The sequence below is a fragment of the Culex quinquefasciatus genome, chromosome 3 (assembly GCF_015732765.1).
Source record: "Culex quinquefasciatus strain JHB chromosome 3, VPISU_Cqui_1.0_pri_paternal, whole genome shotgun sequence".
In the NCBI taxonomy this organism is placed as follows: domain Eukaryota; kingdom Metazoa; phylum Arthropoda; class Insecta; order Diptera; family Culicidae; genus Culex; species Culex quinquefasciatus.
In genome coordinates, this window is record NC_051863.1 from 26273582 (window position 1) to 26561939 (window position 288358).

At 34.8% G+C, this 288358-nt stretch overlaps 2 protein-coding genes across 7 annotated transcripts; both read left to right on the forward strand.

Annotated features, from left to right (window-relative positions):
- Positions 1–562: 562 nt before the first annotated feature.
- LOC6050393 (latrophilin-like protein LAT-2) lies at positions 563–161754 on the forward strand. 6 transcript variants are annotated; one of them, XM_038264008.1, is made up of 10 exons: positions 563–709; positions 1986–2024; positions 6176–7003; positions 93687–93937; positions 102020–102125; positions 118582–118748; positions 124380–124517; positions 130028–130214; positions 131758–131859; positions 161004–161754. In XM_038264008.1, exons 4-10 carry the CDS (start codon positions 93768–93770, stop codon positions 161415–161417), a joined length of 1284 nt encoding a protein of 427 aa, XP_038119936.1. In that variant the 5' UTR covers positions 563–709; positions 1986–2024; positions 6176–7003; positions 93687–93767; the 3' UTR covers positions 161418–161754. The 6 variants fall into 6 exon arrangements, with proteins under 6 accessions (XP_038119936.1, XP_038119935.1, XP_038119937.1 ...); XM_038264007.1 differs by lacking the exon at positions 1986–2024; XM_038264009.1 differs by lacking the exon at positions 1986–2024 and having other exon boundaries at positions 6180–7003.
- A 79182-nt stretch (positions 161755–240936) lies between these two features.
- Positions 240937–242408, forward strand: LOC6045127. The gene is made up of 4 exons (XM_001862495.2): positions 240937–241448; positions 241516–241867; positions 241930–242028; positions 242083–242408. Exons 1-4 carry the CDS (start codon positions 240937–240939, stop codon positions 242287–242289), a joined length of 1170 nt encoding a protein of 389 aa, XP_001862530.2. The 3' UTR covers positions 242290–242408.
- Positions 242409–288358: the final 45950 nt, after the last annotated feature.

Genomic DNA, 288358 nt, shown 5'->3' on the forward strand with positions numbered 1-288358 from the left:
TTTATTTCTGCTTCTGCTATCATGCTGCGTCCTTTACCAGCCCCAATAACTCTCAGCCTGATCGATATCACAAGAAAGCGACTGGATTCCAGCTCGTTAACCAGTACCATCTTCCTTCCCACCCCAAAAAAAAGTTCCGTTTTCCTTCTCTGGTTAAACTCTTTCGATTTCCTTGGAAAAACGTCTGACAAAATCCGCATCACATCCCCCTCCTCTCTCGGCAGCGAAAAAGTTCATTCGTCGCCGGAAAGATAATCAAAACAAATCGTTGGTACTGTATGAATTTCTTCACCTTCCTTTCTGCGCGGAACGGGGAGCTTTGGGTTGGGGTGGAAAACTTTTTCTCTTCTCCTCAAAACGAATCCAAAAACATAACCTTCACTTCTTTCACTTTCATCGTGAACTTCATCGGGGGGGTTCATCGCGTTCACCCAACAGTAAACAATCCCCCAAAGCTCGCCTGCTGCGCAAACTCCACGAAAGCCCGTTCGATGGGATTCACGCCGGTGTTGTCGTCCATGTCGTCCTTAAAGAAGCAGGTTCCGTGCTGCCGCACGGCCAGTTGTTGTCGGTCGAGCTGCAGTGGCGGGTCGGACCACGTGACCTCGGGTGAACCGCGCGCCGGGGTGGGATTACAACGGCCACGGATAGGCTCCAAGACGCAGTGTGCAATCCATCAAAGCGAGATATTAAATTGTGTTGATGAAATGTGTGTAAAATTGATGAGTGGATGATGGATTAAAATTTACATGTATTTTCGTGTACATTTTTGTAAATAATGTTCTGAGCAGTTAAAAAATATTTCAACGCTAAATCTTACACTTTTTTACGATGTTGACTTACTCAGAGGTTAATGTGTTTGTGTGTCCTGTCAATGTGCTTATCAGTAGCAGATTCCGTGGATATTAACGGTGGCGATGGATTTTTATCAGGATCACGTCCTGAAAGCTACCACACGTTGCTGGTGGTGATTTGCGGCGCACCCGCCAAGATTTACGGATCTTGGAAGAAAATCGGCTTTTCCTTAGCAGTCGTCGTCGGCGAGGGGGTCGATACAGCAGTGGGTCAAGTTTCGACGTTGGTTGCAGCGGCTGTCGCCGCCCTAGAAAATGAAGGAAATCGAAAAACTGCTCTGCCCACGGAACGGAAGAAAGGAAGAACATGTGCGGGGGTGAAGAAAGGGAGTGTCTGCTGGTTGCGTTTGAGACTGCGACTTTATACAGCGACCGGCTAAATTTAGAAGACGTGAATTAAGTTCAAAGTTGTGGGGTTTCCGCTGGATTGGGAGCTTAAAAATAGGATATTACTTGATGGTGACGACAATGTGACCTTTATCAGCTGTGTGTGCAGTATGACAAAAACACGTTGCGACATTTGAAGTGTTACTTACTTTTGATAAATGAAATTAAAAAAAAAATTAAAAAAAGTTTACCGCTTCACCGCAGTGACGTGCCAGATTCAAAACTTGATTTATTATTTAAAAGATCTTCTTGTTTGGTATTTATAGATTCAATTTTAAGACCAAATTACATCGTTTTCAAGATGCCGTAACGATTTATTGAAAAATCTGATCAGCATTTAGATGACCTAAAGAAAATTGCATCTCTATTTTTGAAATGTCATTTCATAATTCAATCATATTCAAATCAAATTGAAATAATTGCTTGCGATTGTGATTGTAATAGTAGTTTATGCAACAAGTTGCAAAAAGTTATTTTTTTCAGCTCGAGTCGTACATTTATTCAACGAGGTTCACCGAGTTGGATAAATACGAAGAGTGCGGAAAAAATCAAGTTTTGCAACGAGTTCCATACAACATTTTTTGCAATTCCATAAAAAACACACTAAGTGAAATTTTATGTCAAATTTTCATATAAGTGCTGAAAAGTTCAACTTTTCAGCACCCATTTGAGTGCTGAAAAGTAGAACTTTTCAGCATTTATTTTGAAAAGTGTTGCTTTTCGATTCTGTTATTTTTGGTACAGAAAAGTAGGCTATTTCGTCGTTCAAGAATGACAGGAAAAGTAAGTAGTTTCACGACGGAATTGCAAAATGTTACTTTTCGATACTAGAGTTGAAAAGTTCAACCTTTCACCACCCATTACAGTGCTGAAAAGTAGAACATTCCAGCACTGTTATTTTTGGTAGGGAAAAGTAGGCCGTTTCGTTTCTCGAGAAGGACAGGAAAAGTTGACAGTTTTACAGCAGAATTGCAAAAAAATAGTTGTTTGCCTTTCTTACTAAAGAATTTTTTTTTTAATTTTTATGCTATTTACTTCCAGCAAATCGATTTTAGTTTAATTTTCATTTCAAGAACCTTTCGGCTAATTTGAAAAATGTTTAGTTTCCTCTGTTTCTCTGTTGTCAACATGTTTATTTTAGATTCTTTTTTTTCAATCAATGCATATTTGAATGGCAAAGGCAAGCCAAAGCGTAAGTTGAAAAAATCTCGCAGATCAAAAGCTCTTGAAAATCTGAATTATAGATCCTTCAAGTGAAAACACTCGAAACGATTTTAATCGTGAAGCGTAGCTTAACATTTTCATTCAATTGGTTGAAATAATAAATAATAATATTGAACAAGTTTTAAAATACTGCTAGCAGAATTTGGAGCAAGTAAAGAATCATCACAGGTTCACTTAAATAACTTATATTTTTACTTATAAAGATTTAAGCATCAAAACGTGTTCTTAATGCAATGACACATAATTGGAAAATATCAAACCTGCTCCAAGATAACCTTAAATAAATGACTTATCCTCCCTTGAAACCCCATGTCGTATTTTATGCGCATTGGAATCAAATTTAAATTGAAAAACATGCTGTGAGTGTTTCAGGAATGGATTCATGATCACTAGCTAGATTATGATGTTAGGAACAATGTTTTCTTAGACAAGAAAAAATAATAAAAGACTTTATCGTTCCCCCTCTTTGATTTACTGAAAAAGGAATTTAAAAAATTTCTAAAATCGCTTCTAATGAATACAAAAACTCTTACAATCATGTGTGTATTATCTTCAAACGATAGGTTTTTGTCCATAGATAAAGATGAACTATCAATATTGGATCAAAATTTAAGTTTTTGGACTCTCCCAATTGGATTTATGTCGAAAAAGTCACATTTTTTCGAAACATTTTTCAGAAATGCTCATTTAATTTTGGGTAGCCTATTTTTCCCAGAAAATTCAATACATGCAGCTTGTAGGAAATTTCATGACAAACATTTTTCGTTTTGAGAACATGCAATTTTGATACCCCAGAGCCGAAATATTTGAGTTTTAGTGAGAAAAAAAGTGTTAATTTTCAAAATTTCTCAGAATTCATAAGCAAGGCCTACTAACTACACGACGTCGAGAAATTTTGAAAATTGGCACTTTTTTTCACTAAAACTCAAATATCTCGGCTCTGGGGTGTCAAAATTGCATTTTCTCAGAAGGAAAAATGTTTGCCGTGATATTTCCTACAAGCTGCATGAATTGGTTAACTGGGAAAAATATTTTGTTCAAAAAAGTGACTTTTTTCAGTAAATCGAAGAGGGGGAACGAGAAAGTATTTTATTATTTTTTCTTGTCTAAAAAAACATTGTTCCTAACATCATGATCTATCATATAATAAGAGAGCACCTGAAATTCCTTGACATGACCTCAAAATGGGACAAGCTAATGATCACTTATGACGATTAAAGCCAAAATTAATTACTTTAAATTTCATTTCGCTTACATCGTTAGAGTAAGCTTTAAAACTTAGCTATTTTTTTGCATAACTTCTTGTTACAAATCTTGACGCTAAAAATATGTCTATAGTATTGGTTATTTGTTGATACACAAATATATAACAGAAAAACAGGTTTATTTGAAATCCGAACATAGTCCAAAATTGAACGCATATTTTCAAATATATAAGTTTTCTACGGGACCATCCATAAACCACGTGGACACTTTTTTGGGAATCTGTTACCCCCCCCCCCTTCGTGGACAATTGTCCATACAAAAAAACCTTTTTTGTATGGATCGTGGACAACCGCCATACCCCCCCCCCCCTAAAGTGTCCACGTGGTTTATGGATGGTCCCTACACAAAAGAACTTATTTTGAAAAAAAAAATCCTAAAATTTTATTTTTTTTACATTGGGTGTCAAATTTTTTGTCAGTCCATTGAAACAATGGAAAATTCTTGACCGTTTGATATTCATAATACAAAAACATTTAATTTGAGTTTTTTTTTTTGAGAAAATACATAGTTGACAGTTTCTCATGAATTTATTAATTAAATATACCTATGAATCATAAAAATAATATTTTGTTTTGTATCTAATAATAAGTCACTTTTAATTATGACTGCATATTAGGGTGCCCAGAATAAGGGACTGTTCTTCAAAACCTCGCTCTTCAAGCTGCATATTGTTCACTCTTCATACTCGAAGTGTTAATTGATATGGCAAAAATACGAAAAATGTATTAAAATCCAATTTTTAACGGTTTTGTCTGCAGGGCGCAATACATTAACAAGCTCTCCAACTTTGTAGAACATATCAAAGCAGTTAGAATCGAATATTTTTTTTCGAGTTTTTTATGATTTAAACGGTTTATTGACAAAATACATGAACCTTTAACTCATAACTTCACTCAAAGGGTGTTTTTCCGGATTGCAAAAAATGTTGAATGGAACTCGTTTCAAAACATGATTTTTCAGCACTCGTCGTATTTATCGAACTCGGTGAACCTCATTGGATAAATGTACGATTCGCGCTGAAAAAATCCTTTTATTGCAACTTGTTGCATAAACTACTATTGTTGAATGAACTCGAATTGTTCTGTTTTTTTTTCTGAAAAATAATTTAACTTCAAAAAATTTCTTGAAATTGCCTGTTATCATATTACAATAAATAAACAACATTTATGGAAAGGTTTTTGCCACGATTTCTCAAATCAAAAACAAAATGTTCACTGAAAATATTATTTTTTTTTTTTGATAATTATAAGAGTTGAACTATTATACAACTACAAATCCATTGAGTAAAATAAACGTCAACATTTTTAATACTTGGAAAAACCTTTTCTGATACATTTTAATATTTTGTTGAAAAGTGGGGTTTTTTTTTTCGAGTTTGCTTGGAGTACTTTGTTCTAGATATATTTTTAATTTTTATTTATTTTTATTTACGAAAATTCTTATGCCCTAAAACCAAACTGCATCAAAAACTCAAATGAGATGTAGGGCACGGTATGGCAGAAACAAAATATTATAAGTTGAGATGACTACGTTAAGATTTATACGCAGAAAGTTGTGTTTCATCTTCCATTTTCTTATTTTAAATTTCATTCAAAATATTCTTTCGGTGAAAATTACATACTAATGGAGGCGCCTGATCTTAAATATGAAAAAAATATGTAAAAATACTTTTTTGGCATGTTCATAATACATAAAGGTAAAATAAATGCAAAACATTTCTCTATACGACGTATAACTAGGCTTATTAACAAATGATTGAAATTCACTTGAGCCACCATGCGCCTCCTCCCATGAGAAAACACTTTTTGTTTTTGAGAAAATGGAAAGTGAAACTCAACTTTCTACGTATACATCTAGGGGAAATTCTCGTATGTTTGGCAGGTTAAGCACTCGCTCCTAACTCCATCCAATTTGCTGATTTCAACTACTAATTTTGCAAAACTTTTGATAGAAACTTGCTTGCTAACTCCTAATTGAGCTATTTATCACTCGATTTCAGTTGAAAACGCTTTTAATTAGCTTTAATTGAATGTCAAAGTTCTGACCTGCCAACATAAGAGGCACGCTGGAATTAGATGCTTTTCCCCTACCATAAGTCATCTTAATTTATTATATTTATATTTTGCTTCCGCCATACCGTGTGTGGCATTTATGCGTATCTGAATTAATGAAAATTGCTGCATTTGATCCGGAACGTACATTATGTTTAAAAAGTACGAAAATCCTCACCAGATTTAAGTTTAATCAGAAAATGTTGAATTCGAGAGATGATTAATTTGAGGTGAAATGATTCTTATATTAACTTAGTATATCTTTAAATTTAACGTTATAGAGATTTATTTGATAATTTTTGAAGCAACTGTTAGTTGTACAGGATAGAACGTTTTTGTATCAGAGACTCCATTAATTATATATTTCCCTCTAATTCCGAATCCCTAATTTAGTCAGTATCTGCGAACAAATCATCATATCAACCTAATTAACTCAATACCGACGTGTTGTTGTGTTCTCGTGCAAAAGGAAAGGAAATCAATTCCAATATTCAATCTGTATCCGACGCAACTCTAACCCCTGGACCGATTAGCCGTTTCCATCCAGCAGCAGCAGTAAAATCCGCAGTTCAACGTGATGAGAATTCCTCCATCAATTTCGCCTCAATGACTAAAATTCAGTGGCCCAAGAAAAAAGGGGGTTCCCAGTTTTATCGGTTCAACCGACAAAATTAGTGAGTGAAAACAGCAGGATTTGGTCTTCTTCGCCCAGAAAGTGCGTCTCCTGGCCGGCGGTTATTTATCGGAAAAAGTGACCGTTCCGACACCCCCACCCAGCCCCAGCCCCAACGACCCTGGGAAGAGGACATTTGGCCGGCGGAGCACAAGGATAAACAGCACGCTTCCGTGAATAATAAATACTGGCAAAAGGTGTGCCGGTTCCCAAAAATTTTTCCCGAATTCAAGTTCAAAGTTATGTGTTTTGGTTCCGGGGAAATTGAGATGAAAAACGGTTTAGACCTCCTTGGAAAAAGGTGATCGATTTCATCGGTTGAAAAGTTGATTAAATCGCCGAAAAATTCAATTGTTTTGAGGCGGTTACTGTGGGTGAATATGGGCGGAAATTAAAAACTTCCAACCCCCGCAAACAGAACCGTGTGTGTGTGTGGGTGGAGGAACGTGCTGCTGCTGAAGCTGAGGATAAAGTGGAGACAGGTGTTGCCGGCGCAGTTGAAAGGATTAAGCTTTGTTGACGGTTCCCGAGGTGGGAGGAGAAGACGGGTAAGTTTTGTTGGGGTTTTCTCTGTGGTTGATACACCGGAGCAGTTTTCAAACAATTAATTTGGATTAGAGATAAAAGTTGGGAGTGGTAAGGCGGGAAAAGACCTTAAAAAGGGGTTTGACAATTTTCGGGTTTTGGGTAATTGTTTCATTTAATTTGTGTGATATGTTTTTTTTTCTTTTTTTTAAATGTGGGGTCACTGTATTTCTCACAAATTTCTGATTAAAAGAAAAGATTATCGATTTTATCAAAAAGACAATTAGAAAAAAATCACTTAAGTTGATACACATTTACAAAACGTTACAACTTTGATGAAAATTTATTAGAATTTTAGTATCTTTTGAAAAAACTGTCACCTTTTAAACCGACATTTTCAAATGAACCAAAAAATTAGCATCAGTAAAAAAAATCTCTCTAAACAATGATTTTTACAAGAAGATTGATAAGTGTTAAAAATAAATACACAAAAATTCCATATAATAATCCCGCCTGCTAAAAGTCCGCGATGAGAGCCGAGTTGGTAGCCTTACTCATGAATATAACCAACATTGAATAACTTTCAACATCAACAAAACTTTACTGACGCTCAAAAGCGCGGTAGTCATTTGATCCCTATATTTTTTCTTAAAAATCTATTAACTTTTCTATTAACGACAACAAAATTAATGCAGGTCCAAGCAACTTTACCGAAGGCACCAAAATTTTACCTCTCAAACTACTGCTTCTAAGACTAATTTTATCAAAAGCATCAGAGCACACCCTCACACATCAGTTTTAGTTAAAGCAGAATTTCAACGTATTTTTTTTAAATAAAAAAGTGATGTTCAGACCACGATTGTAGCTCAAAAAATAAAAACAAACACTTTCGTTTTCGAAAAAAATAATATTTCAGACTCATTGGTCAAAAATTACAGCTAGTGGTTCAGATCGCAAAATTAAGTGGAAACTGGGTTTTCCCATAAACTTTTTCACAATTCCGAATGAAGATATTTCGAGCTTTAAGAAGAATACTCTTGGGATTTTTTCATCGTTTGTAGTTCTAGATCTCCAATTTCGAATGCAACCTGTGTATGTGGTCCAATCCAATACCCGCTGGCCGGCAGCGAAATTATGGGAAAGTATAGTTTGTATCAGAATTGGGTTGAGCTGATACAGCTTATCTCAGTCCTGGGTATTAGTTGGTGACAGCCCTCGCGCTGCTTCCAATGACCCATTTCAGAATGGCAGAGATGCTAGCGGCCCAATTCCAAGCTCATTGGGCATTGTCTGGCCCCGCCTAAACATAGTACAAGAACCAGACCTATCTTTAAACTTCCAATCCCATCAGGCAAAACAGGGATCAGCGCGTATTTAATAATTGTTGAAAAGTAGGCAAAATGTGAAAATTTCAGTTTGGATAGATCTCACCAAGTTTCTGGTTTCTGGTAGTCCTAAGCACCCGGGAGTTGTCCCCTATTTTGGTAGTATGCGTCCTCTCCAATTTCGAGTGCAACCTGGCGCTAAAAATGTGGCCTGCGCCTTTTCGAGATATTTGAGTTTAAAACTTTACATCTTTTTAACCTAAAAATTGCTGTAACTTTTGACCCTTGAGTTCAAATTGACTTGTCACAAAATGAAAATGTTGGATATTAAGAGCTTTCCGGAACATCACTTTTCTCTAGAACTTAACTCAGAATTTCTACGTCCAAAATACTGATTTTAGAAGATTTGGTCCTCGCCATGGAACGAGCTTGTTGGCGGAGAATCGTGCAACAGGCCAAGCTTATGGTGTGGCGCCAATGAAAGTAAAGTAAAGTAAGAAGATTTGGTCAGATGCTTTTTATAAATTTGGTAGTAGAAGGCAAGCCCAACAATTTTCTAGGAGACAAAATAGTTGCAAAAATATTCATTAAAAATTTAGATTTTCAAAATCATCCTGATCGTGATCCACCCAAATTTTCAATCAAACCAAAAGTTGTCCCTTCTCATTTGCAACAACTCTTTTGAAGACACCAAAGCTCTAAAACATTACCATTTTCAGAAAACTCATTTTCTACTTAATTTTGCGACCAGGACCACTGTGCCTCTTATGGTTTAAAACATGCAACTATCAAACTCAAATATCTTGAATTGACTTGCGCTAATTTTAATGCACCAAATTTCGTTTCAAAGGGGAGGTCATCAATCACATCAAAAAAGTTCAGAATTGTTTGCTTTGAATTTGAGGAATCTATATTTGTGAAATTTTGATTTTCCAGAAAAGTGTATGGTACCACCTTCACGATATTATAAAAAATAACTTCATGTTTTTCAAAGTAATTTTAAGCTTTTAATCAAAAATTGTCTTTAATTGCTAATATTATTGTTGTGAAATATTCTCATCAACCTTTTTTAAATGGCTTAGCATGAAAAATTTCAAAAATAAAAATGATGGTTTTTTTAAGCTCTAAACTGTCTATGTTCGCATGAATGTCCAATATGCAAAAACAGTATGCTGAGACAAACGCAAGGAAAGGCGTCACACACATGCGGCCACCTAAGTTTTCACGAAATAAAAAACTGGATTTCCTCAAGTTTTCTAGAACAAAGGATTTTTTTTTAAGAAACTGAATCAATAACTCAAAAGTGTTGAAAATGCGTATGGGATATTTCTGCGGGCTAGTAAAAATTGAATGGTAACGATAAAACAGTTTTTTGCAATTCCGTCGCGAAACAACTCACTTTTCCTGTCATTTTTGAACTACGAAATAGCCTACTTTTCTGTACCAAAAATAATAGAATCGAATCGGTGTACCTCGTTGGATAAATGTACGACTCGTGCTGAAAAAATCATCTTTTTGCAACTTGTTGCATAAACTACTATTTTCAAAATAAATGCTCAAAAGTTCTACTTTTCAGCACTCAAATGGGTGCTGAAAAGTTGAACTTTTCAGCACTTGTTTCGAAAAGTAACAGTTTTCAAAAAAAAATTTACTTAAACGGTTTATTGACAAAATACATGAAAATTTGACATAAAATTTCACTCAGTGTGTGTTTTTTGGAATTGCAAAAAATGTTGTATGAAACTCGTTGCAAAACTTGATTTTTTCAGCACTCTTCGTATTTATCAAACTCGGTGAACCTCGTTGGATAAATGTACGACTCGTGCTGAAAAAATGCTCTTTTGCAACTTGTTGCATATACTACTATTTTACGGATTGATGTGTGATGTATTGGTAAATTTTATCGTAGAAGGCATAGAAAATAAAATTTCCATTTAATTTTGTGATCTGGACCACTATAGATTAATTCAGTCAAACCAAATTGAGTTTAGAATGTGTGCATTTTGTGCCGCTCACAATGTCTCACCTGTTGACCTTTATAGATCCCCAAAAATTCGATTTCAATCCTGAGATATTCAATAAAAACTGAAAAAACTCCGTGCATTTTTGTCACTTTTCATTTGAAAGAAATTTCAATCTTGTCGTGCTATCTTGACATAGCCTGAAAATTGATGTAAGTGCGACAATTGGCCAAAAGAATTTCAGGTCAGAACGCGTTTGACACAGGAACGAACTCGACTAGCGTAAACATTTTCAATTATTACTCGGGATTCCGGCAATCAAATTCAACCAATCTTCGGGCAATGAACATACTGGTCAAACAAACAAAACGTGTTTGTTATTGTTTACACTGCGTGCTCTTGTTTATGTTTAATCAAGGTCAAACATTGAAACGCGTTTGTCTCGGAACGTCAAAAAGCGACATACGACAATATAGCACGACAGCGTCGAAAAGTCCGATTAGATCTTCAAATATTTTAATCAAACTCTCAGAATGATGGAGACCAATTTGCAGTTAAGTAAAACAGTGCTCAGAAATTGAATTAGGGGGCAACTTTAAATGTTATATGATTTCCATTAAATATTTAACATTTTTGTTGTAAAACTGGTTGATTTTTTGAGCAAATTGAGAACAAATCCTGAGTTTAATTCTTCTAAGAATGAAAATCGTTGCAGATTTCAAATCATCCACAGTCTCCCTTCCGGGTGAAGTGGCCTCCTTCCGAAATCAATTCCGATTGCATTGTATCCACTATTCAATCAATTGCCAGCGCCCCGCAACCATTACCGGCAAAATTAACGATGCAGAACCGTTTTCCGAGCGGTTGGCAGCCCCGGAACAGGAAATCGACTGCGCTTCTGTGTTCTTTCATGTGGGCGAACGTCAGAATGCTGCTGAATAAATTTTGCACCAATCGATTCATTCTATTTGAAAAGGGTTGTCAAAATATTGAAACTGTACTTGTTTTAACAAACATTTTTAAAATAATTGTATTTCTTTGAAATTATACAGTCCACAAAATCAGTGAATAATACTTTCAATTTAATCATCTCTATACAGGAATCCACTTTTCGAAATTGTCACGACCATTCATGGAAATACGAATAGTCTGGCGAATTTCCTCCGGGAATCACCCGGGAGTCCAGCACATTTGAATTGTAAGTGGTCCAACTTGACTTAAATTTAGATTGCCTCCACGACTGTCGCTCGAGAGCGTTTGCCAGTCGAGTGTTCGTACTCGATGGTATAAATAGACCTGTGAAAAGGAAGTGAAATCACGTATCATCATAATCTTTTTGATATATTTTAGCCAATAATAATAATGACCTTAATTACTCTGACAATCCTTCGTACTGATCGAAACCACTTTTAGGAAATTTAATTTCCCTCTTTCCCAGTCCTTAAACAAAACTTGTTCGCACACAATAGAGTGCCAACATTTATCGAGGCATGTGTGTGTGTGTGCGCGCGACATTGATTGCGTGAACGCCGTCACTCAGTTGGCTCGTCATTCATCGAGCATTTCTCTCTGAATGGACCAGGCTCAAACTGTTGGTGCCAGAGGCTCGCCCATTGAAGTTTGGCTGCTGCAGGCGCTTGAAATGAGGACCAGATTCGATCGTTTTTTTTTATCCTTCTTTGTTGTAGCTGGTGGTTGTTGATTGAACCTTGTGGCCACATGTTCGAGGACCGGTTTCAAACTGTAATTGACAGTTCCGAGAGCGTCAGAATGGAAGAGCTATTTTGAGTGCGGTTCAACAGCGTGACGATCCATTTAGGGTGGGTGGTTTGTTGGTGGTTTTGTTGAGACTCAACTGGACGTCGAAATTAAACAAAACAAGGTTTTTTATTTCATAGAATTGAATATTTTTAAATGTATCTCAAACATAAAAATTCAAAATAAAAATTTTAATAACTTTTTTCCAGAATCCATCTAACCTATTCTGTTATGGGTGCCCTTAGCAAATTGGTGCTGGCATTTCAACTTTTCGGTTAATGCCGCCACCACCGCCCACGCAAAATCGCTGGGTGAGGGAGTTTGCCCAAAATCATCAAAAGGCCAAACGCGGTGAAAGCTTTCAAAATCCCGCCAACATTTGCATTTGCTTTCAAGCTTGTATCGTGCGGTGGGCCACTTTACTAGTATCGTGGACCATTTGAAGGCTACAGTTGAAAAAAGATTTGAGAAGTAGGAAAATATGGGTACCAAATTTTACTCCAAAATAAATACATTGATAAAAAGAGATCAAATTTCACTGATTATATTTCTTTTATAATAAATGTTATATAAAAATATAATATTTTAGATAAAGAGCCTTTAGCTTTGTTAAAAGATGCAACCCGGCAGACGTTAATAACAAAATTCATGCCATTTCAATAACTAATACTGTTAAAATAACAGAAAGTGTTATGGAATCTTCTTGAAAAATTCTTTTATGCATTAGGATTTAATAACTGTTTATTTTATCATAACAAAATTTGTTATTGGTCTGATATTGGTTGAACGCCAAAATAACTCGGGAATAACATTTTTTTTATGGAAAAATAACTCCAGCTGTTATTGGGATGATCGGATTAGTTGTTAAAATAACAAAAAATAATAACAAAAAATATTATTATTCTGTTATTATAATAACAATCCAATAACAAAAAATTCATAACGACGAATAACAAATCTTGTTATAAAAAACATAATTTGTTATTGGCCTAGTATTTTCAAATATCAAAAAAAGTTATTGTCAAGTATTTCGGTCTGCTCAGAAAGGTGATTGACTTGATGAAGAAAGGTATAAAGACATTCTCGTATGCTCACCATATTTATTATGACATAGTCCATGTATTTCAATGCATTAGATTAAAAAAACTGGCTCAAGATTAGTGTTAAATATATTTAAAAAACTAAATGACAAATTTCAAGCAAAAAATATAATATTTTTAGGCAAATAGATTCCAAAATTTGTAAATAGAATTAATATCCTTTACTGATTTAAAATGCAAATAAACATTGTACAATGTATTCTTAAAAATTTAAATCGATTTTCAAAGTTTTTTCTCCAATAAAATTTTTAATGCATACCAAAATTTGTTTGCTCTCTGATTTTTTTTGAGGAAGTATGGAAAGTAGACGGGGAAAAGAACAAGGGAATTTTTGTCAATATTTCTAGAGTTGATTTTGGGAAAGGTCCTACAGTCATGCCCCGGTTTTGCTCGCCTCGATTTTGCACTGCCCCGGCCCAGTGCATAACTGAAGCTGTTGGCTATATGGGAGACATTGGCTATTATCTTATGGAAAAACAATCAACCTAGAAAAATTATAGTGTTTTGGAATCGGGATGATGTCAGCTATCAATTGCAATTATTATTAAAGGATTTTTTTTCTTAAAAATACGCATTATTTTGCCTGTATTTTAAAATCGCAATGTTTCTCAAATAATACTCAACATTGTTTTTTCTGCAATTACAATACGGGTATCAAATGATCAGGATTTTTCATACATTCGAATTAAAAAAAAAAGTGTTTTATCGATGAATATCTGTTTTTTTTTCGGAACTCTGAGTACGCCATCAAATCGGGCGTCTAATTTTACATAAAAGTCCCTTTGACACCAAATTTCTATCTAATCACCATTTCAGGCTGCAAATTATTGAAAAACACCTCTTTTTTCGCATGCTCAAAAACGAAAGGGGTCGTACCGCCCCTCCGTCACGAGATATCAAAAAGTGGACCTCGGATTCGTGATCAGGGACAAAAGTTACCCCTTAGGACAAAGTTTCACGCAACTCGAAAAGGGGTCGGGGCAACTTTTCCCGATTTCGTGTGAGTTGGTAGAGAATTCCCATATAAAACACATTTTATAAAAATACTCAAAGTTAAAAAAATACGTATTTTCGAAAAAAAATGCTCAAAAATAACGTTTTCGATATTATAAGTATTTAAAAATCGGAAATTTTTCATGCATTTCGATAGCAATAATATTTTTTTGTGAAATACTAAAAAATTTCACAAAACTACGTATTATCAGAAAAATATTAAAAATTTAAGTTTTTACAATGTGGTTATCAAATGATCGGGATTTTTGAAACATTTCGTAAGTTGAAACACAATTTTTGAAAATAATCAACATTATCGCAAACCTACGCATTTTCGAAAAAAATACTCAAATTTTCAGTATTTTTTCAACATGGGTATCAAATGATCGCAAATTTTTAATATTTTTCGATATAGCAAAAATATGTTTTGTGACAAACTCAAAATTTTCACAAGTACTGATACATTTTGAAAAAAAAAAACTAACTTAATCCACCTATGTGGTTGGTGCCTTCCTCACTCTTTTCCAACAATGGGTGATATGTAATATGATGGGTTAAGACACAAATTTGATCCAAAAAAACACACATATCACTCAAGGGCTCATAAGTGGCATTATAAGTGGTCAGAACTCGAGACAGGGTTGCCAGATCTTTAATGTTTTGGACTCGTTGGAAAGGTCTTTCGATTACCTAACCAACGATGGGTCGGATGATGGATCCGGACATTGTTTACATACATTTAAGTGAGATCCGGCTTCAAAAAAGTATACAAATATCACTTAAGTGGTCAGAACTCGAGACAGGGTTGCCAGATCTTCAATGTTGTAGATTCGTTGGAAAGGTCTTTCGATTACCTAACCAACGATGGGTCGGATGATGGATCCGGACATCGTTTACATACATTTAAGTGAGATCCGGCTTCAAAAAAGTACATAAATATCACTTAAGCGGTTATAACTCGAGACAGGGTTGCCAGATCTTCAATGTTGTAGATTCGTTGGAAAGGTCTTTCAATTACCTAACCAACGATGGGTCGGATGGTGGATCCGGACATTGTTTACATACATTTAAATGAGATCCGGCTACAAAAAGGTACATAAATATCACTTAAGTGGTTATAACTCGAGACAGGGTTGCCAGATCTTCAAAGTTGTGGACTCGTTGGAAAGGTCTTTCAATTACCTAAATAACGATGTATAACATGATGATGTTTGGTTCAGTTTACTGCCATTTATTCATCTTCCGAAAATATGCGAAAACACATTTTTATACATAACTTTTGAACTACTAATCGAAACTTCAAACAATTCAATAGCACCGTATGGGACCCTAAACCAAGTCGAATGCGACTGGTTTGGTCAAAATCGGTTCAGCCAGTGCTGAGAAAACTGCGTGACATTATTGGTCACATACACACACACATACACACACACATACCCACACACATACACACACACATACACACACACATACACACACACATACACACAGACATTTGTTCAGTTTTCGATTCTGAGTCGATATGTATACATCAAGGTGGTTTTTCGAGCTTTTAATAAAAAGTTCAATTTTAGAGCAGGATTATAGCCTTACCTCAGTGAGGAAGGCAAAATACTCGAATTACCAGTATTTTTGAAAATGGGTATCAAAACATCGGAAATTTTTTGTTTTCTAAGAAAATACTAAAAAAATTGAAAACTGCAATATGGGTATCGAATGATCGGAATTTTTTCATACATTTCAAAAATAATAACACTTTTTGTAATTATAAAAAAAACGCAAAGCTACGTTTCTTTAAATACTAAAAAAAATCAAAAAACTAAAATTTCTGAAATTTCTAGCATTTTTTTATACTACGTAGTTTTGTCATAATTTTGAGTTAAATAAAAAACAAATCTTGAAAAATGTATGAAAAATACTCAATCATTTAATGCCCATCTTGAAAAAAAAAACATTAAATTTTTATACTTTTTCAAAAAGAAGAAGTTTTGTGAAAATTTTGTGTCTCTCATTAAAATATTATTGCTATAAAAATGTGTGAATAATTTCCGATTATTTGATACCCATATTGTAAAATACTGAAATTTTGAGTATTTTTTTTCGAAAATATGTAGTTTTGTGAAAATTTTGAGTATTTCACAAATAATATTATTGCTATTGAAATGTTTGAAAAATGTCTCATCATTTGGTACCCATACTGTATAATAATGAAATTTATAGTATTTTTTCGAAAATACGTAGCTTTGTGAAAATTTTCAGATTTTTTTTAAATGAGTGTTATGTCTTTCAAAATCTATGAAGAACCCCGAATATGTAACAACCATACAGAAAAAAACATTAATTTGGAGTATATTTTCGAAAAATATGCATTTTCAAAATACATGAAAAATACGTATTTTTGTAAAAAAAATCATGTAATTATAATTGCAATGGATAGCTGTATCCCGATTTCAAAACACTATATTTTTTTGATGATTTTATGATTCTTCATACGATTATAGCCAATGACTCAAAATAGTCAAAATTCCATAAGCTCTGCTTCCAGAAGCTATACTGTAAAAAAGTGAAAATACACCGTTTTTGAACACCATTGCTCATTGCTTTGAGAGAAGAGGCTTGCCAGATTTTTCCAGATTATTCTGGCAACTCAGCTAAAATGTAAAATTTTGACTATTTGTAGACCAAAATGCATCGAAAGGCTACATTTGCACAATTTAATACGAAAATGTGTTAATACTCCATTATATTTTAATCACCCTATTGTCACCCTTTACCTGTTAGCTAATTTATAGAGAAAAAAATATCAGAAATTTCTCGAATCACATGAAAACTCAGTTGATGTAAACTTGAGATTCGACGTAAACGGTTGAATCTCACGTAAAATCATGTTTTTTACGTATAATTTGTTACAAATTTACATCAAATTGCATTTAAATTTAAATGTTGTTTATAATAGTTTCACTTTTAAACATAAAAAATCGATTTCATAATTGAAAAATAAATAGGCCCTGATGAAGATGCCCCCCAATAGCATCGAAACGTTGGCATTGGTATAAAACGGACCAACCGCATATTAATTGACTGATCAGCCGAAACAAAAAACCCCAAAATTCATACAAACAGTCGTTTTCCCCACCCAAAACATAATTGAAAAGATGGATATCATCCATTGAAAAATAAGGGGGTAGCACTTACTTAAACTAATTTTCGTAAATTCGATTCTTTGCAACCAAAGGTCGGATCAATAATTTCGTGAAAGATAATGATAGAGATTTTTCTCAGCTCTTAAATTTTTTTTCTTGTGATGGACGAGGAGAGACACTTTTGGCAGTTTTTTTAATTAAAAAAAACATAAGAAATGTTTTTTTTTTAATATTTTTTATGGATTTCTTTGAAGACATAGTTCTTCAGCATAATTATTGTTTTCTTTATAGATCAAATTTCTAAACAATTTTTATTCAAAATATCTATAAGATTGACCATGTCAAAAGAAAGCACACGTGTGACGACATGTAAAACAACCGACCCAGAATTTTCTACCACCTTCTAAATGTCTGACTACACTCCAATCCCCAAAAGCCATTTCCAATCTGCAGAGGGAGAAAAGTTTAACCCATAAGCCATAACCAGCGGCTCTTTTTCCCCCCAACATCGACATGGGTTGCACATTTCGACCACGTGGCATACCGCGGCAAAACTATGATCGTTCAGGAAGGCTTACATTCACGTTGAACATGGATTCTGTGAAACCACGGGACCTTTCCCGCGAAATGCAGATATTGCTTTGTTTGTCAATGATATTGGGTGGCGGCATGTAAACAAATCATTTCGGGTATCATTCGACGAATTGACAATTAGTCGGCTGGTTCCTGATAGTTTGCGTTATCAGGAATGTTATGATGTTGGATATTTCGCCCAATGAGCAATTATTGAAATTGTTTCATTTGAGCAAATTGCTACCATTTTTGGCTTGAATTTGATGGAGACGCATGGTGATTTAAAAATAAATTTCTTTGGTTCCTGATTCCTCTGGAATTTTCTGCTTTTATCGTTATAAGAGCAATGAAAAGACTTTTCTTTCAATTTCCTCTCACTTTCCACAATGTTATCACAATAAATAGGCCGTTCTGTCCAGCCTGGGGTCGTTCCACCCGGCTGGCAACTCGATGATAATCGTTGATTCAATATCCACGAACGGGGGGAAAATGCCCTAAAAAATGGTCGTGAAAATTCCCCAGAAGATCTCGGCCCGACCCGTGCAGGAATTTCAAGCAAAGTACGACTAAAATGGAACCAATTGAAGTGAACGATAATTGCAAAAGAGGCAGCGCGGCGCTTCAATGGTTAATAGTGTGGAAGTAAGTGGCTGATGGCTTCGATTCGATGAAATTGGCGAACGTGTCTGGTGTTTCCACGTCAACCGCAAATGGTGAAAAAGAAGGCTTCTGGGGCCACGAAGTGTTCTTGCAGATGTGGGATTTTTGGTTATTTTCAGTTTGGGGTATTTCCATTTCCCACCGCAGAGCCAAACCCTGCCAGACGATAAGTGGTTTTGGGGTTCGAACCGCACCCAAGTGGCTATTCCCAGTTAAATGTAATTCAAAGCACTTGAGACAGTTCTTTTCTCATCGCAACCACACGTGTGGTTTTGCTAAACAAGTGGGAACAAGGTAATAATTTTAACAAATTTTAATAAAACATTAAATATACCAGAATGCTTTTACTATGATTTTAACCTATGGGATTGTTTAAAGCCAAAATCGGGAAAGTATTCTACCAATTCATACTGCACATAATAGTCTTCACTGCGTGACTCCATCTCAACCTCAAAACTTTCGCTCACTGTAGGAGAGGTTGTACAAAAATGTGGATCCAGTAGCTGAAGAAAAATTGCATACTATTTTAAGTCATTTTGCAAAAAAAAAGACATGAAAACAAATTTGTCTTCTTTTAAGGTATCGCTTACAACATTAAAATTATTTTAAAAGCTGAAAGTGTATAAAGTTTTTGAATAAATAAAAGAAAATAAATGAAGAAAAAGCTTTTACAGAAAATAAGAAAACAAGCCATTCATTGTTTTAAGGGGTTACATACATGTAGAAAATCACTAAATTATATATTACAGAAAATTTATTAAATCCACTTAAAAGATGTTTTTCAATCACTTCTGAAAGTTTCATGAAGAAATATCATGATTAAACTGAGAAAGAGACGATTTAGGCTCAACATTTTGCCATGCGCAAATCGGGCTGTCAAACTTTGTTTACGTTTTTCTCTAAAGCCCGAGATGATTTACGGGTACCACGATATCTCGCGATGGGATGGACCAAATTGGCTGAAATTTGAGGTGAAGACTCTCAAGATGTATCTCGCGTGCATGACAAAGCCCAATTTTAAAAACCAGCTTTTTTTCAAAAAAAATACAAAAATTAAAAATTAACGGATTTTTTATATGAAAAATAGCAAAACATTATATCGATTAGTGTAGTGCTTTTCGGGACGCGCAGTTCTGTTTTTTTACCTTCTTCTTTTTTCATTGTTTTATTTTACTTGCGTTCGTTGGCCGATGAGTTTTTTTGTGTGTTTTTCTCTTTTTATAGTTTTCTATAAAAACGTACCTATTTTTTGAGACTAGCAAGTCGTTTTGCTGGATTAAGTCCTTTCCATATCATCGATTATCGGAAGGCAGGCCGTCGAATATGTTTTAAGGCTTATGATATAAAATCATTTTATAAAATGAAGCCCTTCCTACATCACCTATGCTCGGAAGGCACGCCAACGGAGAATTTATGGAGAATCGTGGTCGAATTAATACTATATTTAAATCCCTAGATAGCTATCTTTCCGCAGCCGGCTGCCTAAGATTTTTAAAATTTCAACCGATAAACAAATTGCTTATGGTCGCATCACCTACCACAGTGAATCCTGACCTCATACCCATCTTACTAACCCCTCAAAACTCATGTGATACTTTGTCGGAGACGCAGCGGTCCCATCACTCAAGTATCGGACTAACATTCCCATCCACTTCCCCGTGACCCTACCACTGGTCGTGGCCGGCGTCGGTATTGATCAGCACGAAAGGGACCTTTGAAAATTGCGAAGGGGTGTTGATTGGTTCCTACTTTTCATCTGTGGTCCACGGAGCAATGTTTGGTGGTCCTGGTCAATAACGAAGTAGCAGCTACGGGTAGATACCAATGCTATGCTATGCTAAATATAAAAAAAATTATATCTTTTTGTAAAATTAAGTTTTTGAAACTCGGGCTTCGTCATGCACACGGAATCGGTTTAACGAGTCTTCACCAAAATTTTGAGCCGATTTGGTCAAGACAGTGTTGAGATATCATGGCACCCGTTTTTTGAAACTGCTAACTTGAAATTGATATATCTCGGCAATGATGCAACCAAATATCTTCAAATTTGTTTTGTAAGTAGGTGAAAATGTATATTTTAATGCCCTGAAACCAGAATTTAAAAAAGGGAAAGTGTGTGCAAGGGTGGTCCAAATCCGGACTTTTTTGGGGCTACCCTCTGAAATCAAAGATTGACCCATCACTAGGCTAAATTCCAAATTTGAGCTCATTCTGACCACGGGAACCCCTCCCTCCAATCGCTTAAAGTTTGTATGGGAAAAATCGTCAAAATGTATGGAGAAAAGCAACTGTTTTACTTTTTTACCTGTGGAAGGCGCCATAATTATCAGATTCTTTCCATTTCTCAAATGTAGAACCATCATTAAATTTAGAACAACTTTCCCGAAGACAGCATATTTTTAGGATTTTTTCCCGCGAAGTTATTAGCGCCCAAAATTGGCCATTTTTGCGCGGCCAGCTGTAAGGGGCTACCTAACAACGATGTTTATTTCCAATTCGTACACGCACGTGCTCTCTCTCAGGTTCAAACTCTCTCACGAGCTTGCTCGCCTGCCTGCCTGCCTGTTTACCTACAAGCGCGCGCTGTTTCTCTGCTTGGACTTTTGTCGTCGTCGTCCTTTTCGTTTGCTATCCGCTGCGCTGCGTTTCTGGCATGTTTATTATAATTTTCAACTAAAATAGCAGGATTGTATTGAAACAACAAACACAACAAAAGATATCATATTAACGTCATGATTCAAAATCCAGACACTTAATAGCATATCATTTTTGTTATAGCTGGCAAAACATCATGTAATAAGTTGGAAATGTAGAAATACCATCAGGATGTAGTATGAACAGTCAGTTTCAAGAAAATGCTTGCAAAATATGTATTTTCTAACAATTTTTCATCAGAATTTTAAAATTAAGATGACTTGTTGTGCTTCGAATCCCGGACACTGATAAAAGCTGGTTCGAAATCCGGACACTTTTGCTTCGAATTCCGGACACTCGATTTTACTTATGAATCGCACAAATTTGGACTGAAATGTTAGTGAATAGCATTCTTTAGGTCTCAAATAAGCTGTTAACATCAAAACAATCGATAGTTTATATTAAAATTTGCTAGAATTTAAGAAAATCCAAAACATAAATTTCTGCTTTGCCTTCCCTGTGCTTCGGACGCCTATGAAATATTTCAGTTGAAATTTTTCGCAATTTTGGTAAACTTATAATTTTATTTTATTTTATTGTTTTTGCATTAACTACAGCGTTCAAACAAACTTTAAATGAATGTTGATGTTAGAATTCATCAAATAACACAGTTTTGACATTCATAATGTGAACTTATATCCAAATAATTGACAAAACAAGTTGAAGTGTCCGGGTTTCGAAGCGTCCGGGAATTCGAATCATGACGTTATAAGAGCGTGTGAGAGAGAATACAAATTTGATGAATTAGTTCATCCATGAATCGTCATCTGTTCTGATCCAAACCTAATTGCAAACGTTTTGGATTTTAATTTATCTGCTTTTGTTACAAGAAATACCATGCCTTCTATCGGATGGGGAAGTAAAACGTCGGTCCATTTGCGTAAAAGAGGATTTGGGTGACTCACCACACAAATCCTTCGGACGCCTAGAAATGAGCAGAAACTTTCAACAGAGCCCACAGGGGACCCGGGGGTCGTCAAAGTGGATTGCTTTGCTTTTTTTACAAGAAATACCATGAAGTTTTTTTTAGATAAAAAGCAACGAATTTGCTTTAGATTTTTTTAAAACTGAATCCAAAAGAGTATCTTAAAGGAAGGCCGCAACTGCAAGATCTGAAGGTTGTTAACGATTGTGCAGAAAGAGATGTTTCCTGAAACGAAAAATTTACAGGTAAACTGACAAAAAATGATAAACAGTTGCAATATTTGTTGCAGGTGGTCTAGGAACCCGGGCAGACGGTAATAACAAAATTCATGCCATTTCAATAACAAATACTGTTAAAATAACAGAAAGTGTTATGGAATCTTCTTGAAAAATCAATTTTAGCATAAGAGTTGAATAACAGTTTATGTTATCATAATAAAATTTGTTATTAGTCTGATATTGGCTGAAAGCCAAAACAACTTTGGAATAACATTTTTTGTTATGGAAGAATAACTACAAACGTTATTGGGATGATCGGATTAGTTGTTAAAATAACAAAAAATAATAACAAAGATTTGTTCGAAGAATAACTAAAAATGTTATTAGTCTGTTATTACAATAACAATCCAATAACAAAAAAATCATAACGCCGAATAACACATCTTGTTACAAATAACATAAAATGTTATTGGTCTAGTATTTTCGAATATCAAAAAATGTTATTCCCGCGTTATTTCCGTCTGCTCGGGAACACAGAAAGAAATTTCCAGAAAGAATAAAAAAATAATTTTAGAGAGTATGAATGAAAATTTGCAGCAATAATTGTAAAATTGCCTTGATTTGTTCTGATTTGTACTAAAGTATATTTTTGTTAAAGCAAACTACCTAAAGGAACAACATTTGTATTACGTGAAGATTTTTTTCAAATAATTGAATCATTATCATGTTTCTTTAGCATATACGAAAAACTGCGTGTAGTGCTTGGAAAAACAAACAAACCCTGTTCTCATGAAATTTGCTATATTTTTTTAATTGAGCCTAAGCTGTCTTTTCTTTAAACTTTTTTTTTTCAGCGCAGTTTTTTTTTTATTTTTGACATAATTTAAGAAATTATATGCTAAATATATCTCAAAACAATCCTGCTATTTTAGTTGAAAATTATAATAAACATGCCAGAAACGCAGCGCAGCGGATAGCAAACGAAAACGACGACGACGACAAAAGTCCAAGCAGAGAAACAGCGCGCGCTTGTAGGTAAACAGGCAGGCAGGCAGGCGAGCAAGCTCGTGAGAGAGTTTGAACCTGAGAGAGAGCACGTGCGTGTACGAATTGGAAATAAACATCGTTGTTAGGTAGCCCCTTACAGCTGGCCGCGCAAAAATGGCCAGTTTTGGGCGCTAATAACTTCGCGGGAAAAAATCCTAAAAATATGCTGTCTTCGGGAAAGTTGTTCTAAATTTAATGATGGTTCTACATTTGAGAAATGGAAAGAATCGGATGATTATGGCGCCTTCCACAGGTAAAAAAGTAAAACAGTTGCTTTTCTCCATACATTTTGACGATTTTTCCCATACAAACTTTAAGCGATTGGAGGGAGGGGTTCCCGTGGTCAGAATGAGCTCAAATTTGGAATTTAGCCTAGTGATGGGTCAATCTTTGATTTCAGGGGGTAGCCCCAAAAAAGTCCGGATTTGGACCACCCTATGTGTGCTCACACTAACTTTTGACTTTTTTGTCGATATACATGTATGTAACCCCTGAAAGCACGAAAAAAGTTCTATGAAGAAATCTATTGGTACAGTTTTATGAATATTTGAACGATTTTGGAATAGAAAAAAAATCAATTGTGGTTACAGGGTGGCCAATCAAATCCCATTTTCAAATTCCCGATCTTTTCCTGACTTTCCAGTAATTCAAATAAGACTGGTACAAATTTTATTTTAAGTTCCCTCCTCCCTTCTTCAAAGTTGGCCCAAAAAACCTAGGGAGATTTTTTTTTTTTCAAAAAAAAAGCAAAATTTCACTTAACTGTTGAATGCATTTAAAACACTTTTTGCATTCAAATGTTAAGACTATGGCTTTTTTTTTTAAAACTTCGTATTTAAAAAAAATCTCCTCAAATTCTGATAACTCGTGAAGAATACATGCAAACCCTTTGTGATGAACATTATCCAGTATTGTGTGAAGACTTGTATAAACTTTCTAATGATACGTTATGAATAATAATCATGAATACAAAAAAGTTTGATGTTTCAAACAATTGTTGGTATTGCGCTTCGCTTCGCTAGGAGACGGTGATTTTAGCGGATTGCAGACTGGATTTTCGCCATGTGATGTGATGATTGTCTAAGCCCAAGTTGCCTAGGAATCGATAATTGGGAATAGAACCAATTCCACCTGAACCAGATTCTCACCACCATGGCAGCGGTCCATTGCCGGCCGCTCCCATCTCCACCGCGCACCAGGGACAAGGAAAGGGAATTGGAAGACGGGAAGTGTTGATGCTCCACTTTTTTAAGAGTATTAAGGGAAAATCTCCACGGTATCCTCAAGTAAGTTTCGCTTGGAGTTGGACGGTTTTTGGGAAGGTGAATGGTCTTAGGAGCCACCCTAGGCGAGTGGTAACGACATTTGGCATTGTTGTTCGAATTCATCGTGTGTTCTCATTTCTAATGGAAATGCTAACAATTCTTCTCATCTCTAATCGGATGAATTCTATCAGTCGCCCAGGCTATTTATAGCGAGGTATTTTTAGATTCAATTTCAACTGCGCTTGCAATCTTGCATGCAATCTTGTTTTGAGTTCTGATTTTCAAACTTGCATTCAATTTGACTCTTTGTCCGATTCTTGGATTCAACTATACCAGTCTAATTCCTCCTCAAGCTACCAATGGCTCCACGGTTAGGTGGAAATCATTTTGTTTGCCAATCCTAAGGACAGGGGATCGAAGCCTGCCGTGAGCTTGAAGTTTTTTCATTAATTCCAAATTCAATGAGTCCAGAACTTTCTCGTTGGGAGCAGATGGGTATCGAACCCAGAACCATTCGCTTATAAAGCGAACATCGTAACCATTCAGCCACGACCGCTCCCAAACAATTGTTGGTATTTCGACAAAAAAAAAACACATTTTCCCTCAATATTTGGAAATGTTTGCATTAACGTTTTACATCAATAATATAATTAATTTTCATTTATCTGGGAAAAGAATTCCAAAGTCACGAAACAAATGTGATGCTTTGGTTACGTGTCTGTTAAACTTCCATTTAATTTGATTTCTATAACAAAACAGTACGGGACCCTTACCATATACGGACTACCCAATCTCAGATGGGTATATAAATCCCCAAGATCAACATGTAATCTTGCCATGTCTGCGCCTTTAATATCATGAAGAAAAAAAAGATTAACATAACTCGCACATCGTGGTTCCATGTTTAATAGGGCACCACGTGTCGGAACATAATCTCCACAATCCGTGCGCGCACTAGATTCGCAAACAAAGCAAGAATTATTACCGCTCCCACAACACACAATCTATACCCTTCACAGCTCGGAGGATAAACAACATAGATTTACTTCCCTTGTCTCACCACCCCCGTAAACCTGCAGCACAACCGGCGGATGGTGGTATTCACATTGTCGTCGATAAATTCCCCCCCCCCCTACCATTCACAAAAGCTTCGAGGAACTCCCCTTGCCCCACCTTCCCGGGGCTTAGCCTATTAGCCCTATTCTTGTCCCGCACCACACCACCTAGTACCGGCAGTCTCCAACAGAGCGCGCCCCAGCCTTGCGCCAAGAGGTAGGCAACCGGGAGTTATCGATTCGTTTTCTCATTATTTATACATATTTTCCACTTTATTGCGACCGCGCGCCTCCCCAACGCCACCACCAGGGCCAAGCGGTCGAGGAAAGAAGGGGATTTGCGTTCGTTTTACATGCCACAGCAATTCCCACATACACACATTTGACACCTTGGTGCCATCTTGTCAAACTGCTATGAACCGAAAATTTGTATGACGTGCGTCAAATTTGCGCAATGCAAGCAATCAAACTTTGTATGACGAGTGGCAACATTAATTATTGATATTTCTCAAATTTGAAAACGAGGACAAAATCGACTTAAGTAAACATAGTACAACGGCGACGACCTGCTGAGCTGAGCATTCTATTCTGCCGACACTAGGGAATCGACTGTGAGTGTGTGTTTGTTTGGGTTTGTGTGTGTGTGTGTGTGTGTGTGTGTGTGTGTCGGGCACGTTTTACTAGAGTTTACATCCTCATCCGTCAGCTTGGCTGCCAAGCTAGACAACAATCAACACATAAAGTCTCGTTCGTTCTCGGTGTTGGCATTACCGTCATCATCTGGCAGATCACGATCATCATCAAGCAGCATTCATTCATATTTTTTTTACTTTCCTGCTGTATTGATGAGAATTTAATTCAGACTTATTCGAATTCGTAAAGGAGAAAGGGAGGAATGTGAAGCCTAATTGGTTTTAGGAAATCCTGCTTAAACCTGGATTGGGCAATAAGGAAATCGATTAACGGCAAAGAATTTCAGAAAAATTTAGATAAGATCTTAGACATTGAAAAGGCTAAATATACAATCAGCTTTGAGTCAACATAATGTCACAAAAATGTTAAATTGTATGTATGTATGTATGTATGTATGTATGTATGTATGTATGTATTAGTACCCCCGGTCTTGGCAGGACTTGGCCATGACCACAGTATGTTTCAACTGAGACGGTTTGGTTAGTAACCGACTTATATCTTAAGGACCTTAAAAGAATATCATTCTCATTCCAATCATTTCTTATGATATGATTAAAAAGACAATGAGACTCATGTGACTTGGGCCAGGCGATCCACGACTCCCTCGTTCAGTCCATAAAACATATGAAGGCCCTGGGATGTTATTTTTTGAGAGGGGTTAGTATTTTTTTGGGGTTGTTAGGCATTTGAAATATATACAATTAATATAATAAATGTAATAAATATATTAAATATAATAAATATAATAAATATAATAAATATAATAAATGTAATAAATATAATAAATATGATGAATATAATAAATATAATAGATATAGTATACATGTAATAAATCAAAATGAAATGTGAAATTCATGAAAAATAATGCAAGTTAAAATAAATATAAGATAAGAGATCATAACAAGTTGATTCGAAGTTTTAAATTCAAAAATTCAATAAGCAGCTGTAGTTTATGAAAATAACAAATGAATATTAAGCAAATCATAAGCAACAGCTAAAGCTAAAACCGAATCAAAGAGAAATGTAGGGGCTGGTGAAGAAAAACTTCAAAATAATTGCATAAACTCGTTCTAATTGGTATAAATTGTCTCAATTTTGGCAGCAATAACTTCAAAATACTGCCAAGAAATAATATTAATAAAATCTAACACAGCTATAACACAGTATTGACGATTTAGAATGCCATAAAAATAACACTTTTTTTTAATTATTTCATCTGTAAGTACAATTATATAAATTTAATATTGATACCAAAATCGAGACAATTTTCGAATAAATCTATAAATTTTATGAATGCATCCTGAAATTTAAATTTTAACATTCATACCTGCAAGAAAAAAAAATGTTTTGAAAATATCTATTAAATGTAATCACCAGGTGGATCCAAAACTGTAATGTTTCAGTTTTCAAATTGAACAAATCTCGGGTTAGTTTTCAAAAGGTCTTAAGCGCAAGTTTTACAACGAAGCTGATTTACGATCGGTTTTCGATCAATTTACGAATTATCCAAAATTTTGTTTCAGAATTCTTTGAATTAATTTTCTGCACTTCCTTTCAATGCTCTATAAAAAAACACAGTGCAAACTTGATTTGTATCAGGGAAGAAAACAAATAAAAAAAAAAATCATCAAAATCGCTGGCTGTTATGAAGTTGACTTTATAGCTGTCAGCCATCATTGCTAGTACCAACCACTAGTGTCTTCCTTTTATCTACAAGGACTTCGCCGCCCTGGGCTCCTAAGTGTACGAGAGTATGGCACGGAGCGACGGCGCCGAATACCCATATTTACACAAAGAATTTTAGAGCGCCCGCCGCGGGATTCGAACCGGCACCTCTGGATTGTTAGTCCAGTGCGCGTTCCGATTGATCCACACGGGCGGGCTGGCTGTTATGACTTACTGCAAACTAACCAGAGAAATGTGTTAATCAAGCCAAATTTGATGTCACAAAAAAGTTAAATTGTGTATAAAATCCAAAACAACTTATTTATTTCCTGGGCAATTTCATCAGAAATTGAACAAAAAAAAGTACACATACATTTGAAAACATCTATCCATACAGAAGAGTTTTTTTGAATGGAAAATTGGAGGGGGGGGGGGGGGTAACAGATTCCCAAAAAAGTGTCCACGTGGATTATGAATGGTCCCGTACTAGTTGGAAGATTTCCTAAAATCTCATAATAAATTGAAAATGATAACAAATTTATTATCTGTATTTGAACCTTCAACAACAATTAATCATTAAATTAATTAAGTACTTTTTTAGGATTATTAATTATCCCAACATCATATTGACTAAAACCAAATTGACTCCAAATCATTTGAAATACACTACATAAGAAATTTAAAACATTATTGGGTCCTAATGAACATAATAGTTGTACTTTAATATGTATTTCATTATGCGTAATTCTCTACCAACTTACACGAAATCGGGAAAAGATGCCCCGACCCCTCTTCGATTTGCGTGAAATTTTGGCCTGAGGGATATCTTTTGTCCCTGATCACGAGGTCCGTTTTTTTGATATCTTGTGACGGAGGGGCAGTACGGCCCCTTTCATTTTTTAACATGCGAAAAAAGAGGTGTTTTTCAATTATTTGCAGCCTGCAACAGTGAGGAGATAGAAATTTGGAGTCAATGGGACTTTTTGCTGATTTTTTATTTGACTTGATTTGCAAAAAACACTATTTTTTATATGTTTTAGGGGACATAAAATGCCAACTTTTCAGAAATTTCCAGGTTGTGCAAAAAATCTTTGAGCGAGTTATGAATTTTTTAATCCATATTGATTTTTAAAAAAAATCGAAATATTGGTCGCAAAAATTTTTCAACTTCATTTTTCGATGTAAAATCGAATTTGCAATCAAAAAGTACTCCAGTGAAATTTTGATAAAGTTCACCGTTTTCAAGTTAAATCCATTTTTAGGTAACTTTTTAAAAAATAGTCGCAGTTTTTCATTTTTTTTGCCCACTTTTGAAAAAAATATTTTTGAAAAGCTGAGAAAATTCTCAATATTTTGCGATTTTGAACTTTGTTGATACGACTTAGTTAGTGAGATATTGTCATGCAAAGGTTAAAAAACAGGAAAATTTATGTTCTCCAAGTCTCACCCAAACAACCCACCATTTTCTTACGTCGATATCTCAGCAACTAATGGTCCGATTTACAATGTCAAAATAAAAATTTGTCAAAATGGAATTTTCCGATCTTTTCGAAAAAAATATTTTTAAAACTTTTGAATCAAGACTAACATTTCAAAAGGGCCAATTATTCAATACTACGCCCTCTTAAAATGTTAGTCTTGGTTTAAATTTGTTTTAGTGTATTCTATATCCATACCTTCAACTTTGCCGAAGACACCAAATCGATCAAAAATTCCTTCAAAAGATACAGATTTTTGAATTTTCATTCATCTTTTTTGTATGAACAGGTTTGGAACACTTTTCAAAAAAAACATTTTTAGTAAATGATTTTTGAATTTTGTTTTTCGGTGAGTTGATCCACCCTGCATTTTTCGTGAGTCTTTTTGTAACTTCTTAGGCTGTTTTCACAATTATTTTAAACGAATAAAAATCGTGGGCTCACCTTCAAATTTGACTTTAAAATTTAAAATTTGAAAAATCTCATAAAAAATTGTGTCACCACTGCCGCCTGACTCGTGCCGGTCGGCTGCTGGAGAATGAGACTGAAATGAGCTACACTCACTCATTCGTGTCATATGACTGACTCGTAAAATCCTCTCTAAACACTATTTTGACTATTTTTAAACAATTGAATGGTTCTAGACTGTGCAAAACACTTAAGACAACCATTACTTATATTCAAAATTACATTTCCACGCATAAATACCAACTTTTTCTGTAAAAACTTGTTTCTTTATGTGTGTGCGTGCAACGTCGAATGAGCGTTGGTCGACTACTGCCTCGAATTGCAGCTGCTCAGAGAGCTAGGGAACTCACGACTGAGTTGGGTTTGTTTATGTCACGGTTTTGCGGTTCAGTGAATGGATCTGAAAAAATCGTGTATGCGTCGCCGATTTTCGCGTCAGGACCCCTGACATTTTCAGCTCTGATCCGTTCACTGTTAAACCCCTGAAGACCCTGACTTTATTAGTCCATACCGGCGCCCTCCCAAGAAGCCTGCAGTTCAACGAAAGGGAGGAATGTTAGTCCGATAGTTGAAGTTGCAGACTCATCAAGCACATAGTTTTTCGCTATATAGGGGAACTATACCCTTTCTCAGCCTATATCTATTATCGGCCTATCAGCACTTTGATCATGAATTACAGCTTTCATAAAGTGTTTTTGACTGTTCCAAAGTAACAAATAGGTCAATTAAAAGTGAGCAAGCAACTCTCTATTGTTGATGTATCTAAAAATGTTGAATTAGTAGCGGAAAACTCCAAAGTGATGAGAATTGGTTGAACGGCTTAGAGTGATTAAAATGGGTATATTTCCCCTACCTGTTGATACCGCTTGAGACCGTTGAATCCACAGCATCTCCTTCAAGCATCACGAGATTAATTTTTTTTTGGGTTAGTGGGATAAGGTATTGGCTTTTCGATGCCTCTCGAGCTACGACGCTATGGGGAGGACTTTCATAACAGACCCGTCGGCGAGCCTTCCGAGCAACGATGCTATGGGAAGGTTTTTCTGTTTAACACACAAAATCAATCACACACAGTTATTTTGCCCCACTATTCACTCAACGATCCAAATTGTCAGTGCGTCTTTCGTTCATTATATAGAAATGGCTTTTTCACCGCAAAAAATAAAACCTTATTCGAAAAATTTAAACACAATCCACCCGATGCCGTGCCTTCCGATCAACGATGATATAGAAAGGGCTTTGAAAATCACAAAAGAAATCACTTTTCACTCCGAATATTTTTTACGACCACGCGCTCCCTTTGTCAATTAGGCACTGATGACGCTGCATTTTCAGAAGGTATTTTTTTCCTCGCAGCACACAATACACGACAAAAATGCGAAACAAAAGGCACACACCTCGAGTGGAGCTGACTCCAAATACGCAAAAATGGCTTACATAAGCGTAGGATTTTTTTTCATAATTGTCAGGTTTGATCAAATGGACTTTTTTTGAAGTTCAAATGCAAAGTTATAACTTTTAAAAGATAAAAATGTGTTGTTATTTGAAGCCTTTTTGGACATGTTTAAGAAATAATTCAAAACTCGTTATAAATTCAACTCAATCTCCTGGCATCAATCATCCAATCCTCACCCGAAAGCAAGCTCAGGTAATCCAACCGTGCCGTCTGGTGCCCTGGTTGGCCAGGATGACCGGTAATTGAAAGTCTCCCGGTGGTGCGTTCCCACAAAAAGTGAAAAATCCACGCTATAAACATGAAAAACCACCCCATTCGTCTTAGCCCCGGGCCCGGTTTAACCACCTTTCTCCCAACTCCCAACGCAAAGGCAATCCTGTGAGAAGCCGACATAAAACAGGTTCAATCCAACCAAAAAGTTGAAGAAGGTGCGGTGAACTTCTCGAGTGTGTACGGTCCATCATTATCGCCCTCGGAGAGTACATTAATTTTCCCGGGGTTCTCTGTCTGGCCTCCTGTTACCATTCTCCCTACCCTCACGTGGCTAAACTAACACGTGGGAAGGTTTGTGGTTTACGTTACTTCAGATTAAGGTGAGAAGAAATATTTAATTATTTTTTTGAGTATTTGAAACAAACGATAACAAAAGATATGAAAGCTTTTATCAATCAAATAATTGAATACAAAAAAATCCGTAATTTTTTACAGTGCCCCAATCTTTAAAAAGGGATGAAATGTGAGTAATCATAATAACAATTTATCAAAGCCAATTTATGAGGCAATACGGTGAAGACGTTCAAGTCCCGTGCTCTTCGTCGTCGTCGTCGTCGTCGTACGCGGGCTCTAATCGACCCCCACCCACAGGGATGAATGACGTGGGTTTTCTCTGTCCTCACAGGCAGTAGGACAAGTGTGAGTGAAAAAGGTTGTTGAAATTAAGCTTATATCGATTCAGCGAGAGGAGAGGGGTGAGGGAGCTGAAAAAGGATAAAATTTATCGTCGGTGCGTGGTGAATAAAGCTTTAGCCGAGCTTTACGCTCGAGGTGTGGAGTTTTGCTCGGAGTATCTTGGATTTTGCAGGCAGAATGAAAAAGCGGCAAATGGCTTGTGACGGTTTGAAAAGTTGATTTAGCGATGAAACACGCCTTTTTATTTAAGATGCACAAAATTACACTCAAAACTATAATTCGTTTCCATGGATTCCAAATCAATATTATAAAAGTAGATTTAAAATACATAATTTTGAGTTAAGTTATCAGAAAGAATACAATTTAAATCGCAGCTCACGTGAATCATAAATTTGAGTAAAACAAAAGTACAACTTTGATGAATATTAAGTAAGCCGAAGCATAATTATGAACAGCTTAATAGAAATATTTCAATTTAGCACACGGTGTATTTTTCCAAGAACATTAAGAGAAAAAATTCGGCAAGTTTGATATTTAGCACCATGAAAGAGGGGCTCTTTCCAGACATTTTGCGGGGTATACCGACATATTTCGTCAAGGGGTCTAGAACAACATTTTTTTCTTCTATTTTATAGGATTTTTCTTCAGAAAAGTTGATAGAAATCGATGGGTTCATGTTCATATCCATGAAATTTCTTAAGAATGTGCCTCAAGAGACTCTAAATTACACATTTGACCTCAAATCAAAAGTTTCCAACCCAAATTTACCAGAATTCTAGCATTCTTTAAAAAAATAACCCTAACATCCATGCAGGAAACCTCAAAACGACCAAATAAAAAAAATCTTTGTGAAATTTGTCATCAAATACAGCAACATATTTTTCAATCCTTTGCCATACAGCACTAAAATATTTTTGAAGATTTTCGAATCAATCACATTGTAGAGAATAGTTTTATGAACATTTTCCATAAAAAGTATCAATTTTGGTCCAATATAAGCAGAGATATATCCAACTTCGTAAAATAAAAAGTGACCTTCTAAAAATGTCTGGATTTAATTCCCATTCAAACGATGAACACTGCCTACTATGATATATTTAAGGATGAAAACATTTTGCCGAAACATGAAACTTCTATGAAATTTTGATGAAATTTATTGATTTTTTTTTATTAGAATCATAAAAAAACTCAGTAGGCGGTGTTCATCGTTCGAATGGGAATTATCTTCGGGATGTTATTTTCGGTGATTTAGATTTAATCTAAATCACCGAAAATAACATCACGAAGATAAACAATAACAAACGTGACAGTCTGTACTGTCAACCTACTAGCGCTCCTAGCGGTCAATGACTGCGTGATGAAAATGATGCCATCCGCGACCCAACAGTGCCAAATATCAAACTTGCCGAATTTTTAATCTTAAGTTTGTTCTAGGAAATACACCGTGAGCACACATGTTTAGATTAAAATTAGTTTAAATTCATGTTGCACTTAAGTTAACCAAAAAAAAAATACAAATTGAATTACAGATCAAAGACTGAAATTAACGTGAAGACTTCCATCGTTGCCATGATTTTTGGTTCAATGATATAAATTTTGCGTCGCTATCAATATTTTGACAAAACTCCTTCTACAAGTTGTTTAGAATAGCGCTCTACACATGCTGACACTTTTTGGTAACGATTATCCCATTCCTTATGAAGTTATGGAAATCGTCATTAATCAATGATTGCCAACTAGGACGTCAATGATTGTTCCACAAAATTATATAAATTTTGAGACACGTTTGATTTATATCAAAAATTCCTTCAGCGGCTTCAAGAAGGCAACAACCGGCACATGCTGATTCCTTAGGGGTGCAGACATTCGTTAAATTGAATTTTGTACAGAATATTTTAGAGTGATGATCAATTTTCTCCGAAAATTATCAATGGCTTCATCATTTTGCTACATTTTGCAAGCAAAGCTTCAAATTAACAATTTATATTGTTTTTTGTTGCATTTATCTCAAATTTGTAAAGTCAAGAGAATTTAACTTTAAGAAAAAAATTACTTATTTATAAATATAGAGCAATTCCAGCTCAAATCAGGATTTTTTCTGGTACTTTTGTACCCGACCCTCTCCGATTTCAATGAAACTTTGTAGACATGTTATCCTATATAAGCTATATAAGCCATTTTTGTGTATATGGAGCCAATAGTACTCGAAAATAACATTTGAGAAGGGCGTAAGGTATTTTAATATTTTTGTTGAGCAATTCTCTACCAAAACCGGAAATGGATTTTATTTGTATTTTTTGATTTGGCTCAAACTTTGTGGGGGCCTTCCCTATGACCAAATATGCTATTTTGTGTCATTGGTTCACCCATACAAGTCTCCATACAATTTTGGCAGCTGTCCATACAAAAATGGTATGTAAATATTCAAACAGCTGTAACTTTTGAGTGCATTTTCTGATCAATTTGGTGTCTTCGGCAAAGTTGTAGGTATTGTTGAGGACTTTTGAGAAAAAATAGGTACACGGAAAAAAAATTTGCATATTTTTTCACTAAAACTCAATTTCCCAAAATACGTATTTTTTGATTTTCGAGATTTTTTGATATGTTTTAGGGGACAAAAATCCGCAAAATTTGCCGCCAAGTTATGAATTTTTGAAAAAATAGTGATTTTTGGAAAAAATCGAAGTTTTATGCAAAAACAAGTTTGACATTACTTTTTGATGCAAAATTGAATTTGCAATCGAAAAGTACTTTACAGATTTTTGATAAAGGGCTCCGTTTTCAAGATATAGCCACCAAAAGTTTGATTTTAGCGAAATATTTGCAGTTTTTCAATTTTTAAAAATAGTGACCATGAGTGACCATTTCTAAAAATATTTTTTTGAAAAGTTCAGAAAATTTGCTATAAAATTGTATAAGAGACATTGAAGATTGGACCTCTGGTTGCTGAAATACAGCGGCTTAAAGAAAAAGAAACACGAAAATTGATGTTTTCTAAGTCTCACCAAAACAACCCACCTTTTTCTAATGACGATATCTCAGCAATTAATGGTCCGATTTTCAATGTTAATATATGAAACATTCGTGAAATTTTCCGATCTTTTCGAAAAAAATATTTTGAAAATTTTTAAAATAGACTAACATTTTAAAAGGGCCAAATATTGAATATTACGCCCATATAAAATGCTAGTCGTGATTTAAAAAAATTCAAAATATTTTTTTCGAAAAGATCGGAAAGGTTGAGTCAAATAAAAAAATACAAAAAATAAAAATGCTCGAAATCGGCCGATTTCGTAGAGAGTTGCTCCAATTCAATATCAGTCAACATTGATTTAAATGATGCTGAACATGCCAAATTAAAGATTTGTAGACATTTTTACACTTCAAAATTGACCCATTTGCATTGTTTTGCCTATAAAAACAGCACGTACGATTAGTTAGGGACCATCCATAAACCACGTGGACACTTTTTCGGGAATCTGTTACCCCCCCACCCCTCCTCATGGACAATTGTCCATAAAAAAACTTTTTGTATGGATCGTGGACAATCGCCAATCTACCCCCTTCCCCCAAAAGTGTCCACGTGGTTTATGGATGGTCCCTTAGCGCGATAGCGACGAAACGATGGAGACGCATGGTAGTTTGATTGTTGTCAACCAAGCAACTCCTTCAAATTATAGATTTTTGTGGTGCGACTTCTAAAAATTGTTTTCAAAGAGCAATAAATTTAAATAAGTAACTTTTGGCAATAATGCTAATCGCTAAGCAAATAAAGCTAAACACATTATCGATTTTCAAACATGCTTTGAACAAAGCAATGCCGATATTCGTGGAATGTCCACCATTAATTACACTCAATGGAGCCACTTTACTTCCTTTGTGCACCTACTCGCATGACGATGTCAGAGGTAGCATACGCACACGTACCATCGTTATTCTATTCCTTCCTTTATGACGTTAAACGATTCCATTATTCCGCCACCACCGCACTATTGCCATTAAGCGGGTCATTGATTGCATTATCAGGCCCATTAAATTACCGCCATATTGTACGGGAATTTCCTGTGCAGACGACGACCACATACAAGTTAGCCGCACCTCAGTGCATCGCATTAGTTTTAATCAAAACAAACCGTTTAGTATTTCCAATCAATAGCCCACAACGGAGACCGCACACACACACACACATCCATCTACACACGGTGAGACAACAATAGATCGGGCGCAGTGTGGGTGGGGATGGTGCGAAGATGCTCACACTGCAGCATCTCTAAAGGTACCTACTGGGAAGCATCACGTTCAGTGGCGACACCGGCTGGACCAAGTTTAATTAGATGTCATTTGCAACTGTCTTTCAAGGGCGAGCGCGCAGAGAGAAAGAGCTGAGAAAGGGAGCGTTGGGTGTGCAATATTACACTGGTTTGAGGAAAAAAAATGATTACCAAACTAAATTTAAATCAATTTACAGAATTGAAAAAAGTATTTACACCTCTTGGGCACTATGCACATTTTGTGATGAAACATGTAAACAATTACAAGTTTGACAGAAACCTAGTACCTACTACGTTTTGTTCAGAAACTCATGCCGAACATTTTGCTACAAAAAGCTCAGGAAAAGATGATTTCCTTAAAATGTTATGTAACAAATACTATTACCAAAATCAAAAAAGGGGCAAAAAAAGTTTGAACACCTTTCGGAAAATTAACATAAATGGAGTTTTTTTTACAAATCGCCATTAATCCAGTCTCCCAGCTCCAAATAAGCATTCTTGATTGATTGAAAAATAATTACGATTAAAAATAAAATTTACTAACTGCTTTGTGTAAAGATTCTAAAACTCTGGAAACTTAATTTTGCAAACCTATAATCCAACTAAATGTCAATATATTACCAAAGAATTGCTAAATAAACATTTCAGTGTGTTGTGGGGGTCTTTGTATCGATAGAATAGATTTTTCGTTGCAATTTCGTACCAACCCAGAATTACGTAGTCAGAACATCCGCCGGCATCCGAACCGGTCCACGATTTACAAGTCAACCTATGTGGCATGAAATTGCCAATCTTTTGATACATCTAGGTATTCTATGAAACCCACGTTTTAAAATACCTGATCAAAAAGTAAATTTGATCAACAAGAACAAAAATTACGAAAGTCCACGCATTTTTTGGCAAGTTGCTCAAACGAAACAATAACAGCGTTTTTACCTAGGTAGTACTAGGTTTCTGTCAAACTTCAAATTGTTTACATGTTTCATCACAAAATGTGGATAGTGCCCAAAGGGTGTAAATACTTGTTTTACAGTAGTATGTATTGAAATGCAGTGCACTCTCTGGTTGTCGATCTTCTCGATATCAATATTGCTCAAGCTGTCAATAAATATTTCAGTCCCTTCAAATAAATTGCTTTGATTTTTTTGTTCTTTAATTTGATATCTCCCGCTCTCGACAGTCACTTTAATATCGACAACGAGAGAATCCACTGTATTCATAAATTAATTTGTTATTATTTAATGAACATTTCATTAAAGAAATTTGTAGTATTAATAAAATTAAGCTTGAAGGATTTTTTTTATTTTTTCAGACTTTTACAGATCTTGCCAAAACATTTTTTTTTTAAACGCACTAAATTAAAAAGTGTAAGTACCTCATGCTATATTGTAATACACTGTAGCAACTCTCTACGAAATCAGCCGATTTCGACCATTTTTATTTTTTGTATTTTTTGATTTGGCTCAAACTTTGTGGGGGTCTTCCCTATGACCAAATAAGTTATTTGTGTCATTGGTTCACCTATTGCTCCATATTACTTTGGCTGCTGTCCATTAAAATGGTATGTAAATATTCAAACAACTGTCTTTTGAGTGATCTGATCATTTGTGTCTTTCAGCAGTTGTTGAGAACTTTTGAGAAAAATATTTTTTCACTAAAACTCAATTTCCCAAAATATGTATTTTTGATTTTCGAGATTTTTTGATATGTTTTAGAGAACAAAATCCGCAACTTTTGAGCTAGAGAACATGGTCAAATCTGCCGAGTTATGCATTTTTTAAATAGTGATTTTGGCAAAAATCGTTTCATGAAACAGTTTGACATTATAATCAAAATTAATTTGCAATCGAAAAGTACTTACAGATAGGGTCCTGCTTGATATAGCCACCGAAAGTTTGATTTTAGCGAAATTTCAGTTTCAATTTTAAAAATAGTGACATGAGTGACCATTTCTAAAAATATTTTTAAGGTTCAGAAAATTTGTTATAAAACAAGAGACATTGAAGATTGACTGTTGCGATGAGAGCCGCTTGAAGAAACACGAAAATTGAAGTTTTCTAAATCTCACCAAAACAACCCACCATTTTCTAATGACGATATCTCAGCAACCAATGGTTCGATTTTCAATGTTAAAACATGTGAAATTTTCCGATCATTTCGAAAAATTTTTTTGAAAATTTTAAAGTCAAGACTAACATTTTAAAAGGGCCACACATTGAACATTACGGCCATTAAAAATGCTAGTCTTGATTTAAAAAATTTCAAAATATTTTTTTCAAAAGGATCGGAAAATTTCACGAATGTTTCATGTTTTAACATTGAAAATCAGACCATTAGTTGCTGAGATATCATCATTAGAAAATAGTGGGTTGTTTTGGTGAGACTTAGAAAACTTCAATTTTCGTGTTTCTTTTTCTTAAAGCGGCTCTATCTCATCAACCCGAGGTCTAATCTTCAATGTCTCTTAGACAATTTCATAGCAAATTTTCTGAACTTTTCTAAAAAAATATTTTTAAGAAATGGTCACTAAGGTCACTATTTTTAAAAATTGAAAAACTGCAAAAAAATCGCTCAAATCAAACTTTTGGTGGCTAGGTATATCTTGAAAACGGAGCCCTTTATCAAAAAAATTATAAAGTACTTTTCGATTGCAAATTCAATTTTGCGTTAAAAAATAATGTCAAACTTGTTTTTGTATGAAACTTCGATTTTTTCCAAAAATCACCGTTTTTTCAAAATTTCATAATTCGGCGGCCGATTTTTTGATCATGTTTCTCTATGGCTCAAAAGCTGCGGACTTTTGTCCCCTAAAACATATCATAAAATCTCGAAAATCAAAAAATACGTATTTTGGGAAATTGAGTTTTAGTGAAAAAATTTTTTATAAAAAAATCTGCAATTTTTTTTCTCAAAAGTCCTCAGCAATACCTACAACTTTGCCGAAGACACCAAATTGATCATAAAATTCACTCAAAAATTACAGCTGTTTGAATATTTACATACCATTTTTGTATGGACAGCTGCCAAAATTGTATGGAGACTTGTATGGGTGAACCAATGACACAAAATAGCTTATTTGGTCATAGGGAAGGCCCCCACAAAGTTTGAGCCAAATCAAAAAATATAAATAAAATCCATTTCCGGTTTTGGTAGAGAATTGCTCACTGTACATTTTTTGTTTAAATTTCGATTTTCAAGCCTGTTTTCTTTATGTCAAGTTTTTTTCATCTTAGATTTAAATCCTTAGAAATATTTTTGGCCTGGTATTTTTTAAAGAATAAATAAGCTTGATAAAATTTGCAATGACCAAAAAGTTTTTACTGTAAAGTAGTAACATTTTCATAAAATTCGTTTAGAATTTTGAAAAGTTCATTTTTTTTCAAAAACTATTTTTTAAATGATTTAAATTTGTATAACTTTTAGTCAAAATCAAACTAACAATATTTAAAAAAAAAATTATTGAGTCACATCGTCTTTGATATAAAATATCCACCGACTGAATTAAATATAAACCATTATTTCAATTTTACAAGCGAAGCTACTATAACAATCATGAAACAGTAAATGATTTGAGTGTTTTTAAAAAAATATATTTTGCGGAAATGTGAGTAAATTACACTAACGTTTTTATGCACTGCGTTTTAAAAAATGTATTTTATGCTAAAAACTATAATAAAGTAAAAAAATTTGCTTTGGTTGATATCCAGACTCGATTATTCGAAGTTCGATTATTCGAAAGTTTTTTCGGATATTCGAATCACGAACAGAAAAATGTTATTCATATTTTTTTATTTTCTTATTTTCAACATCTAATTCGAGTTTTGCGACCCCATTTTAGTAAAATTTAAATGGTTGAATGCCTTTAAAATTAAAAAAAAAATGTTTTTTTTTTCATCACCACCATATTGGCCGCCATCTTGGATTTACAAATTCTAAATCACTTTAGAGTAGTTTGGGGTCATACTAAAACTCAACAATCAAAAATAAGGGAACGAAAACAATTTTTTTTTTCGTGATTCGATTATCCGAAGTGAAAGTTTGCCAAGGCCTGCGGATAATCGAATCTGGACTGTATTGCAAATAAAAAAAAATTGAGATTTTTGTCAAATTATCAAAACTTTATCTTTTTTTTATATTAATGGTGTGTAGACATTTTTGCAGTATTTTTTTATTTTTGTTAGTTTTTCACTAAAAACATTAATTTATTGAAAATATACACAAAATTTGCTTCGTACCGTACCATACGTACCGTAAAACGGGGTGACTTTGATAGCCGGGGGTGACTTTGACAGGTTTGCGATGTTTCTGCAAAATGAAGAGTACAATTAACGGAATTGTTTAAAATCATACTGACCGCGGTAGAGAAGTGTACAAAGAACCTCAAAAAGAACTTTTCATAAAATTTTGAAAAGTTTAAAAAGTTAGTTCACTATAGCTAAGAAAATGTTGATGAAAGTCATTACTTTAAACTTCTCAAAGTGTCATGATTTTCTCAATGAACATGATTTTAAATCGGAAAACGGAATGCATTCTCGGATTCTTAGGACAATTTTCTACTAGGAAAAGGATTAATAAGTTTGTAAATAATAAATAATATGTGTTTTTGAAACACAATTAAAAAAAATCTACTAATTTATGGGCAATTTCACGATTCAAGAACTGGTTGTTGAACTCATAAATTTATGTTTTCCCAACGTCCCTGGGAACTCTTGAACGCTGGAAAAAGCGCACGTTTTACTGTTGTTAAACATCTCTTCAGCCATTAGAAGTGTGCAAATTCAAGTCATACTTGTATAGAGAACGTTTGTTTAACATGTCATAATGCTAATGTTCGCGCATTAAAACGCTTGTGGTACAATTGTTCAACAAAAGAAGAAAAAGCGATGATCTACTTTGGAGCATGGGTTGACGATATTGCAAAGCAATACTAATTTTAAACTAAACAAATTTGTTTAATTGTTAGTACCGTAAAATGGGGTGACATTGATTGGCTTGAGATTTTTCCGAAAAAAGAAGAGTACAAATTAAATACGTACGGAATGATATGGAATTATACTGACCGTGTCAGAGAAGTGTTCAAAGTACCTCTAGAGGACCTTTTCGTAAAATATTAAAAAGTGTAAAAAGTTAGTTAACTATAATTAAGAAAATGACGACAATAGCATTATTTATAAACTTCTCAAAGTTTCTTGATTTTCTCAATGAACTTGATTTTGAATCGGAACACGGAATGCATTTTCGGATTATTTGGACAGTTTTCGACTAGGAGAAGGTAAAATAAGTTTGTGAAAAATAAATATTTCTAAAATTTCGAAACATAATTTAATAAAAAATTTAGTAAACAGGTAATTTTAATCGTAAGAAGTTCAAAGTTTTGATGGAGCTGGAGCAATCATGAACGTTAGACGGTTAATCATAGGAAGTGTTTAATCTCATTTTGAAGCATCGGAACCGAATGGAATCCTCTCCTCTTAACAGGATTAAGTTCTTGGAAGAAATGTTCAAATCCACGCTTTTTGAGCACAGGTGCCGACCCGTGTAATCCCGACCTGCTGCAGCAAACTCCGCACGAGAAAGTCTTCCTAGAAATTCAAACCAGCTCGTCGAGCCATAACGATCTTGTCGCATCCAGAGTGGTGGAAATGGTCACATTGCTCGGGTTTCCCCCCCATCTTCGAAACGTGTCCAACGGCAAGTGTCATGTAGCTGAGAGAGAGCGGGAGAGATGCAACACCAACTTGTTGGACACTTTTCCCGGAGTAGAAGAGGTCCACCGAGTGCGAGTACTCTAGTGATAACTATACTGCACAAGAGTTGGGGTGGAAAACTGTCTCTTTTGCCGAAGGGGGAGAAAATTTTCCAGGTAACGAGCACTGCCGACTACTGGCAAGGAATGGCAATTAGAGGACCATTATTCTTAGTACTTTAAACGTCATCATCGGTGTCGGTTTGGGGGGGGGGGGTAGGTGTTTGAACTTGAAGGCACACTTGACTGGGGAAGAATTTCTGAGAAAAGTGTAGTCGTCGGTTATTCTGAGAAAAAGACATTAAGCAAAGAAACAAATGGAGTTTCGTAGAGGACAGTTCGTAATTGTATCATTGTTGAGGAATTTCCATTAATCAACTCCAAAATAATTGCCTCATCCATTAGTACGAATCCAATTGCCATGTATGCGCAACGAACCCTGTAATTAATTACTCAGCAACTGTCGATTCGGACAGTTGCGAACTTTTTCCCCCCTCTTTCTGACGAGAAAATCTGACACTTGAGTGACATTTAATTTTGCGCACACTTCTCCGTTCAGGACGCTTACTCACAACAAGCAAGTCACTCTTTGCGTCTCGTTTTTTATTCCTTCTGGGAAACACACAATCGAAGAGATCAATCCGGGTTCGCTTTCTTTCCGTCGACCATTCGACGGAAGAGAAAAATACCTAAATATAGGAAAGCATCGAACCATCTCAAAGTTCATTACTTATCGCAATCACGCGAAAGTCCATCAACCAGAAGTGCCTTCAGCCGTTTAGGGGAAAGGAGTGTGAGCTGAAAGCTTTTTCACCTCTTTCGTTGGTCATACAAGAAGGAGGATGGTTTTGGAAAGGGTTAAACAGTATTAGTTGGAAATAATATTATTATTTTTCAAACTTCGATGAACATCAACTATTGTACCCTTTTTAAATTTTTCCATAAATATTTTCTTGGATGGTTCTTAATTTAATCTCAATCAAAATCTATTTTTAAAATTTAAATGCTCTTTTTTGATTTAGGTTGTTGCAACTTCTATTTTGAGTTTTTGTCTCCACCTTTTTAAATGTCCCCAAAATATAAAAGGACAAAAACATTTTTTTTTTTGAATTAAATATACTTTATTGAATCTTTCTTATAATAATTACATTTGGTTTACATAATAAGTGGTCAGCTGTGGCTCTTCAGCTTTAGTTTGCTTTTCGTGATTTAAACACTGTTCATTTTTATAACTTTAAAAGTATATGATTTATCATTTTTGTAACACTAGGTACAATGAGGAAAAAAAAATGTTAAGAAAACATAACCTAACCTAAAACTAACTTAATCTTAATAAACTAAACCAATCCTTGAATCAAGGGGTATTCAGATATAGCACATTTTTCCCTGAATTTCAAACATTTTTTTGAATCTTCTGATCCAACATTTTACTTCTGCTAATTCATGAACCTCACTTGATCTTGTCCAGCCAGGAACATTCAAAACCATTTTGAGTACCTTGTTTTGGACACGCTGGAGCTTCAATTTATGAGTTCTAGCGCAACACTCCCAAACAGGTACTGCATACTCAATAACGGGGTAAATTATTTGTTTGTAAACTGCTAACTTATTTTTCAAAGATAGCTTTGATTTTCTGTTAATTAAAGGATACAAACACCTGATGAGAATGCTGCACTTGTTCAATATTTTATCTACATGCTGCCGAAACAAAAGTTTCGAGTCAAGTATGAGACCTAAATAGACAACTTCCTTTGACCAGGGTATCGAAACATCATTCATTTTAATCAAAACATCATCCTTTGGGACAAATCTGGCCGATTTGGAAAGTGGAAAAATGATGGTTTGAGTTTTGGCTGCATTTATGCGAATTTTCCAGTCGCCAAAGTATTCGGAAAGAACGTCAAGACCCTTCTGAAGACGGCCAACTAAATATCTGGTTATTTTACCCTTATAAATAACGGCAGTGTCATCAGCAAAAAGTGACAACACACCATTACCAGGAAGAGTAGGCAAATCAGATGTAAAAATATTGTACAGAAGTGGGCCAAGAATACTTCCTTGGGGAACCCCAGCATCAATGTTGAATAATCCAGAAGCAATCCCATTCAGAAAAACCCTGAACGATCTCTCCGAAAGATAGTGCTGGATAATTTTGATAAGATACATTGGAAAACCGTATAAATACAGTTTATGTATCAAACCATCATGCCAAACATTGTCAAAAGCCTTCTCAACATCCAACAAAGCCATAGCAGTTGATTTAGACTCAAGCTTGTTCTGCTTGATGATTTTAGTTACTCTCGTAAGCTGATGAGCAGTATTATGTCCCTTTCGGAAGCCAAACTGCTCGTTCAAAATTATATTATTATCGTTGGTAAAATCCAAAAGCCTTGAATAGATGACCTTCTCAAAGAGTTTGGACAGACTACTCAAAAGACTAATGGGACGATAACTTGTTGGCGATGTTGGATCTTTTGAGGCTTCAAAATTGGTATGACTTTGCCCAGTTTCCAATTGGTGGGGAAGTAACCAAGTTGCAAACATTTATTGAAAATATTGGCTAGATGTTGAAAGAACTGATCACTCTGTTTTTCAACACTAGATTAAAATGTTATCAAAGCCTGGAGCTTTCATATTTTTCATTTGTTTAACTGCAACTTTGACTTCCTCACCAGAAACATGGGAATCTGCAGGAAATTCAAAGGTAGAGTCATTGATTGTTGAAATACTATTGGCAACTGATGTTTCTTTACGGCTGGTCATGGAAGCGCCAAGATTATGTGAACTAACAAAATGAAGCCCAAGTGCATTTGCCTTTTCCTCGGATGTAATCAAAGGAGAATCCTCAACAATAAGAGGAGGAATAGGCTTTGGTTTGTTTTTAAGAACTTTTGAAAGTTTCCAAAATGGTTTTGAATAATTCCCAAGCTGGCTTACATGTTTTGAAAATTCTTGATTTCTGATATTGTCAAGTCGGTCTTGTATGATTTTGTTCAAATTGTTCACTGAAATCTTTTGTCATAGTCCCCAGTCCGTTGATATTGTCTCCTATAAACATTCCTAAGTCTAATCAAGTGTTTAGTATCTACGTCAATATCAGTTACCTTAAAATTAACAGGAACCTCCCGAACGTTGGCAGCCTCTGCTTGGTTGATAGCCTGCTGGATCACCTCCAGCGAACGATCAATATCGGCAGAAGTTTCCGGGTGTTGATCATAGTCGATGTTGCTGTCGACCACTTGCTGAAACTGCTGCCAGTCAACGTTGTGGTAATCTTTCCGGGTTGGTTGCCGCTGCGGAGTAACGGAAGCTCCAACCTCCACAACCACCGGATAGTGATCAGAACTCAACTCTTCAAACACCTCAGGATGAGCCACGTTCTCAGCCATATTGGTAATGAAGAAGTCGATGATTGAGTGATTCCCAGACCGAGCCACCCTCGTTGGACGATCCGGACTCACAACGTTGTAGTATCCGTTTTGCAGATCGTTGTGCAGAATCACCCGTTCCGATTCCTCCTGCTGTTGCCCCAAACTTCATGCTTCGCGTTGAGGTCACCAGCGATGATGTACTTTGCGCTCCGCCGTGTCAGCTTCTGGATATCGCTCTTCAGTTTTGCTGCTGAACCATCTCTGGCATTCACCTGACGTGGGCAGTATGCAGCAATGAAGAGTACTGGGCCAACCGAAGTGGGAATTTCCACCCCAACGGCCTCGATGATGTCCAGCTTGAAGTGTGGCAGCCGGCGTGGCTTGAGATCACGATGAACAGCGACAAGCACACCTCCTCCTCCAGAGGTGGTCCTATCGAGCTGCGTCGCGATCTTGTAGTTTTGCAGATAAACTTTTTCACCGGGCTTCAGATGAGTTTCCGTGATGGCAGCTACGTCGATCTCCTTCTCGCGAAGAAAATCCACCAGCTCTAAATTCTTCCTCCTAATGGAGCAAGCGTTCCAATTCAGCAGCTTGAGGGACCTACGATCCATACTGGATGACGAACGAGGTCAGCACTTCAATCTGCTGGGTCTTGGTTTTGCATCCACGCAGTGCAGCGGACATCTGTTTGAAAATATTGAGGAGTTCGGTTGAGGTGTAAAGATCATTACCATTTTCCTCAACTGCTGGTTCTTGGGTTGGTCTTGGCTCCTGGCTGAAGCCCGGTGGTGGCGGTCTCGGCTCCTGGCTGGAACCCGGCCGTGGATGATTCATCTCAGCTCTCTTCCTGGGATCCAACGGCAACGGTGCCAAGTTCGGGACCTGGCGTCGCGGTTGAAGAGGTGGAAAATTTTGCTCCACCAGGGCTGGAGGAGTTCTACGACGCTGAGGCTGATTCTTCGTCGATGCTTGCTGCCGAATTTTCACGAACTCAGCTCTCTTGGGGCACTTTCGGTCGGTTGACGAGTGCTCACCGTTGCAGTTGAGGCACTTCACCAGCGAATCTTGGATGCACTGGGATGTGATGTGCGCATCGGTACCACATTTGGCGCAACGACGCTTCAGGTGGCAGTTCTTACCTCCGTGCCCGAAACCCAGGCAGTTGAAGCATTGTGTGACGTCACGATGCACTGGTCGGTATCGCTCCCACGACACGATAATGTTGAAAACCGCTCGAATTGCCTTCAGCTCAGGAAGCGTCGTCGATCCCTTAGCCAAATGCAGCAGGTAGAGCTGGTCACGGTACTTGATGTCTTTGTTGCGTCGGCTCATTTTGTGCACGGCCAACACATCCAGTTTCAAAACTTTTAGCTCGGCAGCTAATTCCTCCACTGGCATGTCGTACAGACCTCTGACGACGATTTTGTACGGCTTATCCATGGCGACATCATGGGTAAAGTACTCCGCCTCGTTTTCGGTCAAGTAATCCTTGACCAGTTGATAGTGCTGCCTGGATTGCACCAGCACCTTAAATCCGTCCTGACACAGACGAATGTTGCCTAGGACTTTCCCAGACTTGATGAGTTCAACCAGCCCCGCTCGAAAGTCGATCGTTGCTGCTGATTGCCGCACATAAAAGGAGGCAGTTTCTCCTTTCGCTGTTTCACTTCATTCTCCTTTGCTTCCGCTACCTGGTCCTCGTCAGGCAGTCCAGCGAACTTGTTGTTCTTCAATAGCTGCTCCTCGTGGACGAAGAGTTCTCCTCCTCCTCATCCATCGGTACAGTACCGTCGCTCTTTTTCGTCTTTTTGCTGTTCGATGTCACTTCCAAAAGCACCTTCCTTTTGGAAATCCCCGGTTTTTGGCCATCAGTTGAGGCCTCAACCTTCCTTTTGGAAATTCCCACTTTTTTGCCTACTTGAGCCGCAGGTAGGGCAATATTGCCGGCGTTTTGCGCCGGGACGCGACGAGTCATGTTGATTCAGACAACCTTCACCAACGAATGCTCGGATAACAATGTAAATTTGATGTAGGACAAAAACATGTTATTTCCCAAAAGTGATAATTTTGATTTAAAAAAAACATGTGCATTAGATAAATCGATCAAAATTATGATTATTAGTAAGTAATCAAATTGGACACTTTCCAGCCTTTTAAAAATATGTTGAGGGTACAGGTAGAAAAAAAGACAAGCTTTTCAAAATTAAGAACTTTGTGATGAAAATTAAGATGCAATTTTAAATTTTTGTTTTCCCCTACCGACCCCTCGATTTTAACCAAGGTCGATGAGACAAAAACATTGGCTTTATTATTTAATAATATGTTATCCCTTTTGAGAAGTAAAACGGTGCCAAACGAAACTAAACAGGGCAGCGAATGACCGAAAGGTTAAAGCTGCCGGAAATGAACTAATTAATAATAACATAAAGGAACATGGTATTACGATCAATGGTATATGATTTAATAAAGATTTTATTTAGGAAGGTCATGTTTTATTGTTTTAAAGTGCTTGAAAAGTAGTATTTGTTTTTCTTTGATGCTTTGATTTTAAAAATAATCATACAATTTTGTTGTTAAAAAAATAGATAAACAGCCAGTATTATTTTTTTGGCTTTGAAGATCTGATTATCAGTTTCCATAATTTTGATGGATAATTCTCAAAAATTAATTAACTAACAGGTGTAGTAAACTAACTTACAGGTGTAGTAAAAATGCATTAGAATTAATTATTGATTTTCTTTTGAAAATGTCCTATGTCCTATACCTTTCAATAATAAACTCGAAAATTTTCAAGGAGCAATTCCAGCTCAAATCAGGAATTTTTCTGGTAGTTTTGTACCCGACCCTCTCCGATTTCAATGAAACTTTTTAGTCATGTTATCCTAGGCCTATATTAGCCATTTTAGTGTATATGAAGCCAATTGTACTCAAAAATGTCATTTGAGAAGGGCGTAAGTTGTTTAAATATTTTTGTATTTCGTAATTTAAATATTGCTGTATCTCGAAGCTGTTGCATCGTATCACAAAGTGGTCAAAGACAAACTTGTAGGAAATTTGAGGGGCTTTCCGAAAAAATACACAGAAAAAAAAATACGCCACTTCAATGAGATTTTTCTATTTTTAAGTTTAAAAGTTAAATTTATGGGTGATATCATGATTTTTTTTTCGTTCAAAATTTGTAAGAAAGTAGCCTAATATGTTACAAAAAGTCTGACGAAACATGCAGGACGGTGTATGTCTCTCCTAAGAATATAAAAAATCACTTACTCAAACTGTTTTTTGAAAAGTGGTCTAATCGTCAAAATTTTCAATAACCGAAAGTGAGATTCGATTACTCAACCAATTTTACATAAAAGTTTTCATATTGACCATTATCTTATTCCAATCCTTGTGAAGATATAGCGGTATAAAAAATTAAAATGTTGAAAAATTAGTTTTTTTTTATGGTTTTTTGCATTTTCTATAGTGTTTTTTTTTCTTTCAGTGTTTTTGTTCATAAAGCCCGTCTGATTTCGGATATTTATCTAAAGCAATTGTCATAATTTTAAAAACAGAACTATTTAAAAAAATAAAAACTTATCTAATAACAATTCGTTGGCGTTTTTGTCCAATAAAATAGACCATAGAGTTGATGGAAAAGTGCGATTTATCGTTCTAAAATTATTTTTAAAATATCAAGTGCTGCCATAAGATTTATTGTGTTTTTCAAATTTTTAATTTAAAGCAAGACCCTTTTTTACGTTTTTTTTATTTTGAGCTCACAATCAACCTTTTTTGTAACTAAAAAACTGATTTAATGCAACTGTTCAGTGATTCTCTACGTTTTCTCAAATCGACTTTTCTTCGTTTTTGTCTTGATGAACCATTGTCCAAGCATCCCCTACGAAAAAAAAATCAATTTTTCATGATAAGTTTTTCTTCGATAAACTTTATCTTGAGAAGGAATGTTCTAATCGATTTGGTGTCTTCGACAAAGTTCCTGGTTATTTTTATAGAGTTTTTAGAAAAAAATACTTTTTTTCTAAAAACTAAAAAAAAAAAAGTTGATTTCTTTAAATATTTTTTAACTTTTCTATTTATTTTATATGTTTTAAAGGACTAGAAAATGATGCAATATGGTACATTTAAAATATTGTTAAATAAATTTTAAATCAATAATGACTAAACAATTTTTATGAAAACAAAATCGCCGTTTTCAAGTCAAAGGAATTTTTGTTTTTCAAAAGAGAATATTTATTTTGCAATTTACAAATAGTTTATAAGGAATAGCCCACTAGATTTTTTTTGATAAGCTAAGCTAAAATTTTCCTATTTTTTTAATTTTAGAGTTAAATTTCATGAACAATGTTTTTTTTTTCTCTATGTCACCTAAAAGTAGCTCTCAGACCGAAAAATAGCGAAATTATTATATTTTTATTTATATTTTTCTTTAGATAAATTTTCTCCTCTATTCAATATAAATAATTTTAATGTTTTTTGGAAAGGATGAAGAAACACTCATTATGGACCTTTTAAAATGAAATTTCTATTACTTAAGAACTGTATCGAAAAGTAGTACGACAAACGAAAATGCGTCGCAAAATAAACCGAAACAATATTTTCAAATTCTGTTGAATATCTTGTAGATCAAGATGTGCTTTATAATTAGACGTATCGTAATGAGACTTACGATGTTTTTTTTTTAATATGACCATTGAATACTTTTGCCTTCCTCACTGAGGTAAGGCTATAATCCTGCTCGAAAAAGTAACTTTTGAAAAATAGCTCATAGACCTATATTTATGTATACCTATCGACTCAGAATCGAAAACTGAACAAATGTCTGTGTGTGTGTGTGTGTGTGTGTATGTGTGTGCGGCTGATCCGATTTGAGTCAAACAAGTTGAATTCGGTCCGGTTTGGTGCCCTATACTGCACTATTGAATTGTTTGAAGATCCGATAAGTAGTTCAAAAGTTACGTATAAAAAAGTGTCAAAGTTGCGAATCGGGTGCTGGAATTTTGATGCCGGATCTCACTTAAATGCATTTAAACTATGTCCAGATCCATCATCCAACCCATTGTTGGTTAGGTAATCGAAAACCCTTTCTAACGAGTCCACAAAATTGATAATCTGACAACTCTGTCTCGTGTTCTGACCACTTAAGTTATATCTGTGTACTTATTTTTCTGGACCTAAAAAAAAATAGCTGAAATATGTGTCTAAACCACTCATATTACCCATTGTTGGTAAAAAGTGAGGAAGGCATCAACCACATAGGTGGATTAAGTTAGTTTTTTTTTTAATCTAGCACATTCAGTTAAAATGGGGACCGATCATCAATATTTCTGATTTCGAGTGATCTTTTTGATTTTTTTAAATTTAATTCGTTTCATTATTTCTGTAAGCTTTTTTCAAGTTTTTTTGTTGCCGGTTACTACTATCCAACTTACTACAGTGATTTTTTTGGATTATGAGCAATGTACTTGAGCTTATATTTGGAAATCGATACTTGGTTTCAAAAGTTATGAGTAATTGGACGAGCTTTCCGTGTCTGACACATAGAAATTGCCTTAAACCACAAAGAATTGTCAATATTAGAGGTGGACAAAAAACGAGCGAGCCGCTCGAAGAGCCGGTTCACTGAAAAGAGCAAACGAACCGTGGCTCACAAAAAAAAGAACCGCGGTTCTTTTTTAAACTACGGTTTTTTGAAAGAATTGTTTCGAGATAGCATGATTTTTGTTAAAATATAATCTATTGAATTTCCAAAAATAAAAAAAATGTTTTTAAGAATTGGAGATGCAATTTCAAATATTATAATGTTTATAAAAATTATCCCAAAAGTAAATGATTTTCTAAAATAAGTTCTAGAGTATTTCAAATTGCATAATTTGTAAAATATTACCAAAAATCGGCTGAATAGTTTAAGAATGAAAAAATAATCCTTTTGTCCGATTAAACAATAGCATTTAAAGACATTATCGATTAAATCAGAATGTAGAAAATAGTTCACAGAATATTTTCTCCAAATTAAATACCAGCATTAGTTCAATTCTTGAAGAAATAAACGCAATTTTAAAATTAACAGCATTTTTTCCAGCATCCTGGATTTAAGTTTGGATGCCATTCAATTACTCGAATGTTTAGGTTCGAGTTGAAATCTTGACATAGAGACCACTAAGACCTATGGATTGTAAGGGCTCTTCTCGTTTTCATTTTTTATGAAATAATTAATAAAAGTACAATGTGAAATAACTTCATAATCGATCACACGATCATCTTAAAAAAAAAAACTTTAAAAAAATTAATTTGTTCATCAAAATTTTGAAAAAGAGCGAAAGAGCCGTTGAAAAGAGGGCTCTTTTGAATGAGCGAACGAAAATGAGCGGCTCCTAAAAAGGGCGGTTTCGCCCACCTCTAGTCAATATCGCTGTTATTCAAACATTTTTATTTTTAAAACCAATGTAAAGCCAATGGCAATTGTTGCAATCATAAATATCTTTTTAAATTGAACTTAAACACTCTTTTCAAATGTTCATCTAGTGCACCTACAAGATCCCTTTCTCATATCGCCAATTTTTCTCTCCTCGCAAGATTAACGATACACAACGCTCGAATGCTTCGTTCTGGCACCGAAAGCGTCATGAATCACTCTCTCGTAACGTAACGTTCGATTAGTTTCTCTCTCTTTCTTTCACTTTATGCCGTTGCACTCAAGCAGTGGAAGTCTGGAAAAAAGAGAGGTCCCATCCGGGGTCGTCCAAAATTCATCCTTTCCGGACGGATGGTCGAGGTCGAACCAAGCAACGAAAAATCTCCTCAATGAGCGTAATTTGTAGCAATTGTGCAGTGCAAAAAATTCAATTCATTTCCACGCTCGACCAAAAGGATCACCAATCGATGGGCCACTTCTTCTCTTTTTTGTTGATTCTGTTGCTTTCAGCTGGTGGTCTGCTTTCAACTTGACCCTAAATCGAAACATACCCTCCGGCGCAGAAAAAAGTGGGCGGGTGGGTGGTGGGATGGGCCAAGGGTCAATTTGGTTGATTGCAATCAATTATTCATTGATCCAATGAACGAAGATTGGGACTCGATTCTGAGTAGTGTTTTTTTTTCTTCTCTTTTTACTTTTTTCATTGGCTATACTTCATTGAGGATGGACGTGTCAGAAATAAGTCAGTTTTTGTCCCCAAAGGATTCGAACCGAATGCAGACGAAACTTTTTTCCGCAGTGGAAAGCATTGTTGGAATGATGACATTTCCATTATAATTATTTTGAAACCATCATTTACATTGTTTCAATAAAACTTGCAAATGATACATTCGCTGTACATAGAGGTGCGCATTCGACATTTCTAATTAAGTCTACCTTTTCCACCGTGAGCCTACTCAGCAATAAACCCATTCCGGTGGAAAATGTCGGTAAAAAGCCGCAGACGTGCCGTAAAACCACCAAACCAAAAGTAATCAGCTTTGGCTTTCACTTTGCCTGTTTCCACCCTTTTTTCTCTTTTAATGGTAATGTTCCTGAAAAACATCAACCAATAACAGTGGAAAGGTTTTGTTTTTTTCACGAGTAAGTTAGTGAAAAGGGCCAAACATTCAATATTTCGCCCTTTTGAAATGTTAGTCTTGATTTAATTTTTTTTGAAAATATTCTTTTTGAAAAGATCGGAAAATTTCACGAATGTTTCATATTTTAACTTTTTAAATCGGACCATTAGTTGCTGAGATATTGACATTAGAAAATGGTGAGTTGTTTGGGTGAATCTTAGAAAACTTCTATTTTCTTGTTTTTGAACCATTGCATGACAATATCTCAGCAACTAAGGGTCGTATCAACAAAGTTCAAAAAAGCAAAATATAGAGAATTTTCTCAGCCTTTCAAAAAACAATTTTTCAAGAGAAGGCAAACCTGTGCACTAAATTAAGAAAATGAAAAACTGCGACTATTTTCAAAAAAGTTACCTAGAAATGGCTATTACTTGAAAACGGTGTACTTTATCAAAATTTCACTTAAGTACATTTAGAATGCAAATTTCATTTTACATCGAAAAATTAACATGAAAATTAGTTGCGACCAATATTTCGATTAAAAAAAATCAGTATTGATTAAAAAATTCATAACCCAGTTAAAGTTTTTTGCACAACTTGGAAATTTACGTATCAAAGAATTAAAAAAGAATTAAAAATGGTATTTTCGACAAATCAAGTTTAAGTGAAAAATAGTTAAATAAATAATCACCAATTTTTTTAAACCGTGTATCATTTTTTCGGTATATTCCTTATCCATACCTACAACTTTGCCGAAGACACCAAATCAATCAAAAAATTCTTTCAAAATATTCAGATTTTTTTATTTTCAAACATCTTTTTTTGTATGGACAGCTGCCAAATTTGTAAGGAAAATTATATGGACAAACTAATGATGCAAAATGGCTTCTTTGGGCTTCAGTCGGATTTAATAAAACAAAAACACTGAATGTCTGAAATCTGAGAGATTTACTCTGTAGGCAATTTGCTCAGCTTTTCGATATTTTTTTGCAGGGCTGTTTCTCCTTCTAAATTTCAAAAAAAAATTGATCAGTTTTCAACAAATTTCACCCTAAAAAGTTCTTATCTTGAACTATTGAGCAAAAATAAAAAAATCGAAAAAAGAAAAACATGGTCAATCATATAACGTCATGATTCGAAACCCGGACACTTAGTTGCATATCATTTTTGTTATAGCTGGCAAAAAATCATGTAATCAGTTGGAAATGTAGAAATATCATAAGGATGTAGTATAAACAGTCGGTTTTACGAAAATGCATGCAAAATATGTCTTTTCTAACAATTTTTCATCAGAATTTTAAAATTAAAATGACTTGTTGTGCTTCGAATTCCGGACACTGATAAAAGCTGATTCAAAATCCGGACACTTTTGCTTCGAATTCCGGACACTCTATTTTACTTATGAATAACACAAATTTGGACTGAAATGTTAGTGAATGGCATTCTTTAGGTCTCAAATAAGCTGTTAACATCAAAACAATCGATAGTTTATTTAAAAATTTGCTAGAATTTAAGGAAATCGCTACCATAAATTTCTGCTTTGCCTTCCCGGTGCTTCGAACGCCTATGAGATATTTCGAGTGAAATGTTTCGGATTTTTTGTAAACTTATAATTTTATTATATTTAATTGTTTTGGCCTTAACTACAGCGTTTAAACAAACTTCAAATGAAAGTTGTTGTTGGAATTCATTAAATAACACAGTTTTTAGATACATAATGCGAACTTATATCCAAATAATTGATAAAACAAGATTAGGTGTCCGGGTTTCGAAGCGTCCGGGAATTTGAATCATGACGTTACCTTCTTTAAACCATGAATATAACGCACATAACCTAAAATTTAACCCAAGAGACCAAGTCGATTAGAACATCTCTTCTCAAGTTGCACTCAAATCCCGATGGTTTGACACCAACTGTTTTCAAGAATTTTACTCATTTGTAAAGTCACTGTTTTTGAACATTGCTGTTTTTTCATTTTTTACATATTTTAAATTTTTTTATAAAAAAAATAATTTTGAGGTTTCTTCCACAAAAACAAATTTCTGAAATAACGTCATGATTCGAATTCCCGGACGCTTCAAAACTCGGACACCTCATCTTGTTTTATCAATTATTTGGATATAAGTTTGCATTTTGAATGTAAAAACTGTGTTATTTGATGTATTCTAACATCAGCTTTCATTTCAAGTTTGTTTGAACGCTGTAGTTAATTCCAACACAATTAAATTAAATTGAATTATGTTTATCAAAATTTTTAAACATTTCAATGAAATATTTCATAGGCGTCCAAAGCACCGGGAAGGCAAAAAAGAAATTAATGGTTTTGATTTCCTTAAATTCTAACAAATTTGTGTATAAAATATCGATTGTTTTGATGTCAACAGCATATTTGAGACCTAAAGAATGCCTTTCACTAACATTTCAGTCCAAATTTGTGCGATTCATAAGCAAAATCGAGTGTCCGGAATACGAAGCAAAAGTGTCCGGATTTCGAATAAGCTTTTATCAGTGTCCGAGATTCGAAGCACAACAAGTAATTTTAATTTTCAAATTCTGATAAAAAACTAACTTAATCCACCTATGTGGTTGGTGCCTTCCTCACTCTTTTCCAACAATGGGTGATATGTAATATGATGGGTTTGGACACAAATTTGATCCAAAAAAACACACATATCACTCAAGGGCTCATAAGTGGCATTATAAGTGGTCAGAACTCGAGACAGGGTTGCCAGATCTTCAATGTTGTAGATTCGTTGGAAAGGTCTTTCAATTACCTAACCAACGATGGATCGGATGATGGATCCGGACATTGTTTACATACATTTAAATGAGATCCGGCTACAAAAAAAGTACATAAATATCACTTAAGTGGTTATAACTCGAGACAGGGTTGCCAGATCTTCAATGTTGTAGATTCGTTGGAAAGGTATTTCAATTACCTAACCAACGATGGGTCGGATGATGGATCCGGACATTGTTTACATACATTTAAATGAGATCCGGCTACAAAAAAAGTACATAAATATCACTTAAGTGGTTAAAACTCGAGACAGGGTTGCCAGATCTTCAATGTTGTAGATTCGTTGGAAAGGTCTTTCAATTACCTAAATAACGATGTATAACATGATGATGTTTGGTTCAGTTTACTGTTATTTAATCATCTTCCGAAAATATGCGAAAACACATTTTTATACATAACTTTTGAACTACTTATCGAAACTTCAAACAATTCAATAGCACCGTATGGGACCCTAAACCAAGTCGAATGCGACTGGTTTGGTCAAAATCGGTTCAGCCAGTGCTGAGAAAACTGCGTGACATTATTGGTCACATACACACACACATACACACACACATACCCACACACATACACACACACATACACACACACATACACACACACATACACACAGACATTTGTTCAGTTTTCGATTCTGAGTCGATATTTATACATCAAGGTGGGTTTCGAGCTTTTAATAAAAAGTTCAATTTTAGAGCAGGATTATAGCCTTACCTCAGTGAGGAAGGCAAAATTGTTAGAAAAGACATAACGTCATGATTCGAATTACCGGACGCTTCAAAACCCGGACACATCAACTTGTTTTATCAATTATTTGGATATAAGTTCGCATTATAAATGACAAGAATGGGTTATTTGATGTATTCTAACATCAACTTACATTTAAAGTTTGTTTGAACGCTGTAGTTAAAGTCAAAACAATTAAATAAAATAAAATTATAAGCTTACCAAAAATGCGAAACATTTCAGGTGAAATATTTCATGTGAAATATTTCATAAGCGTCCGAAGCACTGGGAATGCAAAGCAGAAATGTATGGTTTTGATTTCCTAAAATTCTAAAATATGCCATTCACTAACATTTCAGTCCAAATTTGTACAATTCATTAGCAAAATCGAGTGTCCGGAATTCGAAGCAAAAGTGTCCGGATTTTGGATCAGCTTTTATCAGTGTCCGGAATTCGAAGCACAACAAGTCATTTTAATTATCAAATTTTTGATGAAAAATTGTTAGAAGACCGATTCTTTCGCGACGGGACAACGTTTGTACGCATATGTTTTCAGTTTTTTGCTGATAACTTCAAAATCTGTGAGAAAAGGTACCAATATTTATACAAATTTGGAAAGTACATTAAATTTCCAATAAGATTCACTCCAGCAAACATTTAAAACACAAAGTTTGAGTCAAGAGAGTTACAAATGTAGCGTGACGGGACAACATCGTACAATTGGATCATTTTGATTTTTATACACAAAAGTGAAGAACTCTGCTCTCCTAGTAAGTTTTTGGAAAAACCCTTTTTTACAGTTGTTTCTAAAATGAAAAACGAAGATTTTGCTTACTGGATCACCCAATTTCGTCAAATTTTGTTGATTTGACAGGTACTTTTCGTGACGGGACAACGCAGATATTTTGCAAAAGAGGGTTTTGCTCGCGTTGTCCCGTCACGAAATGAAGCAATTGTGAAAATCTCTACTGACTAGTCAACTTTAACTAATTTGGGGTCGCTGAGCTCGAATATGACTCCTAGAATACTCCAAAGTATTCAGGGAATGTGCAATCCAAAATGGCGGCCAATATGGCGGTGCTAGAATATTCGATATTTTATAAAGAAATGTAACCGGCAATGAACAGGTCTAATTTAACAAAGGGTTGCTGAACTCGAATATGAGCTCTAGAATATTCCAAAATACTCAGGGATGTGCAATCCAAGATGGCGGCCAATATGGCGAAGCTAGAAAATTTGATTTTTTTTCAGATGTGTAACAGGCAATCGATGGGTCAAATTCAACTAATTTGGGGTCGCTGAACTTGAATATGTGCCATAGAATACTCTAAAGTACTCAAGGAATGTGCAATCCAAGATGGAGGCCAATATGGTGAAGGTAGAAAATTTGATTTTTTTTGTTCAGGGTTGTAACAGGAAATCAGGGAAGCAGGGTTGTAATCAGGAAATTTAACTAACTTGGAGTCGCTGAACTCGAATATGAGCCATATAATACTCCAAAGTACTCAGGGAATGTGCAATCCAAGATGGCGAAGCTAGAAAATTGAATTGCATTCCCTGAGTACTTATTTATTTAGTTGTCACCGTATTTGGCATTATGCCGCACAGACTGTTCTAAGGACTTTAGAATATTCTAAGGATTATATTCGAGTTCAGCATCCCCAAATTAATTAAATTTGATCTGTTGACTGCCTGTTACATTTCTGTATAAAAATTTCCAATATTCTAGGTTCGCCATCTTGGCCGCCATCTTGGATTGCACATTCTCTGAGTACTTTGGAGTATTATATGGCTCATATTCGAGTTCAGCAACCCCAGATTAGTTAAATTTGACTAGTTGATTGAACTTAAAAATCCTTTTATGGTGTTTTTTCCATTCTGCCGCCATATTAGACGCCATCTTGAATATCTCGCTTCCCTTTGAGACTCAGGAAAATCAACAGGCAAATTTGGATTCTGGAGGGTCGATTTAGTCTAGATCGATCAAAAGCTGGCCTGTTACACGATTTGCTTCTAGACACGAGAAATGAGCGTCAGCCGTAACTCTGGATCCTTTTGGCCAATTTTCGATTTCTAATAAGCATTTTAAAGGGTTTTTTGAGTACGAAGAGAATCCAAAATATGATGCAAAACCGATTTCACGAACTATTGCAAATTAAACTATTGTCATTTTTCGTGACGGGACAACGCTTCCATATACCCCCTTTTCAAATGTCCTGTATAATTTTATACCTACAGAATCTGCTTCTGTCAATAAGAGGGCTTATAAAAGAGTCATTTTACTATAAAATACCGTTTAGATTGATTAAATATCTGCATTCCTTCCATTAATTTGAGCTATTATTTAAAACAGTTGGGAAAATCAAAATTCCCAGCGTTTATACATTTTACAACATCTGCTCACATATATGTTTAGAATAGGAACTTTGGTGTGGAAATATGTTTTTTGTGTGGTTCAAATAGTGGGAAAACATGGAAAATTATCAGAACCATCCAAAGTTCAACTTGAAAAAATTACTGCTTGGTAAACAAGTGCTAAGAATCGGTCAGAAAAGACATATTTTGCATGCATTCTCTTAAAACTGACTGTTAATACTAAATCCTGATGATATTTCTACATTTTCATCTTGTCACATAATGTTTTGCCAACTATAAAAAATGATATGCTACTAAGTGTCCGGATTTGGAATCATGACGTTATAATGGTTGCCAAAAAACGAATATCAAAACCTTTGAAACGTTTCAATATATTAGAAAATTTAAATTTGAATTGATTTGATAATAAGAATTTTTGGAATAATAAGTGTAAATAAAATTGGATAATTTGTAAAATGTAGATTTAGAGCAATTCTAGCCCAAAACAGGATTTTCAGGTAAATTTGCACTCAACCCTCTCTGATTTCTATGAAAATTTGTAGACAAGTTATTATTGGCTTTTAAAAGCAATTTTTCTGTATACGAAGCCAGTTGCACTGTAGAATGGCATTAATGAAAGTGGATGGAAGCTAAGGTGTAAAAAGAGGTTTAGAATTACCTCAACAATCAAGCCTTCGGACACCTAGTTTCGAGTAGGAATCTCGCAATCGAGAACGCCAAGGCAATGCTGTAGAGCGAATAATATGATTTGATTTTGATTTGAAAGTTAAAAAGAGCTCAAAAACATACTTGGCTTTCTGTTTACGTATGAACATAAAAACGAAATTAAAAACTCATAGAAGTGGCGTGTAATTTTCTTTCAGTGATAATATACAACGGTTTCGTGATAAAGTAATTATTAAATTACGAAATACAAAAAAAACGAAAACCGGCAAATAACTTACCCCCTTCTTAAATGACATTCTCGCGGGCAACTGGCTCCATAAACACAAAAATGACTTATATAGGCCAAGGATAACTTGTCTACAAAGTTTCGTTGAAATCGGAGAGGGTCGGATACATCCGATTTCCTATTTGGCATGGAATTGCTCTTCAATATATTAACCTACCTATTTTTATGACCTCTCTGCAAAATTGTGTGGAAAAACTAACTTAATCCACCTATGTGGTTGATGCCTTCCTCACTTTTTACCAACAATGGGTAATATGAGTGGTTTGGACACATATTTCAGCTATTTTTTTTAGGCCCAGAAAAATAAGTACACAGATATAACTTAAGTTGTCATAACTCGAGACAGGGTTGCCAGATCTTCAATTATGTGGACTCGTTGGAAAGGTCTCTAGATTACCTAACCAACGATGGGTCGGATGATGGATCCGGACATCGTTTACATGCATTTAAGTGAGATCCGGCTTCAAAAAAGTACATAAATATCACTTAAGTGGTCATAACTCGAGGCAGGGTTGCCAAATCTTCAACGTTGTGGACTCGTTGGAAAGGTTTCTTGATTACCTAACCAATGATGGGTCGGATGATGGATTCAGACATCGTTTACATGCATTTAAGTGAGATCCGGCTTCAAAAAAGTACATAAATATCACTTAAGTGGTTATAACTCGAGACAGGGTGGCCAGATCTTCAATGTTGTGGACGCGTTGGAAAGGTCTCTCGATTACCTAACCAACAATGTATCGGATAATGGTTCCGGACATCGTTTACATACATTTATGTGAGATCCGGCTTCAAAAAAGTACATAAATATCACTTAAGTGGTCATAACTCGAGGCAGGGTTGCCAAATCTTCAACGTTGTGGACTCGTTGGAAAGGTCTCTCGATTACCTAACCAATGATGGGTCGGATGATGGATCCGGACATCGTTTACATGCATTTAAGTGAGATCCGGCTTCAAAAAAGTACATAAATATCACTTAAGTGGTCATAACTCGAGACAGGGTTGCCAGATCTTCAATTATGTGGACTCGTTGGAAAAGTCTCTTGATTACCTAACCAATAATGTGTCAGGTAATGGTTCCGGACATCGTTTACATACATTTAAGTGAGATCCGGCTTCAAAAAAGTACATTAATATCACTTAAGTGGTCATAACTCGAGGCAGGGTTGCCAGATCTTCAACGTTGTGGACTCGTTGGAAAGGTCTCTCGATTACCTAACCAATGATGGGTCGGATGATGGATCCGGACATCGTTTAAATGCATTTAAGTGAGATCCGGCTTCAAAAATGTACATAAATATCACTTAAGTGGTAATAACTCGAGACAGGGTTGCCAGATCTTCAATTATGTGGACTCGTTGGAAAGGTCTCTTGATTACCTAACCAATGATGGGTCGGATGATGGATTCAGACATCGTTTACATGCATTTAAGTGAGATCCGGCTTCAAAAAAGTACATAAATATCACTTAAGTGGTCATAACTCGAGACAGGGTTGCCAGATCTTCAATTATGTAGACTCGTTGGAAAGGTCTCTTGATTACTTAACCAACGATGGGTCGGATGATGGTTCCGGACATCGTTTACATACATTTAAGTGAGATCCGGCTTCAAAAAAGTACATAAATATCACTTAAGTGGTCATAACTCGAGACAGTGATGCCAGATCTTCAATGTTGTGGACTCGTTGGAAAGGTCTTTCAATTACCTAACCAACGATGGGTTGGATGATGGATCCGGACATCGTTTACATGCATATAATTGAGATCCGGATATATGTGAAAACACACATAACTTTTGAACTACTTATCGAAACTTCAAACAATTCAATAGCGATGTATGGGACCCTAAACCAAGTCGATTGCAACTGGTTCGATCAAAATCGGTTCAGCCAGTGCTGAGAAAACTTGGCAAGATTTTTGAACACATACATACATACACACACACACACATACACACACACACATACACACACACACACACAGACATTTGTTCAGTTTTCGATTCTGAGTCGATTTGTATACATGAAGGTGGGTCTTCGAGCTTTTAATAAAAAGTTCATTTTTAGAGCAGGATTATAGCCTTACCTCAGTGAGGAAGGCAAAACTAATGATGCAAAATTACTTGTTAGATTTAGGAACAAAGTTCCAAGGCATCATCCATAAAGTATGTCACGCAAAAATCGGTCAAAATTACGTTTCAAATTAATATTATGCAATCATAAAATAAACCTAGCGTGACGTCACAATCTCGCAAACCCCCCCTCCCCCCTTCGTCACATCTTGTCACACCTTCGCTAACCCCCCCTCCCCCCCTAAGATCGTACGTACTTTATGGATGACGCCCAATCAATAAACAAAATAAAAATGGCTTTCAAAAATCCTTAATTTTTTAAACAAGAAAATCTCTGAAATTTGCTATTTTCAAATAAATTACTTTTTTACCATAAATCTTAACCTGATCCTGCAGGGGCCCACTAAATCATGCCAGCCCAAATTAGTTCATATTTTCAACCTAAATTTCGTGGAAACCAGAGCCTCAACTTGCCTTTACTCTTTAATTTCCCCGAGCCCAAAATGCCATACTGGCGTGCCAACCGTGAAGGTCCGCTCACAATGACACACTGTTCGTTATTTACCCGTGACGGAGCGGCAATTTGCGCCATTCATCCAGCCAACCAACCGCCCCGTGAGGGCTGAACGGTAAAGTGAACCATTTAATTAATTGGTTTCGAATTTAATTCCGGCACTCCCGGCCGCTGGGCGCAAATGTGAGCACAAGGTGGCTTCGTTTTTGGCCGTCGAATATTTGAGATTTCGTCTCAGGAAGCAATATTAATTGTTGACTTTAAAGTAACGTGAAGGAAGTTTGCTTAATTGAACTTGAGGTTGCAACTACCTCAAATCAAATTCAAATCTAATTTCAAATTAAACCATTTAAATTTTTGATCAAAATGAATTAAAACAATGTTGCTAAAAATATGAAAATTTTAAAAAGTAGGTTGGCTTCTCAACCCTGCTTTGAATATTCATTAGTGCACTTTATTACACAATTACAAAGAAAAGAGATTTTTATATAAATAATTATGATAAAAAAATAATGCATTGAAATTTTAAGAAATAAGCAATCACATTTAATTTTATTTTTGATTGAATTGATTTTTCCACTGTCATTACACTAATTGTTTTTCCAGTACCACCGGGAAAATTAATCGCACCCACAAGCGTACATTTATTACAAAAACAGATTAACTTGAACTGATTTACGGCTCACGTAGCACACGCACGCACACCTTGTATGTATGTATGCTTACTGGTGTGTGTGCGTGAAACGCAAACACTCAACTGTTGCCCTTGATGGCACGTGGAACGATTGTGTGTATTTTTATTTATTTTTTCACGACTCATCCAAATGAGTCCGACCTCCGCAACCCCTCGCTCGTGAAAAGCTATTAATTTTCCACGGGGACAACTTTTGCTCGTTGAGTTTTTTTTATTTCACTCCTCTCGCACGCACTCGAAGCGAAAATTAAAAATCCCGCTTGGGTGGTCAACGGGCAGACCTCTGTCAAAGTGCATTAATTGAATTATTTCCACTTCAGAAGAACTTTGAGTTTTGGGCGCAAAAAAAAATAATTATAATTTTTCAGCACCGTCGCCATCGCCGTTTAATTGGTAATTATTTTTGCCATTCCTTCAGCGAATCGATGAAAATTGTTGGAAATAATTATTTAATTTTTTTGAAAGGATGATTGCTGATGTAACTCAGGATTGTTTGAATATTTCAAATAAAAAAAAAACATTTTCTTTGCAACAAAAAGTGTCAAACACATTAATCAATCTCTTTGTTTTAGCAGAGTTAAAATTTTCACCCAAAATTCATCAATCATTCGATATCGCCAGCTTAAATAGCTAAAAAGCTCCTCTCTCCCTACGAGGGCCTCGCAGAAGCCGAAATCAATAAAAGCCGTTATCGCGAACACTCAGCACCAATTAAAACGAACATTAATCGATCGTTTCCCGTGCTCGAGAAAGTCAAAATCAATTTCCCAAACCCGAGCCCTTGTCTTCCGCGTTCTGCTTGGTGCCGCCAGTTTTCGGAACTCTCTCGGTTTACCTTTAGAATTTTGGAGCAATGCACGGTGTGGTTTAAAACGATTTTTAATAAGAATGAAAATATATAATTTGCTCAAAAAAGACACCAGAAAAATATTTTTTCTATCATTATTAAAAAATATGTATTTGGGTAATTCTCTGCCAACTCACACAGCAGTTGCCCCGACCCCTCTTCGGTTTGCGTGAAACTTTGTCCTAAGGGGTAACTTTTGTCCCTGATCACAAATCCGAGGTCCGTTTTTATGACCCCTTCCGACATGCGAAAAAGTGGTGTTTTTCAACAATTTGCAGCCTGAAACGGTGATGAGATAGAAATTTGGTGTCAGGGACTTTTATGTAAAATTAGATGCCTGATTTTATGGCGTACTCTGAATTCTGAAAAAACGTATTATTCATCGAAAAACACTTTAAAAGCCATTTTCCGTTACTTGACTAAAAATTTTGGAACATGTCATTTTATGGGAAATTTAATGTACTTTCGAATCTGGGTCAATGTAGATAGAAGTCATTTTTTCATTTAGAACAAAAATTTTATCTGAAAATTTGTTTTTTCTAACTTTGCAGGGTTTTTGAGTAGAGAGCAGACAATTACAAAAATTTTGATATGTAGACATAAGGGGTTTGCTTATAAACATCACGAGCTATCGCGATTTTACGAAAAAAAGTTTTGAAAAGGTTGGTTGTCATCGATCATAGCCATTCATGGTCACCCGCGACAGACACGGACGACGAAACAAAGAGAAACGCAAAAAGTAACTTTTTCAAAACTTTTTTTCGTAAAATCGCGATAACTCGTGATGTTTATAAGAAAATCCCTTGTGTCTATATATCAAAATTTTTGTAATTGTCTGCTCTATAACTTTGTAGAACATTGTTACACTCTAAAAAATAACCCTGCAAAGTTAGAAAAAACACGAAATTTTAAAATGAAAAATTTTGTTCTAAATGAAAAAATGACCCTTCTGGGTCAATGTAGATTCGAAAAGTAAATTAAATTTCCCATAAAATGACTTGCTCCAAAAAATTTTACAGTCAAGTAACGTAAAATGGGAGAATTTTCAAAACTTTTTTAGTGTTTTTTTTCGATGAAAAATACGTTTTTTCGGAATTCCGAGTACGCCATCAAATCGGGCGTCTAATTTTACATAAATGTCCCTTTGACACCAAATTTCTATCTCATCACCATCAATTATTGAAAAACACCACTTTTTTCGCATGTTCAAAAATGGAAGGGGTCGTACCGCCCCTCCGTCACGAGATATCAAAAAACGGACCTCGGAACGTGATCAGGGACAAAAGTTACCCCTTAGGACAAAGTTTCACGCAAATCGAAGAGGGGTCGGGGCAACTTTTCCCGATTTCGTCTGAGTTGGTAGAGAATTACCCAATTATTATTTATTTTACAAAAAAAAATCATACTTCCTTCTTCCTTTAAATTGTCCTTTCCATGTATGAGCTATTTTGAAGATTATTTTGCAACGCTCTTCTTTCAGTTTTTTTACTCGGTTTACTTTTGAATGTTGGTTAATTCATATTTCAGAATAGTAATTGCAGGTTCAGCGAAAAAATAGTGTTCATAATTGTCATATATTTTTAAAAGTGCTTCTAAATTTCTATAAAAAAAATCTCATGCAAATTTATAAAGACAGGTTGAATATGATCACAAAATAAACAATCAAATCAATAATTTATGTCTCCTTTAAAAACAAAATTTAAGGGGAATGAAAACAAACAAATCAGGCAAAATAAATCTCATTTGAGATAAAAAAAAACAAAAGAATGAATGAGAAATACTCCAGGAATAATAGAGTAGCATTCTAAATTTAAATTCTTATTTTATTAATAACTTTTTATCTCAATGCATCGATTTTTTTGGTTTAAAAACATGTGCGCTCTCAGAAAACAAATAAAAATATGCAGTACGCAATAGAATGATGATGATAGTCTGAAGGTAAATCGGTTAAAATAGCGCAAAGTTATGGTTGAAAAAAAATCGTAATTTGACGAAAATGGCAAGTCTTATTATTTCGACCAGACCAATTTTGGACTCGATGGGACAGCTGTTTTTTCGTCTCAAATATTATCTATTAATGAGTATGTAAATCTGCAAAATCGAAAAGGGTTGGATTTTTAAAAATTCGTTTTCAGGCCATTTTAGTGCAGACTCGTTAAACTGGTCCCGTGACCATGACGAAGGTCGTGTTTCAAAAAGTTTATTTTAAATAGGCTGGTTTATTCAAAACCCAGTTTTTATGTTCCAAAAATCATCATAACATTTATTACTTAAAAGCCCAACTAATAAAATTTCTTTTAAAACGTGGCGCTCTAATATTGGTTCCTTCGTTTCGTAAATTTTTTTTTTTGGAAAATGTGGTTTTTGAGAAAATTGACGAAAAATTACACTATTACTTTGGCCAAGGAGCTCCTATGCTACATTTTTTTCAAATCGGAACATTTTTGATTTGGATATTCCTGTTTGACGTTAAATCACTGAATTAAAAAAAATATATTTGAATGGTTTTCATGAAGAAATCATCATATTTTGATTTATCTATACTTTTTAAATCAAAATTTCAAAATAAGGCTTCGTCAAACGCTCTGAAAGTTTGACAGTTCGTCATTGCAAAATTTCAAGACTAAATCTTCTGTCACTCACTCGAATCATGAAATCGAGCCAAACATTTCATTAGAACACAAAACCAAAAACAGCAATTCGAGGAAATTGCTGGCAAAAAGTGGAAAACTTTAAAATTCTCAATTAAAAACGAAGCTCGACTGATGTTATTTTTTTACTGATTATACGAAAAAAACCTTATCCTTGGAACTGCATTAATGCTTCTTAATTTACGTTGATTTTCGCAATAAAAGTAACAAAAAAGAGAAGGGCACACTTGAACTTTTTTTTTGGTTTGGAGCAAACATTGCTAAGTTCCTTTTTGTGTTTTCCATTTTTTCAATAAGAAATTGTTTGCTATCAATCTGATTCTTGTTTGTTGTTTACGTGTTGTTTGCGATTTGGTTTTGTGCTCTAATGAAATGTTTGGTTCGAACTATCTTCATGAAACTTTCAGGAGGTATTGGACGTTATCTTTTTAGTGAATTTAATTAATTTTCTGTAATACGAAATTAGAAGATTTTCTAGATGTATGTCCATTTTTTACTAAACAATAACACGGAAAAAACGATTCCCGAAATCGTGAATTTTGTTTATGAATTTGAGAACCACGAAGGAATATATTCACGTTTATAGTGCAAATGCACCATACTCATGAATGAATTCCTTCGTGGTTCTCACATCCATGAAAAAAAATCACGATTAAGGGAAATGACTGTTTTCTGTGAAGGCCGTTGCAAATATTTTTCAAAGTTTATGTACTTAGAAATTTTAGAAATCAATGATTGTAAAACAACTGGACAGGTGCATAATGCATTTAAAAACACTTTTTTCATTAAAATGTTGACACCGTGGCCTGTTATTTCAATTTTCTATCCTTTTTTTTATTTTTTGACCCCCCTCCTCCCTCTCGACTTTGAACAGAGTCGAGGGACATAAACTTCAGAAAATATTTGCAACAGCCTAACAAAACCAATGATTAAAACATTAATTCCGCTACGTTAAAATGCTCAAATCTCTTAAATGCATTTTTACATTAGTATTCAAGTATTTCTCCAAGTTTTTTTTTTTTTTTTGCTTTTCAAATCACCTCCCAAATTAACCCCACCGTGCTTCCTTCCGGGGCTGTCAGCACTCGGCCGGCAGGATGCCGTGCGCCGGTGGTGGTGAATTTAAAGTGAAATGAATTACCGTTTAGTAAAGTGGATCGTCCTGATGCTGACGCGCTGATGCTGGGCACTCATTGCGTTCGGTACAGCTTTTTCCCTCCTAGAAGCGAACGAAAGCTAGCTCATCCCGTAGTTGGAAAGCCCTCTCAATTTGAACCCCCCACCACACTCCAAAAGTCAAGCCAATTTCCTTTCCCGCGCGCGCAAAACTGTATGAGTGGGAGCAAATTTACACTGTGAAACTTTTGCCGGAACAAGAACAAAAAAAAAGAAGTCAGAGCCGGGAAATTCAACCTCCACCAAAAACCGATCTCGTGGGAACGATACAATTTCCAAAGTTTCGCGGAATTGTTTCGCCCATCTTGGGTGGGAAGCTTCGAATTTCACGCAATTTTAGGCAACCCTATTTTGGCGTGTTTTCGGAGCGTTTTTTGGCTAGGAAATTGTGCTAGAACAACGATGATGACGTTGGAGAAGGAAGCAGGAAGCAGGAAAATGAAAAAGAAGCTTAAAAGCGTTTATTAGCGTTGATAACGGAAACGATGCTTCTTGCCGCGAGGGGCCGCGCCCAACCCGCGTACCCTTTCATCTTCTGAGCAATTCTCTACGAAATCGGTCTTTTTTCTTCAATTTTAATTTTTGTATTTTTTAATCCGGCTGAAACTTTTTTGGTGCCTTCGGTATGCCCAAAGAAGCCATTTTGCATCATTAGTTTGTCCATATAATTTTCCATACAAATTCGGCAGCTGTCCATACAAAATGATGTATGAAAATTCAAAAATCTGTATCTTTTGAAGATCGATTTGGTGTCTTCGGCAAAGTTGTAGGTATGGATACGGACTACACTGGAAAAATAATACACGGTAAAAAAATTTGGTGATTTTTTATTTAACTTTTATCTAATTTGATTTAAAACACTATTTTTAATTTTTTTATTTTTGATATGTTTTAGAAGACATAAAATGCCAACTTTTCAGAAATTTCAGGTTGTGCAAAAACTGACCGAGTTATGAATTTTTAATCAATACTGATTTTTCAAAAATCGAAATTTTGGTCGTAAAATTTTCAACTTCATTTTTCGATGTAAAATCAAATTTGCAATCAAAAGTACTACTGAAATTTTGATAAAGTGCACCGTTTTCAAGTTATAGCCATATTTAAGTGACTTTTTGAAAATAGTCGCAGTTTTTCATTTTTAAATTAGTGCACATGTTTGCCCAGTTTTGAAAAAATATTTTGAAAAGCTGAGAAAATTCTCTATATTTTGCTTATTCGGACTATGTTGATACGACCTTTAGCTGCTGAGATATTGCAATGCAAAGGTTTAAAAACAGGAAAATTGATGTTTTCTAAGTTTCACCAAACAACCCACCATTTTCTATCGTCAATATCTCAGCAACTAATGGTCCGATTTTCAATGTTAATATATGAAACAATTGTGAAATTTTCCGATCTTTTCGAAAAAATATTTTTGAATTTTCAAATCAAGACAAACATTTTAAAAGGGCGTAATATTGAATGTTTGGCTTTTGTGAAATGTTAGTCTTGATTTGAAAATTCCAAAAATTTTTTTCGAAGAGATCGGAAAATTTCACAAATGTTTCATATATTAACATTGAAAATCGGACCATTAGTTGCTGAGATATTGACGATAGAAAATGGTGGGTTGTTTGGGTGAAACTTAGAAAACATCAATTTTCCTGTTTTTAAACCTTTGCATTGCAATATCTCAGCAACTAAAGGTCGTATCAACAAAGTCCAAATAAGCAAAATATAGAGAATTTTCTCAGCTTTCAAAAAATATTTTTTTCAAAACTGGGCAAACATGTGCACTAATTTAAAAAAATGAAAAACTGCGACTATTTTCAAAAAAGTCACTTAAATATAGCTATAACTTGAAAACGGTGCACTTTATCAAAATTTCAGTAAAGTACTTTTTGATTGCAAATTTGATTTTACATCGAAAAATGAAGTTGAAAAATTTTTACGACCAAAATTTCGATTTTTGAAAAATCAGTATTGATTAAAAATTCATAACTCGGTCAGTGATTTTTGCACAACCTGAAATTTCTGAAAAGTTGGCATTTTATGCCTTCTAAAACATATCAAAAATAAAAAAATTAAAAATAGTGTTTTTTGTAAATCAAGTTTTAGTGATAAAAGTTAAATAAAAAATCACCAAATTTTTTTACCGTGTATTATTTTTTCCAGTGTAGTCCGTATCCATACCTACAACTTTGCCGAAGACACCAAATCGATCAAAAATTCCTTCAAAAGATACAGATTTTGAATTTTCATACATCATTTTTGTATGGACAGCTGCCGAATTTGTATGGAAAATTATATGGACAAACTAATGATGCAAAATGGCTTCTTTGGGCATACCGAAGGCACCAAAAAAGTTTCAGTCGGATTAAAAAATACAAAAAAAATCGAATGACCGAAATCCTAGAGAACTGCTCTTCTTATCGATACTTTGACACGAATGGCGTAAAAGCCACAGTCACGTGGGTAATTTCATTCAGTTTCCTGGCGGAAAGGCACAGTGGGAAAATCTATTAAAAATAATTAATGTACTTTTCTGGTAACCCTCGCCCTCCATTTCAGTTCACTGTATTAAAAGATTTAGTGACAGAACAATAAACCTTTAAATATTGAACAACGTTGTGATGTCTGCCCATTTTCATTGTTGAAAAATCAGACCTCGTAAAATATTTAAATAATTTCTTGAATGTTTGCAAATTTTAAAATAAATGAATTACTACAAATTTATGATAAATTTTTGACATCGTTAGCATAGCCATAGAAGTTTAAAAATAATGATAACATTTTTTGCAAAAAAAATGCAAGTAGAAAAAATCATTAAAAACTGTAATCACAAAAAAAAATCTTTCTGAAAAAGATATTTTTTTGTCTCTATCTCCCCTAAAATCATCGGCAAATTTTAACCACAGCTGAATTTGAGCCACCAATCTGGACGAATAAGCTTTTAAATTATTAAATTACCTCAAATATCTATCATTCATCATCGCCATTTCTGACAACCATCTTCTTAATTTCATTTGCCAAGACGAAGACTTATTTTTGACCCAAAAAAAACTTGTTTGTAACCTGTAATCTGAATTGAATAGACAACTGAAAAAATGCAAACTAAATTTGTTATACTCTAAAACAGCGGTTATCAACCTTTTCTTGACTTGGATGCCCCTTTTCGGTTTCCCTAGCTGCTGTTATGCATACATTAAATTTTTCTATCAAATAAGTTTTTTTACATTAAAAATTTCGGAATATTTTTTTTGTGAAAAACTTGAAATTTATAAAAAAAAAACCTTTTCATACTGGTGTAACACTGCCATTCTAACAACATTTTAGAGAAAAAGTGTCTGAAAAAAGGGAAAGTGATTGGCAAGAATGCGTTTAATTCGAAAATTCTGAATTGGATGTGTGTTCTACCAAGTTTACAAGTGAAAATATTGCTAAAAATTCATTAGAAAAAGATATTTAAAAAAAAATATCACTGTTAAAACTTGAATAAACTGAAAACCAAATACGAATTATGAAATTTGGTCAAAGACAATAAAATTATCATTGCACATTTTTATTTTACAAACTTTACCCTCATCATTTTTTGATATTTTGTTCATACTGGACATAAAGTGCAAACATATAACCAATAGTGTTGTTTCTTACACTGTTATGCATTTTTTAAAAAAGGTTTTTTTGAAATTGTCATAATTACGTTCTAAATGATTTTCAAAACCTTTATTGATTTCTGATTCAAGGCTGTCAAATAGTTGTTTTAATTTTTTGATCAAGTGAATGGAAATTGTTGAAAATTTTTTTGCAATCTCATTTTTTGAGCATTTTTGTCATCTTTTTGCACATAATCGAAAGGATGGATTTTCGATTATGTGCAAAAAGATGACAAAATTTCGCTGCAGTGTTGTTTTTGTAACATTGAAAATTGAAACTATAATTTCCAAGATACCAACATTTAATGAATGAGGGCAAATTAAGTAACACTTAGAAAACAATGTTTCTTAATATTTTTCCAACATTTTATTTGGGCAGCGAAAGGTCGGATAGTCATTGTTCAAAATAGGATACTTCAGAAACTTCAACCAACCCTCTGATTTTTTTTAAAGTCATGTTAGTTATCAATATTTACAAATTTAAATCAAACAGTTTTAGGAAAAAATAAAATAAAAAAAACTTAAAAACGGTTTACTTTTTATAACTCATAAAATTTCTTAACGGTTGCAATTTCATTATTTTCATGTTATCCCTCTAATGGCCAAATTTTTTTCTAGGACATTTTTTTTCATCATGTTCAGGATGTTATTTTGATAAACTTTTTTTCTACGAAAAACTTCATTATGTTTTATGTTTTTCATGTTTCATTTTAAGTATTTTAATTTGCATCTATCTTGTTTAGTTTATTTTTGTTTTTTTTTAAAGGATTTGGCCTTTTCTATCACCTCCTAACATTACATTTTGGGTGTTTAATTTTGTCATGTTTTTACAGTCACTTTTTCAATATTTTGCTTGTTTTTCACATTTTCTGCTATAAAATGGCACCGTTATCATTCAAATTGCAAAAAAAAGCGTATGCATAGTCTGCAAACTTATTTATACTTAAAATATAAGAAAAGTTAGTAAAAACACAGCCGAAGTTGACCCCTACAAAACTGTCAATTTTAAAAACAAGTCAAACTTCCAACCCATAAATTTTCTAAAATTTGAAGAGTCTTCTTTCCAATGCTATTTAAAGATCAAAAATGAGTTGAAAATGGATTTTTTGCGATTTTTTCCAGATCGAAACCCGTCTAAAGGCGGGTTAAGGTATTAGAGGGTTAATTATTTGTAGTTACTTTGATACTTTTTAAAAATCAACAATATTATTTGAAGTCATAACTTGGTCGAAAAAATGGCATTTTAACACACGATTCTAAATTTAGAACAATGAAAAATGTGTGTCAAAACCTCCATCACATGATACAAAGTTTTAAAGGCTATCATTGCAAGTCCCCATTTGTTTGATTAAAGAAATGTTTCAAAAGTTAACCAAAACGAAGAGAATAATTTTTTTTTTGGAAAATGTAATTTTTTGGTTTCAATTCTGAAAATATAAATTTTACATAACAACCCATTAAATAGGAACGTATGTATTTAAATATAAAATAAATCAAATAAGGAAAAATAAATAAATGAGACTGAAAAAATGAGAAAAGTTTAAGAAATTCCTATTGTGCCCACCATTTTCCACACCACAACAAACTTCAACCAGCTCCTCACCCAGTTGGATAAGATGAGAGTCCTCTACCTCACAAAAACAAGAAAAAACCCTCTTCCTCCCACTCAGAGGGTGGTTTCCACGAAAAATGATAATAATGATGACCGGAGCAATGCAAAAACGGAAGGACGACGAAGCTTTTTCGTCGGCGGTTGGCTAAAGTATGCAAACGATGCTTAAGGTAAAGCATCCACCGCACACACACACACACACACACCCACCTCTTCTGCGAACAATGAACCGTTTACTTTAAGGTGTACACTGGATGGGTCGAGGGAGATAACGGAAATTTTAGACCGAAGTGTCAATATTTTGTCAGTCGTCGTTGGATGGGATGAAACTGGTTAGTTGTGAGGATGTTTTGTTTGAAATTGGACTAAAGGTTTTACGATTGTTTAATTAGGTGGGATTTTGATGACCTCTTGAAACTGTATTTCACTCAAATTGGGAGATTCAAACACCATACAACTGAAGAAAATCGTGTAAAAACATTTCAAACTTGTCAAATGGATGTACAACTTGACTCAAATTACCACTCCATGAAGAGAAGTTAACAACCTTCATGCTCACCAAAATAAATTCCAATTTCATCCCAAAAAATTTCTCAACTTTTTACTCACTCCCAAAAGACCTCAAAACAAATAAAAACTAATCAGTTCGGATTCCAAGCCATAGCTTCTAATAAAACCAAACCAAAAAAAAAAACACCAACAACGAGAAAAGTTTCCGTTGCTTCCCCTCCCGGGTGCCAACTTGAACCCAACCATCCCAGAAACGGTTGTTCCGGACCGGTTAACATGGAAAAACGTGACAAAACACCCATTTTTCGTCACTCGCCCAAACTCGACTTTCAAAAGCAAGGCCATGAGGCTGCAAGGCTGCTCAAAAGGACAGAGTACAAACGGTTTTCATGTGAGTGGAAAATATTTTCCCAACCCTTTTTGCTCCTCGCAAACCCCAATGAAGCGAGCGGGAGAGGGTTTTTCCTCATCTACCGAGGGCGATATAATACGTATAGGACCGTGTTCCGGTTTTCAGGTTCTGGGAAAATATAAACATTCAAAATTCTCTCGGCAGAAGGAGCTGCTGCACACTGAAGGAGAGTTATACCGGTCGTTTGTGGGATGAAGGTAATATGTTGGAAGCACTTAAGTGGGAGAGATATTTTTTGTTTTTCAATATAATTTAAATTTTTTGCAATCATTTGAATTTGCTGAATAGTTTATCTTTTATAATACTTTTCAGCATAGTTTTAGTTTTTTGTTGACCAAACTCACAGACGCCAAATTAAACAAACTTTTCATTGAAAAATCCTATTCAAAAGTGTTTTTTTTTTTGGAATTCCGTCGTGAAACTACTTTACTTTCCCTATCATTCTCAACGACAAAACAGCCTACTTTTCTCTTCCAAAAATAACAGAATCGAATAGAAACCTTTTTCAAAACAAATGCTGAAAAGTTCTACTTTTCAGCACTGAAAAGAATGCTAAAATGTTGTACTTTTCAGCACTTGTTTGGAAAAGTAATAATTTTCAACGTATTTTTATTTAATCGATTTATTGATTAAATATAAAAACATTTGCCTTATAATTCTGTTCAAATGGTGTTATTCGAAATTGCAAAAAAAAAAATGTTGTATGGAACTCGTTGCAAAACTCGGCGTATTCATCCAATTCGGTGGATCTTTTTTTTTGTCCCACTAATTTTTGGGGAACATTTTGAAGGGGCCTAAATTAAAATTTACATTGGCTTTATTTTGATTCAGAAAAAAAATTAATGATGTAAAATGAATATTGAAACTGAAAAACGATTTCGAAATGCTTTTAATCCCATTTATTTTTTTGTTCATTAGATTTCGAAGTATATAAGCATTCAAGAAAAAATCGTCAAAAAACTGTTTTATTATAATTATTAGTTTTATTAAAGACACTTTACCATTGCAATGGCATTCGTGTCGTATAACTGTTTTATAATATGGGTTATTCCATCTCAACTGAGTACACTTTTGGAATCGACCTTCACCGATTTAGACCAAACTTGGAGGGAACGTTCATCTATCGATAGTTAACAGAAATACCAAGTTTGCTGCTGATCTGACCATCCCTCTATTTTTGGCATCGGCCTCTTTTTTGACGATTTTCTAAAAAACTTTTTTTCTTTTAATCATAACTTAACAAATACTTGAGAAAAAGACTAAAAAATAACCCTTAATTTAAACGTTTTCAGCATTAAAATTCAGTTTTGAACAATTCCTAATATTTTTATTTTTTTCATTTTGTCATCATCGTGTTCTCCGGACAACTTAACATAATAATCAATGTAGACCTCAAACTAAAATGAACAATTGGCGAGATACAGCGATTTTACTGTAAAAAAGTATGGTTTTGCGCAGCACTTGGAAGTACATGATGTACTTTTCAACAAAAATGGTTGAATCCCGCATAGTTCGGTTTTTATATGTGAGAAACTTATTTCGATTTTAATTCATAAGACAGAGTGTAGCGCCAAATCAAACTTTTTTCAGTAAAATCGCTGTATCTCGCCAATAGTTCATTTAAGTTTGAGGTCTACATTGCAATCAATGCATTGATTATTATGTTAAATTGTCTGGGGAACACGATGGTGATAAAATAATACAAATAAAAACATAAAGAATTGGTCAAAACTGATTTTTAATACTTAAAACGTTAAAATATAATATTAGTGGGCAATTAAGGGTTAACTTTTATTTTTATCGAGTTTTTTGGACAATTTTCTATAAAATGCAACCTAGAAAGTCTTTTGCTCAAATAGTTGCAAAGTTATGATTAAAAGCAAAAAAAAAAGTTTTTTAGAAAATCGTCAAAAATAAGGGCGGTGCCAAAAATAGAGGAATGGTCTAATCAGAACCAAACTTGGGATTTCTGTTAACTACCGATAGATGAACGTTCCCTCCAAGTTTGGTCCAAATCGGTGAAGGTTGAGTCCAAAAGTGTACTCAGTTGACCTGGAATGACCCATACTGTTGACTTATGAATGTACCCAAACATGGTAAGTATGATTTTCAACGCAGAAAAATGCATTATAAATTGTATTCAGTTTATTACATTTCTATTTATTTTCATTTGAAAACTTATGGTTTTTTGGAAAAAAAATGATGAGCCCTTCGTATTATGAAGTGTTTTGTAGACTTGGATTTTTTTAACTGGAGTTTTTTCTTACGTTGGAATTTGGTTTGAATTACTTGTCTTTTTTCAAATAATAAGATTAAAAAATACAAGAAAATATGATATATAAATTATACGCTAAATATTCAAAAAACAGATAAAAAGAAAATCCCCAGGATCAAGCGAATTTAATGAAAAATGTATTTCTGTATTTTTTTATTTGGATTTATTTTTCCTAAGAGCAAAGAAAACATCATATGTTCATTCTTGCTGTTCATATAGAAGAGCAATTGAAATATTAGAAAATTTATATCTTGAGAGAAGAAGGCAAAGTTGTAGGTTACGCTTGAATTTCTCAGAAAAAATAGTTAAATTCTTGAATTAAATTAAATTTATTAGATTGCGTTGAATGACCTTTTTGATAGTTTTCAATTTTGGATATAATCAAATGAAAAATATGCATCCCTTGAACTTTGAAAAAAGTTTGTCCAAGTTCATAAGCCAGTGTTGCATTTTTTCAAAATATCATGATTTTTGAAAACCCTTGAAAAAATACTTATTTTTTCATTGTAAAATCAAACATGTCATCGAAAATTACTTTTTAGAAATTTCGACATCTTGAACAGTTTTCAACTTATAACAAAACATCTTTGCCATCTTTGATCATGTTTTCTTCAAGATAGTCAGATAATTTCCTATAAATAACAGTGGACTCTCGGTTGTCAGTCTTATTGATATATTGATTGCTCCAGCTGTCAATAAAATTGTAAGTCCCTTCAAATAGATTGCTTTGATTTTTCGTTCTATAATTTGATAACTCCCGCTCTCGACGGCCCCAATATCAATATCGACAACGAGAGAGTCCACTGTAGCTTCAAATACATTGAAGACTGCAACAATGCCATGGTTGCTGAGCTACAGCCTATGAAAAACAGTCAACGGGGTAAAATAAGATTGAAGAAAACTCAGCAACTGTTGCTCCGATTCCAAGGACTAAAAACATCTTGAAAACATTTGACGTTTTACGATCTTTTGAATAGATATATTTTCAAAAAGTTCAATAAATTTTGTCACTTGAAAAGACTTAAAAACACCAATTTACGACACATGTAATGTAATGGCCTATTTGAAAATATTGTCTTTTTATATATTTATTTTTAATAATTTTTGATTTTCATACTAAAGTTTTTGAAATTTGTGATTTTTTCAAATAGTTTGGCAACTGAACCTCTAACAAATTGTGTCAAAACATAAAAGATGGAATATCCGAAAACATGGATTTTCAGATAAGGTTATTTTGCGTAATTATTTTTTTAATATGCAAAAAATCGATTTAAACAACTGGTAATTTTTTTTTCTGAGAAAACATAAGCAAAACAACTTACAACTAGTGCGTCTATTCCGGGATTTCCTGGGAAAGAATTCCCGGGAATTTTCCAAAACCAAATTTTTTTGAATACCTGAGAATTTTAAAAAATTTCCCTAAATTGAAAACGATATTTATTTTCGAAATTCAGATTGAATATTTTTTGTAGAATGCCTTATTTTTTTTCTAAGATTGAGTAATAATATTTTGTATATGAATGTTTCTAAATTTGAAATACATTTTCACATTTTACAGCTGTTGATGCATTTTTTTCTGCTCAATGTTTTGATGTTTTTGATAGATTTCGATTAAAAAAGGAACAAACTAGTATTCCAAATTCATTGCTGAAAAATCAACTGCCCCATTCAGACTATAGTCCGGATATGACCCAGTGGGCGGTGGAGGTAACTAATAAATTGATAACACATTTTTATTGTTAATACAGTATATTCTAAAATTATTTTTAAGATATGGACATAAAATGTATAGTTTTAAGAACATCCCAGAATTTTAAAAATATTTTCCCATTTCCCGGAAAATTCATAACACGGAAAATTTGGGCGCCTTGACAAACTGTTCTAAAGGTAAATATTATTTAATGATAAAATTCTCTTTTTGTATTGTCCATCTCTTTTTGTATTGGAGACTTATTTGGATGCAAAATGTCTTTTTTGGAAATAGAAAAATAACTAAACAAAATCACAGTCCAAAGTCTTAGATAATTTCTCAAAAACATCTTTTTGGATATTTAAGTGCTATTCCAAGGATTGCATGACAAAAAATATCTGCAAAGGAACATGCAAACCGTACAACCGAAAATTGCCTTGGGGAATGCCGTGTGTTGTCGTTTTTGTCATCGGAGCGTTTGATGTAACAGGAAAAAAACATAAAAGTTCAAAGATATCAAATTAAATAGCTAAAATTTTTTTTTTTTATCTCATAAAAAATTATAATTCTTAGTTTAATTTGCCTTTGTATAAAATGTTGAATTTCATATCTTTACTGGCCACAAGTTCTACAGTTTTGAATTGGAGCACAAAGCGTTCTTTCCACCCCAATCTCAAACGACTATAGAGCTAGAAAGCCAACCCACAATGGCTGGTGCAATGTTCCCCCCTCTATGCAGTAATCGGTTGCTCACCATGAAATTATCACCGAACGAAAGCCAAAGGAGCTACAGCTGCAGGAAAAACGTAGCAACAAAAAAAACTCACAAAGCTGTAACACAATCCATTTTTCCCACCGGAGGAGGAAAAACAACGCTTTGTTCAAGTCGATTCTTTTTCGTATTTTTTTTTTTTTTTTGCTGCATTTTTGTCGGTAACACTCTGCAGAACGACCGTGTGGGAACCGTTTGCCATTTAGGAATGTGACCCTGGGTAGCTAGAAAGGGTTTGGCCAGTTGGCTTCTAGTGTTTAACCTTGGTCGCGTGGGGTGTGGTGGGAGGGACGATGGAATTACATACCGAACGCGTACGGTAACAATATTCAACATGAATCATGAGCGAGAACCATAACTGGTGCTTTCCACTTTGCGAGTGGGTGTTTTGATTGGTCCTCGGTTGATACTGGGAAAGTAGTTAATGCTTGTGGGAAGTGGGAAATTTCAAGCGAAAGCATTAATCAAATTGTTTCCAGTTGTTGTTTTGAATTTTAGATTCAAAGAAGGCATTTTGAAAGTGTTCAACTAAGGTGTTACAATGTAACAGATTTTAGACAATTTGGTCCAGTTTGACAGTTAGCCTTGCGTTTGACAAAATTTCAAGCTTAATCGTCTGTTACTTACTTTACTCATGAAATATCGTCATGAAACATTCAGAAGTGATTGGGAATCGTATTTTTAGTGGATATAAAAAAAAAATTAAATGTTACATACATTTAATTTTTTTTATATCCACTAAAAATACGATTCCCAATCACTTCTGAATGTTTCATGACGATATTTCATGAGTAAAGTAAGTAACAGACGATTAAGCTTGAAATTTTGTCAAACGCAAGGCTAACTGTCAAACTGGACCAAATTGTCTAAAATCTGTGCTGAAGACTGTGAAGACATAACTCTTGTGCATGACAATTTGATATTTGTTTTTAGTTATGCAATTACGAATATTTAAAAAGGTTTTCGTCGCCAAAAAATTTTGTTTTCAAAAAACTTCCATATTTCAATGGAAATTTATGTGCAGTCATCTGAAATCAATTTATAATGCATTTCCCTACGTTTAGAATCATTTTAAGCATGTTTGGGTTTGTTAAAAAACATTCAAAGTGTTGTAAATTATTCACGGTGTGTTTCCTAGAACAAACTTAACATAAAAAATTCGGCAAGATTTGGCACCATGAAAGAAGGGCTCTTCCCCTACATTTTGTTGAGTCCGGCGAAATATTTCATCGGGGGGCCTAAAGCATTTTTTATTTTTTAGATTTTTTTCGATTTATTGGATTTTTCTTCAGAAAAGTCGATGGAAATCGATGGGTTCATGTTCATATCCATCATATTTCTTACGAATGTGCCTCTAGCTACTCTAAATTTCATATTTGACCTCACATAAAAAGTTTTCAACCCAAATTTATCAGATTTCTAGCTATCTTTGAAATAACCCAAACATCCAAGCTGGAAACCTCAAAACGACCGAAAAAAAAATCTTTTCTTTGTACGATTTGTCATGAAAATACAGCAAGAGATTGCCCGGAAACAAATTTGAGCTTAACACATTGCTAAACTTAGATTATTGCATTTAAAAGCTATTTATTACTATTTATAATGCTATTTATAATGCTCCCAACATTATTTTTTCAATTCTCTGCCATACAACACTAAAATATTTTAAAACATTTTCGAATCAATCACAGTGTAGAGAACAGTTTTCTGAAAAAAATCCACAAAAAAGTATCAATTTTGGTTCAATATAAGCAGAGATCCAATTTCGTAAATTAAAAAGTGACTCTCTCCAAAATTTGTGAATTTAATTTCCATTCAAACGATGAACACCGCCTTCTGAGTTTTTTATGATTCTGGAAAAAAAATCAATAAATTTCATCAAAATTTATCTAAGTTTTATGATTCAGCAAAATGTTTTCATCCTTAGAAATATCATAGTAGGCAGTGTTCATCGTTTGAATAGGAATCGAATAAACTCGAGTTGCAAAAAGCTTTCATTTTGTTAAAATTGTTAAATGCAAAAAGCTTTCATTTTGTTAAAATTATTGTGTTCGTCCAATCTTACATTTTTTGAAAATGATCGATTGCAAAACAAATTAACTAAAATGCATTTCAAAATACTTTTTAATTGAAATGTTGAAACTATGGCTTGTTATTACAATATATTACATATATACAAAATAAAATAAAAATATTTTTATCGGATGCCTCGGAAAATTTCACATAACATATCCAAAAATTGGCGATGTCGAACCATAAAATTGAGTTCTTCGACGCGCCACGCGCAAAGGCAAGAAAAATAACGAAATCGACAAAAAATCAACTTTTCACTACAACTACGAAAACTTCAAATTTTCAGACATGACCTTTACATGTTAAGGGGTTACATACATGTAGAAAATCACAAAATTTCATTTTACAATTTTTTTTTTGAATCCACTAAAAGATGATTTTCAATCACTCCTAAAAGTTTCATGAAGACATTACATGATTAAACTGAGTTAGAGACGATTTTCAGCCCAACATTTTGCCGTGCGCAATGCGGGCTGTCAAACTTTCTGCGTTTTTCTCGAAACACCGAGTTAATTTACGGGTGCCACGATATCTTGAGATGGGATGGACCAAATTGGCTAAAATTTGGGATAAAGACTCTCAAGACATATACCGTGTGCATAACGAAGCCCGATTTTGAAATTTTGCTTTTTTAAAAAAAATACAAAAATCAAAAACTGACGATTTTTTATATGAAAAACAGAAAAAATATTTTTATCTTTTTTTAAAATAAGTTTTTTGAAAATCGGCCTTCGTCATGCACACAGGACCGGTTTAACGAGTCTTCACCAAAATTTTGAGCCGATTTGGTCAAGGCAGTGTTAAGATATCGTGGCACCCATTTTTTGAAACGGCTTACTTCAAATAGCTATATCTCGGCAATGATACAACCAAATGTCTTCAAATATGTTTTGATAATAGATGAAAATGTGTATTTTAATGCCCTGATAACAGTTTTAAAATAAAATTAAGTGTGTGCTCACACCAACCCCTGACTTTTTTTTATCGATTTACATGTATGTAACCCCTTAAGGTACCAAAATTTTTGTAATTAAAATACGCAACTTTTGGTACCCTAACATGTATAGGTCATTTTTCTGCTTTTGCGCGTGGCGCGTCAAAAAAGTCAGTTTTTTTCCAAAAAACCATATCTTGGAAACGTACGGTTCGACATCGCCAACTTTTTTATATGTCATGTGAAATTTTCTAAGGAATCCGATAAAAATATTTTCAAACATAGGCTCTTTGGTCCAGACACGGTCAAAACGCCATTTTAAGTTTTCATACGACTTTTTCAATAGTTAAGCTAGATTTTTGAAACTTTTTACTATTTTTTCCAAATAGCCAAACTCATCACCTTTCTTTTGCGCCTAAAAATGTTAAAATCGGATGAAATGACGCGGAGATATATTTTTTTGAAAAATTTCGTTTTTGCGAAAAATTGCGAAAATTGCAATTTTTCGAACCACCCTAGCACGATGTGGGTCACCTTAACGGCCAAACAAAAAAATATGGGTCCAATTATTTTGGCCAAGGAACCCCCAGAAAATTTTTTAACCCCAATCGGAGAACTTTTTTTCGGTTTAGGCTCTTTTCAAATGGAATTGCTGTATATATATATTTCATAATATATTAATTCAAGAGTTTTATTTTTTATTTAAAGGACCTTTTTATTTATTAGATTAGGCCAATGCAAATAATTTTCAAAGTTTTTGTTCCTCGGCTCTGGCCGGGGTCGAGGGGGTGGGGTGAAATAACTAGCCATAGTTTCAACATTTGCATGGAAAAAGTGTTCTGAAATGCATTTAACACTAGTATAGTAATAGTTGTTTTGCAATTATAAGCTTTCGAAAAAAAAATTAAGATTTGACGAAAACAAAAAAAAATTGCAAAAAAAACCTTTTGCAACAGTAAAAATCTACATTTTTTAAAATACCATAGATTTTTAAAACAAACAAAACATGCTTAAAATGATTCTAAACGCAGAGGATTGCATTTTAAATTGATTTCAGCTGATTGCACTTGAATTCCCATTGAAATTTTGAAGTTTCTTGAACAATTTTTTTTGCCCCTTGATTTTTCTGGCCAACATTGAAGAGGGAGGGGGTGGGGGAGACACAAACTTTAAATAAAATTTGGACCAGCCTTTGAGTCTGGCTTATAAACAGTAACACTAGTTTACAAAATTGTTAATGTTTAGTAATAAAATATAATTAAATAAATTTTACAAAATTGTAATTATAAAAAAAAATAATTACAAAACAAAATTTTAAAGGAAAATGATTTTGATTTTGAAAAAAATTCACGCTTAGATTTTTTCACGGATCAGTTCGGTAAACTGCAAATTACCGAATTCAGTAAAAACAGTTCATTATTGTGCACCGTACAACCGAAATTCGGTAAAATTTTGTTCATTTGGACAGATGGTTTACCGATCTAATCTTTACCGATTTTTCAACTACCGAAATCGATAAAAAATCTAAGTGCGTAGTGTTGTAAATGAATGATAGAAAAGACTATCATTTGATGATTCCTGCTCTAAAATATCAGAAGACGTAGCGACCGTCAGCTTGTGAGTGTTATTTTTCTATTTCGTGTTTGCTTATCACTTCTTTATTTAAGGTCACGCTCACTCACCGAAGATTCTTTTATTTTCTCAGAAAACCACTATGAAAAAAGGCGAGGGGGACATTGGAAAAGACCACTGATTAATTACTGCGTTAGAAACTTTTTTTTTTGTGGTTACGCTCTGTTGAAACCGACAATTATTTTTGATAAAAATTTCCAGACCAAAAAAAGGGTTGTGAGATTTGGGAGATGAGATTTCAGGAATGAGAATTGTAGTTGTTGTAAACTGAAAGGATGATATTTTAATTTTTTTTAAGAAACTTTTCAAGAAGTGGAACACATATAACCAAATTGAGACCATTTTTGCAAAGAAATATTCTATATTTGTTAAACCATTTCAGAAACCGAAATAAAACCACCCATTCGCAGCCATTAAGCACACATAATTTACGCACCATTACCTCCCGGCAAGTAGCGAGCCATCAAGTGCCATAACTCTTCCGTCACCCAAGTTCAAGATTTGCGCGCGCGTGCATAAATCTTTGCAAGAAACTCGCAAAACCAGAAGAAGGCAGAAAAAACTCGGCCACAAAATTTATAAAGCTGCTACCACCACTATCTTGGACAAGGAGCAACTTTGGGAAATTATGATTATTTTTTGCGGACCCCGGCGAGACCATAACTTTGATGCTGCCACGTGTGAGCAAGTTGGAGCAACGAGGGGAAAACTTTCTTCTGAACTGAGAATAAAAAATTGTGCGGTTTCCCACGTGTGTGTAAGTTTTTGTTGGAAACTTTGCGAGTCTCATGTGACACGTGTGAAGTCTTTCCGGAGAAAGTGTGCTGTGGTACGTGTGATGGCTATAATTTTGAATTCGTGAACTTTCAGAAGCTTCTCACAACAACACAAAGCAAAAGGGCTGGTTGCGGGGCCCCGTCTGGGGGATGATAAACATGCTTAACTTATGCAGGAGCAGCACACGCCGAGGGATCAGCTGTGTCTTGTCTTTGAAAGTATTTTACATCACTTGAAATTTTTAGCTCGTAGAATTAATAATTCGAATAACAAACATGGGGTGATTACGAAATAATTCCAATGATTAGTAAAAATAAAGATCTTTTCAATTATAATTCATTTCTCTTATTTACTGTGTAAAAATCACAGTAACTTTCACCCAATTCTATTAATAGTTTGACACTTTCATCACTTGACCCTTTTCCAAGTCCGTATCCTTTCAGATATCTTTCTGGGCTAGTGACATAAAAAGGCCGTCCAGGCTCATCTGTCCCAAGTAGAGCTCTCAATGAGTAAAGAAAATGCAGAACGAGCAAGCCCCATGAATATTCATAACTCGACACTTGTTTCCAGAAAAAAAAAAACAATATTCCTTTCTGGGAGTAGTTTTCTGAAGAAAAAAAAATAACTCTTTATTGGGCTGGTACATAAAGACAAGTGGACAAGGGTAATGAAATTGTTTTCGATAAAGTTGCCGGCAGCTGTAATTGGAAAAGTTGTAAGATTTGCATGATTTGTACTGACGAGTGTCATGTTTTAATTATGTTTTTCAGTCTTTCAATTCTTTGTAGAGCAGTAAAAACTTGAGGCAGAAAAAACCTCCGGAAATTCAAACATCTTCTTGAAGCGAACAACTCACCAAAAAACGTACCGACCCAGATGAATGGAAAGCCCATTTTCCCTGGCAGCCACTATTGAAATTCATGGAACTTTCTTCTACAATCATTCCAGCACCCAAAAAACAGCAAAATTTTCCCGCACCGGCATTTCAAGCCACGAAGGATCTCTTCACAAGTTGCAGCAGCACATCCGGACCTTTTTGTGCCCTCTGCCCAAATCAGGTTAAGGACTTGTGGGAAAAGTTACACCTTTAACTTGCAGTTTTGAATTCAGCCCAAAAAAAGGGGGAACTTCTAGCGTAAAGATGCGCACTAACGATGGTGAACTTTTTCACCGAGAAAGGATTTGTTTTTGTGGGTCATGTGGTTGGGGTCTATTTCTCAAGGGGGTTTTCTCTTTTTATTATCGTGTCAGTGTCAGTGCCAATGTCACGATAGCAAAGATATGAATATTTTTCCTGCGAATTTAAATTTTGCTTCAATTTGTTTTTTTTTATCAATATGCAATAAAGTATTGTAAGTTAAAATTAAGTTGGAAAAATAGAACTTTTTTCTCTTCATTTAAACGGAAACATTCGCATGATGACCCTATTGCGGTCTCTATTGCAGGATTCCTACTCGTTTTTTTCGGAACGAAGCTTCATAAATTTTCAAAATTAGCCTAGAAAACTGAATTTAACAATAAATCAGAAAATATTTTTTATTTCTGTTCCAATAACAAAAAATAGTGTGGGTCTCGTGGCGCAGGGGTAGCGGCTTCGGCTGCCGATCCCGATGATGCTATGAGACGCGGGTTCGATTCCCGCCTTATCCACTGAGCTTCTATCGGATGGTGAAGTAAAACGTCGGTCCCGGTTTCTCCTGTCTCGTCAGAGGCGCTGGAGCAGAAATCCCACGTTAGAGGAAGGCCATGCCCCGGGGAGCGTAGTGCCAATAGTTTCGTTTTATAACAATAAATAATGTAACCTAGAAAAAAAATCTATCTGTTCTTAATTCAAATTATCCAAAGAATCCAATGAATATTTCTTAAAATCTTATTTATGTTTGCCTTCCTTACTAAGGAAAGGCTTTGAAAGCACTCGAAAATTTCTTAGATACAGGGCTGCGGAGTCAGGTCACGTTTCAAACGACTCCGACTCCGGCTTTCTGAGATTGGCCGACTCGGACTCCGGCCCAAACTCCGGCTTACCAACTCTAGCCGACTCCAACTCCGACTCCGACTCCAGCTTTCAACAAATTGTTGGCTCCGACTCCGACTCCGACTCCAAATGTTTTAAAATGTTTCAAAAGTTTGTCAACTATTATTTTGAAAATATTGATAAATTGGAACATTTAAATACTCTCTGAGTGTCATGTTTTTCTGAAGGAAAATAATTTCGAATCGCAACACGAAAAAAAAATTTTCTAGGTTACAAGTTTGAAACATTTGTGAAATTTTCCGATCTTTTCGAAAACAATATTTTCAAAAATTTCAAATCAAGACTAACATTTCAAAAGGGCCAAACATTCAATATTACGCCCTTGTAAAATGTTAGTCTTGAATTGAAAATTTTGAAAATATTGTTTTCGAAAAGATCGGAAAATTTTACAAATGTTTCATATATTAACATTGAAAATCGGACCATTAGTTGCTGAGATATCGACATTGAAAAATGGTGGGCTGTTTGGGTTAGACATCAATTTTCCTGTTTTTAAACCTTAGCATTGCAATATCTCAGCAACTAAAGATCGTATCAACAAAGTCCGAAGAAGCAAAATATAGAGAATTTTCTAAGCTTTTCAAAAATATTTTTTCCAAAAGTGTGCAAACATGTGCACTAATTTAAAAAAATGAAAAACTGCGACTATTTTCAAAAAAGTCACCTAAATATGGATTTATCTTGAAAACGGTGCACTTTATCAAAATTTTACTAAAGTACTTTTCGATTGCAAATTTGAATTTACATCGAAAAATGAAGTTGAAAAATTTTTGCGACCAATTTTCGATTTTTTGAAAAAATCAGTATTGATTAAAAAATTCATAACTCGTTCAAAGATTTTTTGCACAACCTGAAAATTTCTGAAATGTTGGCATTTTATGTCCTCTAAAACATATCAAAAAATAAAAAAAATTAAAAATAGTGTTTTTTTTGCAAATCAAGTTTTAGTGATAAAAAGTTAAATAAAAAAATCACCAATTTTTTTACCGTGTATCATTTTTTTCCAGTGTAGTCCATATCCATACCTACAACTTTGCCGAAGACACCAAATCGATCAAAAAATTCCTTCAAAAGATACAGATTTTTGAATTTTCACATATCATTTTTGTATGGACAGCTGCCAAATTTGTATGGAAAATTATATGGACAAACTTATGATGCAAAATTGCTTCTTTGGGCATACCGAAGCCACCAAAAAAGTTTCAGTCGGATTAAAAAATACAAAAAAAATCGAATGACCGAAATCCTAGAGAACTGCTCAGCTAAAAATTTTAATATAAAATTGCTATTTTTTGTAATGAATTATTAAAAAAAGCCTAGCCTTGATGATGGATTCAACACATAAATTCAATTTGCCCACTTTTAGGCTGTCATTTATAAGAAACACAGTGACTAACAAAGTCACCTTGTTTCTTTAAATAAGAATTTTAAACGAAACTATTTTTTAAAGCTCCATAGATTTTTTCCAGACGTACATGGACATCACGCCATGGCTGAAAGAGATTATTTTTGCAAATCAATGTATCCTAAAAAAGTCTTCGTGGAAAGGGGTCTTTTTCAAATATCCTTGACCTCGAAAATATTTTACCTAGGTATTATGATTTAATTTTATTTATTGATTTCTTTTAATTTCAAATTATTCCACATATTTAAAAAGAGGCGAGTGATACATCTTGAATCTTCACCGATAAGGAAGCTTTATGAATGATCAAGCTCCTTCATCAAAATATATGAAAAAACTTAAAATTTAATAAAAAGCTTAATCACATTATTTTCCAGGTCATATTTCAAAAGGGAGCAACTCTCTGTATGGGTATCAAAAGATTGGAAATTTTATGCGCTTTCCGATGCCACATAGGTTGACTTGTGAATTGTGTATGCCAGCGGATTTTCCGACGACGTACTTCCGGGTTGGTACGAAATTCCAACGAAAAATCTATTCTAGCGATACAAAGACCCCCAAAACGGTGTTATACCCACTCCAGAATGTTTAAATAGCAATTTTATGGTAATATATTGACATTTAGTTGAATTAAAAGTTTGCATCTTTTGAATTCAGTTTGAATAAGTTCTATATAGAATTTTCAGAGTTATATAAACTTTTGTACTAAGTAGTTAGTAAACTTTATATTCAATCCAAATTATTTTTTTAATCAGTCAAGGACACCTATTTGGAGTTGGGAGACTGGATTTATGGTGATTTGTCAACATATAACATTATTTATGTTAATTTTTCGAATGGTGTGCAAACTTTTTTTGCACCTTTTTTTATTTTTGTAGTAGTATTTGTTATATAACTTTTTATAGAAAACATCTTTTCATGAGCTTTTTGTAGCAAAATTTTCGGCATGAGTTTCTGAACAAAACGTAGTAGTGGAAATATACCCATTTTAATCACACTAAGCCGTTCGACCAATTCGCATCACTTTTGCCGTTTTCCGCTAGAAAATCAACATTTTCAGATGTATCATCAATGAAGAGTTGCTTGCTCATTTTTATTTGAACTATTTATTACTTTGGAACAGTCAAAAACACTTTATGAAAGCTGTAATTCATGATCAAAGTTCTGATAGGCCGATAATAGAAATAGGCTGAGAAAGGGTATAGTTCCCCTACTAGGTTTCTGTCAAACTTTAAATTGTTACATGTTTCTCCACAAAATGTGCATAGTGCCCAAGGGGTGTAAATACTTTTTTTACATACTGTAAATTATTATTCTTGAAATATTTTTTTAATTGCTGAAATTGTATTTTTTATTATCAATAGAAGCTTGGAATACACAAACAAGATTTTGTCAATACTAATGCCTACGTAGAATATTTGCCTACGTAATCCACTGTTATTGAAAAAGACCTATTCTTAAAATGAATGTTAAATTAAATAAGTATCGTAAAACAAGTGCTGAAAAGGATCGAAGCAAACTGTGCGCGTGTTCGGACGTTCAAAATTTTTCTCGTTGTCATTTTGTGAAAAAAATCTAGAATTTAAAAAAAAAGTGTGGTGTAGTGGAATTTGAAGGCAAATTACGGGATGGTGCCATTGAAAATACGGTTTCCGCGATTCGTCGGGGCGATTGCTACCACAGAAGGTGCCGGTAATTGCGAGCTCTCATCAATACCAGCGAGCTGAAAGCCAGAAGGTGCCGGGAACTGCGAGCTCTCATCAATACAAGCGAGCTGTTGGATTTGGACCAAGGACCAAGACCAAGAAATCGTCTAAAGAAATTCACCAAGGCTTGCAGCAGCACATCAATATCCCAGCAGTATCCGCTCAGGCGAGATCTGTTTCTATGCTGGAAGCTGGAAGACTCGTAGCAAATCGGTCGGGATGGACCAACCCGTGAAGTTTTTCTAATTTGGTGAGATCTTTCCTATATAAATATCAAATACTCTTTCACTCATACTAACATTCATTCAGATCAATAAAGACAAACCACGCAAATTTAACTACAGTCGACTCTCTGGCTGTCGATCTTCTCGATATCAATATTGCTTCATCTATCGATGAATTTTTCAGTCCCTTCAATCTGCATACTTCAATTATCTTCATTCCTCGATATTTTCCCTTGCTTGAAGGATCTCTTCCTCGACGGTCCCTTGGATTCTGTTTACTTTAAAAATCTCTTCCGGTTGTCAATAATTTCACTTTCTCATGGCTTGCATAAATATTTTTTTTGGCGAAACGAAGCTTTGGAGGGTGTTTGACATTAGCTTGTTTTTGTTTGATGGACGTTGCCATGATTCTCCCCATCAAGAAAAACATATTTTCAATCGAGTCTTCATTTTGCATCGTTCTGTAAACTGATGATTCTCTTCCTCGACGGTCCCTTGGATATTGACAACCAGAGAGTCGACTGTATATACGCGGTAGGGTGTTCCCTTGGTCGTTCGCTGGGAGTTGTGGATTGCCTGCTTCTCTAATGAAGGTTAGACTAGGGGGCATGCTTATTAATTTCTCGTCGCTCCATACCCTCAATGACTTGATGGGAGCAAGGGCGTCTATGCAAAGTGTCCCTACACCCGCTACCAATTTCCGGCGCTTGGGGAGGGAAGATGGAAACCATTTTGTGCTATGCGCCGGTATTTGTAGCATTAAAATTCGTGCAAAAAAACTTATGCACGTGGGTGTACAGATTATGGAGTAAAAGATGATCGAATTGTACACCTAGCGCTCACATGTGTTTCGGGACCAAGTTGTCTGCGGGTATGGGGATCATACATACATACATACATATAGTAAAACAACTGCTGAAAACAAAACCATTCCGTAAGCACAGAAAAAAAACATTGAATTTTGTATGGTTAATAATTTGGTTGGTTGAATATAACCTGGGGGTGAATAGAGCGGCTCAATGGCGGTATTGTTTTGAACTGTCAAAGCTGAACCATTTTACTGTTCGCCAGAAGCAGCAAGTATTGTAATCGATCGTTAAGGATTTTCTTGTAAAATGCAAATGTGGTTTGTTGATTTCCTATTTCTTTTAATATTTTCTTTTTATTTTTTAACTAGCTAACCTTTTGTGATTATTCTCGGAATAACCAGAACCATTAGCAGTAAATTCGTCCTCGTTCCATTCTTCTCCAATGATCTCACTTCCTTTTTTTTTTTCGTCGTCTTCATCAGTTAATTCCACCCGAATGGTGGGCACGGCTCCCTTTTTCTACTACAAAAGGTTAATTTTTCAGCCGGTGTACTTTTTTTCAACATGTGCTCTGTACTTTCGGGATCTCTTGCTTGCATTTTGTTCTAAATTGACTTTGCAAAACTTCACCCACTTCTGACTCAGTTATTTGTCTCCCGAAAACTTGACAAAAATGCGCACAGCAGATTTGAAACAAATTATTCAAGACTAAGTTTGAGCATGAGCATGAGCATGAGCATGGTTGACTGCCAATGAGCTGCTACTCCGTTATTGACAGATCAGCTGAAGTTAAACAATGAATCAAAAATGATCAGTGGGAGCCAACCATCCCTTCACTGTTTAACCTCTGAAGATCACTACTTTATTAGTCAATACCGGCGCCCTCCCAAGAAGCCTGCAGTTCAACAAAAGGGAGGGATGTTAGTCCGATAGTTGAAGTTGCAGACTCATCAAGCACACAGTTTTTCGCTATATACTTGTTGATACCGCTTGAGACCGTTGAATCCACAGCATCTCCTTCAAGCATCACGTGATTATTATTTTTTTGGGTTAGTAGGATAAGGGATTGGCTTTTCGATGCCTCCCGAGCTACGATGCTATGGGGAGGACTTTCATAACAGACCCGTCGGCGAGCCTTCCGAGCAACGATGCTATGGGAAGGTCTTTTTGGTTAACACACAAAGTCACTCACACACAATTATTTCACTCCACTATTAATTAATCCAAAATGTCAGTGCGTCTTTCGATCATTATATAGAAATGGCTTTTTCACCATTAAAAATAAAACCTTATTCAAAACATTATACACAATTTACCCGACGCCGTGCCTTCCGATCAACGATGATATAGGAAGGGCTTTGAAAATCACGAAACAATTAATTAAGATCTCAAAAAAAAAATCACAAAAAAACACCAATTACTCAACGAAAATTACGCTCAAGACACAAATAATTCAGTAAGTCATGCTATTATTCGATCACCACAATCACTCACCCCTAACGAACAGCGGCACAAAAGCACACAAAAAAAAACCTGCATAATCACGATTTCGCGTCCCCACTACCAGCGCACCAATGATGGTATTATTCGATTAGCACAATCACTCATCCCATACGAACAGCGACACAAAAGCACACCAAAAAATTAACCTGAATAATCACGACTTCGCGTCCCCACTTCCAGCGCACCAATGATGCTATTATTCGATTAGCACAATCACTCATCCGATACGAACAGCGACACAAAAGCACACCAAAAATTAACCTGAATAATCACGACTTCGCGTCCCCACTTCCAGCGCACCAATGATGCTATTATTTGATTAGCACAATCACTCATCCGATACAAACAGCGACACAAAAGCACACCAAAAATTAACCTGAATAATCACGACTTCGCGTCCCCACTTCCAGCGCACCAATGATGCTATTATTTGATTAGCACAATCACTCATCCGATACAAACAGCGACACAAAAGCACACCAAAAATTAACCTGAATAATCACGACTTCGCGTCCCCACTTCCAGCGCACCAATGATGCTATTATTTGATTAGCACAATCACTCATCCGATACAAACAGCGACACAAAAGCACACCAAAATTAACCTGAATAATCACGACTTCGCGTCCCCACTTCCAGCGCACCAATGATGCTATTATTTGATTAGCACAATCACTCATCCGATACAAACAGCGACACAAAAGCACACCAAAAATTAACCTGAATAATCACGACTTCGCGTCCCCACTTCCAGCGCACCAATGATGCTATTATTCGATTAGCACAATCACTCATCCGATACGAACAGCGACACAAAAGCACACCAAAAATTAACCTGAATAATCACGACTTCGCGTCCCCACTTCCAGCGCACCAATGATGCTATTATTTGATTAGCACAATCACTCATCCGATACAAACAGCGACACAAAAGCACACCAAAAATTAACCTGAATAATCACGACTTCGCGTCCCCACTTCCAGCGCACCCCAAATTATTCAAGACTAAGTTTAAGGAAAAAGTCACGCTAGTGCTTGAACCACCTTCTACATTTTTGATGTAAACAAAGTGGGATCATTCGAAAATCACGTTACGCATTCTCTCTTTTCATCCCCCAGAATATAACCTAATTTTTGAGTAACCTGAAAAAATTCATGAATAATGAAAATTCCTTTGAAATTTGATGCAAAATTAGTCACCATTCTCATCATTTTTTTGTGAGTGCTATAATGAATTTTCATTTGAAAAAATGATTTTTTTTTAAATCCACATAAAAATGTAAGCTAATGCTACTTTCGATCCTGAAGCCTCTTGTTCCAGTGATTTGTAATCTTTTTTCGTTTGCATTGTGCTAAATTATGCATGGCTGTCCAATAAAAACATATTTCAAGTCCCAACATGGTGTATTGTAAAACACACAAAAAGCTTAACCCTATACGGCTGCATTTTACAACCAACAATGGCATTACTCTCCCCCTCTCTCTCTCTCTTCCACCATGCCGTTGCATCAACAAAAACAACAATCATCCAATTTGTCATTCATTATCTCGTTTTTTCCCCCTGCTTTCCTTTTTCAGATCAACAACAGCAAAAACCGACAGAATCAACAAAAGCAACAACAAGAGCAACAACAACTACAACAATAACCGGTACATATCATGGAAACGCTGTACACCGGACATATCCACGGCTTTCCGCCGTCCGCGAACGTTACGTACGGCTCGCTGAGTGGCACGTGGGGCTCCCAGGGGGGCCTGATAGCGCTGGGCGTCGTCCTCGGCAGCTCCGTCAGCCTGGTCGGGCTGGCGTTTGCCTTCATCACGTACAGGTGGGTCCTTTGTCCCCTTGCGTTGCCTCTAAAACTGTTCATTTATTCACTGCTAAACAACCGAAACGGACGCGGGACGGACAAATTTTGACCTTATTTTTTTCATAAATAGTGAAATGTTTGCATTGGAAAGGGAAAGTCGGTTTGAAATTCTAATTAAGATTAAGACTTCAAGCTTTTTCATTAAAATTTTTACCATCTCTTTTGGTTTTAAAACTCATTTTAATTTTATAACTTTTACACAAGGTTTTCCCCAAAGAAGATTAGAGTTTTACTCATTATTTCAATAATCTCGGTTGAAAAAGCAACAGAACAAACAAACATTACCTCAATTTACGAATTCAAAACTTTGATGAAGGTTAACAAGACTAAATGAAAATTTTGGGAAATCTAAAGAGATACTTTTGGTAAAAATAAGTAACTGAGCAAATTTTGAGCCAAATCGGTTAAGATATAAGGGTAATTCTCTACCAACTCACACGAAATCGGGAAAAGTTGCCCCGACCCCTCTTCGATTTGCGTGAAACTTTGTCCTAAGGGGTAACTTTTGTCCCTGATCACGAATCCGAGGTCCGTTTTTTGATATCTTGTGACCGAGGGGTGGTACGACCCCTTCCATTTTTGAACATGCGAGAAAAGAGGTGTTTTTCAATAATTTGCAGTCTGAAACGGTGATGAGATAGAAATTTGGTGTCAAAGGGACTTTTATGTAAAATTAGACGCCCGATTTGATGGCGTACTCAGAATTCCGATAAAACGTATTTTTCATCGAAAAAAACACTAAAAAAGTTGTAAAAAATCTCCCATTTTCCGTTACTTGACTTTAAAATTTTTTGGAACTTGTCATTTTATGGGAAATTTAATGTTTTTTTTCGAATCTACATTGACCCAGAAGGGTCATTTTTCATTTAGAACAAAAATTTTCATTTTTAATTATTTTTTGTTTTTTTTTCTAACTTTGCAGGGTTATTTTTTAGAGTGTAACAATGTTCTACAAAGTTGTACAACAGACAATTACAAAAATTTTAATATATTGACATTAGGGGTTTGCTTATAAACATCACGAGTTATCGCGATTTAACGAAAAAAAAGTTTTCAAAAAGTTACTGACTATGGGGGTGACTATGAACGGCCATGATCAACGACGCACTCAATTTTGCTTATGAATCGCACAAATTTAGACTAATATATTTGTGAATGGTATTATTTAAGTCTCAAATAAGCTGTTAACGGCAAAAGAATCGATATTTTATATAAAAATTTGGTAGAATTTAAGGAAATCATAACCATAAATTTCTGCTTTGCCTTCCCGGTGCTTCGGACGCGTGTGAAATATTTCAGTGAAATGTTTCACATGTTTGGAAAACTTATAATTTTATTTAATATATATATATTTTTTTTGGCATTACACGGAGAAAAAAGAGTTCCCAAAATCGTGAACAAGCGTTCATGAAAATGAGAACCTCGAACAAAGTGTTCAAATCCCATGGTACGATTTTGAAAAACGTACCATGAAATTTGAACACTTTGTTCGAGGTTCTCATTTTCATGAACGCTTGTTCACGATTTTGGGAACTCTTTTTTCTCCGTGTATCTACTGCGTTCAAACAAACTTTAAATGAAAGTTGATGTTAGAATTCAACATATAAAACAGATTTGACATTCAAAATAACGAACTTATATCCAAATAATTGATAAAACAAGAAGAGGTGTCCGGGTTTTGAAGCGTCCGGGAATTCAAATCATGACGTTATGACGCTAAACGCGTGTTCTGATTGAATACGACTGGCCGCCATCTTGGAAGAAAAAAATATAAAGCAGCATGAATTTCGGACATAGTTAACATTGCGATAGAAGATTAAAATTGATTTGAATTTTTTAACAAAAGAATTGCAATCAATAATTTTTTGCATAAAAAACTAAATTTACAAAAGAATTATTTTTGATGAAGTGAGCTGATTTTTTGTCTCTATTTCCACCCCATGAATAAAAAAAATCAACCGCAGCTGAATTTGGTCACCAATTGCGAAAAATAAACTTTCAAATCACCTAAATTACCTCCAATATCTAATATCTGGAGCAACACGAGGGGGGGCATTTTGACAGCCGCAACTATTTCGGTAATTACAAGACAACAGGTAACTTTTCCACAAAACACGAAACAATAGCTGGCCTTCCTAGCTATCTTCTCACGTTGCGGGTTTTGTTAAATACACAGAAAAAAAAAATGATGGTAATATTCATCAGGAAATGGTGACAGATTTTGTGGCAAAATAAATGATAAATTTTACCCCAGAAAATGATGAATTTTCATCAGTTTTTGATGAATATTCATCAGGTTCACATTTTTACACATTTTTTATGTAATATTACACAAATAAAGAGGTAATATTCAACCTACCAAATTTTCAACATTCCAAAATTAAACTTTTTTTTCTGTGTAGCTACCTGTTGACCCGGAATTTGCGGAATAGTTCCAGTTGTCAAAATGCTTATGCCCTCTTTGCACCTTATTACCTCTTTTTTTGAGTAATATTACATAAACAATGTGTAAAAATGTAAACCTGATGAATATTCATCAAAAACTGATGAAAATTCATCATTTTCTGGAGTAAAATTAATCATTTTTTTGCCACAAAATCTGTCACCATTTCCAGATGAATTTTACCATCATTTTTTTTCTGTGTACGCTCCATACTTTTTTTTAATTTTTATAGATTTGTTTTTACGAGGGAGTCTAAAAATCATAATTTTTAATAAATGAACGCTTCCTTACGATTGCAAAATAATATTCCAAAGTATTTTTTTAAAGGACCTATCAGCTATTGTCTTTTACAAGTTTATAGGACCTTATCAAAAAAACTCTGGATATCTTATCCTTGGAGGAAAGAATTTGCATGTTTCTGTGATTTTTTTTTTTAATTTCAGTATAAAGCAGGAGTGCTCAAAGTTTTTGAAGGCCGGGCCTAATTTGAAGCTAAAATGAGCTTGCGGGCCAAATTTTCAAAATAGGTTATTTAAAAAAAATACAGTCATGCCTCGGTTTTGCACGCCTCGGTTTTGCACTGCCCCGGTTTTGCACCGTTCAGCTGACTCGGTTAAGCACGGCCCAGTGCTTAACTGAAGCACAGAGCTTATGGGTTTTTGGATATATGGGAGACATTGGCTTAAATCGTATGAAAAATCATGCAAACATCAAAAAATTATAGTGTTTTGGAATCGGGATGATGTCAGTTATCCATTAAAATTATTATTTCATGATTTTTTTACAAAAATACGTAATTTTCCTGTATTTATACTCAAAATTTTCACAAAACTACGTATTTTTAAAAAAAAAATTATTTGATTATTTTATACCCATATTTAAAAATCTGAAATTTTGAAAAGTTTTACAAAAATACGTAGTTTTGTAAAAATTTTGAGCATTTTCAAAAAAAAATGTTATTACATTCGAAATGTATGAGTAATCCCGATCGTTTGATACCCACATTGTAAAAACGAAAATTTTGAGTATTTTGTTCGAAAATACGTAGTTTAGTGAAAAATTAGAGTATTTAAAAAAATATTGTTATTAAATTCGAAATGTATGAAAAAATCCCGATCGTTTGATACCCATATTGTAAAAATTTAAATTTGGAGTTTTTTTTTCAAAAAGACGTAGTTTTGTGAAAATTTTGAGTATTTTCGGAAAAATGTTGTTATTACATCCAAAATGTATGAAAAAAACCTGATCATTTGATACCCATATTGCAATAACAATTTATTTTTGATTTCTTTAGAGAAAAAAAATGCATTTTCGAAAAACAGGAAAAATACGCATTTTTGTGAAAATTTTCATGAAATAATAATATTAATGGATATCTGACATCAAAAAATTATGACATCATAATTTTTTGATGTTTGCATGGTTTTTCGTACGATTAAAGCCAATAGCCAAAATCCCATAAGCTCTGTGCCTCGGTTATGCACGCCTCGGTTTTGCATCCCCCATTTGCGGTGCTAAACCGAGGCATGACTGTACTTTATTTTAATTTGAAATTTTATGTCAGTTGAAGATTTTTGGAATTGCTGTTACTTTTACATAACACTAGGGTAATTCTCTACCAACTCACACGAAATCGGGAAAAGTTGCCCCTTCTCCCATTTTCCGTTACTCGACTGTAAAAAAATTTGGAACATATCATTTTATGGTAAATTTAATGTACTTTTCGAATCTTCATTGTCACAGAAGGGTCACTTTTTCATTAAGAACAAAAATTTTCATTTTAAAATTTCGTGTTTTTTCTAACTTTGCAGGGTTATTTTTTAGAGTATAACAATGTTCTACAAAGTTGTAGAGCAGACAATTAAAAAAAAATGATATAAAGACATAAGGTGTTTGCTTATAAACATCACGAGTTATCGCGATTTTACGAAAAAAAAGTTTTGAAAACGTTACTTTTTTCGTTTCTCTTTGTTTCGTCGTACGTGTCTGTCGTGGGTGACCATGAACGGCCATGATCGATGACGACCAGCTTTTTAAAAACTTTTTTTCGTAAAATCACGATAACTCGTGATGTTTAGTAGCAAACCCCTTATGTCTACATATCAAAATTTTTGTAATTGTCTGCTCTACAACTTTGTAGAACATTGTTACACTCTAAAAAATAACCCTGCAAAGTTAGAAAAAACACGAAATTTTAAAATGAAAAATTTTGTTCTAAATGAAAAAATGACCCTTCTTGGTCAATGCAGATTCGAAAAAAACATTAAATTTCCCATAAAATGACATGTTCTAAAAATTTTTACAGTCAAGTAACGAAAAATGGGAGAATTTTTAAAACTTTTTTAGTGTTTTTTTCGTTGAAAAATACGTTTTTTCTGAATTCTGAGTACGCCATCAAATCGGGCGTCTAATTTTACATAAAGTCCCTTTGACACATAATTTCTATCTCATCACCGTTTCAGGCTGCAAATTATTGAAAATCACCTCTGTTTTCGCATGTTCAAAAATGGAAGGGGTCGTACCGCCCCTCCGTCACGAGAGATCAAAAAATGGACCTCGGATTCGTGATCAGGGACAAAAGTTACCCCTTAGGCCAAAGTTTCACGCAAATTGAAGAGGGGTCGGGGCAACTGCTGTGTGAGTTGGCGGAGAATTACCCACTAATTAAAAATATTTTCGAAAATAAAAATTGTAGAAAACACAAAATGACAGTTTTTTATAAGTGTTACTTTGATTGTATTAGGTGAATGAAAAAAAATCCTTGTAATTTTCAAACAAAATGTTTCATCTATTGTCTTAATTCTTCGCATGTATTTTTCAATTGGAACACAAAATTTATTGTTTTTAATCGAAATTTTCGTCAAATTACTTGTTTTAAACTATCTTTAGCTTGGAGGGATAATTTGGAGACGATCTGACCCACAGTGTTACCATTCAGATGCACACAATATCACTTGATTAGATGGACCAAATAGGCTGAACTTAGGGGTGAAGGCTCAGAAAATGGATGTCAGACTTTGAAACTATGTTTAATAAAAGTTCAAAACAATCTGAAACTGGCAACTTTTAACATGAAAGAGTTTTCGGTTGTTTTTCGATATTTTCAAAATTTACATTCTGCTTTCATGAAAGTGTTTTCACCACAATTTTGAGCCGATTTTATAAAAGCAGAAAAGCAATTATTTAGACAAGACATGTCCTGATAAAGAGTGATCCAAATGGTAGATCTTTTGATACTGAAACTGCTGTTATCCAGTCGAACTGTTGTTTTGCTCAACTTCAACTGTACCAACTCATGGTTGCGAGCTCCAACTCAGCTTCAAATATCGTTCCTCCAAAAAACCGCAAAAGCTCACAAATTTCAACAATTCAGCACCCAAAAGTCCCTAACTTCCAACCACAATCGACTCCACGGCGGTAGCATCTGGCAAACCCCCTTCCTCGCCGACAGCTGTGAAGATTGATAAGGAGAAGCACCAACTGTAGAGCTCTCTCCCTTTCTGGTCGGAATCATAACTGCATTCTGCGAACTTGTGCTGTAAAGCCACCCACGTAGAGAGTGGATGAACACAAGTCGAAATGTGATGAACACTTCCTGCAACCTTGATGATGGGATTTGTGGGTGCAAGTACGTGACTGGTTGACTGGGTGGTTATCGTTTGCTTTCAGTGGACCGATTTTGAAAACATGTTCTTGGAAACTGATATCACTGTGCAGTGCATCGGTTCGCTGGTCATGGGCGGGAGTCACGTACCATCCAACTATCAGTTTCAATCAGGTAATGATGAAAACATGACGTTGATTGAGTTTTAAGAGGAATCGCTATCCGCAAACAAACAGAGTTGATGAAGTTCCATGGAGATGTTTGCCTAAAATAGTTTGCATGAATTAGTTCAGAGGTTCTACTAATGACCCGCTGGCTTTAATTAGTTTCCTGGAAAACAAAACTGTCTTCTTGGCACTAGTGATTAAAATGTATTTGAATATTTGTTCCGCAGCCGGGGTAACACCTCACCTCATAACGTAACATCTTGGCACAGTTCTTCCAAAGAAAGATACTAATATGCGGAAAGAGCAGCCAGGGCAAATTCAACAGAATGTTGGTTGGTGTTGCTTTCTTGCTTTCTTGTTTTTTGTTTTTTGTTTTTTGTTTTTTGTTTTTTGTTTTTTGTTTTTTGTTTTTTGTTTTTTGTTTTTTGTTTTTTGTTTTTTGTTTTTTGTTTTTTGTTTTTTGTTTTTTGTTTTTTGTTTTTTGTTTTTTGTTTTTTGTTTTTTGTTTTTTGTTTTTTGTTTTTTGTTTTTTGTTTTTTGTTTTTTGTTTTTTGTTTTTTGTTTTTGTTTTTGTTTTTGTTTTTTGTTTTTTGTTTTTTGTTTTTTGTTTTTGTTTTTGTTTTTGTTTTTTGTTTTTGTTTTTTGTTTTTTGTTTTTTGTTTTTGTTTTTTGTTTTTGTTTTTTGTTTTTTGTTTTTTGTTTTTTGTTTTTTGTTTTTTGTTTTTTGTTTTTTGTTTTTGTTTTTTGTTTTTGTTTTTTGTTTTTTGTTTTTGTTTTTTGTTTTTGTTTTTGTTTTTTGTTTTTTGTTTTTTGTTTTTGTTTTTGTTTTTGTTTTTTGTTTTTGTTTTTGTTTTTTGTTTTTTGTTTTTTGTTTTTTGTTTTTTGTTTTTTGTTTTTTGTTTTTTGTTTTTTGTTTTTTGTTTTTTGTTTTTTGTTTTTTGTTTTTTGTTTTTTGTTTTTTGTTTTTGTTTTTGTTTTTTGTTTTTTGTTTTTTGTTTTTTGTTTTTTGTTTTTTGTTTTTTGTTTTTTGTTTTTTGTTTTTTGTTTTTTGTTTTTTGTTTTTTGTTTTTTGTTTTTTGTTTTTTGTTTTTTGTTTTTTTGTTTTTTGCTTTTTTGTTATTTTTTTTGGTTTTTTTTTTTTAATTTTAAACAAATCTGTTTGGAACTGTAATTAAAAAACCCAAATAAATTAAAATTTTAATTTAAGAATACGATAAATTCAAAAGTAACCTCAATTTGACACAAATTGCAGCCTTTCGACACCCTTCCAAAAGCAACATTTCACGCAGAAGATGAAGCTAAAGTGTCGCAGTTTCGCCGAAATGCACTTCGGCGATGGAATGCAATTTCGTGCAAATGTTTGTTTGCTTGAACACTTGCACACAGCTCCTGGAGAAGATGGGGGTGGTGTCAAGTTGCCTTTATTGCATTTCACGGGGAAGACTTTGATAGAAGCAGCGAAGAAGATTATAGTTATTCAGATCGCTTCCTCTGTCTTTAAGTGCACGTTGCAGTGCTGCGTCGAGTGGTTTCGGGGTGCAATTACGTGACGAAAGTTGGAATTGAATTACGAAACCTGGCTCTTTGCAGGCGTGTTGCTGTTGACAAAGTTGGCAAAGTTTCACTTACGGGGAATTAGTTTTGAAGATTTCTGCAGTTTTAGAGATATCCGAGTTAAACAAACAATTCTTCTTTAATTTTATTTATTTTAAATTTAAATTAAGTTTTACTGCTCAACATCGTCTCCAACAGCATCCAATTGCCAATGCCAACACACCATCTAATCGTGTCATTTCTGCTCTATTTCCCTCCTGTTTCATTCACAGCCTATTTTCCGACCTGAAATCGCTAGCCGGCACGGCCCTGCTCAGTCTGCTGGCGTCCCTATTTATGAGCCAGCTGCTGTTTGTGATCGGCGTGGGTGGCGTTCAGGTGAGTTTTCGGTCTGACTGGTCCAAAATCCTGACCCTGTAACCTGAGAACCCCCGACCCCCTCCCTCCAACTCCCTGGATTCGGAAACAAGGTCGTGTTTATTGCCTTTTTTGATACTGTACAAATACCAGAGACCCCGTACCAGAGTGCCGTTCTTGTCTCGGCCATGCTTCGTTGAAGCTTGAATCAGAGCAAATTTCATTGACAGTTCCGGGAAAGGAAAAAGATTTACTGAGTGGATGCTCTGGAGAGGGCTCGCAAAGAGGTGTTGTAAATATAGAAAAGCGTTCTGCTTGGAAGAAATATGATTTCGTCTCCGATCATGAATGTTTCAGATAAATGTATAAAACATCTTTTATAATTCTTCTACTCTGTCAATTCACAAGAACTCAGAAATAAATTTATTTATTCGCATGTTGTGTGCTAAATATGGTTTTAAACGCAGGAAGATGCATTTCAAACTATTTTATGTTAATTGGACTTCAAATTTCATACAATTTTTAAAGCTTTTTTAAAAATTAAATGTTTTATCCTTTGGTTTATTGGGTAACTTTGAAAAATGTTTGCTACAACCTAACGTGAGGAAAACTTTGAAAACAATAGTTTTTTTTTAAATACTAAAATTTCCCTTTTGCTGAAAACAATGCCAACAAACTAAATAGTTTGTTTTTATATTTATTATTATTATATTTTACTTATTTTATTGCTTGTACTTTTGGTGAATCTATTGCTTAAGGTTTGCTTCGTTTTTAAACATATTTTAGCAAATTACCCCTCTAAAACCCAACCCCGCCTCTAGACGGGCTGCTATTCTAAAATCACCAAAAATTCATTTTACAATTAATTTTTGAAAAAAAGAACTCTTAATTTTTTCGATAATTTTAGGATTGTAAGTTTGACTTGTTTTATGTTACTTTGCCAATGTTTTTAAAATAGTAGTTTATGCAACAAATTGCAAAATGTGGATTTTTTCAGCACGAGTCGTACATTTATCCAACGAGGTTCACCGAGTTGGATAAATACGAAGAGTGCTGAAAAAATCAAGTTTTGCAACGAGTTCCATTCAACATTTTTTGCAATTCCAAAAAACACACACTGAGTGAAATTTTAAGTCAAATTTTCATGTATTTTGTCAATAAATCGTTTAAATCAAAAAAATGTTGAAAAGTGTTACTTTTTGAAACAAGTGCTTTTTTTCAACTTCAGCACCCATTTGAGTGTTGAAAAGTAGAACTTTTCAGCATTTATTTTGAAAAGTGTTGCTATTCGATTCTGTTATTTTTGGTACAGAAAAGTAAGCTATTTCGTCGTTCAAGAATGACAGGAAAAGTGAGTAGTTTCAAGACGGAATTGCAAAAATGTAATTTTTTGAGGGATCGACTTTGACTGTGTTTTTACTAACATTTCCTACATTTTAAACTAAAAAAAATTAGGCAGTAATTTTTGTAGTGTCCTAGACAATGCCTCTTTGCATTTTTCTACAATTTGAATGATAATGGCACCATTTAATAGCAGAAAATGTGAAAAACAAAGAAAAAATAAACAAACATCAACTAAACATGATAAATGCAAATTAAAATACTAAAACTGAAACAAGAAAAACATAGGGGGAGAGGGGGTAATATGCACTCCCTAAGGGAAAACTGTGATTTCTCAACCATAACATCAATTCTGTGGAAGAATTTTGTTAGATGTTCTAAAACAACTATTATTCTTCGTCACCCATGTGTAAAAACTCTTGAAACCCCCTCAAAATTGTTTAAAAAAGCATATTTCTAAAAATATTTTTGATTCATTCCAAACAATCATGCGGGGCAAAATGCACCGAGTAAAAGCAGTTTTCATTAGTCACCACTAGATGACACCGCTGTTTTTACAAAGGATCATCACAGCGGTGCATTTTGCCCCGAAAACGTTTATTACATGAAATTTAATTTTAAAATACATTTTTTAATGTTTTTGGACTCATCTATCTATAGAATAATGAAGATTGTGGTAAAAACTATATAAAAAAACACTTAAAATATCAATAATACTTTTTATATTGTCCAAAAATCATATTGGAAGTTCAATCAAAATTAGATCAAAACACCAAATTTTAAAGTTTTGCAAAAAACTTTGGCTGTTTTTATCCTACCATGCTCAAACTTTTCCAGCATAGTTTTACAATGTTAAGCATCCAATTTCTATGATTTTTTTCCCAGGAAAATTCTTCCTAATATCGAGAAAAGCTGGGGGTGCGTTTTGCCCCGGGGGTGCATATTACCCCCTCTCCCCCTAAATCAAGAGAAGTAAAGATTTTCGTCAAACAAAAGTTGCTCAAAATGATCTCCTGAAAACGTAAAATAATAAAGCTGCCGAAAAAAAAATTTGGGTTAAATTTCTAAAATTTCTAAATACAATAAAAAAATGATCCATCGTAAATTCAGCAGATGAAAATTTTACAAAATTAAAAACCATTTATTTTCACATGGAATATTTTGTATCACGGGTTTTATTTTGTTCTATGATCATCTGTTAACTTTTACACTAACTGCCATGTACAAAATTATTCTAAAATAAAAAATAGTTGCGTGCATTTCAAGAAAATTTTAAAGTACCGTGGAATTCCAATATTGCCTTTTACGTCCTGTAAAAAATGCAGAATGGTTCTGTTGAATAAGGAATTCTTTGGCAAAATTTCAAAAATAATAAATTGCTCATAACTAAAAGCTTATAGAAAATACCAGATGTAAACGGACTTTCGTTGAAAGCAGCATCAATTTTTTAACTTTTTCTCAAACCAGCAATTAAACGAGTCAAGGACTCAATAACTGATGATGACACAACCACTTTGTAGCGAAACGCCTTCCCCCTTCCAAAAAGGGGCCCAATTTTACGATGATCGCATTTTAATGCAAGTACCACCTGCCTAATGAGCTTAAATTTGTAACACTTGCGCCGTTCGTAAAATATTATTAAGCAAAAAAAACGCTCACGCAAAAAGAGTTCAAGGTGGGGGGAAGGAAAGGCTTCCTCCAGGAAAATTATCTTTCACACTCCGGGAAAAGTGTTCGTCGTCGTCGTCGGCGTCAACGTCGGATGTATTTTATGTCGGGTGGGAAAATGAGTGAGAGAGTGCAAAAAAAACTGGAAGAAAAGTGCGGTAAACAGCGCGCGATGGGGATTGGGTTGCGGAGGGAAGGTTCACAGCTTCTCCATTAACCTTAATGGAAGGCAATTTTTACCATTTCCCAGACACACTTCCCTTCCGCCTTCGCCCGATCCCAAACTGAGTGGTTGGTTGACTGACTGACTGACTGGCAGTCTGAGCAGCAGCAGCAGCAGCCGGTTCGGAGCCTTTGACTGACACTGTCAATTCCGTTTTCTTGCATATTTTAGGGTTCCTCGATTGCGCTGGTTAAATCATGCTGGGCACAAGATTGATCAAATTAAGGGGTTGGATTGAGTAGGCAGAGTCGGGGCTGGGAATAGAATCGCTGAGTGATATGTTTCTGGCAAACACATGTTTAAAATTGGAAGCTCCAAAATACAGATTGTTACATATGTATAATTATTTGGAATGATTTTGAAGAATCGGAAACAGTGGAAATTGTTATTAAATCGTATAACTATTTAATTAAGTGCAGTTAATTAATTAATTAAAAATGTCTTTATTAAACTTTCTTATAATAATTACATTTCATTTACATTCTAAGTGGTATGGCTACATGCTCTTCATTTTTGTTTAGAGGGTGTCGAGCGGGAATTCCCGGGAAATCGATCATTTTTGGACCTCTCGATTCCCGGGAAATTTAGACGAGACTCCCGGGAAATTTTGAAATTATGAATATCGAAGCAAAATTATATTAACTCATCAGAAAAAAACATTTGAAAAATTCTAAATTATTTAGATCATTAGTTTTCAAAATTTCGATGTTCAGGTTGGAATAAACCAATGCATCCCTTTATATTCTTTTATTCAGAAAGTGTAAATTTTAACTTATCAAACACCTATAAATACCGTAAAACGGGGTGACTTTGATAGCCGGGGTGACTTTGATAGGTTTGAGAATTTTCCGAAAAATGAAGAGTACATCTCAAATACGTACGGAATGGTATTGAATCATACAGACCGTGGTAGAGAAGTGTTCAAAGTACCTTAAGAAAAACATTTCATAAAATTTTGAAAAGTGTAAAAAGTTAGTTAACTATATTTAAGAAAATGTTGATGAAAAACATTATTTAAATCTTCTCAAAGTGTCATGTTTTTCTCAACGAACGTAATTTTGAATCGGAAAACGGAATGCATTTTCGGATTTTTTGGACAATTTTCCACTAGGAGAAGGTTGAATAAGTTTGTAAATAATAAATATTATGTGTTTTTGAAACATAAATAAACAAAAATCTTTTGTTTCATAGGCATTTTCAGTTGAACAAATTTCATATAAAATGTGAAAACTTTTGATTTCTGCTCCTAATTCAGTTTTAAATGCAATATTAATCGATAATTTTATAAACATATCAAGTTTTAACGAATTTCAGGCTAAATTCTGACTTTTAAACAATTTTACCTGAAATTTATATGTATTTTGTTAAAAAGCTTATAAACTTAGTTAACTAAATATAAACATTGATTTTTTCCTAAAAAACTAAATTAGCAAACTTAGTAATGTTACATTTGACGTAAAAATAAAGTTTGAACACCTTAAATCTGATTTAAACAAGAAAAACTATGACTATCAAAGTCACCCCGGAATTCAAAATAAGAATTTTTAACGTAACTATTTTTTAAAACACTATTGAAAAAACTTTTTTTCAAAAATGGTATATGGACCATATGTGGGCTACCCCAGTACATGTTTTAAAAATAATAATCTCAAGACAAGCCTTACCAGTTGGAAAATATTCCAAAAATAAATTGAAATCCTATCAAAGTCACCCCGGTTTACGGTACTTATAAATTCACCTAAATGCACTGTTATTATTACTGATATTGTTTCTATTTATTATTTCTAAGAGGGAAAAAACTTTGTCATAAGCTAATTTTTAGCCGCATGAGACAATTAAGATTTTTTCAATTAAGAATTAAGAATTTGGACGTTTGTGGAAATATTGGGCCTGTTTAATATAGCCGGAAACAGGTTCGTGGTCTAGCGCAAAAATGACTAGACAACCATTAGTCCATCCATCACCCAAAACAAAAGAAATGCCGCTATTTTACAAGAAATTGGCCAAAATGGCCTTCATGGCTTTTATTAAACTTTCCCCCCCAAGATGTACTTAAAACTAAATGGCGAACTTACTCACTATTTGGCGGTACTAATCCTAGATGTTGTAGTGTATGTCAGTGTAGGTGTGTATCCCTCGGCGCAATGCTTGGATGGTCCATTCCCGGCCTCGACCAGGTCTGGTCCGTACAACATACCAGCTAGACATCACGCGGGACGACCAGGCAGCGCACTTGACACGCCGCACACCCGCCATTTCACAAAAATGTGAAAATAGAATATAGGCCTACACACGGGCTCGAAAGGGTTGTATGTAACAATAGCGAACATGGACGGGTAGCAATTCTCCATTGGAGTAAGATGCACAAAAGAATCCATACCGATCTCTTAATCCTCATGGCGGAACTCTCCAGCGCCATTACGTCCCTCGAAGAATCCAGATCCAGGTAGTGTCCCCTTCCTCGCGTCCTCAGCAGTCGAATTCACAAGATTAGAACACGCTTCACCACCCACGCACTATCCTACACCAACCTTCGCTCAACGATCACACTTGCCTAGCCGGCGATCCTTCCTTTCTTGTTCAATCCAGCGGCACGATGGCTTGGCCGCTTCGGTTAACTTACCCTAGATCAGCACTAGATAGTTGAGGCAAATGTGATTAAGTGGAAATCAAACACTGACTAAAATCCTTACGTCACGAGTGAGATCAGAAAGTGGCACTTCACATAAATAGTTTACTCGAACGTGGCGATCTCCTTTATGGTTAACACGCAACTGGTAACAATCTTGCGTTTGTGTTTGGTTTTATCGAGTTTGTTCTTCTCGCGCGTAATTCACCACAGCACGATCGCGAGCTGTTATCAGCGAGAGTGAGTGGTTGGGTGATAGGGTTACTTGTACAGGAAAACAGTAAAGTTGTACCGGTTCGATGATTTTCTACGATGTCCCATGTTTTTGGTCCAATTGAGCTATTGTCATTCGTTCATATTGAAGAAGATTTAGTCGTAAAATGATTTGCAGCAATTTTACCGCCGAAGAAACAGTTTGGAGTAGTAGACTTTCATTGACCGGCCTGTGGTCGTTTTACCCTTTCGAGAGCCCAATCTCGTGAGAACACAAGATGAGTGATAAGAGATAAGTGAAGTTGTCTCCGATGAGCCTTTCAAGTGTGTTCGGACTTGCGTATGCAACACACGATCAACTACCAATTGGCAATAGTTGACCTTTACGACGATGGGTTCTGTTGTGCTGATGTGAGTGTAGTGGTTATAAATATAATTGGAATAACCCCATTTAAATTGCCTTGAGATCAGATCATGGTAACGGTGGTACAAACACTGTCGCATGTTATACTTAGCAGGTGACAACTTTTCGAAATAAGTTTAATTTCCATATCCTCTCTCGAGCATAGCAATTCTCATGATCTAGTTTTTTTTTCAATTGGGTACTAAAGCCCTATGTCAATTTTTATGTACATTAATAAAAAAACACAATTAAAAACCGTTTCTGATCATTTTATTATTTTTTTTCATTTTATTCAAATTATTGACAAGACAACATTTTTTCGATGGATCAACTATGGTTCCCTTGGAACGAGCTGTCAAGTTGGACCTTTTCTGTCATGAAGTTAATTTTTAAAAATTTTAAAAATTGAACTAAAAATCTATTTTTGCAATTCCGTCGTGAATCTACTTACTTTTCCTGTCATTTTTGAACGACGAAAAAGCCTACTTTGCTGTACCAAAAATAACAGAATCGAATAGCAACACTTTTCAAAATAAATGCTGAAAAGTTCTACTTTTCATCACTCAAATGGGTGCTGAAAAGTGGAACTTACGCATTTACGCATTTGTTTTGAAAAGTAACACTTTTCAACATTTTTTTGATTTAAACGATTTATTGACAAAATACATGAAAATTTGACTTAAAATTTCACTCAGTGTGTGTTTTTTGGAAATGCAAAAATGTTGAATGGAACTCGTTGCAAAACTTGATTTTTTCAGCACTCTTCGTATTTATCCAACTCGATGAACCTCGTTGTATGACTCGTGCTGAAAAAAACCTTTTTTTGCAACTTGTTGCATAATAGTAGTTTATGCAACAAGTTGCAAAAAGAGGATTTTTTCAGCACGAGTCGTACATTTATCCAACGAGGTTCACCGAGTTGGATAAATACGAAGAGTGCTGAAAAATCAAGTTTTGCAACGAGTTCCATACAACATTTTTTGCAATTCCAAAAAACACACACTGAGTGAAATTTTATGTCAAATTTTCATGTATTTTGTCAATAAATCGTTTAAATCAAAAAAATGTTGAAAAGTGTTACTTTTCAAAACAAGTGCTGAAAAGTTCAACTTTTCAGCACCCATTTCAGTGCTGAAAAGTAGAACTTTTCAGCATTTATTTTGAAAAGTGTAGCTATTCGATTCTGTTAATTTTGGTAAAGAAAAGTAGGCTATTTCGTCGTTCAAGAATGACAGGAAAAGTACGTAGTTTCATGACGGAATTGCAAAAACTACTATTTTAATCCTTTGAGGTCGTTCAAAAGGTCATTGTACTCAGAAAAATAAGCTTTATCGTTGTGAACAATAATATCACAAATTTAAGCTTAATTTTATGACTAAATTCTAAGTAAGTTAATTTTGCTGTATCAAGGTAATTTTCTCTATCGATGACAATAAGTCATTTTGTGTTTCCAATTAATCTCTTTTAACACTGGAACGCCCAACGCATGCCCAACTTGCACGGACGCGCAAGCCTCCCAAAAAAAAGCTTCAACTCAATGGTTTTAGGGAATTTTTCAACCAATCGGGACGATGTTTCCAGTGATTTGTAAGAATGTCTAGATGATCCTAAAATTTTACAGAACTTGATTTGAACAAATCTGTAATTTCTGGGACCGAAAACATCGTTCCACCTTTTTTCAAAACGACTTCCTCCACGGATTTTTTGGCAAATTTTTTTACACGCGAAAAAAAAGTTGGAACGATGTTTTTGATCGCAGAAATTACAGATTTGATCAAATTAAGTTCTGCAAAGTTCTAGAATCATCTAGACATCCTGATTGGTTGAGTTATGTCTGAGAACCATTGAGTTGAAATTACCGTTTCAACTTTTTTGGAGACTTGGGCGTTGGAATGTTAAATCATATTAAAAAAACTCTGGAAATCTTTGTAAAGTTAATGTCCACAACATGTGAATATTTGGCTTTCCTGATAACTATTTCTTTAATGATTATTTACAGTTGACATAAAAAAAAAAAATAAAAAATGTTGTTATGAGTCTTTATTAATCATATTGTGCGAATAAGGATTCGCTGACTTTTCAATCCACAGTCACAAAAGCTCAAAAAACGATCATATATTTGCAGATTTAGAAAAAAAAATAGGTAGACAGTTCCCGAAAATTATGAGGTTCTAATTAACGTTTCATTGAATAAGTACGAATTAATTGTAACTGAATTCATTGAAAAGAAAAACATTTATAACTTTTCTTCATAAATTATTGGCTTTATTGGCAAATTTAAAAAAAAAAACTCCCGGGTCCCGGGAATTCCCGGGAAATTGCCAAATTCAACTCTCGATTCCCGGGAAATTGAAAATCTCGAGAATCGTCACCCTCTACACACAATTGATAACTATTTAAGGAATAAAAAAAATTCTACTGTTTCATCGAGGATTTTTTATTAAACACTTCATTTGATCTAAAGAAATAAAATGTAAAGTATTTCCGCACACCAATTTTTGTTTTACTGAAATTCAGTAAAGTTTAACTGAATTTTCATCTACTGAATTTACAGAATTCTCAGTTAACGGATATTAGTCGCTTTGACAGATGATTTACTGAAATTTCAGTAAAATGGTTGTCAAACAACTGAAATTTCAACAAAAGTAACGTCAAATTATTTTTCTGAAAATTCAGTAATTTTCTTGTGGCAATATGACAGATCATTTGCTGAAGATTCAGCAATCGTTGCTGGTATTTCAGTTATCAAAATTGGATTTTGCTTGTAATTGAAAATGTTTCCAGTACTGTTATTTATACATTTATTTCATCAACCGTCCAAACCTAAAAAAGGATGGTTAGCATCGAGGCATTTGTTATTAACATTTTTCTTGCCTTGGTTTCCAAAGATCACAATACGAAATTAAAAAACACAACATGTTAAAAGAGGATTTTCTCTCGGCAGCATCCAAACAAAAAGTCATAAGTGACATTTCAGTTTGACAGATATGCAGTCACTGATTTTTCAGCAATGTTTTTGTTCATTACTGAATTTTAGCAAAAGTGATGATTACTGAATCGCATTCATTTAATTACGTTACTGAAATGGCAATTCAAATTTTGCTGTGCTTACTGTAATTTATATTTAAACTTTTCAAGCAGACTTTCATAAAAGCTTTTTGGGAATTTTTACCTTCACTTTTTTTAGATTATATTGAGAATGTATTTAAAAGTAACTGTGAATTTTTGAACATTTTCAAAATTGTAACTTGATACAGAATAAGATTATTTAGTTCTATCTTTTGTGGGTTGCCCTTTGATAAACATGAGCAGTCAAAGAAAAAATGGTTCAACAATTTTGGAATCATAGACAGCAACAATTTTTATGTTTATTTAACAAACCACATTCTTTGTGTTTGGAATTTCAATCCTTTCACAATAAGTTAAAAACAAAAGGGTAGATAATTTTTTTGAAAATTTTACAAGATAGCAATGGAACGAAAATGGATGTGAATCACTAATCTGTGCAAGGATTTATGGTGTAATAACTCTTTTCCATTTTATCTGATAATTATTCTTATTTTTAATATTGACTATTTTCCAAACTAAAGAAATAAGGCTTCGCAAAAATATAATACGCTTGACAAACCAACCAAGAGTTTAAATAATGAGCAAATCAAAAAAATACAAAAGCTATATTAATTTCATTGACATCCCTAGTCAAATCTCGTAGAAAGCCATTGCGCTCGCGATTCCGCCACCATTTTCTCACCTGTCAGTACGGATGTCACTTTTACTTTACCTTTACGGGTTGTGTGTGTGTGCTGTGTATGTGCGCTAGCTGCCAGGTCAGGTGCACTACGAGCCTGGCCCGAACGGGGCAAAACTTTACCACGTGCTGGGCCGCGACCTCCACGGAAGAAGAGTGACAGGCTCCACGGATACGTCACGACGCTTACTTCCCTGATGACATTAGGCACTGTGAAAAAAAATAATTTTGCGGGTAATTTTAGTATCTCGACATTGAGTTGAGAATCTGTTTTTTTGTTTTTGCTGTGCATAGCTAGTGGAACGAGGTTAGATTCCACGGTCTACCCCGGGAAGGATTGGTTGCGATTCCTCGACGTTGATAGTGATAAATTGCTTTTCTCACGAACATTTTCCCTTGTCTCACGGTTACCTGCTTTCAGGCATCAGCTAAGTGTGTTACGTGACAACTTAACGCATTGACACGTGGCAGTTGTGCTCAATCGTGATATGAAATAGATTAGATCAGTGCAGCAAGGTGCAGCCAGCAGCTGTTGGCTATTTTGCTCAATTCAATCAGCAAAATGGATTTAGCACAGCTTGACGGCATGAGCTCAAAGGCAGCTGATAAGCTTAAAGTCTTTGATTTGATCTAAACGGGCTTGGCAACCAAAGAAGTCTTCATCTCTTGTTGTTTATTTCGAAAATAGATTTAAATGGAATTTAATCAGCCCCCGACAAACAGCTCCTCGAGTTTCTAGATAACGAAACCGGCTTCTGCCAACTCCAGCTAAAATCCAGTTTCCAACAGTTAATTCAAACTTTCACCGAAACTTATCTCCAACCCAGTAGTTGCGTCAACTTGCCGGTAAACAATGTTTCTAAAACTTTCCTCGCGCTGAGCCCACCAGCGACAGGAAGCAAAACCCAACGCGGGCCCAACTTTCAGCCAACAGCCGGAAAATTACATCTTTTGTAGACTTTTCTCATTAACTCGCTAGTGCGCGTCGCTGGCAGCTTCCGGAAATGAAATGAGTTACGAAGAAGATAGGAAAATGGACCCGGTTTCCGGTGATACTTTTTCCACTCACTTTGGCGCGTGGCGTTGCGTTTAGATCAACTGTTGATGGCTGTCGAACCCCGGAAAAGGAGAAGCAAAAAAAATACGTCAGAGTTGATGGTCTAAGCCGGAAACACTATTGTGCGGTGTTTTCTTTGCGCTTCGATTCTAAGTCCGTTTCCGGTGATTGGACGTAGCAGGAAATGAAAATAGATTTTGCTGTGACGCGGATCACGAACTCAATGCCGGTTGGAACGTTTTGACGAAGCTTTCAAAGATGGTTGAAATGGTTGTTACAATTTTATTGATAGTTTTTGACGCATCTTGAATTGAATAACTTCATAGCAACACACACATTTAATTGACTTAAGATTAGTAGGAAGCAGTGCGTCGAAAAAATGTGAATTTTGATTTTTTGGGGATTTTAGTTTTATATGACAAATTTTTAACTGACTTGAACTTCTAGCTGAAAAGTTTTCAAATAGTTTTTAATGTAACAATTCTTACAGAAATTTCTCACTTTCAAATCGTTTTTTGGATTTTACAAATTCGTTTTGTTAGTTAAAATAAAATCTATTAAAATATAGTTAGAATAAGGTATTTTTCTAATGAGTTTAGAGTGATAGTAACTAGTGCGTCCATCCTAGGATTTCCGGGGAATTTTTAAATTGAAACAATATTTCTTGATCAAATTTTCAAAATGATAGGACTGCGTAGGTTGTTTTGAAAATTTACTCTAGATTTCCTTTTTTGATGAGGAAATTCCGATTAATTAATTAATTAATCAAAAATATCCAAAAATAGTGCTTTTAAAGTTTTCCTGTCGCATAAGAAATCATAAACAAGGAATATTTAATCTGAATGACAGTGGGATAAGGATTGTAGTTATTTTTTAATTCAATAAATTAAACAAAAATCAAGATTGTTTTTATTTGAAGCTATCAAAAAATGATATTCTTGATCAGATTGTGGTCTAGATCTGGGTGATGAATAGAGAGAATGCGTAACGTGATTTTTGAATGATCCCACTTTGCTTACACCTACAAAGTTGGAGGCTGTTCAAGCACAAGCATGACTTTTTTTCTTTCTGGTTAATGAGCTGTTTTATAATCAGTTTTGTATAATTTTTGACATTTTTTGCTGGAAAATTGTTTTTACGCTTTAAAAACTTGATTTTACAATTTAAAAACTTAGCACTGTTTAATAACTATAATTTCCAAAACATCCCAGGATTAAAAAAAACTTTTCCCGTTTTATGAGAAAAAAAGAAATATGAAAATTTAAATTACAAGTGATAGTTTCAACACTTTAGTGCATAAAGTGTTTCAAAATGCATTTTACACTAGTTCAGTTGTTTTGCAATCATTAGTTTTCAAAAAAAGTAAATTGTGACAAAAACAAAAAAATGGCGAAAAAAACTTTTTGCGACGCATCGAAAATTTTCAAAAAATCAAAAGATGTTTAAAATTCAATATATTCATATGCAAAACCCCAGCTCCTGTTAAGTTCAATCAAGCTCATATTTGCAATTTGAGCTCAGTATGCCCACCGTAACCAGCCCCTGAATGACCGCCAAATTATAATTTTTGTTTAATCCTCCTGAGCAGAGCTGAAAATGTCAGGGCTCCTGACGCGAAAATCGGCGACCCATACACGATTTTTTCAGATCCATTCACTGAATCTCAAAACCGTGACATAAACAAACCCGACTCAGTCGTGAGTGCCCTAGCTCACTGAGCAGCTGCAATGCGAGGCAGTAGTCGACCAACGCTCATTCGACGTTGCACGCACACACATAAAGAATCAAGTTTTTACACAAAAAGTTCGTATTTATGCGTGGAAATGTAATTTTGAATATAAGTTATGGTTGTTTCAAGTGTTTTGCACAGTCTAGAACCATTCAATTGTTTAAAAATAGTCAAAACAGTGTTTAGAGAGGATTTTACGAGTCAGTCATACGACACGAATTGAGTGAGTGTAGCTCATTTTTTCACGTCTCTCATTCTCCAGCAGCCGACCGGCACGAGTCAGGCGGCAGAGGTTGAACGGACACAGTAGGCTTACAGTCAGATGCTAGCAGTGAACTGACATTTTGGTTTACTTCATGTGTACGCTGGGTTGGAAACATTTTGCAGGCCTGCTCCTGAGTTTGATCATAGTAGCTGTTTATAACAGGAATGAGTTAAATGTTGGAGCAATTCCAGCTCAAACCAGAATTTTTTTGGTACTTTTGTACCCGACCCTCTCCGATTTCAATGAAACTTTTTAGACATATTATCTTAGGCCTATATAAGCAATTTTTGTGTATATGGAGCCAATTGTACTCGAAAATAACATTTTAGAAGGGCGTTGGTTATTTAAATATTTTTGTATTTTATAATTTAAAAATAACTGTATCTCGAAAGCCGTTGCATCGTACCAAAAAGTGGTCAAAGATAAACTTGCAGGAATTTTGGCGAGCTTTCCGGTAAAAATACACTGATATAAAAATACACGCCACTTCAATGAGATTTTTAAATTTTTATGTTTAAAAGTTATATTAAAAGGTGATGTCACTATTTTTTATCGTTCAAAATTTTTGAGGAAATAGCGTAAGATGTTACAAAATGACTCACGAAAAATGAAGGATGGTACGTCTCTCCTAAAAAAATATAAAAATCATTTACTAAAACTGTTTTTTGAAAAGTGGTCTAAAAGTCAAAATATTCAAAATCCGATAGTGGGAATCGCTTCCCCAGACAATTTTACATAAAAGTCTGCATATTGACCATTGTTCTTTGTCCAATCCTTGTGAAGATACAGCGGTTTTAAAAATAAAAATGTTGAAAAAATAGGTTTTTGGCAATTTCTATATGACAGACTTGATTTTTCAGTCTGGAAAATATTTTTACCGAAAAGCTCGTCCAATTTCCTATAAGTTTGTTTTCGACAACATTTGAATTGGATGTATCGGCTCACAGATATAAGCTTAATTACATTGCTCATAACTGAAAATAGAATATTTTTTTTTTCAGTGTGGTAGAAACCTAGATAGTAAATAAGGTTACGTAAATATTAAAACGAGTCAAATTAAAAAGCTGTCACATTGGAATGCTGAGAAAATTTCCTATAAGACACATTTCGACGTCGTCGTGCTATCTTGTCGCACCCGCCATTTTGACGTTCCGAGAAAAACGCGTTTTAATGTTTGACCTTGAATATACAAAAGCGAGAGCACGCAATGTAAACAATAACAAACACGTTTTGTTTGGCTGACCATTCTGTGAATTGTCCCAAAGTTTGGTTGAAGTTGGTTGCTGGAGTCCTGAGTTATACACCCAAAATTCAGAGTCGAGATAATCGTTCTCTCAAAATTTATTGAGGGCTCAGTGCCAAAATCGATAGAATAATGGTACCAACTCACACCATCATACCAAATGAGTTCATTCGTTAGTTGAATCAATAAATACCCAACAAGTGTCATACATTGACTTCTGACTTCTCCTTGGTCACCAAGCTGTGGTGGCCGAGGCAGCTAAGTCATTGGATTGATTTGTCAAAGGTCTCTGGTTCGATTCCCGTTGTCGACACTTTTGGTTTTTTGTTTGACGGATGAACTTTTTTTTTGCAAATGAACCTCGAGAGAATAGTTCTATCGCCCATCTCGAGCTGTGTTCTCTGCGTCCGTGAATGGTACCACTATTCTCTCGACTCGAGACCATCATTCTCTCGGACTAGCGCTGCCAGTTTTGGGTGTAATTACAAATGTTTACGGTAGTCTAGCTTGTACGTGCGATAAACGCATCCTGACTTTCCTGGCCTGAAATCCCTTTGGCCTTTTGTCGCACTTACATCAATTTTCATGGAGTGACAAGATAGCACGACAAGATTGAAACTACTTTCATATGTAAAGTGACTAAAATGCACGGAGTTTTTTCGGTTTTTGTTGAATATCTCAGGATTGAAATCGAAATTTGGGGATCTGTGAAGGTCAAAAGGTGAGGCTTTGTGAGCTGCACAAAATGGCGTTCTTAACTCAATTTGGCCCAAAATTCACGTACGACAAGTTAGCACGATGGCGACGATTTGACAGTAGCGATGACTATTTTTTCTCCTTAAGGTTGCCCAGAAAACACGCCGTGCATGACCAAATAGGAGAACAGCATCTAACTCCATCGTGCCTCTAATGTTGCTATATTAGCTCTTTGACGTTCAATTATAGCTCATATAGCTGACGAGAAGAAAATTTCCTCTATTAAAATTTCTTCATGTTGATTTAAATGAGTCCAAAAATTAACACAAAATATCGAAGCTCAGATCACACATATAAACATTTCAAGCAACAACAAAAAACTACACCTCTGGAGTTTTTTTTTTTTTTTTTTTGAAAATGTCCAATAAACCAAATTTCCAGTTTTTGCTTTTTGGGTGTATTTGAAACCACCTTGAGTCAGGGGTATTAAAAAACACCCAAAAAGCAAAAACTAAAAATTTGGTTTATTGGACCTTTTAAAACAAACTCCAGACCCTCACTTTCACTCCAAACACCTAACTATGTCCAAAGTCTTCGTCCAGCAAACTGAAAATCCACAAAACCTCACCCCTCTCGAGTCGGTGTGGCCAGAAGTAACAGGAAATTGGCTGCCTTACAACACCATGAACACCTCCTCCCTTCGTCCTTTCACACCCTGCACGAGTCTTAGCAGGAAATTGATGCCCGAAGCTTTCCAATAAGGCGCTTTTCGTGCGTAAAATTGAAACTTTTTTCTCTGCTTGTGTGTGCTTTAAATGGACTCATCTGCTTTAGCTGCTCACTTGTCTCGTAATATCTCAATTTTACGATCGCTGTTGAAGGCTAGATGTTGGGAAAGTAATACTTAAACAAAATTAGTACCCAACTTTTTGAGAAGACCCTATTTGAACACATTTTAGACCATCGGTGAACCAGACAAATAAACATATTAATTTTGCTAGGTCAAATCTTGTTAGGAGAAGGAAAACGAAACTGAAAAGTACAGTAATTTATCTTCTTTTTCTTTCGTAATGGATCTCAGTCGAATCTCCTCAATTTCGTTGAACATATTTCAGCAACTTTAAATTATCTCCCTGAATATAGACATGAATTCTCCTTCTCAGCCCAAAAGGTCATGAATTCTACTTATCGCTCCCACATTGACCCCACATCACCCCTTAATATACTCAATTTACCACACCAAACTCTCTCCCCCTTTGCAGGACACCGAGCTCTGTCTGTCGCTGTCGCTGGCGTTGCTGTTTATGAAGCTGGCGTCGATGTGTTGGCTGTGCTGCTGCTGTCACCATGCCCTGGTCCTGTTCCGGTCCAACACGAACCTCAACCCCAACCCGGAGCCGAGCATGGGCCGGGCCTTGGCCCACTACAGGTTAGTTTTTTGGAAGGGAAGGGGAAGAGGGGGGGGGGGGGTCACTAACAGTCAGAAACCCAATGTGGTCTTTTTCTCACGAACCTTGGGCGCGCTCCCTGACCGCTGTCAGAGGTCTGTTCCTCGATGTCCTTGGTGCTGGCACGAGTGGACTAGTTTCGGCTGGAGTAGAAGAAAAGGTGGCGAAAATTTATTTGAAAATATTCAAAATTGTTATTATTTTGTTTTTTTTAGGTATTGCTTATAAATGTTCTATTGCTTCAAGATTCAGGAGCAACCAATTTTAGTTTTTTAAGTTCATTTATTTGAATTGACATGAATTCTTACTGAATTTTCATTTCATATCAATTCACTAATTAATAAAAAAAAACACTCAAACGCTCGGGAAGAGAGTTGACCCCTATTTTTTTTTCTTAAAATCTTATAACTTTAGGTAATTAAATGCCTTCGCTTGCAAAAGTTCCAGATTTGCCTATATTTTTAACAGTCAGATGTAAGGTTGCCAGGTTGCCAGATAAATCTGGAAAAATCAGATTTTTCATGTTAAAACCAGAATAAAGATTCTTTCTTCACTTTGTCAGATATTGAAAGATTTTGCCATTTTTTTTTAAATTTATATCCACTTTAAACAAGTTTGTATTATAATGGATGAAGTTAATAGGAAATCTAAAAATTTATAATGTGTTTTTTGAAGGAACTTAACCTTTGACATTTTTGAGGCCATTAAATCATTTAAACCAAATCGATTTTATTTTACTTTTATTTTTATATTTTTTAATCCGGCTCAAACTTTTTTGGTGCCTTCGGTATGCCCAAAGAAGCCATTTTGCATCATTAGTTTGTCCATATGGTTTTCCATACAAATTTGGCAGCTGTGTCATACAAAAATGATATATAAAAATTCAAAAAATTGTACCTTTTGAAGGAATTTTTTGATAAATTTGATGTCTTCGGCAAAGTTGAATGGATAAGCGCTAAACTAAAAAAATATATATACCAGTGATTTTTTTGTGATTTTTAGTTTCATTTTTTGTTGCAAACAAAAACACTATTTTTTCTGATATGTTTTAGGGGACATCAACATTTTCCGACATTTCCAGAATGAGCAAAAAATCTTTGACCGTGTTACGAATTTTTGAATCAATACTGATTTTTTTGAAAAAATCGAATAACTGGTCGCAAAAAATAAATACTACAAAAAATCACAAAATACCGTATTTTTTAAAGTATTTATTTTTTTATAATTTGCAATATGTGCAATATGGGTATCAAACGATTCGAAATTTTGCTTGCAAAATGATGATGAATCATGCATGAAAATTTGATTATTTCTAATCTAATCTAATCTAATCTAATCTAATCAGACCGATGCATGAAAATTTGATTATTTCATTCAAAAACTCTGAAACAGTGAAAATGCATGCACAATTTCTAATCGTTTATAGGCATATTGCGAATTGTAAAAATATGAGTATTTTCGAGAAAATATGACATTTTGTGAAAATTTGTGTATTTCAATCAAAAACTCTAAAAAAGTGAAATGCGTGCAAAATTTTGAATTCATATTGCAAATTATAAAAATTTGAGTACTTTAAAAAAATACGGTATTTTGTGAAAAATTTAGTATTAATGCTTTACAATAAAAAATATATAAAAAATTGCCCACGATATTAGAAAATTTTAGTATTTTCGAGAAAATATTGTATTTTGTAAAAATTTGAGTAGTTCATTAACAAACTCTAAAACAGTGAAAATTTATGCAAAATTTCGAATCGTTTGAACCTGTATTAAAAATTAGAAAATTTGAGTATTTTGCAAATTATAGAAAATTGAGTACTTTAAAAAAAATACGATATTTTGTGAAAATTTTAGAATTTATGCTTTAAAACTTACTAAATCATTAAAAATATATTCTAAGCAAACGCATTGAAAATTTACCATGTCATTAGAAAATTTTAGTATTTTCGAGGAAATACTGTATTTTGTGATAATTTTAGTATTTCATTAAAAAAAACTCTAAAACAGTGAAAATGCATGCTAAATTTCGAATTGTTTGATACCCATATTGCAAACTATAAAAAATTTAGTACTTTAAAAAATACGGTATTTTGTGAAAATTTTTGTATTTATGCTTTAAAACTAACTAAATTAAAAAAAAATGTATAGTCTAAGCAAACGCATTGAAAATTGCCCATGATATTCGAAAATTTTATTATTTTATATAAAATACTGTATTTTGTGAAAATTTGAGTGTTTCATTCAAAAAACTCTAAAACAGTGAAAATGCATGCAACATATCAAATCGTTTGATACCCATATTGCAAATTATGAAAAATTGAGTACTTTCAAAAAAATACTGTATTTTGTGAAAATATTTAAAAGTATTTATGCTTGAAAGCTTACTAAATTATCAAAATATATATTCTAAGCAAACGCATTGAAAATTTACCATGATATTGATGGATTCAGTCCATTAAAGAAAGATTTTTAAAATAAGTTATCGTTCGTCGTCGCGATAAGATAATCACCTGTAGAATTATTATCGTTATCGTTAGACGATAAAATTATCGACGATAATTCTATCGATTGACAACCGTGGTTGATACGACCCTTAGTTGCTGAGATATTGCCATGCAAAGATTTAAAAATAGGAAAATTGATGTTTTTTAAGCCTCACCCAAACAACCCACCATTTTGTAATGTCAATATCTCAGCAACTAATGGTCCGATTTTCAATGTTAGAATATGAAACATTCGTAAAATTTCCCAGGGGTGACAAAAACTTTAAATTAAATGTGTACCAGTCTTAGTAATTTTCTTGATTGTTTGAATTCACTGGGAAGGGTTTACCTTTGATATCACAAATAATATGCAATTTTACCCCTGAAAATGTGTAATTTTAGCACATTCTGATGGAATATTATCTTTTCAGTCTAAAAGGAGGTAAAATAACATCATAAAAGAGAAATCTTCCAAAATAACCTCAAATTATCTCAATTTAAACTGAAAAAGTGGCATTACAGCAGAAAAGTAGTAAAATTACACATTTTCAGAGGTAAAAGTACACATTTTTTCTGACATAAAAGATTTACTCGTTCCCAGATGCAATATTACCATGATTTTTTTACTGTGCAACCTAAAATGTTATTTAACAAAAATCTTCACACCAAAGCTTCTTAAAGATTAAAAATTTTATTAAAAATTGTGATGGGTGAGAGGATTTTTTTCAGATGTCTGGCTTTTTCTCAGAAATATATTAGAAGTATGGGAAAACAATCTAAAATTCTTGAAAAAGCCCCATTTGTTCATTCGACATATTTGTCCATTTTAAACCATTCGTTTTTTCGACCTTATGCCCTTTTGATATTTTGTTGCACATACATTTTGCATAGAGAATCTATAAACAAAATATATAATTAGTATAAATATTTTCTAACTTTCAAATTTCTGACCAGTAATGGAGTATTAAAAAGCATGTTTGATTTTATAAGTGTGACTATTTGTCTGAATTGAAATCTAAGTCTTCTCTCAGCAGGTTGTGCTGAAGGGTTGGGATTAAAGCGTTCTGATTTAATACACAGAAAAAAAATGATGGTAATATTAATCAGGAAATGGTGACTAATTTTGTGACAAAAAAATAATAATTTTACCCCAGAAAATGATGAATTGTCATCAGAGTTTGATGACTATTCATCAGGTTCACATTTTTACACATTTTTTTATGTAATGTTACCCAAAAAAGAGGTAATATTCAACCTACCAAATTTTCAATTCCAAAATTCAACTTTTTTTCTGTGTAGCTTCCTTTATAAATATTGAACCAAATAGGCTTTCAACGAATTCAAAACAATTTCACAAAATTACTTAATTTTTTTGCCATTCCGTCGTGAAACTACTTACTTTTCCTGTCATTCTTGAACGACGAAATAGCCTACTTTTCTGTACCAAAAATAACAGAATCGAATAGCAACACTTTTCAAAATAAATGCTGAAAAGTTCTACTTTTCAGCACTCAAATGGGTGCTGAAAAGTTGAACTTTTCAGCACTTGTTTCGAAAAGTAACACTTTTGAACATTTTTTTGATTTAAACGATTTATTGACAAAATACATGAAAATTTTACATAAAATTTCACTCAGTGTGTGTTTTTTGGAATCGCAAAAAATGTTGTATGGAACTCGTTGCAAAACTTGATTTTTTCAGCACTCTTCGTATTTATCCAACTCGGTGAACCTCGTTGGATAAATGTACGACTCGTGCTGAAAAAATCCTCTTTTTGCAACTTGTTGCATAAACTACTATAATAATTTGAAATTTTGTTTGGTGATATTTGCATAGTTTATAGTTTTTTTTTTTTCAAATATGTCAACACTTGTGTGCGCAAAGATGAAATTTTCCGTCCATTTAAGGTTGAAGAATGTTTTACAAAATATTTGCCATCATTCCAACCAAAGAATCCACTTCGAATTATTAGGTCGTTCCCAAAGTTCTCCTTATCCGCCAGCCTTTATCTTTATGACACCAACAAAAACTTTCACACGTCGTATAATTCCACTTTCATAAACATCCTGTCCCGAACCGCACACGATTTCAAGACTCCTCCAGGTCCAATCAGTGTCACCAATCAATCCGACTCATAAAAACACCGGATCCGGCTTTCGTGGAGCACCTTTTGACTCCATTACCCAACTTCGTGTTCTTCTTCTTCTTTTTCTCTTCCCATATGGTTCGGATTTGATACTATATAACGATAAACTTCCTCCAAGACAGACGGGTGGGGGGAAAAGATCCCAATTCCCAGAGTAAAGTCCGGCGAGGTCCGGCGCGCCAGGAAAAAAAGGTCACATTTCTTCGTCCATCTGTCACACTCGGCGAAGCACTCCCCTAATCCTCTGGCTTCCGGCTTACCGCCCCACGCCCCGAGAGGGAGAGGGACCCCGTAAAACTTTCTTCTTTGCGACGATAATGACAATTTTATGACGAGGACACGAAGTGAAAAGTGATAATAAAAATGAAACAACTTGGCCAGAAGCGGAATCACGAACAAACGGATGGTAAAATTTGATACTGGAAAATTGGATTAATTTTAGAAAATTGCCGACAAATAGTCGAATCATCAATAAAATAGTCAATTTGAATAACCGAAAACTCACCACTACAAATCTGAATTCACCTCAGCTCATTTAGAGCGTCCACAACTAGATGGCACTAGTAAAATTGTCAGCAGTTTACCTCTGTTTGTCTGTGTTCTATACTGGACTTCCACGTTCGGATAGTTGGAAAAGTTCGGCTTTCGACCAGACAACAAAGTTCAACCCGATGACGTTGCTCAAACTATCCGTTTTCGAGCTCACTCTACACAGTGAAAGGAAAGCAGAAATTTATGGCCCCTGAATGACCACTCGGAATCGATTTTCCTTCGACTCTCGCCGAGCTTATAACCCGACACTCCTAGAACTTATCCCGTTTTTCGCTATAAAATGAACCCAAACAAAGATAGCTGGCATAAACTTTTAGTGATACTTGTCCAGCGATGACCCTCGCCCTCCCTCTACGATTTCATAAAATGCTGTGCTATTTTCTATTTATCCCTTCTCACATTTTGCCCCCTGCCTCTCTGATACGATTACAGCTTGCTGTCCTGGGGCTTTCCGCTGCTGATGTTGGGTGTGGCCGCCGCCTTCAAGTACAAGGAGCGGGACGTGAAAATCACCGGGGCCCAGGTCATCGCCCAGATCGTGCACGACCTGAACGCGGACAGCCACTGCTGGTAAGTGCCGTCTTAAACTGAGATTAAAATCGTTATCTCTTCCTAGCCGTGCAGTAATTTCATTCTTTTTTTATGTTCATGAAAACGGGGTTCTTCAACACCTCAACTGACAAATAAAAATAATTAAATGCAGATCAAAAGATTTTGTTTTTTTTTTTGAGTGAAATTATATCAATATTTTAAAATTGCAATTTTTGATATAGATAAAATTTTGTCCATGCATTCCCTAAGTCAATGGATATGCAAATTGCATCACAAGTTATTTCAAACATTTTTACGGGCTAGTAAAAACATTATTTTTTTTGTGGTGCTCCCAAGCAAAATATGGATAATTTAATTAAACTAATTCTAATTTTATTTAAAATGCAAAGAAAGATTTCTAAACCAAAAGGAAGAGACAATTTATCCAAAAAGACCCTATGTACATTAGGATGGCTCGAGATGGTCGATTTTCAGAACATGTTTTTTGTTTCGTTCAGGCCCTTGAACAACCCTCTAAAATTTGGGAGTAATTGATTGCGTCCACATTGCATTCCAGTTTTGTATGGGAATTAGTATGAAAAAAAAACCCTCTTTTACATTTTGATTTTTATCATTTTTATTTTCCACAAAATTTTTCAAACCAACACAATAGCGAAAAAATTAGAAAATTCTCTAAAACTTTTCCCAAGAACGTATTGTGCTATCTTGCTCCTGTCAAAAGATACAGCGTGCTCAAAACTGGTCTAAAACGTGATTTCCGAGCAAAAAACACGTTTTAGACCAGTTTTTAGGACGCTGTATCTTTTGATAGGAGCAAGATAGTACAATAGTTTCTTCGGGATAGTTTTAGAAAATTTTCTCAATTTTTACGCTACTGTGAAAAATTTAGTGGAAAATAAAAATGATAAAAATAAAAATGTTAAAAGAGGGGTTTTTTCCAAACTAATTCCCATACGAAATTGAAATGCAATGCGCAAAGTGTGGAGACACAATAAAACACTCCCAAATTTTAGGGGATTATTTTGATGCCCAAAAAGGCATAAAAAAAACTTTGTTCTGGTTTGATTTGATTTTTTTTTTTAATTTTTCATATGACGTCGACGCATTGTTTTCGGCTTTTTAGGTTGAAATGTTCAAAAATATGTTTTTTTTTGCAATTTGAAACTGTTTTATGATGGAAAGACACATTTTTTTCGATCTTTAGAAACCAAGGTAAGAAAAATGGTTATAACAAATGCCTCGATGCTAACCACCTGGATTTTTTTAAGGTTTGGTCGATTGATGAAATAAATGTACACATAGTAGTACTGGAAACATTTTCGATGACAAGCAGAATCAAATTTTGATAACTGAAATACGCTATTTCGAAGGTTATTTTTGCACTTTTTTTCCTTCTCTGTCCAATTTGTTCTCTTTAGTACTGAGCAGTTCTCTAGGATTTCGGTCATTCGTTTTTTTTTGTATTTTTTAATCCGACTGAAACTTTTTTGGTGCCTTCTGTAGGCCCATGGAAGCCATTTTGCATCATTAGTTTGTCCATATAATTTTCCATACAAATTTGGCAGGCTGGCGGTAAAAAAATTTTGGTGATTTTTTAATTTGACTTTTTATTACTAAAACTTGATTTGCAAAAAAAAGACTATTTTAATTTTTTCTATTTTGTGATATGTTTTAGAGGACATAAAATGCCAACTTTTCAGAAATTTCCAGATTGTGCAAAAAATCATTGAACGAGTTATGAATTTTTGATTCAATACTGATTTTTTCAAAAAATCGAAATTTTGGTCGCAAAAATTTTTCAACTTTATTTTTCGATGTAAAATTAAATTTGCAATCAAAAAGTACTTTAGTGAAATTTTGATAAAGTGCACCGTTTTCAAGTTAAATCCATATTTAGGTGACTTTTTTGAAAATAGTCGAAGTTTTTCATTTTTTTAAATTAGTGCACATGTTTGCCCACCTTTGACAAAAATAGTTCTGAAAAGCTGAGAAATTTCTCTATATTTTGCTTCTTCGGACTTTGTCGATACAACCTTTAGTTGCTGAGATATTGTAATGCAAAGGTTTATAAACAGGAAAATTGATGTTTTCTTAGTCTCACCCAAACAGCCCACCATTTTCTAACGTCGATATCTCAGCAACTAATGGTCCGATTTTCAATGTTAAAATATGAAATATTCGTGAAATTTTCCGATCTTTTCGAAAACAATATTTTCAAAATTTTCAAATCAAGACTAACATTTCAAAAGGGCCAAACATTCAATATTACGCCCTTTTAAAATGATAGTCTTGATTTGAAAAGACAGAGTAAATCATCTGTCATAGTGACAAATACCAGTTAACTGAGAATTCATTAAAATCTAAATCTGAATCATTTACTGAAATTTCAGCGGATGAAAATTCAGTAAAACTTTACTGAATTTCAGTTAAAAAAAAATTTGTGTGTAGGAAGTTTTCTCATCTTTTTGGACATATACTATTGCAGGGGGGCTTCTCCATTATGACAAAACATTGAAAAATATTTACAACGGACTTACTTTTAAACGGTGCAAAAATGTCCCTTTTGATTAAAAATTTGGTTTTTTATCAAAAAAATATTTTTTTTTAATTTTGTTTGACCGCATGTTCAATTTTTTTTAAATTATTTAATTTTCAAATTTTCTAAAATACATGCATGCATTCCTTGTATTTTTAGTTCCATAAAAATTAAGTTTGATCTCTTTCACCAAGCATATCAAGATCAAGATTTCCTACTGATTTAGTAACAAACATTTTTGTTTTAAATTCTTTTTCTCATCATTTTCCCTGTACTGTACTGCTCTGCTACATATAAATGTTCTATGTACACTAATATGAAATTGAGAAATTTTTTGATATAATACTGAATCAATTTGTAACTCTTGAATACTATTTTGAAATATTTCTGTGAATGCAAAAAAACTTTTAAATACCAGTGCCAAAAAGTCTTACTTTTCAGCACTGAAATGGATGCTGTTTTCACTGAACACATGAATGTTTGACATAAAAATCCATTCAAAAAGCGTTTTTCGGAATTGCAAAAAATGTTGTAAACGGTAAACCTCGTTGGGTAAATGTAATCCTGTTTTCGCAACTTTCGGTGGAAAATTTTTGGACAGTGTGTTGCGTCGAAACGTCGAAATAAAATAGGATTAACTACAAGTTTTTTGAATTCCGCATTTTAGAATTTTTGAAAGTTTTCGATATGTTTTAGTGTGGACCAAAATTTTCCAACGAGTTATGTGTTTCCGGAAAAAATAGTGATTAATATTTCAAAATAGTATTCAAGAGCTTCCATTTCTAAAGATATCTTTTCCAAGGATTTCGGTCAATTTCCTGTAAATTGAAGGTTAGAAATAATGAAGTAGATTTGTGCAAATTGTACAGTTACCAATTGATACCAAAAGTATACCAAAATGATTGATTGCGATGAATAATTGACAGCACAAAGTAGTTTGCAATGATTCTGACACTTTTTAAGTATGTTACACGAATTTAAAGTAATCTTGTTAATATAATATAATTTATATCGAAAATTATTTTCCATTGCCAATCATTAACACTAAATAATAAAAAGTTTAATACCATTTTTCAAAATTTTTGCCTTCCTCACGTTACTGAGGAAAGGCTATAAAATCACTCGAAAAATGAACTTCTCAATTAGACTTCCTAGACCCACCTTCATGTATACCTATCGACTCATAATCAAATTCTGAGCAAATTTCTGTGTGTGTGGTGGGATGTTGATCAAAAAATTGTCACTCGATTATCTCGACATTGGCTGAACCGATTTTGTCCGTTTTGGTGTCATTCGATCCGTCTTGAGGTCCCATAAGTCGCTATTAAAAATTATGCAGTTTAGTTAAGTACTTCAAAAGTTATGTTAAAAAAACGATTTTATCAAAAGTTCGGAAGATTGTAAAAAGGGTGGGTTTTGTAAGAAAACCCGTCATGTTATACATTTTCAGAAAGGTATTTGAAAGACCTTTCCAACGCGCCAGAGACATTAAAGATCTGACAAATCTATCAAAAGTTATAAGCACTTAAGTGCTATTTATACGCTTTTTGGAGGCCGGATCTCAGATATGTTGATGAAAACGTTGTCCGGATCTCTCATGCGACCTACCGTTGGATAGGCATTCAAAATAGCTTTCCAATGCGCCCAAAACATTGAAGATCTGACAACCCTATCAAACGTTATAAGCACTTAAGTGTTACATACGCACTTTTTCGAGGCCGGATCTTAGATATTTTGATGAAAATGCTGTATGGATCTCTCATGCGACCTATCGTAGGATGGGTATTCAAAAGACCTTTCTAACGCGTCCAAAACATTGAAGATCTGACAAATCTATCAAAAATTATAAGCACTAAGTGTTATTTACGCACTTTTTGCATTTTGGATAGCACCCTTTAAATGTGAGGAAGGCGCCAACCACCTAAGGGTGGATTAAGTAACGTTTTTTTAAATGAATTTGTTTCATTCGAATGTACATACAAAAAAATCACGTTCACAGCTTGAAGATATGATCTTTGATAAAATTAATTTTGATTTATGATTATTTGTCTTTTACGTCACATTGTGAGAAAATCTCATGTTTTTTCATGAAATGTTATTAACAAATGTCGTTTTTGAGCGAACAAAATAAAACTATCCAAATTATATGCTTTCACATTTGCAATCATAGTAGCATATGTTTTATACTAAAAACGCTTGTATACCAAGAATTTTGAAAATTCGTCACTTTTTGTTCACTAAAATGCAAATATTCTTTGCGTGGACATAAATTGAATGTTAAAAAAGCAAAATGATCTCCGTAAAATTTCCTATAAGCTGAATGCATTAGTTTTGGCTGCAAAATTTTTTGGCTCGTTTTGGGAGGCGATTTTTGAAAAAAATGGATAAAAAATACAAATTTTTCTTCCTAAAACGCCCTGCCATGCCCAAATGCAAGCTTTTATGGACTATGTCTGTACAGAAATTTGTTCAAGGAACATTAAACTATAACTTGAAGCCCAAGGCGACCAAATTTGAATGACTTTAGTATGATTGTTACGCGCATTTCTGAAAAATACTCGAAAAAAGCACTTTTTTCATTCAAGCTCCGCGCGCGGGTTGTAAACCATTTTTGTGAATTTTTTGTTGTATAAAAACATTGTTCCTGACATCCTAATCTATCATTCTAGGGGTGAGCACCGAAGATTTGACAACTTTTCATTTTTTTTTTTTTTTTTTTTGGGTCGGCCTATTTTGCATTAATTATAACCGAACCCAATAAAAAAAATTCAAAATATAGTGTAAGGCTAAAACAGCTGTTTAATTCGGTTTTTTTACTTCAATGTATAAATCCTTCAAAATCTTAAAGCTACATCTCTTTCCAGCAACTTCCGTTTACTTTCTTATCTTCACCCCCGGATCGATCCTAATTTAATTTCATTGCCATGCTATGCAAACTTGCTACCTCTCCCCTCTAACCTCTCTCTTCTGCTCTCCCGTCCCCCTCTCATAGGTTAATGGAGGGCCCGGCGTACGTGTGGGGCTTCCTGGTGCCGGCCGTGGTGCTGCTCTTTGCGGGGTTCTACCTGGCCTGCCAGGGCGGCGGGGCGGTCAAGATTGCGGCCGCACTGCAGGTGGACTCCCGCGCCAAGAACAAAATGGTCAAAAAGCGGGGCCTCCAAATCGGGCTGTTTTTCAAGGTAAGGTTTAGTTTTTAGTGGATTTGGCCCGGAAGTTTTGGGGTTCGGTGTTTATTTTGGGACATTCACTTCCTTTGGTAACCCTGACGCTGTGACCGATGAACCTAAATAGCTGCGAGACACGCAATCTTGGTCTGGCAAAGCAGTGTGACGAAGTTGGCAAAAGGTCATCGGAACATGACGGGGACAAGGTAGAAACGAAACAGAGATTCATTAACGTGGTCTATAAAGAGAGGAGATTATTTCGGTGGAAAAGCACAATCCATGGAATATCGTATCTATCATGGAATAACTCTATCCAATATCTGTATGAAATTCTTGGAATTTCGTCCAATGGTAAATCAAGATGTTATATAAACTATCATTATTTTGTTGAAACTCATGATCGAATTCATCCCAATTTCTCATCGTTGATATGGTATGTTATTGTTATCATTTCATCCAATGTTATCAGATTGGCTTTCTCAAGCATGAAACCTTCCCCGAATAATAGAAACTCACTCGAAGATAATCCAAACAATCCCACTCAAAACAAATGTATGAATTCTTCATTGCCCAAAAGTCATATTTTCCCAGCTGTTGTTTATTCAAAGTCTTCCAAATGGAAAAAAATAACCTCATCTCAAAACTTCAGCTCGCTGAACAGAGCTAAACTTTTTCCTCCCCTCTCATTTCATCCCAACGATCCTCAGAAACCACAAAAAGCACGAAATCATCATGACTTCAAAATGGGGGGGACAAACTTTTCCGGGCCAGTTATTGTCCCATTTTTGGTCTAGAAATGATGAACACATTTCAGGGGAGAGAAAAGTCATCGCGTCCGCACAATGAAAATCCGTCACAGTCTCTCACACCAACACAATAATGCACCCAATGGGGACCTATTAAGTGTTAATGGGAGGGCACTCTGTTGGTGGGGCACTGTGGGGTGTCGTGAGCATTTTTGATTCACACAATTTTTAGTGTTCACTTTTTTACGATTTCGTTCTTTTACTGGAACAAGTCGGATCGATTTGCGATTTTCGACAAAGCAAAAGTCTATTCAAACCCACGATTCTCCAATTCACGTCAACCTTGACGTGGATTTCCTCAAAAGTTATGCTCATGACTTCAGTGTACAAATACAAGGAGGAAAACTTTCTCCTTTGAAAAACCCCCTTCTTCACAAGCCGCTAACCGTGCCCAACCAAAGTCGCAGTGAATAATTAATATTCTCAGCCGTTCTGTACTGTATCGGTAATGCACAAGCCATAAACGAGGCTGCGAGCAGTCCTGCTTGGGTAAGAGTTGGTAAATCATAATTTATTGGAAGGGAAATTTGCAGCATTGTGTAAACTATAGTTTTGGGGTTAACCCCTGGCCAATAAATTACAAAACTTTCTAATTGCAAATTGTGATTATAGCGTTGTGTGCAGCCTGTATGACCAACAATTTTAATCCCATCCAAGTACCGAAACCAAAGTTGAAAATTTGCAAAACCATTTATCGGCGTTTAATTAAAATAATCCTTTCGGTTTTCTGGACTTCTCTCCTCCTCCCGCAGATCCTGATCGTGCTGTCGACGGTGGTGTTTGTGGGTGCAGTGGCATCCGCCTGGAACATCATCGAGCTTTGGTCCGTCTACAGCATCGCGCAAGGCATCCAGGTGAGGATTTTGCTTGTAGAAAAGTTGTAACATGTTTTGTGTCTGTAATGAATTCATTGGATTGTAATATATATGTATTTCAAATCATGTGAAATTATGAAATAAGTTGAGTTCAATTATTATTTAACCCTCTACAACCTAACCCGGCTTTAGACGGGCTTCGATCTAAAAAAACGCCAAAAATAATTTTTCAACAAATTTTCGATTCATAAAAAGCATTGGAAAAAAGAACTCTTAAAATTTTAGAAAGTTTTAGGGTTGGAAATTTTACTTGTTAAATGTGACTTTGCCAATGTTTTTAAAAATTTCATTTTTTTAGGGGTTAACATTGGTGTTTTTTTTTTTTGCTAACATTTCGTATTTTTAAGTAAAAAGAAGTATGCAATATTTTTTTAGGGTCCCAGACTATGTCTCTACGCATTTTTTATAATTTAAATGATGATGGTGCTATTCTATAGCAGAAAATGTTAAAATCAAGCAGAAAATTGAAAAAGTGGCTGTAAAAACATGAAAAATTAGATGGCAAAATGTAATTATATAAGGTGGTAGAAAAGGCCAAATACTACCAAAAAAAACATAAACTAAACTAGTTAAATGCAAATTAAAATACTGAAAACTAAACAAAAAAACATAAAATAAGAGAAGTAAAGTTTTTCGTGGAACAAAAGTTGCTCGAAATGACCTCCTGAACACGGGGAAAATAAAAATTATCAAAAAAAATTGGACAGTGGAGGATCAACATAAATAAAAAATTCAATAAATTTACCTAAATTCAAAGAAAAAACTTAACCTCAAATGTCAAGTAAAATTATCTAAGTTATGAAACCAAAAGCATTGCTAAGTTCCTTACAAATTTGAAAAGTTGTGCTCGTACTCAGTGTGAAAATTATGGCATCTTGTAAAAAAAATGCGAGAATTCATGCAAAACGACGCGTTGTTTGTCACCTGTACTGACTTTTTTTTTCATTTCATCTCATATACATGACGAACTCCAGTCTGCGACCCGCTAAGATACAAATAACTTTTTTTTCTCTCTTTGACTCTATTAGGAAACTTCACAGAAAAAAAGTTGAATTTTGGAATGTTGAAAATTTGGTAGGTTGAATATTACCTCTTTGTTTGTGTAATATTACATAAAAAATGTGTAAAAATGTGAACCTGATGAATATTCATCAAAAACTGATGAAAATTCATCATTTTCTGGGGTAAAATTTATCATTTATTTTGCCACAAAATTTGTCACCATTTCCTGATGAATATTACCATCATTTTTTTTCTGTGTTTATATATGAGTAATTCACGTCGAATCCCGGAAATGAATATGATATATATTTTATTATTTGGCTCAAACTTTTTGGGAAAAATTATACGTAAATATTTGAAATTCTGTATCTTTCAAATATTTATGATGAGGAACATTCAGAAAAAAAGAACACAAAAATGCCAATTTAAATAAATATCAATTTTTCTGGAGCCATGATTTGTATTTTTTTGTAAAAGAAAGAAATCTTACCGAACACAAATTTTTTGACATCAGTTTTTGATGTAAAGTCGAATTTGCAATCGAAAGTAAAATTTCATAAAGTGACTGTGTTCGAGATATCGACACATAAAGACTGATTTTATGTGAAAAATTGCAGTTTTTGGATAGTTAAATATGATGCCCATGAGTGATCATCTGTAAAAAAATTGTTCAAAAAGTTCAGAAAATTCCCAAAATACTTCGTTCAGGAAACATTGAAACTTCTAGTTTCTGAGATACAGACATATTAAAAGGGCGTATTATTTTTTTATCGGCTACGTCAAAATTACATTATTTTTTACAAGTAAATCTTGACTTGGCGGCAACCGTTTTGGCCGTTTCTATGACTAAAAAGATGCGTGTTTTTGTCCCCTTAAACAAATCAAAAAACTAAAAAAAATGCGAGTTTGGGACATTGATTTTAAATCAAAAGAAGATAATTTAAAAAATAAAAATTTTCTGAATAGTCCTATTATTACCTACAACTTTGTCCAGCACTCCAAATCGATCTGAAAAACGATTCGAGGTTTTAATACCATAAGGCTAGTGATATTTCGCGAATTCACGGAAGCCACGTACCGTGAAATCTAGTCAATACACTGAAATGCCACCAATTTCAGAAAAAAAAAACTGCTGAAATTTGCTCCTCACTGTTTGAAAATTTGACTTTTGAATTGAAACAAACCATAAGACGAGCATGATGAAAATAAAAAAAAATATATGGTTTTATTCAAATCTCATTTTTTGAATCTCTGCCGAAATGCGGATGGAAAATTGAAAATGCTTTGAGATGTTGAGGTGGAAATTATTTTTATTTCAATTTTAAAATACAATACTTATTCAAAAAACTTGTATTTTTGAAGTATTTATAAATGTATTTTTTTTGTTTTATCAATATCAAATGCTGCAAAAACTGTTTTAAATGGAGTTTTGCCCAAACTTATTCGAAATAATCAAACAATCTTATTCTACTTAAGTTGAATTAAGAATGGTCATGGGTTTCTAGTTTTCGTTTGGAGAGACTTTAGCAAATTATTTTGATAACTATTTAAATTTTAAAGTCTTTCAGATGTTAAACTGGATAAAATTGAACTCATACAAAAATTGCAGTGAATATTTTGTTTTTTGAGCTATTGTTTATTTAAAAAGTAACTTTCTTCTGCACAATAATGCTAAAATAACATATTATTTCATTTATTTCAAGCAAATTTACTAGTACCGTGAAATTTCAGTGAAATTCCTAGGTCTTGTAATTGGCAGGCCACAAAATTTCAATTTTTAAGCCGTGAAAAATCATTAGCCCTAACCATAAGCTTTAATTTCACAAAGATCAACTGTAATTTTCAATTTTGGCTAAAAAAAAGTTTTATATTTATCAATATTTAAAAGATAATCAATGACATATTTGCTATTGTTTTCGTTTCCTGATAATATTACTGTCAACAATCTTGAAAAATAAGAAAATCGGTCGAACAAAATTGATATTTCTTTGAGAGTTATTTTTTCTTATCTCTCGATGTCTAGTGAATGCTTTTAACTAAAAAATCAGAAAATAGAGGTAGGATAAAATAATTTCATTTGGCGATTAAAAAAAATGCAGGGATTTAAAAAGAAGGTCTTGTTCAGAACAGTTCACAGATCGGCCAATGAAATATTTTTCATAATCGATAACCATGACCTACAAAAATTGACAAAACTGCGCAGGCTGAACTCGAGGGGGAGCATGAAGTTTGGTGTCCCCAGAAACACGTGCATTTTGAATTTTTCAAAAAATATTTGGACTGGGCCGAAAGGGTTTTTCTCCAAAGTTTGTATGGAGAATTAGGGCAGTTCGTCGCTGTCGCATACAATCCAAAAATTGCACAGAAATTTTGTTGTTCGGTGTAATTAAACATAATGATTTGCAAAATTCTCAGATTTTTTATTTGTTTAGCATCAATTTGGCTTATTGCAAAATAACAAAGTTAACACTTTGAGCGAAACAAAAAATAATAGCAATCCATTAAAATGTCAGATCATAAATCCTTATCCCCAAAGGAAACTTCCACAATATTTCCTCCCAGATGTAACCCCTATCTGGAATCGCAGAGTTGTTTGTGACACAATTTTCAACAATCCATGTGTGCAAAATGTACTCCCGATGCGGCACATATTAAATTCATAACAACCGAACGATTTCCAATCTATCAATCGCATATGACAACCTCACAACCAGTTCCGGGAAAAAGCGTGGGAGTGGGTGATCGGTTGAATCATAAACAACGTCCCACAATGGTCTTCTTGCTATGGAAAAACAGAGTTCCCTTCCTGCACCCGGTTTGATATGCAGCAGCGTACAACTTCCAAGCCGGCCTCCTGGTTGACGATGGCTGTGAAAAATGGGAAAGCCGAGAATTTGCGATGAACAAGTCGAGATAGCATAGCAAGGCTTGGTTATCGCTTTGCAGATGGGATTTTTGGAAATTTGGGATTTTTTCCTTGAAAATGTATAAGAAGGAGTTGAATTTTAGAACATCAAGCATTTGAAAATAAATCTATACTGAAATTAATAAAAATTACAGAGCATGACAAGATGAAACCGAAAGGGTCGCAATGTGTCACAAAGCTAGACAACAACAAACATCGTCATCTCGTGTCAGAATCAGAGTCCTGTTGCACGCTGTAGGGGGGAACAACCTATAATGAACGTTTTGAAATTTATGTTTTTAATCACAAAAGTATCCAGCCAGAATTACGTACCCTTACCCTAATAGTTTAGATGCCTTTGCTAGCCGAACTGGTAAAGTTCCGTGCATGCCATAAACCAAGTAGCCTGGGCGTGGTGAAAGCGTGAATTGAGGGGGTGATGTTTACGTGTTTTGGTGTGGTGGAGAATGCACCACGTTCCCATAAACACGTGTTTGTGTGGGGTGAAATACGCCGAAGGATGCTGCCACCGATTGCCGTTGCATCCACTAGGTACACAGCAGAGTAGACACACCGTATATCGGGCCGCTATGGGATGTTATTGCTTGTTATCGACGCTTGGCTGGGAAGTAGTTGATTGAACAGATTTGCTAGTCATTTGGAAGAACATATACTGCAGGTGGTGTAACACATACAAGGCAGTAAAGGTAGTCGTTGGAAGTAGATGCGGGCACTAAGTTGATGGCAGAACTCACTTTATGATGATTTGACTGTTCAAAACATTTATTTGTAAACCAGACATCTATTTTGAATTTAACAAAAAAAAGTAAATTCACCTCCTAAGCCTTCCTAACCCACTTCATCGACACCAGCTCCGCCAGACAGAACAACTCCCGTCGATTCTTCGTTTTGGAATACAACTTCAGCTTAGCCTGCCAGCGATACCCCTCCAGCGGAAAGGTGGTAAAGAAGCGCAAATCCACCACGGCGTTCCGGAACCGGTACACCCCCGGCTCGATGGGACAGCGAAATTTTGGCTCCAGCCCGGCGAAAAACGGCGCCAACATTCCGTTTGCATCGTTAATGGTGGCACAAACGCCACCCAGGGCAATCTTGTTGAACGGCTCGCAGGTCTTCATGTCCAGCGAGCACCGGTTGGTGACCACCACAAACTGAAAACAGGGGTGTGGTTGAGAAGCTTTTGGAGTTTGACTAATGACGAATGTTACCTCCAACGGCTCTTTTATAGCTTCTGAGACGGTGAAATTTCCATGAAAATCTACCAAATTGTTCTCGAACGTATAGTTCACTCCATCTGGGAATTGGATCACGTATGTTTCATTGCCGGAAGTTTGACAAGGAGCAGCCTGCTCAACGTTGAACTCTTTGATGCGCTAAAATTAAAAAAAAATAATTAAGTAAACTTCTTTTAAGCTAAAACTAACCAAATACTAACAGCACTTCTACAAAACAAGAAAAGATGAGCAAAACAGTAAACTTGAATAATTTTTGGAAGCATTCTGCTCTAATATTGCTCGAAAACTGTTCTACAACTCGGAATCTCCGTCGTTTTTCTATGAAGGCCAAACGTTGAGTACGAATTAAGCCAATGGTTTTTTTCATTACTTTTAATTATCTCTCAGTAAGGCCAATTTCATGGGACATTAAACAGTTTAAATCTGTAGATCTGGACTGATACATTATATGTTTGAACATTTTAATGTCACTTCATTCGAATTATTTTTTAATTCTTATTTTAATCAATTTTTTCCCCCCTAAAAGTAGACAACACGCAAAACCCATTTCGACAGAACCAGCGTGTCACAGCTGAAAGCAAGATTGTCACTCAAATCACGCACAAGAGTGAGTTGTACCACGGCACACATGTGGCTTTTGTGACCAACAAGTCACAGAGTGGGTCGAAAATTGGAACAACAATAATTCAATATCGATTTGCGATGCTTTGAGTTCGTGATTAGGGTGCAGTGGAATATAATGATTTTAAAAATAAATTTCAGTGGATTCTCCCGTTGTCGATATTGAAGGAATCGTCGAGAGTGGGAGGTATCAAATTGTAGAACGAAAATTCAAAGCATGCTTCTAGAAGGGGCTGAAAAAAATATTGACAGCTGGAGGAATATTGTATCGAGAAAATCGACAGCCACAGAGCTGATAATGAACTTATTTCCGTGAAAATCAAGAAACATTATAAATAAATTTGATTTGTTCAAGGCACAGTACTCGTTTTTTATTGCATTAACAAAAGAATAGAATACAAGCATAACATTGTTTTCTTCTCTCATTTTGTTTATACGTGCACCCAGATGCGAAATGTTAAACATTTGCGCAAAATTCGTTCATCACAAACATTCATAAAATAATAAATTGCTGATATACAGCAATTCCGTTTGAAAACAGCCTAAACCGAAAAAAAGTTCACCGATCGGGCACAACATTTTTCTGGGAGTTCCTTGGCCAAAACAATTAAACCAGTATTTTTTTGTTTGGGCATTAGGGTGACCTACGTCGTGTTAGGGTGGTTCGAAAAATTGCAATTTTCGTCATTTTTTGTAAAAACCACTTTTTTTCAAAAAATCATATTTTCGCGTCATTTCATCCGATTTTAGAAGCAAAAGAAAGGTGATTTGTTTGGCTATTTGAGAAAAATAGTAAAAAGTTTCAAAAATCTAGCTAAACATTTGAAAAAGTCGTATGAAAACTTAAAATGGCGTTTTGACCGTGGCTGGACCAAAGAGCCTATGTCTGAAAATATTTTTATCGGATTCCTCGGAAAATTTCACATAATATATCGAAAAAAGTTGCATAGTTTAATTACAAGAAAAAATGGTACCCTTACATGCATAGGTAATCGCTGAAATTTTTAAGTTATCGCAGTTTAAGTGAAAAAAGTTTATTTTTTCCGATTTCGTCATTTTCCTGTTTTGCGCGTGACGCGTCGAAAAACTCAGTTTTTATTTTCAAAAAATCATATCTCGGAAACGTACGGTTTGACATCGCCAATTTTTCAATATGTTTTGTGAAATTTTCCGAGAAATCCAATGAAAATATTTTCAGACATAGGCTCTTCTGTCCAGACACGGCCAAAACGCCATTTTAAGTTTTCATACGACTTTTTCAAATGTTAAGCTAGACTTTTGAAATTTCTTACTTTTTTTTTAAATAGCCAAACAAATCACCTTTCTTTTGGTCTAAGACAGCTAAAATCGGATGAAATGACGCGGAGATATGATTTTTGATAAAAAGAGCTTTTTGCAAAAAAAGACGAAAATTGCCATTTTTCGAACCACCCTAGCACGATATAGATGACCCTAATGGTCAAACAAAAAAATACAGGTCTAATTATTTTGGCCAAGGAACCCCCCGAAAATTTTTAAGTCCAATCGGAGAACTTTTTTTCGGTTTAGGCTCTTTTCAAATGGAATTAAATTTAACTTTTTTTCATTTATTGGTTGTAAATGTCAACATTCAGCAAACATTACATCCGAAAAACCAACCATCCAAAGTCTTTTGATAGTCCACGCTCCATACAAAAAAGATTTTTTTTTGTTTGGACAATTGTCCACGTGGTTTATGGATGGTCCCTTAGTGTCACGTTAAAAATCGAAAATAAAGTTTTTCAATTGATTGAGGAAAAACGTAACATAAGGGATAAAAAGTACTTCCTGTAATTTTAACATCAGATTTTCATGGCAATTTTCACATTTTTCACGTTCTGTGAAATTTGCGTGCAACTTGATGTTATTATCGTAAAATTTATTGGAAAATCATTAGTTTAGGAGTGAAAAAATAGTGCTTAAATGGTGATTAAAAAAAAACAGAATAAAAAATAGTATTTTATCAATTTACGTTTTTGCTAAAAAATCAAATCAAACCATCCACATTAACGACCCCCGGGTCTTTTGTGGTCTCTATTGCAAGTTTCTGCTCGAACCTAGGAGTCCGAAGGCTTGAATAGGGAGAGCACCCAAACCTCTTTCTACTCCAAGGAACCTTCCACACCAGTGTTTGAACTGACGACCTTCGGATTGCGAGTCCAACCGCCGCCAGCGATTCCACCGGAGTAGGCTTGGTTTGGTGTGTTGTTTGTACTTATGGCATGGAGACAACTCCTACACCTGGAATGACTTAACGGCCTGACAACCAAGGCCGGGACCGACATTTTACTTCCTCATCCGATGGAAGGTTGCAGCAGATGGGAATCGAACCCAGAATCATCCGCTTACAAAGCGGACAGCGTAACCATTCGGCCACGCACTGCTCATGAAAATCGAATAAAAATTTGTGAAATTATTTAAGATGAATCATTTTTTCTGGAAAATCGCACAATTTAAATGAATTTAAAAAAATCCGTATCTTTCAGGACATGAACTGATTTGTGATAAAAAAAATTCTTAATTTGTAAAATGCTTTAAGGGTGCACAGCAACCAAGGAAGTTATTGTCTTCTTATTCCAAAATGATTAAACTTACGAACCCAATCCTGCAACAATTGGATTCTAAATATAGTCTAACTTTGTTGTAAATAACTTCACTGCCGTTTTACGGCGATATGATGTATACGCCATTTTGGACATTTTCAATTTTATTGTACAGTCTGATAAAGAATCTTAAAAGCTACCTCCTGACGAAAGAATTTTTCAAAAAACTGCTCTGGGGCCCATTTTATTAAGCAAACAAACAATGATGTATACGCCAATTTTACTCATCATGATGTATGTATACATTGAGAATTGATAGAAGTCAAATTCAATACTGTTTGAATGTTGATTTGAGGTTTTGGGATCAAATCAAGATTGGGCAATATTTTATTACATTATTTCGATTTAATTCTTAAGGGGACGTCCATTAGGGATCATCCATAAAGTACGTCACGTTCTGAGGGAAGAGGTGGGTTTTGAGAAAGCGTGACGTTGCGTGTTAAAAGCATAGGGAAATCGTGACAAAGGGGGGTGGAGTAAATTTTGGCTGATTTTAATGTGACGTACTTAATGGATGACACCTTATCCACATCCACGTAGACACTTTTTAGAAAATTCTAGACCCACCCACCTCCCTTGCTGACAATTGTTGAAAATGTTTTTATGGAGCATAGACAATCGCTAAGGGAGCGTTATTTTATTACGTAACGCAAAAAATCGGATTTTTAGACCCCCCCTCGTAACAAAATTTCCATACAAATTTTAAAATTTTTATATGGAGCGTAACACGGCCTCCGACCCCCTCCCCCCAACTGCGTTACGTAATAAAAGAACGCTCCCTAATACCTTCCCCCCCCCCCTCCCCCTCCTTAAAGTTTCCACGTGGACAATGCATTACGGGATCCACTCAGCTATCAAAATAGCTGGCACAAAAAATAAAGCCAGCTTTGATCAAGCAATGTATACATACATCATTGGGCAGGAAAAGTAGTGATTTTTTATTGCTATTTTTACGGCCAAATGATGTTTGTGGTTTAAAATCGTAGAGAATAGGATAAAAACAAGAAATTTTGTAGGGGTCATATTTTTATTGTACTTTTTAACAGTTTCTACAGAGCAGACCTCAAATTAGTCATTTTAAATTGAAAAAATGAACAAAAACAGAAAATCGTGTCTACAGCAAAATCACCTCAATGGCGTATACATCATATGGCCGTAAAACGGCAGATTCAGGGGATGAATAAAAAATTGTATCAATAGTTCCCGTAGTTTTGATGATACTAAAATATCTGTAACAAAAATCTTGGTGCAAAAGCCGTGATGTGTACTGTTAAAATTGTAATTTGATTGATAAATAAACATTATAAAACGCATTGAAAATGGTTTACAGGCCTTCAACAAGTATAAAAAAAATAGTCAGAAATATATTTTGTCTCCTTTTTAAAAAAACTTTCGAAGGGGAAAAAAATGAAAAAATGCAATGGTCTTATCAGTTGAAGATTGAATTTTTAGATAAAGATTTAGAAATCTTACAAAAAAAGATGAGAAATGATCCACACCGTGAATATCAGTTGACTATTGTTTCATCTACTTTTCAAACAATTAGAATCAATCCAAAATCACGCTGCACACAATTTTACAATGGTGCTTTTCAACAAAGCTTCTCAAATCAGGTTGATCCAAACATTTAAATTTTGTATAAAATAAGATTAAATGAGTTTTAAGACATTTTTTTAAATTTTCAATTTTTAACCAACTTTCTTCCACCAAAGTGTACCAACTTTCCGCTTCCCGTGAGCACAAAACATGACAAGCACGTGTGTGTGTGTGTGTATGTTTACCAATGGAAAATAATACAATACCCTAGGAGAGAAGCCGGGGGAAAAAAGAAAGTGCTTCTTTCCCTGCTCCGTCACACAGCTTCCAGGCAATAAAAGAAAGCATCTTGCATGCAAAAAAAACCGACACGACTGCCATTCCCATGGTTGGGCGGGTTTCCACTCGAGAGAGCCAGGAGGCACTTTCAGGGCAGAAGAAAAGTGAACGCTTCAACGCCCCCGCCAAGAGCAAATCACACGCACACACACACACACAAACAAGGGAGAGGGCTCAATTTGGAGTCATGTCGGAGACAGGCAACGGTATCAATTCCTGCAGCATTTTGCTTATTCGTGATGTAATGCGATGAGCATCTGTTTATACTAAATCAGTGTGTAAGTACAAGAGGGGGAATCAATGATGCTGTGTGAATGGCTGATTTTGATTTTCGCAAGGGCACTGAAGTCACGTTTTACTCTCAATTTAATAAGTACATGTTTAATTAATACCCTGAATCATCTTAATCAAAGATCAAGATTACTAGAAGTTATTCTAATGTAGATTTTCAATTTTTAAAAGCTAATCAAGCCACATCAGAAAAATCGACTGCTTATCTGTATTTATCTATTAATTATATGATTAATTTTAATGTTCACATAATTTCTTTTGCATTAAAACTTACCTGGAGCGTTTGGTACGGTATGTCCCCGCATCCAGTCCAGTACTTGGCCACCGCTAATCGTTAACATTTGCCTCTTTAGACTTTCATATTTGTAACCTACTTTTTTACTTGTTTTTACATTTTACTCTATAAAATGGTACCAAAATATTATAATTTTCCGAAAAATACGTAAAAGCATAGTCTGGGGCATTAAACAAGATCAGGCCCACCGAGGGATGGAAACAGGTTCGAAAAGGTTCAAAATGTAATAACAATGTTCCTTTTTTGCTGCCAAAAAATAAAATGTTACTTGTCTTATAATGTCTTTTAAATACCTTTCTAAAAATGTACAACATGGCAATTTTTATATAGAGACGTATGGGACCCCAATACGGAACGTATAAGACCAAAACGGTCAAAATCCGTGAAGTAAATCCGGAGATAATCGAGTTTCTTGAAACATCAAATTAGAGTTTCCCGACTCTATTTTAGTAAGATTTGAATAGTTGACTACCTATTAAATTTCAAAATTGTTTCACTGCCATTTTGACCGCCATCTTGGATTAAAACATCCTGAATAACTTTAGCGTAATTAAGGCTCGACAATCAAAAATAAGACAACGAAAACAAAATATTTTTCTCGATTCGATTATCCAAAGTTCCGATTATTCGAAGTGAAATTTTTCCGAGGCCTTCCGATAATCGAGTCTGAACTGTTCGGTAGGTAATCGAAAGACCTTTCCAATTAGTCCAAAATATTGAAGATCTGGCAACCCTGTCTCAAGTTATGACCACTTTAGTGATATTTATGTACTTTTTTGATGCCGGATCTCACTTAAATGTATGTAAACTATGTCCGGATCCATCATCCAACCCATCGTTGGATAGGTAATCGAAAGACTTTTCCAATGAGTCCAAAACATTGAAGATCTGGCAACCCTGTCTCAAGTTATGACCACTTAAGTGATATTTATGTACTTTTTGATGCCGGATCTCACTTAAATGTATGTAAACTGTGTCCGGAACCATCATCCAACCCATCGTTGGATAGGTAATCGAAAGACTTTTCCAATGAGTCCAAAACATTGGAGATCTGGCAACCTTGTTTCAAGTTATGACCACTTAAGTGATATTTATGTACTTTTTTGATGCCGGATCTCACTTAAATGTATGTAAACTATGTCCGGATCCATTATCCAACCCATCGTTAGATAGGTCATCAAAAGACCTTTCCAATGAGTCCAATACATTGAAGATCTGGCAACGCTCAGTCTCAAGCTATGACCGCTTATGTGACATTTGTGTACAAGCCTTACCTGACAAACTTCGTTCTGCCTTTTTTCGTTTGTTGACGTTTTTGACTTTTTTGCTTATTCAGCCTCCTGTGATCAAAACTTGATTTTAATCTTTCCCATACAATCTGCAAATTTTCCGGAATCGGTTCCAGAGTGGCCAAAGTTGTAACTTTTTGGCGTAAGAACCACTAGCGTGCACAGGGTGGGGCAACATGGGGCAACTGCCCCACCATCCTCAGAAATTTGTTCTAATTTTAGTCAGGGGGCGTCCACAAACAACGAAATTTTCAAAACGTCCATATAATTGCCCCACCTTCCTCGAGGAGCTGGGCACGCTACTGGTAAGAACCTTCCTTGGACTCACGAACTTATGGCCTATCTACAATCACTTAGCTTAGAATAGTTAAGTAAAGTAAAACTTAGAAAATGTACACAACTTACGGCCGTCATCCACAATCAACTTAGAAAATTTGCTGGGCTGATATACGTTGCTATGCAGTTGTTTGTTTACCTTTGATATGGAAACGTCAACTTATGGCCTATCTACAATCACTTAGCTTAGAAAATTTCACTTAGCTTAGGAATTTGAATCAATGGAAATGAATCTGAGTTTCTACAATGGAAAAGTAATCAAATTAGAAACTGACGTTTGGTTTGGAAAATTTCAAAATCTACGGTAAGTTGACGTTTCCATATCAAAGGTAAACAAACAACTGCATCAAGGCTGTATATCAAAGGTACTCGTCATCTTGCTTTGCATTAGTGTGAGTGCATGACTCCGTGCCACTAAAACCAAAACAATAACAAAAGAACAAAGGGCCGTGCCAGGAAAACCAAAACATAAACAATGTCAATGTCAGTGGAGTGAGAGAGTCAGAGATAGCGATTTTGACAACCGCACTACTACACACTCAATCGCGAGTACCTTAGGTAGAAAGCCATGCAACTGCATAGCAACGTATATCATCCCAGCAAGTTTTCTAAGTTGATTGTGGATGACGAACGTAAGTTGCAGACTTTCCTAAGTAACTACTTTACTTAGATGTTCTAAGCTAAGTGATTGTAGATATGCCATTACCGTAGTTTTTGAAATTTTCCAAACCATACGTCAAGTTTCTAATTTTATTCCTTTTCATTGTAGAAGATCAGATTCATTTCCATTGATTCAAACTCCTAAGCTAAGTGAAATTTTCTAAGTTAAGTGATTGTAGATAGGCCATTACCATACGAACGCAACGCAACAAAGAGCACCTCGATCGGACGTTTCGTGTTGAATTGATTCGCGTTCGAACAAAACCGTCGAAATTTTGTAGAAGATATATAGATAGAAGATAGAAGATATAATTTGTGTCCAAACCCATCACATCACCAAATGTTGGTAAAAAGTGAGGAAGGCAACAACCACATAGGTGGATTAAGTTAGTTTTTATTTAAATATTTTTTTCTACGGTGTAACCTTAATTTCCAATGGTCCTGAAATTCAAAAGTGTTTTAATATTATTTATTTTTTTCAATTAATGCATGTTTAGCTAAATTTCGTTTCTACTTATTTTCCTTAGAAAGGAAGAAGATGTAAACTTCAAATAAAATTGCGTTGACAGATTTAAGTCACAGAGAAAAAAAGTGTTTTAAAAGGTCTCTTTTTTGCGTAATTTTACCTTTAAAATGTGTAAAATTGTGAACCTGATGTAATATTACTTTTTTTTGACACAAAATATGTCAGCATTCCCTGGTGAATATTATCATATTTCAGTGAAAAAAAACACGCCTCTTTTAGGAGATTTTTTGATTTTTATGTTTAAAAATCAGTCAGTGCTGCATAAAGGCGCGTCGCGGTCCTCACGCAGGATTTTCGGTGCCGTTTCCGTCTTTGTTGTCCCCCCGATTATGTGTGTATTTCGATCCGGGCGGTTTCGGGATGTTTGACAGTTGCGTTGGAGAATTTGAACGGTGCGTGTCGCGGTCCTCACGCAGGATTTTCGTTGCCGTTTCCGTCTTTGTTGTCTCCCCGATTGTGTGTGTATTTCGATCGGGGCGGTTTCGCGTTTACGCATTTTAGTTGGTTTTATCTTTTTACAGCCGGCTGTCTAAGATTAAATCATTTATGCTAAACTCAACACCAAATAACCGGGAATAGTCTCATCCGCATACTCCGACTGATAATACATCACACCATTAAACAAAATTTATTTATTATTGGGTCGCATCATCATCCTCTATGTTGAATCCTGGCCATTACCCTTACCCACTAACAAAATCCCAAGTAGAAGTAGTTTTCCGGCACACGCGGGGGTGTGGATATCGTATAGAACCCACCCTTGGTAGCAGCCTGTGCTAACTAACATTCCCGTCCCATTCCCTCGAGATCTACAAACTGACATGGCGGGCGCCGTTGGTGGCCAACGACTGTTTCCTATTCGCACCGGCTCTAGTTTTGATGATCATGATGTTTTATCTTTTCAGCGCATTCATGCATGCTGTTGATAAGGGAAACATCATTTGATCGTTGAAGCGTGTGACCGGTTGTGCTGATGGGATATTATGGTCCTGTTCAGCAACGGAGAAGGACAACCATGGGTGGTTTCTCATGCTCATGCTCAAAAATCAGTCAGTGCTGCATAAAGGCTCACGAAAAATGCAAGAAGGTGCAACTTTCCCAAAGCACTAGAAAAAAAAATTACTAAAAGGCGTCATCCATAAAGTATGTCTCGCAAAAATCCGCCAAAATTATATTTTTCCTTTGGGTGTATGTCACACTTTGTCACACAAGGTTGAACCCCCCTTCAAAAAGTACGTCACATTTTGCCAGATCCCCCCCCCCCCTTGTTTTCGATGGGATATTTTTATAGTTTTTATTACTATATCTTTAAACTCTCATAATTTTGGTTTTTTGGCAATTTAAATATGAAAAAATAAGTTAAATTTTTCTCATTATTATTTTTTAGAATAAACTTTGCGATATAAAAAAACAGTTTTGTATCTTTAAAAAATTAGAAGACCTGGTATATTCAAGTATTAAAAAACCTTGAAAACTGTTTTTCACAGCATTGTATCTAATAAATTCAAACCATTTATGGCAGTTCTTTTATGAACACCCTGCTTTCAAAGCATTTATTTTTATCAAGCAAGAATTTGCAAAATATTGAAGTTCCAGCTGAAAAAAAATGTGACTATATAATAAATAATAATGTAATACCGTCAACAGGGGTGACATTGGGTCTGGGGGTGAGCTTGGGTCATACAAAAATGCAGAAATTTGTATGACCCAATCTCACCCCCCAGACCGCCCCCCCCCCCCTGATGGCGGTACTTCTAAATAATAGTAAGCAAACTATTTTAGAAAAGAGGATTTAATTTAATTGTGTATATTTTGAATTGATATTATGCAATCATAAGAAAACCTAGCGTAACGTTACAATCTCGCAAATTTATTCAAAACAAACTGCGAATCCCATAAATAAAAAAAGGGTAACGTCATGATTCGAATTCCCGGACGCTTCGAAACCCGGACACTTCATCTTGTTTTATCAATTATTTGGATATAAGTTCGCATTATGAATGCCAAAACTGTGTTATTTGATGAACTCCAACATCAACTTTCATTTAAAGTTCGTTTGAACGCTGTAGTTAATGCCAAAACAATTAAATACAATAAAATTATAAGTTTACCAAAAATGCGAAACATTTCACTTGAAATATTTCATAGGCGTTCGAAGCACCGGGAAGGCAAAGCAGAAATTTATGGTTACGATTTCCTTACATTCTAGCAAATTTTTATATAAACCATCGATTGTTTTGATGTTAACAGCTTATTTGAGACCTAAAGAATGCCATTCACTAACAATTCAGTCCAAATTTGTGCGATTCATAAGTAGAATCGAGTGTCCGGAATTCGAAGCAAAAGTGTCCGGATTTCGAATCAGCTTTTATCAGTGTCCGGGATTCGAAGCACAACAAGTCATCTTAATTTTGAAATTCTAATGAAAAATTGTTTGAAAAGACATATTTTGCATGCATTTTCTTGAAACTGACTGTTTATACTACATCCTGATGATATTTCTACATTTCCAACTTATTACATGATTTTTTGTCAGCTATAACAAAAATGATATGCTACTAAGTGTCCGGATTTCGAATCATGACGTTAACTTGTTTTTAAATTTTCATTTTCAAAAAACTTGCTAAACAAACTCTCTCAAAAAACAGTCTCATTCGTATCTCATAATTTCACATCAGCCAACCAAAAACAAAATTAGCGCAAAGCTCAAACTTTTTACGTAACTTTGGTGCCATCTCATTACACCCGCGAACAACACACAACTCACACTGTCTGTCCGTCTGTCATCACCTCCAGGCAATGACCCTTGTCCAGCGGCAGATAAAACTGTTCCCAACGCAATCCCACTCACTCTCTCCCTCTCTCACCGTCGGAAATCAACTTCTAAAATTAACACGATTTTCCACTCTCTAACTTTGGGGTTTGGTCGTAAAGTGATTTAACGAAAGTTTCGCACTTGGCGCCCATTTCGCGCGAATGATTTTTTTTTTTTTTGAAAATTTCAAACTCAACAGATTAGCCCAGCCTCCCACGCGGCCGGCCAAAAACTTGATAATTTCATTCAATTTCCGATCCGACACCGCTGGGAGAAAACCCTCGAGGGAAATTATCTTTCCAGAAGTGGTTTTTATCTTATCAGAAGCACTTAGCCGGTCATTGACGGAGGAGGAGCAGCACTTTTAGGCGTGATTTCTCGCTTAAAACTGAATTGATTGCATACTTTGGGGCGCAATCAATTTGGCGAAAGATCACATTTTGACCACTCAAGAGGCCGTTTTGAGTTTGGAGAGGTATTCCGCGAGGTTGAAAGTATCAGGAAAGAATCTCCCAACTGGGAGTGCAATGATGCTGGCGGGGAAAACTTTCGCCCACGTGTACCCTTTTTTCCAGCTCGATGAGGGGGAAATTGTACGTGTGCGTTGAATTTTAACTTTGCTCCCTTATCGGCTATCGAATGGCAATTAAAAGTTGGACCCGGTGGAATAATTGAAACACTTTTCTATTACGAGGAGGAGCGAATAAAAACTTTTCTCTTTAGAAAATATCTGCTATCCCATCGATGAAATCATTTTCTGGCTTAATCGAGGAGAAGCAAACCCCCAAGTTGTATCATTTTAATCTGCAGAAAGAGAGTAGATTACAGCAAATGGCACGGCAACCAACAAAAATAAATCCCGTGAAACCTTTCCGAGCAAGATATTTTCGGTCGATTAAATCCACTTTCCGTGGGAGCAACGCGCAATCGACATCTAATCTTTCACTCACGTGCTGACAGGTGTGTATGTGCACGTGTGTGTGCAGATAAGTTTCGCAGAGGGCGGTTTGGCAGCGAAGACGAATTCAACGGGCTTACTGGATTTACCGGTGTCTCTTGAGCAAATCCAGTCTTTACGAACCCTGCCTCGGTAGGGATACCGAGTCGAAAAAATCAACTTTCTTCAAAAAAAAAAACGTATCTGTTTGCCCAGTCATAAAAATAGCACATCCTTTGAAGATGGGATACAAAATTATACAAACAGAGAAATTTTAAGGCCATCCCCATACCAAACCCAGCCAAGGAAAGGCAAATATCCGACATTTATAGCTGGATTACACCATGTTTTGGGTTGTTGAACGAGCAAGCATAGATTTTCCTCTAGAAAGAAGGGTCGGCTTTTCTTCCGATTGCACCGGTTTCGATTTCGGAAGCCTCGACCAAAAGTGTCGGGAAGGATCGTTTTTGAAACCGAATGTTTTATTAGGATGCTTGTTTTGCATGACTGTAGTTTTTTGTGATTTTTTTATCAGTTTATTAGGCTTCATCCATTAAAAAAAAGAAAAACGAAGTTTTGGTGTAACCATATTATTTGTGTATGGCTAAACGAGTGCCTTATTAATTAATTAATCAATTAATATAAATATTCAACAAGTTAAGAAAATGTATGTTTAAAAATGGAATTATAAAATATTTTGATGTAATTTCACTAGCTGAATGAATACTTAAAGTATTTTATGAGTTTAAAAAGCCCGGGATTTTTCCAAAACCAGGAATTCCCGAATCCCGGGATTTTTTTCTCAAAATTAACAAATCAAATTTTGGTCGGAAAACTCAGATTTGGTTGTGCAAATAGATGAACAGTTGCACACTTAGTAATCGCTAAGAATTTTCTAGCATTAAAAGTTATATTCGGCATACAGTCCAGACTCGATTATCCGAAGCCCCGATTATCCGAAGTTCGATTATCCGAAGGTTTGTATAAGACTACGGATAATCGAATCACGGACCATTTTTTTCGTTTTTTTTTTTCTTTTTCTTGTTTCAAATGTCAAATTTGAATTCTGCGACCACATTTTAACAAATCCAACTTTTAAGTGTAGTTCGACTGTCAAACTTGTATTTCGTTGCTGATTTGCTCGAAAATTTGTTAGAAATAATAAGTTTTTTTGCAGCACCCCTTTTGGACGAACATTTCTGTTGTCACCTTCTGGTTCCTTGGATTGGCCATGGAAAATTTCACAGTGTAATAAACAGGGCAGCTACCACCACGTGGCGCCACTGTTCTAAGTGAGAAAATGATACAGGTTTTTCAGACGAGTTTCAATCCCGTGCTGACAGGCTATGATGACAGGCACAGAATTTTGCGTTTGCGTCCAGGCCTGACGGACAATCTTGTTCTTACCTTTAAGCTCAACAATCAAAAATAAGAAAGCGAAAAAAAATTTTTTTGGGATTCGATTATCCGAATTGTTTTTATTCCGAGGCCTTCGAATAATCGAGTGTGGACTGTATATCAGTATTGATTTGGCTTATTAGGAAAAATTTAAAAATTTAGCAAAATGCCTCGTTAAATAAAATATTTTCTATTTTATTTTATATATTTAAAAATATGGGTTTCATGTTTAGGGACCATCCATAAACCACGTGGACACTTTTTTGGGAATCTATTACCCCCCCCCCCCCCCCTCGTGGACAATTGTCCATACAAAAAAACTCTATTGTATGGATCGTGGACAATCGCCATACCCCCCCCCCCCCTTAAGTGTCCACGTGGTTTATGGATGGTCCCTTACGTATATTTCTGATATCAAATTTGAAAAAAATATCATATTTTATTATATTTTATCTAGCAACAATTGTAACGAATTAAGACAGCTTTTAAGCCATTTTTTGCATAATGGTTTGATTTGTTTAACTAATTTGGGTTAAAACAGGAACAGAACAAAACAATTAGTACACAGATTATCAAATTTATTGCTCTAGAATCTCCTGTACCTATTCAGACTGCAGTCGACTGTAGTCTTGATTCTCCCCAGTTGGCGGCAGTGACTTGAAGATTATTTGTAAAATATATTTTATATAAAACATGAAATTCTAAACTTATTTTAAAGTCAAGACTTACAATTTTATTTGTTGTTGTTGTTTTTTTACATTTTGTAATGATTTTTCTAAGCTTTGCTAGTCATAAAAATATTCATATTCGTACGATACTTATTAAAGTTGAATCACATTGAATTTAAAATTGTGGTTTATTAAAAATCCGAAGCACAACATAGCACAAAAAATATCAATTTCAACGTTTTTTTTTCTTCTTTTTTTAAATAGATACTGTTTTGAGCTCAACTGTGATTTAAAAGTTGAAAAGTAAACAAATATAAATGAAAACATCGATTTTAAGACTTATTCAAAAATATTTTTCCCATTTCCCGGGAAATTCAAAACCCGACGCCCCAGATGCGGGCAACGGGTATCAAAATTTCAATAAAAGTGTTTTAAATTTACAAAAAAATAAAAGAAAAACCAAGGTTTATTGCCCAAAAATCAAAACAAAACAAGCAATAAGCGTGATGAATCAAAACAAGCCGTAAAAATTAACAGCTTTAAAAATAACATAAAGGAAAAGAAGAATCAGCTAATCGTCGTATGTTATTTTGACAGTCGTTTATGTTTAGGCTTAGTGATTTTACAAGCTTGAAAAAACAAATTGCAAGGGGTTTATAATACCGTAAAACGGGGTGACTTTGATACGTTCGCAATTTTTCCGCAAAATGAAAAGTGAAAATGAAACTGACTGTGGTAGAGATGTGTTTAAAGTACCTCAAGAAGAACTTTTCATAAAATGTTGTAAAGTTTTAAAAATTAGTTAACTATCGTTAAGAAAATGTTGATAAAAGTCATTATTTTAAACTTTTCAAAGTGTCACGGGTTTCTCAATGATTTAATCAGAAAACGGAATGCATTTTCGGATTCCTTGGACAATTTTTCACTAGGAGAAGGTTGAATATGTTTGTAAATAATAAATAATATGTGTTTTTGAAACACAATTAAAAAAAAATCTCCAAATTTATAAGCAATTTCAATTGAAAAATTTCATGTTGAATGTGAAAACTTTTGATTCGTGCTTCGAATTCATGTATTTTGTTAAAAAGCTTATAAACTTAGTTAACTAAATATAAACATTGATTTTTTTTTCTTAAAAACTATATCAGGGTAATTCTCTACCAACTCACACGAAATCGGGAAAAGATGCCCCGACCCCTCTTCTAATTGCGTGAAACTTTGTCCTAAGGGGTAACTTTCACGAATCCGAGGTCCGTTTTTTGATATCTCGTGACGGAGGGGCGGTACGACCCCTTCCATTTTTGAACATGCGAAAAAAGAGGTGTTTTTCAATAATTTGCAGCCTGAAACGGTGATGAGATAGAAATCTGGTGTCAAAGGGACTTTTATGTAAAATTAGACGCCCGATTTGATGGCGTACTCAGAATTCCGAAAAAAACGTATTTTTCATCGAAAAAAAACACTAAAAATGTTTTAAAAATTCTCCCATTTTCCGATACTCGGCTGTAAAAAAATTTGGAACATGTCATTTTATGGGAAATTTAATGTACTTTTCGAATCTACATTGACCCAGAAGGGTCATTTTTTCATTTAGAACAAAATTTTTCATTTTAAAATTTCGTGTTTTTTCTAACTTTGCAGGGTTATTTTTTAGAGTGTAACAATGTTCTACAAAGTTGTAGATCAGACAATTACAAAAAAATTAATATATAGACATAAGGGGTTTGCTTATGAACATCACGAGTTTTGAAAAAGTTGGTCGTCATCGATCATGGCCGTTCATGTCCCTGACCTAGGTAAATTTTTTGATATCTCGTGACGGAGGGGCTATACGACGCCTTCTATTTTTGAACATGCGAAAAAAGTGTTTTAAATTAACAAAAAGTCAAAGTAGTTATGTCACAGACATAACCGGAATGGCGTAGACTACGTAAAGTTTTGAGATGTAAACATAGAGTTTTCCATATTTTAATTTTGAAGAATTAGCTAGATACTTGAAATACATTAACGGAATAAGATTGTAAATGGGAGATGGGCCCCCCGACAAAACAGAACTTACACACTCCAGTCAACTCAATCGGACCGCAACTGCCATGTAACCATACTTTGAATGTGTTGGTAAATCTTTGACAAGAAAGCCTTATTTAAACAATGGAAACATCGAATGGAGGAGAGATTAACGAAAAACGTTTTTTTCGCGAACCGAATGAAAGTTTGGTAGCATAAGGCTAGTATGCAGATCGGAAGGAAAGGGGTCAAGAAACAGCTTTACGAACAGCAGAACAAAGGAGAGGGAGCGATTTCTTGGGGCTTTTCTTCACCCTCTCTGACTTGCTTGCGCTGCCGCTGCTGTCCATTTTAAATTTTTCTTGACCGGTTTCTTCCGAAGTGCATACCTTACAATAATGTGGTGGAGAGAGAGGGGTTCAGAAAGCTGTGCAATCCGGCACCCCCGAAGTCCAACACTAGTTCCTGAAAGGCATTTCACCGACTCATCACGGGTGGGACGAGAGACGGGGAGTGAGGCAACTCCGAAGAGTTGGGAAGTCTTCACCCCCTTCCTGATTGTTCCACAACCATGGCTTGACCCACGAGAGGCAACTGTTTGGTGAGACGGCAGCAGGCGCGTGCCTCATCCTGTTGCTGCCTCGTCCCGGGTGGGACGAGGGACGGGGAGTGGGCCACTCCGAAGAGTTGGGAAATCCTCACCCCCTATCACGAAAGATCCAAACGGTCCGGCCCCCAAAGACCAAAATTTGTTCCTGAAATTTAAATTGAAATTAGCTCGCTGTCTCGTCCCGGGTGGAACGAGGGATGAGGGCAACTCTTTCAACAGTTTGGAATTGGACACGACGCAATTCTTTCAGAAGCGCTCGCCGCGAATGCGACGAGCTAGTTGTTGTTTCACAACCACGGCTTGACCCACGAGAGGCTCTTCAGCGGAAGGCAGCAGGCGCGCGCCTCATCTCGTTGATGCCTCGTCCCGGGTGGGACGAGGGACGGGGAGTGAGGCAACTCCGAACCACGGCAACCACGAAAGATCCAAACGGTCCGGCCATCGAGAGGCAACTGGCTGACGGTGACGACGAGAAGGCGATGCGCGCTTCTTTTCCAGTTCTGGTCCCTCTCTCCTGCTGCTGCTGTTCTGGTCTCTCTCCTGCTGCTGCTGCTGCTGCTGCTGCTGCTGCTGCCGGTCCGACGTCTGAGACGTGAATGATGGTCTGAAATCTGGCGCAGTTTCTTATATATGTTTCGGCCCGCTACTTCCCCTCCTTTTTCGCGACCGACACTCGGTCGCGTTGCTCGGATGATTTTTCCCTCAAAATAGGTACTTGACATTCCCGTCCGTGAGTGGGAAGCGCTCATTTTGCTTGCAAAATCTGTGCATTTTGAAAACATTTTAAAACATTCAATTGTTTCAATAGAGCAATTCTCTACGAAATCGGTCTTTTTTCTTCAATTTTAATTTTTGTATTTTTTTAATCCGGCTGAAACTTTTTTGGTGCCTTCGGTATGCCCAAAGAAGCCATTTTGCATCATTAGTTTGTCCATATAATTTTCCATACAAATTTGGCAGCTGTCCATACAAAAATGATGTATGAAAATTCAAAAATCTGTATCTTTTGAAGGAATTTTTGATCGATTTGGTGTCTTCGGCAAAGTTGTAGGTATGGATACGGACTACACTGGAAAAATAATACACGGTAAAAAAATTTGGTGATTTTTTATTTAACTTTTATCACTAAAACTTGATTTACAAAAAACACTATTTTTATTTTTTTATATTTTGATATGTTTTAGAAGACATAAAATGCCAACTTTTCAGAAATTTCAGGTTGTGCAAAAATCACTGACCGAGTTATGAATTTTTAATCAATACTGATTTTTCAAAAATCGAAATTTTGGTCGTAAAATTTTCAACTTCATTTTTCGATGTAAAATCAAATTTGCAATCAAAAGTACTTTACTAAAATTTTGATAAAGTGCACCGTTTTCAAGTTATAGCCATATTTAAGTGACTTTTTGAAAATAGTCGCAGTTTTCATTTTTAAATTAGTGCACATGTTTGCCCAGTTTTGAAAAAATATTTTGAAAAGCTGAGAAAATTCTCTATATTTTGCTTATTTGGACTTTGTTGATACGACCTTTAGTTGCTGAGATATTGCAATGCAAAGGTTTAAAAACAGGAAAATTGATGTTTTCTAAGTTTCACCCAAACAACCCACCATTTTCTATCGTCATTATCTCAGCAACTAATGGTCCGATTTTCAATGTTAATATATGAAACATTCGTGAAATTTTCCGATCTTTTCGAAAAAAATATTTTTGGAATTTTCAAATCAAGACAAACATTTTAAAAGGGCGTAATATTGAATGTTTGGCCTTTGTGAAATGTTAGTCTTGATTTGAAAATTCCAAAAATATTTTTTCGAAGAGATCGGAAAATTTCACAAATGTTTCATATATTAACATTGAAAATCGGACCATTAGTTGCTGAGATATTGACGATAGAAAATGGTGGGTTGTTTGGGTGAAACAGAAAACATCAATTTTCCTGTTTTTAAACCTTTGCATTGCAATATCTCAGCAACTAAAGGTCGTATCAACAAAGTCCAAATAAGCAAAATATAGAGAATTTTCTCAGCTTTTCAAAAATATTTTTTTCAAAACTGGGCAAACATGTGCACTAATTTAAAAAAATGAAAAACTGCGACTATTTTCAAAAAGTCACTTAAATATGGCTATAACTTGAAAACGGTGCACTTTATCAAAATTTCAGTAAAGTACTTTTGATTGCAAATTTGATTTTACATCGAAAATGAAGTTGAAAATTTTTACGACCAAAATTTCGATTTTTGAAAAATCAGTATTGATTAAAAATTCATAACTCGGTCAGTGATTTTGCACAACCTGAAATTTCTGAAAAGTTGGCATTTATGCCTTCTAAAACATATCAAAAATAAAAAAATTAAAAATAGTGTTTTTGTAAATCAAGTTTTAGTGATAAAAGTTAAATAAAAAATCACCAAATTTTTTTACCGTGTATTATTTTTTCAGTGTAGTCCGTATCCATACCTACAACTTTGCCGAAGACACCAAATCGATCAAAAAATTCCTTCAAAAGATACTGATTTTTGAATTTTCATACATCATTTTTGTATGGACAGCTGCCGAATTTGTATGGAAAATTATATGGACAAACTAATGATGCAAAATGGCTTCTTTGGGCATACCGAAGGCACCAAAAAAGTTTCAGTCGGATTAAAAAATACAAAAAAAATCGAATGACCGAAATCCTAGAGAACTGCTCAATAGTTAAACTATTTTGCCAACAATTAAAGTTTTATAGCAAATTGCTGAATAATTTTCGAATCGATTGGAACATAAATCGTGTCGATTCGATTAGAGGGAAGGAAGATATAAGCGTTTGACGGATGACGCAGTAATCCAGGGCCTTCGGCCCGGGTTTTTTGAAATGGCACCCCGGTACCTTCGACAAAGACGTAAGTCTACGTCAAAAAAAAATAACAAAAAAAATTGGGCAGGTCAATATGCGTAATGCAACATAAGTATGTTTCGATATTATTTTAAAGATGTTTTTGTGTGTTCTTGGCACAAAAGTTTTACGCCTTCACAAAAAAAATCATATAGGATCAGAAGCTTCAAAATGTTTACTAGGCCTTAATTAATTTTATTTATTAGACCATCTCCACCGGGCGCGCGCAGTAAGGATTTGGAAGCGCTCCACCATCACTCATCCCCACACCGGTCGCTCACAAACGCGCTCATAAAATAGCAGCTCGACCCTCGGTGAACAGCGGGTGACCAAATTTAGTCGCCCACTAGTAGCGCGCACAAATATTTGACATCTGCTTGAAGTGAAAGGAAAATCAAGATTTTTTAATGGTTTTTATGGTTCCACGGAACTGGACATTGATGATGGACATTTTCATTGTACTGGCCACAACCCGGATTGGCCCAGGTTCCCCGGGGATGTTCCGTTGAAAGGATATTGGCGGCACCTATGAATATGGACAGTGTTGGTGTCAAACTTCACGATTTTTTAAATCGCATATGAACATTTCGAAAATGGACATTTTTAGTGGACTGGCCACAACCCGGATGGTTCCGGGTTTCCACGAAGATGTTCCGTTGGAGGGACATTGGCGGCAACGATGGATATGGGCAATATTGGTGTTAAATTTCACGATGTTCAAAATCACATATGGAAGTCACGAAAATGGACATTGTGAGTGGACTGGCCACAATCCGAATTGGTCCGGGTTCCCCCGGGGATGTTCCGTTGAGCGGATATTGGCGGCACCGTATGAATATGGGCAATATTGGTGTCAAACTTCACGATTTTCAAAATCACATAAAGAAATTACGAAAACTGACATTTTAAACGGACTGGCCAGAACCCGGATTGGTCCGGGTTCCCCCGGGGATGTTCCGTTGAGCGGATATTGGCGGCACCGTATGAATATGGGCAATATTGGTGTCAAACTTCACGATTTTCAAAATCACATATGGAAATTACGAAAATGGACATTGTGAGTGGGCCGGAACCGTGGTGTAGGAGTAAGCGTGATTGCCTCTCACCCAGCTGGCTTGGGTTCGATTCCAGACGGTCCCGGTGGCATTTTTCGAGATGAGATTTGTCTGATCACGCCTTCCGTCGGACGGGAAGTAAATGTTGGCCCCGGACTAACCTAAAAAGGTTAGGTCGTTAGCTCAGTCCAGGTGTAGGAGTCGTCTCCCTGGGTCTTGTCTCGGTGGAGTCGCTGGTGGGCAGTTTGACTAACAATCCAAAGGTCGTCAGTTTGAATTCCGGGGTGGATGGAAGCTAAGGTGTAAAAAGAGGTTTGCAATTGCCTCAACAATCAAGCCTTCGGACACCTAGTTTCGAGTAGGAATCTCGCAATCGAGAACGCCAAGGCAATGCTGTAGAGCGAATAATTTGATTTGATTTGACATTGTGAGTGGACTGGCCACAATCCGAATTGGTCCGGATTCCCATGGCGATGTTCCGTTGAAGGTACATTGAAGGAATTTATTTTTTGAATTTATTTAAATTGTGGATTGTGGATGACTTTAGAAAAAATCATTTGATATTTCTTTTCAACTTCAATATTTGTTATTTATTCATTTGTGCCGATAAGGTCCCTTCAACGAAACATACTCCGGGGAACTCGGACTGATGCAGTTTGTGACGAATAAACTTTATATGCTCATTTTCGTCATTTCGATAGGTGATTTTGAAAACCGTGAAGTTTGACACCAACATATACATATAACTTCCCCCGGTGAACCCGAAACTACCTGGGGTGTGGCCAGTTCACTCAAAAAGTCGTAATTTTCACATGTGATTTTGAAAATTGTGAAGTTTGATACCAATATTGCCCATATTCATACTGGGCGGCCAATGTCCTTCCAACGGAACATTCCTCGGGGAACCCGGAACCATCCGGGTTGTGGCCAGTTCGTTAAAAATGTCCATTTTCATAATTTTCACATGTGATTTTGAAAATCGTGAAGTTTGACACCAAAATTGCCCATATTCATACGGTGCCGCCAATATCCGCTCAACGGAACATCCCCGGGGGAACCCGGACCAATTCGGATTGTGGCCAGTCCACTCACAATGTCCATCTTCGTGATTACCATATGTGATTTTGAAAATCGTGAAATTTAACACCAATATTGCCCATATCCATCGTTGCCGCCAATGTCCCTCCAACGGAACATCTTCCGGGGAACCCAGAACCATCCGGGTTCTGGCCAGTCCGTTTAAAATGTCAGTTTTCGTAATTTCCATATGTGATTTTAAAAATCGTGAAGTTTGACACCAATATTGCCCATATTCATACGGTGCTGCCAATGTCGCTCCAACGGAACATTCCCCGGGGAACCCGGACCAATCCAGGTTGTGGCCAATCCAGTTTTTTTTTTTTTTTTTTTTGGAAATAATTACTACATACTGGCTTTGAAGATTTTGGCAAATTGGTCATGCCAATAAACTGAAACAAATTTTATTTTGAAACGTCAAAATAAGATGATACTCACCCCCGGTGGGGTTGGCAGTGACTATATTGCCAACCCGTTTTATCAACGACCGGTGTGGGAAGGGTGACTAAACTAAAATAGTAGCGCTGTGGGTGAACAAAATAGTCACTCATTTATGTGCGCACCGGTGGAGATGCTCTTAGACGGATACTGAAAAATTTAAATTTTCATGGGTTTTCAAGGGTGTCGAGTAATAGTGAGAATTTACTTACACGAGTTATATTCATAAAATTGATTTGTGATATGCGATGGAATAATCATCATCAAAAGAAAATCTTTGGATGTTCATCAAGAGAAAAAATCCAATTTTCTTTAATGTTTTTGTATACTTTACCCCCTTCAATAATCAGGGATCAAAACAATTTTTTTTTTTTTTTCAAAAAAAAACTTCAAAATTTCAATGGAAATTTCAGTACAATCTGCTGAAATTAATTTAAAATGCGTTTCCCTGCGTTTAGAATCCCTTTAAGCTATATTGTTTAAATTTTACACAGATTTGAGCATGCAACATTCAGGAAGAAGTAGAAATCTGCAGCAACGTTCATTTATTGAAATTAATATCATTCTATTTTTTCCGTTAAGAGAACAATACTGGAGGTTTTTTTTTAAGGGTTCAATAATCCAAATTTCCAGTTTTTGCTTTTTGGATGTTTTTGAAACCGTCTTGAGTCAGGATCAGTCAAAAAACATCCAAAAAGCAAAAACTGAATTGCATTATCATACCCAATACTGAAACCGTTTCCTTTATACAGCAATATATTTTGAATCTTGAGCTATACGAAGTCAATTTTCATTTTCAATATCACTGAGAAAAGGTTTCCTCGAACCCGATTCAATCGAAATGACTTAATTTTAATGCAATGCATTATTCTGACGCTCATTTAAATTTCAAGCATGAAAAACTCGATAAATTCCTAAAAAGCCATGCGTCTCCTCTAAAATATATGAGCATTATACACAAATTAGGAGCCGCCTGGCTCATAGAGTCCAGACTCGATTATCCGAAGGCCTCGGAACAATTTCACTTCGGATAATCGAATCTCGATAAAAAAAAAATGTTTTCCTCATTTTATTTTTGATGGTCAAGCTTAAGTATGACCCATGAACTACGCTAAAGCAATTTTGAATGTTTGAATCCAAGATGACGGCCAAAGGCGGTCATTGATATCTTACTACATGTAGATATCTTTTGATAAACATCCTCTCAAGCACTGCTTGCAATGAGTCTGTATTAAAGTTTTTTTCAATCCTTGAATTAAAATCATGTCTGCGGTGGAAGCGACAACATGCTATTACAACATTTAATTGAAATTCAACGTTCAACGATTGACCAGGAGGATCGTTTTTCATGTGCAAAGGTTCCGCTTTGTGCCAACCCTGTTGAAAATAAATCAATCAATTTCACCGTTCGACCGCCCACAACAAAGGACGAAACGGTGATTGAAATATGTTCCGATTTACATGACACAAACATGCTTTTTTCCCGCAACACTGACACAAAAAATCCATCAACTTTTCAATAACATGTCCCCTCTTTTTTCTATGTTTCTTTTTTCGCCAGGGCCTGGTGATAGCGATGCTGGTGTCGTGCAACTGCAAGGTCCTGAAGCTGTACTCGGCCCCGCGCAGCCAAAAGTCCCGCCGGGGCACGTACCACAGCCTCAAGGACGGCGAGGGCGGCCGGTACGGGGTGCTCTCGGTGACGAACCCCAACTACGAGGACATTCCGCCGCCGGCCGTCTACCAGGCGTACTCGGAGGCCGTCCCACCCAGTCCGAAGCTGATGTTGGTGGACGGCGGCATCGGCGACGAAACGGACGACTCCTTCGTCAGGATGGCCTACTGCGAGCGGAACTTTGTCGAGCGGTGCGACGCCGTTGTTCCGTCGGCGCTGGACTGTGCCTTCAGCGGGGAACTGTCCACCTCGCTGGCCATCGACGAGATCCCGCGCAGCCCACTTCCGGCCTCGGTGTGAGGTCCCGGAATTTGTTGACCACCCCCCTCACCCCCCTTTCTTCGGCTAGCTTTTTCTGTGTGTAGTGACAATAACTGATGCACTGAGAAATCAAATCACATGGCATCGGTAGCAGCGCGAATCCAGGCTGGAATTGGAAGCTAATACAATTGTGTACAATGTGTATATCACTAAACATATATCACTATTTAAAAAGAATATTTACCGTCACATAGAGGCAACCTAGGACATATCAGAGACACGAACCTACTGTCCTACGCAGAGTGTGTATATCAGATGTATTGCATAAAGAGAAACGAAATAAAAAATCAATGTTTATAGAAAGCAAAAAAAAAAACAAACACAGCTTCTTCAAAGTCTCCCAAAAATCCCCTGCGCACACACGCTCAAAAAGAAAATCGATTTTCCACCTTCTAAGCTTAAAGTGATCCCGAACAACTTCCTCACCCTTCCCTTCGGTGTGTCACAAAGGATGGATGGATGGATATGGCCACTCAACGCACCAAACAAACGTGACTTGCATCTGATCCCTCGAATATGATCCCGGGTTGGCGTCGTCGTCGTCGAGTTTGTAAGCGGGATATAGTGGTTTGGCTTGTTTTCTGGTTTTAGGTCACCGTTGTTAGGCCTGGAACAAGGCACCATTTTTTTTTTGTTGTTAAGCGGATTAAGCTATGAAGTGGTGTTTTATTGTGATGGGTTTTGGGGGTTTTCGTTGCTTTTGACTTCTTGGAAATATTTCTAAATATATTTTATGTTTCTCATTCTGGAGATACTCTAGTTTTTTTTGTATTTTTTGCCATATTTTAAAATGATTGAAAAATATTAAAAGAAGCAAAACATGTTCACTGTTTATCTTTTGATGTACATTTTTGCCCTTATACGTGCTTACATATATTTATCTAGTTTTGCTCCTGTTAACTTATTATATCTTGTGTTTAGTGTTTATTTTGACCCAGGGAGAAAGCCAAAATAAGAATAAAATTAAATTCAATGTTATTTTTTGATATTGAAAAAAGATGGAATCAAAACTAAAAAGCTACCAGCAAAATAAAAAAATGCTTAGAATTCATGAGAATTTATTTTTAATCGCTGATTCCGATCTATATTTTCCGGTATAAAACACTAAAAATAAAAGGTTTTTTGAACTCTATCACATTTATTTATTTTTTTCAAATCCACAATTTTATAAACTTTGCATTTTGGGTGTCATAGGGAGCCATTTAATAAATTTATTTTGAGACACAGGTTTTGTTAGTAGTGTAAAAATAGTACAGTCCTGACTCGATGATCCGAAGGCCTCGGAAAAATTTCACTTCGTATAATCGAATCACGAAAAAAAAATATTTTTTTCGTTGCCTAATTTTTTATTGTCGAGCTTAAGTATGACCCCTCAACTACGTTAAAGTGATTTGAAACTTTTGAATCCAAGATGGCGGCCAATATGGTAGTGTTGAAATATTTAAAAAATGCATTTCATTATTTAATAGGCAATCAACTATTAAAATTTGACTAATATGGGTTTGCAGAACTCGAATTTTATGTTTAAAACAAGAAAAAGAAAAAAACAATGTTCGTGATTCGATTATCCGAAGTCCCATACAAACCTTTGGATAATCGAAACTTCGGATAATCGAGCCTGGACTGTATAAAAAATAAAATTACGAGTAATGAAAAAAGAGTTTCAAAATGCATTATAGACCTGTCCAGTTGTTTTGCAATCATTAGTATTCAAAATATTTAAGTATTAACGTGAAGACTTCCATCATTGCCATGATTTTTCGTTCAAAGATATAAATTTGCGTTGCTATCAATATTTTGACAAAATTCCTTCTACAAGTTGTTTAGAATAGTGTCCAACACATGCTGATTCCTTTTGGTAACGATTGTCCCATTCCTTGCTAAGTTATTCAAATCGCCATTAATCAATGATTGCCAACTAGGACGTAAATGATTGTACCACAAAATTATATAAATTTTGACACACATTTTATTAAGACCAAACATTCTTTCAGTGGCTTCAAGAAGGCAACAACCGGCACATGCTGATTCATTTTGGTGGCGAAATGCATTAAACTGAATTCAATACAGAGAATTTTAGAGTGATGATCAATTTTCTTCGAAAATGATCAACGGCTTCACCTTAACGAAATTCTTTTTTTTTACGAGAAAAAAGTTTTGTAATTTTATGCATCGGAATTTCATAAAAAATTCAAATTTTCAGTTGATATGACTAAATTTTGAAGTTTCTTTGGCTTTTTCTGCCCCTTGGTTTTTTAGAGCATTTTTTTTTAAAAAGGGGGGAGGGGGTGACGTGAACTTTGAAAAAACTTTGGCGTCATCCATAAAGTGAGTCACGCTCTAGGGGGGGAGGCAGCAATGCCAGATATACAGATTTTTTGATCCCAAAAATCACAAAAAAATTGTATATACAGATTTTTTTTTAAATGATTTAATTTAAAAATTTCAACGATTCAGAAATTGAATTATGTTTCAATATGATTTAAAAGCTTATATCTGCTGTTGAAAATTCAAAAAAATGTTCGGAAGCCTCTAATTTGACATGATACAGATTAAATACAGATTTATTTTTAAGAAAATACATATCTCCCATACAATAATCAGGCATCATAGGGGGGTGGGGAGGTTGTTGCAAGCGTGACAATAAGTGGCATAGGGGAGAGGGGGGGTTAATTTTGGCCGATTTTAGCGTGACACACTTTATGGATGACGCCTTTGCAACGGTCTAAACAATTTAAAACAAAATCTTTACTATTCTTATATATATTGGCAAAATACTTGGAATATATTTGAGTTTCTTTGAAAACAAAAATAGATTTTTCTCAATATTTAGCCCAAAATAAATATTTTTATGTGCTAAAATATTTTTCAAAGTACTACAAATTGATTCTAGAATATTTCTGAACATTTTCCATCCATAAAAAGTACAGGTCATCGCTTTGAATTTTGTAATACTGGCGAAATACTTGGAATATATTTGAGTTTCTTTGAAAAAAATAGATTTTTCTCAATATTTAGCCCAAAATAAATATTTTTATGTACTAAAATATTTTTCAAAGTACTACAAATTGATTCTAGAATATTTCTGAACATTTTCCATCCATAAAAAGTATAGGTCATCGCTTTGAATTTTGAGATATTGGCAAAATACTTGGAATATATTTGAGTTTCTTTGAAAAAAAAAGATATTTTTCTCAATAGTTAGCTCAACATAAATATTTTTATGTACTAAAATATTTTTCAAAGTACTACAAATTGATTTCAGAATATTTCTGAACATTTCCCATCCATACAAAGTACAGGTCATCGCTTTGAATTTTGTAATACTGGCGAAATACTTGGAATATATTTGAGTTTCTTTGAAAAAAAAAAAGATATTTTTCTCAATAGTTAGCCCAAAATAAATATTTTCATGTACTAAAATATTTTTCAAAGTACTACAAATTGATTTCAGAATATTTCTGAACATTTTCAATCCATAAAAAGTATAGGTCATCGCTTTGAATTTCGAGATATTGGCGAAATACTTGGAATATATTTGAGTTTCTTTGAAAAAAAAAATAGATTTTTCTCAATATTTTGCCCAAAATAAATATTTTTATGTACTAAAATATTTTTTAAAGTACTACAAATTGATTCTAGAATATTTCTGAACATTTTCCATCCATAAAAAGTACAGGTCATCGCTTTGAATTTTGTAATACTGGCGAAATACTTGGAATATATTTGAGTTTCTTTGAAAACAAAAATAGATTTTTCTCAATATTTAGCCCAAAATAAATATTTTTATGTACTAAAATATTTTTCAAAGTACTACAAATTGATTCTAGAATATTTCTGAACATTTTCCATCCATAAAAAGTACAGGTCATCGCTTTGAATTTTGTAATACTGGCGAAATACTTGGAATATATTTGAGTTTCTTTGAAAACAAAAATAGATTTTTCTCAATATTTAGCCCAAAATAAATATTTTTATGTACTAAAATATTTTTTAAAGTACTACAAATTGATTCTAGGATATTTCTGAACATTCTCCATCGATAAAAAGTATAGGTCATCGCTTTGAATTTCGAGATTTTTGCCTTCCAAGGTAAAAACCAGCTTTTTCAATATTTTTAAAATATGGTGATGGCGCGCTATAGTTTTTACTAAAAAACGGCAGTATATTTTGGTCAAAAATTATAACCAGAGTTCCCAAATGAACCGGTTAGGCTAGGTTCACCTATAAACTTGGTTCGGCTTAAGCCTCAATTTGTGGTTCAATCTTGGTTCAGTGAACCATGAACCATGGCTTAAGCCAGGCTAACCAGGCTAATGAGAACCATAGGAATAATGCACTGTGTAACAAATATTAGAGTGTAGCAATGTTACAACGTAACATTCATTATACCGTAACATCCATTACACCGTAATATGATTACACCGTAACATTGTTACACCACAACATTCGTTACACCGTAACATTGTTACACCGTAACATTTTTACACAGTAACATTATTACACCGTAACATTGTTACACCATAACATTGTTACACTGTAACACTGTAACATTGTTACACCGTAACATTGTTACACCGTAACATTGCTACACCGTAACAATGTTACACCGTAACATTGTTATAACGTAACATTGTTACACCGTAACATTGTTACACCGTAACGTTGTTACACCGTAACATTCGTTACACCCTAGTTTATTACACCGTAACATTCGTTACACCGTAGTTTGGTTACACCGTAACATTGTTATACCGTAGCAGTGTTACTACGTAACATTGTTACACCGCACCATTCGTTACACCGTACCATTCGTTACACCGTAGTTTGGTTACACCGCAACATGGTTACACCGCAACATTCGTTGCATCGTAGTTACGGTATAACAATGTTACGGTGTAATCATATTACGGTGTAACAATGTTACGGTGTAACAATGTTATGGTGTAACAATGTTACGGTGTAACAATGTTACGGTGTAACAATGTTACGGTGTAACAATGTTACGGTGTAACAATGTTACGGTGTAACAATGTTACGGTGTAACAATGTTACGGTGTAACAATGTTACGGTGTAACAATGTTACGGTGTAACAATGTTACGGTGTAACAATGTTACGGTGTAACAATGTTACGGTGTAACAATGTTACGGTGTAACAATGTTACGGTGTAACAATGTTACGGTGTAACAATGTTACGGTGTAACAATGTTACGGTGTAACAATGTTACGGTGTAACAATGTTACGGTGTAATGATTGTGCGGTGTAACAATGTTACGGTGTAACGAATGTTGTGGTGTAACAATGTTACGGTGTAATCATACTACGGTGTAGCGAATGTTACAGTTTTAGCATACTACGGTGTAACAAAGCTTGCCGTTTAGCCTAACATTCTTTGATCAGGTTCAAGCCAGGTTCAAGCCAATGGTTCATTTTGGCTAGCCTCGCCTGGTTTGAACCAAATGAACCATGGCTCACGGCACTCAGTGAGCCTGAGCCGACGGTGCTTGCCGACGTGTGGTGTGAACCTGAACCAATAAAATGAACCTAGCCTAGCCGATGGCTTAGGCTCGTGGGAACACTGATTATAACAATGTTCTAGACATATGTTGCCAACATCCCAACGAACATTTTGGTGTATAAAAAAGTATAGGTCAGTCAGAATTTTGAAAAACTATTTTACTAAAAAGCACCGACGGAAAAGAAAAACTCACTGTTTTTGAAAAATGAACCCGTAGCTAGAAAGCTGAGAAAATTCTCAAAATCGTGATGTGTTTGGATTTTTTAAAACGATAATATAACAAATATGAAAAATGATAAACAACGCGCACGCAAGTCACGAGACAGGGGCCTTAAAGCTATAATAAACCTGAATTACTGCATTTTATTGAAACATCTCAAACATCTTTCAATATTACTTCTCAGGGTCTTCGGGAGCTTTAAACATTACCTTAATAAGCACAACATGCTGGGTATCATATATTATGTCAGCCTCTAAAAATGTGTAAATTTATAACTATTCCAGTGATTTGCCACTTTTTCATTCAAATTTGAGGAAATATTCCATCATAAAGCAATGTTTGCACCTTCTAAATTTACACAATTTTGAAAAAATGAAGTTTAGAAAATAAAAAAGTTAAATAAATACGGACGCAATTGTATGAAATCATAAGAACCTTGGTTAAGATTTGTTCAAAGTATTTTTTCTTCAAAAATATCCACAATTATTGTTTTCAAAATAATTGTTAGAGCATAAATATCAAACATTTATTTTGGTACCAATCATTGTGGTTATTTATAATGAAACATATTTTTGTTTTAGTTCCTTGTAAAGGTGTAACGTATTATTTATTTACTTAACTTAAAATTTGCATGAAATTTTTATAAGGTCAATAAGGCAATTATTTCTAAAGCTTATGTTCCTCGAATCTGACCATAGAAGGGTGCAAATAATGTAATAAAATGAAATTATAAGCCAACAGTTCACTATTTAACTTGATAGTACAATTGTGAATTGTTGTTTTTAGATAAAACATGATGAAACTTCCTATAATAATCAACGTAAGAAAGTGCATTGCATAGTGTTTTTAGTTGATGGAAACGATTATTTTTTTAAATTCTTGGCTCCTTTATTTCTCCAATTATTATCGAATATCGTAAAACTTTGACTTTGATAGGTTTAAGATTTTTCCGCAAAATAATTAAGGAAATGTTGATGAATAGCACTATTTTAATCTTCTCAAACTGTCAGGATTTCAATGAACATGAATTTGAATCGAAAAACGGAATGCATTTTCGGATTCTTTGCACAATTTTCACTAAGAGAAGCTAAAATAAGTTTGTAAATAATAAATATCATGTGTTTTTTAAACAACATAAATAAAAAAAATCAGATATATGAGCATCTTATTACAAACTAACAAGAAAAATTAATTTCAACTGAAAACATTTTTGCATTAGTAAATTTGAAGTATATTGAAACGAGAGCTGAAGTTCAACAAAGATCATCCTCACAAAAGGAATCGTTCGTTCCAAGGAAAAAACAAACTCCGACCTCATCGTCAACGAGCCCCCTAAGGGGGGACCCCACACAATTGGGATCTCCTCTTAGACTGCCTCTTGTGTACGTGTAACATGTGGTTCGAGTGTATCTTGTCTCCCCTCAGGTCAAAACCCGACTAACCGGATTCCCAAAAGTTGGTTGCCTTCCAGAACTCACCCACATCAGAGTCAACCCCACTGAACACCACACTCCAGACTGGAATACGGATGAAACGGATACCGGGGATGAAATTGCTGCGGTAAATATTGACACACTCCACGGCTTCGACTCGAGTTCTTGATTGATTGCTTCGCTTTGGTCCAGCCCCCGCCCCTCCAACCGCGACTCTGTTGGCAAGGATGGCTTTCCGGATTTCATTCGACAAGGTAAACATATAGGCCGAGATTCGCTCCCCTCCACCGGGGAGATAATACGTGCTCTACGGGCCAGTTCTATGGAAAATCAAAAATTGTTTAAATATTTTTCAACATTTTTAGTATTTTTCTCTGTCCTAAATTGAAACAAATAAAAACAAACAAACAAATTAATCCGACATTCGAAGCTCCAGAGAATTCCGCTATGAACTCCCTGGAAGGAAAATGAATTAGTCGTTCGCTGATTGGATCCACTCAACTCGCCCAGAGTTTAGTTACCTGGAAGGCAATTTTCCCCAATCTGGAAGGTTCATTGTTTGCTCATGTGTCCTTTGTTGTGTTTCTTTTTAAAATTCATTGTGTGTCGTGGAATTATGTGCAGGTTAATGAAATTAGTCTAAATTACAATCTTTTGTAGAAAAAAACTTATTACCAAATTTACCATATCGAACATTTTTTATTATGTACTAAAAATCTCTTTCAAATGGAACATGCCGAAATATGGTTTGCCATTCCGGAATTGAAAATGTTAATCATAAAAGTATAATTTACTGTTTAACCAAAGATAAGGATAGCCGGTTGATGTGGGTAATGCGGTCCTCCGTCACGTGTTTTGCTTTGATTTAATGTACTACTAGTAATGAACCGTCCCTCCGACGGTGGACAAACATTCCACAGAAATTCTAAAAGGCATGCATAAAATTGTTCAAGAAAAAAATAAACAACCTTTTTTTCCCCATCCAAACACGCATGCCAGCATTCCGTGCCATTCGGATATGATTGTAACCGTATGTGAGGAGCCTCGCACAACCGTCACCGTAGGTTGTCGTTCCCCGAAATGGTTGGAATATTTTATAGATATGTGGCCGTTAGTCCTTCCTGACCCACCACCCCACCCATCAGACTTCTCCTCCTCCTTCGGGAAGGGAGGAAAAACATATCTGCGAAATGGAAAACGAATGTCGGTGTGCTGATGGGCGTAATAAAAATTTATATCAACGAAGCCATTTCGCAAAAAAGGAAACCGTATCGAGATCGTCGTGAACGTCAAAAATAAAACTGAAACCCACCCACCTTCATGAGAACGCAATTCATTGCCAGGCCACTTTGGCAAGATTGTTTAAATGGTGCCGCGGGATGTGTGGCACTCTGCACTGATGAAATTCCTGTCAACAATCAACAATCATAATGAAATATTGCATTAATCTGTGCATGCTTTAACATGGATTCAAAAACTATTGTTATTATGCTAAATTTTGGTTTAAATCTAATACCTTAAGTTACCAGTGGTTAACAAACTTTTTTTTGAAAATAAATCGAAGCGCTAAGAAAAGTTAAACCCCTTCAGAAAATTTTAATTTGTGTATTTTCCATCATTTGTGTTCACGGCGTGTTTTCTGGGCAACCTTAATGAGAAAAAATAGTCATCACTACTTTCAAATGTGATAGAAAATTTTCTCAGCTTTCCAATGCTTCTAAGAGCGAAATGTTTCATCGGGAAATTTCTGAGATATCTCTATTTAAGTTTTTTTGTTTTAAAATCCTTAATCATTTATTGGACACTTTTAAATAACAGTCCAGGAAACTTGTCAAATGATGTGTTTCATGTGTCTTTTACTCATCAAAATGTGCAAAATGAGACAAAAAACAACATTGTAGAAGGTTGCAAACTGCTAAACAGTTTGAAAATTAAGTTTTAACCGATTTTTTTTTAAAATATGTGGGAATAGCATATTTCCTTAATCAAACACTGACTAGTTGCATGGATACAAAACATGTTCAATACTCAAAATTAAACTGCAAATTACTGTTGCTAGCGAGGTTGCTAGCTTTAGGAAATGATGAAATGATTGTTTTAGTTTTTTTTTTGTATTAAATGATCAAGGAATTGGCAATATTTTAGAAGTTTATATTTTAAACTCTTATCTTCAATCTCATCTTTAAAAAAATATATATGTCTTGATTTTTGTTCAAATAAGTTGGAAAGAAAGTTTCTGTTTGATTTTATTCTGTTAAAATATTTTTTAATTTTTGTTCCAACCAAAAAAAAATGTTAGTGACTGTGTTTTCTGCATTCTGAATTGGAAAACTCGATTTTTATTGCTACTTTTAAGTGCATTTTCAACAGAAAACATTTTATAAAATGTTATCTTTATTCTATACTCATGAAAATATGACTTTTGAAGCTTGCTACAGCAATATGTAGTACATTTTCGATTTGAAATCATATTTGTATTTATGTTCCTGGTTAATGTTTGCTTAAGAAAATATCAAATTTATTCATTAAAATTCAATAATACCATTAACAATCACAAACCTGCCAAAGTTTCGGTTGAACAAGCTAAATCAGAGTAGACACGTGTTATTTGTACACAAAAAATATGTAATTATCAAATAATTCTTGTACAAAATATATTTTTACACTGTTTTAGGATTTAAGTTTCTGAATAAATCCCATATATTCAAAAACTTAAACAAAACATAATTTTCAAAATGTTTAGCGGTTTGCAACCTTCTAAAAAATTGTTTCATGTCTTACTCATCAAAATGTGCAAACACACAGCAAATAAAGTTGTAATCCAGCTGCGTGTAAAAGGCCTGGGTGTAACATAAATTTTGCATTATTTTATGAAATTCTGTGTAATATTACACTCTGAAATATGTAGCCCATCAGTATGGGAAACCTACTTGACCGAAATGTCAAGCTCATATATGCGTTTATATGCGGCCGAGTGGGCTAAGGCGCCAGTCCTTACTGTTGGTGCTGGGTTGAATCCCGTTGGTTGCAACTTTTTTTTGTGTTTGCAAAAATTGTACATGCAGTGTGTAATATTAAGTGTTTATTTTGACGAAGGTGATGTGCATGATTTTGCATGCGATTTTACCATCGGATTTTTTGCTGTGCATTTTGATGAGTAAATGACTCATGAAACACATCAATTGATAAGTTTTCTGAACTGTTAGTATAAAATTTCCAATAAATAATAAAGGAATTTAAAACCAAAAAACTTAAAATAGAGATATCTCAGAAATTTCCTGGTGAAACATTTCGCTCTTAGAAGCATTGGAAAGCTGAGAAAATTTCCTATAAGACACATTTGAAAGTAGCGATGACTATTTTTTCCTGATAAGGTTGTTCTAGAAAACACGCCGTGTGTTATTTATAACATACCTATATGATTAAAATTAGGCAACCAAAATCGTTCAGGATTATGAGTATTGTACGGTCAGTTCCTTACTGGACTCGGTCGTAGGAAACGACCGTCGAACAATTGTCTTAACACCCCTAAGCTGCAGTTTTGTTGACAAACAAACGTAGTGCGCGGACGAATGGCATCGAGCCAAAACTAGGGATGATTGTATTATAATGTCGTATGATAGTACCGTCAGTGGGGGTGACTATGAGTCAAAAAACGATACACCTCTCGTATTTTTTTTAATAACAAAAACAATTTAAATAACATCGAAAATCTTTCAACGTAGATTTGTTCTTAGATAGTTTAATAACATTTTCCCAAAATACGGTGGATTTTGATGAACACTACCTTAAATGCCAATTGTTTGAAAATTGACCCAATCTCACCCCTTAGAGGAGGTGTCATTGGGTCAAATGAAACTAAAATGATGCTCAAATACAACGATATGGTAAAAACAAGTCATCCAACAGTGTTTCTTGTTCGGGGGGATTGTATTGACACGCTACAATGTTTGAAGTGGAGATTTTCAAACATTTGGGTAGTTTTCGAGCAATTCTTACAAAAATATTATAAAAATGATTTTTCGAGTGGTCATTTTTGGCCAAAAACGTACCCCAACTTTATACATCTGCCAAAATAACAGGATTTGTTCTAGGAACGAGATTTTTTCAGCGAAGTCATCTTAAGACGTCACCTACACAACCCTTTCAAAAGAATTCATTTTCATTGAGAAGAACCTGAGAAATGGTAAAATCCGTAAAAAAAACACCTTGACCCAATCTCACCCCCCAGACCCAATGTCACCCCCACTGACGGTATATAAGCAATTCTCTACAAAATCGGTCTTTTCCATAATTTTAATTTTGTTTTTTTTTTTTAAATCCGGCTGAAACTTTTGTTGTGACTTCGATATGACCAAAGAAGCCATTTTGCATCATTTGTTTGTCCATATTTTTTTTTAACAAAGACTAATATTTTGAAAGGGCGTTATATTGAACGCTTGGCCCTTTTGAAATATTAGCCATGATTAAAAAAAAAAATGAAAATATTTTTTTTCGAAGAGATCCGAAAATTTTACGAATGTTTCATATTTTTTCATTGTTAATCGGACCATTAGTTGCTGGGATATCGACGTTAGAAAATGGTGGGTTGTTTGGATGAGACTTACAAAAAACAATTTTCATGTTTTTAAACCTTTTCATGGCAATATTTAAGCAACTAAGGGTCGTATCAACAAAGTTCAAAAAAGCAAAATATAGAGAATTTTCTCAGCTACTCAATTTTTTTTAAAGGTGGGCAAACACGTGCACTAATTTAAAAAAATACATAAAAATTGCTATAACTTGAAAACGGTGTCGGTGTCAAAATTTCACTACCCTACTGTTTGATTGCAAATTTGATTTTACATCGAAAAATGAAGCTGAAAAAATCAGTATTGATTAAAAAATTCATAATTCGGTCAAAGATTTTTTGCACAACCTGGAAATTTCTGAAAAGTTGGCATTTGATGTCCCCTAAAACATCAACATAATGAAAAAAAATGTGTTTTTTTGCAAATTAAATTTTAGTGACAAAAGTTAAATAAAAAATCACCAATTTTTTTTACCGTGTATCATTTTTTCCAGTGTAGTCCGTATCCATACCTACAACTTTGCCGAAGATACCAAATCGATCAAAAAATTCCTTCAATAGATACAGATTTTTGAATTTACATGTATCTTTTTTGAATGGACAGCTGAGCAGTTCTCTAGGATTTCGGTCATTCGATTTTTTTTGTATTTTTTAATCCGACTGAAACTTTTTTGGTGCCTTCGGTATGCCCAAAGAAGCCATTTTGCATCATTAGTTTGTCCATATAATTTTCCATACAAATTCGGCAGCTGTCCATACAAAAATGATGTATGAAAATTCAAAAATCTGTATCTTTTGAAGGAATTTTTTGATCGATTTGGTGTCTTCGGCAAAGTTGTAGGTATGGATACGGACTACACTGGAAAAAAATAATACACGGTAAAAAAAATTTGGTGATTTTTTTATTTAACTTTTTATCACTAAAACTTGATTTACAAAAAAACACTATTTTTAATTTTTTTTATTTTTTGATATGTTTTAGAAGGCATAAAATGCCAACTTTTCAGAAATTTCAGGTTGTGCAAAATCACTGACCGAGTTATGAATTTTAATCAATACTGATTTTTCAAAAAATCGAAATTTTGGTCGTAAAATTTTTCAACTTCATTTTCGATGTAAAATCAAATTTGCAATCAAAAGTACTTTACTGAAATTTTGATAAAGTGCACCGTTTTCAAGTTATAGCCATATTTAAGTGACTTTTTGAAAATAGTCGCAGTTTTTCATTTTTTTAAATTAGTGCACATGTTTGTCCAGTTTTGAAAAAAATATTTTTGAAAAGCTGAGAAAATTCTCTATATTTTGCTTATTTGGACTTTGTTGATACGACCTTTAGTTGCTGAGATATTGCAATGCAAATGTTTAAAAACAGGAAAATTGATGTTTTCTAAGTTTCACCCAAACAACCCACCATTTTCTATCGTCAATATCTCAGCAACTAATGGTCCGATTTTCAATGTTAATATATGAAACATTTGTGAAATTTTCCGATCTCTTCGAAAAAATATTTTTGGAATTTTCAAATCAAGACTAACATTTCACAAAGGCCAAACATTCAATATTACGCCCTTTTAAAATGTTTGTCTTGATTTTAAAATTCCAAAAATATTTTTTTCGAAAAGATCGGAAAATTTCACAATTGTTTCATATATTAACATTGAAAATCGGACCATTAGTTGTTGAGATATTGACGATAGAAAATGGTGGGTTGTTTGGGTGAAACTTAGAAAACATCAATTTTCCTGTTTTTAAACCTTTGCATTGCAATATCTCAGCAACTAAAGGTCGTATCAACATAGTCCGAATAAGCAAAATATAGAGAATTTTCTCAGCTTTTCAAAAATATTTTTCAAAACTGGACAAACATGTGCACTAATTTAAAAATGAAAACTGCGACTATTTTCAAAAAGTCACTTAAATATGGCTATAACTTGAAAACGGTGCACTTTATCAAAATTTTAGTAAAGTACTTTTGATTGCAAATTTGATTTTACATCGAAAAATGAAGTTGAAAATTTTACGACCAAAATTTCGATTTTTGAAAAATCAGTATTGATTAAAAATTCATAACTCGGTCAGTGATTTTTGCACAACCTGGAAATTTCTGAAAAGTTGGCATTTTATGTCTTCTAAAACATATCAAAAAAAAAAATTAAAAATAGTGTTTTTTGTAAATCAAGTTTTAGTGATAAAGTTAAATAAAAAATCACCAAATTTTTTTACCGTGTATTATTTTTCCAGTGTAGTCCGTATCCATACCTACAACTTTGCCGAAGACACCAAATCGATCAAAAATTCCTTCAAAAGATACAGATTTTGAATTTTCATACATCATTTTTGTATGGACAGCTGCCGAATTTGTATGGAAAATTATATGGACAAACTAATGATGCAAAATGGCTTCTTTGGGCATACCGAAGGCACCAAAAAAGTTTCAGCCGGATTAAAAAATACAAAAATTAAAATTGAAGAAAAAAGACTGTTTTCGTAGAGAATTGCTTATATACTATACTTAAAGTGAATAAACTTAGTTGAAAAAATAACATGTCTCACGATTTTCGACAGTTGAGTAATGGGAAGTCGCAGCGATTTAAAAAAATATTGAAGAAAAATACGTTTTTTCGTATTTTTGTTCAAGGGGGCATGTAAATATACATGTAAATGGGCAACAATTACAGAGGTTGAGCATACATTCAATTTTTTTCAAAATCTGTCTTCAGGGCATTAAAATAAACAGTTTTATCTACTGGCAAAACAAATTTGAAGACTATTGGTTGTATCATTACCGAGATATAACTATTTCAAAGCTAATTCTAAAAACGGGTGCCACGATATCTCAACACTGCTTTGAACAAATCACTCAAAATTTTGGTGAAGACTCGTTAAACCGGTCCTGTGTGCATGACGAAGGCCGATCTTCAAAAAGTATATTAAAAAAAGATAAAAATATTTTTGATGTTTTTCATATAAAAAATCGTTCATTTTTGATTTTTGTATTTAAAAAAAAGCAAAATTTTAAAATCGGCCTTCATCATGCACACGGGATATATCTTTAGCGTCTTCACTCTTAATTTCAGCCAATTTGGCTCATCTAATCTCGAGAAAATCGTGGCACCCGTAAATAAACTCGGTGTTTAGAGAAAAAGGTGCAGGTGGTTAAGTTCTACATGACCAATAAGACAAAGAACTTTGCACAAAACTTAAAAAAATCATTCTATTTTTATTTATATTTTTTAATTATTTGTCCATTCATTTAATCCTTAACAATTAATTCTAATTTAATGTCTTCAATCATTGACACCTCTGTGAAAATAAATTGCCAAAAAAACGAAACTATTGCCAAAACAAGTATGGTTCAGAAAATGTCTATCCCCCCCAGAAAAAACGGCATCCGGAATGCATGGACCTTACAACCACTATCGAAATGGCAATTTTCATGTCCAGTCTCAAAAACGATATTGCCCCAAGTCGTATGGTTCGATAAATGTCCCCCTAGTAGAACCTTCCCCAGAGCACTGACCACTCCGGGTGTGGCCAATCCTGCCAAAATTGCCATTTTCATTACCAGTATTAAAAACCATGAATTTTGATACCCATATTGGCTTAAGTCGTATGGATCGATAAATGTCCCCCCCGGTAGAACCTTCTCCAGGGCACTGGCCACTCCTGGTGTGACCAATATCCTACCAGATTGGTCCCAACCCCATTGCCCTGAATCATTCTGGTTTTCGGGTGACCGTCCTAACATTCTTCATTAGAACAGAATTCTTCAAAAGTTGGTGCACATCCTGTTTCTTTCAAATTCATTTTCCGTGGAACCGTCCCTGACGGATGTTCGGTCAAAACTAAAACTGTTCTGTTAGCTTATATAGTTCGCAATAAATGTGGCAACAATGGTGCAACATTCTCGCGTGACTTTTTGAGTGAAAATTTGAAAAAAATAATTTTCTATTTATTCCAGAATAAGTTGTATTAATATCTATTGTTTGTTTTGTGAAGCTATAATGTATAAAAAGTGAGAATACAGTATTTTTGAACATAATTTTGCTCATTACATTGAGAAAAGTGGCTGGCCAGATTTTTCCAGATTTTTTGGCCAGTTTTTTTCTGTTCAGACCTGGTAACCCTGGTTCCAAGAAATCAGGAGACAAGGCAAAATTTGCACCATGTTGCCACATTTCATACAAACTATATAAGCTAACAGATAGCCTCTGAACAGTTTTAGTTTTGACCGAACATCCGTCAGGGACGGTTCCACGGTGGTAATTTTATTGCTCACACACACACATGCACACATTGAAAGACACAGGTTTTGCACCAACTTGGGAGGAATTCTGTTCTAATGAAGATTGTTAGGACGGTCACCCGAAAACCAGAATGATTTAGGGCAATGGGATTGGGACAAATCTGGTAGGATATTGGCCACACCAGGAGTGGCCAGTGCCCTGGAGAAGGTTCTACCGGGGGGACATTTATCGAACCATACGACTTGGGGCAATATGGGTACCAAAATTCATGATTTTTGATACTGTTAATGAAAATGGCCATTTTGACAGGATGGTTTTGATACACGCATGGCAAAATTTTGCACATAAATCGTCTCTGACTCAGTTCAGTCACGAAGTATCTTCATGAAACTTTCAAGAGTGATTGATAATCATCTTTTTGGTGGATTCATTGAATTTTCTGTATTACCAAATTTTTGATTTTCTACATTTATGTAACCCCTTAATTGACAATCCCACCTAATTTCTATCTCTTCATGGTTTCAAGCTATAAATCACTATAAATAAAGGGGGTCTTACTGCCCTCACTTCACAATTTTTTTTTTAAATGGACCTTCGATTCGTGAGCAGGTACCAAAATTACCCTTTTGAGCTAAGTTTAACGAAAATCGCAACTTTTTCCGACGTCAAGTAAGTTGACGGAGAATGACCCATTTATCAAATTCAGTGCACGACTTCTTTGTGTTAATTAATTGCGCCATTTGAAAGCACATGAATGACACCCACTTCTGTGCTTTATTCCCATCTCGTCGTCCTCATCATGATCATCAATTCTGCTTGAACGTCTCCGCACACAGAATTGAGCGCTTGAACAACCTCATGGTCTGAGTTTGCCTACTCCTAACCACAGTCAGCAGCAGCAAATGCAGTACCAGATAATGAAGTGACATAAAACCTAAAGAAGCCAGCCAAGCCTGTTTGCAAATCATTAAAAATTTACGCTTAATGTGACAGTTTTGCCCGCAGGACGATGGTGAAGAAGCCCAGCATCAGAACAGCTTCCGCGATGATTTCACGGATTTCCGGTCCCTTTGAGGCATTCATAATTTACTGGGGAGCTTTGTGTGAGTGTATGTGAGAGATAGTGTGTTGAAGTAGGGAGAAAATGGTTGACTGATTTCATTGAGATTTCTGAAATGAATGATGGACTTGCATGTACTACACTCACCACGTGTTTTTGTATTGTGCAGAGTATTTTGTATTATGACAAATTTCTAGACCAACAATCTCGCAACAAAAAAGTGTGATGCACTCATGTTTCCTGTCCATTTACCAAACCAAAATAAATTTCAGTTAACTTATCACTGCATTTTAGTCCTCATTTTTGCTCTGCACTATTACTTTTCATATTTTTGCGTCGATTCAACAGACAAATATTTTATCTGAACTGCAATGAAAACCACCCCTCTGTGAAATATAGCGCACTCGAGTGACTCCATCAGCCAAGATTATCTTCATTTTCCTTCCATCTTCCCATCGTACAACCAAAACCTCCAGTCCCCACCACCACCACGCTGTTGTCAATCCACGTTCTCGGTAAGAAATTGAGAATAGCTTTTATTGTGCCCTGGCAAAGTAGAAACAAAGCTCCCACGCCCCTCTCCCCACACACACACACAGGGCCGTAGCCAGGATTTTTGTTCGGGGGGGGGCTTGGGTTCAAAAATTCAAAAGATATGGTTAACGGTATAATTATTGAGACGAATTATAAAACTGTAAAAGAATGTATGCAAAAAAGATTTTAATGAGTTCCATCTTATGATAAAAAATATTAAATTGAAGAAACTGCCTCATCCAAAATCCATTTTTTTCCTATAGCATGTTAATATAAAAGGACTTGAAAAGAAAATGATTTTCTTACGTTTACTTGGATTGTTGAAATGTAATCGAATTTCATGAAAAACTGTCCGCTAGCAAAATGACGTTCATTTAAAATATTCCCTGAATCATTTTTTTTAATAACAAAAAATGCCCGATGAAAATGTTAGTTTATCAAGCTTATGTAATTTCGTTTTGCTGGATGAAAAACTGATGAACAAATTGGTAAATTTTTACTATCTAATTCAAAACCGTCTAGATTTTTATGTTTAGCTGTGTGTATCTTTTGATGGCTAATTTCTACTATAGTTTTATAAATTAATACTATGAATTGAAAAAAATGTAACACGATTTTTAAACAAATTAAAACTCATACCATAACTTTTCTTGAAATTATCTTTAAAACCCATTAATACTATTTTATTTAAATTGTTTTAAGGCTATTGAGGCTATTGCTTTTTTTTTATGCTTATGCAACCTCTCCCAGGTGGGAAAAGTTATCCTACGGATGGTTATCCTAGGAATAATTTATAGCGCTATGGCGGCCATCTTTATGGCATGCGGGATAACTTGTCATGGTTATCCCAGGAACAATTTTTAAGAGAGATTCCAAAAAATCAAAAAAAACGAACAATTAACATCACCTGGACATGTTTTTTGGCAAAACTTAATGCCCTACATTCCTGGAGTATGATAATTTGGATGTGAATGAAAAAAAAAATCCAGAAATATTTGAACTTCAAATATTTTAATTCAAATATTCAATAAATTTGAAAATCCTTCTAGGATGGGACTCTGGGTCATTTCCTGGACATGTATTTAGGCAAAACTTGTTGCCCTACATTCCTTGAGCATAAAAATGCAACTTGGCATGAGGCCATGTGTAGGAAAAAAAATCCAGAAATATTTGAACTTCAAATATTTTAATTCAAATATTCAATAAATTTGAAAATCCTTCTAGGATGGGACTCTGGGCCATTTCCTGGACATGTATTTAGGCAAAACTTGTTGCCCTACATTCCTTGAGCATAAAAATGCAACTTGGCATGAGGCCATGTGGAGGAAAAAAATTCCAGAAATATTTGAACTTCAAATATTTTAATTCAAATATTCAATAAATTTGAAAATCCTTCTAGGATGGGACTCTGGGTCATTTCCTGGACATGTATTTAGGCAAAACTTGTTGCCCTACATTCCTTGAGCATAAAAATGCAACTTGGCATGAGGCCATGTGGAGGAAAAAAAATCCAGAAATATTTGAACTTCAAATATTTTAATTCAAATATTCAATAAATTTGAAAATTCTTCTAGGATGGGACTCTGGGTCATTTCCTGGACATGTATTTAGGCAAAACTTGTTGCCCTACATTCCTTGAGCATAAAAATGCAACTTGGCATGAGGCCATGGAGGAAAAAATTCCAGAAATATTTGAACTTCAAATATTTTAATTCAAATATTCAATAAATTTGAAAATTCTTCTAGGATGGGACTCTGGCACATTTCCTGGACATGTATTTAGGCAAAACTTGTTGCCCTACATTCCTTGAGCATAAAAATGCAACTTGGCATGAGGCCATGTGGAGGAAAAAAAATCCAGAAATATTTGAACTTCAAATATTTTAATTCAAATATTCAATAAATTTGAAAATCCTTCTAGGATGGGACTCTGGGTCATTTCCTGGACATGTATTTAGGCAAAACTTGTTGCCCTACATTCCTTGAGCATAAAAATGCAACTTGGCATGAGGCCATGTGGAGGAAAAAAAATCCAGAAATATTTGAACTTCAAATATTTTAATTCAAATATTCAATAAATTTGAAAATTCTTCTAGGATGGGACTCTGGGTCATTTCCTGGACATGTATTTAGGCAAAACTTGTTGCCCTACATTCCTTGAGCATAAAAATGCAACTTGGCATGAGGCCATAAGGAGGAAAAAAATTCCAGAAATATTTGAACTTCAAATATTTTAATTCAAATATTCAATAAATTTGAAAATTCTTCTAGGATGGGACTCTGGCACATTTCCTGGACATGTATTTAGGCAAAACTTGTTGCCCTACATTCCTTGAGCATAAAAATGCAACTTGGCATGAGGCCATAAGGAGGAAAAAAAATCCAGAAATATTTGAACTTCAAATATTTTAATTCAAATATTCAATAAATTTGAAAATCCTTCTAGGATGGGACTCTGGGCCATTTCCTGGACATGTATTTAGGCAAAACTTGTTGCCCTACATTCCTTGAGCATAAAAATACAACTTGGCATGAGGCCATGTGGAGGAAAAATATTCCAGAAATATTTGAACTTCAAATATTTTAATTCAAAAAATTCAATATATTAACAAATTTTTATGGGATGGGACTCTGGGTCATTTCTGGGACATGTTTTTAGGCAAAACTTGTTGCCCTACATTCCTTGAGCATAAAAATATAACTTGGCATGAGGCCATGTGGAGGAAAAATATTCCAGAAATATTTGAACTTCAAATATTTTAATTCAAATATTTAATAAATTTGAAAATCCTTCTAGGATGGGACTCTGGCTCATTTCCTGGACATGTATTTTGGCAAAACTTGTTGCCCTACATTCCTTGAGCATAAAAATGCAACTTGGCATGAGGCCATGTGGAGGAAAAAAATTCCAGAAATATTTGAACTTCAAATATTTTAATTCAAATATTCAATAAATTTGAAAATCCTTCTAGGATGGGACTCTGGCTCATTTCTTGGACATGTATTTTTGTAAAACTTGTTGCCCTACATTCCTTGAGCATAAAAATATAACTTGGCATGACGCCATGTGGAGGAAAAAAATTCCAGAAATATTTGAACTTCAAATATTTTAATTCAAATATTCAATAAATTTGAAAATCCTTCTAGGATGGGACTCTGGGTCATTTCCTGGACATGTATTTAGGCAAAACTTGTTGCCCTACATTCCTTGAGCATAAAAATGCAACTTGGCATGAGGCCATGTGGAGGAAAAAAATTCCAGAAATATTTGAACTTCAAATATTTTAATTCAAATATTCAATAAATTTGAAAATCCTTCTAGGATGGGACTCTGGGCATTTCCTGGACATGTATTTAGGCAAAACTTGTTGCCCTACATTCCTTGAGCATAAAAATGCAACTTGGCATGAGGCCATGTGGAGGAAAAAATTCCAGAAATATTTGAACTTCAAATATTTTAATTCAAATATTCAATAAATTTGAAAATTCTAGGATGGGACTCTGGCTCATTTCCTGGACATGTATTTAGGCAAAACTTGTTGCCCTACATTCCTTGAGCATAAAAATGCAACTTGGCATGAGGCCATGTGGAGGAAAAATTCCAGAAATATTTGAACTTCAAATATTTTAATTCAAATATTCAATAAATTTGAAAATCCTTCTAGGATGGGACTCTGGCTCATTTCTTGGACATGTATTTTGTAAAACTTGTTGCCCTACATTCCTTGAGCATAAAAATATAACTTGGCATGACGCCATGTGGAGGAAAAAAATTCCAGAAATATTTGAACTTCAAATATTTTAATTCAAATATTCAATAAATTTGAAAATCCTTCTAGGATGGGACTCTGGGTCATTTCCTGGACATGTATTTAGGCAAAACTTGTTGCCCTACATTCCTTGAGCATAAAATGCAACTTGGCATGAGGCCATGTGGAGGAAAAATTCCAGAAATATTTGAACTTCAAATATTTTAATTCAAATATTCAATAAATTTGAAAATTCTTCTAGGATGGGACTCTGGCACATTTCCTGGACATGTATTTAGGCAAAACTTGTTGCCCTACATTCCTTGAGCATAAAAATGCAACTTGGCATGAGGCCATGTGGAGGAAAAAAATTCCAGAAATATTTGAACTTCAAATATTTTAATTCAAATATTCAATAAATTTGAAAATCCTTCTAGGATGGGACTCTGGGCCATTTCCTGGACATGTATTTAGGCAAAACTTGTTGCCCTACATTCCTTGAGCATAAAAATGCAACTTGGCATGAGGCCATGTGGAGGAAAAAAATTCCAGAAATATTTGAACTTCAAATATTTTAATTCAAATATTCAATAAATTTGAAAATTCTTCTAGGATGGGACTCTGGGTCATTTCCTGGACATGTATTTAGGCAAAACTTGTTGCCCTACATTCCTTGAGCATAAAAATACAACTTGGCATGAGGCCATGTGGAGGAAAAAAATTCCAGAAATATTTGAACTTCAAATATTTTAATTCAAATATTCAATAAATTTGAAAATTCTTCTAGGATGGGACTCTGGGTCATTTCCTGGACATGTATTTAGGCAAAACTTGTTGCCCTACATTCCTTGAGCATAAAAATGCAACTTGGCATGAGGCCATGTGGAGGAAAAATTCCAGAAATATTTGAACTTCAAATATTTTAATTCAAATATTCAATAAATTTGAAAATCCTTCTAGGATGGGACTCTGGGCCATTTCCTGGACATGTATTTAGGCAAAACTTGTTGCCCTACATTCCTTGAGCATAAAAATGCAACTTGGCATGAGGCCATGTGGAGGAAAAAAATTCCAGAAATATTTGAACTTCAAATATTTTAATTCAAATATTCAATAAATTTGAAAATTCTTCTAGGATGGGACTCTGGGTCATTTCCTGGACATGTATTTAGGCAAAACTTGTTGCCCTACATTCCTTGAGCATAAAAATACAACTTGGCATGAGGCCATGTGGAGGAAAAAAATTCCAGAAATATTTGAACTTCAAATATTTTAATTCAAATATTCAATAAATTTGAAAATTCTTCTAGGATGGGACTCTGGGTCATTTCCTGGACATGTATTTAGGCAAAACTTGTTGCCCTACATTCCTTGAGCATAAAAATACAACTTGGCATGAGGCCATGTGGAGGAAAAAAATTCCAGAAATATTTGAACTTCAAATATTTTAATTCAAATATTCAATAAATTTGAAAATTCTTCTAGGATGGGACTCTGGCACATTTCCTGGACATGTATTTTGGTAAAACTTGTTGCCCTACATTCCTTGAGCATAAAAATACAACTTGGCATGAGGCCATGTGGAGGAAAAAAATTCCAGAAATATTTGAACTTCAAATATTTTAATTCAAATATTCAATAAATTTGAAAATCCTTCTAGGATGGGACTCTGGGTCATTTCCTGGACATGTATTTAGGCAAAACTTGTTGCCCTACATTCCTTGAGCATAAAAATACAACTTGGCATGAGGCCATGTGGAGGAAAAATATTCCAGAAATATTTGAACTTCAAATATTTTAATTCAAATATTCAATAAATTTGAAAATCCTTCTAAGATGGGACTCTGGCTCATTTCCTGGACATGTATTTTTGTAAAACTTGTTGCCCTACATTCCTAGAGCATAAAAATATAACTTGGCATGAGGCCATGTGGAGGAAAAAAATTCCAGAAATATTTGAACTTCAAATATTTTAATTCAAATATTCAATAAATTTGAAAATCCTTCTAGGATGGGACTCTGGGTCATTTCCTGGACATGTATTTAGGCAAAACTTGTTGCCCTACATTCCTTGAGCATAAAAATGCAACTTGGCATGAGGCCATGTGGAGGAAAAAAATTCCAGAAATATTTGAACTTCAAATATTTTAATTCAAATATTCAATAAATTTGAAAATTCTTCTAGGATGGGACTCTGGCACATTTCCTGGACATGTATTTAGGCAAAACTTGTTGCCCTACATTCCTTGAGCATAAAAATACAACTTGGCATGAGGCCATGTGGAGGAAAAAAATTCCAGAAATATTTGAACTTCAAATATTTTAATTCAAATATTCAATAAATTTGAAAATCCTTCTAGGATGGGACTCTGGGCCATTTCCTGGACATGTATTTAGGCAAAACTTGTTGCCCTACATTCCTTGAGCATAAAAATGCAACTTGGCATGAGGCCATGTGGAGGAAAAAAATTCCAGAAATATTTGAACTTCAAATATTTTAATTCAAATATTCAATAAATTTGAAAATCCTTCTAGGATGGGACTCTGGGTCATTTCCTGGACATGTATTTAGGCAAAACTTGTTGCCCTACATTCCTTGAGCATAAAAATGCAACTTGGCATGAGGCCATGTGGAGGAAAAAAATTCCAGAAATATTTGAACTTCAAATATTTTAATTCAAATATTCAATAAATTTGAAAATCCTTCTAGGATGGGACTCTGGGCCATTTCCTGGACATGTATTTAGGCAAAACTTGTTGCCCTACATTCCTTGAGCATAAAAATACAACTTGGCATGAGGCCATGTGGAGGAAAAATTCCAGAAATATTTGAACTTCAAATATTTTAATTCAAATATTCAATAAATTTGAAAATTCTTCTAGGATGGGACTCTGGGTCATTTCCTGGACATGTATTTAGGCAAAACTTGTTGCCCTACATTCCTTGAGCATAAAAATACAACTTGGCATGAGGCCATGTGGAGGAAAAATTCCAGAAATATTTGAACTTCAAATATTTTAATTCAAATATTCAATAAATTTGAAAATTCTTCTAGGATGGGACTCTGGGTCATTTCCTGGACATGTATTTAGGCAAAACTTGTTGCCCTACATTCCTTGAGCATAAAAATACAACTTGGCATGAGGCCATGTGGAGGAAAAAAATTCCAGAAATATTTGAACTTCAAATATTTTAATTCAAATATTCAATAAATTTGAAAATTCTTCTAGGATGGGACTCTGGCACATTTCCTGGACATGTATTTAGGCAAAACTTGTTGCCCTACATTCCTTGAGCATAAAAATACAACTTGGCATGAGGCCATGTGGAGGAAAAATTCCAGAAATATTTGAACTTCAAATATTTTAATTCAAATATTCAATAAATTTGAAAATCCTTCTAGGATGGGACTCTGGGTCATTTCCTGGACATGTATTTAGGCAAAACTTGTTGCCCTACATTCCTTGAGCATAAAAATACAACTTGGCATGAGGCCATGTGGAGGAAAAAAATTCCAGAAATATTTGAACTTCAAATATTTTAATTCAAATATTCAATAAATTTGAAAATTCTTCTAGGATGGGACTCTGGGTCATTTCCTGGACATGTATTTAGGCAAAACTTGTTGCCCTACATTCCTTGAGCATAAAAATGCAACTTGGCATGAGGCCATGTGGAGGAAAAAAATTCCAGAAATATTTGAACTTCAAATATTTTAATTCAAATATTCAATAAATTTGAAAATCCTTCTAGGATGGGACTCTGGGTCATTTCCTGGACATGTATTTAGGCAAAACTTGTTGCCCTACATTCCTTGAGCATAAAAATGCAACTTGGCATGAGGCCATGTGGAGGAAAATTCCAGAAATATTTGAACTTCAAATATTTTAATTCAAATATTCAATAAATTTGAAAATTCTTCTAGGATGGGACTCTGGCACATTTCCTGGACATGTATTTAGGCAAAACTTGTTGCCCTACATTCCTTGAGCATAAAAATACAACTTGGCATGAGGCCATGTGGAGGAAAAAAATTCCAGAAATATTTGAACTTCAAATATTTTAATTCAAATATTCAATAAATTTGAAAATCCTTCTAGGATGGGACTCTGGGTCATTTCCTGGACATGTATTTAGGCAAAACTTGTTGCCCTACATTCCTTGAGCATAAAAATGCAACTTGGCATGAGGCCATGTGGAGGAAAAAAATTCCAGAAATATTTGAACTTCAAATATTTTAATTCAAATATTCAATAAATTTGAAAATTCTTCTAGGATGGGACTCTGGGTCATTTCCTGGACATGTATTTAGGCAAAACTTGTTGCCCTACATTCCTTGAGCATAAAAATGCAACTTGGCATGAGGCCATGTGGAGGAAAAAAATTCCAGAAATATTTGAACTTCAAATATTTTAATTCAAATATTCAATAAATTTGAAAATTCTTCTAGGATGGGACTCTGGCACATTTCCTGGACATGTATTTAGGCAAAACTTGTTGCCCTACATTCCTTGAGCATAAAAATGCAACTTGGCATGAGGCCATGTGGAGGAAAAAAAATCCAGAAATATTTGAACTTCAAATATTTTAATTCAAATATTCAATAAATTTGAAAATCCTTCTAGGATGGGACTCTGGGCCATTTCCTGGACATGTATTTAGGCAAAACTTGTTGCCCTACATTCCTTGAGCATAAACATAAAACTTGGAATGAGGCCATGTGGAGAAAAAAAATTCCAGAAATATTTGAACTTCGAATATTTTAATTCAAAAATTCAATAAATTTAAAAATCCTTCTAGGATGGGACTCTGGCTCATTTCCTGGACATGTATTTTGGCAAAACATGTTGCCCTACATTCCTTGAGCATAAAAATACAACTTGGCATGAGGCCATGTGGAGGAAAAATATTCCAGAAATATTTGAACTTCAAATATTTTAATTCAAATATTCAATAAATTAAAAATTTTCTAGGATGGGACTCTGGGTCATTTCTGGACATGTTTTAGGCAAAACTTGTTGCCCTACATTCCTTGAGCATAAAAATAACTTGGCATGAGGCCATGTGGAGGAAAAATATTCCAGAAATATTTGAACTTCAAATATTTTAATTCAAATATTCAATAAATTTGAAAATCCTTCTAGGATGGGACTCTGGGTCATTTCCTGGACATGTATTTAGGCAAAACTTGTTGCCCTACATTCCTTGAGCATAAAAATGCAACTTGGCATGAGGCCATGTGGAGGAAAATTCCAGAAATATTTGAACTTCAAATATTTTAATTCAAATATTCAATAAATTTGAAAATTCTTCTAGGATGGGACTCTGGCACATTTCCTGGACATGTATTTAGGCAAAACTTGTTGCCCTACATTCCTTGAGCATAAAAATGCAACTTGGCATGAGGCCATGTGGAGGAAAAAAATTCCAGAAATATTTGAACTTCAAATATTTTAATTCAAATATTCAATAAATTTGAAAATTCTTCTAGGATGGGACTCTGGGTCATTTCCTGGACATGTATTTAGGCAAAACTTGTTGCCCTACATTCCTTGAGCATAAAAATGCAACTTGGCATGAGGCCATGTGGAGGAAAAAAATTCCAGAAATATTTGAACTTCAAATATTTTAATTCAAATATTCAATAAATTTGAAAATTCTTCTAGGATGGGACTCTGGGTCATTTCCTGGACATGTATTTAGGCAAAACTTGTTGCCCTACATTCCTTGAGCATAAAAATGCAACTTGGCATGAGGCCATGTGGAGGAAAATTCCAGAAATATTTGAACTTCAAATATTTTAATTCAAATATTCAATAAATTTGAAAATCCTTCTAGGATGGGACTCTGGGTCATTTCCTGGACATGTATTTAGGCAAAACTTGTTGCCCTACATTCCTTGAGCATAAAAATGCAACTTGGCATGAGGCCATGTGGAGGAAAAAAATTCCAGAAATATTTGAACTTCAAATATTTTAATTCAAATATTCAATAAATTTGAAAATCCTTCTAGGATGGGACTCTGGCACATTTCCTGGACATGTATTTAGGCAAAACTTGTTGCCCTACATTCCTTGAGCATAAAAATGCAACTTGGCATGAGGCCATGTGGAGGAAAATTCCAGAAATATTTGAACTTCAAATATTTTAATTCAAATATTCAATAAATTTGAAAATCCTTCTAGGATGGGACTCTGGGTCATTTCCTGGACATGTATTTAGGCAAAACTTGTTGCCCTACATTCCTTGAGCATAAAAATGCAACTTGGCATGAGGCCATGTGGAGGAAAAAAAATCCAGAAATATTTGAACTTCAAATATTTTAATTCAAATATTCAATAAATTTGAAAATCCTTCTAGGATGGGACTCTGGGCCATTTCCTGGACATGTATTTAGGCAAAACTTGTTGCCCTACATTCCTTGAGCATAAACATAAAACTTGGAATGAGGCCATGTGGAGGAAAAAAATTCCAGAAATATTTGAACTTCAAATATTTTAATTCAAATATTCAATAAATTTGAAAATCCTTCTAGGATGGGACTCTGGGTCATTTCCTGGACATGTATTTAGGCAAAACTTGTTGCCCTACATTCCTTGAGCATAAAAATGCAACTTGGCATGAGGCCATGTGGAGGAAAAAAATTCCAGAAATATTTGAACTTCAAATATTTTAATTCAAATATTCAATAAATTTGAAAATCCTTCTAGGATGGGACTCTGGCTCATTTCTTGGACATGTATTTTTGTAAAACTTGTTGCCCTACATTCCTTGAGCATAAAAATAAAACTTGGTATGAGGCCATGTGGAGGAAAAAAATTCCAGAAATATTTGAACTTCAAATATTTTAATTCAAATATTCAATAAATTTGAAAATCCTTCTAGGATGGGACTCTGGGTCATTTCCTGGACATGTATTTAGGCAAAACTTGTTGCCCTACATTCCTTGAGCATAAAAATGCAACTTGGCATGAGGCCATGTGGAGGAAAAAAATTCCAGAAATATTTGAACTTCAAATATTTTAATTCAAATATTCAATAAATTTGAAAATTCTTCTAGGATGGGACTCTGGCACATTTCCTGGACATGTATTTAGGCAAAACTTGTTGCCCTACATTCCTTGAGCATAAAAATGCAACTTGGCATGAGGCCATGTGGAGGAAAAAAATTCCAGAAATATTTGAACTTCAAATATTTTAATTCAAATATTCAATAAATTTGAAAATCCTTCTAGGATGGGACTCTGGGCCATTTCCTGGACATGTATTTAGGCAAAACTTGTTGCCCTACATTCCTTGAGCATAAAAATGCAACTTGGCATGAGGCCATGTGGAGGAAAAATTCCAGAAATATTTGAACTTCAAATATTTTAATTCAAATATTCAATAAATTTGAAAATTCTTCTAGGATGGGACTCTGGGTCATTTCCTGGACATGTATTTAGGCAAAACTTGTTGCCCTACATTCCTTGAGCATAAAAATGCAACTTGGCATGAGGCCATGTGGAGGAAAAAAATTCCAGAAATATTTGAACTTCAAATATTTTAATTCAAATATTCAATAAATTTGAAAATCCTTCTAGGATGGGACTCTGGGCCATTTCCTGGACATGTATTTAGGCAAAACTTGTTGCCCTACATTCCTTGAGCATAAAATGCAACTTGGCATGAGGCCATGTGGAGGAAAATTCCAGAAATATTTGAACTTCAAATATTTTAATTCAAATATTCAATAAATTTGAAAATTCTTCTAGGATGGGACTCTGGGTCATTTCCTGGACATGTATTTAGGCAAAACTTGTTGCCCTACATTCCTTGAGCATAAAAATGCAACTTGGCATGAGGCCATGTGGAGGAAAAAAATTCCAGAAATATTTGAACTTCAAATATTTTAATTCAAATATTCAATAAATTTGAAAATTCTTCTAGGATGGGACTCTGGGTCATTTCCTGGACATGTATTTAGGCAAAACTTGTTGCCCTACATTCCTTGAGCATAAAAATGCAACTTGGCATGAGGCCATGTGGAGGAAAAAAATTCCAGAAATATTTGAACTTCAAATATTTTAATTCAAATATTCAATAAATTTGAAAATTCTTCTAGGATGGGACTCTGGCACATTTCCTGGACATGTATTTAGGCAAAACTTGTTGCCCTACATTCCTTGAGCATAAAAATGCAACTTGGCATGAGGCCATGTGGAGGAAAAAAATTCCAGAAATATTTGAACTTCAAATATTTTAATTCAAATATTCAATAAATGTGAAAATCCTTCTAGGATGGGACTCTGGGCCATTTCCTGGACATGTATTTAGGCAAAACTTGTTGCCCTACATTCCTTGAGCATAAAAATGCAACTTGGCATGAGGCCATGTGGAGGAAAAAAATTCCAGAAATATTTGAACTTCAAATATTTTAATTCAAATATTCAATAAATTTGAAAATTCTTCTAGGATGGGACTCTGGGTCATTTCCTGGACATGTATTTAGGCAAAACTTGTTGCCCTACATTCCTTGAGCATAAAAATGCAACTTGGCATGAGGCCATGTGGAGGAAAAATTCCAGAAATATTTGAACTTCAAATATTTTAATTCAAATATTCAATAAATTTGAAAATCCTTCTAGGATGGGACTCTGGGTCATTTCCTGGACATGTATTTAGGCAAAACTTGTTGCCCTACATTCCTTGAGCATAAAAATGCAACTTGGCATGAGGCCATGTGGAGGAAAAAAATTCCAGAAATATTTGAACTTCAAATATTTTAATTCAAATATTCAATAAATTTGAAAATTCTTCTAGGATGGGACTCTGGCACATTTCCTGGACATGTATTTAGGCAAAACTTGTTGCCCTACATTCCTTGAGCATAAAAATGCAACTTGGCATGAGGCCATGTGGAGGAAAAAAATTCCAGAAATATTTGAACTTCAAATATTTTAATTCAAATATTCAATAAATTTGAAAATCCTTCTAGGATGGGACTCTGGGCCATTTCCTGGACATGTATTTAGGCAAAACTTGTTGCCCTACTTTCCTTGAGCATAAAAATGCAACTTGGCATGAGGCCATGTGGAGGAAAAAAATTCCAGAAATATTTGAACTTCAAATATTTTAATTCAAATATTCAATAAATTTGAAAATTCTTCTAGGATGGGACTCTGGGTCATTTCCTGGACATGTATTTAGGCAAAACTTGTTGCCCTACATTCCTTGAGCATAAAATGCAACTTGGCATGAGGCCATGTGGAGGAAAAAAATTCCAGAAATATTTGAACTTCAAATATTTTAATTCAAATATTCAATAAATTTGAAAATCCTTCTAGGATGGGACTCTGGGTCATTTCCTGGACATGTATTTAGGCAAAACTTGTTGCCCTACTTTCCTTGAGCATAAAAATGCAACTTGGCATGAGGCCATGTGGAGGAAAAAAATTCCAGAAATATTTGAACTTCAAATATTTTAATTCAAATATTCAATAAATTTGAAAATTCTTCTAGGATGGGACTCTGGGTCATTTCCTGGACATGTATTTAGGCAAAACTTGTTGCCCTACATTCCTTGAGCATAAAAATGCAACTTGGCATGAGGCCATGTGGAGGAAAAATTCCAGAAATATTTGAACTTCAAATATTTTAATTCAAATATTCAATAAATTTGAAAATCCTTCTAGGATGGGACTCTGGGTCATTTCTGGACATGTATTTAGGCAAAACTTGTTGCCCTACATTCCTTGAGCATAAAAATGCAACTTGGCATGAGGCCATGTGGAGGAAAATTCCAGAAATATTTGAACTTCAAATATTTTAATTCAAATATTCAATAAATTTGAAAATTCTTCTAGGATGGGACTCTGGCACATTTCTGGACATGTATTTAGGCAAAACTTGTTGCCCTACATTCCTTGAGCATAAAAATGCAACTTGGCATGAGGCCATGTGGAGGAAAAAAATTCCAGAAATATTTGAACTTCAAATATTTTAATTCAAATATTCAATAAATTTGAAAATCCTTCTAGGATGGGACTCTGGGTCATTTCCTGGACATGTATTTAGGCAAAACTTGTTGCCCTACATTCCTTGAGCATAAAAATGCAACTTGGCATGAGGCCATGTGGAGGAAAAAAATTCCAGAATTATTTGAACTTCAAATATTTTAATTCAAATATTCAATAAATTTGAAAATTCTTCTAGGATGGGACTCTGGGTCATTTCCTGGACATGTATTTAGGCAAAACTTGTTGCCCTACATTCCTTGAGCATAAAAATGCAACTTGGCATGAGGCCATGTGGAGGAAAAAAAGAAATATTTGAACTTCAAATATTTTAATTCAAATATTCAATAAATTTGAAAATCCTTCTAGGATGGGACTCTGGGTCATTTCCTGGACATGTATTTAGGCAAAACTTGTTGCCCTACATTCCTTGAGCATAAAAATGCAACTTGGCATGAGGCCATGTGGAGGAAAAAAATTCCAGAAATATTTGAACTTCAAATATTTTAATTCAAATATTCAATAAATTTGAAAATCCTTCTAGGATGGGACTCTGGGTCATTTCCTGGACATGTATTTAGGCAAAACTTGTTGCCCTACATTCCTTGAGCATAAAAATAAAACTTGGTATGAGGCCATGTGGAGGAAAAAATTTCAGATATATTTTATATATTTTCAAATTTATTGAATATTTGAATTAAAATATTCGAAGTTCAAATATATCTGGAATTTTTTTCCTCCACATGGCGCCATGCCAAGTTATATTTTTATGCTCAAGGAATGTAGGGCAACAAGTTTTGCCTAAATACATGTCCAGGAAATGACCCAGAGTCCCATCCTAGAAGGATTTTCAAATTTATTGAATATTTGAATTAAAATATTTGAAGTTCAAATAATTCTGGAATTTTTTTCCTCCACATGGCCTCATGCCAAGTTGCATTTTTATGCTCAAGGAATGTAGGGCAACAAGTTTTGCCTAAATACATGTCCAGGAAATGACCCAGAGTCCCATCCTAGAAGGATTTTCAAATTTATTGAATATTTGAATTAAAATATTTGAAGTTCAAATATTTCTGGAATTTTTTTCCTCCACATGGCCTCATGCCAAGTTGCATTTTTATGCTCAAGGAATGTAGGGCAACAAGTTTTGCCTAAATACATGTCCAGGAAATGTGCCAGAGTCCCATCCTAGAAGAATTTTCAAATTTATTGAATATTTGAATTAAAAGAGCACACGTTTGAAGTTCAAATAATTCCCTCCACATGGCCTCATGCCAAGTTGCATTTTTATGCTCAAGGAATGTAGGGCAACAAGTTTTGCCTAAATACATGTCCAGGAAATGACCCAGAGTCCCATCCTAGAAGGATTTTCAAATTTATTGAATATTTGAATTAAAATATTTGAAGTTCAAATATTTCTGGAATTTTTTTCCTCCACATGGCCTCATGCCAAGTTGCATTTTTATGCTCAAGGAATGTAGGGCAACAAGTTTTGCCTAAATACATGTCCAGGAAATGTGCCAGAGTCCCATCCTAGAAGAATTTTCAAATTTATTGAATATTTGAAGTTCAAATATTTCTGGAATTTTTTTCCTCCACATGGCCTCATGCCAAGTTGCATTTTTATGCTCAAGGAATGTAGGGCAACAAGTTTTGCCTAAATACATGTCCAGGAAATGACCCAGAGTCCCATCCTAGAAGGATTTTCAAATTTATTGAATATTTGAATTAAAATATTTGAAGTTCAAATATTTCTGGAATTTTTTTCCTCCACATGGCCTCATGCCAAGTTGCATTTTTATGCTCGAGGAATGTAGGGCAACAAGTTTTGCCTAAATACATGTCCAGGAAATGACCCAGAGTCCCATCCTAGAAGAATTTTCAAATTTATTGAATATTTGAATTAAAATATTTGAAGTTCAAATATTTCTGGAATTTTTTTCCTCCACATGGCCTCATGCCAAGTTGCATTTTTATGCTCAAGGAATGTAGGGCAACAAGTTTTGCCTAAATACATGTCCAGGAAATGAGCCAGAGTCCCATCCTAGAAGGATTTTCAAATTTATTGAATATTTGAATTAAAATATTTGAAGTTCAAATATTTCTGGAATTTTTTTCCTCCACATGGCCTCATGCCAAGTTGCATTTTTATGCTCAAGGAATGTAGGGCAACAAGTTTTGCCTAAATACATGTCCAGGAAATGACCCAGAGTCCCATCCTAGAAGGATTTTCAAATTTATTGAATATTTGAATTAAAATATTTGAAGTTCAAATATTTCTGGATTTTTTTTCATTCACATCCAAATTTTCATACTCCAGGAATGTAGGGCATTAAGTTTTGCCAAAAAACATGTCCAGGTAATGTTAATTGTTCGTTTTTTTTTGATTTTTTGGAATCTCTCTTAAAAATTGTTCCTGGGATAACCATGACAAGTTATCCCGCATGCCATAAAGATGGCCGCCATAGCGCTATAAATTATTCCTAGGATAACCATCCGTAGGATAACTTTTCCCACCTACCTCTCCCAACTAAAACAGACGATTAATTACTATTTGTATTGAATTAGGTTTTTTTTATTGAATTTTAATGTGTAAAGAGATATTAAGAAATGTTAAAAAATATAAACGCCACTATATTTACTGAAAAAATAATTAAAATGTATTTATTTAGGCAAGCTAAAATTAAAGTTAGATTTTTCCCGATTAAATCAAACATTAAAAACGATTAACGTTTAACGTTTGAGTTTCCGGTAAAACACCATTTTCAAACTCATGACTTTGAGAAATTGGTCCAGAATTTTGATCATTAACAAAATTTTGCAAATTGTTAAAAAATATAAATCAGATCCTTATTTAGTACTTTTTTATAGCATTTCAATCCCAATAATATATAGTTGAGTGCTATCAAAATTGTATCTTCGAATAATTATACTTCAATTTTTCCTTTCATATGACCAAACAGTTCAATTTCAAATTGAAAAAATTCAGCAAAGAGTATCACAAAATGCTTCTAAACATTATTATAGGTATTCTACAGTCAAAATATGTAATAATATATGAATGCATAAAAAACCTTTAATTTTCAAAAAAATACGTCTTTTCCGATTTTAAGACCAAACATTCTAAATTTACACTAATCTTTATAGAACACTATTTCATTAAAAACGCTAGAATAAACACTATCCAATGTATTGAAAATAGTTTACAAACAATTTATCAAGTTTCTCAAATGAAAATTTGTTTTTAACCATGAACAACCGTTAAAGATTTATCTATTCGTTCCTGAGACACAGCATGTTGAAATTTAAAATTGTGCGTTGAAAAATATAAACTTTTCACACATTGAAATCTTCAATTTGCTTATTACTTTTATTGCTATCCGAACTGTATTTTAATCTGAAATGAGCTTTGATAGAAGATATAATTATACTTGAAAATAGTAAAAAAAATATGAATGTTTTACTAAACTGTTGGTAAATTTGGCTGTGTTGGTTCTAGGAACGGCTAATGCTCTATTATTTTTTTTTAGCAAAATAAAAAAATCTATATTTTCATTTCTGTGATTAAACTAATAAAAATGATGTAAAATTATATTGGTTTGTATATTTAAGCAATATCGTGACTCAGAAAACGAAATTTTACAAATTTTTGGGATTTAGAATTTTTTTTACGAAATCTGGTTCGTTTGAAAAATTTTGTATTTGATAAAAAAAATAAAAATCTATAATTGCATAAAAACGCAGAGTCGAACATTTAAAGGATAGGGTTTGTTTTTTGCTGAGAGTGAAGTTAAAAGGGAAAGGAATTAGGGAAAGCCATTACAATAATCATTAATTTTTTGTTTAAAGACTCAACCAATTATTAATTTTAGAATTCAATAATAAAAATATAAGTCCATTTCAAATATTTAGGATTTTAAAATTTCGAAAATTGGGTAATTCTAAAACCAAAAGCAATAAAAAAACTCAAAATTTAAAAAAATAAAAATTTGAAAATTTAAAGGATTCAAAAAACCAAAAAATTGAGCATTTCAAAATTCAGTAATTTAACAATTTTTAAATTCAAATATTCCAAAATACAAAGTAAAAACACTTTGAAATAGAGAAAATGAAATATAAATTAGTAAAATTATGAAATTTTTAAATTTTATATTAGGACGTTGTTGCTTCGACCAAGGTCGAGGGGGCGGTAAAAGCAAATAAAAAATATATTGTGTATTAAAATGCATTTTGTATCAGTTGTTTTGCATCCTCAGTTTTCAAAATATCCGGCTAGTGACGAATACTTTTTTTTGTACTGTACATCGCAATTTTAGAAAAAATAAAAGTAGGGTGAGGACCCAGTTTTCGCCCTGCTTCAGTTTTCGCCCACCTACTGGATTTAATCTGGATTTAGCTAACTTTTACCATTGTTTGGTTTAATTTATTATTCAGGTTTACATATTCATTCATTTCTAGCTCTAATTGAAACATTTCTAGTGAATTTCTATTGTTTATTTAGTTTTTATAAGCATTTCAAAAAAAGCCTTATTGCAGCCGCCATATTTTTGTAAATTTCGACTACAGCGGTTAATAATGTTAATGAGGGAAAACAACTCATTTTGTCCGAAAATAATGTATCTGAATAATTCATTGCTTCACTGCGAGTCTGAATTTCATGAAAATATGGTGATTTACCTGTTTTAAAAGTATAGCAAAGGTTATTTCTAAAAAATAAAGTGGGCGATTTCTGGGGTCATGAAAAAAAAACATGAGATCCAATTTTCGCCCAGGGCGAAATCTAGTATTGTGTTTTCAGATTTTATCTAGAACCAGTTTTCGTTTACCATAAAAGCTTATATTATCTATTCGCAGCGATATATGCTAGAAAATATATTTGGATCATTCCAGATTATTTTTAAAGGTTAATTAATCATTTAATTTTATTTCATTAATTAGGGTGTTTTGGTAAAAACATCAGTTCAAAAATTAACCTAAACTCAGATATGGGACACCTAGTTCAAACGTGGTAAGAGTTTACTGGTACATAGGAGAACAATTTGAGCAAAGGAGGAAAAAAAATTGCACAATATCCTTCAAAATACCCCATGTGCTTTAATATTTTCATTTAAGAGGTACTCGAAGTTTTCTATTGAGTCAATTCGGGAGCGAATGACCCATAGGGTTAAAGTTCCCCTTATAAAATCAACAACAACATGGAGCTAACTGTAACTGTGTGCCCTTGTCTTGAGTGAATAGGGACACATAAGTTCTATCGGGAATTTTGATTTAGTCATACTTTTTAACGAGTGAGAAAATGTTTTGGTTTTAGTTAGAATAGACAGAAAACCTCAAAATAAGTAGGATATCTGTAAAAAAATACTCCTAGGGTTTTTTGAACCTCAATTTATATTACGACAAAATTGTGCACATCAATGAAATTGAGCTTCTGGAACATATTGTGTATCAATAGGAGACCATATTTGCTTAGCTTTGTGCCATAATTTCAATGGATTTCTTGATTTTTGTCATGGGCGAAAACTGGTTCCAAGGGTGGGCGATAATTGGATTTAGGGAGGCGAAAATAGGCACTGCAGAGCACTTTATTAAAACGCAAAATTTCAACAAAAATGAACTAGTAAATGATAAAAACCTTTTGGAAACTTAAAATCAAATAGTGTATCAACGTTCTACAACAAATAGAACCGAAACCCATAAATTGTCTTTAAATTCTTGTCAAATTTCTAAGATTTCCATTATAAAGTGAACGATTTTTGGGTTCTCTACCCTATTTTCAAACGAGGCAAAACATGCCGTATTATTGACGCAAGAAAATGCACTTCAATTTGTTTTCTACATAATGGTGTGAAGTTATTTGAAACAAATATTTGATTTGTCCTTCGATTTTTCGGACGAGTTGCAGTGGAAGCAGAAATATGAAATTTTTAAAAATGTATATTTAGATTTTTTTATTATTTTGAAATTAAGACTCTGAAATTCTAAATCTAAAGATGCCAGAAATTCAAAAATTCGAAAAATCAATAGTTTGTAAACAGAAAAGTATAAAAATAAAATATTAATCAGAAATTAAATAATTTGAAAATTCAAAAATCACTTAAAACACGCTCCAAATATAAACTCCATAATAAATTCCCGGGACCCGTAGTGTAGGGGCAAGCGTGGTTGCCTCACACCCAGTCGGCCTGGGTTCGATCCCAGAAGGTCCCGGTGGCAAATTTTGAGACGAGATTTGTCTGATCACGCCTTCCGTCGGACAGGGAAGTAAATGTTGGCCCCAGTCTAACCTAGAGGTTAGGTCGATAGCTCAGTCTAGGTGTAGGAGTCGTCTCCTTGGATCCTGTCTCGGTGGAGTCGCTGGTAGGCAGTTGGACTAACAATCCAAAGGTTCGAATTTCGGGGTGGATGGAAGCTAAGGTGTAAATAGAGGTTTGCAATTGCCTCAACAATCAAATCTTCGGACACCTAGTGTCTAGTAGGAATCTCGCATTCGAGAACGCCAAGGCAAGTCGAGCGAATAATTAAAATTTAGCATAAATTCAAGAATTTAAAAAAAAAATCAATAAATATTCAAAAATGCTTTCTGCCTTTGAAGGCTTCACTTAGTAGAATTTTTTTAGAAATTTTGAATAAAAATTGGATGGTGGCACGGTGGAAACTAAAAAATGTGACCAAAAGAACGCTTTTTGGACGAGTTGTTGCAGAAAAACTTTATCAAGAAAAAAATACACAGGCATCTCTCGAGAATTTTTCTCCAAGGCCTCAGATATATTACTCACCAAAATTAAAAAAAAACTTAAAAAAAGAAAAATGGGATGGTATTTCTGATTATAGTCCAAATTTACCAAAAAGTTCTTCATATCAAAAAATGCTTAAGATTTTCATTACAAAATCTGAATATTTTTGCAACATAAGGTATATTTTGAAAAATGTAGAAATCTAAGCTTTTGGAAATAAAGTGAAGGTCCCCAAAAGAAGTCTATTAGATAATCGCATCATGAAAAAAAAATTACTTGATGTTAAAATCAAATTCGGCTTCTGCAACCTCATTTCAGTCAAATTCAATATTTCATCACCGCCATTATGACCGCTTTCTTAAAATCACTTTAGAAAAGTTTAGATGCATTTTTTTTCTGTCTGATGCCGTACTGATGCTCGAAAATAAAAAATAACACACTTTTGTTCGTGATTCGATTATATTCGAAGTCGAATTTTTGCAAGGTCTGTGGGCAATCGAGGGTGGGCTGAACTTTATTTGACCTAGGCGCTCTTTTAGACACTTTTCCTTCTTTCTTCTTTGAAAGATAGCCAAACGTCTCAGTGTAGGATAAATTTAACTCCAAAGTAAATTGCAAACGTAAACGAGGCGAATAAAATGTCACTGAATAAAACGATGTTCAAATATGCAGCTCAATTGTTGAATATTGGATCTATATTCCACAAAGTGTTTGTCCGACAATAGACGCAAAAATTACATAGTTTGATCAATGTATTCTAGATTCTCTATCTAACAATCTACTTCTGGGAGAATGAAAGAGAACTCACAATCATCGATTTGAGAATTTTTTTTCGATAGTCCATAATAAAAAAAAATATGGGAAAAATTTCGGGGGGGGGCTGCAGCCCGGTAGCCCCCCCCCCTGGCTACGGGCCTGCACACACACTTTGATTGGATTTTCGGGACCAAATTCAGGGCCTACCCGGAAGCGGAAATGGCAGGCGTCAAATTTACATTGCACGTGATGGCCTGATGATGGCCGACACTCATCGCTCGAAGAGATGACAGCTGGACGAGGCTTGGAAATGGTCTTGGTGCTGTTGGATTTGTTCGGTTGTTAGAAACAATTTTAAACCGCATCTCAATCATATTTTTCAGTGTGTTTAGGCGGGCTAGACAACGCACAGTTTTCGGAATGGCAAAATTAAGTGGAATTAATTGAAAACTTCTTTATTTGACGTCATGAAAGTTTGTCGAAGGCCCCCAATTTATAGCTCTTAATTCACTAGAGATATACGCCATTTTTGCAAAAATTGTTCAAAAACGTACTTTTTTGGCGATAACTCAAAATGTTAGCTTTTTAGCGGTCTACTATGTTCTGAAGAGTTGTTTATGACATAAAATTACACATCTTTGCCGAAGACAGCAAAATGCTTTGAGCTTTCACTGAGGAGTTATAACCATTTTTAAGTAATTTTGAGCCTATTTTCAAGTTGCTTTGTTTTCAAAATGGCACATTTTGGCGCAAAACTGAACAAAGCATCCAAAAGTACACACTTTCAACTACATCGGTGTCTATTTTTAAATATCTCAATTTGAATTTGACGGTTTTTTATCAATTTATTTATAATTTTTACGCGGAATCTAATTGGTAACGTTATAGTAATCGGTAAATTGATCGATTTTTATGGAAAATACATTGCACAGTGGTTCAAAAGGCTGTTTTGACGAACTTAATTGATTATAGCAAAAAGTAAGCATTTTCGTGCTTCGACATGTTCTACAACTTTGTTCAGCGTTGTCATGGCCTACTTTTGATGAAATTTGTTTTTCAAAATACTCATCACAGTAGGCTATGGAATTTCTAACTTTTGACTGTTAAGAGATAGAGCTTTGGTGTCTTGGGCAAAGTTGTAGGGCTGAAAATTTCCACAAACTTTGTCGAAGACGTCAAAGCTCTATCTTTGCGTTGAATACCATTTTTGGAACCTTTTCCATAAATCCCTGACAAAAACCAGTTGTTTGACTAAAACTATGTTGAACTTTGATTTTAGACGATTACAATGTTCAGAAGAGTTGTCAGTAATATCAAAACAAACAACTTTGTCGAAGACGCCAAATTGATAGGAGCTATGTGTGATGAGTTATAGTAAGATTTGGTGATAATTTAGCTAGTTTTTGAGCTCGGTATACAAAGCCTCGGGCAAATTTGGGCAAAAACCCATACAATGGGCTTCAAGTATGACTATTCCACTACAAAATGTCAGGTGAATCATTCGTCCGAAGGTTTACGGCCATAGAATTCCAAGCATTTCAATTTATTTTATTTTTGATGACTATTAAAATGCAATTAGGACACTTTTAAGGCACATAATCCATTTTTGCGATTTATTCGGACAACCGAGGCGTGTAGGCCAGACTCTTAAGAAAATTTTGATGATTATTTTTTATGTTGTTTTCTCTGTAACTTAAGTTCAATCAGATCTTTTTGGATGCTTCTGATGTCATTCGACGGTAAATTGTTAGAAAAAACACAAAATATGATTCTATTGATCGGTTCCTGTAACCCAGGGGTGCTCAAAGTTTTTGGATGCCGTGCCAATTTTGAAGCTCAAATGAGCTTGCGGGCCATGTTTATACAGCAATTCCATTTGAAAAGAGCCTAAACCGAAAAAAAAGTTCTCCGATCGGGCTCAAAATTTTTCTGGGGTTTCCTAGGCCAAAATAATTAGACCCGTATTTTTTGTTTGGCCATTAAGGTGACCTACGCCGTGTTAGGGTGGTCTAAAAAATGGTCATTTTCGTCATTTTTCGCAAAAACCTCTTTTTTCGAAAAATCATATCTCATCGCCATTTCATCCGATTTTAGCTGTCTTAGACGCAAAAGAAAGGTGATAAGTTTGACTATTTGGGAAAAAACAGTAAGAAGTTTCAAGAATCTAGCTTACCATTTGAAAAAGTCGCATGAAAACTTAAAATGGCGTTTTGACCGTGTCTGGACCAAAGAGCCCAAATCTGAAAATATTTTTATCAGATTCCTCGGAAAATTTCACATTACATATTTAAAAATCGGCGATGTCAAACCGTACGTTTTGGAGATATGATTTTTTGAAAATAAAAACTGAGTTTTTCGACGGGTCACGCGCAAAACCGGGAAATTGACGAAATCGGCAAAAAATCAACTTTTTTCACTAAAACTGCGATAACTTTAAAATTTCAGCAAAGACCTGTAGATGTTATGGTACCAAAAGTTGCGTCTTTCAATAAAAATTTTGATACCCAAACATCTATAGGTCATCGCTGAAATTTTTAAAGTTATCGCAGTTTTAATGAAAAAAGTTGATTTTTTGCCGATTTCGTCATTTTCCCGTTTTTGCGCGTGGCGCGTCGAAAAACTCAGTTTTATTTTCAAAAAATCATATCTCCAGCAAAAATCGGATGAAATGGCGCGGAGATATGATTTTTCGAAAAAAAAGAGGTTTTTGCGAAAAATGACGAAAATGTCCATTTTTTTACACCACCCTAACAAGGCGTAGGTCACCTTAATGGCCAAACAAAAAAATATTGGTCTAATTATTTTGGCCAAGGAACCCCCAGAAAAATTCTGAGCCCGATCGGAGAACTTTTTTTTCGGTGTAGGCTCTTTTCAAATGGAATTGCTGTATACATGGTTATTTATATAATGAAATTACGTTATATAATTGTAAAAGACTAAAGAAAACATCTATTAGTTTTTCTTCACATTTCTGTTTTTTAACATTTTCGTTATTTAAAAGTAAAAGAAAACGGAAAATGACAGTTTTCCATCACTTTTGTTGATATAATTGTTTTGGGTATTTGAAAAACGTATTTTTTTGAATGTACTTGTGTTTTCATTTAAATTTTAATTATTGTCTATATTTTGAAAATGAAAACATAAAATCAGAACAATTTATGCTACAGCATAATTTATGAATTATTACACTCATGAAAAAAGGGTTAAAAAAATTTTCTCTCAAATCTGGCCATGGTCGAGGGTAGGCAAAAAAATTAAAAGAAATATGAAAATTGAAAATACAGGCCAGAATATTCAACATTTCAATGAAAAAAATGGTGAAAAATGTTAGAAAAACACACTTCGATTTTCATTCATAATTTTCAAAATATGTAAGATTCGACGAAAAAAATACATTTTTTCGAAAAACACTTTTTGTTGTTAATCGAAAGTTCACTAAAATTCAAATTATTTTTGAATAACCTTGAGCATGCCCAAAATGATTCTAAACGCAGAGGAATGCATTTTAAATAGATTTCAGCTGATTGCACTTAAATAACAAAAGCTTTGAAAAATATTTGCAACCGCCGTATTCCTCCGATTTAAAATTTTTTTCTGTCTGAATCAGATGGTAGTCAATCAGTTTCGTTATCCAACTGTCATGAGTTCAAATCCAACAAAGATGGCAAATCCAACTATTTTTTTAGTTACTTTCAATTACTGGTGGTCAGCAATTTCTGGTAAACAAAATCAACAATCGATTGTTGAACTAAAGCTGTGTAAAAAATTGACCCATACTTTTAGCTGAATTAACCAATAACCCTGGCCGGTCTCTCCGTGTCCATACAAAAATGATGTATGAAAATTCAATAATCTGTGTGTGAAGGAATTTTTTGATCGATTTGATGTCTTGGGCAAAGTTGTAGGTATGGATAAGGACTACACTGGAAAAAATGAAACACGGTAAAAAAAAATTTGGTAATTCTTTATTTAACTTTTTGTCACTAAAACTTGATTTTCAAAAAACACTATTTTTAATTTTATTTTATTTTTTGATATGTTTTAGAGGACATCAAGAGCCAACTTTTCAGAAATTTCCAGGTTGTGCAAAAAATCGTTGACCGAGCTATAATTTTTTTATCGATACTGATTCTTCAAAAAATCGAAATATTGGTCGCAAAAAACTTTCAACTTCATTTTCCGATGTAAAATCAAATTTGCAATAAAAAAGTACAGTAGTGAAATTTTGATAAAGTGCACCGTTTTCAAGTTAAAGCCATTTTTAGGTAACTTTTTTGAAAATAGTCGAAGCTTTTATTTTTTTTTAAATTGTGCACATGTTTGCCCACTATTGAAAAAAATATTTTTGAAAAGTTGAGTTCGATTCTCAATGTTAAAATATGAAACATTCGTGAAATTTTGTGATCTTTTCGAAAAAAATATTTTCAATTTTTTTGAATCAATACTAACATTTCAAAAAGGCGTAATACTCAATGTTTGGGCCTTTTAAAATGTCAGTTTTGATTTAGAAAAAAAATGAAAATATTGTTTTCAAAAAGATCGGAAAGTTTATAACTTGGTCAACGATTTTTTGCACAACCTGGAAATTTCTGAAAAGTTGGCTTTTAATGTCATAAACATATCAAAAAATGCAAAAAAAAATAAAATTGTGTTCTATGCAAATCAAGTTCTAGTGACAAAAAGTGAAATAAAAAATCACCAATTTTTTTTTTTTGACTCTGTATAATTTTTATTCAGTGTAGTCCATATTCATACCTACAACTTTGCCGAAGACAACAAATCGATCAAAAAATTCCTTCAAAAGATACAGATTATTGAACTTTCATACATCATTTTTGTATGGACAGATGCCAAATTTGTATGGACAAACTAATGATGCAAAATGACTTCATACCGAAGGCACAACAAAAGTTTCAGCTGGATTAAAAAATACAAAAATTAAAATTCTTAATAAAAGACCGATTTCGTAGAGAATTGCTCAGCTTTTTCAATTCCCTAAAAAAAACAATAATCGCAAATAAAAAATACGTGTTTTGGGATTTCAACTTTTAGTAATAAAAAATTCAATAAAAAACATATGAATTGATAATTGGATATCCGGCCGGCGGGTTAGGAAGATGGGAAGTGTTGATGCTTCCTTTTTTTGTGGTCAAGGGTCAAGGAAAATTCTCTAAATTAGTTTAGCTTGGAGCTGGATGATCTTACAATCATAAGTTTGGCCTCATACTGCAGCCTTGCGTCATCTCCGAATTCGGGATTTAATTTATAATTTTTCAATCGAACAGTTCGTGAACATGGTGAGATTTTTCCCACTGGTTATAAATAGAAATGCTTCCCATGTTAGGCCTCACCCAGTAAGTTTCTTCCCAGAATCCATCTTGTAGAAAAACCTAGCCTCGCTTTATTTGTCAAGTACGCTCCATGTTTCTCAAGTAAGCTTTTCTTCTGCTTCCCCCCAGAAACGCCTCCACGGAAGTCCAACAAAAGGTCGACGTCAAACATTTTCTTTTCTCGCAGGTCTAGTTGGATAACATTATTTTTTTCCCATGGCCATTTTGGGAGCCACTTCGCCCTCCACCACCGGCCAGCTGTGTGTAATTCACGAACCGGAAAAATCACCCAACTGGACGAATTTCCCAGCTCAACAAGCACTCAGCCGGGCCCCGTCCTCGAACCGTTTGGACACGGTCCGGTGCCATGAATATCGAAAATATGGCCTGGCTGGACCCCCGAAACGAGATTATGGCAATTTGGTGACAGCTGATGCGCGAGTGTGAGAACAAGAAAGTTGTTAGAGCCGCTGTTAGCTGAGAAAGGTTTCGGGATGGGGCATGTAGGATTACTTGAAATTCTGCTCTACGCATCACCAGAATTGTACGAGTTTTGTTAAAAATAAACTTTGAACAAAAATTAAGCTTTTTTCTACTGTGCACCATAGTGTGATATCCCAAAATCCTCGACTCGACCTGACCGCACCAGCTATGATCTCGTTTCGGCTGAGCAAAGTTTTCCCAGGAAGGAAATGGCGCAGTGCATGCCCATCAGTGTCGTGGTACATCACACATACTCACGCACAGCAAATGACGTGCTAATAAACGAATAATTATAACGAGATTATCCAACAGGGGATGACGAGCACGGACACGAAACTTTTACGGTAATGTCGGAAATGTGATAACGCAACGCAGCTGATGCGGAAAATTCTGTCCGAGTGGTTCCAAAATATAATTTGCCGAACCTTTGATGGTAGTTTCTGGCAAACTGCGTTTGGTATCACATTTTGGATTCTATGAACAGCTGCAAACTAAGTAAAAGTTTCCATCAGCTTCAAAATAAATTATTCCAAATGCAAAAACAAACTTTTAAGGTATATCCGCATGCTAGTTTCACGTTCATTGGTCATGTACACAATATTGAAACATATGAAAAAACAGATTTTCAAAGCACGATTACAACAACCTCAATTTAACCTACCTATTGAGGCAGAAAAATGTATGTATGCATGTCATGCAACAACAAAATAACAACAACACAAAACTGACATGCTCATTTTGTGGTACATCAGCTCAAACACCTGTCATATCAAAGCCTGGTGGAATAATTGCTTATTACTTCCGGAACGTTAAACCGAATTATAAAGCAAATGAGATGAGTTTTTAGTTTAGTGTGTACAGTCATCCCACATATTCGGAACACCCACAAATTCGGAACATTTTTGTGATAATTTGTCAATAGCATGCCAAATGCATCTTTTCTGGCGACCCTTCTATTTTTAGGACCTTTATTTGGACATTCTCTTGCTATTTCACTAGTAAAAGTATTTCTTTTTGAACAAAAAACTGCATTTCGAGACTATTTTATTCAGAGCAGCAAAACACTGCCTCTAAATTGTCTAAATAATTGTGGGATGTTATTGTGCCTCCCACAATTGTGGAACACCTGAATTTAACTGATATTTTCACAAAAAAAGTTATCATACCATGAATAAAACATCACTAAGCTTGAGTTTCATTGGTTTCAGTGTGCGAAATCATTATTTTGTAAAAAAATGTTTACTCCTGGAGAGATCCAAAGTTTGTTAACATTCGTAAGAAAAAAGTGTTCCGAATTTGTGGATTTCAAGGGTCAAAGTAATTCTTCAAAAACTTCATATAAAAGTTAAAATTTACAGATGTTCGATACAGCATTCGAAAGATCGCAAGAAAAGCTTTCAAATAAAGGTAAAAGCGAATCATTAAGTTCAATTATCGATTTGCTATGATTTTTTGAACATTTGCCGATCTGGAAACCGTTCCGAATATGTGGGATGACTGTAGCTCAATGTAATAGAAACACAAAATTAGTTAATTTTTTAAGTTTTTTTTTTGCTGTATTTCAACAAAAAAAAATGTATTTCAACAAACATAAGTAATAAAAGAAATCGAAGAAAATAAAACAAAATCAAACTTCCTACAGACTTTTTGTCAAGAATATACAGACACCGCGTATGAAGAAAATGGTACGTGCGCATGTATTGCGTGTACGTACACGAAAGAGATTTAGGTTAAATTTTGTACCGACCAGCAAAACAAATGGTGTGCTTATGTACGTGAGAGCAAGCATACATAGCACCCTTTTTTGTAGTCGTCTAAATAGCTTTTTTATCATAACTTTTTAACGACTTAACGAAACTGTACAATTTTTAATACCAAACTGTAGGAAAAAAAATAAACCAAATGGACAACATCCGGGTAAAATTCATTCAGCCAAAGCCGGGAAAATAAAGTGCATATTTTTGATCAACATCCCCACACACTCACAGACATTTGTTTTTTTTTTTATTCTGAGTCGATAAGTGCAAATGAAGGTTGGTCTGGGAGGTTATCAACTACGAAAACCATACGCATTTGATGTGAAATTTATCGGCATAATATTTTTACTATCAATTGCAGTAATTTTGAGTTTTGACCCAGAAGGAGGGTAACCGTATAAATTAGAGCAACACATGTCTCATGGTGAGAAACATTGGAAAGTGATAAACATTGAATAAAGAAGTTGATTAGCGAAAAAATTGTGCACTGTATTCCGCCGGGGAATTGAACCCCGTTCTATCTCATACCGTGAGAACACATCACCGATCTGCCAACGGAACCAAACCACCGTGCTGAGAGGCGACCTCTTAGAACGTGATCTGTTTCTACTGGGTAATCGTATGACATTTGTTCCATGTCTCCGACGCAACCATAACACCAATTCTCAAAATTACTGCGAAAATAAGCCGGTGGCTTTAATCCACTCAAATGTTGTCATTGTTCAAGTAGGCAACCGCGTTTATACGTCGCATTTGGGTCGAGGTGTTCAGTATTCACCCAATGACCCTAATGAACAACGACACAAATGCTTCTAAAAATATACTTGATCCACAAGGATCTCGGAGAGCCACTGGAAAGAGAGAAATTGACATAATAGAAGAGCGAAAGAATTGGTGTTATGGTTGCGTCGGAGACATGGAACAAATGTCATACGATTACCCAGTAGAAACAGATCACGTTCTAAGAGGTCGCCTCAGCACGGTGGTTTGGTTCCGTTGGCAGATCGGTGATGCGTTCTCACGGTATGAGATAGAACGGGGTTCCCCGGCGGAATACAGTGCACAATTTTTCGCTAATCAACTTCTTTATTCAATGTTTATCACTTTCCAATGTTTCTCACCATGAGACATGTGTTGCTCTAATTTATACGGTTACCCTCCTTCTGGGTCAAAACTCAAAATTACTGCGAAAATAAGCCGGTGGCTTTAATCCACTCAAATGTTGTCATTGTTCAAGTAGGCAACCGCGTTTATACGTCGCATTTGGGTCGAGGTGTTCAGTATTCACCCAATGACCCTAATGAACAACGACACAAATGCTTCTAAAAATATACTTGATCCACAAGGATCTCGGAGAGCCACTGGAAAGAGAGAGAAATTGACATAATAGAAGAGCGAAAGAATTGGTGTTATGGTTTTTTTGAATTAAATATACTTTATTGAATCTTTCTTATAATAATTACATTTGGTTTACATAATAAGTGGTCAGCTGTGGCTCTTCAGCTTTAGTTTGCTTTTCGTGATTTAAACACTGTTCATTTTTATAACTTTAAAAGTATATGATTTATCATTTTTGTAACACTAGGTACAATGAGGAAAAAAAAATGTTAAGAAAACATAACCTAACCTAAAACTAACTTAAACTTACAATAAACTAAACCAATCCTTGAATCAAGGGGTATTCAGATAAAGCACATTTTTCCCTGAATTTCAAACATTTTTCTTGAATCTTCTGATCCAACATTTTTACTTCTGCTAATTCATGAACCTCACTTGATCTTGTCCAGCCAGGAACATTCAAAACCATTTTGAGTACCTTGTTTTGGACACGCTGGAGCTTCAATTTATGAGTTCTAGCGCAACACTCCCAAACAGGTACTGCATACTCAATAACGGGGTAAATTATTTGTTTGTAAACTGCTAACTTATTTTTCAAAGATAGCTTTGATTTTCTGTTAATTAAAGGATACAAACACCTGATGAGAATGCTGCACTTGTTCAATATTTTGTCTACATGCTGCCGAAACAATAGTTTCGAGTCAAGTATGAGACCTAAATAGACAACTTCCTTTGACCAGGGTATCGAAACATCATTCATTTTAATCAAAACATCATCCTTTGGGACAAATCTGGCTGATTTGGAAAGAGGAAAAATGATGGTTTGAGTTTTGGCTGCATTTATGCGAATTTTCCAGTCGCCAAAGTATTCGGAAAGAACGTCAAGACCCTTCTGAAGACGGCCAACTAAATATCTGGTTATTTTACCCTTATAAATAACGGCAGTGTCATCAGCAAAAAGTGACAACACACCATTACCAGGAAGAGTAGGCAAATCAGATGTAAAAATATTGTACAGAAGTGGGCCAAGAATACTTCCTTGGGGAACCCCAGCATCAATGTTGAATAATCCAGAAGCAATCCCATTCAGAAAAACCCTGAACGATCTCTCCGAAAGATAGTGCTGGATAATTTTGATAAGATACATTGGAAAACCGTATAAATACAGTTTATGTATCAAACCATCATGCCAAACATTGTCAAAAGCCTTCTCAACATCCAACAAAGCCATAGCAGTTGATTTAGACTCAAGCTTGTTCTGCTTGATGATTTTAGTTACTCTCGTAAGCTGATGAGCAGTATTATGTCCCTTTCGGAAGCCAAACTGCTCGTTCAAAATTATATTATTATCGTTGGTAAAATCCAAAAGCCTTGAATAGATGACCTTCTCAAAGAGTTTGGACAGACTACTCAAAAGACTAATGGGACGATAACTTGTTGGCGATGTTGGATCTTTTGAGGCTTCAAAATTGGTATGACTTTGCCCAGCTTCCAATTGGTGGGAAAGTAACCAAGTTGCAAACATTTATTGAAAATATTGGCTAGATGTTGAAAGAACTGATCACTCTGTTTTTTCAACACCAGATTAAAATGTTATCAAAGCCTGGAGCTTTCATATTTTTCATTTGTTTAACTGCAACTTTGACTTCCTCACCAGAAACATGGGAATCTGCAGGAAATTCAAAGGTAGAGTCATTGATTGTTGAAATACTATTGGCAACTGATGTTTCTTTACGGCTGGTCATGGAAGCGCCAAGATTATGAGAACTAACAAAATGAAGCCCAAGTGCATTTGCCTTTTCCTCGGATGTAATCAAACATGAATCCTCAACAATAAGAGGAGGAATAGGCTTTGGTTTGTTTTTAAGAACTTTTGAAAGTTTCCAAAATGGTTTTGAATAATTCCCAAGCTGGCTTACATGTTTTGAAAATTCTTGATTTCTGATATTGTCAAGTCGGTCTTGTATGATTTTGTTCAAATTGTTCACTGAAATCTTTTGTCATAGTCCCCAGTCCGTTGATATTGTCTCCTATAAACATTCCTAAGTCTAATCAAGTGTTTAGTATCTACGTCAATATCAGTTACCTTAAAATTAACAGGAACCTCCCGAACGTTGGCAGCCTCTGCTTGGTTGATAGCCTGCTGGATCACCTCCAGCGAACGATCAATATCGGCAGAAGTTTCCGGGTGTTGATCATAGTCGATGTTGCTGTCGACCACTTGCTGAAACTGCTGCCAGTCAACGTTGTGGTAATCTTTCCGGGTTGGTTGCCGCTGCGGAGTAACGGAAGCTCCAACCTCCACAACCACCGGATAGTGATCAGAACTCAACTCTTCAAACACCTCAGGATGAGCCACGTTCTCAGCCATATTGGTAATGAAGAAGTCGATGATTGAGTGATTCCCAGACCGAGCCACCCTCGTTGGACGATCCGGACTCACAACGTTGTAGTATCCGTTTTGCAGATCGTTGTGCAGAATCACTCCGTTCCGATTCCTCCTGCTGTTGCCCCAAACTTCATGCTTCGCGTTGAGGTCACCAGCGATGATGTACTTTGCGCTCCGCCGTGTCAGCTTCTGGATATCGCTCTTCAGTTTTGCTGCTGAACCATCTCTGGAATTCACCTGACGTGGGCAGTATGCAGCAATGAAGAGTACTGGGCCAACCGAAGTGGGAATTTCCACCCCAACGGCCTCGATGATGTCCAGCTTGAAGTGTGGCAGCCGGCGTGGCTTGAGATCACGATGAACAGCGACAAGCACACCTCCTCCTCCAGAGGTGGTCCTATCGAGCTGCGTCGCGATCTTGTAGTTTTGCAGATAAACTTTTTCACCGGGCTTCAGATGAGTTTCCGTGATGGCAGCTACGTCGATCTCCTTCTCGCGAAGAAAATCCACCAGCTCTAAATTCTTCCTCCTAATGGAGCAAGCGTTCCAATTCAGCAGCTTGAGGGACCTACGATCCATACTGGATGACGAACGAGGTCAGCACTTCAATCTGCTGGGTCTTGGTTTTGCATCCACGCAGTGCAGCGGACATCTGTTTGAAAATATTGAGGAGTTCGGTTGAGGTGTAAAGATCATTACCATTTTCCTCAACTGCTGGTTCTTGGGTTGGTCTTGGCTCCTGGCTGAAGCCCGGTGGTGGCGGTCTCGGCTCCTGGCTGGAACCCGGCCGTGGATGATTCATCTCAGCTCTCTTCCTGGGATCCAACGGCAACGGTGCCAAGTTCGGGACCTGGCGTCGCGGTTGAAGAGGTGGAAAATTTTGCTCCACCAGGGCTGGAGGAGTTCTACGACGCTGAGGCTGATTCTTCGTCGATGCTTGCTGCCGAATTTTCACGAACTCAGCTCTCTTGGGGCACTTTCGGTCGGTTGACGAGTGCTCACCGTTGCAGTTGAGGCACTTCACCAGCGAATCTTGGATGCACTGGGATGTGATGTGCGCATCGGTACCACATTTGGCGCAACGACGCTTTAGGTGGCAGTTCTTACCTCCGTGCCCGAAGCCCAGGCAGTTGAAGCATTGTGTGACGTCACGATGCACTGGTCGGTATCGCTCCCACGACACGATAATGTTGAAAACCGCTCGGATTGCCTTCAGCTCAGGAAGCGTCGTCGATCCCTTAGCCAAATGCAGCAGGTAGAGCTGGTCACGGTACTTGATGTCTTTGTTGCGTCGGCTCATTTTGTGCACGGCCAACACATCCAGTTTCAAAACTTTTAGCTCGGCAGCTAATTCCTCCACTGGCATGTCGTACAGACCTCTGACGACGATTTTGTACGGCTTATCCATGACGACATCATGGGTAAAGTACTCCGCCTCGTTTTCGGTCAAGTAATCCTTGACCAGTTGATAGTGCTGCCTGGATTGCACCAGCACCTTAAATCCATCCTGACACAGACGAATGTTGCCTAGGACTTTCCCAGACTTGATGAGTTCAACCAGCCCCGCACGAAAGTCGATCGTTGCTGCTGATTGCCTCACATAAAAAGGAGGCAGTTTCTCCTTTCGCTGTTTCACTTCATTCTCCTTTGCTTCCGCTACCTGGTCCTCGTCAGGCAGTCCAGCAAACTTGTTGTTCTTCAATAGCTGCTCCTCGTGCGACGAAGAGTTCTCCTCCTCCTCATCCATCGGTACAGTACCGTCGCTCTTTTTCGTCTTTTTGCTGTTCGATGTCACTTCCAAAAGCACCTTCCTTTTGGAAATCCCCGGTTTTTGGCCATCAGTTGAGGCCTCAACCTTCCTTTTGGAAAATCCCACTTTTTTGCCTGCTTGAGCCGCAGGTAGGGCAATATTGCCGGCGTTTTGCGCCGGGACGCGACGAGTCATGTTGATTCAGACAACCTTCACCAACGAATGCTCGGATAACAATGACGAGGTGTTATGGTTGCGTCGGAGACATGGAACAAATGTCATACGATTACCCAGTAGAAACAGATCACGTTCTAAGAGGTCGCCTCTCAGCACGGTGGTTTGGTTCCGTTGGCAGATCGGTGATGCGTTCTCACGGTATGAGATAGAACGGGGTTCAATTCCCCGGCGGAATACAGTGCACAATTTTTTCGCTAATCAACTTCTTTATTCAATGTTTATCACTTTCCAATGTTTCTCACCATGAGACATGTGTTGCTCTAATTACTATCAATTGTTTAAAAAGTGCGTTTAGGGAGACTTGATCCCTGCATTTTTACAGTCACTGGAATCAGCCTCAAGCTTAATTATTTGGTTTGGTTTTTCGTACATGGCTTCCTTTAGTATAGTTGTACATCATTTACAGCAGTTTGAACCATTTTTCAAAAGTTTTGTAAACAAAAAATAGCAGCTTTTGTAAAAATGCTCAACTTTGGACTAAAAAAAAATTAAGCTAAAAATATTAAAATACTAAACTTGTAATATTTTTAACACAGACGTACAGGTTTTATCTGAAATTTCTGAAAATTATATAAAATCAATAGTTTAGATGAATAAGAAACATTTGGTTTAAGATTTCTTTAAAATGTTGAAAGAGAGATCGAGTTAGCCCAAACATTTTGGAAATGCCTGTTAAAAATATTTTTCTTCGAACGCTTGGCATGATTCGACGATTTCTTCTGATTAAATACTCCTGTCAGCCAAACATAGTTGAATGTTTAACCTTCAATTCATGCAACACGTTCATAGTTTTGTGAGAAATTGACAGAGTTACGAGCGATACAGAATAACGGGGATCAAGCAGCCGGACCCTAAGATGACAGTTTTCGTGAGTTGCGCGTATCCACCGACAGATGGCCAGTGGGACTCGTCGAAGACCGCTCATTAAATACGCAACTCAAAATTTGCATGGGATGGGAATCTTTTCTTTGTGACGGCTTTCGCGTAGCGCTCACTTAAACTGTTCTAGACAAATATTTGAACGTGGCGTATCTCTAAACAGGTTTTTCAAGAAAAAGATTCCAGACTTTTTATTTTGTCATTTTAAACCGAAACAAGGCAAAAACTATATTTATTCAAACTACTCGCCATTATCAACAGTTTGGCAAGATAATATTAAAGGCCGCCATCTTAGGCCCACTACACGGAGAAAAAAGAGTTCCCAAAATCGTGAACAAGCGTTCATGAAAATGGGAACCTCGAACAAAGTGTTCAAATCCCATGGTACGATTTTGAAAAACGTACCATGAAATTTGAACACTTTGTTCGTGGTTCCCATTTTCATGAACGCTTGTTCACGATTTTGGGAACTCTTTTTTCCCAGTGTAGGTCCACAAAAAGAGGTACACAGAAAAAAATATTTCTGTAAATTTACATTATTTATCATGTACCAAAAGGTATCATGATAAATGATGTATATTTACATAAGGTTCATTGGAAATTTACATTAGATTCATTGGAAATTTACATTAGTTTTGAAAATTTACATTAGTTTTGGAATTTACATTACTTTTGGAATTTACATTAGTTCAAATCAACTAATTCTGATAAGCCAATGGGAATGAGAACCTCGACTTGGATTGCAGTAGGAAAAGGGTGTGGCCTATGTTCTATTTTAAAATGAGTGAAGCGGGCAGCAAAAGGAAATTATGATTTTAAAAAGTTGTTTCACAGGTAGGGGACGCTTTCTCGTCGACGGCCAAGTGGAATAACGCTGGACTGGAATCGAACGGACGACGGGTAGAAAGTTCGGTGTTACTGCTGCTACCCGCTGCCGACTGAGCCATCTTCGCATTTTATTAACGAGCGGCTAAAGCATCAACTTGTTCAGGGCGAGGCTCAGGCAGTGGGCCAGCGAAGTATGAGAGCGATAGAAAGAGAACCAAATATTACTATTTTTAGTTCGGGTAGTTTTGAAGTCAACGTTTGGCGAAAATACATTGGATATATGATTTACATTACATAGTAATTTACATGAAGCCGAACACGGGTAGAAATTCATCAGATTTGAGTTTCCATGCTCAACGTTTCCATTAGATTCATGATTTACATTAGATTTAGATTTACATTGGAGTAATTTCCATGACTTTTAACTCTTTACATCATATTTCAACATTACATTTAGTGAGTTTACATAAGAAACAGTAATTACGTGCTGTGTAAATTTACATATTTTTTTCTGTGTACGCTCAGTTTGTATGGGAGGTGTCAACTTGCTCCCGGGCTGGTTTCAAGTCTCCCCAATTGATTGAATATTACAGTCGACTCTCTGGTTGTCAATATCCAAAGGACCGTCGAGGAATAAAGGAGAAAAACTCGGAACTTAACCTCAAAGGTAAACAACCGAATGAACTTTTTTGACAGGTGTCAGTTCCGGCACTTAACAATTAAAATTTTAATTTTGTTCCGGTTGTTCCGTTTCTCTTGGACACAAACACTCCTGGTCTCGGGGCAAGGACACGGCCACGGGAATGGCCAGGAACAGACACCTACACGGCCAGGGACACGAAAACGGCCAGAAGCACGGGCACGAACACGGGCAGGAGTCCGGACAAGGACACGGCCTAGAACACGGCCACGGGAACAACCAGGAACAGGCAACTACGTGGTCAGGTGCACGTACACGAACACGGCCAGAAGCACGGACAAGCACACGAGCACTAATACGGAAAAAACTCGGATTATGACGTTTCGCGTAATCGGAAGCAAATTCAAATTCAAAAAAATGCTAAGTCCCGATTTGACACCTGTCAAACCACTCAAATGGCACTCACAAAATGAAAACTGAGTTCTTTGAGTTCATTTGCTACGTCACGGTTTTCTTGCCTTATAGAAGCATCAGTTTACAGAACGATGCAAAATGAAGACTCGATTGAAATTTGTTTTTTCTTGCTAACCAGCTATGGGAGAGAATCATGGCCACGTCCAGCAAACAAACACAAAGAAATTTCAAACACCCTTCAAAGCTTTGTTTTTTTTTTTAAAGAAAAATGTCTATGCAAGCCATGAGAAAGTGAAATTATTGACAATCGGAATAGATGTTTAAAGCAAATAGAATCAAGGGACCGTCGAGGAAGAGATCCTTCAAGCAAGAGAAAAAATCGAGGAATAAAGCCAATCGAAGTATGCAGTTTGAAGGGACTGAAGAATTCATCGGTACATGGAGCAATATTGATATCGAGGGGATCGACAGCCAGAGAATTGACTGTACCTCTTTTTGAGTAATATTACCTAAAAAATGTTTAAAAATGTGAACCTTAATAACTTTTCAGCACTCTTATTTTGTGTCATTTAATGTTCCGTTTCGTTGTTCTGGAAGAACTTTTTTTATGAAAATAAGTTTGAAACAAAAATAAATTTGATATTGTTCTGTTTTTTTTTTTCATTTTTTTTATTTCTACCAATGCCGCTGAAAATATTTTTAAAAGTTTATGTTGATTGCATCATATTTTAACCAAAATTCAATAATTATAGAAATATCTCTAGCTTTATCTAACTCAACCCACTGACTCATGTCTAGTCCAACGTGCCCCCTCTAAACCGAACTATTGACAGGCTGCTATCAACTGTGGAGTAACCATCCTGCAGTCCTATATACGGTTCAATTACTTTCCTACAAGGCACCCGTTCAAGCATAACGTCACCACTTTGTGGCCAACGGACGTCAACGATCCTTTGTGGTCCAATTCTGCCATTTTTCCGGCCCTTCCCGGCCCGGATACGGAACTGCCCTGGCAATCTGGGTGCTTTTTTTCTGTTATCTGCACTGCTCTTTCTCTGAAGTTCCTTTATTATTTGTTACTGTTCCCCTTGTGTGTCGGGCGAGACGGGCCCGGGCGATGTCTCTTTTTCGTTCCGAGTTCGTCTTTTACGTTGATTAAATTTTGTCCCACCGGGACACGACCGGGACTCCCGCCCAGCCACCACAAAAGGGAAGCAGAGCGGCTTCAATATGGTTGCCGCTGTATTGCTTTTCACTCACTTTATTTCCGACGGCAAACGATGGAGACGCCTGGTGATTGACACAAAACCAACTCACCCCTGGGTCCCTTTAGAGGTTTCTTGCTACAGTTAAACCTCGATGTTTTGACTTTTGGCAGTATCTCTCACATATCGGAGTGAGTCACATGCACTATTCAACCTGGCACAGTCACTTAACCAGGGTTTGACTGTAGAATACATTTCCTTATTGCGCTATTGTCATCCGCAACGACACACCGGGGTAACTTTGGGTGACATATTTCCAAAAAGAATCAAGTCAAAACAATCCAAAGTAACATCTCCGTTCAGTTAAAAACTTCAAACATAAGATATCGGCACATGTGTCACAGTCTGGCCCACCATTGTGACTGGCAAGGGACGACCCCGGAAAGATTCATTTCTTCGTTGTGCGGCATAAAGACACACACACACACACACTTTGTTTGAAAAACTTAATTCTAATGCAGCACCCCGGAAGTCGGTTCTGGCCTAGGGAGAGAAGGGGACGAAGTTGAACGAACAAATGGGATTTTTATTACCGAAACCATTAACGACAGCTGTCCCATCCTGCGACAACGGGAAGTCTCTTTCTGAGGGCTAAGATTGAAGTTTTCATAAAGGATCATCCGTAGTAACTGGTTTGGAAGGATTTTTCTTGGATGATTTTTAAATTAGTTACTTATAACTCAGCATAACTCGTTACAAACAGCTAAAAAACATCTATCAACACTCCTAATCAACTTTTTCCAATCAAGTTCAAATTTGGTGGGGCCATCGTCTCGCATTATTCGTGAAAATTGTGAAAAACCTCAACTTTCAAACTGCGATAACCACAAAACGTTAACTCTCTACAACCCAACCCCGCCTCTAGACAGGAGCAACTCTCTACGAAATCGGCCGATTTCGACCATTTTTATTTTTTGTATTTTTTGATTTGACTTAAACTTTGTGAGGGCCTTCCCTATGACCAAAGAAGCTATTTTGCGTCATTGGTTCACCCATACAAGTCTCCATACAATTTTGGCTGCTGTCCATACAAAAATGGTATGTAAATATCCAAACAGTTGTAACTTTTGGGTGAATTTTATGATCAATTTGGTGTCTTCGGCAAAGTTGTAGGTATTGTTGAGGACTTTTGAGAAAAAAATAGGTACACGGAAAAAAATTGCAGATTTTTTTATCAACTTTTTTTTTACTAAAACTCAATTTCCCAAAATACATATTTTTTGATTTTCGAGATTTTTTGATATGTTTTAGGGGACAAAAATCTGCAACTTTTGAGCCATAGAGAAACATAGTCAAAAAATGTGCCGCCGAGTTATGAATTTTTGAAAAAATAGTGATTTTTGGAAAAAATCGAAGTTTCATGCAAAAACAAGTCAGACATTTTTTTAATGCAAAATTGAATTTTCAATCGAAAAGTGCTCTACAGATTTTTTGATAAAGGGCTCCGTTTTCAAGATATAGCCACCGAAAGTTTGATTTTAGTGAAATATTTGCAGTTTTTCAATTTTTAAAAATAGTGGCCATGAGTGACCATTTCTAAAAATATTTTTTTGAAAAGTTCAGAAAATTTGCTATGAAATTGTCAAAGAGACATTGAAGATTGGACCTCGGGTTGCTGAGATAGAGCCGCTTTAAGAAAAAGAAACACGAAAATTGAAGTTTTCTTAATCTCACCAAAATGATTTACCATTTTCTAATGACGATATCTCAGCAAATAATGGTTCGATTTTCAATGTTAACACATTAAACATTCGTGAAATTTTCCGATCTTTTCGAAAAAAATATTTTGAAAATTTTTAAATCAAGACTAGCAACTTTTCAAAAAAAATATTTTTAGAAATGGTCACTCATGGTCACTATTTTTAAAAATTGAAAAACTGCAAATATTTCGCTAAAATCAAACATTCGGTGGCTATATCTAAAAACAGAGCCCTTTATCAAAAAATCTGTGAAGTACTTTTCGATTGCAAATTCAATTTTGCATTAAAACATAATGTCAAACTTGTTTTTGCATGAAACTTCGATTTTTTCTAATTCAATTTTGCATTAAAAAATTATGTCAAACTTGTTTTTGCATGAAACTTCGTTTTTTTTCCAAAAATCACTATTTTTTTCAAAAAATCATAACTCGGTGGCAGATCTTTTGACCATGTTTCTCTATGGCTCAAAAGTTGCGGATTTTTGTCCCCTAAAACATATCAAAAAATCTCGAAAATAATAAAATACGTATTTTGGGAAATTGAGTTTTAGTGAAAAAAAGTTGATGAAAAATGCAAATTTTTTTTCGTGTACCTATTTTTTTCTCAAAAGTCCTCTACAATACCTACAATTTTGCCGAAGACACCAAATTGATCATAAAATTCACTCCAAAGTTACAGCTGTTTGAATATTTACATACCATTTTTGTATGGACAGCAGCCAAAATTGTATGGAGACTTGTATGGATGAACCAATCACACTAAATAGCTTATTTGGTCATAGGGAAGGCCCCCACAAAGTTTGAGCCAAATCAAAAAATACAAATAAAATCCATATCCGGTTTTGGTAGAGAATTGCTCACAGGCTAAAAAAATCTCTACAAAATCGCCAAAATCCATTTTCTACCAATTTTAAAATTTTAGAAAATTTTAAGGTTGAAGTTTGACTTGTTTTATGTGACTTTTCCAATGCTTTAAAAATGTCATTTTTTCGGGGTCAACCTTTGCTGTCTTTTATACATTTCCTATATTTTATAGTAAAAAGAAGTATGTAGTAATTGTTGTACTGTCTCAGACTATGTGAGTAAAGTAAAGTCTACGCTTTTATTTGAATGATAAAAATGCCAAAAAATTGTAAAAGTGACAGTAAAAACTTAAAAATATTAGAAAGACAAAATGTAATGATAACAGGTGATAGAATAGGCCAAATTTTCCAAAAAATAAGATAATCTAAACAAGATAAATGCAAATTAAAATACAAAAAATGAAACAAGAAAAATACAAACCAAGAGAAGACGTTTTCCTTTATCAAAAGGGCCCTATGTAGGGTATATGTCCCTATTTTGGGCCTACTAAGTCGAGCGCACTTTTTATTTGATGTATTCCCAAAGGCTGCTTTAGGCAGCCTTGCTTTTATTACATAAATAAGTTGGTTTTTTTAATGCTAATGCTCTTACTTGATCACATTTCTGGCGAAAATAATTTATATTTCTGTATAAGCCCAAGAAACTGAAACATTTTTTGTCCCTATTTTAGGGATATTGCTTCTAGCATACGACCTTCTTTGTGCATATCTTCTGATTGGTTGAAATCTCGAAGTGAAAAGCGCACACACACTGTCACAATTTGTAGAAGTGTCAAATGGACTGATTATAGAGCCATTCTCTCCGAAATGGACGAAGTTATTTATCAGTAACATAAAACATATTGCCGGTGGTTGGAAATTCGGGGGACGGACGTTGGAAATTTTGGACCGTATGGGCAACTAGCAATTTGTAAAGAAAAAAAATGAAGTGTGATATATTTATTGCTTTATTACTAATTTAAGAAGAAAATGTTAATTATTCATGCCCTCCAAAATGAAGATAATGACAGCACGTATCATTCTCAAGTGGCAGATTCCTGCCAGATTTGGTGAAACGCACAATTTCGTTGAATTGGGTACTAAAGCCCTATGTCAATTTTTATGTACAACGGTAAAAAACACGATTAAAAACTATTTCCGATCACTTTTTTTCATTTTAATGCAATTTGTTTTTTTTTTTGACAAGACAACATTTTTTCGATGGATAAACTATGGTCCCCTTGGAACGAGCTGTCAAGTAGGAGCTTTTCTGTCAAGAAGGACCGCGAGGTTAATTTTTCAAAATTGATTTAAAAATCCATTTTAAACTCTTTGTGGTCGTACAAAGGGTCATTGTACTCAGAAAAATAAGCTTTATCGCGGTAAACAATAATATCAGCAATCTAAGCTTCATTTTAGGACCCAATTAGGTTTGGTGGACCCAAAATAGGTACTAGGCCCAAAATAGGGACAAACACCCGACTTAGTAATCGGTAAGAATTTCATAACAGTAATATTTTTGTTTGGCATGTATCAGCACTAATTTGAATCATTTGGGAAAATTGTTAAAAAATAATGGCCTTGACAACGATTACTATCGTAAAATCATAAAATTCGTCCAATTGGTCAAGTGATATTTCCAAACAAGCGAGCAGAAACGTGTCAACTTTCAATGATTTCTGAAGCGTGACTGTATCTCATTACGGAACACGTCAATAACGATTCAGCGGCAGTAATGCATGATTCCTGGTTATGGCGATGTATGATTTTTTCAAACAGTCACAGAATCACAGTATTGATCTGACCTCACTTCAAACACTATAATCGGTATAAATAATTAGAAAGTACTGACTTTTGTTTTTCAATAAGTATCATGCTTAAAAATTGAATTGTTATTTTTTGGAGATTAACACATAACTAATTTATATGTTATTTAATTTCCACTACACAATGTATTTTATCATGCACTCGCTTCCGGTCCCAGGTGGAGGGCATTAAATTTAATTTCATTCGCAAACAGCCTACACGGCCATGTTTGCTGAAGCAACACGTTGCCATGCAAGCGGAAAGGCAAATACTTTGGGCCAAAGTATTATATTATTATATTAATACACGGGTCCTGGTGCCGAATCCTTTCATCTCTGATCCTGGCCGGTGGGGGCCTGGTTCAAAAATTTTGCTACCTTATGAGGTGGAACGAAATATCCGGAAGGCAGTTTGGAACTGGATGATGTTTACATGGTAGCATTGCGACATAAAACTTTAATCAAGATAAAAGTGAGGTCACATAAAAGATTTGCTTTTGTGATAGGATGCTCGGATATGAACCATAACTTCAAAGTTATTACCGATGCGAACAAATAAGCCCACCTGATTTTTTTTTTATCTTTTCCAACCTGAGGTGATTGGCCGTTTACCTCTTTATTTCCCTTTTTAATATTAGTATTAAAAAGGTATATCATTTATAACAAAGTATAACCAAAACAAGGGACAATGCAATAAAAAATATTACACTAAACTATCCACGGTGCTCAAAATACCGTTATTATGAAAAAAATGCAGTTCCACATTTTGGGGTCTATCGATTCCTTACACCAAAGCGCACCTCTGTGCAAAAATAAAAAAAATCGCTGATGTAGTTTTCGAGATACAGCCTTTTTAGCCGATTTTCAATAAGAAAACCAAAACAATCTATACAATTTCAGCATTTCGAAGAATATGCAATCCGAGATAATGATGTTTTTGCTTTATATGATTATCAAGTATCTCTGGGCCAAGTTTCAGAAGGTTTTCTGATATGGTTCTCGAGATAAAGCCATTTTAAAATGTTATTTCCGATTTTTTTAAAGAAAATCTTTAAAATCAATACAAATTCAGCATTTTAAAGAATATGCATTTCGAGATAATGATGAATTTTGCTTCCTAAGACTGTCAAGTATCTCTGGGCCAAGTTTCAGAAGGTTAGCTGATGTAGTTCTCAAGATACAGCCATCTTAAAATGTTTTGTTCCGACTTTTTCCTAGAAAATCTTAGAAAAAGTCGGAAATAACATTTTAAAATGGCTGTATCTCAAGAACTACATCAGCAAACCTTCTGAAACTTGGCCCAGAGATACTTGACAGTCATATAAAGCAAAAACATCATTATTTCGGATTGCATATTCTTTGAAATGCTAAAATTGTATAGATTGTTTGATTGTTAACATCCAAAAAAAGGCTGTATCTCGAAAACTACATCAGCGAATGTTTTTATTTTTTGCACAGAGGTGCGCTTTGGTGTAAGGAATCGATAGACCCCAAAATCTTGGATTGCATTTTTTTTATAATAACGGTATTTCGAGCACCGTGCTATCTAGTTCAGTTTGGCCACAGTCACACTTAAAAGTATGCAACCATCGCATTTCATACTGAGTACATGGGTTATAGAAAGTATGGCTGATTTTTTAACACAAGCGGTGGATTGCAAAACAAAATTTCTACAGCAATCTAATCAAGTTCCATTGCTTTTGAATGGGATACTTTGCGTAACATAGTTGCAGACGCACCAGTTTTTTAGTATTGACGACCATGTCCATAAACCGCTGATTCGATACACGGAAACTGCCGCCTCTCACAATATAGATTGTTCCCAGAAAACTGTCCAATCAGCACCCGGTGGTCCCATCTACATCGAAATAATTGGCCGCTTGTTGTACGGTAGATGTCCTGGTCATGTGCAATTTCTACGACGCCCCTCGAGGGGATTCCAACTGCAGCCTGCAATCCAGGAACCCGGGAAAATTGGCCCTCGGACAGGCAAAAAGAGAACACGCCAGAGCAGCACAATCAGCAACGTTATTGCCTGGCCATAAATATAAACTTTATGGACACTACCACTATCGTGGGAACCGAGCTTCCCCCCGCAAAAGCTCGGAGATAGAAGAGTCGGTTCCCGATGCGAGCGCGCTGGAAAATAATTGACCTGGATTGCCCGTTTCGACCGGTTACAAGTTGCGCTTCCTGCTGTGCGGCCAGGTCTTGTTAGAGCCCAGTGCCCAGTGGATGACCGGATGGATGCACCACAAAAGAGCATCCCACTGGCCTCGGCCACTTCTCACGACTGGGTAGAGGCAACGTTATTTTATTAAATCGGAAATAGTTATGATGTTAGCCAAAGTGGAAGTAATATGAAAGCTCGTAGAGTTCAGAGGATCAAATATTTCATTCATTTCAACAACATTTTAACACTGAGTAACATTCCAGTAGAACTTCTCATCCCCGTTGACCGGATCGGTTGGCCTCCACGAAAAGACAAAGTCGTCGAAAGCGGCCGCGTACAGATGCTCGTTGTAGTACAAATTCCTTATCAACACCTGTCCGTCAGCCCGCGCCGCATCCACAATGTCCCATTTGGCCTGATCACCGGCCGCTCCGTCCACCCAGGTGAACACATACCGGTCCTGGCCGCTGTAGTTGATCCCGGCCGCGTACAGCTCCTCCTCGCGGTTCTTGTGCACAATCCGGTAGTATCCGCCCTCCTTCACGACGTTCCACTCCTGAGGCTCGTCGGACTGCTTCACGTAGCGACGGTCGCAGTTGTAGCGCGTCGAAGTGGTCAGGTACTTGTCCGAGTACCGGCTCTGGATGGTGACGCAACCGGTAGGAACCTCGGCCAAAACGGTGCCGCAAGCCACGGCTGCGACGACACAAACGAAGGTCTTGAACATTTTTGAGTTGTTTTCTGATGGGACCACTCCAGAAGATGCTTCTGAACTGTTGCTATTCCAATGGTACTTTTTGGTTTTTATATAGCTCATGGAGTACTTGAGGACAAATAACTGAGCTCAGTATCTACGAACTCAAATACTTGCTACAACTTGAAGTCAGGATTAGCTAGTACTTAACTAACTGATCGCACTTGAAATTTTAAACTTATCTCACGTGATGTAAGCCACGTCGACGTGCTATCTTGTCGCACCCGCCATTTCGACGATCCGAGAAAAACGCGTTTTGATGTTTGGCCTTGAATAAACAAAACCGAAACCACGCAATGTAAACAATAACAAACACGTTTTGTTTGGCTGACCATTCTGTGCATTATCCTAAAGTTTGGTTGATGATGGTTACCGGTGTCCCAAGTCATAATTACAAATGTTTACGGTAATCTAACTTGTACGTGTGTCAAACGTGTTCTGACCAATTTTCAGGGAGTGACAAGATAGCACGACAAGATTGAATCTTTTTTCATATGTTAAGTGACAAAAAGCACGGAGTTTATTCGGTTTGCACACAATGGCGTTCTTAACTCAATATGGCCCAAAATACACGTACGACAAGTAAGCACGACGACGACGAATTGAGCAACTCTCTCAAGATTTTTTTGTTGTGTTTTTTTTGCCTTACAATTTGTAGTGCCCTTCCCAAATTTGACAGCAGTCCATACAAAAATGGTACAAAACCATTCAAGAATCATTATTTTAAAAACATATTTTTTTGAAAAATTTAAAATACGGTCGAAAAATCGCAAAATCGGATTTGAAACCAAAAGGTACCTTTCACAAATTTTGATAAAATGCAACGTTCTTGCGGTAAATCCACGTAAATCCACGTAGTTCTGCTCCAGGATGTTACATTTTCAATCCAGAGATTTGGAGAACCTTTCAACTGAGATTAATTCATAGGCCTTTGCAGGGAGGGTACATATTTCTACGTTTAGATTTTGCTAGCTGGGTGCTCTTTTAGGGAAAATAAATTACCCATATAATAAAAACCAGATAACCCATTTGATAAAAACTTAAATTTGGAGTACTTTCTCAAAAGAACGAAACTCTGTAAAAAAATTGAGTATTTAATAAAAATTCCGAATCATTCTGTGCCCATTTTGAAAAAAACCAAAATGTTATTATTTTTTCAAAAAGACGAAGTCTTGTGAATTTTTTGAGTATCTAACAAAAAATATTATTGCTATCGAAATATATGGAAAAATCCCGATCATTTCATACCCATAATGCAAAAAACTTAAATTTTGAGTATTTTGTCAAAAATGCGTACTTTTGTGAAAATTTTGAAATTTTGACAAAAAAAATATTACTTTTGAAATGTATGAAAAAATCAAGATCATTTGATACTTACAACCGATTTATAAAGACGTTCGATTTTTGATTGATGTGGTCATTGATTTTGTAAATAACAAATTGTGTGAGTATCGAGAGTGTTTGCTGTGAGGAAGCCTACTCGATTTGTGAGTGTGAGTGGTTTTCCGAACTATGTTGGCAAATACGTTATTTTGTGATTTTTTTTAGTATTTCACAAAAAATATTATTGCTATCGAAATGTTTGACAAAATCCCGATAATTTGATACCCCATGATAGCAAATTCAATACAAAAAAATGCATTTTCAAAATACAAGAAAAAATCATATTTTTGTGAAACTTTCATATAATTATAATTGCAATGGATATGTTACATCATCCCAATTCTATAATTTAATGTTTGGATGATTTTTCACAGGATTATAGCCATTTTTTCCGTTTTACCCCTCAGTTATGCACGCCTCGGTTTTGCATCCCCCATATGCAGTGCTAAACCGAGGCATGACTGTATGCATTTAAACAGAGGGAACTATTTTGCAAGCCAGCAAAATTGTTGAATACAGTCGACTTTGGTTGTCAATATCCAAGGGACCGTCGAGGAAGAGAATCATCAGTTTACAGAATGATTCGAAATGAAGACTCGATTGAAAATATTTTTTTCTTGATACCCAACAATGGGAGAGAATCATGGCAACGTCCAGGAAACAAAAACAAACTAATGTCACACACCCTTCAAAGCTTCGTTTCGCAAAGGAAAATGTCTATGCAAGCCATGAGAAAGTGAAATTATTGAAAACCGGAAGAGATTTTTAAAGCAATTAGAATCCAAAGATCCAAGTCTAGGAAGAGATCCTTCAAGCAAGAGAAAATATTGAGGAAAGAAGAGAATCGAAGTATGCAGTTTGAAGGGACTGACGAATTCATCGGTAGATGGAGCAATATTGATATCGAGAAGATCGACAGCCAGAGAGTCGACTGTAGTTATCTGTTGGTTCTGACTGACAAAATGCTTGTGTTCCCTTTTCAAATGTTGCTCCAGATATGAGGTTTTCGATTATCACTAAAATTATGCTCAACTTTCAAACTATCGTGTCAGATATTTTTTGCATTTCAAATATTTTTTCAAGTTAATGTCACGATCAAAAACAGCGTTCGACCTTTTTTTTCGCGTGTGGAAAAAAATCCATGGACGCAGTCGTTTAAAAAAAGTTGGAACGATGTTTTCGGTGCAAAAATTACAGATTTGATCAAATTGAGTTCTGCATAGATCTAGGATCATCTAGACATCCTAACAAAACACTGGAAAAAAAGAATCATCTCGTTTGAGTTAGTTATGCCCAAGAACCAGTGAATTGAAGTTACCGTTCTTACTTTTTTGGGAGGCTTGGGTGTCCGTGTAAGTGGGATATGCGTTGGGCGATCCAGTGATAAATAATGAAAATTGGGTAGAAATAGGACCGAATCCTTAAGTATATCATCGTTTGATTTTATCAAGTGTCTAATCGATGCGAATTTAAATAAAACGAATTATTGGTGCATATTTAAGAAACATGATCCAACCACCAGGTCGCGAATCCTAAATGAAATCTTTCGTTTTATGGCTGTTCTTTACGACTTTTCCTTCTTTTTGCTCTCTCTGCATCTTTTTTTGAGGACGACAGCAGCTGTCTTTCGCTAGGGTGTGCCTGCCCCAGTGCGAATCAAGGATGATAAAAAATTTCAAGAATATCTTTCTGATTTATGGGCGGTACCGCGGGAATGTAAATGATTGCCTCTGTGGGACACAAAAAAAAAGTTTTGCCAACTTTGGGGTGAATGTTGAATTATCACGTCCTTTTTTCCGCGGAGCCGTTTCGAAAGCCGTTAAACTGCAGTCAAATGAATGTTTAACCAAATTAAACGGGGCCGGATTTTCCGCTGAAAATGCAAATGAATTTGGTCTTGCGTTGTTTATTTAGGAACAACTTTGAAACAAATTTACGCCCCCACCTTTCTTCATTAAACGTCAGCACGAAATAATCCTGTAGTCTGACAAAATAAACCAAATCAAGTGCCTCCATGAAAATACAATTTGCTCTTGTTTCCAAACCTGATTGAAATCCATTTTTTCTTTCTCCGTTGACTCGCACGCTCTTATTTTTATAGCGGATTGTTTTCACTCAACGAATCAGCAAGTCAATCGTGACCGAGGGAAATCACTCATCGACTGCCGCAGCACGCCGTTTGCTGAATGGTTCCAGCTTATGGGGTGGCCGGGCCAGGTCATAAACAGTACGGTACTTTGGCAGTTTTGGTTGCGGTTTTGGGGTTTGCGCACTGGAAGTCTGTTGAAAATTGGTGCAAATTATGCTGCTGGTGACAATTTTGAATATTTGTTTTGGTAAGATTTTCCATGAAATCTATCAAAATTCGAGAATTTATTATTGAATAAACAAATACGAGAGCACGCAATGTAAACAATAACAAACATATTTTATTTGGCTGACCATTCTATGCATTTTCCCAAAGTTTGGTTGAATTTGGTTGTCAAAGTCCCTAGTTATAATTACAAATGTTGACGGTAGTTGAGCTCGTACCTGTGTCAAATGCGTTCTGACCTGAAATCCCTTTGGCCAGTTGTCGCACAATGTTAATTAACTATCTACAATCACTAAGTTTAGAACATATAAGTAAAATAAAATAGATAAATTACTTAGAAAAGTATGCAACTGACTGTAGGGATTATAGGTTGCAGGATTGAATATGTAATAAATTATGAAATGAGTATTTATTATAAGATTAATAAAATTCATAAATAAGATTTAAGAGCGCAACAAAAAGTGCACACCTTCATGAATATTGCCTTGTTAGCTGACAGATTGCAGATGAGTGCGAGAGCGCGCTAGCGAGCTTCGAGAGAGCAACGAGCGGGAAAACAACGAGATGCGCGCGGCCGGCGAAAGAGAGTATAAAGATTGTCAAATCAGTTTTGTGGTTAATTTGTGTGGAATAAGACGTGTTGTTTGTTAATTGCAAAATATCTGTGTTTTTATTATAAAAGAAAGTCCCCGATCACGACACTGACGACCGTCATCTACAATCTACAAACGTTGCTATGCAGTTGTTTGTTTATCTTTGATATGGAAACGTCAACTTACCGTAGATTTTTAAATTTAATTTGTTTACTAATTTTTTTTGTGACTTTTTATCGGTTAGTTTTCGAGGAAAAAATAAACAAAACTGATTTGCTTGCCAGAAAACCCAAAAAAAGAAACGGTAGGAAGAGATGTCCGCTGAAGATAGTCGCAAGCCAGTGAGGCGACCGAAACGTCCGGACAGTCTGGCAAGCAAATTAGTTTTGTTTGTTTTTTCGCCGAAAATAATCGATAAAAAAATACCTCCCGGCGATTGTCCTCTAAAAAACATAACTAAGCTGTGTACAATTTTCTAAGTAAAGTGATTGTAGATAGGCCATATGTCTTCAAGTCTGTATGACAATAACAATCATCCGTGATAAAAAAGAAGAGATTTGAACATTTCTTTATCCTTAGAATGCATTTACGTGGTTTCTGCTTTATTCATTTTAGATGACTTTTTTCTTAATCTGTCAACCATTCAATATTTCACCCTTTTGAAATGTTAGTCTAAAACAGGCCTGCCCAACGTCCGGCCCGTGAAGCCATTTCATCCGGCCCGCGACGACTTTTCAAAATAGTTCTATGACCGGCCCCTAACGCTGATCATTAAATATTAAATAAAAAAATTGAGTGTCTGAATAAAAAAAATAAACTTGAGATCATTTTTTGCGGTAAAATGATGTGAATTCAACTATTATTTTGATTTAGCTTTGTAACTTTGAAATATTTTTTCTTTCGAATGCATTTTTTATAATGTTTTAATTTACTCGTGTAATTTCTTTTTTGAAAGTTTCAGAATCAACCAATATACTGTAAAATGGCGAAAGATAACGAAATTACCCATTTCGTAAAATTGTTTAATGAAAAAAAAACTTGTATCGCTGTCTAAAACTGCACAAAAGACATTTAATTAAAAATATTACAATTTGTACCATTTTACTGCAAATTGAAGCTTTTTTTTTGAGGAACTTGATTAAAATTGATTTTTTCAATAATTGGGTAAGCAAAAAAAAAGTATTTTTTTAGTAAAACTTTGCAGCGATAAGGTTTTGTTTGAAAAAGCTTACAGACAGCAATTTAGTCATACTGAAAATAAAGATTGCTGCAAAAAATTCTAGAATTTTTAAAAAGTCCAAAATAAGTAAAGAAATCAGCGAGCAAAAATATATTTTTTCATAAACAAAACAAACCCAAACAATTTTAAACAAAAAAAAATGAAATAAGCAAATTTTTGAAATTTATCTTTGTTTATCTTTCTAAAATCAAGGTAATGAACTAACACTAGTTTATTTATTGATAGGACACATAAAAAACATTCAAAAAAACTCTAGACTTGAAAGAACCTTAAATAAAAAAAAATACATTTTCAACTTTTATCAAACTTTTGTTTAGAAAAGTCTGGTTTAGAAAAGTCAGATCTGGCCCGCAGGGCCAAAAGGTTGGGCACCCCTGTTCCAAAACATCAATTTTCCTGTTTTTAAACACTTGCATGGCATTATCTCAGCAACTAGGAGTCAAAGGGTCAACAAATTTAAAAAAGCAAAAACTATTTTGTAGTTTTTTGGTGATTTTTGCCGATTTGTTGAAGCAATCCTAGGAGCAATTCTCTGAGATTTCGGTCATTCGATTTTTTTTGTATTTTTTAATCCGGCTGAAACTTTTTTGGTGTCTTCGGTATGCCCAAAGAAGCCATTTTGCATCATTAGTTTGTCCATATAATTTTCCATACAAATTTGGCAGCTGTCCATACAAAAATGATATGTGAAAATTCAAAAATCTGTATCTTTTGAAGGAATTTTTTGATCGATTTGGTGTCTTCGGCAAAGTTGTAGGTATGGATATGGACTACACTGAAAAAAAATGATACACGGTAAAAAAATTTTTTTGGTGATTTTTAATTTAACTTTTTGTCACTAAAATTTGATTTGCAAAAAAACACTATTTTTAATTTTTTTTATTTTTTGATATGTTTTAGAGGACATAAAATGCCAACTTTCCAGAAATTTCCAGAATGGGCAAAAAATCTTTGACCGAGTTATGATTTTTTGAATCAATACAGATTTTTTCAAAAAATTCATTTTTCGATGTAAAATCGAATTTGCAATCAAAAAGTACTTTAGTGAATTTTTGGTAAAGTACACCGTTTTCAAGTTATAACCATTTTTAGGTAACTTTTTTGAAAATAGTCTCAGTTTTTCATTTTTTAAAATTAGTGCCCATGTTTGCCCACCTTTGAAAAAAATATTTTTGAAAAGCTGAGAAATTCTCTATATTTTGCTTCATTGAACTTTGTTGATACGGCCCATAGTTGCTGAGATATTGCCATGCAAAGGCTAAAAAACAGGAAAATTGATGTTTTCTAAGTCTCACCCAAACAACCCACCTTTTTCTAATGTCGATATCTCAGCAACTAATGGTCCGATTTACAATGTTAAAACATGAAACATTCGTAAAATTTTCCGATCTTTTCGAAAAAAATATTTTCAAAAATTTAAAATCAAGACTAACATTTCAAACGGGCCAAACATTCAATATTACGCCCATTTGAAATGTAAGTCTTGATTTTAAATTTTTGAAAGTATTTTTTTCGAAAAGATCGGAAAATTTCACGAATGTTTCATGTTTCATTATTGTAAATCGGATTTATAGTTGCTGAGATATCGACATTAGAAAATGGCGGGTTGTTTGGGTGAGACTTGGAAAACATCAATTTTCCTGCTTTTTAGCCTTTGCATGGCAATATCTCAGCAACTATGGGTCGTATCAACAAAATTCAATAAAGCAAAATATAGAGAATTTTCTCAGCTTTTCAAAAATATTTTTTTCAAAGGTGGGCAAACATGGGCACTAATTTTTAAAAATGAAAAACTGAGACTATTTTCAAAAAAGTTACCTAAAAATGGTTATAACTTGAAAACGGTGCACTTTATCAAAAATTCACTGAAGTACTTTTTGATTGCAAATTCGATTTTACATCGAAAAATGAAGTTGAAAAATTTTTGCGTCCAATATTTCGATTTTTTGAAAAAATCTGTATTGATTCAAAAAATCATAACTCGGTCAAAGATTTTTTGCCCATTCTGGAAATTTCTGAAAAGTTGGCATTTTATGTCCTCTAAAACATATCAAAAAATAAAAAAAAATAAAAATAGTGTTTTCTTGCAAATCAAATTTTAGTGACAAAAAGTTAAATTAAAAATCACCAAAATTTTTTTACCGTGTATCATTTTTTTTCAGTGTAGTCCATATCCATACCTACAACTTTGCCGAAGACACCAAATCGATCAAAAAATTCCTTCAAAAGATACAGATTTTTGAATTTTCACATATCATTTTTGTATGGACAGCTGCCAAATTTGTATGGAAAATTATATGGACAAACTCATGATGTAAAATGGCTTCTTTGGGCATACCGAAGGCACCAAAAAAGTTTCAGCCAGATTAAAAAATACAAAAAATAAAATTAAAGAAAAAATACCGGTTCCGTAGAGAACTGCTCCTAGGTAAAAAATGCAAACATACGTAAACATACTCATTGGTCAACATCAGATTTATTTTTCCTACAAATTCCGTGAATGTCAAATTAAAAAGGCAATTTTTCACTGCATCACCCACCAAAATCCGATCTCAGCGGTGCAGCCAAGCCTTCCTTCCGGCGACACAATCGAATAAAAAAACGATACACCACTTTTCATCCCGTTCGCGGGGGAGTTATCCTTAACACGCGCACACAGCCTTACGAAAAGCAAAGAAGACACACAAAAAAGCTCCACGACACGGCGCAAAGAAAATCCGCCAGCACAAAGGCAAAAAATTATGCAAATCAAATCGGATTTCTTCGTTTGCTCTCTTTCTCTCTCTTTCCTTCCCCACTCCTGCTGGTGTGGTCACCCCTCGGCACTTTTTTTTTGTTAAATTTATGATTTCTCCTGTCTCGAGGATTTCGCTGTTGAACTTTTGGATTTTGCTGCGTTTTGGCTTTGGGGAGCTTTTTTTTGTTTCTTGTTGTAGGAAGAGCGGCCAGTGTCTGTCTATCTCTCTCTCGTTATGTCGAATCCAATAATAAAAGTTTCTGTTTTTTTGGCGCGTCCATTTGGACGCCCCTCGGCGCTGGTGTTATTTTAGGCGGTGCGGTTTTTGTGACGTCTTGAAGTATGGCGAGGAGATTCATTTTTTAAAATGATTTAACATTCGGATGGGCTTTGGAAAAGTTTCACGAGATGGTTAGCATTAAATTAGGAGGCTTGCTGTGCCGAAGATAAACCACGGGAAATGGACCCCCTGGGGGAAGAGGACACAATTTATCTCTCCAGGTGATTCAATTTGGAGTTTTATTGCGTTCCTCAAACTTTTAAGCCGTGTCTAATGAGATTTTCCTTTGTTTAAGTTGAAGATTTTTCATCTACCCCGTGGAAGATAAGCTTTCAGTTGAGTCACGTTGCGAAAGGACGTGTCCGCCCGGCAGGGTTTCCACTGAATTTGATGTGCACTTAATTGCTGTTTGCATGCTGACGTGCATAATGCAGCAGGGTTGTGTGACGGCAAGAGTTTTGTGAAAACATTCCCAGCTGCTCGTGAAAGGATGATGAGTACTTGCTGCACTGATATGTGTCAAACGGATGGAGGATTTTCTTCGCAGCTTGGAACTTGTTGCACATGTTTGAGGGTACAAGGACAATTTTGAAGCGGAGATCTAAAATTAAGGTTATTTTGGAAATTCTAAAACGACTGTTTCAAATAAGTTTCGAGTGAAACATTCTGTACATTGATCGAGCATAAATCACCATGCGTATCCAATAAAATTATATCGATGGATAAGCATGGTACTTCTCGTTCAATTTTTATTCCGAAATGTTTTTTCCTAGAAAAAAAAGACATATCGGAGATTCCAGAACAAAAAAACAAAAAATCATGGAAATTTCACAGAATGTTAAAAAAAGGTTGAAACCCCAGAAAATTTCCTGTTAAATTTTCACACCGTATTTTACACTTTATTTAATTTATCCTCGCAAATGTTGACTGTGATACCAAAAGAAAATCTTTATTACATTTGCTCGGATTTTTTTAGTCTCGTTATATTGTGAAATTGATAATTTATAATAATAATTTACCCCGAAAGGGATTATGATGTTAAAAAACTGCTGAAACGAGCTAAAAACTGTAATGAACTTCATGGTCGGGTCTGATCGCCACGAAAAAGTAGTATAGAGGGTTGCCATTTTCTTCAAAAGTGATTTCTGTATATTCTTGACAAAAAGTCTGCAGGTATTTTGTTTTTTTTATTCATAACTTATTTTTATTATGACCTCTTAGGTGACACTCTCACTCATTTCTTTAATTAACAAATAAAGCAGTATTTATAGCTTAAATTTTTATTAACAAAGCTAAACCGAACGTTGTAAGCTGGTTCAAATGGGTTTAACAATATTTATTTTGCTCAACCCTCTACAACCTAACCCCGCCTTTAGTCGGGATTCGATCTGAAAATTCACCAAAAATCAGTTTTCAACCAATTTTTGATCTTTTAAAAGCATGGAAAGAAAAACTCTTTCAATTTTGAAAAACTTTAGGGTTGAAAGATTAACTTGTTTTATGTTACTTTGCCAATATTTTAAAAAATTTCGTTTTTACAGGGCTCAACTTTGGGTGTGTTTTTAACTAACATTTTTTAATATTTTAAGTGAAAAGAAGTATGTAGTAATTTTTCTAGTGTCCCATACTACGCCTATACGCATTTTTTTTACAAAAAAAAAATCCTCAAAATTATTATTATTGCCATATGGGTATCAAATGATCGGTATTTTTTTATACATTTCGATTAAAATAACTTTTTTTAAATAATCAAAATTTTCACAAAACTTGATTTTTTTGAAAGAATACTCAAAATTTCAGTTTTTTTACAATATGGGCATTTAGTAAAAAATAACACAAGTTTATGAAAATACTCAACATTTTCACAATACGACGTATTTTCGAAAGAATACTCAAAATCTAGTTTTTAACAAAAAAAATCAGATCCCTATTTTTCATACATTTTGAAAATAATAAAACAGGTTTTTGGAAATACTCAAAGTTTTCACCAAACAACAAAAAAAAAAATACTTAAAAAAATCTAAATTTAAAAAATGATCAGAATTTTTTCTAACATTTCGAAAGTTATAACGGTTATTTGATACCAATATTGTAGAAACATTTTTAGTGATTTTATCGAAAATACGTGGTTTTGTGATCTTTTTAAGTATTTTCAAAAATAATTATTTATATTTTACCCACACAACAAAAAACCTAAATTTTGATTATTCTTTCGAAAAAATTCCATAAATTTCAAAAATAAAAATAACTGTTTCTATAATTTAAAAAAAAGTCACAAAACCACGAATTTTCGGAAAAAATTCTGTGATTTTTTTTATTTGAAAAAATATGGTTATGACAAAGAAGTTTTGCAAAAAAAAAATTCTAAAAATTGTTATTACATTCGATATGTATGAAAAAATCCCAATTATTTGAAACCAATGGAGCAATTCTCTACCAAAACCGGAAATGGATTTTATTTGTATTTTTTGATTTGGCTCAAACTTTGTGGGGGCCTTCCCTATGACCAAAGAAGCCATTTTGCATCATTAGTTTGTCCATATAAATTTCCATACAAATTTGGCAGCTGTTCATACAAAAATGGTACGTATATATTCGAAAATCTGTAACTTTTGAAGGAATTTTTGATCAATTTGGTGTCTTCGGCAAAGTTGTAGGTATTGTTAAGGACTATTTAGAAAAAATAGGTACACGGAAAAAAATTCCCGATCTTTTATTAACTTTTTTCACAAAAACTCAAATTCCCAAAATACGTATTTTTGATTTTCGAGATTTTTGATATGTTTTAGGGACTAAAATCCGCAACTTTTGAGCTATAGAAACATGGTCAAAAAATCTGCCGCCGAGTTATGATTTTTTGAAAAACTGGTGATTTTTGGAAAAAATCGAAATTTCATACATAAAATTTTTTTGACCTCATTTTTTTAAGCAAAATTGAATTTGCAATCGAAAAGTACTTTACAGATTTTTTGATAAAGGGCTCCGTTTTCAAGATATAGCCACCAAAAGTTTGATTTTAGCGAAATATTTGCAGTTTTTCAATTTTTAAAAATAGTGACCATGAGTGACCATTTCTAAAAATATATTTTTTGAAAAGTTCAGAAAATTTTCTATAAAATTGTCTAAGAGACATTGAAGATTGGACCTCTGGTTGCTGAGATACAGCGGCTTAAAGAAAAAGAAACACGAAAATTGAAGTTTTCTAAGTCTCACCCAAACAGCCCACCATTTTCTAATGACGATATCTCAGCAATTAATGGTCCGATTTTCAATGTTCATACATGAAACATTCGTGAAATTTTTCGATCTTTTCGAAAAAAATATTTTGAAAAAAATTAAATCAAGACTAACATTATAAAAGGGCCAAACTTTGAATATTATGCCCATTAAAAATGCTATTATTGATTTAATTTTTTTCAAAATATTTTTTTCGAAGAGATCGGAAAATTTCACGAATGTTTCATGTATGAACATTGAAAATCGGACCATTAATTGCTGAGATATCGTCATTAGAAAATGGTGGGCTGTTTGGGTGAGACTTAGAAAACTTCAATTTTCGTGTTTTTTTTTCTTTAAGCCGCTGTATCTCAGCAACCAGAGGTCCAATCTTCAATGTCTCTTAGACAATTTTATAGCAAATTTTCTGAACTTTTTAAAAAATATATTTTTAGAAATGGTCACTCATGGTCACTATTTTTAAAAATTGAAAAACTGCAAATATTTCGCTAAAATCAAACTTTTGGTGGCTATATCTTGAAAACGGAGCCCTTTATCAAAAATCTGTAAAGTACTTTTCGATTGCAAATTCAAAAAAATGAGGTCAAAAAATTTTATGTATGAAATTTCGATTTTTCCAAAATCACCAGTTTTTCAAAAATCATAACTCGGCGGCAGATTTTGACCATGTTTCTCTATAGCTCAAAAGTTGCGGATTTTAGTCCCTAAAACATATCAAAAATCTCGAAAATCAAAAATACGTATTTTGGGAATTTGAGTTTTTGTGAAAAAGTTAATAAAAAATCGGGAATTTTTTTCCGTGTACCTATTTTTTCTAAATAGTCCTTAACAATACCTACAACTTTGCCGAAGACACCAAATTGATCAAAAATTCCTTCAAAAGTTACAGATTTTCGAATATATACGTACCATTTTGTATGAACAGCTGCCAAATTTGTATGGAAATTTATATGGACAAACTAATGATGCAAAATGGCTTCTTTGGTCATAGGGAAGGCCCCCACAAAGTTTGAGCCAAATCAAAAAATACAAAAAATAAAAATGGTCGAAATCGGCCGGTTTTGTAGAGAATTGCTCAATGATGTAAAAAAACTGTAATTTTGGGTATTTTTTGCAAATACGTAGTTTTGTGAAAATTTTATGTATTTAAAAAAACGTATTATTACTTTCGAAATGCATGAAAAAATACCGATCATTTGATACCAATATGGCAAAATCTGAAATTTTGAGTATTTTTTTTCAAAAATACGCAGTTTTTTGAAAATTCTGAATATTAAAAAAAATAGTTTCTGCCGAGGTTTATGCTTTGAAATGTATGAAAAAATCCCAACCGTTGGATACTCATGTTTTAAAAAACTTGAATTTTTAGGACTTTTTTTTTTCAAAAAAAACATAGTTTGTTGATTTTTTTGATAGGCCATTGCAAATATTTTTTGAAGTTTATGTCTCTCGGTTCTGACCAAAGTCGAGGGGGGAGGGTAAAAAAAATAAAAAGAAAAAAAAATAAATAACAAGCCTAGGTTTCAACATTTGAATGAAAAAGAGTTTTAAAATGCATTTCACAGGCGTACATTTGCTTTCCAATAATTAGTTTTGAAAATATCGAAGAATTGAAGGAATTCTTTCTTCGCAAAAAAAAAACTTTTCGTTGGACTGTACATTGGTATTTCACGAAAATTTAAAATGTTTTCAAAGGAGTTCAAACATGCTGAATATAATTATAAACGCGGGAAAATGCAGTTTAACTGGTTTTCAGTTGGTTAAACTTTAAAATTCATTAAAATTTTGAAGTTTTTCGAAAAAATATTTTTTTGCCCCCTGATTATTCAGCCCAACTTTGAAGGGAGGGGGGGGAGGGGCGCCATAAACTTTGAAAAAAAAAATGTTTGAAAAAATATTTTTTCGAAAAACATTGCATTGTGAAATACAAAAAAATAAAAAAAATACGTATTTTGTAAAAAATTTCATGAAATTTTAACTGAAATGGATAGCTGACATCATCCCGATTCCAAAACACATTTTTTTAAGTTTTGATGATTTTTCATAGGATTATAGTCAATGTCTCCCATATAGCCCAAATCCCATAAGCTCTATGCTTCAGTTAAGCACTGGGCCGTACTTAACCGAGGCAGCTGAACGAATCAAAACCGGGGCATGACTGTACTACCAAAAACAAAAATAAGCTAAACTAGATGAATGAAAAATAAGATACTAAAAATAAAACATGAACAATATAAAACAAGAGAAGCAAAGTTAGAACAAACGTTGCTCAAAATAACCTCGTGAACACGGGATAAAAAAAAAAGATCCGAAAAAATTGGGCAGTAGAGGGTTGAGGGATACAAAGAAATAATATTTTTTACGGATATCACAAATTATTTTCAGTTGATGAAACTTCTTTTTCCATAAAAATTCCATACGGTAAACCAATCTTTTTGCTGACCTTCTGCTTTGAGCTCGAACAGACTCTGATTCGATCTACGGCCGGCCAACTCTAGTCGACTTCGACTCCACATATTTTTAAATGTTTCAAGAGATAGTCAGCTATTGTTTTGAAAAATAAGATTATTAAAATACTCATTTAGTGTCATGTTTTTCTCAAGGAAAATAAGTTCGAATCACAAAACGGAAAAAAGATTCTAGGTTTCAAGTTATTATTTGTTATTGAAAAATAAATCAAAAAATATCTCCAGTTTTGAAGGCATTTTCAGGAGAACTGTTTTGTAAGTAAGTTTGGATGTATTAACTTAACCTCAAATTTACATTTAATTTATTAAATGCTTATAAATTCAAATATAGTTATTTATATAGTTATTTTTTGAATGAATCATTCAAAGAAACCACAGCACAGTGACTGTCAAAGTCACCTTGTTTTTTATACTAACAATTTTAATCGAAACTTTTTTTTAAAGCTGCATTGATGATTGTCTTTTCAATTTTAAAATTGTCTATACATTTAGAAGTAGGCGCGCGATACTTTTTGAATCTTAAACTAAAACGAAACTTTATGAATGATCGTGCGCCTCCATCAAAATATATGAAAATAATGTAAAATTGGATAAAAAAAACAAAAATCCACTGGTAATTTTTTTCTAGGTCATAGATAGGTATCAAACAGACTTCTTAAGTTACCTTTCCAAGAAGACTTTTTTAGGTATATTGACGTGGGACAAACAGTATGAGAAAATTCTTACCAGTTGATTAATATTTAGATTATTTTTTTTGTTTTTCAAATAATATTTGAAAATAAATTAAAATCCCATACATTTTTAATTAGGTCCTTTTTGGTACTGAAATCTTGAGATTTGTTCAAAGATAATTTGTAACGAAATCAACATAGTTTGCCTTTAGTGCAATTTAGTTGAGAAATAGTAAACACTCCGACTCCGACTCCGACTCCACAGCCCGGCTTCTAAGGGAGCGTCCATAAAGGGATGGTTGTCGAAACAAAAGTTTAAAAATAAATAAAAATCAGTTTATGGCAAGTTTTATGTTGTATATCATGAAGTAAAAAATACGACAATCTAATTTTATGGTAAGCGTGGTTGCCTCTCACCCAGTCGGCCTGGGTTCGATCCCAGAAGGTCCCGGTGGCAAATTTTGAGACGAGATTTGTATGATCACGCCTTCCTCGGTGGAGTCGCTGGTAGGCAGTTGGACTCACAATCCAAAGGTCGTCAGTTCGAATCCCGTGATGGATGGAAGCTAAGGTGTAAAAAGAGGTTTGCAGTTGCCTCAACAATCAAGCCTTCGAACGCCAAGGCAATGTTGAAGAGCGAATAATTTGTTTTTTTTTTATTTGAATTTAATGTCATCGTACTCTGACCAAACCTGGACACTTTGGAACCGTTTCCGGGGATACTCTCATAATTTAAAAAAACAAAATTACGAATTTGATTTTGTGAATTTTGGTAAATTGAATTTGCTAGAATATCTGCAAGATATGTAATCAACAGCCGGAAAAGATTTTTCAAAGCAAAAAGAATCGAAGGGACCGTCGAGACCGTCAAGCAAGAGAAAATATCGAGGAATGAAGAAAATCGAAGAATGCTGTTTGAAGGGACTGAAGACAGATGAAGCTACATTGAAATTGAGTATGTAGATCGACATTCAGAAGGTCAACTGTTTGTTTCACAAATATTTGTATTTGGTTTACGATAATTTTAATTATTTCTTCGAAAAAAAAAGAAATTAATGGATGAACTGTGACGAAAGCAAACAAACATTTTCAACAAAAACACCACCTCAGAATCGCCGTTCCACCTTCATAAATCTCGCCCAACCCGACCAACCGCCACAGTCGCTGCAGGATGCACTTCCTCAAAAGATCGCTCCCACCGAACCAGCAGTTCCTGACGTTCGGGCTGCGCGCCCTGCGGCTGATTGGCCTCTGGGGTCCCGATCGGCGCCAAATCTTCCGCTACTATCTGCTGGTTCTGGCCGAGCTGGTGCTGCTGGTAGGACCGAAGATCATCTTCGGCTCCGGCCAGGACGGGTTCGAATCGTTCGTTCGGAACAGCGCGGAGTTGATTTTCCTGATTGAGGTGATGATTTCGATCGGCATTTTCGCCTCTCGGCGAAGGTCGTTCGAACGGTTGGTTGAGGTGTTGGATCAGACTCTGCAGCGAAAGTGGCCTGATTCGTTGCGGGACGAGATTGGACAGTTCAACAGGAAGGTGGAACTTTTTGCGAGGGTGTACGCGGCCTATCTCTTTGGGATGCTCGTGTTTTTCTGTGTTTTCCCGGTGATATCAACGTTCTACAAGGTGGTGTTTGTGGCTGAAGAAGAAAGAAGCGACTTCTTGTTGATCATCTACGTGAAGTACGAGCTGATTATAATATCGATGAAAATAAGTGTTTTACTCACTACTCTTACTTCATTTACACAGATTTTTTGGACTCGACATCGAGCGTAATGTTCATCATTACATGATCTACATCTTGAGTATGATTTGCCCCATTAGTGCATCGGCCTATCAAAGCTCCATCAAAATGATCGTCATCCTGGCCGTCATCCAGTACGGGGCTAAGCTGTTTGACTTGGTTGCTAAACGTGTTACGGTGCTGGAACTCATCAAATCGGACCAGGAACGCCACGACGAATTGCGAGAGATCATAAAGCTGCACAATTTGGCTCTGGAGTACGTTGAACATCTGGAAGAGACCGTTTGCTTCATTATGATCAACCAAATTCTAAGTTGTATGTTGATTTCGTGCCTCATGATGTTCTACATAACAACTGTAATAACCCGACGTTATTTGTTATGATTTTAAAACAATTGATTCTAAACGACTATTTCCAGAACTTTGGGCCAAATGTTGCAACTGTGGTGCAGCTGTTTATGGTTCTGGTAGGCGAGATGATTGTCTACTGCTTCAACGGAACAATGCTGATTGAAAAGGTACATTTCTTCGTAGCATTGCTCTCAATTTATTACACTTCAATTTCTACTCAGGCAACGAGCGTGGTGGATGCCCTGTTCTACTATCCCTGGTACAAGGAACCCATTTGGGTGCAAAAGGTTTTCCTCAGAATGATCCAACGTGGTCAGCGTCCCACGGGCATAACGGCGGCCAAGTTCTACTACGTCGACGTGAACCGGCTCGGAGTGGTGTTCCAGGCGTCGTACTCTTACTATTTGATACTGAAAAACAGCTTTTAGAGACGAAATGAAAATCTAATGATGACGATTGCACGTTTTACAGCACTACACAATTTATTTCACCTCGTTGATCGAAGTTGCATCAACGTCTTTAAAAGGAAGCTCAATTTAGAAAAAAATAACTTTCCAAAAAAAATATTTTGAGCACCTTTTATAAAACACAAATCCCTCACAAATTCGATACTACACAAAGTTTAATAAATACCTTGAAGCAAATCAAACAAAAAAAATATTTTCTGAATGCATAATATCCAGCCGAATAATTACGTCATCATTCCATGGAGCCGCACGTTGTCTCAAGCTGAGCTACGAAATCTCCCCTTTTTCCCAGCACGCAGAGTCAACTAACGGCCCGAAATGTCTCACATTTTCGCGTGTAAATTGCGCGTAATAACCTTCGTCGGCGTTCGCCGTGATCCACTTTATCTACGCCATAAGCTTTTTCGAGAACACATTAAATTTTCGTTGATCAAAATGCGTCTGATGGAGTTCACGTGGAGTAGGTACTTGAGGGCGCGTACGCGGAGAAGGATTTGCAGCAAAGTGAAATTGAACGAACGTAATTTATCACTGCCTTGCTGGCACACGTGAACGCAGACTTGGTACACCGGAAGTTGCGAGCACGGTGGAAATTGAAAAATGCTTTAGCTATTTTTTCTACTGTAAAAGGACCTAATGAACCATAACTGTCGATTTTTTTTCGTGGCACAATCGATTATCGGTGCAAAGGTGTTTCTCACCTGGAAGCAAAAAAGCGTAAGCGGTGAAAATAACGTTCCAATATTGGAAACGGTTCCAGTCTTGTAGCGTAAGGTGGAACTCATCGATAAACGGCCAACTGTAAAAGAAATGACTGGTTTCATCTGCTTTGTGAAGCATTTTCCTTAAATTAACCGTTAACAGTGAAACGTCTGTATAGCCCCTCTTCGCATAAAGGTCCCTTCTTCACAAAATCTTAACACGTAACTTTATAGGTAAGACAAATTAGCTTTGCCTTTTTCTCTGTGTAACTTGCTAACATCCCGTGTTGGAATATTGTAACCGGATGAGAGTCTAGTGCTATCATACGTTTAATTACAGTTAAACAGCAAGATAAGCGTTGTGCAGCCATCCGGAATTGTGCGACCTTTATTGCTAATGCTAATGCTAATGCTAATGCTAATGTAACTTGCTAACATCTTTAAACATCTTTGAGAAGTTCATCAGGAAGAATGATAACTTTGTCTAATTTAATGACATTTTCAAAACATAAAATTGAATAGTTCATAAGGCGAACTAGGCCCAGTGAAAAATATAATTTAACTCAAAAATTACAAACTCCTCGTCACACTCTTCACTCCACGTCCTCGTCACTGCGAAGTATGTCGGCTAACATATCGAACGGCCAGTCAAAAAAACATGCTAGAATTCACATGACAATAAAGCTTTTGCTAGAAAAAGATAGCAGATCTGATGCAAACAAACTCGCAGCTGCCATGTAAACATACTTTGAATTTTGGTAAATTAACAAACATTTAAAATTGTATCAAGGGGAGATTAAAGATATCTGGAGTTTGCTATGAATACAAAGAGACGAGTTGTTCCTTTTAGTTCCTTTTAGGGCAAAAATGGCCAAAACGACCTAAATGAAAATAAGGATCATATCGACTAAAATGGCTTAACGACCCAATGAACAAAAAGACCAAAATTAACAAACCAAGCCAGATGACCTACATGAAAAAATCGACCAAAACGAATAAAACGATCAAAACGACCAAATCGACCCAAATGGCCAAAACGACCAATATGAAAAAGTCAACCTAAACATCCAAAACGGTTAAAACGATCAAAATTACCAAAACGATCGAATGATCTAATCGACTAAAATGGCCAAAGTGACACAAATGACCAAAATGATCAGACTGCCCACCATTGAAAAAACGGCTAATATCCACTTTCGGCAAAAACGAGATAATCGCACCAGGCGGTAGAGGATGTTCCAACGCATCTCCTGGAACTTGAATTTCACTGAAATAGTGTTTAGACTTAGCTGCCGATGCGAAAAACCAAACGGCTAATATGCCACTCTTATGGGAAATTGCCTTGACGGAGATTTTGTGACAAACACTAAAACGCGTTTTTCTCGGAATACTTGATTTGGCATAATAGCCGAATTTTCAAATATGGGCAGTAAAACGACCAAAATGATCAAATCGACCCAAATGACCAAAACGACCAATATGAAAAAGTCAATCTAAACATCCAAAAAGGTTAAAACGATCAAAATTACCAAAACGATCGAATGATTAAATCGACTAAAATGGCCAAAGCGACACAAATGACCAAAATGATCAAATCGATCAAAATTACCAAATCGACCAAAATTAAAATTAAGACCAAAATGACCATGAAAGCTCAATGACCCAAATTGCCAAAACAACCAAAATGACCTATATGAAAAAACGACCAAAATATCCAAAACGATCAAAACGACTTGAACGCCAAAATTGTCAAAATGACTAAAACAGGCCTGCCCAACGTCCGGCCCACGGGCCGGATTTGACCCGGAAGCCATTTCATCCGACCCGCGACGGCTTTTTAAAATATTTCTATGACCGGCCCTTTAGGCTGTTCATGAAGTATTAAATAAATAAAATTATTGTCTGAATTAAAAAATAAGCTTGAGATCAAATTTAAACAAATTATAATAAACATTCTTCAAGTTTGAATTTAATTTTTATAACTTTTTTATTAATATTATTTAACTGAAAAAAAAAAACAAAAATATCCATTTCGTAAAATTGTTAAATTTATGAAAAAACTTGGATTGCTGTCTTAAAATTTACAAAAAGAGACTAAATGTTTTATCTTTCATTTTTGACTGTGTTTACTTCAATTTGAAGTTTTTTTTTCTATTTTCTTTTTTTTTAAATAAATAAGTAAGCAAAACTAATGCATTTTTCCAGAACAACTTTTTAGTGATAACGTTTTTAAAAAAAAAAACTTAAAAATCAAATTATTCATACTGAAAATAGATCGCTGGATTTTTTTTAAATGTTGAAAAATGTATCCAAAACTTCAAAAACTTGCAACGATCATTGAAATTTGAATGTTTTTTTTTTAAATTTATTAAGGTATTTCATTGAAATCGTCAAAAACAATATCTATACAATTTTAAACAAGCAAAAATAAAAATAAGTCAAGTGAAAAAAATTTTGAATGTAATCTTTGTTTTTGATTTTTAAAATCAAGATAAATGAATTATGTTTGCAACACTGGTTCTTTTATGTATTTGCTTTAAAAGAACCCAATCACAAGAAAATTGAAAAAAAATGTGTTTACTTCTTAACTTTTATCAAATATTGAATCCGGCCCGCCACTGCTTCAAAAAAAAACAGATCTGGCCCGCAGGGCCAAAAGGATGGGAACCCCTGGACTAAAACATCCAAAATGGTCAAATCAACCAAAATGACCAAATCGACTAAAATATCCAAAACGATTAAAAAGATCAAAACGACCAAAACAACCAAATCGACCCAAACCGCCAAAACGACAAAAACGATCAAAACAAGCAAAATGTCCAACTCTGGAGTTTTTTTAAATCTAATAAACGTATGAAAGGCAATAACTGATAGGACCTTTAAAAATCTGTAAAATTCGACTAAAATGTCCAAATCGATTAAAACAATCAAAACGACCAAAATTCCCAAATAACATTTTTAAACCAACTAGCCACCACCTAGTTTTATTAAAGTTTTATGGTAGCATCTTGATTGCTTGTAAGTTTTATGTTGGCTTTCACTGCGACCAATAAGCATGAGCTGATTTAAAGGTTCTAAGAAGGTGTTATGCCTGAAAGTTTTAAGAGAGCCTTGAAAATCCATTAATAATGTCATGCCTAATGGTTTTATCTCATGCAACCAAGGATGTTGTAGCTGGCAATTGCCTTAAGGCATGCAAAAAGCTTGCTTAAAACCATAAGCTCCTAAAAAAGCATTTAACGCGGCTAAATAGCAATCCATAAATACGCGTGGTTGGATTGATTTTAATTGACCGCCATCTTGGCAGAATAAAATGAAAAAGCAATAAATTTGACTAGCACTTGATGAAAAAAAACTAACTTAATCCACCTATGTGGTTGGTGCCTTCCTCACTTTTTTCCAAAAATGGGTTTAGACACAAATTTCGTCTAATTTCGTTAAGTTTCGGAATACAAAAAAACACACATATTACTCAAGGGCTCATAAGTGGCATCTTAGGTGGTCATAGCTTGAGGCAGGGTTACCTGATCTTCAATATTTTAGACTCGTTGGTGAGGTCTTTCGATTACCTAACCAACGATGGGTCGGATGATGGATCCGGACATTGTTTACATACATTTAAGTGAGATCCGGCTACAAAAAAGTACATAAATATCACTAAAGTTGTCAGAACTCGAGACAGGGTTGCCAGATCTTCAATGTTTTGGACTCGTTGGAAAGGTCTTTTAATTACCTATTCAACGATGTATATAATGATGATGTTTGGTTCAGTTTACTGCCATTTATTCAACTTCCAAAAATATGCGAAAACACATTTTTATTCATAACTTTTGAACTACTTATCGAAACTTCAAACAATTCAATAGCACCGTATGGGACCCTAAACCAAGTCGAATGAAACTGGTTTGGTCAAAATCGGTTCAGCCAGTGCTGAGAAAACTGCGTGACATTATTGGTCACATACACACACACACATACACACACACATACACACAGACATTTGTTCAGTTTTCGATTCTGAGTCGATATGTATGCATCATGGTGGGTTTTCGAGCTTTAAATAAAAAGTTCAATTTTAGAGCAGGATTATAGCCTTACCTCAGTGAGGAAGGCAAAACAGATTTGTGTTGAATTACTGACATAACTAGTATAACCATTGACATTCAAAATCTGTTTAACATTTTTTTTTTTTTTCAAGAATCAGCAATTTTTTCATTTAATTAAAAATTGTTATTACAAAAGAATTATTTTGTTGATTTTTTAGGCTCCATCTCCCCCACATTTATCGATAAAATTTTAACCACAGCTGAAATAAAGCAACCAACTGCGAGAAATATTCTATCTAATTATTATATTTACATCAAATACATATTATTTAATCATCGTCATTTTTGAAAACCATCTCCATTATATTCTTTGGCAAGACATAGTCTATTTTTTGCCAAATCTGTTTGGCATAAGACGTTTGACGACGTTTGAAATGTCATTTTTCAATAAATCCTAACTGAGTTTTAATATAGGTTTTATTATGGCTTTGAGGAGGTTGTTGAGATTTAATTTCAAAGCCTTGAACTCCGATGTACACCCAAAACTGGACATCGGCATACGAGAGGATAAAGAGCAAGATTCGGTAGTAAAATGGTACTGTGTGCGGACTGAGAGGATAAATCCCGAAATTACCGAGAGTACTTTACTCATGGGTTCATCTTCAAAAAAAAGTTCATCTATCAAAAAATTAAATGTACCGTTACCGAGACTCGAACCAAGACCTTCGGCATATTGTACCGTGCCTTTGCCGTATGGGCCACCATGGTTCGGTTACTAAGTGGCGGTCATTTGTCCATATAAGCCACTCAATAGGATGAACTGTTCCAATGAACGAATGAACACGCGAGAGGACTTTACTCTCGCAAAATAGCACTTTCCTCACGTTTCTTTTCGTGAGGACTATCCCCTCGTTCTTTAATTTTGGGTGTAGGTTTGATAAATAGGTCGTGACAACCTTTTGCGGAGGTCCTTTTGGGTTTTAACAGAGGTTTATCGGGGTTCTGGGGAGGCTGTTACGACTAAGTGGTTTTAATGTTGGTTTTGGCTGATAGGTTTTATAGCGGTTGTGACAGCTTAGATAAAGCCTAAAATGTTACTTGAGTGGCATAAAGTAGAACATTAAATAAGAAATTTTCTAAGGAATTTTATTTAAAAAATACATTTATTAAAATTCTCAATTGGTACCCTTTTTGCCTTCCTCACCTCAATGAGGAAAGGCTATAAAATCACTCAAAAAATGAACTTCTTTATTAGACCTCCCAGACCCACCTTCACGTATACCTATCGACTCAGAATCAAATGTCTATGCGTGTGTCTGGAGGTGAGTCCGTGCACCGAAAAATATGCACACGATTTCCTCCGGACTGGCTGAACCGATTTTTACTAATCGCATTGCTTGGGAACAGTGATTTGGCGGATTACTTACTGGATTTCGTCATGTTTATGCGATGATTACCCAATTCCAAGTTAATTAGCAATTGGCATTGTCCAATGCCACCAGAACTAGATTCTCAACACCATGACAGCCGTCCATTGCCGGCCACTACCACCACTCACCAGAGACAAGGATAGGGGATTTGGATTACGGGAATTATTGTTGCTCCACTTTTTCAACAGGATAAGGGAAAATCTCCGCGGAATTCTCAAACAAGTTTCGCTTGGAGTTGGATGGTTTTTGAGATGGCGAAAGGTCCCAAGTTCAAAAGCTTTGTGTGTTTTCATTTGTAACGAGCTGCGAGTTATGTCCGTTTTTAATAGTTCTGAAATTGAACATGCATTTGTTTTAAAATATAATATAAAAAGTTTAAAATTTTTCAAACAAAAATATTACAAAAAAACAAAAAAGTCGAGTCTTTTTCCTATCTATGGTCTCAAAAATTAATATTATATCTGCACGGAGAAAAAAGAGTTCCCAAAATCGTGAACAAGCGTTCATGAAAATGGGAACCACGAACAAAGTGTTCAAATTTCATGGTACGTTTTTCAAAATCGTACCATGGCATTTGAACACTTTGTTCGAGGTTCCCATTTTCATGAACGCTTGTTCACGATTTTGGGAACTCTTTTTTATCCGTGTGCCCCCCTGAATTTGATGGTAAATATTGAAACGCATTAGCCTTAGTGGTTAAGTGTTCTCTAGACAATTTAGCATTAACATTACTGTAAATCTAAGAATTGACCAAGAGATGGCCGCCCGTAAAAGATAGGATCTTTCGGAAGTTTTGATCTCTTTAGATTTTTCAGCCCAATTTTCCATAGTTTTTAGGTAATTGCTTAGAAAGCAAATAAAAAAATCAGTGAAATGACCAAAAATGTATAATAAAGTATAGGTAAATACAATGTTTTCTAACCCAGTTCCAGCTAACGACAGTCTTCCAAACAAAAGGTTTGACCACGTGTGAACCCCCCACAGCCATCGGGGGCTGGGTCGTCCCATTTGTCCATCATTTGTCTCCCCGGCAGGGGCAATCAATCTTCGTCTGGGGCTTTTCAACGTCCGGAGCACAGTTTTTCCCCGCGCTCACCTTATCGACAGTTTTTCACCCTCCACACACACACACTCTCTAAGAGGGAAAATGTTCGATTGATGTGTTCCTTCATGGTTCGGTCATTTGCTGAAAATTGAGCTTACCCTCAACCCCTTCTCGTCTCGCGGACGCAAAAAATGGCGCCAATTTGCACCATAATTGCTAATTAAGTGGAAAACAATTTCTCGCTTGGAAAGTATAGCCCATTAAAATCTCATTACTGTCGGGAAGCGCGTCACCGGACGGCAGTAGCTGGTTGATAATTGGACTTTTCGCAGATAATTTTCGCAAATATTTCAAATTGATTAACTGATTAACGCTTGCGGAAGGGTGGAACTAATTGACGAAAGTTCAATGTTTTCGCTGATTAATTCCGTCGAGCACTCTTGTTTCGTCAAATTCAATTATCTATAATCAAGCTTCTCCCTGAATTCAATTAACTAATCAAGAGGCAACTCTACAGAACTTACTTCAAGGTGTGGAAAGCAATCGTCCGAAGCTGGGGGGAAAAGTTTTCATCGGTTGTGAATTGGCAACACTCTTTTTTCCCCCGAGCTCTCCCGGTAGTTCAAGTGCGCTTAACCCTGAGGGAGGATTCCACGTGGAGTAAACTCGAATGCCACCTCTGCTTTTACAGGGAAAAGGAAAAGTTTTGCCTCTCTGTACCGATAGTCTGACGGTGACGATGGTCATTTGCGCCGGTTGTACTCTGCCCGAAGGTTACCAAAGTTTGGGTGAACGTGATGCGGAAAGTTTTGGATCATTCCCTTGGATGGGAGTGATTCGACGGTTTGATACTTTGGGGAGAGTACAGGGTGAGTAAATATCTCGAAGACCAGTTTTTGAAGAGTTTTTATTGAATGTTGAGCAATTGGTTTGAAGGCATTTATGATTGTAGTTTATGCTTCAAAATATTTGAGAAAAAAATAATTGAATGCATTTTAACAATAAAAGAATTTTAATATAAATTTGAAATATTTCTTTGGCGAGAAAACACACAGAAACAACTTTTCCAGAACCATCGATGATGATCAAGAATGCTTCAATGTCTACAACCCTTTCAATGTCACACTATGTAACGAACAAATATCCCATTATAGATGCTATCCCATCAGCCGTTGCGGGGTTGATGGCGTTGATAGCAGCCTCGAAAGGAGAGCTCAACAAATATGGTACAAAATGGCGCAAATTCAGTCACTTGGAGTGTTTTCCATCAATTCCATCCTGCTTTTCCTCAATTTCCGCGCGCGCACCGTTGTCGTTGCTCGCGACGCAATCCAGCACCGTCTTCAGGATCTTACCCCCTTGGAAGGTTGTTGGTCTGAACTGATATGCAACACGAAACATCAGATCCTGCTTGGTGAAAAGTGGGAAAAGGGTTTCCTTTTTAGCTTTTGCAATCCCTTGGCTTGAGGGGTTCAAATATTTTCAAACTTTTCCTGTTTTTTTACAGTTTTGTAATCCAGAAAACAAAAAAAAATATACCAACGCAGCGAAACTTGATTTGGTGACCAAAACATTTGAATTGTTAAAAGTTATGAAATGATTCTACTTTATATTTTTTCCCTTTGTATTTGCTTTTGTTTACAATTTTGCCCACCTAAGTGATAAGTAAACCGACCTACATAAGGATCTCATGGGTTACACACTAACTTTGTCACTTATTAAGGGTAATTAGTCACCTTCTGCACCAGTGAACAAAATTGAAAATTTTGCACTTAAAAATATCTTTTAGACTCCTTAATATTAATTTTAAGTTTGATCGATACAAAACAAAACTCCAAAAATTATCGTCATGATTCGAAATCCGGACACTTAGTAGCATATCATTATTGTTATAGCTGGCAAAAAATCATGTAATAAGGTGGAACAGTAGAAATATCATCAGGATGTATGTAGTATAAACAGTCAGTTTTAAGAGAATGCATGCAAATTATGTCTTTTCTGACAATTTTGGATCAAAATTTGAAAATTAAAATGACTTGTGTGCTTCGAATCCCGGACACTGATTAAAGCTGATACGAAATCCGGGCACTTTTGCTTCGAATTTCGGACACTCGATTTTGCCTTATAAATCGCACAAATTTGGACTGAAATGTTTAGTGAATGGCATTCTTTAGGTCTCAAATAAGCTGTTAACATCAACACAATTGATATTTTATAGAACAATTTGCTAGACTTAAAAGAAATCTTTGTTTGCCTTTGTTTCACATTTTTGGTAAACTTATAATTTTATCTTATTGTTTTGGTATTAACTACAGCTAGAGCGTCCAATTTTCCCGGGTTTTGAATTTCCCGGAAAACGGGAAAAATACTATTGGAATCCTGGGAACAGCAGTTTTTCGATAGCTTAAAATATCTTAAAAATTGTTTTATTGTTCTTTGTTGATCTCTGAATTTCCAGTGAACCTCAATTTTTAATTCAGTGTGATTCAAATTGAATAACTTCCTTATTAATATTTTTCTTTATTTTTTTAATATGACATGACCACAAAAGCATAAAAAATATCTTTGAAACTGTGTATAAAAACAAAAAAAACTAAATGATACCAGCCAATGTAATTCTTTTGATAACTTTAGGATTTCATGTTTGATAAAAAAAAATCATATTCTACAAATTATCTTCAAATCGCTACCGCAAACTGGATAAATCGGAACTTCAGGCTGAATAGATACAGGAGATTTTAGAGCAATAATTTGTTAAATAATTATTTTGTTTTGTTCCTGTTTTGACAAAACAATCAAAAAATTAAAACATTGTGCAAAACATTGGCTTAATCAGCTGTTTAAATTGTTTATTTTGTTGTGGCTCCAGATGGTAGTGTTTGATGAAAAAAATATGACTTTTTTTTAGTTTACAATCCAAGTCTTTCTGAAAATAATGAAAATAAAGTTTTTATAGAAAATATTTAAAGCGCTAGGCATTTTAAGGACCTGTATACTAATTTTAAAAAATTTCCCTAATAAGCCAAATTAATGTTGATAAATGCCGAATACAATTTCCATACAAATAAAATCTTTTTTCATGAAGCGTGGACAATCGCCAAATTTGTGGAATGCAATAGCTCCATTTCTGAATCTGTATCTTACCATGTTTATTTTTAATAAAACCAAAAAAAAAAACAAAATTTTAAGAATTTAAAAAAAAATAGGAATTTTAAAAAAATCAAAAATTGTAAAAAGTTTAAACATTTTAAGAATTTTAAGAATTTTAAGAATTTTAAGAATTTTAAGAATTTTAAGAATTTTAAGAATTTTAAGAATTTTAAGAATTTTAAGAATTTTAAGAATTTTAAGAATTTTAAGAATTTTAAGAATTTTAAGAATTTTAAGAATTTTAAGAATTTTAAGAATTTTAAGAATTTTAAGAATTTTAAGAATTTTAAGAATTTTAAGAATTTTAAGAATTTTAAGAATTTATAGAATTTTAAGAATTTTAAAATTTTTAAACATTTAAAGAAATTTAAGAAATTTAAGAATTTTAAGAATTTTAAGATTTTAAGAATTTTAAGAATTTTAAGAATTTTAAGAATTTTAAGAATTTTAAGAATTTTAAGAATTTTAAGAATTTTAAGAATTTTAAGAATTTTAAGAATTTTAAGAATTTTAAGAATTTTAAGAATTTTAAGAATTTTAAGAATTTTAAGAATTTTAAGAATTTTAAGAATTTTAAGAATTTTAAGAATTTTAAGAATTTTAAGAATTTTAAGAATTTTAAGAATTTTAAGAATTTTAAGAATTTTAAGAATTTTAAGAATTTTAAGAATTTTAAGAATTTTAAGAATTTTAAGAATTTTAAGAATTTTAAGAATTTTAAGAATTTTAAGAATTTTAAGAATTTTAAGAATTTTAAGAATTTTAAGAATTTTAAGAGTTTTAAGAATTTTAAGAATTTTAAGAATTTTAAGAATTTTAAGAATTTTAAGAATTTTAAGAATTTTAAGAACTTTAAGAATTTTAAGAATTTTAAGAATTTTAAGAATTTTAAGAATTTTAAGAATTTTAAGAATTTTAAGAATTTTAAGAATTTTAAGAATTTTAAGAATTTTAAGAATTTTAAGAATTTTAAGAATTTTAAGAATTTTAAGAATTTTAAGAATTTTAAGAATTTTTCCCCCTTAAGTTTCCACCTGGTTTATGGATGGTCCCATATCCGTGAGCCACGCAAATACAGACTTACCTCGAAGTTCTCAAGAAATCGTCCAACCTAGTGTTACAACCTGGGGGTAGGGATAGGGAAGTGGCAGACTAAGATTCATACGACAGATATTGAATTATCTCGATCCGATCGGATAAGCTCACGTGGGACCAAGTGGCGAGCACGTGGGCTGGCGGTTGGTGTACTGCGAAATGTGTACAAACGTTCAATATTTGCTTAGCTAGGGTGGCCTATAGATTGCATCCGGTTCGGGTGGTGTTTCGTGTGCCTTTCAGCAAAATGTCAGAAAGAGTATAGGTAGTAGCTAGTAAGTAAACTTGTACGTGTGTGTATGCGTGTGTCTGTTTGACTGTATCATGATTATTTGCTTTTCATTTTAGGTTTTCATTGAGTTTACCTTTCACTAGTGTATGTACGTGTGTGTATTTGAGCAGCAATAAACTAAAGTGCTAAACCTTTAACCCGAACGAATCCGTATCTCTTTCCTTAGCATAGTCAGAGTTACGCTGTATAATTCCATTTCTTAAAGATTGACGTCATACTCAGACGGTAAGGTTGAACTTGGGCGGCTCTTCATAGCAACATAAAAATCAAAATCAAAATCAAAATCAAAATCAAAATCAAAATCAAAATCAAAATCAAAATCAAAATCAAAATCAAAATCAAAATCAAAATCAAAATCAAAATCAAAATCAAAATCAAAATCAAAATCAAAATCAAAATCAAAATCAAAATCAAAATCAAAATCAAAATCAAAATCAAAATCAAAATCAAAATCAAAATCAAAATCAAAATCAAAATCAAAATCAAAATCAAAATCAAAATCAAAATCAAAATCAAAATCAAAATCAAAATCAAAATCAAAATCAAAATCAAAATCAAAATCAAAATCAAAATCAAAATCAAAATCAAAATCAAAATCAAAATCAAAATCAAAATCAAAATCAAAATCAAAATCAAAATCAAAATCAAAATCAAAATCAAAATCAAAATCAAAATCAAAATCAAAATCAAAATCAAAATCCCAATCCCAATCCCAATCCCAATCCCAATCCCAATCCCAATCCCAATCCCAATCCCAATCCCAATCCCAATCCCAATCCCAATCCCAATCCCAATCCCAATCCCAATCCCAATCCCAATCCCAATCCCAATCCCAATCCCAATCCCAATCCCAATCCCAATCCCAATCCCAATCCCAATCCCAATCCCAATCCCAATCCCAATCCCAATCCCAATCCCAATCCCAATCCCAGAGGTTCATTAGAGGTGAAAATTTCCTCAAATATTATAATTTTATTCATATAAGCAAAAATAGCATATCAATTTGCCAGTATCAAGTTCATCCAACTAATGAAGATCATCTTTCTTCAGTCAACTAATCCATTCACCAACGCGCCAAATAATGACCAGGACGCCCGCCAGCAGCCTGGACATAATCACATAAATTATGTCACCATTGAATCATTGCTTCATCGTACTGCAGCAACCGAACCCGGATTGTAAGGTCCCCAGCTGTAGAATCTCATTTTGGACAGCAGCAGCACCAGGGCAGAGAAGAGCTTCTCGGAAATTGATGCGATTTGCGTGTCACCGACAGCTGCCATTGAGGAGGGCACTTGTGTGCTGCGTCAATGCAAGTTGAAGGTTCGCAGATTAGGCATTCATCGGATGCGTTCTACCATTTGTCTATCGCTCCGTATGCTCCGGCAAGATGAATGTCCAGTCCAGATTGTGGGTTATTGGAGGGGGGTTTGTGATTATCAGGGCAATTTCCGAACTTGGCTTACAGTTCACTTAAAGTTTCTTTTATCTCTCAATTGCCCTTATCAAATTTGAATTATTCAGTCAAAGTCAATCAATGGCCATATTATATTCAAATCAGTAACCTAAGCCCAACATTTACCGCGCCAAGTTCACCCCTGGCAAACAATTTGTATCACTTCTGATCCGGATCGATCAATCATTCAAGCACCACAGACAATCAGAGGTCACTCCAAGTACACCCCACATATCACCTAGCCAAAACCCGGCCAAAAAATTGCTTGGTCTATTTTGCTGACAGCCCTGGACCGCCGCCCACCAGAGAGTCCGGTTTCGCCGGCTAATTAGTGAAACCCAAATCCGATTTTAATGACCACTGAGCCGGAATCAATCGATTCCGAATGTGGCCCGTGCAGTTGCGTTACGATTCCGATCGATGATTCACACTTCGGTGAGCTTCCGGACAGCGAGCAGAACTCGAGGGAAGTTGACGGGAGGAAATGACCAACGCCACACACATACCGGAAATCCAATCAAACAACGACACACTAATGGGATTCGGGATTCGGATGGGGAGGACACATTCGAACGCTGCATCACATGACATGTGGCCGAAACCGGAGATAAACATGCCAATTACAGTCGATGAGGCGCGAAATCGACAACGGCCGGCTGGAGTTGGGCTGCTGTATGGGGCTAGGTGCTAGGAGTTGGAGTGTTGGTGTGGTGATTTATATTGCATTGCAAGTGGCACGGCCTGTCCTGATTAAAATTACAGGTGTACGCAATCAAACCGAGGTGTCTTTGTTCCGATGTAATCGCTGTTTCATGTGATGAATCGACTAGGGGGGATTTGTTAGCGTGACATTGATCAATGATATCTATATTTTTGGGCAGCAAAAGGTTACACTTAGTATTATATCAAAAGCTAGTCGACGTGTGGCGTTTCCTGACTTGTTAAGTTGAAACATTTTGGCGAAACGTTTTGGCAACAAAGGTTTGAAAATGTGTTGAAAAGAATACAAAACATGCCATTTTTTTATTTTATTTAATTTAATTTTCTGTTCAACAAAGAACAACCAACTCTTATGAAAAATTCATCTCAAGGTTTATTTTAGATAATCTTAGAAGCATTCAAAACTAGTAATAATTCTTGCTTTTTTGTTGAGCAACAGAAATCACGACATTATTGAATGAAAATAAAATATGTCTTATTTGGTTAGTTTATAAATAATAATTGAAGATAAATAATCAAAAAACGACATTAAATCCCTATTTTCTATGAGCAAAATCAAAATGTTTCACGGTTGTGTTCATCATGCTCAAATGGAATAAAAATTAGAAAAAAAAACCAAAAAAATATTGGTAACATCAAATATCCCAATAAGGATTGTGCACGCAGAATTTGTACAAGTCGTTCAACAGTTTTCATGAAATAACAGTTGAAGTAAAAAAGTGAAAAATATGGAGCACTGGTGTGAAATACATTTTAAAAACTAACTTAATCCACCTATGTGGTTGATGCCTTCCTCACTTTTTACCAACAATGGGTAATATGAGTGGTTTGGACACATATTTCAGCTATTTTTTTAGGTCCAAAAAAATAAGTAGGGTAGGGTAGTCATCAATGAGACACTTTTGGTTTTCAACTTTCAACGATTTTTCTAATTTTTTCATCAGCTTATTTTAATAAGCTTTTTGATACATTTTCTTTCTTTTAATGTGTTCTAACATTGTCCAAAATATGAGATCGATCCGACATCTACAGCCAGAGTTATTCAACTGTCTCATTGTAGACGCACTTGGCAGGAACAATGAGACAGCTGGGGAACAATGAGACACTCTATGAAAATCAATACTTTTCTAGTAAAACATCATGTTTTTGTATTGTTCCATTGCAGGTGACTTGCCTTGAACATTTTAGAGCAATTTTGCCAACATGAAAGTTTAATTGACAGAAGTTATACTAAAAAGTATTTAAATTTTGTAAAATCCATATATTTATACCAAATAACTTTGTATTTTTGGCTATATGAGGTTAAAACTCCATAAATATGCCAAAAATCACTTCCAATTCATGTTTTGAAAGATTTCCATTGATTTTGAAAAGTTTAATGAAGAAAAATCAAAGTGTCTCATTGTTACCCATGGGCCGAAAAGAGTGGGGAACAATGAGACAGCCCTGGATTCTGGTTGTATTCTAAATATTGGTCAAACCTAATAAAAGGACATTGTAGCGCAACTCATGCCCTATGAAATTACGAAAGAAATTTGGAGAAATGTTAGTTTTTGTGTTAATGGCAGCCTACGAGCGAAAATGTAATTTTTAGTCATAATTTACTTTTACACCCCAGAATAAAACATTTATGAATAACTTTTCAAGGGAGCGTCCATAACCAAAGCCACTATTATGGCAGATGTGTATCTAGTAGACACACCTTTTCCCCAAATATGAGCCTGATTGATTGAAACTACGACTTGTGAGAGCCATTTTATCATTGTTCCCCGTGTCTCATTGATGACTACTCTACCCTACACAGATATAACTTAAGTTGTCATAACTCGAGACAGGGTTGCCAGATTTTCAATTATGTGGACTCGTTGGAAAGGCCTCTTGATTACCTTACCAACGATGGGTCGGATGATGGTTCCGGACATCGTATGCATACATTTAAGTGAGATTCGGCTTCAAAAATATCACTTAAGTGGTCATAACTCGAGACAGGGTTGCCAGATCTACGATGTTGTGGACTCGTCGGAAAGGTCTATTGATTACCTAACCAACGATAGGTCGGATGATGGATCCGGACATCGTTTACATACATTTAAGTGAGATCCGGCTTTAAAAAAGTACATAAATATCACTTAAGTGGTCATAACTCGAGACAGGGTTGCCAGATCTTCAATTATATGGACTCAATGGAAAGGTTTCTCGATTACCTAACCAACGATGGGTTGGATGATGGATCCGGACATCGTTTACATGCATTTAAGTGAGATCCGGCTTCAAAAAAATACATAAATATCACTTAAGTGGTCATAACTCGAGACAGGGTTGCCAGATCTTCGATGTTGTGGACTCGTTGGAAAGGTCTATTGATTACCTTACCAACGATGGGTCGGATGATGGATCCGGACATCGTTTACATACATTTAAGTAAGATCCGGTTTCAAAAAAGTACATAAATATCACTTAAGTGGTCATAACTCGAGACAGGGTTGCCAGATTTTCAATTTTGTGGACTCGTTGAAAAGGTCTCTTGATTACCTAACCAACGATGGGACGGATGATGGTTCCGGACATCGTTTACATACATTCAAGTGAGATCCGGCTTCAAAAAAGTACATAAATATCACTTAAGTGGTCATAACTCGAGACAGGGTTGCCAGATCTTCAATGTTGTGGACTCGTTGGAAAGGTCTGTCGATTACCTTACCAACGATGGGTCGGATGATGGATCCGGACATCCTTTACATGCATTTAAGTGAGATCCGGCTTCAGAAAAGTACATAAATATCACTTAAGTGGTCATAACTCGAGACAGGGTTGCCAGATTTTCAATTTTGTGGACTCGTTGAAAAGGTCTCTTGATTACCTAACCAACGATGGGTCGGATGATGGTTCCGGACATCGTTTACATACATTCAAGTGAGATCCGGCTTCAAAAAAGTACATAAATATCACTTAAGTGGTCATAACTCGAGACAGGGTTGCCAGATCTTCAATGTTGTGGACTCGTTGGAAAGGTCTGTCGATTACCTAACCAACGATGGGTTGGATGCCGGATCCGGACATCTTTTACTTGCATATAATTGCATAGATCCGGATATATTTGAAAACACATTTTTAAACATAACTTTTGAACTACTTATCGAAACTTCAAACAATTCAATAGCGATGTTTGGGACCCTAAACCAAGTCGAATGCAACTGGTTCGATCAAAATCGGTTCAGCCAGTGCCGAGAAAACTTGGCAAGATTTTTGAACACATACATACATACACACACACACATACACACACATACAACACACACACACACACACAGACATTTGTTCAGTTTTCGATTCTGAGTCGATATGTATATATGAAGGTGGGTCTTCGAGCTTTTAATAAAAAGTTTATTTTTAGAGCAGGATTATAGCCTTACGTCAGTGAGGAAGGCAAAAAATCATTCAAATATTGAAACCATGGCTTATAACCTCAATTTTATTTTTTTATTTCGTGAATTTCATAACACAGCATTACAAAATTATTTATACATAATTACAGATACTACTATCGAAATTTGCAGTATATCAATAAATTTACAAACAATTCTCAACTATTACGTTATAAAACGTGATCCCAAAATTCATAATTTGACCTATCTTTTTTAAATCAAGCAAATTGAAAAATGTGGTTTTCCAAATTTGAACAAAATTGAAGTCAAATGATTGTGAAATTTTTTGACCGTTCATTATTTAAATTTAAAACCAATGCTATGATGATGAACATAGTTGGATAATTTGAAAAGGTCTAAATACTTTTGACTGCATCAAATGTTTCGATTTCAAATTGAATTTTACATCTAAAACTGTTAAAAAAGTGTAAAAATTATATTTTTGGAGAGAGCAAGCAAATTTTTAAGGCTAATAAGTTAAGTTATGTTGATGAAAAAATCATTGCATACAAACACGTTTTTTTTAATCGCTGTGGAATTCTCAGGCTCAACTCGGATCGCTTTTCACTCTTCGACAAAATTATGGAGTGTAAAATTTTACATCAGAACCTCAATTCTGACAAAATTTTCAGACAATGCAGCTCTACATGGGTAATTCTCCGCCAACTCAAACAGCAGTTGCCCCGACTTTTGTCCCTGATCACGAATACGAGGTCCGTTTTTTGATATCTCGTGACGGAGGGGCGGTACGACCCCTTCCATTTTTGAACATGCGAAAAAAGAGGTGTTTTTCAATAATTTGCAGCCTGAAACGGTGATGAGATAGAAATTTGGTGTCAAAGGGACTTTTATGTAAAATTAGACGCCCGATGTGATGGTGTACTTAGAATTCCAAAAAAAAGTATTTCTCATCGAAAAAACAATGAAAAAGTTTTAAAAACCCTGCCATTTTCTGTTACTCAACACGAGTTATCACGATTTTACGGAAAAAAGTTTTGAAAAAGTTAATCGTCGTTGATCATGCCCGTTCATCATCACCCGCTACAGACACGGACGACAAAACATAGAGTAATAAAATTATTAGTATTTTTCTAAAATTTCTAAAAAAATTTACAAACAAATTTTCTTCACCCAAAAAAAAACCCATGACAAAAACATGATTTTAGGAATGCCCATGGCCTGATTCCTCAGGCAAAATCAAGCATCTGTGCAAATTAATTATGGTTTTGGGATAGCTAAAGAACTTTAAAGTTGATAAAAAAAATATCATTTCATACTAAAACGTTTTTGTTTTACCCGCCAAAACTTCTCAGGAACAACTCGGATCGCTTTTCACTCTTTGACAAAATTTTGGAGTGTAAAATTACACATCAGAACCTCTATTCTGACAAAATGTTCAGACCAAGCAACTCTCCATACATTTTTTTTTTTTCAAAAAAAATCCGTGTAACCTTCAACTCTCAGAAGATATTCTAAATATTATCTGATGTTGCTCAAAATGGGTACAGATGTTTATTTTTCAAAATGAGTCAAGTTATGGGGTGTCACCAAGGATTTTCCAGAATTTTCTTTTTTTATCCCCTAGAGCAAAAAAGACACAAAATTGATCTGAGCATTCCTTTTGAAGATAACATTTTTGTAACATTTTTATAACATTTTCATATGACAACACCACAAAAATTCGTTTAATTTGAATATTCGTGATTTTTTTGGTCTTTTAGATAACATTATAATTACAATTTTAAATTCAAGCTTTATTATTCTAAAGGTCAAAGCTATGTTTTTTAAGATGAAATTTTCATTTATTAACATTAAAAAATCTGACCATTCTTATTTTGATTATAAATTGAATTGTCAAAGATTCGGTCGATTTTATTTGATGTGGCTTCTTTGGGCATACCAAACGTGTATGAAAATTTTGAGCTCCATAAAAATAAGAATATTTATGTTTAGCAAATTCTGTGGTTGTCAGGTTCCTGAATAAATTGAATGTTAAATTATTCAATAAAAAAAGTGCATCTAATTTTTTATTTCTTTTTACTTACAACTTTGACGTAGAAATAGGCTAAATCTATAAGAACATCTAACATGGAAGATTCATTTAAATTAGGTCGTTGAAAACAACATCTACTTTATAGCAATATTTAAAAAAAAAACTAACTTAATCCACCTATGTGGTTGGTGCCTTCCTCACTCCTTACCAAAAATGGGTAACATAAATTAAACTTACATTCATAATAATGATTAAATATACCACGTGCGTTTGGGGCCAGTTTCCTCCAATTAAGATCCAGGTTAAACAAAAGTATATAAATATTACTTAAGTGGTCATAACTCGAGACAGGGTTGCCAGATCTTCAAAATTTTAGAAGCGTTTGAAAGATCGTTCGATCATCTATCAAGCATTAGGTCAAATGTTAGATTCGGACATAGTTTTCGTACAGATAAGTGAGATCCGGCTTAAAAAAGTACGGCGATATGATGTATACGCCATTGAGGTGATTTTGCTGTAGACACGATTTTCTGTTTTTGTTCATTTTTTCAATTTAAAAAGACTAATTTAAGGTCTGCTCTGTAGAAACTGTTCAAAAGTACAATAAAAATGCGGCCCCTACAAAATTTCTTGTTTTTTCCTATTCTCTACGATTTTATACCACAAACATCATTTGGCCGAAAAAATAGCAATAAAAAATCACTACTTTTCCTGCCCAATGATGTATGTATACATTGCTCGATCAAAGCTGGCTTTATTTTTTGTGCCAGCTATTTTGATAGCTGAGCGGATCCCGTAATGCATTGTCCACGTGGATACTTAAAGAGGCGGGAGGGTATTAGGGAGCGTTCTTTTATTACGTAACGCAGATGGGGGAGGGGGGTGAGGGTTTTGGAGGCCGCGGTACGCTCCATACAAAATTTTTAAAATTTTTATGGAAATTTTGTTACGAGGGGGGGGGGGGTCTAAAAATCCGTTTTTTTGCGTTACGTAATAAAAGAACGCTCCCTTAGCGATTGTCTACGCTCCATAAACACATTTTTTGCATGAACAATTGTCCGCAAGGGAGGTGGGTGGGTTTAGAATTTTCAAAAAAGTGTCTACGTGGATGTGGATAAGGTGTCATCCATTAAATACGTCACATTAAAATCAGCCAAAATTTACTCCCCCCTTTGTCACGATTTCCTTATGATTTTAACACGCAACGTCACGCTTGCTCAAAACCCCCTTCTTCCCTCAGAACGTGACGTTCTTTATGGATGATGCCTAATGGACGTCCTCTTAAGAATTAAATCGAAATAATGTATTAAAATATTGACCAGTCTTGATTTGGTCCCAAAACCCCAAATCAACATTCAAACAGTATTGAATTTGACTTCTATCAATTCTCAATGTATACATACATCACGATGAGTAAAATTGGCGTATACATCATAGTTTGTTTGCTTAATAAAATGGGCCCCAGAGCAGTTTTTTGAAAAATTCTTTCGTCAGGAGGTAGCTTTTAAAATTCTTTATCAAACTGTACAATAAAATTGAAAATGTCCAAAATGGCGTATACATCATATCGCCGTAAAACGGCAGTTAAGTAGTCATAACTTATAACAGAGTTGCCAGATCTTCAAACTTTTGAACACATTAGAAAGAAATTTGGATCCGGACTTTGTTTTCGTTGCAATATCTGAGATCCGGCCATAAAAATCCAGCATCCGGTTCTCAACATTGACACTTTTTTATACATAACTTTTTTATACTATTGCGCCCTCCATAGGTAAAAAACTGAAGCAGTTGCTTTTCTCCATACATTTTGACGATTTTTCCCATACAAAATTCAAGCGATTAGAGGGAGGGGTTCCCGTGGTCAGAATGAGCTCAAATTTGGAATTTAGTATGCATAAATATAAGTCTACTGGCTGTTTTTCAAAAGTTCATTTTTAGAGCAGGATTATAGCCTTCCCTCAGTGAGGAAGGCAAAAAATACACAGATATCATGTACCATGAACAATCTCCTCACTGACGGTACTCACAAAGTTACAGCAAATCCAGAAAAATCCAGAGAAAAAAGCTCATTTTCGGAAAACCAAAACCATTATCCGCTAGCAGCCCCACTTGCCAAAAGTTTCGTTTTGACAAATTGGCCTGCTGCTGCTGCCGTCCGCACTGCGGCAATCGAACGTCACACCTGGCAACGACGGAGATTAAAGGCCAAAGTGATCAGAGATACCAGCGGCAACTCAACCAAACCTGGATGATTGCCTGCAGAGATGGAATAAACAGAGATGCAGAGATGGAGGAAAAATCGTTAAGGGGAAGCCTCCGGGGACATCCGTCACGTAGAACATATTGGAAACAAATTAAATCTGTATCGAGTTTATTTTTAGTGGGGGGGGCAACGGAGAACTGCGAAGATGAGTTGGAGAAAACACGACGGAACTTTCGTGTATTGAATGCTTAACATTCTTTTGGGAAATGGTCTCCTTTTGTATGGTAATGAGTCGACGAATCCGTGGAAGCAATCGAGAAGATCTAATTTGGTGGAATTCAGATGTTCAGCCCGAAAAAAGCTGATCAAAATGTTAAATTTCGGGCGTTAGAGAAAAGTCGTCGTGACGGCATGACCCAGCGAACACACTTCAAAAAAGGCTGTCTCCGGCACCTTTTTCCCCGAGATGAAAAAGGAGTTTCCATAAATATTTTGCTCGTAATCTCGGGACCCTTCAAAGTCACGCTTGCCAGGCCACCTCTTTTTATGTCTCACTCTCGGCTGTTGGGAGCTAAGTGCACTTTCCAAATCGCCGAGGAGTTGGAGGACGCATAAATATTTATCAGTTCCAGTTCAGTGGAATGCTTGCCGGGGACTGCCAGCCAGTCTCGGGGAAAAGGGAACCATTTCCTGTTGACATCCTGAGAGGGGGATGGGCTTTCCTGTTGAAGCTTTGAGAAGAAGGTACTTGAAAGCTTGAAGAGGTTGAAGCTTTTTTCCGCTTCTTCCTCCGTGTGTACATTGCGGTGTGTGCTTGACAGAAAAGCGATTTTTCCTGGGTATGAATCGAAGGATATTGTGCAGACTTCTGATGAAATACGGATTTTGATATCAAATTCAGTACATACTCCTCTCCTAAGTTCTTGCCAGAAATGGGAAATGGTGTGTGTCACATCATCAACATTCTCCCTCCAAGGTTGGAATCTCCAGCAACCACAATCAGGGAAAAAAAGAGAGAAAGTCAAATTGGAAGATCAAAGCCGGGCTCTGTTTGCCAAATTGGAGGAATTTTTGTTTGCTAACGAAGTGTGTACCCAGGAAGGTTCCATCAAACAGATCCCGACGGGTGCTGCTGATTGACTAAAGTTTACCTCCGGGCTGGAATCCTCCTCCAAAGGCACCACGCGGCTCCATTCCTGGAAGGTCGTCGAGCTTGAAATCGAAATCCTTAGCTCGCACATTTTTTCCGACCCCAGTTTACTACACCCTCTAGTAAGTCTAGCTCGCAGTGGAAAAAGTTTAATCCTCTTTGAGAACGAGCGACGAGCGATTCCACGACGATGGTCCAGGAGTGTTATCCGATAATCCAGTTTAATTGCGACACTCTTCGCTGGGTAGCAGCTTTTCCCTGAGACAGAGACAACGGAGCAGTTAAAGGGGCTTCGACCAAGAGACAAATCTGATAACGATGGATGCCATTAGTGGGCAATACCGGGGGATAATAACGGGCTTCTCTGTCTGGGTGATCCGTGGGGATTGTTGCACTGTCGGAGGATTACCTTATTTTTTTGTTCTGTAGTTTTTTGTGGGGATTAAGTTCAGACACTCAAATTTAATGGGCGACTTAAATAATAACTGAAAAATTATTCCATCGAGATTACTGATATTTAATCTTTTCAAAGAGAAAATAAAAGTTTATGCAACAAGCTCTAAAATAAAGAGATTTTCAGCACAAGACGCACAGTCGGCAGAGCCTCTTTGGTTGAATACGAAGAGCGCTGAAAAAAACAGAGCTTTGCAACGAGTCTGTAATTGGTTCTGAAAAGTTAAACTTCTGGAGCAACACGAGAAAAGAGCGGATAAGCATTTTGAGAACTAGAACCAAAGGGCGGATTCACTGATTCGAATGGAACTGCATTCGAATGAGCGAATCCAAATTCGCTGATTGGAACGACTGACAGCTGCCACAGCAAAAAATCCGATGGTAAAATCGCATGTAAAAGCATGCACATCACCTTCGTCAAAATAAACACTTAATATTACACACTGCATGTACAATTTTCGCAAGCACAAAAAAAAGTTGCAACCGACGGGATTCAAACCCAGCACCAACAGTAAGGACTGGCGCCTTAGCCCACTCGGCCATCAGACCGATATAAAGCCGAAAGGATAAAAGCATATATGGGCTTGACATTTCGGTCAAGTAGGTTTCCCATACTGATGGGCTACATATTTCAGGGTGTAAAATTACATAAAATTGCATAAAATAAAGCAATATTTATTTTACACCCAGGCCTTTTACACGCAGCTGGATTACTACTTTTTTAGCTGTGTGTCAAACGCATGAAACAACGTGCTCGTAAATTGTCCAACGATGGGGTTGAAACGTCAACATCAGTTTGACAACTTTGCATTTTAATTCGAATACATGCGAAGTAGCGTAATTCGAATTAACGAATCCTTTCTCTATTTTGCTAATTCTCGAGCCTTGTGTTTGCAAAAATTGTACATGCAGTGTGTAATATTAAGTGTGTATTTTTACGAAGGTGATGTGCATGCTTTTGCATGCGATTTTACCATCGGATTTTTTGCTGTGTACTCTCCAATTCCGCTGTAGAACACCCACACTTTTCGAAGCTCTACACAGCAAATTCTAATGTTCGTTTTCAGTTAATATTTACTGAAAACTGCACTACTGAAATCTTCAGTTAGTTTTTCGCTGAACATCAGTAAAAATTTGTATGGAGCTGTCAAAGTTTGCTGAAAATTCTGCAAATTTTCATTAATTGAAAATTTCAGTAATGCAGATTTCAGTAAATTTAACTGAATTCAGTAATAAGAAATTGGTGTATAGTACCTACTTTTAAATGTTATCAGCACACTTTGTTGGGCAATTAAAAAAACAGGCCATTTCCTGACTTAAGAATGGCAGTATTATAAATCAAGCAGACCCAAGCTTATACTTAGAATATTGAAATTTACCTTCCTTGTACGATTCAATATATTTTTCGATGAAAATTGCGTTTTATTCAGAACAAAATTTCACGATTGGTATAAAGTAAACATATTTTTTTGGTTAAACATATTTTTGGTAAGTTTATGGTTATTAAAGGAAGATAAAATGCAACACATTTTAAAATTCTATGGAATGTTTACGAATTAATAAGATTTTCTTGAGCCACCATGCGCCTCCTTCCCTCGGGAAAACAAGTTTTTTTTTCCTTAAAAACGCAATTTTCACCGATAAAACATTTTAAATTGTACATATTCCTAATCAGGAAGGTGAAACACAACATTGTTAGTTTAAATCTCCGTTGTATCAATTCGATTTATAGTATTTACTGAGCAGACGGAAAAAACTTGGGAATAACATTTTTTGATATTTGATAATACTAGGCCACCCGGGCAGACGGTAATAACAAAGTAAATAATAATTCAATAACAAATCCTGTTAAAATAACAAAAAGTGTTATTATTTTATCCAGTTTCTGATAAAATAACAAGATTTGGTACTGAAGTGATATTATACTGAAAATGTTTAATAACACGCTTAAAAGAGGAAATGTTATACATTTCAAAAACTCTCCTAATGACAAGATTTGTTATTCGTTTGGTATTCTGACTTAGAAATAAAATTACCATAAATCGCACAAATGGAAAAGTTTTTAAGTGTCCATAACACAATCTGTTGTTATTTTTTCTTTTGTTAAATATGTTTAGATCTTTGGTATAATTTTGTCCAATTTCATCGGGATCATTATTTTGGCCATGAAATGGGGTCCTTAAGCTAAAATTATTCTAAAAGTTGAAATTTTGAAAGTTTATTTTTTTTAATTATTTGATATCCCGAGCAGACGGAAATAACTTGGGAATAACATTTTTTGATATTTGAAAATACTAGGCCAATAACATATTATGTTATTTATAACAAGATTTGTTATTCGTCGTTATGATTTTTTTGTTATTGGATTGTTATTGTAATAACAGATTAATAACATCTTTAGTGATTCTACGAACAAATCTTTGTTATTATTTTTTGTTATTTTAACAACTAATCCGATCATCCCAATAACAGTTGGAGTTATTCTTCCATAACAAAAAATGTTATTCCCGAGATGTTTTGGCGTTTAACCAATATCAGACCAATAAGAAATTTTGTTATGATAACATAAACTGTTATTAAATCCTTATGCAAAAATGGATTTTGCAAGAATAATCCATAACACTTTCAGTTATTTTAACAGTATTTGTTATTGAAATGGCATGAATTTTGTTATTATCGTCGCCCGGGATACCCCAAGAGACTTTACTTAAATTGGCAAGAACTATGGGATAATTTTGACCATTTTCGTCGGGGTAATTATTTTGGCCATGAAATGGGGTCTTTAAGCTAAAATTATTCTAAAAAGTTGAAAATTTGAAAGTTGTTTTTTTTATTATTTGATATACCCCCTAAGGGACTTTGCTAATATTGGCTAGAACTATGGGATAATTTTGACCATTTTCGTCGGGATCATTATTTTGGCCATGGAATGGAGTCCTTAAGCTAAAATTAAACTAAAAAGTTGAAAATTTGAAAGTTGTTTTTTATTATTTGATATACCCCCTAAGGGACTTTGCTAATATTGGCTAGAACTATGGGATAATTTTAACCTTTTTCGTCGGGGTAATTATTTTGGCCATGGAATGGGGTCCTTAAGCTAAAATTATTCAAAAATGTTGAAAATTTGAAAGTAGATTTTTTTTAATTATTTGATATACCCCCTAAGGGACTTTGCTAATATTGGCTAGAACTATGGAATAGTTTTGACCAATTAAATGGTGGTAATTTATTTGACCATTAAATGGGGTCCTTAAGCTTAAATTAATCTGATAATCTAATCTAATCTAATCTAATCTAACACAAACGCAGCCAGTCCGATGAAAGCATGCTGGAAAGTCTTGTGATTAGATTACGCCCCAAGCACTTTTCTTGTCATACTTAATAATTGCAGTACATCCGAGAACACCCGAAAATGTATTGCAAATATTAAAGCGGCCAGCCCAACTACGTTGTGTTTACCGCAGAGAGGATTCTGAGAACGGATCACATTTCACAGAATCTACAGGGGAGGAAGGATGCGTGGACATACCGTACCAAACGCTCCTGTTTACAGTTTCATATGTGTTTTGTATGATGTGTTAAGTGTAAAATATAGTATGGTTATATAATCAAATAAATATAATAATGCAATATAATGATCATTTAATAAAATCTCTTCACCTATATATAATAACCAAGCACCCAAGCACACAAACAGCGGCACAAAAGAAATGAAAATGAGCATGCAAAAACAAGACAGCGCGTCCCCGTGGTCAGCGAACTAATCTAAGCTTAAATTAATCTGATAAAATTAACTTTTTAAAGTTGTTTTTTTTTAGTTTGTTATATTCCCTAAGGGAATTGATTTATTTATATAGAATTTTTGAAATGTGAATAACAACAACTGTTATTATTTTCACAAAGTGGGGAAGTCGGAGCTGACGTTGAAGTTCGAGCTGGAGTGAGACCTCGGAGACTGCATCAGATTCAGCTAATTTTCAGCAACTTTTACTTGGAGTCGGAATCTGTGATGTTGGGTATTTTTGGAGAGCTGAAGTCGGCGTTGACGTCATATCCTGCATCCAGAGTCGGAGTTGTCTTCAAAGTATGGATTCAAAGTCGCTTGAAGGAACCCGACTCTGCAGCCCTGACTATTACAGAAGAGTTATGGCAACTGCAGATTTATGATAACGACGATGATCAGACCAATAACAAATTCTGTTATGATAACATAAACTGTTATTAAACCCTTATGCAAAAATGGATTTTTCAATAGGAATCCATAATATTTTTTGTTATTTTAACAGAATTTGTTATTGAAATGGCATAACTTTTGTTATTACCGTCTGCCCGGGTTGAATCTGCAATAACCCAGAATGGTCATTTGTTCATTTAGAACAAAACTATTCATTTTGAAATTTCGTGTTTTTTTGTAACTTTGGAGGGTTATTTTTGAGAATGTAACAATGCTCAACAAAGTTTTAGAGCGTACAATTACATTTTTTTCAGCGATTTCATTATATTGATCTAAAAATCTAAAATTGAGGAAAAAGATTATTATTTCATAGCAAATCAATATTTTTTAGATTTAAAAAAATCTGTTGGGGAAAAAATAACTTCGTTTATGGAAAGAACACTTGAGTTTAAGGTAAAATATGTTAAATTCTAGGAAAGGTATATCTATTTTTTTTTTACACCTTTTAAATCGTGAAATGGTTAGTTAAATCACCTTGTCGCAGTTCAAAATTATAATTTGCCGCATTTTTCTTATTTTCATCACAATAACTTATACAATAGTAATTCTTTGTTTTGAACGTCTTGCTAAAACTTATAATTTCTCTGGCACTTTCTTGGAAATTTTTAAGCTTGCAATGATTTTTGAAGTCTTGTAAAATTTGTAAATTTCTTTGATAATTTATTTTTTCCTCCAGTTTCATCTTTGAAAATATCTGAGATGTAACTGCTAAAAACTAAAAAACTATAAAAAGTTTTAAGAAGAAATCAATTTCTCTGAATTTCCCTTTGCTTGAATCATGAACAGACCTTGAATATTTTTGCACTGGTTCAAAAAAATGAGCTGTATTATTTAAATATTTGTGTGAAACTTTTTCAAACATAAGCAAGGCTTTAACTTTTTTTTGTTCTCATTTTTTTGTAAGAGATTTTTCTTTATATTTTTAATGAGATTTGCATTCCATTTAACATGAGCCGAATATGAAAAAGTAATAAAACAGTTAAAACAGTCGTTAACAATTCGTTTTTTAATTGTAAGAGTAGAAAACATATATAATAGTGAAACATACAATCTTTCTACATAAATTAAAGATAAAATTAAGATTTTTGTAGATAAGTACTAAACTAAAATTGAATGAAGGTCTTGGAAATAATCCAAGGTCGAAAAGGAATGAGAACCACTGCTATTTGTGTTTCGTAACTGAGCTAATGCCATGAAAAGATTGTAAATGATGAGGAATAAATTTTGTTCATTTCGAAATGAACAAGAATCTATGAACCCACTGCCGACGGAAAAGGAAAAATATTTCAAGTTTTCTGAACGTTTTAAACAATACTAAAATAAAATGTTAAAATTGTTATCAAATAAAGTTTTTTAACCCTCTAAGATTAATAAAAAGCTGCAGGTATCAACCGTTTCCCATTGAGTATCCCAAACGCAATAAATCTACCTTTTGTCAACAGCCCAGGTGGCGGCCTGTTCCCCTCACGGGAGTAGGCATCAAATTGGAATTTATTTCCCCTTAATAAAGTGTCACCGTCGCCGTCGCCGTAGACCAATTCCGATGGAATGTTGCAATTGGATGGCCGTCGCCTCCACGCCAACCGGAAATAAACGGAGCCGAGAAAGCTTGCTTTTTTTCCTATGAGACACTTTCGTTTGATCTCTCAACTGTTTGTCGGTGGGATATTGAAACAGATGGAATTTGCTGCAAACGAATATTTATTGTGACGGTTGAGCCTTTGAGATAGACGATACAATTAGGGGAGAGTGGGGAGACTTGATCCCCTTTTTTGTATCGCACATAACTCTGTCAATTTCTCACAAAACTATGATCTTTTTGCATGAATTGAAAGCTTAAACATTCAACTATGTTTGGCTGATAAGGTTATTTCATCAGATAAACTCTTTGAATCATGCCAAGCGTTTTAAAAAAATATTTTAAACCGGCATTTTCAAAATGTTGGGGGTAACTTGATCCCCCTTTCAACATTTTGAAGAAATCTTAAGCAAAATGTTTCTTATTCATCCAAACTTTTAATTTTCTATAAGTTACAGCAATTTCACATTAAACCTGTACGTTTGTGTTCAAAATATAACAAGTTTAGCATGCAAAACATTTAAAAACATAAAATTTTCTTTTTTAGACCAAAATTGAGCATGTTTACAAAAGCTGGTAATTTTTGTTTACAAAACTTTTGAAAAATGGTTCAAACTGCAGTAAGTTATGTACAACTATACTAAAGAAAACTATGTACGAAAACCCAGCCCAATTATTTAATCTTGAGGCTGATTCCAATGACTGTAAAAATGCAGGGATCAAGTCTCCCTAAACGCACTTTTTTAAACAATTGATTGTAAAAATAGTATGATGATAAATTTAACATCAAATGCGTAAGGGTTTTGGAGTTGATAAGTTTATCAAACAATTCATGTATAAAAAATATTTTTTTGAATAATTTTTTTGTGTTTTCTATGCATATCAAAAAAAGGAAAAAAGGTCTCTTGGAAGTTTTTTGCAGTTCGTTTTGGAAAAATGTGTGTAGCTCAATCTAAACATTTTTTAATTTTTTTCTTTGTTTTCTACAATGAGTCAATTTCGCACAACTTTCTAAAACAAAGCTAATTGTTTTACCCACATGCTGACGAGATACAGGCTTGGGATCAAGTCTCCCCGAGGATCAAGTCTCCCCACTCTCCCCTATGTGAACAGGTATTAGATTGTTCACCTGAATTAAATATTACAACTGTGTAGTAATCATGTCCTAAAGAATCGAAGAAGAATTCGGAAAATGCAGTTCAGCACCGCCTTCTCCATGTTTTCGCAATCAATATAAAATTGAATGCAGAAGTGTGAAATGATAAATTATTTCTCATTTTCGCGAGTTCAGCCCCGTGTTGATTGGCGAGCCTTGGTGGGAGTGGAACGGATAAATCGATTAAAAACTTCATCATTTTGAAATTTATTACCACTTCGTTGAAGTGGGCACCCCCACCATATTGGCCACGAAAACGATAAAAATAAATTTTCATTCGGTTTAAATTAATCACGTGTTTTTATTTTGTTTTTTTTTTTGGACCCAGCACAATTGAATCAGCAAGTCAAATCAAATGGATTTCAAGTAGCGTGAACCAATCGAAATTTCAATCGGATTAAGTTCGATTTTTAATAGATATTGCTGCTTTTTAACTGTAATCAAGCGTGACATTGTTTCTAGGTAAAGAAATATAAATGAACTTGTGTCTCAATTGTTTGACAAACAATAAAAGATGTTTTTAAAAAATAAAAAATAAAATTAAAAACTCCGAAAAATCAAATAAATTCCAATTAACAGTCCCCACAATTGATAAATTTAAACGTAAGCCGCACTACAAATTCGTGCATGCCGTCGGTACGGGTCCGTTGGGATTAAAATGTCGATAATTCGGGGCAGAGTTTAATTTAAATAAATAATTGCGAGCAATTTTCTGCGCCATTAAGTACCAAGCTGGTTGCGTTTGTTGATTGAATTAATGATCGGGGGCGTGGCACAAGTCACACAATGTTCGAATGAAAACAAATGATCAGGTATGAATGAAATTAAACATTTGACATTATATAGTCATCAAGATCATAAATCAATCAAATTATTTGGAAAACAAATTAAAAGGCTTAAATCTGAAAAGTTACGTCTGTTTGACAAATTTGATCATTTCCGACATTTGTCAATGTCAGTTCAAAACTCTGCTGATATTTATTATCAATCGAATTTGTGAAAGCAATCTGCCAAATACAGCTGTGCCTGATAGCAGGTAAAGAAAATACCCCGAAGGGTAAATTTATGACCATCAGCCATCAAAATTATGACAAAACCATAAGGTTCACACCAAGGTTGTTAATCGATAGAATTATTGTCGATAATATTACCATCTAACGATAACGATAATGGCTATCGTTATCGTTATTCCGATAATTCTATCGGCGATAATTTTATCATCGATACGGACGATAACTTATATTTAATATATTTCTAAAATTGACTAAAACCAACCAAATTATGTTGAATTTTAAAGCTTCCTCTTAGTAAATATTTCTTTGATAATATGATAAGTTTCCAAGAATACATACAAAAAAAATCACAAAATGCCGTATTTTTTAAGGTACTCAAATTTTTATAATTTGCAGTATGGGTATCAAACAAAACGAAATCATACCAGCTTTTTCATTCCAAAAATTCTTAAACATGCAAAATTTGGAATCATAAAAATTTAAGTATTTTCGAGAAAACACGGTGATTTGTGAAAATTTTAGTATTTCATTCAAAAACCTTTAAAACCTTTAAAAAAACATTTGAAATTTCGAATCGTTTGATACCAACATTGTGAATTATAAAAATTTGAGTAATATCGAGAAAATACGGTATTTTATGACCATTTGAGTATTTCATTAAAAAAAAACTCTAAAACAGTTAAAAAAACATGCAAAATTTCGAATCGTTTGATACCCATATTACGAACCTTAAAAAATTGGGAATTTCCGAGAAGATACGGAATTTTGTGAAAATTTGAGTATTTCATTCAAAAATCTCTAAAACAGTTAAAATACATTTAAAAATTTCGAATCTTTTGATACTCATAATGCGAATTATAAAAAATTGAGTATTTTCGAGAAAATACGGTATTTTGGAAAATTTCAGTATTTCATTCAAAAAACTCAAAAACAATTAGAAAACATCCAAAATTTCGAATCGTTGTATACCCATATTGCGAATCTTAAAAATTTGAGTATTTTCGAGAAGATACGCAATTTTGTGAAATTTTGAGTATTTCATTCAAAAATCTCTAAAACAGTTAAAATACATTTAAAAATTTCCAATCGTTTGATACTCATAATGCGAATTATAAAAAAATGTGTATTTTCGAGAAAATACGGTATTTTGGAAAATTTCAGTATTTCATTTAAAAAAAACTCAAGAACAGTTAGAAAGCAATCGTTTGATCCGAATCGTTTGATACCCATAATGCGAATTTGAGTAATATTTGAGTATTTCAGTCAAAAATCTCTAAAACAGTTAAAATACATTTAAAATTTCGAATCGTTTGATACCAACATTGTGTGTTATAAAAATTTGAGCACTATCGAGAAAATACGGTATTTTATAAAAATTTGAGTATTTCATTCAAAAAAATCTTAAACAATTTAAAAACATGCAAAATTTCGAATCGCTTGATACCCATGTTGAGAATTATAAAAAATTTAGTATTTTCGAGAAAATACTGTATTTTGTGAAAAAATAGTATTTCAATAAAAAAAACTCTAAAACAGTGAAATGAATGCAAAATTTCGAATCGTTTGATACCTATATTGCAAATTATAAAAATTTGAGTACTTTCAAAAAAATACACTATATTGTGTATATTTGAGTATTTAATTCAAAAACTCTAAAACTGTGAAAATGCATAAAAAAATTCGAATCGTTCGATACCCATATTGCATATTATAAAAAAAATAAATATTTTTAAGAAAATAAGGTATTTTGTGATTTTTATATTTATACTTTGAAACTTATTATATTATCTAAAAAAAAGAGGAATCTTTTAAGTTCAACATAATTTGGTTGGTTTTAGTCATTTTTAGAAATATATTAAAAATAAGTTATGGTCCATTATCGTCGATAAAATTATCGCCGATAGAACTATCGAAATAACGATAATGATAGATTATCGTTTTCATCCCGACGATAATTTTATCGTTAACAACCCTGGTTCTCACCACCTTTGTTCTCTTTGTGAGGACATAACTGAGCAGGAAAATCAATATTGACAATATGACGATGATTTTTTTATATTAATCAACCATTTTCAGATTCCTTCAAATTTTAACAGCCATTATAATTAAGTTAATGAAAATTGGCTATTCTATATTAAAAAATTGTGAGCTTCTTTCCACGAAAATAATAAAAAAAGCACAATCAATCCCACCCCCGCACCTTTTCGTAAAGCTCAACCCCAGGAGAAAAAGCCCCTTTCAACATGGTGATATGCAGAGTACGCTGCAGAACATGGCACGCGACGTGACTGCTCCGAGCTTCCCCCGCCGGCAGCCAGCATCCACAACACAATGAAGAGTTCTGTGGAAACCGTAACAGAATACCGCCAAGAAACCGAAGCAAAGAGCCCCATGTGAGACGTCTCCTCCCTTTACGCCACCAACGTTTTTTTTTCTTCCATTTCTAAGCCATAATGGAGCAAGTGAGTGACAGAAGTTGAAATATGCAGCTTGTTCTGAAAGAAGGAGGGGGGAGGTCACAAACTTATTACCATCAATATTGTAAGGTTTTTAATACATTTTAATTTATTTTCTGGGAGCGTGTACCTGTCAACTTCTGATTCAGTCTATTTTCAAAATGACCGTTATTTTTTTAACTCCACTGAGAGTTGCAGTTTCATATCCAACAGTCTGTGACATCACTCGAGCAGAACAGTGGAGAACTAAATGGCAACTAGACTACACAGGTCTATTGAAAGATAACGACGTTGACATGGGATTCTTGGTGTGAAAAGGGAAGAAAAAATGCAGACACGTGGGAAGCCCGTTTCTAGCTTTTGCGACTAGTTTTGCGATATCGTTATCGGCTGAAGCGGTGCTCAATGATGACAAATTTTGAAATTGTCAATGCTAAAATTGTTTTGCTGTAAAAATTTTAAATTAAGTTTTCTACTAGTTCTTATTATTTTGTGAGAACTTTTTCATAATCAAAATACCAAAATTTCAATATGAGTATCAAACAAGCGATTTTTTTATGTTTTTTTTTTTTCATTTTTTCGAAGTTTTTTTAAACACTACAATTTTTTTAAAATACCGTTTTTTCAAAAATTCTCAAATTTCTATAATTTGCAAAATGGGTATCTAACGAAGCTAAATTGTGTATGCTTTTTTCACTTTTATCAAAGTTTTTTGCAGATTGCTCAATTTTTCACAAAATACCGTATTCTATCAATAATACTCAAATTTTCAAAATATGCAAACGAAGAAGAATTTACACATATACATACAAATTTTGTATGCTTCAAAAAAATGCTTCGTTTGATATCCATATTGCAAATTAAGGAAATTTTATTATTTTCAAAAAAAATACGGTGTTTTGTGGAAATAAAAGCGTTTTAAAAAAAATAAAACGAAAATGTATTCAAAATTTTGCTTTGTTTGAAACCCATATTGCGAACCAAGCAAATTACGGTATTTTCGAAAAAATACGATATTTTGTGAAAATTTTAGTATTTTAACAATGGATCATCCATAAACTACGTGGACACCTTAGGGGGGGGGGGTGACGCTCCATACAACAAATTTTTATTTTGTATGGAAATTGACCACGAGTGGTCAAAAAGTGTCCACGTCGTTTATGGATGGTCCCCATAAAAACTCTAACAAACTGAAAATGTATACCAAAATGTCGCTTCGTTTAGTTACAAAACTACAAATTATGGAAATCCGAGCATTTAAAAAAAATACAGTATTTTAGTGTTTTACAAAAATAGTAATGATGCGAAAATGCATTAAAAATTTTGCAAATCTTTTTGAAAAAAAAACTATATTTTGTGAAAATTTGAGTATTTTAACAAACAAAATTCTTATAACTGAAAAACATACCAAATTTCTCTTCGTTTGATACCAATACCTAAAAATAGGCAAATTTGAGTACTTTCGAAAAATTACGGCATTTTTTAAAATTTTAGTGTTTATCAAAAATAGTCTTAAAATACAAATCACTACAAATTTCACTTCGTTTAATACCTGTATCGCAAATTTTAAAAAATTTAGTATTTTCGAAAAAATACGGAGCAATTCCAGCCCAAAACAGGATTTTTTTAGGTACTTTTTTTTCGACCCTCTCCGATTTCAATGAAATTTTGTAGACATGTTATCCTAGGCATATATAAGCCATTTTTGTGTATATGGAGCCAGTTACACTCGATAATGACATTTGAGACGGGCGTAAGTGTTTTAAATATTTTTGTATTTCGTAATTTAAATATTGCTGTATCTCGAAGCCGTAGCATCGTATCAAAAAGTGGTCAAACACAAACTTGTAGCAAATTTGACGGGCTTTCCGAAAAAATTACACTGAAAGAAAAAAACACTCCACATTTATGAGATTTTTTAATTTTTATGTTTAAAAATCAAATTTGAAGGTGAGCCCACGATTTTTTTTCGTTCAAAATTTTTGTGAAAATAGCCTAAGATGTTACAAACAGACTCACGAAAAATGCAGGATGGAGCAACTCACCTAAAAAAATACAAAAATCATTTACTGAAATTGTTTTTTTGAAAAGTGCTCTAAACATCAAAATTTTCAAAAACCGAATACGGGAATCGATTCTCCAGACAATTTTACATGAAAGTCTCCATATTGACCATTGTCCTAAGTCCAATCCTTGTGAAGTTACAGCGGTTTTAAAAATAAAAATGTGGAAAAAATAGGTTTTTTGATGGTTTTTGGCAATTTCTATATGACCGACTTGATTTTTCAGCCTCGAAAATATTTTTAACGGAAAGCTCGTCCAATTTCCCAAAAGTTTGTCTTTGACCACATTTCAATTGGATGCATGGGCTTACAAATAATTACGACTTTTAAACTTAAAAATTAAAAAATCTCATAAATGTGGAGTGTTTTTTCTTTCAGTGTATTTTTTTCGGAAAGCCCGTCAAATTTCCTACAAGTTTGTATTTGACCACTTTTTGATACGATGCAACGGCTTCGAGATACAGCAATATTTAAATTACGAAATACAAAAATATTTAAAACACTTACGCCCTTCTCAAATGTCATTATCGAGTGTAACTGGCTCCATATACACAAAAATGGCTTCTATATGCCTAGGAAAACATGTCTACAAAATTTCATTGAAATCGGAGAGGGTCGGGTACAACCGATTCCCTATTTGACATGGAATTGCTACGGTATTTTTAAAAATTTTAGTTCATATTGAAAATTATAAAAATTTGAGCATTTCCAAAAAAATAAGGTATTTTGTGAAAAATTTTGTATTTAAAAAAAACTACTATAAAATTGAAAACCATACAAAATTTCGCTTCATTTGATACCCACATTGTAAATTATGAAACTTTTAGTACTTTCGAAAAAATGCGGTGAAAAAATTTTGTGAACAATTTGGAGTATGTATACTTTAAAACTTCCCGAGCAGACGGAAATAACTTGGGAAGGTCAGTTTTTGATATTGTGAGAAGATCGAAATATGTTATTGGGATGATCGGATTAGTTGTTAAAATAACAAAAATCAATAACAAAGATTTGTTCGAAGAATAACTTAAACTGTTATTATGTTGTTATTGCAATAACAAACCAATAACACAGAAGGAATCATGAAGGAATAACAAGATTTGTTATTTTGTGCGGAGAGGTGGAGCAGCATAATAACAAAAATGTTATTGAACTGGTATGTCTCCATAACAAAAAAGTTATTGTTTTGGTTTATTTGTAATTTGCAAATAAACCTGCAGTTGCCATAACTCCTCTGTACTAGTCAGGGCTGCAGAGTCAGGTACCTCCAAGCGACTTTGAATCCATACTTTGAAGACAACTCCGACTCTGGATGCAGGATATGACGTCAACGACGACTTTAGCTCTCCAAAAATACCCGACTTCACAGATTCCGACTCCAAGTAAAAGTTGCTGAAAATTAGATGAATCCGATGCAGTCTCCGAGGTCACACTCCAGCTCGAACTTCAACGTCAGCTCCGACTTCCTGGCTCTGTGAAAATAATAACAGTTTTTGTTATTCACACTTCAAAAATTCTCAATAAATAAATCAATTCCGTTAGGGAATATAACAAAATAAAAAAAAAGAACTCTCAAAAGTTAATTTATCGGATTAATTTTAGCTTGAAACCCTATTTCATGGTGAAATAATGACCCCGATGAAATTGGTCAAAATTATTTCATAGTTCTAGCCAATTTTAGTAAAATCCCTTAGGGGTATATCAAATAATTAAAAAATCAAATTTCAAAATTTCAGCTTTTAGAATAATTTTAGCTTAAGGACCCCATTTCATGACCAAAATAATGACCCTGACGAAATTGGTCAAAATTATCCCATAGTTCTAACCATTTTAAACTAAGTCCCTTAGGGGGTATATCAAATAATTAAAAAAAATCAACTTTCAAAATTTCAACTTTTAAGAATAATTTTAGCTTAAGGACCCCATTTCATGGCCAAAATATTGACCCCGACGAAATTGGTCAAAATTATCCCGTAGTTCTAACCATTTTAAACTAAGTCCTTTAGGGGGTATACCAAATAATTAAAAAAAATCAACTTTCAAAATTTCAACTTTTTAGAATAATTTTAGCTTTAGGACCCCATTTCATGACCAAAATAATGACCCTGACGAAATTGGTCAAAATTATCCCATAGTTCTAACTATTTTAAACTAAGTCCTTTAGGAGGTATATCAAATAATTTAAAAATCAACTTTCAAAATTTCAACCTTTTAGAATAATTTTAGCTTAAGGACCCCATTTCATGGCCAAAGTAATGACCCCGACGAAATTGGTCAAAATTATCCCATAGTTCTAACCATTTTAAACTAAGTCCTTTAGGGGGTATATCAAATAATTAAAAAAATCAACTTTTAAAAATTCAACTTTTTAGAATAATTTTAGCTTAAGGACCCCATTTCATGGCCAAAATAATTACCCTGACGAAATTGGTCAAAATTATCCCATAGTTCTAGCCAATTTTAACAAAGTCCCTTAGGGGGTATATCAAATAATTAAAAAAATCAACTTTCAAAATATCAACTTTTTAGAATAATTTTAGCTTAAGGACCCCATTTCATGGCCAAAATAATGACCCTGACGAAATTGGTCAAAATTATCCCATAGTTCTAGCCAATTTTAGCAAAGTCCCTTAGGGGGTATATCAAATAATTAAAAAAATCAACTTTCAAAATTTCAACTTTTTAGAATAATTTTAGCTTAAGGACCCCATTTCATGGCCAAAATATTGACCCCGACGAAATTAGACAAAATTATCCCAAAGATCTAAACATATTTAACAAAAGAAAAAATAATAACAGATTGTGTTATGGACACTTAGAAACTTTTCCATTTGTGCGATTTGTGGTAATTTTATTTCTAAGTCAGTATACCGAACGAATAACAAATTTTGTTATTAGGAGAGTTTTGAAATGTATAACATTTCCTCTTATTGGCGTGTTATTAAACATTTTCAATATAATATCACTTCAATACCAAATTTTGTTATTTTATCAGAAACTGTTATTATTTTTTCTTCTTGAAGTTGAACTTCAGGTTAAAATAATAACACTTTTTGTTATTTTAACAGGATTTGTTATTGAAATATTATTAATTTTGTTATTACCGTCTGCCCGGGTTACTACATTTACAAGAAAAAATATATTCTTTTTAAAAGCATTGAAAATTTAACATGACATCGTTGAGTTAAGTCGATTTTAGAAACTTTTTAAACATAAGTTGTCGTCCATTATCGTCGATAAGACTATTGTCGATAGAATTATCGAAATAACGATAACGATGTTATCATTATATCGATAATTCCATCGACAATAGTCTTATCGACGATAATGGACGACAACTTATTCCTAAAAACTTTCTAAAATCGACATAACTCTCAACTATAACGATAGAACACAACAAGTCTACATTCTGGCATGGCGGGCGCCGTTATTGGCCAAACGCTTGTTTCTTCCGTTCTACGAACCTTGTAAAGTCCAACTTTGACATTTCTTTTCTCGAACCACCGTGCTATACCAACACACACACACACATCTTTGACTCCGAAGGGTGACTCCCCGAGCCAGGCCAAAAAGGGAAAAGCCTTTCCAAAGGGGAAAATGTGTCACTTTGGCTTATATTTCCCCACCCTGGTTCGAGAATTGTGGCAAGAAGTCATTTTCTGGTTCATGTGGTGCACCGTACTAGGTACGTGTACTCGTCGATTTCTGCTAGTACAAGTACACACACACACGCCACATGACACTCTTCGAAGGCTGTCGAAAGATGCTGCGGTGGAAGCGGCTTCTGGGACAACCAGAAGTGATTTTTTTTTCTGAGAATTTATTTCCTTGTGTAGAAACACCTGTGAAAAGGGTCTTGTTTAACTATATTGGTTTGAAGGGGGCTCTGTTTACACTTGCTCTGAATATGTACAAAATGCAATGAGAGTGTATTTTTGTCAATACCGGTGCCTTTTCAAGCAGCCTCCCGGGTAGACGGTAATAACAAAATTCATGCCATTTCATTAACAAACACTGTTAAAATAATAAAAAATGTTATGGAATATTCTTTCAAAATCCATTTTTAAGATTTTGATAACATTTAATGTTATCATAACAAAATTTGTTATTGGTCTGATATTGATTGAAATCAAAAACAACATGGGAATAACATTTTTTGTTACGGAAGAATAATTCTATCTGTTATTGAGATGATCGGATTAGTTGTTAAAATAACAAAAAAGAATAACAAAGATTTGTTCGAAGAATAACTAAAAAATTTATTAGTCTGTTATTGCAATAACAATCCAATAACAAAACATCATAACGGCAAATAACAAGACTTGTTATACATAACATAAAATGTTATTAGCCTAGTATTTTCAAATATCAAAAAATGTTATTCCCTCGTTATTTCCGTCTGCTCGGGCTGCAGTTCGGCAAAAGAGGTACCCGGGCAGACGGAATAACAAAATTAATAATATTTCAATAACAAATCCTGTTAAAATAACAAAAAGTGTTATTATTTTATCCTGAAGTTCAACTTCAAGAAGAAAAAATAATAACAGTTTCTGATAAAATAACAAAATTTGGTATTGATGTGATATTATATTGAAAATGTTTAATAACACGCTAATAAGAGGAAATGTTATACATTTCAAAAACTCTCCTAATAACAAAATTTGTTATTTATACCATAAATCGCACAAATGGAAAAGTTTCTAAGTGTCCATAACACAATCTGTTATTATTTTTTCTTTTGTTAAATATGTTTAGATCTTTGGGATAATTTTGTCTAATTTCGTCGGGGTCAATATTTTTGCCATGAAATGGGGTCCTTAAGCTAAAATTATTCTAAAAAGTTGAAATTTTGGAAGTTGATTTTTTAAATTATTTAATATACCCCCCAAAGGACTTTGTTTAAAATGGTTAGAACTATGGGATAATTTTGACCAATTTCGTCAGGGTCATTATTTTGGCCATGAAATGGGGTCCTTAAGCTAAAATTATTTTGAAAAGTTGAAATTTTGAAAGTTGATTTTTTTAATTATTAAATATACCCCCTAAAGGACTTTGTTTAAAATGGTTAGAACTATGGGATAATTTTGACCAATTTCGTCAGGGTCATTATTTTGGCCATGAAATGGGGTCCTTAAGCTAAAATTATTCTAAAAAGTTGAAATTTTGAAAGTTGATTTTTTTAATTATTTGATATACCCCCTAAGGGATTTTACTAAAATTGGCTAGAACTATGAAATAATTTTGACCAATTTTATCGGGGTGTTTCGAGCTAAAATTAATTCGATACAATTAACTTTTGAGGGTTCATTTTTTTTTCAATTTTGTTATATTACCTAACGGAATTGATTTATTTATTGAGAATTTTTGAAGTGTGAATAACAAAAACTGTTATTATTTTCACAGAGCCAGGAAGTCGGAGCTGACGTTGAAGTTCGAGCTGGAGTGAGACCTCGGAGACTGCATCGGATTCAGCAAATTTTCAACAACTTTTACTTGGAGTCGGAATTTGTGAAGTCGGGTATTTTTGGAGAGCTGAAGTCGTCGTTGACGTCATATCCGGCATCCTGAGTCGGAGTTGTCTTCAAAGTATGGATTCAAAGTCGCTTGGAGGTACCCGACTCTGCAGCCCTGACTAGTACAGAGGAGTTATGGCAACTGCAGGTTTATTTGCAAATTACAAATAAACCAAAACAATAACTTTTTTTGTTATGGAGACATACCAGTTCAATAACATTTTTTGTTATTATGCTGCTCCACCTCTCCGCACAAAATAACAAATCTTGTTATTCCTTCATGATTCCTTCTGTGTTATTGGTTTGTTATTGCAATAACAACATAATAACAGTTTAAGTTATTCTTCGAACAAATCTTTGTTATTGATTTTTGTTATTTTAACAACTAATCCGATCATCCCAATAACATATTTCGATCTTCTCACAATATCAAAAAATGTTATTCCCAAGTTATTACCGTCTGCTCGGGAACACTTTTCAACACCAATTTGCACCCGAATTTCAGAAGGTACTTCCGTTCGTCCACAGGGCGCGTGGCACTGGTTAAACACGTTCCCAACGGCTATCAAATTCCGCTTTGGCCGCTGCCCTGACTTCAACCCAAGCTGAACCCCCTTCAAAGGCTTCCGGCAAAAACAGGGTGGAAACTGTTCACTCATTTTCGTGTATAAAGTTAAAAATCGTTTGGAGCTTCAGAAAATTGTTTTATTGAATGTGTTATTTTTGAAAAACTGTTTTGATTGTTGTCTAAGGGTTGTTCCAAAACTGTACGGCTGTATTTTTTTTTAGGAGTTCTAGAACTTCTGTTAAAAAAATACACTCATTGATTTGGGCATAATGTTCAACTTAAAACCTAATAAAGTGAATCTGTCTTGCTGTCTCAAAAAAAAACTCAGTTAGTTTTTGTTAGATGACTGAAGTGAAGCTGAAAATAAAAAAAATAAGTAATTGCTAAATCTCACAATTCTTTTCAAACTTACGGTTATCCTTCTGAATACGCTCAATGCAGTCGAGCGCTTCTTGGCGTTCCTTACTACAAGATGACTTCTCAGCTGTAGTCTGTAACAATTGTATGGTTCGATCCATGATCTGTCGAGCGACTTGCTGATTGGCAACTCGCAGCTCTACTTCAATCCTCTGTCCACATTGTGAGGGATTCATTTTTAAATTTAACTGCAAAAATCTGTTGAAGATACAAAAAATACCACGTCTAGTTCAACGAATTCCACGGCTAAAACTGAAACAAATTTTGAGCGGCTTTTGCGTTGCGTTATGATGATTCAACGTGTTTCCACTCGTTTGATCGCGTTCTTCTGAGAAAGTCGGAAGCGAATAATCTGCTGGCGTGCACTTTGTTGGTTGATTAAAGTTCTGTAAATAAGCGGGCATGTAGCCAAGTTATTTTTAAAAGAAAATGCAAGGTGTGGCAAATTGATTTGTTTTATATGGAGCAATTCCAGCCCAAAACAGGAATTTTTTAGGTACTTTTTTCTCGACCTTCTCCGATTCCAATGAAACTTTGTAGACATGTTATCCTACGCTTATATAAGCCATTTTTGTGTATATCGAGCCAGTTACACTCGATAATGACATTTGAGAAGGGCGTAAGTGTTTTAAATATTTTTGTATTTCGTAATTTGTATCTCGAAGCCGTTGCATCGTATCAAAAAGTGGTCAAACACAAACTTGTAGGAAATTTGACGGGCTTTCCGAAAAAAATACACTGAAAGAAAAAAACACTCCACTTTTATGAGATTCTGTGTCAAATACAAGTACCTCTGGCCAGTTTGTAACAACTTTGAACTTCTGATAACTTTGTTTAGTAGGTTTATATAAAAAAATAGTTAAAATTGAGCAACTCTCTACGAAATCGGCCGATTTCGACCATTTTTATTTTTTTGTATTTTTTGATTTGACTAAAACTTTGTTTCCATATGACCAAATAAGCTATTTTACGTCATTGGTTCACTCATACAAGTCTCCATACAATTTTGGCTGCTGTCCATAAAAAAATGGTATGTAAATATTCAAACAGCTGTAACTTTTGAGTGAATTTTCTGATCAATTTGGTGTCTTCGGCAAAGTTGTAGGTATTGTTGAGGACTTTTGAGAAAAAAATAGGTACACGGAAAAAAATTGCAGATTTTTTAATCAACTTTTTTTTTCACTAAAACTCAATTTCCCAAAATACGTATTTTTTTGATTTTCGAGATTTTTTAAATGTTTTAGGGGACAAAAATCCGCAACTTTCGAGCCATAGAGAAACATGGTCAAAAAATCAGCCGCCGAGTTATGAATTTTTGAAAAAATAGTGATTTTTGGAAAAAATAGAAGTTTTACGCAAAAACAAATTTGACATTACTTTTTAATGCAAAATTGAATTTGCAATCAAAAAGTATTCTACAATTTTTTGATAAAGGGCTCCGTTTTCAAGATATAGCCACCGAAAGTTTGATTATAGTGAAATATTTGCAGTTTTTTGATTTTTAAAAATAGTGACCATGAGTGACCATTTCTAAAAATATTATTTTTAAGCTCAAAAAATTTGCTGTAAAATTGTCTAAAAAACATTGAAGATTGGACCTCGGGTTGCTGAGATAGAGCCGCTTTAAGAAAAAAGAAACATGAAAATAGTTTTCTAAAATCACCATTTTCTAATGACGATATCTCAGCAACTAATGGTCCGATTTTCAACGTTAAAACATGAAACATTCGTAAAATTTTTCGATCTTTTCGAAAAAAAATATTTGAGAATTTTAAAATCAAGACTAACATTTTAAAAGGGCCAAACATTGAATATTACGCCCATTTAAAATGCTAGTCGTGATTTAAAAATTTTCAAAATATTTTTTCGAAAAGGTCGGAAAATTTCACGAATGTTTCATGTTTTAGCATTGAAAATCGGACCATCAGTTGCTGAGATATCGTCATTAGAAAATGGTGGGTTGTTTTGGTGAGATTTAGAAAACTTCAATTTTCGTGTTTCTTTTTCTTAAAGCGACTCTATCTCAGCAACCCGAGGTCCAATCTTCAATGTCTTTTAGACAATTTTATAGCAAATTTTCTGAACTTTTCAAAAAAAAATATTTTTAGAAATGGTCACTCATGGTTACTATTTTAAAAAATTGAAAAACTGCAAATATTTCGCTAAAATCAAGCTTTCGGTGGCTATATCTTGAAAACGGATCCCTTTATCAAAAAATCCGTTAAGTACTTTTCGATTGCAAATCCAATTTTGCATTAAAAAATAAAGTCAAACTTGTTTTTTCATGAAACTTCGATTTTTTCCAAAAATCACTATTTTTTTCAAAAAATCATAACTCGGCGGCAGATTTTTTGACCATGTTTGTCTATGGTTCAAAAGTTGCGGATTTTTGTCCCCTAAAACATATAAAAAAATCTCGAAAATCAAAAAATACACATTTTGGGAAATTGAGTTTTAGTGAAAAAAAAGTTGATTAAAAAATCTGCAATTTTTTTCGTGTACCTATTTTTTTCAATAGTCCTCAACAATACCTACAACTTGTATGGGTGAACCAATGACACAAAATAGCTTATTTGGTCATAGGAAAGGCCCCCACAAAGTTTGAGCCAAATCAAAAAATACAAAAAAAAATCCATTTACGGTTTTGGTAGAGAATTGCTCTAATCCCAATATCTCAGCAACTAATGGTCCAATTCCCAATTTTCAAAAATTAAACACTTTTGAAATTTACTGATTTTCTCTTTAAAAATATTTTCAAAATTTTGGGATCAAGACTTACATTTCACAAGGGCGTAATATTGAACATTTGGCTTTCATTTTTAGTTTGATTTTACCATTTGTAGATACCTACAGCCAGAGACTGATTCTTCACCCTGTAAAACATTCCAACCCAACTAACCATCGCTATATGCAGCAGCAGCTGAAAAAGGGCTTCCCGAAAGCATCTCTTTCTCATGGTTCCGAATCGAGTTGAGCCATAATTTATCGCAACACCATCACGGGATTCTCATATTTTGCTCGCGCCCAAGTCCAGCGCACCACCCTGTTCTGCACTCGCATGCAACATTTATGGCCGCGGCACCACACTACCCTACCCTTTTCAACAGCAAAAAAAAGAATCGTGTATGTTTTTTGTGTGTTTTTAGTCAAAATTTGTTTAGTTTTATTCAGAAAAGTTTTAAATTATGAATTTTTGGCTCAGTTTTTATTTTTTTTTTATTTTGATATAGTGACCACTGTGTGTAATTTCCATCAAATTTCTCACTGTTTGCGGTCCTTTTTCATCCCGTGGCCACGTGTTCGACAGCTCCAGCACCAGAAATATGAGCCCAGGGACCTGGCACCAGCTGCGCGCGGCTCCTGCGACTTGGCTGACGCGCCGCGAATATATATGGGCTTTTGATACCCATAAATAACAGTTTGGTCCCGGTGGCGCGGGAAACTCTCCGGTGGATGAAAATCGGAAAACGAGCTGAAGCAACGCAGATTATCGCCGCGTGCAGCTGGAGACTTACCATGCTTTGAATATGAAAGAACATCGATCAGGGCGGGCGGGAAAAGCTTTTTGCAGGGGAGATTTATGATGGTTTTCCATTTTGATAAGTTTTCCCGTTTGTATTCGCCGGGGCAATAAAATTCAATTTCGGATCTGTTTACTGAGAAATTCATCAAAAAATTGCACCACTCCAGCCGACCTTGTGATTGGTACAAGGTATTTTTCTAAATGGTCCGCGCCATAAGATATCAACACTTAGCACAACAATTTGAAAGAACATTACGCGAATGAGTGTTCATTTCCACTTTAATTGTTAGCACAAACTGCCCATCCCAAACGAATGGACTCAAAGCTCTTCTAATGGGAACACATTAGCTTG

What these genes read in the sequence shown, in the direction of transcription:
- LOC6045127 (XM_001862495.2), top strand. Translation starts at nt 240,937, where the DNA reads ATGCACTTCCTCAAAAGATCGCTCCCACCGAACCAGCAGTTCCTGACG. An exon ending in TGATGTTCTACATAACAACT is followed by an intron (nt 241,868 to 241,929) that starts GTAATAACCCGA and finishes GACTATTTCCAG; the next exon opens with AACTTTGGGCCAAATGTTGC. An exon ending in GAACAATGCTGATTGAAAAG is followed by an intron (nt 242,029 to 242,082) that starts GTACATTTCTTC and finishes ATTTCTACTCAG; the next exon opens with GCAACGAGCGTGGTGGATGC.
- LOC6050393 (XM_038264008.1), top strand. Translation starts at nt 93,768, where the DNA reads ATGGAAACGCTGTACACCGGACATATCCACGGCTTTCCGCCGTCCGCG. An exon ending in TCGGCGTGGGTGGCGTTCAG is followed by an intron (nt 102,126 to 118,581) that starts GTGAGTTTTCGG and finishes CCCCCTTTGCAG; the next exon opens with GACACCGAGCTCTGTCTGTC. An exon ending in GCATCGCGCAAGGCATCCAG is followed by an intron (nt 131,860 to 161,003) that starts GTGAGGATTTTG and finishes TTTTTTCGCCAG; the next exon opens with GGCCTGGTGATAGCGATGCT.